The sequence below is a fragment of the Canis lupus genome, chromosome 5, assembly GCF_048164855.1.
Source record: "Canis lupus baileyi chromosome 5, mCanLup2.hap1, whole genome shotgun sequence".
NCBI lineage: Eukaryota > Metazoa > Chordata > Mammalia > Carnivora > Canidae > Canis > Canis lupus.
This window is the reverse complement of record NC_132842.1, coordinates 2,530,483-2,773,787: the sequence shown is the minus strand read 5'-3', so window position 1 is coordinate 2,773,787 and position 243,305 is coordinate 2,530,483. Positions and strand designations below refer to the sequence as shown.

The 243,305-nt window shown below is 37.5% G+C and overlaps 3 protein-coding genes, 1 long non-coding RNA gene and 1 pseudogene across 48 annotated transcripts; 3 read left to right on the top strand and 2 right to left on the bottom strand.

Moving 5' to 3' along the window:
• Positions 1 to 2,387: 2,387 nt before the first annotated feature.
• CREM (cAMP responsive element modulator) lies at positions 2,388 to 77,754 on the bottom strand. 34 transcript variants are annotated; one of them, XM_072825209.1, is made up of 10 exons: positions 77,541 to 77,678; positions 65,348 to 65,448; positions 53,212 to 53,335; positions 36,992 to 37,138; positions 33,439 to 33,536; positions 33,154 to 33,296; positions 24,459 to 24,647; positions 13,052 to 13,087; positions 8,756 to 8,912; positions 2,388 to 3,635 (listed from the first exon to the last, which is right to left on the bottom strand). In XM_072825209.1, the coding sequence occupies exons 2-10, from the start codon at positions 65,389 to 65,391 to the stop codon at positions 3,491 to 3,493; spliced, it is 1,083 nt and encodes a 360-aa protein (XP_072681310.1). In that variant the 5' UTR covers positions 65,392 to 65,448; positions 77,541 to 77,678; the 3' UTR covers positions 2,388 to 3,490. The 34 variants fall into 34 exon arrangements, with proteins under 34 accessions (XP_072681310.1, XP_072681309.1, XP_072681313.1 ...); XM_072825208.1 differs by having other exon boundaries at positions 2,388 to 3,223; XM_072825212.1 differs by lacking the exon at positions 65,348 to 65,448 and having other exon boundaries at positions 2,388 to 3,223; positions 77,541 to 77,681.
• A 554-nt stretch (positions 77,755 to 78,308) lies between these two features.
• On the top strand, positions 78,309 to 242,687 carry CUL2 (cullin 2). Of its 10 annotated transcripts, XM_072825200.1 has the most exons (23): positions 78,311 to 78,667; positions 84,169 to 84,261; positions 89,095 to 89,271; positions 163,112 to 163,252; positions 173,101 to 173,203; positions 176,709 to 176,803; positions 183,463 to 183,568; positions 188,900 to 188,982; positions 214,555 to 214,651; positions 214,751 to 214,861; positions 217,163 to 217,325; positions 220,019 to 220,143; positions 223,213 to 223,320; positions 224,505 to 224,564; positions 225,292 to 225,420; positions 225,530 to 225,616; positions 226,657 to 226,809; positions 227,078 to 227,155; positions 230,656 to 230,722; positions 237,011 to 237,213; positions 239,305 to 239,406; positions 240,756 to 240,872; positions 242,087 to 242,687. In XM_072825200.1, the coding sequence occupies exons 4-23, from the start codon at positions 163,134 to 163,136 to the stop codon at positions 242,216 to 242,218; spliced, it is 2,238 nt and encodes a 745-aa protein (XP_072681301.1). In that variant the 5' UTR covers positions 78,311 to 78,667; positions 84,169 to 84,261; positions 89,095 to 89,271; positions 163,112 to 163,133; the 3' UTR covers positions 242,219 to 242,687. The 10 variants fall into 10 exon arrangements, with proteins under 10 accessions (XP_072681308.1, XP_072681301.1, XP_072681299.1 ...); XM_072825198.1 differs by lacking the exon at positions 84,169 to 84,261; XM_072825203.1 differs by lacking the exons at positions 78,311 to 78,667; positions 84,169 to 84,261 and adding an exon at positions 78,959 to 79,143.
• Positions 98,976 to 101,467, top strand: LOC140633110 (uncharacterized). The gene is made up of 3 exons (XM_072825139.1): positions 98,976 to 99,334; positions 99,432 to 100,014; positions 100,709 to 101,467. The coding sequence occupies exons 1-3, from the start codon at positions 98,976 to 98,978 to the stop codon at positions 100,820 to 100,822; spliced, it is 1,056 nt and encodes a 351-aa protein (XP_072681240.1). The 3' UTR covers positions 100,823 to 101,467.
• Positions 129,754 to 145,225, bottom strand: LOC140633159 (uncharacterized). Of its 3 annotated transcripts, XR_012030749.1 has the most exons (4): positions 144,009 to 145,225; positions 143,289 to 143,404; positions 137,683 to 137,848; positions 130,835 to 131,010 (listed from the first exon to the last, which is right to left on the bottom strand). It is a non-coding gene; the product is annotated as an uncharacterized lncRNA (long non-coding RNA). The 3 variants fall into 3 exon arrangements; XR_012030748.1 differs by lacking the exon at positions 130,835 to 131,010 and adding an exon at positions 129,754 to 129,921 and having other exon boundaries at positions 143,289 to 145,225; XR_012030747.1 differs by having other exon boundaries at positions 143,289 to 145,225.
• Positions 220,512 to 223,257, top strand: LOC140633152 (keratin, type I cytoskeletal 18 pseudogene; annotated as a pseudogene).
• Positions 242,688 to 243,305: the final 618 nt, after the last annotated feature.

Sequence of the window (243,305 nt, the reverse complement as noted above, 5' to 3'; positions counted from 1 at the left end):
TTCTTGTCCCATACAGGTCCAAACTACTTATTATTATTGGTTCCAGACTAAAACAACAGTGTGTTGGTTTCACGAGTCTTTTTTTTTTTTTTTACAGTGTACTTTAGGCACTCAGCAAACTGTCCACTGTAGTGGACATTAAGAATCTCTGGAGAAAAAAAAAAAAAAAGAATCTCTGGAGAAAACTGAGAAGTGTGGCTGCTGATGAGAAAGGTCCTGTTTTGGGCAAGCCTGGCTCTCAAACACATTTAAATACATGGCAGAAGTTCATTTCCTTTATTCTCCCATTCCAAATGTTTTAACAGCGTGAACTACCTAGTTAGATCTGACAAGGTGGCATAATCCCACGATTCAGGATCAGTAATTTCTACATCCCAAAGTCCAGATTCTGAAAATTTTAGGAGAAAAGAAAAGCCGCGAATGCAATGACAGCTCGTCGTCCTGCAGGACACCTGCAGACCCAGTGGTGCAGTGCCCGGGAGGGGGTGGGTGCTGCGGGCTGGCAGCGGGGTGCAGGCAGCCTCTAAGGCTGAAGGGACAGCTAGCAAACCGTGCTATCTTTAGTAGCTAGTTTTGGTGTCAGGGACAAATTAGAGGAGCGAGAATGAAAAGCTCCCACACCCCTGGGAGAGCTCAAGCCCCCATCCCACCAGCTCCCCGAGTTGCGGGTCGGCGCCCTCCCTGCACACACCATCAGCGCCCACACGCCAGCCTCCCACACCGCACACTGATGCCTGATGGTGCACAGGAGCCCGAGACCCTCCCCGCCCGGGGCAGGGGAGGGGCGGGGGGAGGGGAATCTTCGCGAGCAATCCAGAGCTGCAGTTCCTCTCTCCTGGCGGTGATCATGTAGCTGCTGCCGGGCCTGCGTGCAGGCCTTCCCCGCAGCCGGCTGCTCCCGCCTGGGGCCCGCACCGCTGCGCCGTCGGGGCTGGGGCACCCGCCTAGGCCGAATCTGGTCCTGATGCCCTCGTTCCGTGGCTGAATGAAGCAACCCTGGTTTTTCCTACCTCCCGGCTTCTGGTTTTGTGAGGGAATGAAACCTCCTTACTGTTTAAACCACTGGGGAGTGGGGAGACCTCTGCTTTTTGAAGCCCCAAGTCGTCGGATGCAGCCCCCTTCCTCTGAAATCACGCACACACACTAACGTGGCACACCCACTCACTCTCCAGACTAAAGGCTCGAGTCAGTCCTAACATTCTCCTAAATTCATCTCCTAAATTCAAGCTCCTCGAGCAGAGCGCAGTCTGTCTCCTCCCGGTGGGAATACCCTCCTCCCCAGTACTGGGTCACTTTGGGGCCCTGTTCTAGATCTGCCCCCTCCAACAACAGTATCTTATTTCATCCCTGCCTACATCTGTCCCTGGCTCTAACATATGGCATCTCCTGTCTCTGCCACACATCTTGTCCACTCATCCTTGTGTCCCCCCTCTCCGCGTCTACCACGCCGAGAACACGCCTGATTTACACTGAGCAGAAAGCATTGTCTTCCTTCACCTGAAACATGGGATTTTCCTTTTTTTCTTGTCCTCTTTCTTCATCTTACTTCTCTGTAGGAGAAAAGGCAATAATTGAGATAAAAGAAATTCAGAGCCCAGACTCTGAAGGAAGGTAAGTCTTTCTGAAGGAAGCCCAAAATGGCCTGGCCTGCCTTCTGGGGGTTACAGTTTAGGGAAAGAATGACGACGGGGAGGCACTGCAGTGAGGCAGCACACTGGTGACCTCCTTAACGCACTGACTGGCTTCTACGGACCAAAGCAGGAGCTGGGGCGCACCCTTAACAAATCAGAAGTTAGAGGACCCGGCGGGGTGCAGCACACAGCAGGCATTTAACAAATGTCTCTGGAGTGAATGAGGATGACAGGAGCATCTTATGATTAGGGCTTTGGGCTTATACTTTTAGAGCTTTTTATTATGCAAACAGAACAAAAAGTAAATGCCAGTAAGAACATTGCTGGCTCAATGTAATGGACTTCATCTGAATGTGCTGACATAAAAATCTTTGATCTCATGTAGACTTCAAGCTGTCTTCAAACGGAAAATAAAATCTTGGGTTGTTACTTTAAAACTCCTACGGCAGCCATTAGCTGAAACGCAAAATAGGGGGCCATCTGCAGAAAGGCCTACTCCAGCATCACATGACCTGAATCTCTGGTAGCTGCTCTTCTATGTAACAGCTCTGGGGCCATCCCTCTGATGGGATGGTGGAAGGAGCATTCACAGAGAGCATAACCCAGTGTAGAAATTGGCTCATATACCCTTGAAGGTATGCGATTACAATTTTAACTTTTTTTTTTTTAAACAATTTTAACTTTTAACACATTCCAGATATTAAAAATTTCTTGTAACTTTCATTAGGTTCATTCATTCAGACCAACACTAAGAACTTCTGTAAGATCTTTTATATTACACAATACAGTAAAAACCGTAGTAAATGTTCAGATAGTTAAATGAGCACCAAACACTATAAAGTGTAACCAGCATGGTTCTATTAAAAACTCTCTTCAACTATGGCATTCAAGGACAGCAATACAATATTTTTTTTTTTACAAAGCAACTAATATAAAAATCTGCAAATGCCATAAATTCATTTATAGGCTCTTATTTTCATATAGGCATGTCACTAGATTCTTTCAATTCTTTCTTTCAATTCTTTCCCGAGGTATTTTTTTGTGGTTTGCTTTTATTGTACTGCTGGGTGCATTATCTTTGATCATCCTTTCCTAAAATGATTTTTAAAGACCCGCAAAAAATTTTATTGCATAGGACACTATTCATGACACAGAGGTTGGGTACTGCAAATATGTGGCACTGGAACAAGTCTTACAAATATTGCATTTTAAGAATTTGTTACATACTTTTTTTTTTTTTTTTTTTTTTTTACAGCTTGTCTCTTTTAAAAAAATCGAAGTTATAGCTAAGAGTTAACTACAGTGAGGCATTTTAGGAATGTCAGAGGTTAGAGAATACGGTGAATGATACAAAGGAAAAAAGCCATAATTCTTGCTGGCTATAATATTGTATTGCCTTCAGAAGCAACTGTACATGTTGTAATCAGTTCATAGTTAAATATTTCTACTAATCTGTTTTAGGAGAGCAAATGTCTTTCAAAGTTTCGAGTTCCTCTATGAGCTTCTTGTTCTGAACTTCCAGCACTGCAACTCGACTCTCCAGACATTTTACATATTCTTTCTTTCGACGTCGACATTCTTTAGCAGCTTCCCTGAAAAAAAGTAGAAGCAAGAGGGCAAACAAAACATTTTTTTTGCGTGCTATTGACAAGCAGACTGAAGTAAGCTTGGTAAATCTGATCATGGCTGCATTCCAAATCTTGGAACAGCATACCCAATTCAATGTCAAACACTAAGCCACACTGGATTCTCAAGGGTCACAAGTGTCCCTTCCACAAGTCCACATGGCAATTAGTAGAATTGCTGCATCTCCTGCCTTGATTAGAGTTCACAGTAAACAAGGTCCAAGTCAAAGACAGTTACTCTGCTTTATGGCAATAAAGATCTTTGAGGGCTTTGAGTTCCTCAATGAGAGTCTTGTTTTGGTTTTCAAGCACAGCCACACGATTTTCAAGACATTTGACATATTCTTTCTTCTTCCTGCGACACTCCCGGGCAGCTTCCCTGGAACCAATACAAGGCAAATGACTATAGGAACACCCTCTCAGCACAGCCCAGACTGGCTCAAATGAACTTCTGCCCCCCAAACTCAACAGCCAATCAATGCCAGGGAAGGTTTGTACAAAGCCACACAACAAACGTAAGCAAGCACATGCCTTTTGTAAAATTAGTTTAGAACAACAGGAAAGACTTGAGAGCATGATCAATGTGTCCATCCTTCGTTGTAAATGGGTGTTTTCTTAGGGCACACATTCCATGGTAACAGTGACCAGAATGGTTTTTAGTCACCTAAAACAATAGGACCACATCCCCAAGTGGAATTTCTACAAAAACATTTACAGATCCTTTCAATTCTCTTACTTATCTTTGTCCACAAAAGGCCACATATTCCATCACAATGAGTTAACTTTATTTGGTCAAAAATGTTAGAAAAATCAATCCTCAGAAACTTGAAATGTCCATATTGGAGATTTTGTTTCTTCAAGACTGAATCTCAGTAAAACAAATAAACTCAACTACAACTGCAAGGAGCAGCTTATTGGCTAGAAAACAACCTGGATAAAGACAACAGTCAGCAAGTCACACACACATTTTCAAAAACCAAAATGAAATGGACTCTGATTCTGAAAATTAAGGAAAGGAAGAAGGGAGGGTACAGAACACAACACCCGATATTATTTGGATAATTTAAACACATGAAGTGAGAACACCACAATTAAAACTTTGGCAAGGAAGCTACTACATAACTCAACAGTATATTTCAAGACTTTTCCAATCACGTGCATTTACTACCCACTATATGGATCTTTAAAGCACTGTAGATGTGCCCAGAGGAAGGAACAGAGTGGCTGAAGCAACAAACACAAATACACAGATGAGATGAGTCAGTCATTTTACGCATAACCCCACCAAAAAATGATAAATACAGCCAACATTTTTCTCTTTCTCCTTTTTTTTTCAGGATGGGAGGGGGAGCAACTACATCATTTAACTCCTCTATAGAATATACCCTCTGATAACAGTGTTCTTTTGGAGGAGTCAGTTGAAAATAACTGCCTTTGGGGTATGCTTCATATCAAAAAAGCCTACATTGAAAGAGATAAACATATATTAACAAGAGTCATGTTGGACGTCTAAATGCCAGTAACTATAATGCCAGCTTGCACTGCTGCAATTCTGAACCAAGAGTGATGTGCACAACAGACTTGGCCAATTCTGTTTTATTTTTAGGATAGTTGACTAACAACTGGTTATCTGTTTTTTTTCTACATGGGACCAAGTGTCAGCAGAAAAAAAGACCTTGAAATCCCAGTGAACTGCAGGAAAAGATCAACCCCTACTTCCTAGCCAAGAACAATGCACTCGCCCTGTGAACTCACAAAGTTCTCAGACTTCTCAACTAGTTAACAAAAAAATTAAAAGATGTAAAAAGTGAACAGAATCTGATAAATACAGGTTGATTTAATCTAAATTATGCATAGGGAAATGTTGAGAATAAATCCAAGCACGCTCATAAATTTGCCAATCTTCTACAAAGGAACTAAAATACATTTAGTTATTAGCTAAAATACCTAGGTTTTCATGATTGAATACCAAGGTTTTCAAGATTGAATCTTACTAAATTCTAGATCTGGAAGAAAGATAATAATTTTACAAAACAAGTTACTATCAAATGAAATTTTACATATCTGATAGCAGTGCTGTGGGATATTTATCTTTTTATTTTCTATACCAAGGTGTACTATTTATTGTAAATATCATAACTCACATCCCATGTGGGAATGGGCACGTTACCAAAGTTCCAAGCCAAAACTTTAAATGATCACACCAGTAGATGGTACATTCTTAAGTACTTCCCAGCTATGGAAAACACCTGTTTCTTCTATTAATAGCTCAGTTTTCAGGCCTTGCATGTGTCTGGATATATCCTCAGCATGGAGAGGAAACACACGATAGAGAGGAAATGTTGACAAGGCTATAAAGAAACTATAAAGAAATATAAACTGTTGCTGGACTGGGAGAAATATCTATCAGATCTATCATAAATGCCAGCCAGAGAATAAAAAGGGAATGTATGAGAGGTCTTTTGTGTTAATAAGTATAACCTATATACTTTCCATGAAATTCAATCTGAAGCTTACTCTGGGGTCTATTTGAGTGACTCTGATGTAGCACAGTGGGCAGGCTCTGGAAGAAAGACCACCTGATTGTACATCCAGGTTCTGTCCAGTGTGGGCTGCGTGATCTTAACCAACTTATTATTTAACCTCTTGGAACTTCAGTCCCTCATCTGGAAAGTAAGGAGAATATCCAGACCTCATCTCATGCGAATGTAATGGGAAGAGTTAAAGAAACAGTAGAAACAAAGCACTTAAAACCTGCATATGGTACTTGCTCAACTGAGCCACTTATTAGCTATTTATCATCTGCTCTTCCCTCATCTTGCTCTGAAATTGAGGTCGGGAAAGGTAAAATCCCTCAGAATCCCTTGCAACTAGGGATTCTATTAGCTATTTCTAGCCAAGGAAATGTGGGTTAAAAGATGCTTCGAGGGTCTTCCAAGAGAAGTTTCCAGAAGGGCTAGACTCAGCTGGGCTCAGTTTTGGCTCTGGCCCTCCTCCTTTCTTTCCGCCTAGAGATGTGGCAGCCATGTGGTAATCCTTAGAACAAATGTCACATGTTGAAGGTGACAGAGCAGGGAGGAGAGCCTGGATCCCTGATGACACTGCTGAGCCTTTGTTCTGGCTGCACATACCCTGGACCAGCCACATAAGATCAAAATAATGTCTACAAGGTGAAGGCTCTATTTCCCTGGATTATTTACAGCCCAAACGCAGATGTTATCCAATAGCTGTTATTAGTTAATTTTTTTAACCTAAAATTTCATGATTGTTTTCATCAGGGAAATTTTTTATGTATGTGCAGGTAGTTGTAGGGCATGTTTAGGGGAACCCATTGCCTAATATTTCATCTATTTCATTTTGTAAGTCTACTGACAATATTTTTTAATCTAAAAATAAAGGTAAAGAATAAAGACAAAAGGGAAATAAGAACACTACTTTCTAGGTCTTTCTTTTTTATTTTCTTTAGGAAAATAAGACATCAATGAACACTTTTACAGTTTGCATTATTGCCACACTTTATATTTCTAAACTGAACTTCATAACGTACATTCCGGGACCATAGAAGGAATTATTTTCAAAGTTTCCTGAAATCTCTGAAAAGGACAGTTTTTAAATTTCCATATTCCTCCATCAGATCTAAGTTAGAGATCTTTGATAGCAAGACTTTCATATAATAACGTATGATACTATGTGAGCTCCACCCATTCAGACCCTTCAGAATTTTGTTTTATTTATTTAAGATTTTATTTATTTATTTGAATGAGAGAGAGAATACAAGCTGGAGGAGGGGCAGAGAGTGAAGCAGACTCTCCACTGAGCAGGGAGCCCAACATGTGACTTGATCCCAGGACCCCGAGATTATGACTGAGCTGGAGGCAGTCGTCCAACCAACTGAGCCACTGAGGCACCAACCCCTTCAGGATTTCTGAGTAAAATGCTGACAATGAAAAAGATGAACCCAGCATGACTTAGTTAATGGAGAACCACCACCGATAGAGATGCGTATATCTCAATGATCCTATTTCTGGTCATCTGTTGCATTTTCCAGGGCACAAAACTCTATCTAGTGATCTGTGATAACTACAATGCTTGGGAACTGAAGCCAACTTAAAGAGTCCTATAATAATATATCAAACTGTGACAATTGAAGGACTATTAGTAAAGTGAATATAGCTGCTCCTGGTTCACATTCAATTACAAAGGACAATTATGATGTCAGCACTTATCTCTGAATTGTAGTAGCTCAGAGGCCACAATTTCTAGATTAAGTAGCCTGCTAATGCTAAACAAACCACCATCATGTGGTTCTGGTCAGAGATGAGCACATGATCCCATCTGAAATGTTTTGTTTTCGGGGATCCCTGGGTGGCTCAGCGGCTCAGCGTTTTAGCGCCTGCCTTTGGCCCAGGGCGCGATCCTGGGTTCCAGGATCGAGTCCCACGTCGGGCTCCCGGCATGGAGCCTGCTTCTCCCTCTGCCTGTGTCTCTGCCTCTTTCTCTCTCTCTCTGTCTATCATGAATAAATAAATAAAATATTTTTTAAAAAATGAAATGTTTTGTTTTCTTACAATGAGGGCATGATTTAACATTTAAAAATAAGGTGACCAAACAATTGGGAAAATTCTTAGGCTATTCTACTCATTTTGAAAATCAGATTAATTTGCACCATTTTCCATCATAAAAACTAAACCAAAAAATAGTATTACATATCAAACTAAATAATTTTGGAAAATGCCATTTTTATTACATATTCCTGTTTAAAAAATAAAATGACAGAAACATGGCACAAGAATAAGTTAGAAAATGACAGAGTATGAACTGAAAGTACATATGCTATAGTATTAGGTATCTCTAAGTTATGGGGCTCTAAGTAATTTTATTTCTTTCTGTTGCTTTGTATTTGCACTTGACTAAAATTTATCAGAATTAATATGTATGTATTTCAGTATAATATAGAAAAAGTCACAAAATAGATAAAAACAAACTACATACAACAGGCTTAGAAAATTCTTACTTATTTAAACTTAAGTAAACTCTACCCCATTGAATCCAAGATCAAGAGTTGCATGCTTTACTGACTAAGCCAGCCAGGTGCCCCTACAAGACTTAGAAATTCTTAACTCACAGTTAAATTCATTTTGCTTATAAAGACACTAAAAAATTAAACTTATCACTTACTTCACAAAGTAAATACCAAGTAAAAAATAAATCTTTATTTGTAATAAAGCTCTTCCATAATCATTAAAAAAATTAATATCTTTTAGACATTACCCTTACAACACATAGGGAAGCGCCTCCTCTGATGAAATGGTTTCAGGGATAGGGAGTCTGATGACAAGACAATCTAATTACCATTACATGCAGAGCACAAACCCCAAAATGCCACAGAACATGTAACTTGGGAGAAATGGCTTGGGAAAAGCGATTTTTTAAAAAAGCCCCACAGCAATAAGTTATGTGTCCAATAAGCGGTTACTGGTTTCCAGTGAAACATCCTACCTGTTTTTCATTAGCCTCAGCTCTCGTTTGCGTGTTGCTTCTTCAGCTAGTTGCTGGGGACTGTGCAAACTTCCTGGCGAGGCAGCCATCACTACTCCCTGTGGCAATGCAGTAGTAGGAGCTCGGATCTGGTAAGTTGGCATGTCACCAGTGGCGGCTGCAATGAAACAAAATGCGACAAGTTTATATAAACAATTCACAACTTGATCTTTTATATAAAATTGATGTGGAAATAACACACTTCTTTTTACATGTCATAAGAAGTGACCTTGCTGATGTGTAAGGTGATTATTCTGAGCATTTAAGTTTTAGGTATCTAAGATCTTCAGCATTTTGAACAATAATATTCAGCATGCTCTATTACTGTTAAGGTAGAAAAATGCCCCAATGCATTTTAGAAAGGTTTTTATCAAAGGCTAAATTAGGGAGGCTTTTCAACTGCTCTCTGGGGGAAAAAAGCCCTGATCTGTTTGTGAATTCACATGATGTAAATACTTTCACCATGGCCAATTTCAAGCTACCAGTGTGACCTCACAGAATATGGAGATGGGGAGACATACATGGTAAGTAGTACACCATACAGATAAAAGAGAGGTAAATAACCTCAAGAGCATAGATAAAATTATGAGAAGTGATGAGTTTTGAGTATTTATTGGTTTTAACATAACTTGTTAAATATATATGTATTTCTTTATATATACTTAATTTTTAATAATGGCTCTTTTTTACAATCAGCTCACAAAAACCCTGAAAATTTAATAATCACTCTAGCATGTCAGTGGGAGCTGGCTCTAACATACTACTGCAAAAATTTTAATTAAGCAGAACATTTCCAGGATGCCCAGGTGGCTCAGAGGTTGAGCGCCTGCCTTTGACCCAGGACATGATCCTGGAGTCCCGGGATCAAGTTCTACATCAGGCTCCCTGAATGGAGCCTGATTCTCCCTCTGCCTGTGTCTCTGCCTCTCTCTCTGTATCTCTCATGAATAAATAAATATAATCTTAAAAAAAGAAAAGCAGAACATTTCCATTCTCTGAATATTCCAGATGAAGAGATTTTCCTGTACCCTATTATCATGCCTGAGACAGTTGCTGGATGTCGTTAAATACAAGTCCTTCTACCAGAAGATGACTGAGGTATTGGAAGGGAAATACTACCTCGCTGTATTTTCAGTTTAAAAACCAAAACAAAATAAAAAAACAAAGAAGCAAAGCTCTACTTAAGTCTAGTTTATCTGGGGGATGATAATTTCTGCCTCTTGTAGGTTTCTTGAGATAATAATACATTCTAAGTATTCAATTAAAAAACTTTTCTAATTAAAGTATATTCATAGTTAAACGACAGACTTAATATTTACTTAGTATTTAGACTGAATACTAAAAGTCCCCCATTTCATAATTTATACTCAACATTTGCCTTTCTACTGCAATAAACATAGCTTCCTAGAAAAGACAGATGGATTTAAGTGATGAAATATGCTTCTACCATCACTGTTTCAACTTTGAGAATGTATGGTCCAGAGTTAATCCGACACCCCAAGATATTACAAAATTCATGCTATCTCAAAGTTATATGCAAGAAATAGGTTTTACAAAAGTTATCAAATCCAGGGTGCCAGGGTGGCTCAGTGTTCAAGCATCTGCCTTTGGCCCAGGGCGTGATCACAGGGTCCTGGGATCAAGTCCCACATCAGGCTCCCTTCATGGAGCCTGCTTCTCCCTCTGCCTGTGTCTCTGCCTCTCTCTGTGTGTCTTTTATGAATTTAAAAAAAAAAAATTTTTTTAAGTTATCAAACCCTACAAAAATTGGTCTGAACCAATGCCAATCAAAATATAAAACACATCACTTCCATATTTCATTAAAATGCATTATAACCATTAAGAGCTGAAATTTTACCCAAAGGGGACACAAAGACTTTTTTTCACTTACATAAAATATTACAACTGAAAATAGCCAACCAGTTTAAAAGGTTAATAAAAAACTGATCTATGTGCTCCTTTTTGGGTAAATGCCAGGGTTTTTTCCCCCTTAGAGCTTAAGAATTAGGTGAAAAAAATGTTTTAAATTTTTAAAATATGGCTTTGGGGGAAGAGCACCTGAAAAGTCTTCATAAGATTAACAAAAATACCACTTATAAAGTTGCACTGCTCCTTCCTTTATATATATATGATTTTTCAAACAATGGTGATTAATAGTAACTGTGATAAATATAATGATCACCAGCAAAATCTCTATCAATAATGAACTTGGGAAAAACCCTAAATTTGTTTTTGTGACCATTTAAAATACTGTATACATAGTTATTCATTATATGTCATAGGAAATCTTACGGCTTTGAAATATTTAAGAAGAAAACTTTTAAAAGTTTTAAACTGTTAACCCACTAAAGATTTTTTATATTTTAATCGTATTGTCAGAGGAGATAGAATGGAGCACAGAATAACATAGTTCTCTCCTCTTCTCTCTTTACCCACATCCAGGGAAGAAGGTTACGGGATCATAAAGGTTGAAACAATGGGACAGCTGGAGGCGACACAGGCTTTCTAAAACTGGAACAATAGCCAGTGACGAATGAGAAGTTTATAAGAAGTTTATGTGTCACTGTGTGGACATTTGCAGGCAGCATGGATGCATACCTTGGTCTAGGGTTGTTCTTTTGCAAATGCTGGTCACAGAAAAGTGCAATAAAACTAATAGAGGAGTTCATTATACTCTCTCCTTTTGTGCACATCGGCTATGTTCTGTACTATAGTTAGAGCTGAATGCTCAGAGGACATGTAGAAGTTAGTTTAAGAGTATCCACTCTTTTTTAAAAAAGGAGAAAAGGGGGGCAGGCAAACTTCACAGATGAAAACTAAAGTTCATCCATTGGACTTACAACCAGAAATGGTTCTAAACTTTTGCCGGTTTCCAAAAGGTTTCAGCTGAAACCACCCTCACAGGACCAAATTTGGCAACATGAAGAATAAAAGCAATTCAGAACAAGTATTCTTAAAACATTCTGAGCAATAGCTCAGGAAAAAGATATCATTTTAAAAGGCTATCGTGGAAGGGGCTGAAATATTTGGATATATATCAGTTCTGGGGTGTTAGGTAATAAATTGGGTTTTATTGTAATATTTCAGACATACTATGTATTTATCTCCTTCAACAAAAATTGGATTGCAGGTCATTAGTTCAAGACAGAAATATGAATTAGTACTAATTAGTAGGAACTAACATACATTTCTGTAATCTCCTAAGGAATCTGTGTGAATGTACACCTTTAGTGGTCACAGAGTAAATGTCAATGGATAAATTTCATATATTCAAGTATGATCTTATTAGTAAATACACTAAAAAGATACGGGCAAAGAGAATCTCTTGTTTTGAGAAAATCCAAGCATCAAAAAGTTTTGTTGTTGAAAGAAGTGATAAGAAAGTTTTTATCTTAGTTAGCTTCAGTTTCAAATATTGTGAATTCAGGGGCAATTTAAAGCAGACTTGATACCTAGGATCATAGTTCAAAGAACCACCTTATAGTCTTTGATGACATATTCTTATCCTGTACGCCTATAAAGGCCAGTTCCTGTTCCATCTAACTACTAAATGTGTGTCCACATTATTTATTCTAGAATTTCACTGTATATGTTATTTCTAAAAATAAATGAGCCTCCAGTGGGGCTGCAATCTTGTGACTGAAGAAAGATAATAAGAAAAAGATACGTAGATACTAATTTTGTTCTAAGGCACCAAAAACTTTAAAGACAAGTCAAGGGTGTCTTTTTTTAGCTTGGTACCCCTATAACCTAGCACAGTATTTGGCATAAGATGAGTGCTCGGTGGGTTTACAGGTACACCATGAAGAAAATTTTGAACTTCCCAGGATTTTGCCCAAGCCCACTGTCATTTGAATGTTTAAAATAAGCAGAATTATTATTATTATAAGACTATTATTAGCTATTATTATAGCTAAGTCTTTAAATCTCTAACACCAAGACATGGGAAGCCCTTACAAGATGCTATGTATTTATTCAAACTGGTGTTATTTACTAATCTTCCCTTAGATACTAGTCATCTCGCCTGGCATTTGAGAAGCAGATGAGTTCTAATTATAGTGTATTTCCCATCATCTACCTCCTGACATGAAAATTTTTTTTAGGTTTAGCATCAAATATTTCATGGAAAAAGAAAATTCCTAGAACTCTCAATTCTGGTCATTAAACTTCATACCTCTCTTCACAAGTTTTAAACACAGTACAGTAGAAAAAGCATGGGATTTGGAGTCTGGATTCTAGTCCAGCTCTGCCACTTACCAGCCATGTGACTTGGGGCAAGTTCAGTTTCCTCATCTGTAAAATGGGGATACATTATCTCATTTAATACTCACAATAAACCCTGTAATGTATGTCAAAGTGTCTAGCACAGTGCCTGGCACATGGTAGGCATTCAGCAAATGTTAGTTCCCTTCCTCTTCCCTTCCTTAAGTTCTGAAAGACAATGTTCCAAATTATGCTTATACTGTATATTAGTTAAAAGGCACGTAACATCCACAAATATATATTCCCCTGGACTTTCCCTTCTAACAAACATGGGTAATAGAATGATTGAAATGTATGGCTCTTATTGTTTATTTTGTTAAAAAATATGCTATAAAAACTTTTAAAATTTATAGTATATTATATTCCATTAGAGAATAAATTATTAAAAGATAACATAAAATGTCCTGAATTTTCAGGGTTTATAATAATTTAGGATAGAACCTCAAAGGTGGAGAATCACCAGCAACCAAACGATACAGTCTCATCAGACTGGTAATGAGAGAACTCACTGAAAAGCCTCACAAATCAAAGAGGTTTGTTTCTTCCTAATGAAAAAAGAAATAAGAGGGGATCCCTGGGTGGCACAGCGGTTTGGTGCCTGCCTTTGGCCCAGGGCGAGATCCTGGAGACCCGGGATCGAGTCCCACGTCGGGCTCCCGGTGCATGGAGCCTGCTTCTCCCTCTGCCTGTGTCTCTGCCTCTCTCTCTCTCTCTGTGACTATCATAAATAAATTTAAAAAATTAAAAAAAAAAAAAGAAATAAGAAACTCAGCCAAATGCCTATCTTAGTAGCTTTCGAAGTGGAACAACTTATCCACATCCCAAATAGTGGGTGTTTTGTTGTTTATTTATCTACTAATTGAGATCTCTATAGTACTGAGCATGTAACCAAATAAAAACATTTTTATATATGGAGCTCCTACCTTCAGATGTCATTTCACTAGGTGTCCCTTACCACGAATATACCTAAGTACAAGCAACAGAGCTAACTTTGAAGTTGTACTGGTAAGCAGGGGTTTCTTTTCCCTAGCTCCAAGAAGCTACTGACATCATTACTTTTCTTTTTTGGTTCTCTCCCACCCTTCCACTGCTACTGGGGCACCTTATGCCCAAAATCAGCTTTGTGCTTGCTTGGTGTCTCACACTGTCAAAACCTTTCCCTTTTCTACGCTCTACTTTTTCCAGGAAAAAGAAACCCTACATAAGCATGACTATAAAGCACCGAACATTTCTGAATTTGTTACAATAACACACAGACCACAAAAAACGAAGTCGTTACATATTTTTAAGTTACATCTAAGGGAACTTCCTGAGTTGTTTAAGTGAAAATCTTAAGAGTCAAAAGAAAGTTGGCATAAAAGATGAGAAATTATAAATATTGAAATTCAAAGTTCTAGATAATAGCAAATATATACTCTTGTTCCATGAAAGTAATAATAAACACTCTGGGAAAAAATCCATTTTGACTACTTGAAATGATGCTAACTTTATTTTCTATGTTTTCTAAGTAGCATGTAGTATGCTGTGGTAACTCATCTAACATTAGCATGAATTTACCAGGTGAATTTTGAGGAGCAATGTGATATGGTGTGTGAACAGAATCAGACAAGGTCTTTTCTTGAAGTCTGAAGATCCAAACTGGTTCACCACTCATTAGCTTTGTAAGCTTGGAAGAGTTATTTACCACTCTGACCCACGCTGTTATATGAAAGACGAATATAATATTATTTGCTTTAAGTGCATCAGAAAAAATAGTTGGAAAGTGCTTCTCCCCTTGGGTATTTAAATACAGTTTCCTCAGAAAGGCCCACCTGGAACTTTAACCTCTATCACCTGCTTCATGTACTTCTCTCACCATTTGATCCTTTTTTGATACCACTGACCACATTTGTATTTGTATTTATATTGTAACCCTGCGATTTTTTTATTCTAAAGCTTACATAAATACAAAGTATCATAATTATTTTATTGGGCAATATATTCATAGACAAATAGAACCAAAAAATATTTCACTGAAATTTTTTTCAAAAATAGTGGGAACATAGCACAACGGAAATTTCAGTAAACCTTCCATACAGATTTGGAGTTTTATTAAAACTTAAGGTAAATGACTTTCACTTCCAACATGATTATACTTTGCTTTTCTAGCAATGTTAAGAAGCTGTTACACCTGATCCAAACTTTTCTTTTATGTGAAAATTCTCCAACAATAATCTTTTCAAGTGCCCTCTTTTCACAAGGTGAAATGTATCCTTACTGTCGTGTATCAAACATTAACTAAGATACTATTTTCCAAATTTGAATAAGTTGTAATGTTTAATAGTTCAGAAATCCAGGCTGAATACAACATATTAGAGTTTTTTAGACTCAGAGACTAAAAGATATGGAGTGAGGCTCTTAATCAGCTTATGAATAAAGTCCAAAATTATTTCTAACAAAAATTTAACTATACTCTAAAGTCTCATAATACAATTCTATAAACTATAGGTATTCACTTTTTACATTTTATTCCATGATCCTATAAATAAATACTCCTAAAAACTTTTCCCACACCAATCATTATTAGGAGCCTGATTTTGGTCTAGACAAGTTTTTCAAACTCTAAGTTTGACCATTTGACCATTAGTGGGTCATAAAATCAATTTCATGAGTCATAGAAAAAATAGAAAAGTACATTACATCTCTACTATATGTAAAGATAAGCACTTAAAAAACAAACAAACAAAACATCACGGGGCTTGAACTCATGACCCTCAGATCAAGACCTGAGCTGAGATCAAGAGTCAGATGCTTAACTGACTGAGCCACCCAGGCGCCTCAAGATAAACATTATTTTTAAAATTGTTTTTTGTACACACACACACACACACACACACACACAGAGTCTACTGCATCATTACGTAAAATGTGGGCCATGATCAAATGTGTAAGCCAAAGATTTAGGTCTAGAGCAGTCTACTTGGTTCACCAATCTACACAGGCAGCCCAGAAATGAGAACCTAAAGGTGGGTCCCTAAAGCTGCTCTACTATTCCTTAAAAAAAAAAGTCCCCCCCTTTTTTTTCTCTTTGGGTTCCTCAAAAAAAAAAAATGTGTTTTTCATTTTTAAACAGCATTTCAAAACAGAATTGGCTCTGTGAAAACTGATTCGATTTCTAAAAATAATGATTTCCAAAGCACAATAAGATCTTGTGAAAATGTTTGAGATTTTTTTGTTTTAGTATTTGTAAAATTTTAATTTGGAAGAAACTCATGTATTAGCATTATGGGTAAAACTGTAAAAAAAAACAACTCTTCAAGGATGGCATAGGTTTGTTCTGTACACATGAATGTATAAAAATGTTCATTTACAAGCAATGGTTAAAAATATACGCAAAGTTTTACCTTAAGCTTTCATCTTTAAATATAGCGTGTATTTTCAAATCTTTTATCTTTTGTTATAATTTTCTCTTATGATTAGACGCGAGATTTGGAATTAAAGAGTGGGTAAATAAAGATACAAGTCAACTAATAATTTTTAGCAAAGAAACACATGCACCAAATACCTCTTGCTTCTACAATTATATGACATGCAGTATTTGAGATTAAGTTCATCCGTATCTTACAATAAACGTGTCATTTAAGAGTTTTTGCAATCTATAGTTTCTCTAAAATTTCACTGAAACTGGTTTGAGATAATTTTCAAAAAGCTTTAATGCTGGTTTTAGTTGCTCAAATCAGTGGAATGTTCCCACGTAGGACAACGGTTTAGCCCAACTAACTGAGAAGTTAAACTGTGGTGAAGCTGTTTACAATCTGCAACTCCAGAACTGGTTAGAAATTAGACACCACAGAAAAAAACAAGGCAACCGTCTACAGGCCGTTGGCAACTAGGTCAGAATCGTTACCTAATTAAGAAAACCAAAGCACTGAAGGGGCACTGATGACAGAGGTCAAGAATTGAGCCTGGGACGTGGAGGTGTGGAGGTGTGGAGGTGTGGAGGTGGGGGTGGGGTGGGGTGGGGTGGGGGTGGGGGGTGACAGCTCTGAGGCCAGCACTTCCCCGGCCGGGCGCCAGAGGGCACCCCGAGCGCGACCAGGGTGCGCACCGCAGAGCCCAGGGGTCCCGGGGCGCGAGCGGCGGCGGCGAGGCGGGGGACGGGGACGGGGACGGGGACGGGGACGGGGACGGGGACGGGGGCGGGGGCGGGGGCTGGGGCTGGGCTCCACCTGCGCACCTGCGCACCTGCCCACCTGCCCGCGCAGGCGCAGGCGCAGACGCAGGCGCAGGCGCAGGCGCGCCAGGGCCGCGGGGTCCCGCACACCCAGGCGTTACAGGTGTGCCGAGCGCTCCCGCTAGCCAGCCCGCACTTACCTGCGGAGAAACGTTCCCGGAAGGCTTAGGAGAACCGCGGGCTGCCCGGGGCCAGCAGGCGTGCAGACGGGGGCGGCGGCGAGCTAGTTAACGACCAACTCTGTCAGCGCCCTCGGCGGAGCATAAGGAACTGACTAAATCACAGCAGGACTCGGAGCTGACGTCAATGTGCAGCTCGCCTGGAGTTTAACTTTCCCACTTCCCTGCCGAACGCGGTTCCAGGAAATGAGGTGACGTCAGCCCTTTGAACTCGGTTAGCTGAGCTACCGACCATGTGAGTACGGGAGGAAAGAGAACGGGAGGCACGCCAGCGCCCCGACACGCTGGGCCGGCCTCTCGGGTCTCCGAGCCGAGCGCCTTCGTACACGACATGCAATCGGAAGCTTAATTTTCTACAAGTTGAACAGGGTGTTATGTTCAACCTGTAGCTGCTTGGGACTTGCAACAAGTTGCAGATGCAGTGACCGCTTAGTTTAGTGAAGCAGAGCTGAGAGAGACAGGATAAGCAATGAGCGATAGGCCACCGAGCAGAAAAGCACCTACACTAAGATGCCCTCCTGGAGTGTGCTGAAGACGTACAGATAGATTTCAAAAGAAACTTCTTACTCCTCAGCTACTAGAAAATTAATACTTTTTGAAACACTCCGAGGTCCCTAAATGTTTCTAAACTAAAAAATAAAATTTTCAGAATTAATGTAAATCTCTCTTTAAAATTCTTACCTGTTTCATCTCCGGTTACAGCCATGATGGGTTTCTGCATACAGAACTGTCCTGTCTTTCCTATCACAGGTTGACATACAGTGTTCCAAACTAGCCAGCATGTGCAGGATAAGTAGGAGTAACTGACATCACAATGACATCACTAGCCTATCACGGCCATCAATTTGCTTTGTCACAGAGGAGCTCAATGAAACCGAAGCCCTATAAAAACCCTTCCTGTAATAAACCACATTAATGTTCTTGTTTCTCATTTTACCTAGAATTTGTTGAGATGGGCTCTGGCATAAATGTCTTCTTAGCATTAAGTTCTAAAATTGTTTTTTATGGAGCAACTGATTTCTTTATTATTATTTTGTCCAAGGTTTCTAGAAAAACAAAGGGGGCATAAACTATTTTTTATAACTCATCAGAGGAAAAAAAATACATGGGGACTAAAACAACAAAAAAACCCTGACAGTTAGCCCAGAAAAACATTGTGAAATACACAGAAATGTATTTCTTAGACACTTCTAAATTCATCAAGAAAGAAACACCCAGCCACCTTTGTTCACTTAACACAGTTTTATTTGCTGAACTATTTGCTGCAGCACCATAAAATCCAGCTGTTCCCAAGGTGACATAGAATTTGCTAATTTCACTTGGAAGAAATAAAAACTGACATTTAAAAAATTCACTGTGCCAAAGGTAGCAAGAACATAGCATTCTTCCATAAATATTAGTTTGAACCACGGGAATTTGCTATTTGACCTCTTTGGCCCACAAAAACAGCAATTTCATGAGTCTCAGTCTAATGCATTATTTTACTAAATTAAAATCCTTTGAAAAGAATTTGGGGATTTTTCAAAAGATTAATAAATAAGTCACAATTACTACTCGTAAATTTTTTAAATGTCAAATGTTATCTGGGTCACTTAATGATGGTTGAGTGCATGAAGAGCTAGATCAGTATAGGAAATTTAACAGTGGCAAGGTTAGATTAAAAAAATAAATGAGCTCACGTTCAACAGGATAACAGTCTGGGAAAAGAAATGATTTGCTTATCTAGTGCACAACATTAAGTGACATGGCACGGAAGCCTTTTATCTTGACCAGTGGGCTGATAAAGCCCATTTTCGTCACCCTAACCCTACGTGGATAATGTCGATGTGCTTCTCCAGAACACATGAAGACAATGGGCCAAGTAAGAATATTTGGAGATGAACCGAACACATCAATCCCCAACAGAGGCTCCATGACAGACTCCTCTTCCAGCCACACCCAAGGGTTTGGGTCCAGGAGTACTAGTCCATTTTATTACCAATTTCAGAAAGTTCAAATTGGTTTTAAATCGGCACTTAGGTGTTCAATAAATATTAGTGTGAAAAAAGGGTAGAGAAAGGAAAGGAAAGAGGGAAGTTGGTTATTTGTTCGACTACTGCTATTAGTAAAAGTTTTAATATATTCCAAAGACCAGATAAACTCAGTCAACCAGCACACAGAACTAATGACATTTTCATAGAAGAAGAACATTTCACTTTCATTTAAGAAATGGCTTTATTAAACATTTGTCATATGCCAGGGACTGTGCTAGATACTAAGGATCCCCAATCCAAACGGAAGTTATTGCCTATGCATGTTACACATGCGCTCAGGAGATACATACAGTAGGCTATCCAAACCAGATCTGCAGGATCAGAGAAGGCTTCTTAGAGGAAGTACTATGTAAGAGGAAGCATGAATATTACAAATGACTGGCATAACTGTTCCTGTCAAGCAAATGGCTAAGTGTGAGGCCCTAGAAAGGAAGAGAGGGCATGGCATATCACAGGAAATGAAGAAATCCAGCACAGAGCTGCATCACAAAAGAGAGAGAAGTTGAGAGGGAGAAGTCTAGTAAAGGAGGCAAGGCCTAGATTAAGCAGAGATTTGGGCCACGTTAAAGATTTTGGACTTTGTGTAACAAATAACAGGAATTCACTGAATAATTCAACAGGAGGCTGACATGATTAGATTTTAATTTTAGAAATACCACTCTGAACTGCAGAATTGAGAGTATACTGGAAAAAAGAAAACGTTGGAGGCAGAGACATTTGTTTTTAAGAAATATTAGTAGCTCCCAGAATCACTGGGAGGGATGAAGAAAGGGAGCCTGAACTTTTCAGGTACCATTCTCAAAAAACTGGACCAAGAAGGGATCTACCACCTCTGGCATGATTAGGAAGATCAGGAAACTTCTCCACAACTACCAGCTTCAGGGTAGAGGAGATGGAAGCTGGAAGAAGGGCTGGGACAAGAGAAGTGGAGAGGAATGGAAGGATGAGTGGTTTATCTGAGTGGAGGAAGGGATGACACACAGGTTTCTAGCCTGAAGCAACAGGTTGGACAGGACTCCATTACTGAAATAGGGTAAAAAGGAGAAGTGAGGTGGGCATGAGGGATGCCTGGGTGGCTCAGTGGTTGAGCACCTGCCCCTGGCTCAGGGCGTGATCCGTGGTCTCAGGATCGAGTCCCACATCAGGCTCCCTGCCTGGAGCCTGCTTCTCCCTCTGCCTATACCTCTGCCTTTCTCTCTCTGTGTCTTTCATGAATAAATAAATGAAATCTTAAAAAAAAAAAAAGAAAACAGAAAAAAAAAGAGCCATGAGCATGGGACCTGTAAGTAGCCAGCTGGAGTCAGGGGCATGGTGACAGTGCACTGATGCCATGGGCAGGAATGAGGTCATCCGGGAGAAAGTGCTCAGTCAGATGGAAGAAGGCCCAGGACCCAATATTGACGAACACCAGCTAACACTGAAGACATGATCAGAGAGGATTAGACCAATCAAGGAGACTGGAAGAGATATAGGAGAGAGAAGAAAAATCCAATGAGAATAGAGTATCACTATGGGAAGTGAAGGAAGCAGAGGTTCACAGTGTTAAATACTGCTGAGGGATCAATCGAGATAAGGACAGAGAACTTGCAAAGAATCGCTGTGATCTTTGAATGAAATAAAATGACAGGATGGAAGGTGATAGAAAGTGAGTAACAGAGAATTGGGACCCCTACTATCATTATTTTAAGGAAAAGAGAAAAAAGGAAAGGAAAAGATTAAAAGAAAACACAAGGAATCAAGATTGGAAGGGAAGAAACAAACACCTAACTTGTGGTTGATATAAACATTCATGTACCATCACAGATAGATTCACAAAGAGTGGGCACATTATTAGAAATAATTTCAGTTTGGCAAGATTCATAAATAAAAACCTTTTTAAACAGTCGGTAATATTTCTTCACAGCAGCAACGACTAGAAAATGTATCATTGATAATAGCAACAAAAACCATCAGGCATTTAGGAACTAACTTAACAATATAAAAGACTTCCAGGGAGAAAAGATTTTAAACTGTTAAAAAAAAGTTAAAATAAGATCTAAAAAATGAGACACTTTATGCTTTGGAACAGGTCAATTTAACATTATGAAAACATCAGATCTTCCTCTGCCTGGTACACTCTTCATAGGAATGTAAATTGGTGTGGCCACTATAGCAAACAGTATGGAGGTTCCTCAATAAATTAAAAATAGAACTACCCAATGATTCAGCAATCACACTACTGTGTATTTATCAAAAAACCAGCAACAGGAATTGGAAAAGATATACGTATCCCCATGTTCATTGCAGCATTATGTACAATAGCCAAGATATGGAAGCAGCCTGAGTGATGAATGATAAGTGGATAAAGAAAATATAGTGTGTATACACGCACACACAAACACACAATGAATTACTATTATACCATAAAAAAGAAGGAAATCTTGCCATTTATGACAACATGGATGGAACTTGAGGGCATTATGCTAAGTGAAGTGAGTCAGAGAAAAGACAAATACCATATGATCATACCTACAAGTGGAATCTTCAAAACAACAAAACCCCCAGGACTCAGAGATACAGAGGACAGATTGGTGGCTGCCTGAGATGGGCATGAAGGGGTTGGTATGGAGGGAGTATGCAAAATGGGTAGTGATCAAAAGGTACAAACTTCCAGTTACGAAATAAACAAGTTTAGGGGATGTGATGTACAGTATGGTGGCTATAGTGAATAATATGTATTGTCTGTTTGAAAGTTGCAAGAGTAAATCTTGAAAGTTCTCATCACAAAAAAGCAATTTTTAACTGTGCAGTGAATGTTATCTAGATTATTGACTTATTGTGGTGATCACTTACTGCATCTTAAATGTCACATCATTACATTGTACACTTGAAACTAATATAATTATCATCTGTCAATTATATCTCAATTTTTAAAAAGGCTTCAGTTTCCCTTAAATTACTCTATACATTAAATACAACCTTATTATGAGTTTTATTATTATATTGTTATTATTTAGAAACTCAAATTTATTCTAAATGCATATTGAAGAATAATGGTTCACATAACCTAATCACCACTAAAATAATTTTTTTTTAAGATAAAAATGGGAACCTTGTCCTGTGAGATAACAAACCAGTATGGTACTGGCATATAGAAAAGGAGACCAGGATCCCTGGGTGGCGCAGCGGTTTGGCGCCTGCCTTTGGCCCAGGGCGCGATCCTGGAGACCCGGGATCGAATCCCACATCGGGCTCCCAGTGCATGGAGCCTGCTTCTCCCTCTGCCTGTGTCTCTGCCTCTCTCTCTCTCTCTCTCTGTGACTATCATAAATAAATAAAAAATTAAAAAAAAAAAAAAAAAAAAAAAAGAAAAGGAGACCAAGAAGGGGTGCCTGGGTGGCACAGGCAGTTAAGGTTCCAACTCTTGGTTTAGCTCAGGTCGTGACCTCAGGGTCATGAGATCAAGCTCTGTCTGGGGGTCTATGCTCAGCATGGAGTCCACTTAAAACTGTCTTTCCCTCCCTCCTGTCCCTCCCTCCTGCTCTCTCTCTAAAATAAATTAATTAATCTTTTAAAAAAAGAAAAGAAAAGGAGACCAACAGTACAGAATAGAGTACTGGGCAGCCCGGGTGGCTCAGTGGTTTAGTGCCTGCCTTCAGCCCAGGGTGTGATCCTGGAGACCTGGGATCGAGTCCCACATCGGGCTCCCTGCATGGAGACTGCTTTGCCCTCTGCCTCTGTCTCTGCCTCTCTGTCTCTGTCTCTGTCTCTGTGTGTCTCTCATGAATAAATAAATAAAATCTTAGGTAAAACTAGCTAATATAGTTATTGTAGAAAAATATTCTTGTGACTAATAGAAGAAAATGAGTTCTTAAAACCCCATAAGTATAAAACTCATTAGTATATTATCTACACAAAACATAAAACATTTTTAAGCTCTTCTTATTAAAGTATCGGGTTTACAGATTTTCCATATAAAAAAGATAAATTAGAAAAAATGATGAGTCTTTATCGTTATTTATTTAGACATAGAGGGTTCATGAGAATCGGGGGAAATAAAACAGGTGGCTTTCATTTTACAATTAAAAGAAAACAAAGTATTAGAAAAGTACTATGAATTTTTTTTTTACTCCATAAATGGAGTGGAAGTACCACTCAGTACCTGATACACTTTTATTACAGTCCATATTAACCCCCCAAATACCTAAGAGTAAAGCTAATTATCAAGAGATTCATTAATCAGAATCTTTTTTCCATACTTGCAAAACTTTCAAACCAAAAGAATGAATATTATTCCCTTTAAAATTAGTGCTACATCAAACGTCCTAAGTAAATGCCAAGAATACAGTTAAATGAAAACATAGGATTTTTGCAAGTTGTATTAAATATATTATAGTTATTATGAGCAAAACTGAATGAAATTAAAATAATATATATTCAAATAATAATCATATATATTCGAATTTAATGGAAATCTTAGGTTACTCTAAAAGCTTAGGGCTACACCCCCAAATGTTTTATCTTACTACTTCCATATGAAGTAGAATGGGTACCTGAACTTTAAATATACTAGAACGGTCTAGAGAAAAAAAAAATCAGCATTTGTTTTGACATGAAATGTCTAGAAATGAGACTTGAGTGTCATATCTGGGGAAAACCCCCAATTCAGTGCACCATGCACTGGATATTTAAATCTTCATAGACCGGGTAATAAAAATATGAATTAGTACAAATTCATTCATGTATCCAGGTCTTTTTTTCCCATCGTGCTACTCTGAATTGAACTTTTCTTTAGAGCCAATAAAACTTGCTAGAAAAGCGAAAACCATAAAATTCAATGTGTTATCAAATGTACTAAAATATTCCTTCTTCAAGCTTTTAAGTGCCCCCTCCCAAATCTGCCTCCTATATATTTCAGAAAACTACAAAATCACCGCTAACTGGTGTGATATAGTGATGCACAGGTATTCTAAATGTATTAGATTAATAAAATATACCTTGAACAACAACCTGGCTGCCTGGGACAAAGAACTGCTGTGTGCCATCAGCTGATTGTGCTGCATACTGTACAATTGTAGCACCTGGTGGAGGAGCTCCTGAATTTGTCATTGTTAATGCCTGTAGTCCCTGAACACCATCAGATCCTGGGTTAGAAATCTGGATTGTTCCACCTTGGGCTATAGCAACTTAACAGAAAAAGAAAAGAAATATTAGAGAATTTCAAGATTCATTTTTAATAATCCCATACTGGAAGAATATACTGTGGGTCTATTAATTACCAATGCTGCTCATGATCAGTTTACCCTTATTTCTCTATGCTGAATTGATAAGGAGATCCTTCTTCATGGGACAACACTGAAAAAGCTCATGAACACTTGAAAATAACTTTTATTCAGAATTATTTGAAATACATAGAACCCATAGATTTTGCCTCCTCCCTGGTATCCATCCCACTAAATTATTTAAGAGGAAAAGTGGAGATGCAGACAGGGAGAAAAGCCAGCTTCTTGATTTTCTCCATTCTCTCAGATGTCCTTAGTTATAGATAAATAGCATTCTTCTAATATTTAAAAAGTAGTCAGTAAAATCCCATCAAGCATCAGAATTACCATTAATTTATATCTTCATTCAACTAACTACTCTAATTTCTCATCAAAACAAAGTAGCTTTTTTTAAACAAAATAGCTGTTAATGGAATATATATTACTATATATTTTGATTGTAAATGCTAAGTTTGCCAAACCGTAACATTTACCATTTTGACTATATCAGGAGAATCCTGAAATATAAAATGTTAAGTTGGAAAGTATCTTAAAATACAACTATTGAAAGAATTTGTGCTACAATATTTACCTGTACCAAGTGTCTTGAATAACTGCAGCTAATGGCAACAATATGAGGTGGACTTCCTCTGAACACTTGCCAGTCATGTTTAAAAGTTAACATATTAACCAAAAGTTTCCAAAGAACAACTGATCAAATGTTTTGTTTTTAAATTTCACTCTAATAGACAAATAAGCACTGCTTAAAATATTTGAAGAGTTCTGTTATCTTAAACATAACATAAACATAAACATTACCATTCTATGTTTTAGTTTAAGTACCACAGATGAAGTGAAACCAAAGGGTATGCTTTTAAAAGAATAACACAACACCTGTAAGTTAACATGAATGTCTTACAGGAATGTTACAGTAGTGTGTCAAAGTGTATGTTGAATATTTCCTACTTGGAACTGGATTAAGAGCTTTAAAATTTTTGGCATTAGCAGATGAGTTCTGTTGTTTACCTAGCTGGTAAGTAAACAGTATCTTTTCAACAGTATCCAAGCAAAGACCCATGTAGGTGAACACCTGATTGTTTAAACCTGTCTCAACTATAAGAAAGAGCAACAACAAATCTTTAGTTCCTTGACCTGAGATCCTAGGGCCTAACACAGAAAGATGGGTTAACATTTTGAAAAAGATTTCTGCAAGATGCATTCTCTGTGTCTTTGTTCTTTGACAGGCCACTATTAGGATAAGATTGACAGAAACCTGAGAATCAGTTACAGAATGTTAATGGTGCTGAGGTTGAGAAATTTATGTAATATCACCTTCTTCATTTAGCTCATGTACAGCATCATATTCTGTACATGTTTTAAAAACAAGATTTCAAGGGTCTCAGGATTCAACCTTTATAACAAAAGGGTTTGGAAGAAACCTAACTATGTCTATTTTCTTAAAAGAGAAGCATGAAAAAGAAGAGCTATTGCTTCCTCAGGTCTTCATGATTGGACATGATTGTATTTCATGTTATCATATATCTGAATGTATGTTTAGTTGATAATTAGTTTGGTGTTACAGAAATAGTGCTTTAGAAAGAACACACACAGGCTGTGTAACCACAATGTGGAAGAAGCACAAAGCCTAGCAAACAGCAGGCACTCAATAAATGCTGAATTTCTTCAAGGCAGACTATATCATAAGCAACTTAATCCACTTGTGAATCTAGAAGAGTTAAAGTATGGCTTCAAATTCTAATTAGAGAACTTAATTTTCAATGCCAATACAATTAACAAGCTTTGGGACTAGTAAAAAAAAATTTAAGTTGAGAGTCATTGTCGCCGAGGATAAGAATATGAAATAGGTGGATAACAAAGGCCCTTACTTGTTTTCTTTTCATATTTTCTTTTTTTCACCCTTTATTTTTTTCAATGTTTCCTCATAGTTCCAACCAAACTTCTTTGTTTTCACATTGTGAAGTTGATATATAAAGAATCTGTTCCTCTCATCATTTTATTTTCTGGTCATTATATAATTAGACATGGAAAACAGAGGTAAACACACACACACACACACACACACACACACACACACACATACACGATAGGCCTAGAGGAAACATTTCTGCTGATAAGTCTTGTACTTTAGCTTAGCTTTTATTTTTTATACCAAAGGCACTTTTGATTTTGGCATTATCAAATGACAGAAGACCTTCCCATTCAAAATGGTACCTCTCATTTGACAATAAACAAGATTTACCAATGCTTCGGGATACAAGAATCAGGTCTTTTGTGTGTGTGTGTGTGTGTGTGTGTCTATTCAAGATTTAAAGAGGAAACTTTTCAGGTTACAAAATATTCAAGGATAGAAAAATTTGTGTATTCAATAAACACATCAAGATAAATAGTAGGAAAAATTAAGATGAATTTAACTTAATGAGTTTAGTCACATTTTTTGTTTTACCTAATTATGTTTTTGAAACTTAGGAAAATTTGTTAGCAAACATAAAAGTAGAAAGAATTTTGTGTCATCTATTTTTCCCTGCCCACTCATCCCAACCTTTTTTTTTTTTTTTTGTCTGGAATATTTCAAAACAAATCCCAGACATCATGTCTGGCTAATAATTTTTAAATAAAATGATTGACCCATAGGAAGGCCACTAGTAACCAATGAAGATAAAATACTTTTGTACTTCCTACTAATTTTACTTTAGGCTTTATTAATGATTTCTTAGACTGACACATGCAACTGAAGCATAAAAGTTTACACCTATGGCCACACTGCTGATCACAATGAGTCCATACTGGTCTAGGAAAACAGATTGGGACTCAGGCAGAAGTTTTTATTTTAGATTAATGCATTCTGATTTTCCTTTTTTAAGTAATCCTTAGTAACATTAGTTTGATAAAATAAATGGAAAATTGAACAGCTAGATTACATAATCAATTAAATTCTACTTCAATGTTCATTATTAATTGATTCAAGCTTGCTAGTATGTTACTGCTCATAGTAATGGTGGGTAGAGGTTAGGCTCTGTTGTCCCAGTTGTTCTGGGCATTAGCTAACTTATTTTTCTCTAGTCTCAGGTAAGCTCTACCCCATAATTATGTAGGTTACCCTATACCCACAGGGTGAATGTTGGACACACTAACCTTACATTAAGAATTTGTCTAGATCGACTGTAATTCCTTAACTTACTAAGTAATTTTCTACTAAGTTGGTTTTAGGGGTTACACAATTGTGTCTATATACAACCTTATATAGTCATGGTATTTAGTTTCTAATCAGTATTAACCAAAGTATGGTTTCTCCATCCCCAATTTACCATACATCACAGTAACCAGTATGATATCATATCAACTAGTGTAGGCAATAAATTCTTTAACAATTCCTAATTTACAAAACCATATTTAAGAAATTTGTTACTTCTACTCATTGCTATTGAACACTTTTCTCCTAAAACTATTAATATCAAAGCAGTAAGGAAAATATTATGTGTGGGATAAAAATTCAAGAATTTTGGTAAAAAAAATTTTTAATTAAAAAGGCAACATTTTAAAGTCTTGTATGATCACCAAAGAAGGAAGAAAAGAAAGATAATTAAGGGTGGAAAACTAAAAAAGAAAAACAAAAAAGAGTTTGTGACCAAATGAGGAAGGAGTAGAATTTATTTAAATTAAGATTCCACCTGGATTCTTTTCCTCTGATACTAACATCTTTGTAATCCTAAACCTGTATATATGAGCTAATTCAAACATATAAACATGGAAATGTTTAATTATAATTAAAACCATCTTTATTCCAAATTGCAAAAAAAAAACCTCATAAATAAAACTTCACTGAATTAACTTTATAAAGAACGGCAGACCTTATGCTAGTGAGCTCTCAGATTTATAAATTTAAAAAGTGAGTGTGGAATAGAACCTGTGAGTACCTGTGCCTTAAAAACCAAAAGAGACTAAAATAGCCTCTTGTTGTAACAGGAATAGCAACACCAAGATTAAAAAGCCAGATTTACATTAAGGAAATACCTTCTGTGTTTGCTTTGAAAATTATTTTGGGAGAATGTAAGCAAAATCACTACTAAGAATTATAAGTGCGACCGCATTTACTTTAGAATGCATACATCTATCACGCAAATTCCTTTTATGAAGAAATGGAATCAGTGTTTATTCATATGAGTCTCCTGAGAATTCTGAATTCTTTAGCCCACAAAGTTCACATAGATCTCTTTTTATAATGGTGGATTTTGGATTGATCCACTTACCTTTAGTGTATAAGAATTCCAGTAAAGATGAGTTAACAGAGACTCATTCTAACAAGTTTCCTAGTAAAATAAAGTAGGAACAAGCAAAGAGACAAGGGACATTTAGAAAAAAAATCTTGGGTGATGATAGTCCTTAACTGGTAAGGAAAGAGGTCAAGTATAGTAGAGTGGGGGACTAAAATAAAAAAAAAAGACTGTCTTTGGAGAAAACTTCATGAATTAAGAAACTGCAAACATATAAATTTCTTCAGTCACTTTTACTATATATTTATGAAATTTATTTCCATTTAATGCAGATTTAAAATCTCTTATGCAACAAGTAACATTCTTTGCTAAATCTGAGATTATCTGAACTGCTATCTTTCAGAAATATTCTCTTGAAACAAAACAGATTTTCTTTGGCCAGAATGACTTAATTGGCCTACAACAAACCTATCACTAAGATCTGTACTTCCAGTAAAGATTTTGCAAGTGTAGCTGACTTACTTGGTGTTGCAATAATGAATCTCTATTTAGAGTTACTTTTACTACTCCCAGGGAGTAGCCTATTCTAACTTTCACTTCTTAGTTTCTGGGATTAAAAAAATAAATTGTAAAAATAAGGTCAACTTCTGTCAAATATCTAACTTTCAACTATTAAAAATTTATCTGATTATATATGAGAAAGCTTGAATACACTCATTTTTATTTTATTTTTTCAACTTTGACAAAGTCGCATAGTTCTTTTTGTTTTTAACTCCAACTAACTCATTATATTAAATTAAAAATAATCTAAAATAATCATCTTTGGAAAAAAAACAAAGTGAAGTTTTAGGGGAAAGTCATCCATAAATAAAAGTTGAAGCAAGAAAAACCTACAAAAACACATTTTACAGTAAAAGGTTATGAGAAGTACATGCAACTGTACCAGAATAATCTCCAGAAATTCTAGTAAAATAAACTTCTTTGGTATATTTGGTACATACAAATAACCCAGAATAATCTCCAAAAATTCTAGTAAAATAAACTTCTCTGGCTTAAAAACCAAAGGACACCAGCAATTATTTCATTTTCTAGATATCCAGGAACAATGTTAAAGCATTAGTATCTATTAAGTTATTCCTACTAAGGGATCCCTGGGTGGCGCAGTGGTTTAGCGCCTGCCTTTGGCCCAGGGCGCGATCCTGGAGACCCGGGATCGAATCCCATGTCAGGCTCCCGGTGCATGGAGCCTGCTTCTCCCTCTGCCTGTGTCTCTGCCTCTCTCTCTCTCTCTGTGACTATCATAAATAAATAAAAATTAAAAAAAAAATTTATAAAAAAAAAAAAAAATTTATAAAAAAAAAAAAAAAGTTATTCCTACTAAGAAATACTATTAATGAAAATGGATCTTGTCTATGTGTAAATATACATTTACCCTCCAATGAAAGTAAATGTCTTTTAAACACATTAAATGTTAGTATTCACCTTTCCGAAGAGTTATCAACATAAACATCACTAAATGCCTAAGAGATGCATTTTTAGCAAAGGCAGTATCACTTTTCATGAAGCAATACAAATGGCAATTTCTATCTGCAGACAGCACATACAGAATAATCACAACTTTTAATAACTGCCAGGATCATACTGTATGGGTCTAAATTAAGAAACCTCAACAAGAGACAGTCCCTCTAATGTGGCAAACAGATAAACACTTAACTTCTAAACTTTCGATTTGCTGTTCTCCACTGTAACTCATGACTCTGCTCTCACCACCTGCGCCCACAGTGACGTCTCCCGCCAGGCCCCCGCTGCAAGTGTATACACTCAGAGCACATGAAATAAAGGCTTTGTTGCTACCTGGAGGGAAAGTTCACGCATGAGACACTGCCTTACATTTCTGTTTTGTGTCAAAAGTAGCATGTCTGTTTTCTACTATTTTTCCTTGTTATTTACTTTTATCCTCACACTAACCCCAGAGTTTGGCAATTTTAGTATTGTTCCCATTTCAAAGACCCTGAGATGGGAAAATGAAGCTTCTCTCTCTGATCCAGTTAGTGAATGGCAGGGCCTGGTGCCTTCCCCACATCATCTCTAGCTTCAATATTCTCTCAATCCAATGTTTTCACAATTTCAAATTTCAACTAACAATCTACAGCCCCTTCCATATCACTTGTAAAGAGATGACCACTTCTATAAATTCCTCAGCTGCATTGGGATATGCCAAAGAAATGTTTAAGATGACAGCATCTTAGATCACCCCCCCAAACTTTAAGATGTCTCAGCATTATTTCATCAGTAATTTCCAACCTTTTCCCTATCACGTCACAAATAGATAATGATAGTATGTGTACAGCCACTGCTCAAGACCAGACCTGAACAACCAGGAGTTTCCACAGCAGCCTCAAGCCCTGTCCAGCCACCCCAGGGAGTGAGGGCATGAGGTGCTCACACCCCTGTACCTGTGTGCTGTACTGCAGGGGCACTCCAGCTGGCAAACTCTGATTTACAGTTCTAAAATTCCTACCATATATTCCCACTGGGCTGGACAAAAAGGTATATAAATCAGGGAGGTAATTTAAAAAATTACAGTGAGGGAACCCTGGGTGGCGCAGCGGTTTGGCGCCTGCCTTTGGCCCAGGGCGCGATCCTGGAGACCCAGGATCGAATCCCACGTCGGGCTCCCGGTGCATGGAGCCTGCTTCTCCCTCTGCCTGTGTCTCTGCCTCTCTCTCTCTCTCTCTCTCTCTCTCTGTGTGACTATCATAAATAAATAAAAATTAAAAAAAAAATTACAGTGAAAACCTCAAGGTCTAACTCTTTACAGAGACAGTGGGTTGCTTCCTTTTCCTAACACTGACATTGGACATGTCCACTCAGCACCCCATAGAGGCTGTGGACAAATTATACCCCAATTCTTCTAGGTATCATGGTAGGAGCTACCTGAAGAACCAGAATTGCCAAATGATAATTAGTTTAATACTGCAAATCTACCACCACCAAAATAAAAAACTCTAAAAAACTAATGACTATATAAGACCTTCCCATATATTAAAGGGTAGCTCATTTGCTTTAACAGCTACATTTTAAAGACTCAAGATTTTTCTAGGTATTGCTGTTTTTTAAAGGGAAAACAAGGGAATCCCTGGGTGGCTCAGCAGTTTAGTGCCTCCCTTCGGTGCAGGGCATGATCCTGGAGTCCCAGGATCAAGTCCCACATCAGGCTCCCTGCATGGAGCCTGCTTCTCCCTCTGCCTGTGTCTCTGCCTCTCTCTGTCTTTCATGAATAAATAAATAAAATCTTTAAAAAAATAAAGGGAAAACAAAACATATCTAAAATCCTACCATCATATTTAAACCAACACAGTATTTAATACCACACATATTCCATTACCTAAATAGCTTTTTTTAAAAAAAATCTTTTTTTATGTCCTTTTCCTGGCTTTTCTTCCCCCTTTTTGCTTTTCTTCCTAGCTCTTGTTTTTTACTAAAGCATATTATGTATTTCAAATGTACTTGATTTGGGGAAAAAAAAGTCAGTGCTTTAATTAGAGCAAAAAGCACAAGATTAACAGCCCATTAAAATGCACAAGACTAAATGTGAACGTATCTGTTTATTTACAGCTTTTGATGTTTAAAATTTCAAATAAAATGATCTGTTCAATTGCTGTAGTTTTAAAAAATAAATCATTTTCCATTCTCTTCTAGAAAAAGCTGCAGCACAAATTAACAGAGTAATGAAAACATAATTACATTTAAAACATAATTTAGGGAACATCATGTACCTCTTTTAGATTAGTAAGCATAATATGTAATTGTTGGTAACAAAAGCCAACAAGAATGAATTACAGACATTTATATCTTAGGTTCGCATGCATCTTATAAAGACAACAAAAAACAGTAAGTTTTAAATTTTTACCCGACATGAATATAAACATATAAATAGGCAAACCCTCCCTTTATTTTTGCCCAAAATTTTTCTTCTATATTCAGTAAAAATGTTTTTACTTTTCAAAATATATGGCAGCTGTCAGTACAAATCTCTCACTTCTTTAACATGTACGTTTCATTCTACAATATACACAGTGTAGACATTATGATGCATTTTAAAATGGAACAATTTAATGTCAAACCCAAGTTGCTTCAATGTAACTAGAGAAGACTTAAAGCTAGCACTGTATCATAGCGAATTGCAGCATACATACTGTATTGCCCCGTGCTAGTCTGATATATGCTAGTCGGTACTGCCATGGTAGCGATGTTAGGTGGCGTTCCTTCTTCCTCTGATTTTTCTTCTTCAATCTTGGGAACACCAGGCACATCAGAGGAAAGTTCATTCAGTATTTTTCTAAAACATAATTTAACAACAGAAATAATCAAGATATTTGAATGAGATTTAAAACAGGAAAGTATAATGGATAAATCGGTTTGATACATAATTATTCTCCCTTTTTGGAGTGTCATTATATTAGGAAGTTTAAATAACTTACCTATAAGAGGGTCTTCGTGAAAGGATTTCTCTACGTTTATGAGAATCAATTACACCTTCTGATTCTGCAGACTCATCTGTCTCTGCAATTGTTGCTACCTATAATACAAGAGTTTCTGAAATGCATCATAAAATAGATGATCTCCTTCATTCAAAAAACGGTGCTTATGGGCCTCTGGGCAGCACTAAGCCGGGGCTGGGAAAGTGTCTAGCACCACAACACAGTGAACCTGCACTAGTACACTGCACATCTGCCTTAGGAGAGGGAGCACACACACACACACACACACACACACACACACACTTCAGTGTACAGCAGGTATGGCTCGGGTGATAAATACTACAGGGATGCAACTCAAAGTGGTTGGAATGACTGAAGCTTCACAGGAAAGGATTACATAAAAGCTACATAAGACCGAAGAAAAGATCTCCACCCTGAACCTACTCTTACAAATCCATTAGGGATGGAGTGAGCTAGTGACAAAGGAAGAATAAAGCATCTTGACCTCCTTGCCCTCTTCACAATACCACTGCTTACTTGAGCTGCATTTTCAAACTAGACATTAGATAGGTTCAAAGAAGCAAACAAGTAAATAAGCCTGATTAAAGTTAGGAATTATATGACATGAAGGAAGGGGGGGCTTGATGTGGTTAAGTCTTGAAGGTCAAAATAAGGAAAAAAGAAAGATCAGAGTTTTAAGCATGATTTCATTTCTCAAAGCACATAAAAATCACATGATTTTAAGGAAAGTCTGAAAACGAAAGTAATGAATCTCTACAATAACATGAGAGCTCTCAGTATGTTTAGCCTTTATTATTCAGGGCCTAGGGGTTCTGAGTTTATAAAACTCACTTTACTTAACTTTACAATTACAGGAGAATTTGATTCAGGCAAAATCAAAAGAATTTATTTAAATGTCAACAATGCATGCAGGAATATATATTTCTCAAGGCACACTGATATACAGATTCATTTACACAATATGGCCATACATTCTGGTCATGGACGCCCTACACATAAGTACACGAACCAATGAATAGAACTTAGAAAAAATGTTGCAATCAGCAATCATATATCGCCACCAAACATTGATCACTTTCACACGTCTCATATACTCATAACCCCTTATGTGAGGTAGGATACTATTTTATCCATTTTAGAAATGTGAAAGTTGAAGTTCATGCACACAAAGTGACTTGACCATTGTTCAAAAAGTGGGAACTCTAAGACTCAAGATCCACTGGCACTTAACCTCTACAAAGATAATTAAATCACCTACTTAACAAAATCAAAAAAAGCCTACTGAATATAATACTTTCAATAGCAGCCAAGTTCTTTTTTTTATTATTTTTTATTGGAGTTCAATTTGCCAACATATAGCTTAACACCCAGTGCTCATCCCGCCAAGTGCCCCCCTCAGTGCCCATCACCCAGTCACCCCAACCCCCTGCCCACTTCCCCTTCCACTACCCCTTGTCCAGAGTTAGGTGGGAAATGTTTTGTCACCCTCACTGATATTTTCACTCCTTTCCCTTTATTCCCTTTCACCAATTTTTATATTCCCCAAACGAATGAGACCATATAATGTTTGTCCTTTTCCAATTGACTTATTTCACTCAGCACAATACCCTCCAGATCCCTCCACGTTCAAGCAAATAGTGGGTATTTGTCGTTTCTAATCAATAGCAGCCAAGTTCAAACTTGAGCAGAAATATCTGCACCCCAATAAAAGTCATGATTCAAAAAGGAGAGTGGAAGGACTTTCTTGTTTTTTGTTTTTTTGTTTTTTTTTGACTTTCTTGTTTTATAATCAGGGTCAGAAAGAGTCAGAAACTCTTGGAATCAAGGGTCATTATGGGAAAAAAAGAGACAATGCTAAGAATGATTCTTACTCTTTTGAAAAGATACTTGTGCAGCAAAGTAAGTTTTTAATGTATGTGGATTTATTACTTCAAATATCATGTTGCAGCCTTTATCCTTATTCTGCAATAAATTTTACTCATATATGCAAGAGACAAGACTGATTAAGTGTGCACACCTATGTTTTCCTCACTGATCTTTGTGTCATCAACTATGTTCAAATAATTTCAACATCTAAAGGATAACTGACCTCAAAAAGGACAAATAAATTCAATAATCAAGAAAACTATGCTTTAAAAAATGCATACTTACACCTATCAGAATGGCTAAAATCAACAATAGAAGAAACAATAAATGTTGGTGAGGATGTGGAGAAAAAGGAATCCTGTGCACTGTTGCTGGGAATGCAAACTGATGCAGCTACTGTGGGATACAGTATGGAGGCTCCTCAAAAACTAGAAAATATGATTACCCTACAATCCAGCAATCATACTACTAGATATTTACCCACAGAATACAAAAACACTAATTCAAAGAGATACATGCATTACTTACAATAGCCAAATTGTATAGGATTTTATAGGAGCATTACTTACAATAGCCAAATTGTGGAAGCAGCCCAAGTATCCATCAAGTGATAAATGGATAAAGAGGATGCGGTATATATGTACAATGGAATATTATTTAACCATAAAAAGGAATGAAACTTTGCTATTTGCAACAACATGGATGGCGCTAGGGAGTATGATAATGCTAAGCTAAATAAGTTAGAGAAAGACAAATACCACATTATTTCATTCATGTGGAATTTATGAAACAAAACAAATAAGCAAAGTGGAAAAAAGGGAGAGAGAGACAAACCAATAAACAGCCTCTTAACTATAGAGAAAAACTGATGGTTACTAGAGGGGAGGTGGGTGGCGGAATGGGGGAAACAGGTGATGGGGACTAAGGAATGTACCTGTTGTGATGAGCACCAGGAGCTGTATGGAAGTACTGAATCACTATATTGTACACCTGAAGCTAATATTACACTTAGTATGTTAACTAAGTGGAATTAAAATAAAAACCTTAAAAAATTTAGCTTCAAGAAATGTTAAGGACTTGTGATCAACTCTGATAATAATAAATAATAAAACATACATCTGGATCACAGTCACAATAACCTGTCTACAAAAACCAAGGTTTCATCTGAGAGGGGTGAGTGATGTAGAAGCATAATACTAAGGTGACAAAGATATCCTATGTTTCCTACAAGTTAGAGATACTGAATTAAACAAAAATAAACTTAAATTTCCACCCACCTACTAATGTGAGTATTCATGAAAACGGTAATCTTTATATTACTCTGTTAATCAAACATCTTCAGAGAATCCTCAAAATATTTTTAAGCTCCACTGGAGAGCTTTGCTAAATAAATCTAAATTTGTGCACAGTGCAACAACTCGAAGAATTACTCATCTGGCAATTACTCATCCTATAAATCAAGAGCTAACAACAAACTGCAACTCTTAAGTCAAATCTATGTGTCTAGCAGGGCACAATGCACTTCACATAGGAAAAGGAAATTCCTCCAAATTTCTAATAAAAAGACGTGAGCATAAAAGCTATACAAAAATGATAAATGAATTAATAAAAGGAAAAAAAAACACTGAAGAAAGTCAAAGGCAAATCATCTAGGAAGGAAGCTAACCTGAACAGTTTGTATTTGTGGTGACTGAATAACCGATGGCTGTGGTGTCTGAATTATTCCCTGGACATGAACAGTTTGGCCCGAAGGTAACTGTACTAGAGTTACAGCTGGGGAGCCTCTTCCGGTGCCTGATCCAGCTACAGAAACCTGCAAAAATGATCATCATTGAGGATTATGCCTGGATCATTTTCTGTTCTTTTTGCTTTTTAAAAGAAATACCATTCACTATTATGAGTGGCCATTTTTTCCCTTCCTTCTGCTTCTGAGAAATGCCAAGCACACTGGGGTACTTACCATTAGGAGGTGGTTACTGTCCTGGAACAGTCATTCTCTGATGTGATAGATATTAAAGAACCCATGCTCCTCACTTTCGGTTCCCATGCTTCGGTGGCTAAGAATGTTCTAAGCACAAAGTTCTAAAGCAGTTAAACTACCTCACTACAACCTCGTGACCACTAACAGTGAATCCTTATTTAGGCCAGAGTATAAACTACCCTAACTTTCTCAGAGAAATTGGAGAAAGAACTTAAATATGGTGAATTGTTTTTTAATAAATGAAAAATTTGAAATGCGATATACTGGTATTACTCCAGATGCAAGCTAATGCTTTATCTCTACTAACAAAAATCACAGTTACTTTTATGTCCCCATAATCACAAAATGGCACAGGCCAGAGGAATTCCAGGACTTCTCATGCCCTTAGTGTGTCTGATCCAGAGAACGCACATGCCTTAGAGCTGGCATGTCCTTACACCGTTCCTCCTCACTAGCTCCAGCAACTACAGAAAGGGCCAGAGTCATCACTTAGCTTGCACAAAGAGAGTAAAGCCATCTCCCAGCACCCCTGAGGACTTTCAACAGAGATCCCTACCAGCAAAACACAATACCTCCACCCCCCTGGATTCAAAACCTACCAAGTTTTCTTTTTTTTTTTTTCCTGTGAAGTTTTCTAATTAGTAAACAACTTAATCCTATAGGCCAGTGTAATCTTAGAAATTTTGCCTCATTTTACTGTTTTCACTATTCATTATGACTTGCTCAAAAGAGTCAAAAACTTAGGGAATGAAATAAGCTACCAATTTTTATCATGAATGGTAGTAGAACCAAAAGATCTAAAACAAACTTTGAAGGAAGCCTCTGTATAGGGCCTCACTCTAAGAAACACCAATGATTTCCAATCTACTTATACTTTAAAACAATTATTAAAAATTGGGTTTATAACAAATAATTGTAAGATTTATTTATAAATTTCCTTAGAAAGCAAACTTCTTTGGTAATCTAAAGTAAAAATCTTTCACCCATGCAAGACAGCATATGTGATGAGCATTGTACTAGATGCACTAGGGTAGAAAGTAGAATTGATAAAATTAACACCTAAGAAACAAAAGCACACCAAAAAGTATAGAACAAATTGCTCCATTGTACAGGCCATGAAAGTCATGGGAGTACAGAACAGAAAGATCAGAATGGGTCTGAGCAATAAGTACAGGCTTTGTGTAGAAGTCACAGCTTGAGCCAGGCCTACATAATAGACGGAAAACGGCGGAGACACCCAACATGTAGCCCAAAGGGTAATTTTAGCACACTTGCCCCTCAAGTATTATCGTCTACCTTAGATTTTAGAGGAAAGAAAAAGATTATGCCATAGTAAAACCAATAAATTTAACAACCAGAAGTTAAAAAAAAAAAAAAACTACACACACACACACACACAAAGCAGCACAGAAGATAAACCTATATGAATAAAAAGGCTTCCACCTCTTTGTGGACCAACTTCCAAAAGGTACTCCTTTTGCCACACAATAATTCTCAAACTTTTTTAGTCTCTCAGGATACTTTTACATTCTTAAAAATTACTGATGACTCAAAAAGTTTTTGTTTAGGGATGCCTGGGTGGCTCAGCAGTTGAGCATCTGCCTTCAGCTCAGGGTGTGATCCTGGAGTCCTCGGATCAAGTCCCACATCAGGCTCCCTGCAGGAAGCCTGCTTCTCCCTCTGCCTATGTCTCTGCCTCAATCTCTCTCTGTGTCTCTCATGAATAAATAAATAAAATCTTTAAAAAAAAAAACAAAGTTTTTGTTTACCTGATTTATATCTAGTAGGTGCCCTAAACGTTTAACAGTTTTAGGGAAAGGAGAACCTTGATTTAAAATGTTTGCTGATGTCTGCAATGTAAAAACTCCAACTATTGGCAGGTTTCAATTTACCAACAGATGACGCTGAACACAAAGTTGGGAAATGATGCAGGCAGTTGGCTCTTACAAGACAGTATACCACTGGTTATATGTGTCAATATTTACCATATTAGAAATTAAAACTGAAAAAGTTTTATACCTCAAAAAAATTCCACTATTTATACTAACATAAACAAATTTTATTAAAAATAATTAATTTTCCAAAAACAGAAAATTAGTGACCAGACTATCAATGTTTTACTTTATTTTATTTTTTATTCTATTTTTTAAAAGATTTTATTTATTTATTCATGAGACACACACAGGCAAAGACACAAGCAGAGGCAGGCTCCCTGCAAGGGAGCCCGATGTGGGACTCGATCCCAGAACTCCAGGATCACTTCCTGAGCCAAAGGCAGACACAACCGCTGAGCCACCCAGGCGTCCCAATGTTTCACTTTTTTAAAAACTCTTTTAACATCGGTTTAGTTAAAATTAGCTAAATTCTCATACCTACTTGTACACTGAATGTGCTGCAATATGTTATTTTAGTTGATCTATGAAGAAAATTTGGACCTCACGCAGATAAACCATCAGAAAAGGAAGAGTATTATAATAGCTCTTCCCAAAAAACATGGATATTATTGTTTGTTACTACACCAAAACTCAACATGTGGTTGTTTCATAAAGATTAGTTACAATGTGGAATCTGAAGTACCAGTTATATTAAAATCCGCTGACCAACCCTGCACTTTGAATGGATCCCATGCATGATTCTGTAACATCATGCAGTAGTTATTTGGAAAATATTGGCTCACTGAGTTAAGCACATCTCCCAAATGCTGACATATTTCATGATACTTTATCAGAAAACCTCATTCATTAAAATCAACAGCAATCTTATCAGAACACTATAAATACTGAAAAGCTATCAAGCTCACAATGGCAGACACAGGATTTCCAAAATTCAAAACTTCTGCTTAAAAGCTTGAATTTTATCATTGACAATAAACACTGTCAGTCATTTTCCTTTAAGTGACAAGCTCACTTCGTTTGCTTTCAAGAAAACATTTTCCAAACACTCAAGTTTGAATAGCCATAGTTTGGCTATTGGCCATTGTTTTGAAAAAAACTGATATCCTGTGGGGAAAAACCCAGCTAGTCCATTTCACCACTCAAACAAGTATGTGTTTTTCTTCAAGAACACCATCAGTCTTTGCTACACAGCAGAAATGTTTTCAGCAAACACACCAATTTCATAACACAGAATATTGAAATGTACTCAAGGGTCAAGGTTTGCTACAACTGGTAACATTTACCACCTTACTGGGGTATTGTAAATGAAACTGACTTTATTTTTTTACCTGCAAGTGAATGATAGTGAAGAATACAATGATTACTGGTATAGTTTGATGCGCGCTACAGATTTGATTCATGCTAAGGTGCCAACAGCTTTACCCCCCTTCTGCTGTTTTTACACCATCAGTGTAAATATCAATACAGAGAAAAAGGACAAATAAATCTTAGCATTATTATGAAAACAGCATGGTCCTTCCAAACCTCCTGAAAATCTCCTCAAAGTCCTTCCTGGGGTCTCTAAACATTTTGAAAACTGCTGCTCTATCCCAATGTAGCCCTGGCTCACAGTGTGAACTGAGCACTGAAGCAGGCTGTGCTTTCAACTACACCACAGCAGCACAGCCAGACCACGGTATCCAATAAGCTTGATAGAGAGTTTGCTTGTCAGAGACTGGGTGAAATATAATATGGATTATACTCAAGAGTACAAGTATTATAGACTGGACCTGTGGATTGAGATGCCACATTCACTTTTTGTGGGGAAATACCCCAGCTTTAAAGACATTAGATATTCTGAAGAATTGAACAACTCAAGAAAGATCTGTGAGGTTTTGATAAATATAAATCATGCTTTAAGTTGCTTTAATTACCTTTGAAGTATAATTTTCAAGATTTTAAATTATTAAATGATCACTCATATCAAAATGGCTTAGTGTCAAGAACACCTGCTATGGAAAGGGAGTTGCAGCTACTAAAACAAAACTGTACTCCTAGAATTCTGGAGATAAGTTATAGGAATTCTATCACTACAATGAAACTTTTCTATATCCAAACTCTGGGCAGCACAAAAGCTCATGAGACAACTCTTTTGTTAAACCACAGAAATACAGGCTGGGAACCTGCACAGATGACATACCCTAGGGAGAGAATTCAGATGTATCCTTAAAACAAAAACAAAAATCCTTAGATCTAGAGACATTCTATATTCAGACATTCTATTCTCACTGGTTTTGCCAAAAACTGGTGACTAGTCTTTAGCTGTATTGGTAAAGTTAACAGGCTAAACTTTGATGTTATTAATTAAAAAAAAAATTCATGTGGCTCCCTCCCTAAGCATCTTAGTATTACTATACTATTATACTGACCATGGGCCATAACAGAATCTACAGCGTCCTTAAAGTAGGGTATTGTACACAGATGGCATAGAAGGAACATTGGCAATGATTCGAGAACATGCATGGAGGCTCCAAAACCAAAAGTGAGCCAATAAAGAAGCATCTTTTTTGTTTTGTGTAAAGTGGTAGATTCAGTTTTAGGTAGGCTAGGTTGAAAGCAATGATAGGGCAACTAGGTAGAAATGTTAATAAGCAAGGAGAATTATGTGACTGATGCGTTAGAACCAGAAAACAAAGATCTGAGAAATGCTAAGAAAGAGCAATCTTTTAAGAGTACTATAATTACTTTATTCATAATGTACAAATAGAATTCTAAAGAAGCTCTGGAAAAAGATAATAGTTTTTCCTAAAAGACACTAGGGATACAAACTTCAGTTCATCTGAACTGAAATATGCATACTGTAGGCAGAAATAGAGAAACACTTCTTATAAACATCAAATATTCATTCCAAGACTTAAAATGCAAAAAAAGTATCACAGAAACAGGTCATCTTTATGAATTAACTCAGTCTTTTAGTCTCTTGACAAATATTTATCAGGAGCCTGCTGTGTGGACCAGTCTAAACAGCAGGGCTATCACAGTGAACAAGAGAAGTTTCTGCTCTCCTAAATCAGGAGACAGAAAATAGATCAAAACAAATACATCATTTTTGGTGTTATTAAATTCTTTAAAGAAAAATGAAGCAGGGTAAGCGATCAGAGAGTGACAAGGCAGGGGTAGTTTGGAAGGAAGCTAATCAAAATACACTTGTTGGAAAACTTCTCAGAGGAGGGAACGCTTGCATAAAAAGCCTAAATGAAGGGAAGGAAAAGGCCATCGGAAGATCTATCAGCATATTCATCACCTTCCAATAGTCATGTAGGCAGCTGTTCGAAAAACAGAAAAATAAAAATGGGTATATTTTATATTTCATAATTTTTATATTTTATGAGACTCTAAAAGTGTGTAGAATGAACTCATAGTAAACATATTTACCTTTTCTTCCAGATCCCCTGAATAATCCTCTTCTATAGGATGCCTGAAACATAGATTATGCTGATGCCACCACATCCACCAACAACCCCACTATAGACAGTAGTTGATCTGAAGTTAAGATGATGCAATTGACAGCCTTACTTGGCTTTGCAATTAAAAAATCCGTATAATGACACTCGTAACTGGGAAAACCTCACAATGTTGTAACAGCACTTGATTAGCACCTAGTAGACTACCTCCAATCCGTAGCTAGGTTCTCTTAAGATGGGGTTTATGATGTCATAGAACAGCTGCAAATGTCACAGAGCTACTGGGCCTGCATTCAAGACAGTTAATAAAGGATGGGGGGAAATGTGAATTCACAATATACAGATTTCACTATCACTTCTGCTCCTGAGAAATAAAATCTGTATCTTACCTATTTTAATTCTAAGGGCTACAATTAAAGTCCACTAATACTCTAAGCAAGAAGTTGAAAACTACCTCGATTTCTGTGTATTAAGATTCTTAAGAGTCTGTTTCTTTTGTGAGAAAAAAAAGTGTTCAATATTTCAAATATTTTAAGGTTTGAAAACAGGAGAATAATGAAAGTGAATACTTGAATAAAGATGCAAAATATATTTTTTTAAGTTGTGTTTAATTGCACTAAATGAAGACAACACAAAATGAAAAATGTAGAGTTGGTCTCATTTTAGTGTCTTTCTCGCTGTTTTTTTTTTTTTTTTTTTTTAGTGGGGCTAACAGACTGCAAAATTCCATGAAGTTAAATTTTACCTTGAGAATTTCAGTTGAACATATTTATGGATAACAGAGTTAGCTAGCTAAGACTCCTATTTTTGTATCTACTATGTTAAAATTCTAAAGAGAACTACATGGGAATGCTGTTGCCTTACATGCTTCCTGTATGTGTAGAGCATAAACAAATACTGTCTGAAATCTATAATCTGAATAAAATGAGAAGGGGGAAGTGGATCGCTGTTTCTGGTATTGTAAATATAAATGGTGGGTCTGGGTGGCTCAGTCCCTTAAAACGTCTGCCTTCAGCTCAGGTCATGATCCCAGGGGTCCTGGGATGGAGCCTCAGTCTGGCTCCCTGCTCAGTGGGGAGTCTGTCTCTTCCTCTCCCTTTATCCTTCCCCCAAATTGTGCATGCATGCACTCTCTCTCACTCTCATTCTGTTTCAAATGAATAAAATCTTTTAAAAAATTCTCCTCTTGAAAGCAAAGCAAATATCAGAATTATATCATTCTTAATCGTTCAGTCTGTTTTGATTATACTTCCAATAGACAGTGATGATCTTTTGAGCACAAATTAAAATCAGGGGTTCTTTATCCTTTGAAAAGCCATTCTGGGGGGACCACCTGGGTGGCTCAGCAGTTGAGAGTCTGCCTTAGGCTCAGGGCCTGATCCTCGGGTCCTGGGATCGAGTCCCCACAGGGCTCCCTACAAGGAGCCTGCTTCTCCCTCTGTCTGTGTCTCTGCCTGTCTCTCTCTTTCTCTCTCTCTCTCGCTCATGAATAAATAAATAAAATCTTTAAAAAAAGATAAAAAACCTAAAACAACCAAAAACAATGCTCTAGCTCATTTGTTTTTCCTATCTAATCTATATAGTATTTTGAATGTCCTATTTGTAGCGGTTGGAACATCATTTTATATTCTAACCAATATGAAATGTTTCATTTGTCATAACTATATTTTTAAAGTACTATGAAATGAATATTACATTTGTAGAAGTCAGAATTCATTTAACTCCAAAACTTTCAAATATCAATCCTATATTTGGTTTCAGTGAGACTAAAACTAAAACTGGTCATAGTAACTAGCCAGATGCAAGTAGTTAAGTGTAATAATGAAGCTACAGTGAGATCCTGAGCCCAAAGTGGTATTTACCCAGGAGATATAAGAACAAACAATAACATTAAAACTGCTCTTAACAATAATACAGCTAATTTCTAATAATGAATAAGAAATGTATATGCCAAAGGCGAGAAACCACAAAATGAATGCCTAAAACCACTTACTAGCCAAGCTTCATGTTAATCTTTATTTCCGAGCAAAAACCTCTATAAAGAGTGTCTATGAAGTAAACTTCGATTCACTTGAATTATTTTATTTCTTCTTTAGATTCCATTATGCACTCTACTCTTTATTACCAATAACTTGGTAAGTCCTAAGGAGTATTGAATTGGCAAAAATGAAAATCAACAAACAAACCACCAAAAAAACCTTAAAAATAGTAATATTAGGGTTGGCTCATGTAGAAGAAAGTGTGACTCAATCTTAGGGTCAAGGATTTGAGGCTCACCTTGATGTAAAGATTACTTTAAAAATAAATAAACTTCTTAAAAAATAGAAATAATAAATAAAAATACAGTACGTACATACAATGGAATATTATTCAGCCTTTTCTTTCCTTACAAAGGAAAAGAATGCTATCGTACTATGACATGGATAAACCTTGAGGACATTATGCTAAGTGAAGCAAGCCAGTCACAAAAAGACATATGCTGATGGCAACTACTTATCTGAAGTATCTTAAAGTAATTAAGTTCACAGATGGTAGAATGGTAGTTACCAGGGATGAAGGCAGAGGTAAAAATAATGTTTTTATGTAATGGATGTAGAGCTTTAGATTTGCAAGATGAAAATGTTCTGGAGATCTGATCACAGCAATGTGAATATCCTTAACACCACTGAACTGCACACTTAAACTTGTTAAGACTGCAGATTTTATGTATTTTTTTACCACCCCCCCCAAAATACTAATAACTATGGTTCCATATTTGGTGGATATAATAATTAACTGGCTTCTTGCCAGGAAAACACTCAATAAATTGATCTTGCCAAAGGTAATGGGACTGATTTCTTCATCATCTTATAAAACATAATTCTAAAGCTCTGGAAAAAAAAAAATTCTAAAGCTCTGGGTACTCTCATACTCTTGGCCCCAAACTGATGGTTCTATACATAAGAATGGTTACTGGTGCCAGAGGTTATACGGAAACAATTACTAATGCTTCAAAATGGATAAAATTTAAATTTTCTATGCTCTTCACATATCCCAAATCAGAAGCTGAGTTGGGATTTAAATATGGAACTATCTTAATCTGCCACTGAATAATGAAGAAGAAAACAGTATATAGTACATATATAATATGTACTGCATAGTACTATTTATGTGTGTGTGTATAGATACATATACACACAATATACACATATGCACATATACAGTTCTCTACAGTAACAATATATAACATATATTTACTATTATATTTAATTATTATGGAATCGCCAAGGTAATGCCCTCCATATGGTCTGGTTCAACACTAAGTACCCTATATATTACAAGTAATAAAGAGTAGAGTGCATAATGGAATCTAAAGCCAGATCCAGATCACCTTGGTTCTAATTTTGGCCTTGCCTCTTACTAGTTGTGTGACTGATGACAAGTTGCTCATTCAGTCCCTCTATACCTTACTTCCCACAACTGTTATGGAGAATGAAAACAGTACCCTTTCTACAGAGGACAGAGGCAAGTGCCTGGCATATACTGAATATTCAATATTCACTTTTCTTATTTTTATTATTGTTGCATTTAAATAATTTAGTCAAGAATTTAGAGTTTAAACAATTTACATGTTTTAGTCCTTTGATTTGGAAAGATTAAAATACTTTTTAAAGTATTCCTCAAAATTCAGGTGGTGGAAGATGAATCAAGGATTTATATAAAAATAAGTCAAAATCTGAATCAGTGACAAAACATGGCTAGGTCAAGTTGAATCCTTAAGTTTTTTTAGTTTTAGTCCAAAGGTCCGAGTTCATACACAGGCAAGCCTAAATATTTAGCTGCTAAATATGGTCTTAACATGAATATTAAATATTTAGCTGCTAAATTTGGTCTTAACATGAAATCCAAAATCTAGTAATAAATCATATTTTAGATTTTCAGAGCCAAACAAAATGGCATAAAGAAATTCTTACAATGTTTTAAAATCCCTAAAAGAAATCCAAAGTACAAAAACTTAGGAGCATAAAACATACCATTTAAAATAAGTTCATGGCACCATATCAGAATGTTGCTTATAAAACAACTATGAATTATCTTTCCTTTTCTGTAACCTCTAGAGGCCTATTTAAGCATAGTAAGTAGATTTTTTTTTTTAAAGATTTTATTGGGCAGCCCTGGTGGTGCAGTGGTTTAGCGCTGCCTTCAGCCCAGGGCCTGATCCTGGAGACCTGGGATCGAGTCCCACGTCAGGCTCCCTGCATGGAGCCTGCACAGGGAGCCTACTTCACCCTCTGCCTGTGTTGTCTCTGCCTCTCTCTCTCTCTCTCTCTGTCTCTCATGAATAAAATAAAATCTGAAAGAAAGAAAGAAAGAAAGAAAGAAAGAAAGAAAGAAAGAAAGAAAGAAAATCATAGAGAAAAGGGTAAAAAGAATAACTATGTTTACACTCAGTTATTTTTCCATTACTGCTAGTGACAAACCATGTTTTACTAAAACTACGAAGAACCTGGAATGTCAAACAAAAGTGCCCAAACCTCAGAGAAAAATCATTATAAATGACAGAAAATCTAACAATCTCTCCGCTATAACTAATTTGTATGCATTTTTATCACAAGTATAAAAACAAAATCTTTTTCTGAAATTTGATTGCTTTAAGTTATCTTTGAGATATCAAATTTTACACAAAGTATTATCACTAGGATGAAATCATAGACTCCATTCTAAAGTCAAAAACTAACCTTTAAAGAAATATACTGGCTATTATATATAAAATTACAAAATAAGAGTACAGATATTTTAAAAATTCTTGTTCAAATTGAACAAAAGGCCACTACTATTAGCTCACAAATTACATTTAACTTACATCTCTCAAGCCTTGAATTACCTTCAAGAGTAAGTTACATTTCAAAACAGTATATTTTCTTCAATTAGTTGACTAACGAACATTATACAACACAGATTTAGCATTTACTGAAAAAAATTAGTTTTACTTTCTCCTCCAACTTTTGTTCATTTTTAGAGAGAATTCTAAGTGAAGTAAAACATTATATTAAAAAATTAGATTAAGGCAATGAAAAAGTACCGGAGGAAGGATTATATAAAAATAAGGAGCAGTATGAAGTCAATACCGAAATAAAAATATTTACCTCAAAATCTTAAGAGGAACATTTTTCTCCTTCAGTAAGAGTTCCTCAAGTAAGGGAATTAGTATTTCAAAGTTGAAAAACAAGATTCAATTGAACACTAAGTGTAAATTAGATTTACTGAGCTGATAGTAAATATACCAAATCAACCGAACACAATGCAGACCGTCTTTAATATGCTGCTGACCCATTATCAAGAGCAAATGTTGCTTTTGTTTTGTTTTCTGATAGCCATCCATAGCCTTCTGGGTCTTATTCAGGACAAGAAGATAGAATTTTGGCACAGCTGGCCAAAGCAATGAGAAATGTCATTCCAATTTCCCACCAGATTGAAAAAGAAAACTTACAAGTTATACATTAAAATGTATCCTTTGTTAAATCATTCCTATTTCAATTCCTCACTGCTTGCCAGACCCACTTTATTCTGAGGTGCTTCTTTACATATTGTTTGCATTTAGAACACATGGAATAAGAAAGGAGATTAGCAGAGTATCATCCTCAAACAACATTCCCTAGTGGTTTTCTCTGCTCCCTAGTCTCGGTTCCAAAAATACACAGGCCCTCAGGAAGGTTAAATTTTATACTAGAACAAATTGTCCTGAGGCACTGTGCTGACCTTGATGATCTCCAGAGCTTCCTTCAAGCTCTATGACTTCTGTGAGTCTGCTCCTTTCATCTTTGCTAACACTCTAAGAACTGGTCATTTACACAGAAGAGTTATTTTGCTCTTAGAGTTGAGGGGCCAAACTCAGGCCCATAGGCCTCATTAGCAGCTATAGGGAATGAAGCTCTAGAAAGTTAGTCTTGCATATGGATTACCTCGCCTACCCAAATTGTCATAGTGATATTAATAATCCCCAAGAGACCTGCAACAAGAAAAGTTCAAAGTGTCCTCACTCTTCTTTCAGAGTTGATTACACATTTGTGAGATACCTGGGATAATGTGAATAAGAAGTGTATATCATTGCAAAGAATTATGCTTGATTTTATTAGATATGACTCTGACATTTGGTTACATAAAAAAAATCCATGATATTTTACAAATTGCATACCCAGAGAAGTAGGAGTAAAATGACATGATGTCTGAGATCTGCAGAGCTGCTTAAAATACTTCAACAAAAAGAAAAAAAAGAAGATAAATGAAAGTACAAAATCTTAGTAATTAATCAAGTTTATATATACATACATAAAAATCTATATAAACATTATTCTACCTTGTATATGTTTGAAATCTTCTATTTTAAAAGAAAGTCTAACTTCCCACTACCCATTTAAAGATTATATTATTTCCAGAGGATATGTGGCAATTTTTAAATTACTTATATATACAGTAATATAGGTATTATATATAAAATATATATAAAAATATAATATATATATATATTACTTTTGCTTTCCACCATTTTGGCTTTTGGACAGGGTTTCCTCCTGGCTCAGTTATCTAAAATAAACTCTTCAATTTATTACCAAGAACTTTTCAGGGTCAGAAGAGATGGAAACTAGTCTTACATAGCAATACATATACTTAACAAATAAGAAAGTAGCTTCAATTAAAAATAAATCAACTGGGAGGCTTAGTCAGTTAAGCTTCTGCCTTGGGCTTAGGTCCTGATTCCAGGGTCCTGGGATTGAGCCCCACTTCAGAATCCCTACCTGCTTCTCCCCTCCCTTTGACCCCTATTTGTGCTTGCTCTCTCTCTAGTGCTCTCTCTCTCTCAAATAAAAAAAAAAAATCTTAAAAATCAACCAATCAATCAATCAACATAAAAAATATCTCAGGCAAAAAGAAAGTCAAGTCCAAATTTAACCTCAATTATTTGCCACCCCCAGGATCTGTTTACGGCAAATCCTGCTTTCAGCTCTTTGACATTATCACCACTGTGACTTCTATTTACTTTTGACTACAGGTAGTAGGGAAAGATTCCACTTATATCTGGGAAGTTAGAAAACAGAAAAACTAGACACTTGGTGTACCCAGAGGCCAAGCTCAGTTGTCAGATCTTCCTGAATGGGATGATTTTCAGAGTAACTATGATAGCAGGAGCTTTGGAAAGGCCAGGGTAGGGACCCTGGGTGGCTCAATGGTTGAGCATCTGCCTTCGGCTCAGGTCATGATCCCAGGGTCCTGGGATCTAGTCCCACATCAGGCTCCCCACCGGAAGCCTACTTCTCCCTCTGCCTATGTCTCTCTCACAAATAAATAAATTAAAAAAAAAAAAAAAAAAAAGGCCAGGGTACTACTATCAAATGACCAGATGCAAAGGATCAAACTGACTGAATCCTTTGTTCACAGCTTTTGTTCCCATACTAGTTAATGATAATTTGACCATATAAAAAGGAAATTAAGTGTTATAAATTCCTCTCTGTACAAAACAGACCTCGGGCAGCCCAGGTGGCTCAGCGGTTTATCGCCACCTTCAGCCCAGGGCATGACCCTGGAGACCTGGGAGCGAGTCCCACATCGAGCTACCTGCGTGGAGCCTGCTTCTCTCTCTGCCTGTGTCTCTGCCTCTCTTTCTCTCTATGTCTCTCATGAATAAATAAATAGAATCTTAAAAAAAAAAAAAAAAGACCTCTTTGAGAAAGAAATGAAACAAGTGGCAAGTATACAAGCAATCATGAATTATTCAGAAGAGTTAGCCACTTTCAGCATACATTATAGGTTTAATAAAGATTTCAACTTGATTTCCTAATCCTTTTATCATATAGTATCACATAATAATAAAGAGTACTCACAAATGAACAGCTTCAGGCATCACAAGAATCTAGCTGTTTAGGATTAATTATGTTTAGAAAACTTTGCTAAGGGATCCCTGGGTGGCGCAGCGGTTTGGCGCCTGCCTTTGGCCCAGGGTGCGATCCTGGAGACCCGGGATCGAATCCCACGTCAGGCTCCCGGTGCATGGAGCCTGCTTCTCCCTCTGCCTGTGTCTCTGCCTCTCTCTCTCTCACTGTGTGCCTATCATAAAATAAAAAAAAAAAAAAGAAAACTTTGCTAAGAATTGTCTCCTAATTCTTCAAAAACTCATGATCCATACATGACAGAGGATAACTCTTAGTTAACCAAAGTAATCAGTGAATCAGCCACAGATTACTTCTTAGTTTCTCAACATTCCTAATATATGAAAGATAAAAACCATAGTTTATTCTTTGATCAGATCCCTAAGATATTCAGAAAATAAAATACCACAGCAAGTCCATGAACTTGCTATCCACATTTAATAAATATCAATATTTGGTTAGTTGATTTTTAAAAAAGCAAGCATTATAAATGCAAACCACAGGTTTTTCCTGGATCTGATTCAGCCTTCTTAAAAGTGTGTCTCTCCTACTATTTTCCTCAAAACACTCAACTTTGCCACACCCCTGTTCTCAACCCTTTGTCTCAGACTCATCTTTCTCTATTATTTCACAGAAAAACTTCTTGAAGAATCTTTATCTCCAATATCTACCACCTCTCCCTCTTATTTCTTCTCTAATCTTCGAAAACCTGCTTTCTGTTCACTGGACTCCAATTCAAAAATCCCATAAATCCAAGGTTATTTCTCAGACTTCACATTACTAGAACTCTTTAGCAACTTCTGACTGACGCTCACAGAGGTGGGTGTCACCTAGGCTGAAGGTCCTCAGAATTGCAAATTACCCTTTTTAGACAATGGAGATCTATTGTTTCGACAGTGCTGGCCCAGAACAGGGAGGGGAGGCTATGTGAGGGTCAGTGAGGCGGGATCTGTTATCTGTTATCTGTTTGCCAGTGGAGGCAAAAGGAAGATTTGCTTTCAAAATTCTCGCTTTGGCAAAGGGCAGAATTAGAGAACCATAGTGATAAAAACTCTAGAAGATCGCAAATTTATGACAAAGTACAGGGATTGTATTCTATTCATAAAGACCATTAGACTAAATAAAAGATATACAACAAAATGTTAACGATGATTAAATTATGCAGTTTTTATTTTCTTCTTTATAGTAATAGATGTTTTAATTTTCTACAATAAACATATATTTTTTTTAATAAGAAAAAGGCTGCCCTCCACTTTTAAATAGCAAAAGGTCTGTATGCCTATGTTCCAGGTTAACAAAGAAGGGTGTTGCCAGGGAGATGCAGCTCCACAGACTACTTGTGAGAAAACCCCCAAGGAGTGAGTGGGTGTTAGGAGCTTGAAGGAGAAAGGAAAAGCAGGCTGGGTGCTTGGGGCCCAGTATTGGGAAAGAAGAGACCTCACAGGAACCAGTCTGGCCTGAGGTAATCCAGGATGTACCTGGTGTTCCCCCTGGACCTTCAGTCAGCCATATGGATCCTTTCTATCTTCCCTTCAAGATGCTGTGAAAATCTCACCACCACACTGTATCCCCCACTCCCAGGACTCCACCCAAAAGGTGTCTCTACTACTGGCTGGTTGACGATCAGTCCAACCTCCACACAGTTCACACAAATAGTAGTGTTCTAAACACAGTGAACATTGTGTTCAAGAATATTTAGAATCCAGGACACTATACATCCTCAAATGTATACAAACTCTGCTCACATTTACCAACTTAACTTCCCAGCCCAGACACTAGGCTCCTGTTAGCTCCTCTACCCGTAGTTACCTGATGCCATGTGCTCTCTCTGGCTTTGTGCCTCTGCACACACTCTTTGCCTGCCTAGAATATGCTTCCCTATCCTTGTCCACGCGGCAAACTCCTACTCACCCTCTACATGTCTAGCTCAAAAGCAAAATCCTCCATAAAGTACTCTAGCCACTGGCTGCTCCCTCCTCTGTAAGATTTAGTCATTTTGTACTTAACCTTTTATGGCACTTCTTATACTATTGGAGCTATCATTCAAATACCTGTTCTCCTCACTAAGCCATAAGATATTTTAAGGCCAGAAACTACATCTCCTCACGAATCTAAATAGTGCCTAGAACCAGTAGGTACTCAATAAATATTTGATGACCAATGTACTTGCTTGTATTACATATTTTTATAGATAGCTCAGAAATAAACCTTAGGAGCTGAAAACCAGGCACTAACTCATCCTGGTGGTATCTAACTGAAACAGATTTGAAGTCCTAACTAAAAAGAAAGCAAAGATCAAACAAATTATATACAGGGCAAAGTAAGATTTCTGCAGTATTTCCAGCTAAGAATATAAGACTATAACAACTTGGAATTACCAATATTCTCAAATAATAATTTGAAGATTACATATCGTGGACAGGTTTCTGTTTTTCCTTTTGCATAGCAGTGGTGGTAGAGGGAGCATTTCAAAGTGTCCATTACAAGGTAAACGTAACTAAGATACATATCTTCTCTTTGAAATCAAATCAGTAAGAATGGCTGATAACTAGGGAACAGGGAAAACTTCACATCAACTTCAAGAAAACAATCTGCACATAATTCTTATTTCCAGATAACTTTAACTTTCATCAGTGCCTGCCTATTGCCTACATTAAATTTACCTGAGTTAAAGTAGGGATTGAATTTTGACCAGTCTGGTTCTGCATATGTGCAGATTCGTTCTCTGCCACAGAATCTGTTACACTTCCATCCTGCTGAGATTCCATTGTGTCCATGGTCATTTGTCTGAAAAGACAAAAAAAAGGAAGAAGTATTAAGGCCCTATCTGAAAGATTTTTCTGTTTTTACCTAGCTTTCTGATATTCATTTCTGTCATCAATTAAACTACCTTATTTTTCCAGAAATGGGTTAAGTGGCAGAGTCCTAACTCTCTGAACTAACTCTGCTCACTGGGTATGAACATTACCAAGAAAGCACTGCAAAATGTTTTATGGGAATTAGTTTATTAGTTTATTTATTAGTTAATCTTATAATAAAGTCTCCTTAATAATTATTTTAAGCCCTCCAGTTTAAATAAGTGAAAAAAAATAGGTCTTCTACTTTACATGAAGTATAAATATTCTATGACTCTCAAGGCCTAAAATACCTACTAGGTAATATATAGTATGAAAGAATTTCCCCGTAGACTAAGTTAAATGTATGTAATACAAAGATGTGTCTAGTTTTGCCAGCTCTAACCAGTTTCTGATAAACAGGCCTCTCAAATTGAATCATGCAGATTTGACCATATGTCTTAGACATAAGACATTTCCCATTTCATTGACGAGAATCTAATTTTTCCAGAAAAATTTTTGTCATGGAACCGCGCAGCCCCCTCCGCACGGAGCCTCTTCCTCTGCCCGAGCCCCTCCGAGCTGCTCCCGGGGCCGTGCAGCCCCCTCCGCGGAGCCGCCCCCGAACTCATACAGCAATTCGGTAGCGTGGCAGGATACAAAATCAATGCCCAGAAGTCAGTGGCATTTCTATACACTAACAATGAGACTGAAGAAAGAGAAATTAAGGAGTCAATCCCATTTACAACTGCACCAAAAAGCATAAGATACCTAGGAATAAACCTAACCAAAGAGGTAAAGGATCTATACCCTCAAAACTATAGAACACTTCTGAAAGAAATTGAGGAAGACACAAAGAGATGGAAAAATATTCCATGCTCATGGATTGGCAGAATTAATATTGTGAAAATGTCAATGTTACCCAGGGCAATATACACGTTTAATGCAATCCCTATCAAAATACCATGGACTTTCTTCAGAGAGTTAGAACAAATTATTTTAAGATTTGTGTGGAATCAGAAAAGACCCCGAATAGCCAGGGGAATTTTAAAAAAGAAAACCATAGCTGGGGGCATCACAATGCCAGATTTCAGGTTGTACTACAAAGCTGTGGTCATCAAGACAGTGTGGTACTGGCACAAAAACAGACACATAGATCAGTGGAACAGAATAGAGAATCCAGAAGTGGACCCTGAACTTTATGGGCAACTAATATTCGATAAAGGAGGAAAGACTATCCATTGGAAGAAAGACAGTCTCTTCAATAAATGGTGCTGGGAAAATTGGACATCCACATGCAGAAGAATGAAACTAGACCACTCTCTTGCACCATACACAAAGATAAACTCAAAATGGATGAAAGATCTAAATGTGAGACAAGATTCCATCAAAATCCTAGAGGAGAACACAGGCAACACCCTTTTTGAACTCGGCCACAGTAACTTCTTGCAAGATACATCCACGAAGGCAAAAGAAACAAAAGCAAAAATGAACTATTGGGACTTCATCAAGATAAGAAGCTTTTGCACAGCAAAGGATACAGTCAACAAAACTCAAAGACAACCTACAGAATGGGAGAAGATATTTGCAAATGACATATCAGATAAAGGGCTAGTTTCCAAGATCTATAAAGAACTTATTAAACTCAACACCAAAGAAACAAACAATCCAATCATGAAATGGGCAAAAGACATGAAGAGAAATCTCACAGAGGAAGACCTAGACATGGCCAACATGCACATGAGAAAATGCTCTGCATCACTTGCCATCAGGGAAATACAAATCAAAACCACAATGAGATACCACCTCACCCCAGTGAGAATGGGGAAAATTAACAAGGCAGGAAACAACAAATGTTGGAGAGGATGTGGAGAAAAGGGAACCCTCTTACACTGTTGGTGGGAATGTGAACTGGTGCAGCCACTCTGGAAAACTGTGTGGAGGTTCCTCAAACAGTTAAAAATAGACCTGCCCTACGACCCAGCAATTGCACTGCTGGGGATTTACCCCAAAGATACAGATGCAGTGAAACGCCAGGACACCTGCACCCCGATGTTTATAGCAGCAATGGCCACGATAGCCAAACTGTGGAAGGAGCCTCGGTGTCCAACGAAAGATGAATGGATAAAGAAGATGTGGTTTATGTATACAATGGAATATTCCTCAGCTATTAGAAATGACAAATACCCACCATTTGCTTCAACGTGGATGGAACTGGAGGGTATTATGCTGAGTGAAGTAAGCCAGTCGGAGAAGGACAAACATTATATGTTCTCATTCATTTGGGGAATATAAATAATAGTGAAAGGGAATATAAGGGAAGGGGGAAGAAATGTGTGGGAAATATCAGAAAGGGAGACAGAACGTAAAGACTGCTAACTCTGGGAAACGAACTAGGGGTGTTGGAAGGGGAGGAGGGCGGGGGGTGGGAGTGAATGGGTGATGGGCACTGGGGGTTATTCTGTATGTTAGTAAATTGAACACCAATAAAAAAAATTTTTTTTTGTCATAATTCTATGATTTCTTTTTTTTTTTAAGACTTACTTTATTCATTCATGAGACACACAGAGAGAGGCAGAGACCTCTCTGTGTGTGTGACAGAGAAGGCTCTCTCTAACTAACTTCTCTAACAGAAGTAATAGGCAGAAAGAGAAGCAGGCTCCATGCAAGGAGCCCAATGTGGGACTCGATCCTGGGTCTCCAGGATCACGGCCTGGGCCACAGGCAGGTGCCAAACCACTGAGCCATCCAAGCGTCCCTTGTCTATGATTTCAGTTTAAGTTAACAATTTCTATTTCTATATAGAAGATAAATCATTATAATAAATGTTATCCTACTAAAAGAAATACAAACTACAAACAAAATAAACAAAATCAAATATTAAAAACTTAGAGAAACTATATAGTCCTTGCTATTATACACCTTTTCAACTACCAATGATACAATGTGTTTTTCTCACTTTAGTAGTCTAAATATATAGCCAAAAAGTATGCAAGCCACTTAAGAACTTTGAATTAAAATGTCCAAATCTTTTTTCCAGATTTAGTTACCAGATCTTACAAATTTTTCATCTATGTCTTGCACTTTACTACCTTCTTTTGCATTTCAGTAGTCATTATCTTAATCCAAGCCTTCTATTCTGAAACCCACCTATATTGCACTTATTTCCCACTATTAAAAATCATTTCAAAACTTAAACTAATCATGACAATTTAGAGCAATTTTTATAAAAGATAAAAATCTACAGTCTACCATGTCAAAAATGTCTTTCCCTTAATATTCCCCAATTCCTTTATCTCTCCCTCTTATTTTCCAGCATAGCCTAGGTAAGTATAGATCACCCTACATAAACTGCCAATTCTTCTGCCTCTACGTTTGCTTATGCGAACAATTCCCAAAAAGAATGCCTTAGAACATTTAGCTCTGCAGGTTATGAAAAAGTATTATCTAAAAAAGAGAGAGAGTAGGGGAACATTTAGTGAAAAAGTTCTAAATATCCTGGGTTAAAAGGTTTTTCTGTGGCAGAACTTCTCAGAAGCCTGAATATGCTAGTGCACCTTCAGGACATGGACAGTGCAGATCCATCAGGCAGCATTTTCTAAGAGTATCTGACCACCAAAAACTCTTTTTCCACAAGGTGCATGTCCTAAAAGTAGTGTTCTGAAAACAACTCGAGAAATGTTGTCTTATGCTATTTCTTACACATTTTAAAGTTCTCTTATAGGCTCTGCTAAGAATCTGAGTCTCAACTCAAACATGACATGCTAGAAGGCCTTCCCCACTAAACTATTCATTTTGGAAATATTTATTTAGACAGGCCCGGAAAATATAAAGGTGGGCAAATTATAGCCCTTGCCCTGAAGGAATATTCATTAATTGTTCCTTGGACAACCTGTAACAGAAGTAACTAACGTGCTTGTTTGGGGGTGGTGTGGGGGAGCAGATTCCCAGGCTCAACCCCAAATCTACTGAATCAAACTTTCTGGGGCATCTAATTTTTTTTTTATATCCAAGAGATTCTGATGTATATCAACATTTAGGAAAGACTTAGGTTACTGGCAAATCTATCAAGTGGACCCTTAAGGACCACATGTAAAGTAACTTCTTAAATTGTGTGAAGGACGTTATGCATAAAATCCTGTGGGAACCATAGTAAATAACGTTTACATCTGCCTGAGGATGGGCCATATAAACATATGAACAATGAGAAGAATTTCACCAGGTAGAAGAGGAAAGGAGAACTGTGAGAGGAGGGAAAGTACAAAGGATAGTTGGAAAACAGAATAGTTGATTGTAGTAGAGAATCTAGGTGCTTAGGGAAGCCTATTAGATTGAGTAGGGGCAAAGCAGAACTGACAGAAGGAGGGCTAGAATGGATAGAACCAACGAAAGAATAGTTTTTAAAGCTCTAGGGAGAGGGTGCCTGGGTGGCTCGGCCTGTTGGGCACCTGACTCTGGTTTCAGCTCTGGTCATGATCTCTGGGTCCTGAAATAGATCCGCACATCAGGCTCTCTACTGAGCGTGGAGTCTCCTTTCCTTCTCCCTCTGTCCTTCCCCTCACTTGTGCACTCTCTCTCTTTCTAAAATGAATAAATGTTTAAAAAATTAAAAATAAACAAAGCTGGGGGGGGAATCCACCCCACTCAGATGCCTCCTTTACTCTAGGTCCTTTAGTGTGTATTTTGTCAAACTATATTGTATAACATTTCAACTAGTTGACATCCACATAGAATTTAGTCAACAACTGAACAATAAGCCAAAGTTACCTGTTTATAGGCAAAATAAATGTCCTAAAGCCCATATACTAAACTTCTAAAACAAAGAGAATCTCTCTTGGTCCATACTTAAATGCATTCAATTTTACTTCAAATACAATACTCATTTATCTCACTTCTAAATATATTAGATATAAGAAGTGACAGCTGACAGTGGCAGGGATGGAGGAAGAACAATACAGAATCTAACAAGCAGATCAAGAATTCCAAGTCTGTGGCAATTTAGGTCCATACAGGGTAAAGTCAGCCATTCTTTTCAAGTAAAGACTTGACTTGAAAGGTGACTTTCAAGAAATTGAAAAATGTATGAGTTAAAATTCAATAATGATATTTTTAATAACTACCCTGGGTCATCAATTCAAGGTTAATTATACTCAGTATACTTTAAGGAAAAAGGGATACACATAATAGAATCCTGAAAGACTTTCATCAAAACAAACTCTAATGCTTAAAAAGGTCACCCTAAATGAGGATTCGCTTTTTGAGGTATAATAAAAGGCTTCATAAGTTATTAACCATTTCAAAATATTTCACTCATGAAAGTGTTTTAACACACATTATGTCGGGCAATCGCCTCAATTGCTCCTGTTTTTTCTGGATACTTCCCAGAGTCCAACCCTTTGTCCTTTTCTTTTTTTCAATCCACATACTCCAGCTTCTTCAATCCTACACGCAGAGGATTCCCAACTCTGTACTTGTGCACACTCCCCTCCTATGAAGCATCTCAATCTGCAGTTTTCAGATACCTGCCCGTTCCCTTCTATTCCTTCCTTTAATCAAGAGCATCACTACTCACTCAAGCACCAAAGCAACAAGCTATAAGCATGTGTCTACATGCGAGTCAGTACCAGATCAGTGACAAAAATCCACAGAGCTAAGTAGCAGACAAATCAGGATGCCATTAGGCCCTGAGCCTCCTAGTAAAGAAAGGCAGAAATGGAAGGTCAGAGGCCATTCCCATTCATCCTCCCAGCCACATGTGGCATTATCTAGTATAACCTCCTATCCCAACACTGGACCAAGCTGCCAACTTGCTACTCCTCACGACTGCTGCCATCCATTCTGAAGACTACAAGTCACATTTGGCCTCCCTGTAAACCATGACTAAACCATGATGACCCTTCACCTATGCCAGAATCACATCCATTAACACCTCATATTCCTGTTTCCCCAGTCACTGTCAGAGATGAAGGCTCCGCCCTCACCTCATTGTCCCTCTTATAACTAGTGCTTCCTTTCCCCTCATAATTCAGTTGCTTACTTCTACTCCTATTCTCCTCCCAAGCCCTTGCAATGTGCTATGTGTAACTCCCATCACAACCTCTTTCCCCACCACCACCTGACCTCTCAATAGGCAGCAGCTTATCTTCCTATACCTAATCAGAATCAGAATGTCGACCTGGTATCCTCTTTGATCCCCACTACTATTTCTCAGCTGTTCCTCCTCTGTCTTTGTAAAAACCCCTGTTCCGTTGAGCCCAAAGTTATCAGGTATACCATCCTATATTCATTCCCGTGATAATCATTTTTTAAAAGATTTCATTTATTCATGAGAGACACAGAGAGAGGCAGAGACACAGGCAGAGGGAAAAGCAGGCTCCCCACAAGAGCCCAAGGCAGGACTGGATCCTAGAACCCCAGGATTATGCCCTGAGGCTCTGAGGCCCTAAGCCAAAGGCAGATGCTCAACTGCTGAGCCACCCAGGTATCTCTGATAATCATTTTCTACTCATATTCAGGATGGGATGCAAACCGAAGACTTTGGCACTTGACTTAGAAGCTTTCCTCTCCAGGGCGCCTGAGTGGCTCAGTCAGTTAAGCAGCTGACTCTTGATTTCAGTTCACATCAGGATCTCAGGATAGTGAGAGTGAGCCCTGCACTGGCCCACCCTCAGCAGGGAGTCTGCTTGAGATTCTCTCCCTTCCTCTTCCCTGCCCATCCATCCCCCTGCTCATGCATGTGTGCTCAAATAAATAAATAAATCTTTAAAAAAAAAAAAAAAAAGCTTTCCTCTCCTTTATTCTGTTATGTTCAACACTCAAAGAAAGGACCCCTGCCCAGCCCTGATATCACAGTCCAAGGCTTTCTCTACTCCACTTTAGCCATCTGCTTAGCTGGTCATATACTGGACCTAGTCTGTGCCCAAAACTGCTCCACCTCTGAAATATTTAATTCTGAAATGCCATTCTTGACTACATCTTATCCCCCCAACTTATACCCACCCTCGATTATTCCCATCACACCACACTGACATCTCCACACCACTTTCTCTATCAGCTTCCACTTTCTTCATATCCCATCCTATTCAGCTTGGAATCCATGGTTTCTCATTTTAATTATGGTTTCCCAATATTCTAAATTCTGTCGTCCCTTCTCTTTCCGTTGTATCTACATAGTAAATATCAGTATCAGATAAGCCTATTCTATCTTCTCTATGCCTTCACCAAGGCTGATGAACAATACTGAATAAAATTAAAAAAACAGTATTATTAAGACTACTGAATTCATGGTTTTCAACCTCAAATGGGCAGCAATCTTACCATTTCAAATCTCTTCAATCTCAAACACACACACAAATCCACTGAACTAGAAGTCCTTTTCTGGCTATTGTCCTGAACTTCTCTTCTTTCTCTCCCTGCTAAACTACATTACTGAATTTCCAACAGTATCTCCATTTCTTTACCTCCCCCACCTATTCCTGGACAACCCTAAACTGGTTTCTGCTTCACTCAACTTCTCTAGCAAAGGTAACCAATCTCTGTCACTAAATCTAACATTATTTTAAATCCTATCTGGACTTAAATAGTATTTAAGTATTAAATCCCGCAATAGTATTAAAAACTGTTGACATCTTCATTCTTGATGTCATCATATTGCATTTTCTGCTTTCACCTGATTCTCTGACAACTCCTCCACAAGCCCCTTTGCTAATCCTTTTCTTACTCTATGTCAATCCTCACATTGCATGTCTTCCAGGCTCTGTTTAGCCTTCTCACCTCGCTCTCAAATCTCCCTTTGTGTACTGTCATCCATTTCTCTAGTTTTGAACACCAGTTTCAGGCTTATCACCCTCAAATCTAGATCTCTAGGACTGCCTGGGTAGCTCAGTGGTTGAGCATCTGCCTTTGACTCAGGGTGTGATCTCGGAGTCTGGGATCCAGTCCCACATCAGGCTTCTGCAGACAGCCTGCTTCTCCCTCTGCCTATCTCTCTCTCTCTCTCTCTCTCTCATGAATAAATAAATAAAATCTTAAAAAAAAAATCTAGATCTCTAGCCCAGAGGTCTCTCTTGAATTCCAAAATCATATATTCAAATGTCCATCTAACATCTCCAAATAGGTGCCCTTTGGTACCTCAAAAGCAACGGGTCCAGAACTAATCTCCTCTTTTTCTTTCACAAATATATTCCTGCTCTGAGTTTCTCAGGAAATGGGGCTTCACTATCCATCAAGTGATAACCTGGGTATCATCTCTGAGACCTTCTCTCTTTCATTTCCTACAGTGACCTTACCAAGTATGATGACTCCACCTGTTAAAGAACAAGTTAGTCCCTTTGTCAATCACTGCTCAATCTCTCTATTTCAATCCATATCAACAGTTCTCTTTTGCAAGCATACATTTCTGCTTAAAACACTTCTCTGCTTAAAACTCTTCAGTAGCTTCCTATTAAGTATAGGATAAAATTCAAACTACTTAAAATAATCATAACCACAACAATCATCTGTTGATTACCATGTGGTAAAAGCCTACTGGTTTTAATCCTTTACAACTTTATAAGATCAGGATAGTTCTTCTTTTAGAGATAATGAAAAGGAGGCATAACGAGGTTATGAACCTCATCTTGCCACCAATCTGATCTGATCTGATCTGAGTGGCATAGGCAGGTTCTGAACTGTTCTTTTTCCAGAGTCCGTATTCTCAATTACCAAACCAAACTGCCATTCAATCTCTTTCACAACGTGAACCCATTTTACTTTTATGTCCCCATTTCCAGTCACTCCATTCTTCTCCAATTCTGCATTCTGGCCTCCATTTTAGGCATTTCTTTGAAATACACATCCTACTCTCCCAGTTCTAATCTTTTATATCTGTTCTTCTCTCATCCTGAACTGCCCGTCACCCCTTCTGTATCCAACAGGCAAATTCCTACCAGTTTTTATAAGGTCTGGCTGAAGGACACCTTCTTTCAAAAGCCTATTCTAATAGCCTTGGGCAGAATTAGTTATTCTGTTCTGAGGTCCCAAAGCATTTTATGCAATACTTCCATTATAGCACTTGTCTAGCATATAATACATTCATTCACAAAGCACTAACACTAGTGTAAGCAACTCATGTCTTCCTAATGCATAGTACAGAATCTACCATAATTGTTAAATAATCCAACTAATCAACTACTTGGGAAGACTATGCCACTGTCAGATGTCACTAAAATGATAAAAAGAAAATAAAGTTTAGAGAGATTAAATGACTTTCTACAGGGCACATAATAGATAGCATGAAGACTGTGAACAAGAGGTCTTGTGATTATGACTCCACAGCCCGTGTCCTGAGTTTTCCAGTTTAGACAACATTTTATAATACAGATGTGCTCTTGATCATGCTGCAATTGTTGTTACATTCTTCATCCAGATAGGCTTTGTCTTTCACACTAGGATGTAGAGACTCTAATTTGTATTCTCCTAGACTGCCTAGTATAGTGCCCAGTATATATCATTCACTAAAAGTTTGATACTAAAATAAATTTATTTGAGGGGTGCCTGGCTGGCTCAGTGGGTAGAGCATGCAATTCCTGATTTCAGGCTTGTGATACAGCCCCACATTGGGTGCAAAGATGACTTAAAAGAAAGAATATTTTTTAAAAAATAAGAAATAAATGTATTTGAAGGCAAAAATCATCTACAGAAAACTAAAGCCAGTGCTATCAATTTAAAATATATATCCTATTATTTTCAAGCCTGTTTATTCTACTACTGATCAAAATCCAACTGCTCTCTGGTACAGTCTCCTAAACCCACTAAAAACTAATGCCAGGGCAGGATTCAGGGGAAAAGATTCAACTAAGAATTAAATGTTCAACATGGGTCAAGCAACATAGTAGGCATTTTCAAACAGTATCTCTCTATTATAATCCTTCATTGTTCACTATATACTTTATAGTCAAAACCAAAGAAATGTATCCAAGAATATTTCCCCCAAATCTCACTTTCTATATCAAACGTTAAACACAGTTGTACTAAAGTTAATAATCTATAAATTAATTGAGCAATATATTAATCTTAAACAATAATCCTTATTAGAAAGACCAATTAGTAATCATAAGTTATAAAATATTTAAAAACAAAGACCTAAGATGAAACAATAAGAAACTAAAACAAAAAGTCCATTAAGCACTATAAACTAACAGCAAGCAAAATACTGGCAAACATTAACTTCCACAATCTAAAAAACAGATAAAGTTTGCTAAAATGGGGATGCCTGGGTGGCTCAGTGGTTGAGCATCTGCCTTTGGCTCAGGGCGTGATTTCCAGGACAGGAAATCGAGTCCCACATCGGGCTCTCCGGGGGAGTCTGTTTCTCCTTCTGCCTATGTCTCTGCCCCTCTCTGTGTCTCTCACGAATAAATGAATAAAATCTTAAAAGAAATACTTAAAAAAAAGATTGCTAAAATAGGCATATTTAAAATGGTTGATAGTAGTAGCAATATTCTTTTCTTATGAAGGTTAAATATTCTGAAATCTTTATATTCTCTAGCAAATCATTTTCTTCTTTGATAGAAAAATGAATGTTACCCCCAAAATGTCCTGAATATATTAGGATTCAGTTTAATAAAATGTTAAGGTATATGTTTTAAAATAATAGGATCCATCTATTAGCATAATTTTCAAAGACTTCTAGATTGAACTACTTTTAGAGGGGTAGAACTGTATTTGCTTACTCTGTTATTTTCTAGAACTTTAATAGAACATCTACATTATAGTGCAATAATTCCCCAAAATACTGAAGTACAACAATATAGTACTGTCTGTACAGCACAGCACAATAGGTAGACAACATATTACATATCTTCAAGAAATGAACACAAAGGAATATATTCATAAAAGTTACATTTACAATTATAGAAATACTGAGGCAATTAATGATCAAACTTATAGGAATCCCTATGTGTCAAGAACATATAAAAATAGAAGAAAAATGGGAAGAGGAAAAACATTTTAAAGGAATGCTATCACTGGTATCTAGGAAAGTGTTCTTAAAAGACAAGAGAAAAAGAAAAAGGGAAATACAGAGCAAATCTATCTAAATGAAAAATAAGACAAAGGCAGTTTCTTAGTTATAATTAAGGTGTTCTAACTACCAAACTTCTAAAATTTTAGCTGTCTCCCATTTGCAAAGACAAACTACACTCAAAGCAATGATATTTGCCCTTGTAAAATTTTAAAAATAGAATTCAGCTACAAAAGGAAAAAGTATTATTAATTGTTTCTATTCTTTATTTGTAAAAAGAATGTCAGAGAAATTTATTTTCTTTTTAAAGCTAGATCCATGGGACGGCTGGGTGGCTCAGCAGTTGAGCATCTGCCTTTGTCTCAGGGCATGATCCTGGAGTCCCAGGATCAAGTCCCACATTGGGCTCCCTGCATGGAGTCTGCTTCTCTCTCTGCCTATATCTCTGCCTCTCTCTCTCCGTGTCTCTCATGAATAAATAAAAAAAGCTAGATCCAACTGATAAACCAGAATGTCTCTGAAAGCAGTTGAAAGAAAACTTGAAAAATTCTATCTGGATTTTTGTAAAAAATTGGTAGGGACTCTGTTCTGTTTTATGTTAGGTACAAGTACAGCTTAAAGGCAAGGAAGGAAGAAAACTAAAACTCTGTTCACACCCTTATGTATGGTCTCCTTTCTAAATGAAAAGGCCAGTATGTGACACCAGCTGAATGTCAATGTCCACTCCCCTCCCCCCCGCCACTGCCTAACAGGGTATAGGTAGACAATGAACACTTTAACTGAATGGCTGCACACTTTGGGTACATTTTATCATACTTTATTAGCATTATATACATACACACACACATATATACATTCATGGATGCATGTCTACATGTATACATCATTCAATTATCCATTATTTTAACTTTTAACTCTCTAAGCAGAACTTTCAAAAGAACAGAAAAATATATATCCACCTACCTTAGATTTGTCTTAATATATTTTTTCCTGCTACATTTGCTCATTATTAAGACATCTGTAATCAATGCTTTGTTCCTTCACCGTTTTCTTCTTTATTTATCCTGCAGTAAAATTATAATTGAATTGGGAGATCACAAATTTTATTTAAAAAAATAAAATCTTTAAAAAAAAAAGAAAATCTCTCAAAACTACACCAGAAGAATACCCCCCAGAATATCCTAATTTCTGTAAAACTGAAAAAACAAACTAGAAAGCTGAAAACTGTATTTTTTCAATCTTACTTCTTTGCGATTTTCTTATCTTCTGGGGAAAAAAATTCAAAAAATGTAAATCATGTGCTATATATCAGGTTATTTCCTACTGAATATAGAGCAGAGCTATCTGAATAATATACACTACATAAAGCTCAAGGTATCAGCTCTATTTTAAAATAATAATCACTTAATAAACTGAGTGAATTTATCATTTTCTTCTTTTTATCATTTTCTTAAATTTCATTCCACTGCAACAAACTTGCCAACCATTTTTTATTTACCTTACGTTCAAAACTGGCTTTTGTCAAAGAATTTTAACTCCAAACAAAATATTAATACTTATTTTAAAATCTTCTCCAATAGCCTGTAGTCCACTTAAAAAGCTATTTTATACACTCTAGCAACTAAACCCCATTTTTTTTTACTAATATCTAAATATACAGTTGACACTCTGAATGAAGTAAAACTGGCAAAGAGAAAGACAAAGGAACTAAGAGTCCTTAATTTACTGTAGAAGTGGAAAGAACGAATATGCACAGCCCTGAGTATCTTCTAGGCATCTTGGCCAGCAATGGTGGTGCTTAGCCACAGACATGCTGTTTTCAGGGCTCTTTCCTAAGTGGCCCCCTCTAAAATAGTATCATACCATCCTAGTCATTGTAAAACTGAGCCAGGAGGTTTGCCCATGGGCACAAGGACAATGGTTATAGCTACCAACTGTCCCCCATCTTTCAGCAGATGGACAAGAGATGGTAGGACATTTGAACCAGGTTACTTACAACATAAACAAAAAGCAAGGATGGTGCCATTCCTTTGGATTAAACTTACTCTGTTATATTCCACTGGTGTTTTACATTGGGAATCTTATCTTCCATAAAAATTGTATAGCCTACAAGGCAGAGACCATTTATTTATTAAACAGTGACTGGCACCCATGATATGTCAGGCCTTTCTTTGTGCTAGGCACAGAGGCAGATAAATGTCCCCATTCTTCAGGAGATTACAATTTCATGAGGGAGACAGACATTTAAACAAAAAATATTCATAATATTATTTGAATAATAATGATTATGACACCACATAAAAAGAGGCGTAAATGCTCATTTCTATATTTCTCTTGGAATTTTCTTTAATTTTTGAATGAGTAATACATTCTTATGGTCCAGGATTCAAAAAGTAGCAAAAGGTATTCACTAAAGTCCAGGAACAGCCAGAGGCAATCAGCATTGAAGAAAGTAGCAGCTTCCAGCCACCACAGCCACAAGATGTCAGAAGAGAAAATAACTAGTCTCACACCAGAATAATGACCATCAGATAAAACTGATTCTGATTCAGGCTCATCAAAGAATAATTTCATCCCAACTATTCTCTAAGTCATCACAGGTTGATTGCTTGCTTGCCAAATCTATCTTCCTTATATCCCTACAGCATTTCCTATTCTCCCCAAATTTTTCCTGATTAAACTCTTTGGAACACTGTGTTCATGCTTTTCTTCCAAATTATCCAGTCCTTCGTCCTCAGTCTTCTCTGCTTGCTCCTGAGAGACTGGTATTTCCAGGTTTCGCATCCCCCAAATCTACCTCCTACACAGGCTCCCTAGCTCATCCTCATTTGGTCAGTCTCAGATCTCATCTACAGCCTGGACTTCTCACTCTTGAGCTCCAGCCCATATGCATCTGCCTATTAGATATCTCTTAGTGATTTGCTCACAGATCCTCAAGCCCCAAATGTTCAAATATAACCTCAATGCCCTCACTTTGCATCTCTCCTCTTGCTGTACTCTCATCTCAGTGAGTGACATCAACACTGACTCAGCCACTCCATCTGGGAGTCCTCCTCTCCCTTCATTACTCAATTCCTGAGGAGCAACGTGGTCTAGTGATAGCAATAGTGTGTGGCATAAAAAACACTGGCACTGGGCATTACTGAGCTGATCTGGGCATTACTGAGTTCTATCACTTATTGGCTATATGATCCTGACAACTGTAAATTTTTCCAAGCATTCTTTCCTGTCAAATGAAGATTGTTTTGTGAGGAGAAAATGTAACAAAAACTCAAAGACAACCTACAGAATGGGAGAATATATTTGCAAATGACATATCAGATAAAGGGCTAGTTTCCAAGATCTATAAAGAACTTATTAAACTCAACACCAAAGAAACAAACAATCCAATCATGAAATGGGCAAAAGACATGAACAGAAATCTCACAGAGGAAGACATAGACATGGCCAACATGCATATGAGAAAATGCTCTGCATCACTTGCCATCAGGGAAATACAAATCAAAACTACAATGAGATACCACCTCACACCAGTGAGAATGGGGAAAATTAACAAGGCAGGAAACAACAAATGTTGGAGAGGATGCGGAGAAAAGGGAACACTCTTACACTGTTGGTGGGAATGTGAACTGGTGCAGCCACTCTGGAAAACTGTGTGGAGGTTCCTCAAACAGTTAAAAATATACCTGCCCTACGACCCAGCAATTGCACTGTTGGGGATTTACCCCAAAGATACAAATGCAATGAAACGCCGGGACACCTGCACCCCGATGTTTCTAGCAGCAATGGCCACTATAGCCAAACTGTGGAAGGAGCCTCGGTGTCCAACGAAAGATGAATGGATAAAGAAGATGTGGTTTATGTATACAATGGAATATTCCTCAGCTATTAGAAATGACAAATACCCACCATTTGCTTCAACGTGGATGGAACTGGAGGGTATTATGCTGAGTGAAGTAAGTCAGTCAGAGAAGGACAAACATTATATGTTCTCATTCATTTGGGGAATATAAATAATAGTGAAAGGGAAAATAAGGGAAGGGAGAAGAAATGTGTGGGAAATATCAGAAAGGGAGACAGAACGTAAAGACTGCTAACTCTGGGAAACGAACTAGGGGTGGTAGAAGGGGAGGAGGGCGGGGGGTGGGAGTGAATGGGTGACGGGCACTGGGGGTTATTCTGTATGTTAGTAAATTGAACACCAATAAATAAAAAAAAAAAAAAAAAAAAAAAAACACAAAATGTCCAACTCTTTCGAATATAAGCAAGGACCACTACCTTACTCAGCCTTAATAATAGCATCTCCCATTTCTTGACTTCATTTTCCCCATCATCACTGCCACTGCTTTAGTTCTGAAATGATTGACATGATTAAAGCAATAACTGCCTCCCTATAAAGAAATTCGTCTCTCCCTGTAATACCTTCACCTCACTCAAACCTCTCAACCCCTCTTAACTCCACTAGATAACAACACTATTCAAAATGCAAACCCAGGAGCACCTGGATGGCAGTGGTTGAGCTTCTACCTTCGGGTCAGGTCGTGATCTGAGGGTCCTGGGATAGAGTCCTTCCTGCATTGGGATTCCCACAGGGAGCCTACTTCCCCCTCTCTCTCTTTCTGTTTCTCATGAATAAATAAATAAAATCTTTTTTTTAAAAAAAATGCAAATCCAAAGATGCTATTTATTTCCTTACTCAAAATCTTCCAATAGCCATAGTTGAGCATTACAAGTTGAGGTACCTGGTAGAGGCTTAATAAAACTTAGTTATAGAAGCATGCAAATTAAGGTACATCATCCTTTCCATTATATTAATTTTCCAGGTTCAAAATTACCCCGTATTGATTTGAAAAGCAGGAGATCCCATTTTACTAAAGTATGAACTGTGAATATTTTGAAAAATTCAGCTGCTTTTTATACTATTGATCTCACCCCAAATCTGGTTTTAATGTCCTAGAACATACTACTCTTTGATAAACAAGGATTGACTTAGGATCTCACACTCTAGTGCACCTGGATGGCTCAGTGGTTGAGCATCTACCTTTGGCTCAGGGCATGATCCCAGGGTCCTAGGATAGAGTCCTGCATTGGACTCCCCAGGGAGAGCCTGCTTCTCCCTCTGCCTACGTCTCTACCTCCCTCTCTGTCTCTCATGATTTAAAAAAATCTTTTTTTTTAAGATTTATTTATTCATGAGAGACACAGAGAGAGAGAGAGAGAGAGGCAGAGACACAGGCAGAGGGAGAAGCAGGCTCCACGCAGGGAGCCTGATGTGGGACTCGATCCCGGGCCTCCAGGATCACGCCCTGGTCCGAAGGCAGGCGCTAAATCGCTGAGCCACCCAGGGATCCTGACTAAATGAAATCTTAAAAAAAAAAAAAAAAAAAAGGATCCCCTACTCCCACATACACAAACACCTGAATGGTTAAGAGCTCAAATGTCCTAATATTAAATGTCAAAGGTCAAATGGTTAAATGTCAAATGTTCTCATACTGAGCTTATTATAATATATATTCTATTTAGCCTAAAACATACCCCTTGAATTCATCATATCTCATGATACAGTCTCAAGTTATAATTTTTAAGCCTAAAATCACAAAGTATACTGATGTAATGTTCTGTACACTACAAGTTTTCTATAAAACTATTTTTTTAAGTCCTATCTGCTAAGGAAACTTTCTCTTTTAGAGTGGAAAGGTGTATCTTAGATTAGTTTATTAGAGGCAAATAAGAGCTTACACTACAAGAGAAAAATGAGTTCAAAATTCTTTTGCCTATATGTGAATTTCTGTGCTAAATCTGGAGAAAAGCCATTTATCATACTGGTAAAAATTTCCTATCATATGTTAGGTTTGATTACCAAAACAGTATCTGGTATTCACCTTACTCTTCGTCTATGTGTTGCTCCAATCACCCTCTGGCACACAGAGTCAATTAATTTCATTGCTACCAAATATCCCTTGATATAGAGCTCTATTACAGGTATTTAAAATATGCTGATTAAAGAAAAATATCATTATATTTACACTTACAAAATGTGAACACCTACCATGCTGTGGTTAATTACATTACTACTACAATTTAACTTTCTGGAAAAATCAGGTATTATTGTAAGAAAATTTCTTGGGCAACTTTACTAGGACATAAAAGCTTATGGAAACAACTTTCTCCTCATTTTTCTATAAAACCCACAGAATAACTAATGCCTACAAGACCATTCTCTAGTGTTTCCAAGCACTTCTGTTGCTAACAGCTATAGTGGATGATTAGCAAGAGTTAATCATATTTATCACCAAACTTGATTATGCCAACTATGCTTACTGTTGTAATTTTGGAATTCTGTTAACTAGCATGTTAAATCATTAAATAGATTTAAAAGATAGAGTTACTTCTAGGAAAATTAAGTTGAATGCTTTGGAAAGACAATAACAGCAGACTGCTTTTTAAAAACTGCTTTTGAACTAGATATTAGTTGGAAAAAACTATAAAATGTTGGAGAAATATGACAAATATGTGGAGTCCTTTATAAAGACAATTGCAAAACAACCTAAGTTCTTCCTCTGCTTTTAAGAACCCAAAAATGGAAATTGTAAATTATGCGTTGAGATCATTTTTGTAGGAAGGGGAGAAAAAACAAAACAAAACAAAACAAAAAACACAAAAATACCCCACACTGCAATTAGTACAGTAAAAACAAAAAGAAAAGAACATAGAATAAAAGGCGATACACCCCTCTTGGAAGCAGGAAGAGAAAGAGACCACAGAAAAATGTATCCATTTCTCTGGTTCCAGGATGAAGCAAAGTTGTAGTTCATTGGGAAAGTAGGAGATCTTCATAGGTTAATCCTGATTTAAATAGCAAGTAAAGCTTGAAAGATAAGGGAAGAAGAATATGAAGTGCATATAAAGCTGTTCTTTTCAATCACATCAATCAAAAGGTAGAGAGAAGATAGGGCTGGCTAGAAAAGAGAAGTATTTTCAAAGAGCCAAATACCTGAAGTTGGTAGGGATGAGCCTATGCTTATCATGAATCTTAGGCGAAGGAGATGAGAGTACAAGGAGAAACAATGTGGGATAGCAGTGACAGGAAATTATACCACATTTAAAGTTTTGTAATCATTGTGAAACAAAGTTAGAATAACATTTTTTTAAAAATTTTTTAAAGATGATAGATATGTTGAATAACAAATCATAGTGATTTTTTTTTTAGATTTAATTTATTTATTCATGAGAGACAAAGAGAGAGGCAGAGACATAGGCAGAGGGAGAAGCAGGCTCCACGCAGGGAGCTCCATGTGGGACTCGATCCCGGAACTCCAGGATTGTGCCCTGGGCCAAAGGCAAACATTCAACTGCTGAGCCACCCAGGCGTCTCAGAATAACTTTCAAATAACATTCTTCACACTTCTATGTAAAAACAGAAGTAGCCAGGAGTAGTACTTATAAATAATTGAAACATGTGTAAATAATGTCTTTAATATTTTAAACACGAATCATACAGAAAATCATGTGGCTTTCTAATACAGATTCAAGGCTACTCTAATTCAATTGCTTCAGACACCTATTATTTAAGAAATCTTAAGTCTTTATAAAAAGACCAAAGGATTAATTATTTCAGCATCTCTTTCTCAATTCATTCCCCACCTGGCTTCTGTTTTTGGCTATTTCACAGTCAATGAATAGCAAAACTGGCTGGTAAGAAGGAAATGAAAAATAAGATTCAAATAACCATAGTCTATCTCCACCTCTCCAAATACTATCCTCTCCACCACCACCACCACTTCATGGAAGGAAACAAAATTTAAAATCTTCTGTAGGAATTATTTGCTCGACTGAAGTCATTGCAGGGTTTTCTTGTTCAGTATCGTTATTTCATTACTGCATTTTATACATTTCAAAACACATCTACACAAAGTACAATAAGTGACTACTAACTAGTAAATCTGGGAAAGAGTAGATAAGACACTTTTATTAGCTAAAGTTCGGAGAAATGAATTTCAACATTATTATACTTAGCTAGATTGGTCTTATTTTGTGTATATTAATAAAACTGCTACCTTTCTAAGTCCAGAAACATGCTTCAATAGGTTAATTTTAACACTTCCATCAATTTTTTAAAAAGTGAAAGCATCTCAACTGTCCATATATAGTATCATGGGTCTTTTGCATGATTGTTTCCCCAATACCTGAACTAGCTTTTATCATATCAATGCTAGAATATAAATTCCACTTTAAAACATTACTTAACAAAAAAAAAAAAACATCACTTTTGTGCTACCAATGAAAAAAATTGAGGCTATTTGAAATTATAAACAAAACTGTAGTTAGGGTCTAATTTTAAGTCTGCTGTGTTTACAAAAAAAAAAAAAGCTTCAAGAAGATAACTTTGAAAATACTGGTTTTGTGGGACACCTGGGTAGCTCAGCGGTTGAGCGTCTGCCTTCTGCCCAGGGTGTGATCCTGGAGTCCCCTGCACGGAGCCTGCTCCTCTCTCTCTGTGTGTCTCATGAAGAAAAAGAAAAGAAGAAAAGAAAAGAAAAGAAAAGAAAAGAAAAAAGAAAAGAGAAGAGAAGAGAAGAGAAGAGAAGAGAAAAGAAAAGAGAGAGAAAGAAAGAAAGAGAAAGAAAGAAAGAAGAAAAGGAAGGAAAAAAGAAAAAGAAAGAAAGAAAGAAAAAGAAAGAAGAAAGAGAAAGAAAGAAAGAAAGAAAGCAAGCAAGCAAGCAAGCAAGCAAACACTGGTTTTGGGGGAAATTCTCAAATTATCAGAATCACACAGCTCCGTTGTTAGAATTTCACATGATTTTGATATGTAATGGACCTGGCTGTATCACTGTTTGGAAAATACACCTGAAGATGCTTCCCACTTTGGGAGAATTGAGATACTTCAAAAGAGCCTCACAAAAGAGCTGCGAGTAAGGTTTTCTAGGAGGCAAGTATCCTCTCTTCCAAGCAAAATTCCCACTTAACTTCCTAGCTTATGTTTTCCTCAACAGTTTCCTCTGACACTCCTGGGAAGGCCAATCAAAAGATGTTCAAAAAACATAGATACTGTATTTTTAAACTTTGCTGTAATGGAATTATACCAGTAAGACTCAAGTTGTCTTTATTAGTATTAAGATACAATCTCACTAGTATCATCCTTAAGTTTTCCTTTCCATTCTCCCTTATTCTCTACTGTATATTCTAAAGCATCAGAAAAGGAAAGCTCATGAGTGAAAGGATTTACTCTGACAAATTGTGATCTTTATTATACTGTTCTCATGGTAAAAGATTTTAAACGCCCTAAGTATTCTTTAAAAGGAAATTAACGAAATGATTTAAATAATTTATTTCTACTTATGTGCAATGGATAAGAAACATTTTCCCTGAAATTTTTATTTTTATAATTTGTATGGATAACATTGAAATTGCATTAATGTATGATAATTCTCAAAGTTGACTTTTATATATGGAATGCATTAGTTCAGTAAAGACATTCGAAGACATTTCAGGCTTATTTCCTTAATGACCAATGTTGACCGCATGTCAAAATGTCAGTGGTTCAGCTGTGAAGTGTTTGCATTGTTCAGTTTTACTTTTAAAAGTCTATCTAAATGGAACAGGACATTTGAGTGCTTTCCAATGGACTACTACATCAACAATAAACCTGGCTCAATTTTCTGGTCCAATATTAACTTGCAGAGAATATCAAATTAGGGAAAAAAGATCAGAAATACATGTATTGTACTGGTCAAGTTTCAGTCAGGATTCCTTATGTGTGTTAACCTGAAACTCTTCCCTACTTTTCATATAAGTGCCTTAATCCTAAGAGAGATTTCATATTTTAATCATGCAATGACTTTCCTCAGTAGAAAACTGAAGTGAGGGATCCCTGGGTGGCGCAGCGGTTTGGCGTCTGCCTTTGGCCCAGGGCGCGATCCTGGAGACCCGGGATCGAATCCCACATCGGGCTCCCTGCATGGAGCCTGCTTCTCCCTCTGCCTGTGTCTCTGCCTCTCTCTCTCTGTGTGTGACTATCATGAATAAATAAATAAAATCTTTAAAAAAAAAAAAAAAAGAAAACTGAAGTGATCAGGATCCCTGGGTGGCTCAGTGGTTTAGCGCCTGCCTTCCGCCCAGGGCATGATCCTGGAGTCCTGGGATCAAGTCCCACATCAGGCTCCCTGCATGGAGCCTGCTTCTCCCTCTGTGTGTCTCTGCCTCTCTCTCTCTCTCTCTCTCTGTGTCTCTCATGAATGAAAAAATAAAATCTTAAAAAAAAAAAAAGAAAACTGAAGTGATCTATAGAGTCTGGAGTTTCTTGAATTCATCAGTAGAAGCAAATTTCATTAGCCTTCCAACAAAGCAAACACAAAGACTGAAGAGCTCCTCCATGTTTATACATTCAACAAAAATTTATTCATATAGTCTTATAAGATATGTAAACAAAACATCAGTGTAATCACAACTTCACACTCACCAGAGTGATTCCAGGTTGACCAGAGAGTCACTGGGAAAGTGCCTGCTTACCCTGATCTACTTAGAGATTCACACCAAACATGTTTGCGCCATTACCAACACTTAATGTGACAATGCTTTAAGTGTTCACTCATTCAGGATCAAACCCATTTAAATATCTTTCTAAAGTTGTATCTGGATCAGGAAGCAGTTCTTTAAACATTTTTTTTAATACTTAGCTTTTATTGGCCAAAATACTGTTTGCAATTTAACTTCCTTGGAAGAAAAAAACTCAAAGATTTAAAAACTATGAGGGCAAAGTAGCTTGTTACTCAAAAACAGGATCAAGACTAGGAGAAAAATGTGGTACCCAAAGGGAAAAATCAAGAGAGAATATGAGTCTTGCATACAGTATGGTACAATTTTCATCCCAGACCTCTATGGCCAGGCATCTAGGTGTATATTATTTAATAGGAAGTGGCTGCATTCTCATCGGCCCCCCAAATCAGGCTTGGAAGGAAGAAATTTTAAGAAGTGAAGTAGATAAGAGGTACTGTTAAGAGAGGCTCTCTCAGTTTTAGTCAGAGCTGCTGAAACTGACGGTGAGCTGACTGCTGCCCACCTGAGCAGTGCAGGTGTCTCGGTGACCTTACAGTCAGGGCTCGGGTCTAGGGGCAGCGGGACCCAGGCTGTGCTGACCATGTGCCCCCCCCGCACCCCCCAGGCAGCAGGCCCGGGTCTAGGGGCAGCGGGACCCAGGGCTGTGCTGACCATGTGCCCCCCCCCGCACCCCCCAGGCAGCAGGCCCGGGTCTAGGGGCAGCGGGACCCAGGGCTGTGCTGACCATGTGCCCCCCCCCCGCACCCCCCAGGCAGCAGGCCCGGGTCTAGGGGCAGCGGGACCCAGGGCTGTGCTGACCATGTGCCCCCCCCCGCACCCCCCAGGCAGCAGGCCCGGGTCTAGGGGCAGCGGGACCCAGGCTGTGCTGACCATGTGCCCCCCCCGCCCGCACCCCCCAGGCAGCAGGCCCGGGTCTAGGGGCAGCGGGACCCTGGGCTGTGCTGACCATGTGCCCCCTCCCCCCGCCAGGCAGCAGGCCCGGGTCTAGGGGCAGCGGGACCCAGGGCTGTGCTGACCATGTGCCCCCCCCCGCACCCCCCAGGCAGCAGGCCCGGGTCTAGGGGCAGCGGGACCCAGGCTGTGCTGACCATGTGCCCCCCCCGCCCGCACCCCCCAGGCAGCAGGCCCGGGTCTAGGGGCAGCGGGACCCTGGGCTGTGCTGACCATGTGCCCCCTCCCCCCGCCAGGCAGCAGGCCCGGGTCTAGGGGCAGCGGGACCCAGGCTGTGCTGACCATGTGCCCCCCCCCCCGCACCCCCCAGGCAGCAGGCCCGGGTCTAGGGGCAGCGGGACCCAGGCTGTGCTGACCATGTGCCCCCCCCCCCCAAGCAGCAGGCTCGGGTCTAGGGGCAGCAGGACCCTGGGCTGTGCTGACCATGTGCCCCCCCCGCACCCCCCAGGCAGCAGGCCCGGGTCTAGGGGCAGCGGGACCCAGGCTGTGCTGACCATGTGCCCCCCCCGCACCCCCCAGGCAGCAGGCCCGGGTCTAGGGGCAGCAGGACCCAGGCTGTGCTGACCATGTGCCCCCCCCCCAGGCAGCAGGCCCGGGTCTAGGGGCAGCGGGACCCAGGCTGTGCTGACCATGTGCCCCCCCCGCACCCCCCAGGCAGCAGGCCCGGGTCTAGGGGCAGCAGGACCCAGGCTGTGCTGACCATGTGCCCCCCCCGCACCCCCCAGGCAGCAGGCCCGGGTCTAGGGGCAGCAGGACCCAGGCTGTGCTGACCATGTGCCCCCCCCGCACCCCCCAGGCAGCAGGCCCGGGTCTAGGGGCAGCAGGACCCAGGCTGTGCTGACCATGTGCCCCCCCCCCCCCCAGGCAGCAGGCCCGGGTCTAGGGGCAGCGGGACCCAGGCTGTGCTGACCATGTGCCCCCCCCCCCCCCCGCAGGCAGCAGGCCCGGGTCTAGGGGCAGCGGGACCCAGGAGCGCGGTCCCCCGGCCGTCCCGGACCTGCTCCCTCCCCGCAGCTCTGACAAGCCCGCACCCACAGTGTCCGGAGACTAAAGGTGCCCGCATGCGGGCCCCAAGCAGGGTTTTGGGGAAGGAACGGGGGACTGGACGGAGGCTGTCCCACGGGACCCGAGCGCGCAGAACCGACACAGGCACTGCGGGCCGCCGGCGGTAGAGACCGACGTCCTCGGTGCCCGGGTCCGCTCTCCTCCGGGTCGGGTGGCTTTCCCCAAACACTGTCCGCCTCGGGCCCGGTAGGAGTGCGGGGGGACGGGCGAGCGCCGCCCGGAGGGACAGCGGGGGCCTCAGAAAGCGGTGCGCGCGGATGGGGAGGCGGGGGGGGCCCCGGGCGGGAGACCGGGCGGGGACGCGGAGGGCGACGGGGCGGGGGACGCGGCGGGGGACGGGGGGCGGGGGACGGGGGGCGGGGGACTCAGCGGCCGGGCCGCCGTCCGGAGGCCGCGGTGTCGGGCTGCCCCTGCCCTCCCCGCCGCCGCCCTCTCCGCGCCCCCGGCTGCCGCTCGCCCCGCCCCGGCCCCCGCCTGGCTCCCGGCCCCCGCCTCGCTCCCGGCCCCCGCCTCGCTCCCGGCCCCCGCCTCCTGCGCCGTCGGCGGCTCCGCGGTGCCGGGTCCCGCCCGGCGCGCCACTTACCCGCCGCGATGGGATTTACGTAGCGGCCGTCGTCACTGCTTACGGGCGGGAGGAGGTGGGGACGGCGAGCCCGGCAGCCCGGCGCCCCCGGGGCCCCGCGTCGCCCCCACGTCAGCTCTGATGCGGCAGCCACAGCCTCCCCGCCGACCCGGGGCCAAAAGTAGCTCAGCAGCCGACCGAACCGCGTCCTCGCGTCCCGCCCTCCCCTCCCCCCTCCCCCTCTCCCTCTCGGCGACGGCCTCCCCGGGGACGCCCGGCGGAAGAAAATCCAGGCTCGAACCCTGCCCCCTGCCGGCCTCCAGCGGGAGTGCAGCGCCGACAATCCAACAATTAGATGGAACGGGGGGAGGGGAGGAGGGAAAGGAGGGGCCAGGGGGCGGGGCCTGAGTGGTCGGGAGGCGGGGCCTCGGGGTGGCGAGGGGGACCGGGCAGGGGGCGGGGCCTCGGGGTGGCGAGGGGGACCGGGCAGGGGGCGGGGCCTCGGGGTGGCGAGGGGGACCGGGCAGGGGGCGGGGCCTCGGGGTGGCGAGGGGGACCGGGCAGGGGGCGGGGCCTCGGGGTGGCGAGGGGGACCGGGCAGGGGGCGGGGCCTCGGGGTGGCGAGGGGGACCCGGGCAGGGGGCGGGGCCTCGGGGTGGCGAGGGGGTCCGGGACCGGGACCGGGGCCGGGGCCGGGACCGGGACCGGGGCCGGGAGGAGGGGCGGGCTGCGGCGGGAGGAGGACCGGGTCCTGGAAGCCGGAAGCCGCCAGCCGCCAGCCGCCCCGCCTCGCGCCGGAAGTCCCGCTGGCGGCAAAGTTAACGGCAGTGGTTGGCGCGTCCGCGTCGGAGTCGCTGGTTCTCGAGGCTGCCGGCTGCGCGCCCCCTGCCCCCACCGAAGCTGACGTGCCCGCGCGGACCCGGGGAGCGTCCGCCGTCCCGGGGCGCTGTGGACGTGACTTCGGGGAGCTGGCTGTCCTGGTCCCAGCCTGCTCCGCCTCCCCGGTGACTGCGTCGGGGTGTGCAGAATCAGCGGTGGGCCCGCTGGGAGATGCGACGCCGGGAAGGAAGGCTCTGGGTGGCAGGCCAAACCCCGTGCCTCTGAAGTCGGAGTTTGCTTCCCATCCAGTGGAAGGCGAGGGCCCTCCGGTAAGGGGAGCGTTCCGACCCTCTCTCGGGAACCCTTTCTGCATACTCAGAACTTCCTCAACTGCAAGGCTGAGCAAGCCCTCCCAAAGGGAGCCTCCGTAGCCTAAAGACAAGCCGCTTTACATTCAGAAAACACGAATTCAGACAGTGATTACCGCCCGACTTTATAGTACTCAGGGGTGTGAGATGCAGGAAACCAATGTCAAGGACACCACTGATAAGTTGCTGAGAAAAAATAAAAACATGCCAACGTAGTGCAGGTAGAGACGGGAAGCTTTGTGAAATATTAGACTCTGCAGAGTGGGAGAGAATCCTCAACTCTGCAGTCCCAGATTTTGGCCAGCCTGAACCGCTTCCAGCTGTAATGCATAGGGCGCAGATAGAACCCAAATCTGTAAGTTCACTTCCCCCTTTTGACGTAAGAATTCTGAAGCCCCTCCTTGCGTTATCATAGACAATGCCCATCTCGACCACTTGTGAGTACCGATTTCTTAATAAGGAACATTAGCAAGTTAACAAAATTGAATTTAAAAAACAACCAAGTCCTTTTTTGTGTGTGTAGTTAAGGCTGGCACAGAATATTTTTAGGTAAGTAATACAGCTCATTTTAGCCCAGGGGAAAAGGGGTCACTAGAAGGGAAGGGAATAAAAAGGGGTTATCAAACACTCAAATCTTACTATTCATTATGGTCAAGGTTGACCAGTGCAGGATGAATAGATTTTTAGCCACAAGTGATTGAAATTGTGATCATTCACCTTCCCCAAAACATTGCTTTCCCCCTGGTTGTTTGCTGCTAAATTTAACAAAGTATACATTCTTCATATACATAGAGTCTATTAGATATAGGACTTAAGATGTAAGTGGTAAATCAACATACACTAAAATGTAAATGTCAACCCTTTCTTGAGAGTACCTGGGGTCTGAAGAGAAAGGGCATGACAGAGCAGCAGGATCTCATAGTCCCATCAGCCACAAGTCCAATACACATCTCACTGGGCCAAAATCAAGGGATTGTTGGCTCCAGCGAAAAGTCCATTTCCTTGCATTTTTCGTCTTCTAGAGGCCATCCACATTCCTTGATTGATTCCTTTTCCTCCATCTTCAAAGCCAGCAACAGCTGGTGGAGTCTTTTGCTGCCATCGTTATGATTTTGTCTCTCACCTCCCTCTTTTACTTACCAAAACCTTGTTTTAATATTGGGCCTACCCTAATAATCCAGGATAATCTTCCCATATCAAAATTAGCTGATGAGCAAACTTGATTCTATCTGTAACAATTTCCTTTTGCCACATAACCTGTTCACAAGTTATGGGATTAGGATGGAGACATCTCTGGGGAGTGAGCTATTCTGCCTATCCATAGTGAAGGATTCTAAAATAAGCTTGAGCTCTTAGAAAAATCACCTGCCTCTAGGAAGTATCCCTTGCAAATATTTCAAATGTTTGACTAGAAATGCCAATAACTGATTTATCACTTTCTCATTACCTATGATATAGAAAATCTTTAAATTTTTAATTTTTAAATCAGGGGTAAAGGAGCAGATTAGGAAGGTACAAGTTTTTAAATGGGAAGAATAATATACCTACTTCTTAGCATTGTTGTAAGGATTAAATAAAGTAACTACCATAAAGTATGTGCTCAATAAAAAAAACTAGCCAAAATGGGTGATGGGTATTAAGGAGGACACTTGTGATGAGCACTGTTATACATAAGTGATAAATCACTAAATTTTACACCTGAAACCAATTTTACCATATATGTTAACTAACTACAATTTTAAATAACTTGAAATGGAGCAGGGTGGTGGGGAGGAATATTTTTATATTGGTCCAGTGTCCAGGTTTTTGGGCTCCTCACTTAGGCAATATTGCTCTGTAGAAGAGGGACAGCTAGAACATCTACTTTCCTGAGAAAATACAGGCTGTGGGTCACACCCATATATTCTCCCTTCACCTCAAAATATCTTAAATCATCCCTTCCATTATGGGTCAGGAGGAACACCTCCCTCCTTTGCTTTCTAAATCCAGGTATAAAATAGGTGTCATTTCTTTCCCATACCAGATCTAAGTCAATTATCTGCTGTCTTGTACCTTTATTCTCTTTCTCTAGGCTCCATCTCCTATCCCTGCAAATGTATCCTATCTGCCTCTACTTGAAAAGTGTTGACTGCTTCTCCTACCAGAAAAGCTACAGAGTTGCCAGCTCTAGGGTGCCCATTCACATTACATTTTTCCCCATATGCCTGTTCCATCTCTTGCCATCATCTCACTATCAGACTACTCAGGAATAGAGAAGACACTTACTATATTCACTTACTCACCACCTACTACTCATTTCTAACTTCCTGGCTGTCTGATATTTGCCCTCTTTCCCCCCCCCCCCCCCCCCCAAGACCTCTTTCTGATTACAGAATCTGAAACTTTTTTTTTTTCACTCTTCATGCTGCTTGACCTCTTTTCCTACCTTAGTGTCTCCTCTCTGAGTTTCCATGACATTTGACTCTCCTGGTTTCACTCATCTTTGCTTCCCTAATGTGGATAGTTCTGAGTTTTCTGCCCTTGATCGTCTTCTACATTGTCCTCCTTAGTTACCATTCTCACTTCTGTTGAAAAGAAAGAAACTTGCCTCCATTATAGGTCATCCTAAGTATTTCTATTTGGTTCGTTTTCCCAATACATGGCTCTTGTGATGTGATTTCTCTTATTAAAAGTCCTGAATGAAAAAAAAAATCTTGAATGATTGAGGGAGTGGGACTTATGGGGTCAAAGGTGGAAAGGAGATTGAATTCCCTTTGGTGGCCTCTTGAAGAATCTACTACACGTACATACTACATATTCTAAAAACATAAAATTTTAGTTAACGCAAAAACTTAGATCTAATTGGCTAAGTCCAAATATCCTAGTTTTGCATAAAACCTTTCATGATGTGGGCCCAACTTAAGTTTACAGCCCTATTCCATGTTAGTCTCTTGTGTTTTGTATCACACTGGTTCTCAAAGCATCCTGCACATCAGAGTCACATGAAGAGCTTGAAAAGATGTACCCAGGCCATCGGCCCTACCTGTTGACTTACTGAGTCAGAATCCTCAAAGAAAGGGCCTATAAATCTACCTCTTTTAAGATCTCCAGTGAGTTGCAAGATTATTACTTGGCAGCACTTCAGCCAAAACTTACTACTTACTATTATATATAATTACCTTACATTTTCCGATCTTTTTTGCCTTAATTGCCCGTTTTCTCACCAGTTCTCTGTATCTGCCAATTAAAATCTTCTCCATCCTATCAGATCCAGCTTACATACTATCTTCTTTACTCCCACTTAGCCCAAAGTAAGCACTGAATAGATATTAGCTGTAATTAATATTTTGAATGACTTGGGCAAGTTCCTTCATTGACTTGTGCAGAATCAAAGCTCTAGAAAGAGTCTTAAAAACCTAAATTGAAAAAAAAAAAAAAAAAATTGAAAAAAAAAAAAAAAAAACCTAAATTGACCCACTTTGTTTTATAAATTAGAAAGTGGAGGGATGCCTGGGTGGCCCAGTTGGTTAAGCATCTGACTCTTGATTTTGGCTCAGGTCATGATCTCAGGGTGGTGAGATCGAGCCCCACATCAGGCTCCATTTGCATTGAGGAGTCAGCTTGAGGATTCTCTCTCCCTCTCCCTCTATCCCTCTCTCCCCTGCACTTGGTGGACACCCATCTCTGTGCATTTTCTCTGCGTCTCTCTCAAAAAGATAAATGAGATTTTTTTTTTTTTAGTGGAGACTAAGTAGTTAGAAAACTTGCTTTGGCTAATAAGTAGTAATATCAGGACTAGGATCGAGGCTTTGTGACTTTTAATCCTGTACTACATCTATTACACCACAAGTTCTCAGAATTTTGCATTGTTTAAATGACTACTACTTTACCAGTTTACCGTAGATGAGAGAAAATGGATTCACTTGAAAGTAGTTTACACAGGTCCTTTCTATTCAAGATTTAGGATTTGGGATTTTAACAACTGTAGTTTTCCCGATTTAAATATTTCAGAAAAGTAAAACAAGTCATTGTAACATATACTTGATTTATGATGTCTCCAATTTGCTGTTTGGGAAGAAATATTTCATTCTACTAGAAAGTTAATAGTCCTAGCTTCCAACATGAGAAATACCTTTTGCATGTGAGTATATGTCCTTTTTTTTTTTTTTTTAATTTTATAAACTTAAACCTCCAAATCTAATGGCTATGAACTCAGAAGAATATTTAAAATATTTATTTATACAAACAGGCCACTGAATTCTTTAAAATGAGGAGATTGTTTGGAGTCTTTAAACTTTCATGTGTAATTTTTTAAATCATAAAAATATAATGAAAACCTACTTTCAAATGTTTCCTACATGTTTTTATTCACAAGAAATTCAGCTGCCTGCCAAGATTTATTCTTTTCACATAGGATCACATTGTAGCTATTGTCAGAACCAATAAGGCCTGAAAAGCTAAGAAGCTTGGCTAAATTAACTGACCACTGTTCAACCTTGGAAATTGCAGGATTTGATAGAATTAATGTAGCAATTTGGTTCTGTTATTCGAATATATTTTTTTAAGATTATATTTATTGAATAAATGAGAGACAGAGAGAGGCTGAGACAGGCGGAGGGAGAAGCAGGCTCCATGCAGGGAGCCCGATGTGGGACTCGATCCCAGAACTACAGGATCACAACCTGAGCTGAAGGCAGACGCTCAACCACTGAGCCACCCAGGTGTCCCCAAATATTTTTTGATAAAATTATGATAGTAGTTAGTGTTTCTTTTATTTTTATATTTTTTTAATTTTTTTTTATTTATTTATGATAGTCACAGAGAGAGAGAGAGAGAGAGAGAGAGAGGGGCAGAGACACAGGCAGAGGGAGAAGCAGGCTCCATGCACCGGGAGCCCGATGTGGGATTCGATCCCGGGTCTCCAGGATCGCGCCCTGGGCCAAAGGCAGGCGCCAAACCGTTGCGCCACCCAGGGATCCCTATTTTTATATTTTTAAGTATATAAATAAGATGTCAGAGGAACACCAGCATGTCAAAGACATGAATGATAATTCAGAGCATATGAACTAAGTACCTTATTAATTAAATTATTAAAAAGAAATTTATAACTAGTCCTGGAAATAAATCCAATGACTATTATTTAAGACTCTTTAAAAGAATTGAGCAGGGGATCCCTGGGTGGCTCAGCAGTTTGGCACCTGCCTTTGGCCCAGGGCGCCATCCTGGAGTCCCGGATCGAGTGCTCCCGGCATGGAGCCTACTTCTCCCTCCTCCTGTGTCTCTGCCTCTTTCTCTCTATGTCTATCATAAATAAATAAATAAATCTTTAAAAAAAATAAAAGAATTGAGCAAAATAAATAATAAATAAATAAATAATAAATAGAATTGAGCCCCAATGTATGAGAGGATTAGAAGGTTACTGGATTGAAATACAACAGCTTATCCCATGACCAAGAGGCTGAGTTTAACAAATGTTTGGTCAGGACAAAATTCTGAAGATGAATTTCCACTACATTTAAATGGCAGCTATCAAAACTCAGCTCTGCACGTGGTTGTCTGAAGAAGGAGAAATCAGGGTAAGTCTAACTAAAAACAGATATTAAGAGATAGCAAGAGCTGGATAAAAAGCACCAGATTAGATTGATTCAGATGGTAAAATGGGCAAATGACCTAGCCAAGGGCAGCCCCCGTGGCCCAGTGGTTTAGCGTCCCCTTCAGCCCAGGGTGTGATCCTGGGGACCCAGGATCAAGTCCCATGTCAGGATCACTGCATGGAGCCTGTTTCTCCCTCTGCCTGTGTCTCTGCCTCTCTCTCTGTGTCTCATGAATAAATAAAAATCTTAAAAAAACAAAAAACCTTTAAGAAGATATGACATTATGGGGAATGTGTTAAGTAGCTTCCAAAACAGTTGAATGCTCACCTCAGGCTTCTAAATACCTGTTTGCTTGCTTTTGTTTGACTTATCTAGTTCAGTGCCATGTGTTAGGAATGTTTGATAACTGTTCCCTAGTAAGATGAGAACTAAGATGCTGTTGTTAAATGAGTCGTATGAAAAAATGCCCTTGAAATGAAGGATTTAGCCAGTGTGTCTCTGTAAAACATGACAGGAATGATATCAATATTGTCTATGTATTAAATGCCTCATTTTTTTTTTAATTTTTATTTATTTATGATAGTCACACAGAGAGAGAGAGAGAGGCAGAGACACAGGCAGAGGGAGAAGCAGGCTCCATGCACCGGGACCCGACGTGGGATTCGATCCCGGGTCTCCAGGATCACGCCCTGGGCCAAATGCAGGCGCCAAACCGCTGCGCCACCTAGGGATCCCTAAATGCCTCATTTTTAAGGATGCTTCATCAATAACAAATACTCCAACTAGAATTTACCAAATTCTTAGTCTTCATAAATTGAAAACCACTTATTTTGTAGGTTATAGTGCCATCATGTGGATGTCTTTTCGTAAAATGAAATGTAGCATTTTAGTAATAGAGACTATTTTTATGATTGGGAAACCCAGTCACCCACACACAGGCATGACAACTTATAATTTAGTGCTGATTTCTAAGACTGGCTGTATATAGATTCACTTGGGATTTCTGAATCTATGTTGTTAGCATGTAGAATTTGGAAACATTTTTTAGATGATAAAAAGACTTTCTGAATATAATAGCTTGAATATTCATGCTGTCTCTACAGATGGTCAGAGTTTTCTTTTTAACATGTCTATTATAAAGGATACAGATGAACAGCCAGATGAAAAGATACTAGGTCTAGAAGAATCCCAAGCACAGGAGCTTCTGTCCTTTGGAGTTGGGGTGTGCCACCATCCTGGCACATGGATGTGTTCCCAACCTGGAAGCTCTCAGAATCCCATAGTTTATAGAGATTTTATAGAGGCTGCATCATGTAGGCAATCTCCAGCCTCCAGAGGATTGGGGGGGGGGGGGGGTTAAAGTTCCAAGCTTCTTTTTTTAAAAAAATTTTAAAATGTGTTTATTTGAAAGAAAGAGAGCACAAGCTGGGGACCCACAGAAATATAGAGTTGGAAGGAACCTTAGAATTCTTCTGCATTTAAGTTTTATTTAGCAGTTTAACTCCTTTTTAAGATAAAAACTGAACTAACAGTGGTGCCTGGGTGGCTCAGTCATTTGGGCATCTGCCTTTGGCTCAGGTCATGATCTCGGGGTCCTGAGATTGAGCCCCACATCAGGCTCCCTGCTCAGCACAGAGTCTGCTTCTCCCTCTTCCTCTCCTCCCTGCTCATGTGTGCTCCCCTCTTTCAACTCACCCTGTCTCTCAAATAAAATCTTAAAAAAAAAAAAAAACTAATAAAAACAAGTACTCTGAAGCTGAGACTGAACCCTAAAGTCCTCCAAGAAGAAGGATGTGGTTGGGAATGCCCTTTGGATTTCTCAGTTAGAATATTGTTTAACAAACATTGGATGTTACTTTGTGTAGGCACTGTATATAGGCAATAAAAATGTGAGGGAGAGTCTGTCCAGTGTTACAGAAAACAAGAATGTACAGGAACTTTAGAAAATAGCAACTTTTAAGAGGTGAACAGAAAGGAAAAGAACCAGCAAAGACATTTGGAAGTGTGTCCTGTGAGACAGGAGCAGACCACAATGAGTATAGTATGGATTGGCTGACCTGCACCTGAGCTCCTTTTCTCCTCTACTCTCCCACCAGTAACAGTGATTGAAGAAGAAGGGCTTTCAGGTACCCTGAAGGTAGATGATGTCTGAAGTGGAGAAAATGGTGAATGCTTGAGGCTTGAGTCAGATTACTACCCTAGAAGCACCATATCCCTCGTCCTAACCTCATCTGGAGGAGCACAAACCAGTATCTAGGTTTATCTTCCTTTCCCTTTCTAGCCAAGTAAACACTTAGTAAACACTTAGTAAACACTTGGAAGTCTGACAAATCTGGAATCAGATCCTGATGATCCCAAGGAGTAAATATGAGCACAGGGGGAAGCTTCTGAAACATCTGAGGAGCAATATAACTACTAAAGAAAAACAATCATAGAAACTGCTTGTAACAGAGAAAATCAAACTAATGGATCCAGAGGAAAAGAATTTAAAATAAGTTTCAGGGCAGCCCCGGTGGCCCAGCAGTTTAGCGCCACCTTCAGCCTGGGGTGTGATCCTGGGGGCCTGGGATGGAGTCCCATGTCGGGCTCCCTGCATGGAGCCTGCTTCTCCCTCTGCCTGTGTCTCTGCCCCCCTCCCCCCGTGTGTGTGTGTGAGTGTGTGTGTGTCTCATGAATATATAAATAAAATCTTTAAGAAAAAGAAACATATGAGACTTTGTACTGTTTTGCTTTAACAGTTATCCTTTAGAGAAATTAAAATAAAATAAATTTTATCTGCATTTATCCAACATTCTTCATTTCTTTGTGTAAATCCAAGTTTCAATCCAATATTATTTATCCTCTTGAAGAACTTCCTTTAACATTTCTTGTGGAATAGGTCTGATGGCAATGAGTTCTCTGTTTTTGTTTGTCTAAAGAAGACTTTATTTCTCCTTCACTTTTGAAAGATATTGTTGCTGGGTATAGATTTCTAGGTTGACTGATTTTTCCTCAGCATTTAAGGTATTACACCATTGTCTTCTGGCTTGCCTGGTTTCTAACAAGAGGTCCTCTGTAATCCATACCTTTTGTCTTCGTGTCATTCCCTCCTCTCTCCTGTGGTTGCCTTCAGGATGCTATGTTTGTCTTTTGTTTTCATCATTTTGAATAGGATATGTCTGTGTGTGTTTACCTTGATTAGTGTTCTCTCGGTTTCATGGATCTTTAGTTTGGTGTCTACCATTGAATTTGGAAAATTCTTAAGTATCCTTTGCTTGAATATTTCTTCTGCTGTCATACTCTCTTCTCTTTCAGGTGTTCCAATTATGCAGATGTTTGATATCACACAGCTCTTTCATTTTCTGTTCTATTTCACTTTTATTTCTCTTAGTGTTTCACTTTGGGTAAGCTCTATTGATTATCTTCAGGGTCACTAATTCTTTCTTCAGCTATGTCAAGTCTACTTATGAGCATATTGAAGCATTCTTCATGTCTGTTACTATGTTCTTTTTGGTACCATTTTCCTATTTATTCTTTTTTGCTAAAATTACATATTTTCCACCTTTTCTAACAGAAACTTTATTTTTCTTTTATTTTCTTTTTAAATAGGGTTCACACTTAGCATGGAGCCCAACACAGGGCTTGAACTCATGACCCTGAGACCAAGACCTGAGCTGAAATCAAGTGTCAGATGCTTAACCAACTGAGCTACCCAGACATCCTTCCATCAGAAACTTTATTTATCATAGTTATTTAAATTCACTGTCAGGTAGCTCCAACATCTGTGTCATACTTAAATCTACCTCTGATGATTGCTTTGTCTCTTGGGAGTATGTTTTTTTTTTGTTGTTGTTTTTCAGTTTTACTACATTTTTATAGTAGGTACTTTAAGGGATTATTTTTTAGGTCTCATCAGCAACATCAAAGTACTGAGTACTCAACAGGATACAGAGCACTGCCAAGTACCTTAGAACATTTACAGGACTTGGAGAGAATGTGGTTCTTGCTGACAAGAAGCTGACATTCGGGGGCTGACAACTCAGACTAAGGGTTGAGAGAACAACAAGGAAATTTATTAAGGCAAATTCTTCACCCCTTTAGCTATTGCGGACTGAATTAATTTTTGAAATTCTCTAATTAAGACACAAATCTAAATTTGGTTGAGAATTCTTTCAGGCTCCAAGTTTTTAACATCCACTTTAACAGAACAGACAGACAACCAGAAGTAAAGACCAGGTTTCTTGAAGTGCAAGGGCCAGAACATCTCATTGTGGCTACTTATTTTAAAAATCACACATTGCACGGTAGGACTAGGGTTATTACACTAGTTTAAAAACAGGCCAAGTGCTGGTGCCGCTTTGCCCTCCTACTAGCATTGGTCATTTAACACAGTGAATGTTGAACATTTGGGTCTACATGTAACCCACAGAGAGCCCACCCTGATCCTAATGTGTGTATCAAATATCCATCAACCTCATGTGTCCTCTGAAAGTTTTATTTATGCCCTATTATGTCAAAAGTAATGTAAATAGGCAAATTATAATAAGCTAATGACCTGCATATTTCCATATGGGTGAAAGTCAGTATATCTTTATAGTAAATAAATGGCAGTCATACCTACCTATATAGAAACAACTCGAGGAGCTCCAGATTTTGTATACTCCCCACCATAAGAGGTATGCAGTCTTTAAGGTTTTCCAACGGTTGTCAGAAAAACAGCAGTTACTCCTGCAGTATCTCATTAGCATCTGATTCAGGTTATGTAATTTAGAAGATATTACAAAGCCAATCTAGAAGTCTGTAATTATTCCAACATGATTCTGTTCTTACCCCTAGAATCACTATCAGAGAGAATAATGCAACATCCTAATCAACAGGACTACAAATGTGCTCTTACAGAAAAACAATCTGATCATCTGGAAAAATCACAGCTACAACCTGGGAACATTCCTATCTGGGATACTGATCTGGACAAGGCACTCGATTTCTAAACAGGAAAACTGTGAGATCAGGGTGAGTTTAGGCTGTCTCTGAGGAAGAGCCTATAAATTTCCAGACTGACCTCCAGTCAAATTCCTCCTCCCAGAACAGTTTCATACTTCCCCATCCCCATCAGCTCAAAGTCTGGCGTTAACTCAAAAAACCAAAACAAATTGGAGCAGAAGTGAACAGATGTGTAAACTCTAGCACATTTTTATTGCTGTATTAATTGAAGACGACGAGCACATCCTATCCAAGCAGTGTTGTTGCAGAAAGCAGGGAAGCAATAGGGATAAGTTAGAAAAGAGACTATGAATTGCGTAGATACTATAAAAGTAAAAACAGGGATCCCTGGGTGGCGCAGCGGTTTGGCGCCTGCCTTTGGCCCAGGGCGCGATCCTGGAGACCCGGGATCGAATCCCCACATCGGGCTCCCGGTGCATGGAGCCTGCTTCTCCCTCTGCCTATGTCTCTGCCTCTCTGTCTCTCTCTGTGTGACTATCATAAATAAATAAAAATTAAAAAAAAAAAAAAAGTAAAAACATGTCTCAAAACTACAAGAAGCCAGCATCCAAAGGAGTCGTTTGTGTCGGTGGCTTGCTAGACTGTGAATTCGCCGGGCTCGCTCTGGCCTGCCGGCACCCCAGCGGCCTACCTCTTTCCTGCGGGTGTTTGCTCCACAGAGCTAGAATGATTGCTACTGAATTGGAGAATTCACAGGCATTCCAGGTTACTCATGTCAGGATTATTCCTTATACAAAGTCTGATGTCAATGAAGATAAACTGGTTTCTGGGTTAATTACTGCAATTTCTTTCTTTTAAAGTCAGTGGGGGGCAGCCCGGGTGGCTGACGGTTTAGTGCCGCCTTCAGCCCAGGGTGTGATCCTGGAGACCCGAGATCCAGTCCCACGTCGGGCTCCCTGCATGGAGCCTGCTTCTCCCTCTGCCTTTGTCTGTCTCTGCCTCTCTCTCTCTCTCTATCTCTCTCTCATGAATAAACAAAATCTTAAAAAACAAAAAAAGTCAGTGGGTTACTTATACAGTAGTATTACAATCCGCCCAGCTTTAATTTCATCCATCTCCATGAAAGCAAAGCACTTGGAGCTGGTGAACCTTTTAGGCTTATAGTGTTGTTTTTTAAGATTTTATTTATTTATTCATGAGAGAGAGAGAGGCAGAGACACAGGCAGAGGGAGAAGTAGGCTCCCTGTGGAGAGTCCAATGTGGGACTCTATCCCAGAACCCCAGAATCAGGACCCCAGCTGAAGGCAGATGCTCAACCACTGAGCCACCCAGGTGCCCTGGCTTGCAGTGTTTGAATTCAAGGAAGATAGCTACATCTTTGGTTTATTTTTCAACATGCTTCTGGAACTCAGTGTCCACATTAAAATGAATTTATATATCTTTTTTTCTTGAAGCCACAGGAGTTAAATCTATGCAATTCAGATCATTTACACTAACTGTAATATAGGGATCGATGCACGCTCTGCATCCTTCAGACCAGTTTTCTCAATTCTGATAGTGAATGACCTCATCCCTGGTTCTGTCTGCAGCTTGTAGTAAAGTGCTGGGAACTCTAGCGGGAAAGGAATCAGGAGACTCTGCTCTAACACCATCCTCTTCTTCAAGTTCCAAATGCTCTTCTTCACCAGGTGCTAAAATTCTTCTTAAAAGAACAGGCTGAACGTCAAATGGGAATTCTTTATTATATGTAAGAATATTCTTTAGGATTGGTTCTAGCTTCAGGTCCTCCAGTTTAAATTCTTCTGTGTGGACTGTAAAGCTGCACTTCATTACTCCAAGCATGTTGCAATTCTGCCTATGGTTTTTTTGTTTTGTTCTATTGTGAGTTCAGAATTATTGTGTTGAGCGTGGGCCTCTTTTTGTAGATGTCTTGCTAATATCTGATATTTGTCTATCGCCTCCACCAGCTGGCCCCAAGAGTCAAAGTCAGCGCCTCTCCTAAAACTGGCACCCCAGCGCTGTAGCAGACTCCCAGTCACCTCTGACGTTGCCTGTGCCCACCCTGTCCCCTCCCACCCCTACCCCAGTGAGGCCAGGCTGAAAGCCACATTTTTTTCTTTTAAGATTTTATTTTATTTTTTTATTTTTTATTTTTTATTATTTTTTAAGATTTTGTTTTTAAGTAATCTCTACACCCAGTGTGGGACTCAAATTTACAACCTCAAATTTTTACAAGGTCAAAAGTCATGTGTCCTACCAACTGAGCCGGCCAGGTGCCCCCTGAAAACCAATTTTTTTGTATAGGACGGTAGAATAGTTTCTATGCCTGGAAACAGGTGCCTCTCTTCCTGCTAGGTCTTTAGCTGGAGGAAAGGTGGGGGATTAATCTAGATAGGAGTTGAGCTGTCTAATTTTTAAATTCCTGTAGCTATATTTTGTGTTAAGGCAGGTTTGGATTACCAGAATAATATTTGTTCAACCCTCAACTTTAGGTCTTCACTTTGTTATGTGTCTCAGAGATCACTTTGTATCTTATTGTACATTTCCAGTTACTCACCCAGCAGTATTTTGCTGTTACTTTTTATTCCAAGTTTGTTAACTTGAAGGGGAAAGGTGCTGAGAGGGGCAGAGAGAAAGGAGTTAGTCACACTTTTTTTCTGACTAAACCTTAGTTTTTAAACAAGATCCATGGATCCCTAAACTTCTGGGAGTGTGTTCTCCTCAGTTCTCCTGCCTCTCTGCCAAGAGTAGGGCTCTTTACCCCTGTTCTTCCCGGCTGCAATGACTTTTCATCAGCACCCTAAGTACAATAGTATTTGTGACCTTTGTAATGAAAGATTAAGACTTTCATTCCATAGTGGAGAATCTCAGAGTGAGATGTCCTTTTCTAGACTGCAAACCAGACACTTTATGAGGGCTCTTTCGAATTTTTTTGGTAAGTGCTGGTAAGGTTTGTGGAGAAAGAGCCCATATGAGGGTATAGACACTGTCCATTTCTACAGGCCCTATGATTTTCATATTGTGCTGACAGCTCCCATTCAGCCTTCAGGAATTCTTCAATTATTTTAGCTATATTTATCTTACCAGTCTCTGGTTGTGCCTGTCTCAAGTAAATTAGTGCTTATATCTCTTCTCTTCCTGTAAACATTGGTCTTTCCTTAGATTTTGGGTCAGTTCGTTGCTCTGTGACCTCAGCTGTCTGACAGCTTCAAAAATTTGAGGTTAGTTGGCCTCTTTTTTATTGTAACAATGAAAGAAATGCTCCTTCCTGCTCTCTCTATCCCCAAATGAACTGAAAGTCAACCCTAGGTAACTTTTAAGTATACAGATGCTTGGGCTTGTCCAAGACTAACTGAGGTACAATATTTATGTGTGAGAACCAGGGATTAGTATTTCCTAACTCCTCAGATGATTCTTCTTGTGTTCATCTAACTTTGAGTACCACTGTGCTGTGTGTGAGAATGAATTGGAGGGGACATATTGGAGGTGGGAAACACTTGGAAGTCTCACAAATCTGGAATCAGATCATGATGACTTGTCTTTGAATGGTGTCATTGGAAGGCAGATAAGTGAATTGACCAAAATTAATTTTATGATTGATAGATTGGAGAAATAAAGTGAGATGGAAATCTGAGGACAATGTATAGGTTTTTGATGGGTTTGAGGTCACATCAAGTAGGGGAAATTTATAGGAGCATTGTGTTTGGGAGTAAGTATAGTTCATTTTTGGACATGTTCATTTGAAATGCCTATTAATAGGCAAATGTTGATGTAGACAATTTGACTTATAAATCAATAGAGAGGTGAGAGAGAGAATGAGAGAGAGAAACTGGTTGAAGATATATATTTGGAGTTGTTAGCATAGAGATGGCAATAGAAGATACACAGTGTATATGCTTGCCAGCCCTTGAGAATGTGGGGAGAAGAAACCTAACACTGAAACCTAGTGAATTCAACTTCTAATGGTGAGGTAGAAAATTCCAGTAAAAATTATTTATAAGTTATTCAATATTCAATGTTATAAATAATAAAATCTACTCTGTAATTGTATATGTAGTTGACATCTTCAGTTAAACAAAACTTAGAAATTACTTGACATACATAATAAAATCTGATATGTATATAATCACCTGTAATCAATCTGAATCTGTATGTACACAATTTTTATATTTTCTCCATATAGTAATTCTTTTATCCATATATTTATCCAAGAAATATATATTGAATACCTATTATGTACTGATATTTTCCTAGGAACTGGGGACACAATAGTAAAGAAGACAATGCCATTACTCTACTGGAACTAGCAATATTGAAAGAAATACCAAATACTTATTTATTTGGCCAGTCATGGCACTTAGACAAATAATAGCATTTATTTATTTATTTTTTTTTTAATAGCATTTAATATTTACTGAGTACTACACATATGAAACACTTTATATATTGTTTTTAAAATTCTCGCAAATCATATTCCTATATTATAAAAAGTAATAGTTTCAGATTGAAAGGATTGAAAGAGTGCTAAACAAGGGATAAGGAAAAAAGCCACACCCAGATACATTATTGTGTAATTAAAGATCATCAGAATGGAAACAGTAGATTGGTGGTTGCCAGAGGCTGGGGGTATAGGAGAAATGGGTGGTGTGATGGTCAAAGGGTACAAACTTCCAGGTATAAGATGAGTAAGTTCTGGGGATTTAATGTACAATATGGTAACTATGGTTAGCAATGCTGTATTGCATATGTGAACGTTTCTAAAAGAGTAGACCTTAAATATTCTTTTTTTTTTAATTTATTTTTTATTGGTGTTCAATTTACTAACATACAGAATAACCCCCAGTGCCCATCACCCATTCACTCCCACCCCCCGCCCTCCTCCCCTTCTACCACCCCTAGTTCGTTTCCCAGAGTTAGCAGTCTTTACGTTCTGTCTCCCTTTCTGATATTCGCCACACATTTCTTCTCCCTTCCCTTACATTCCCTTTCACTATTATTTATATTCCCCAAATGAATGAGAACATATAATGTTTGTCCTTCTCCGACTGACTTACTTCACTCAGCCTTAAATATTCTTATTACACACACACAAAGGTAACTATGTGAAGTGATAGATGTGTTAAACCTTACCATAATATACCATTGTTCAATACATACATATATCAAGTCATCACATTGTACACTTCAAATATATACAAGTTATATGTCAATTATATCTCAATAAACCTGGAATAAATAAAGACTATAAGAGAAAAAAACTAGATATAGATCTTTCCAGGTAATCTATTTCTTCTTAAGATAATTTTCTTAAAAAGAAGTAGTTTTCTTAAGAAGAAGAAACTTCTTGGGATGCCTGGGTGGCTCAGTGGTTGAGCGTCTGCCTTTGGCTCAGGGCATGATTCTGGAGTACCAGGATCAAGTACATCAGGCTCCCTGCATGGAGTCTGCTTCTCCTTCTGCCTCTGTCTCTGCCTTTTTCTCTGTGTCTCTCATGAATAAATAAATAAAAATCTTAAAAAAAAAAAAAAAAAAGAAGGAAGAAACTTCTTAAGTTTTTGTGGTTTCTTTTTTTTTTTTTTTTTTTTTTTTTTGCGGTTTCTACCTTACAAAGAATTTCTCTATTTCATTTAATTTGTCAAATGTATTAGCATAAAATTGTTCAAGATATTCCAAATTATCCTTTAATATCTGTAAGATCTATAGTGATAGCTTCTCTTCCAAGCTTACTATTGGTAATTTTTATATTTATTTTTCTCTCTTTGGGATCCCTGGGTGGCGCAGCGGTTTGGTGCCTGCCTTTGGCCCAGGGCGCGATCCTGGAGACCCGGGATCGAATCCCACGTCGGGCTCCCGGTGCATGGAGCCTGCTTCTCCCTCTGCTTGTGTCTCTGCCTCTCTCTCTGTGTGTGACTGTTGTAAATTTAAAAAATATATATATTTTTCTCCCTTTTTTCTTTATCAATTTTTTGCTCTTTACAAAGAAATGACATTTGGATTCATTGATTTCTCTTTATGTTTTCATTAATTTTTGTTATTTTTGTTATTGTTTTCTTCTCCTTATTTTGGGTGTAATTTTCCCTCTTTATCTGAGACTTTGTTTTGTAGTAAAAGGATTAATGTCATAAATTTTCCTCTAAGTACTGCTTCAGCAGTATCTTACAAAGTTTTACACGTTACATTTTCATTTAAAATTTTTTGTATTTAAATTCAATTTAGTTAACATACAGTGTGTTATTAGTTTCAGGGGTAGAATGTAGTAACTCATCAGTTGCATATAACACCCAGTACTCATTATATCAGGTGACCTCCTTAATGCCCATCACCCCATTACTCACCTCAATTTGTTTCCTATAGTTAAGAGTCTCTTATGGTTTGCTTCCCTCTGTGTTTTTATCTTATTTTTCTTTCCCTTCCCCTATGTTCATCTCTTTTGTTTCTTAAATTCCACATATGAGTGAAATCATGTATTTGTCTTTCTCTAACTGACTTATTTCATTTAACATAAAACCCTCTAGTTCCATCCACGTCATTACATATATTTTCATTTTCATTCAGTTCAAGATATTTTCTAATTTCCCTTTTGTTTTCTCCTTTACCTAATGGATTATATAAAAATGTCCTGTTTGTGACAGTGACAAACTCCCTTAGTTTTTGTTTATCTGAAAAAGTCTTTATTATGACTTCAACTTTGAAAGATATTTTTGATGGATGAGGTATTCTCATAATTTTTTTGGATTGATAATTTTTTTCCAATGCTTTAAAGATACTTCTTCATATTTTTCTCACTTTCATAGTTTTTTTTTTTAAAGATTTTATTTATTTATTCATGAGAGGCAGAGACACAGGCAGAGGGAGAAGCAGGCTTCCTGCAGGGAGCCTGATGCAGGACTCAATTTCAGGACTCTGGGATCATGACCTTAGCCAAAGGCAGATGCTTAACGACTGAACCACCAAAGTGCCCCCTGAGTTTCATAGTTTCTGATGAGAAATATGTTTTGATTCTTTCTTTCTATATAATGTGTTCTCTTTCTCTGGCTGCTTTTTTTTTTTTTTTTTTTTTTTTTTTAGAGAGAGAGGTGGTGGGGAGAGGGAGAGAGAAACTTAAGCAGACTCCTCACTGAGCATGGAGCCCCACTCTGGGCTCCATCTCACTCCGAGCTCAATCCCACAACCCCAAGATCATGTCCTGAGCTGAAGCCAAGGCTCTGGCACTTAAAAATTGTGCCACCCAGGCACTCCTCTGTCTGCTTTTAAGATGTTCTCTCGGGCAGCCTGGGTGGCTCAGCGGTTTAGTGCTGCCTTCAGCCCAGGGTGTGATTCTGGAGACCTGGGATTGAGTCCCGCGTCAGGCTCCCTGCATGGAGCCTGCTTCTCCCCCTGCCTGTGTCTCTGCCTCTCTCTATGTCTCTCATGAATAAATAAATAAAATCTTTTTAAAAAATGTTCTATCATTGATGTTCAACAATTTGATGATGATGTGCCTTGTAATGTTTTTCTTTATATATGTTCTGCTTGTAATTCTTTGAGCTTCTTGGATCTGTTTAGTTTTTCATCAAATTTGGAAAATATTTTGGCCATTTTTTCTTTAAAACTTCTTTGGTGCCTGCCTGTTTCTAGATTCCACTTATACATATGTAGACCATTTCATATTATCCCATAGGTAACTGATGCTCTATTCATTTTGTTTTCTCTTTGTGCTTCTGTTATAGTTTCTATTGCTATTTCTTCAAATTCACTGATGTTATCTTCTGTAGTATCTGGTCTGCTTTAAATCCTATACAGTGTGTTTTTAAATTTCAGGTATATTTTCATTTTGAGAAGTTCTATTTGGACCTTTTATATATTTTTTCCTTTCTCTCTTTATCATGTCCATGTTTTCCTTTACTTTTGTGAATATATATTTTATATCTATAAGGTCTGTTTTAAATAGTTTGTCTGCTAGCTTCATCATATCTATTATTTCTAGATTTGTTTCTGTTGATTGAGTTTTCTATTTTTCTCCTTACTGTGGATCATGTCCTCTTGTTTCTTTGCATGTTTCATGATTTTTAATCATATGACAGATACTGTGAATTTTACATTCTTGGTTGCTGGATTCTGTCGAATTTCTTTAAACAGTGGATAGGTAAGTACTTGAAACTGGATCCATTTAATATTTTAAGATTACCAAGGTAGATGAAGAACAGCCTTTAGTCTTGGATGATTTTAATCCCATAATTAAGGCAATAATTTTCTGAGAATTCTATTTGATTGCCCTGTGTAATATAAGATCTTTCCACTTTGGCTTATGGAATCATAAATACTTTATTCCCAGTCCTGTGTAAGGTCTAGGAATTACTTTGTTTTTCCTAGAATCTGCTCCATAGGTCATTTCCTTGGACCCAGTTATATTCTTTTACTGCATGCACAGCCAAAAACAAAGCCAAAGACTCTTCCAGGTCCCAACCTATCTCTCAGAGTTCTGTCTTCTGTACTACTTTGTCCTGCAAATTCTAGGGACTTTGGCCTCTCTGAACTCTTGTATCTAGCTCTTCAACTCAGCCAAAGATCTAGACTCTGTCTAGGTTGCCCTTCCCTGTGCTATAGCCTTGAAACTGGCAAATTAGTTCAACTGTAAGGTTCAGTTTGTTTTTTCCGTTTCTTCAGGGATCATAGTCCTGCACTGCCTGTTATCCATTGTCTGAAAACTTTTGTTTTATATATTTGTATGGTTTTCTTGTTTTAGAATTGTATTTATTTATTATTTATCCTCTAAATACAATTCTAGCCTCTCCATCCTGGGTAAAGCAGATAACTGGCAGATGAGATTTCTGCAAAATTTTGTAAGATTCAAAATATGGGTTGGAGCTAAGACGACAACTATGCATAGAAATCATGTGCATCTATAAGTATGGATCTATGGCAATGTCTTTTGAAGCTCATAATCTCACAGTTTCAGCTATCAGATGGCTTGGTCTCCTCCCTTCTGATATTAAACGGTTAAATATACCTAGAGATACTTTAATTCCACTGACAAAATGGGACCAAATGAAACTTGACAGTGTCCTAAAAAGACCTTATGTTACTTGACAACCATTTTGGAGAAAAGAAATGGAAATAATGGCAGACTCTAAAATGAAGGCAGAAATTCAAGCTTTGACCTTCCTATCATCAGATTATCTCTCCAGAGTGTACCTACCTAACAAATTAAAATTTGGAGGATGGATATAAAAATATATCAGAATATATCTTTTGATTTGCAAGAGATTTTTCATTAGTTTTCAGTAGTAGATACTGTTGTGGGAAGAACATATATTCCTGATTCTGTAGAGATAAAATAATTTTCCATTAGTGATCTTTTTTGTCAAAACAGCTTTCTTTAGAAGACTTTGTTTTATCCTCCTCTGTAGAGACTGAGTTGTATCCTATGTTCTAAAGTAAATTATAAAAGAGCATATGTTACTTTGGCTTTACCACTTTATTTGAAAAAATATTTATACATGCCATCAAAGTCTGCAGGAATATTTTAATTTCTATAATGCAACTAATGTTAAGCCATAAAGCATCTTTTTAGTATCAAAACTAATAATCTAAATTTGAGAGGCTGCAAATGAATTAAAATGTCTAGCATTTCCTTTTTAGTTGCGCTTTTGTGTTTTGCCTTCGTGGTGTAGGGGTCGTACCCCCTTCTTTCACTTGTGAAAGTAGTAAAATTTATTATGAATAAATATTTGGGTTGATACAGAAAAAAAAAGAAAAAAATGAGATTGGATAGATTAAATGAGGAAATTGAGATGGAACTGGGACGAATATCGTCTAGAAATCTTGGTCGTGATGACAGAGTTATTGGCAATCACGGAAAAGAAGCAAGATTTCCTTTCCTGGATGAAAATGTCGTCTCCTTTCTAAATTCCCTACCAGTTTGGAAAAAGGCAGACTTGACTTTACCCCGTGGAATTGGTGAAAAACTGATTTTGCGTCTTGCAGCAGTGGAACTTGGCTTAACAGCCTGTGCTCTTCTGCCAAAACGGGCCATGCAGTTTGGATCCAGAATTGCAAAAATGGAAAAGAATAATGAAAAGGCATCTGATAAATGTGGAAGGCTCCAGGTCATTTCCTTAGAAGACCTCTCTATTGAAAAGGAGATTGAAGTGTAATATTTCACGACGTAACAGCATTTACTGAACGATGATTGTGTAAAAATAAAACACTGTGCTGCTTTATTATCATAAAAAAAAATCTCAAAAAAGCTCAAAAGCTCAAATCAAATCTCCTCCTCCTGGATCTCAAAAAAGCTCAAAAGCTCAAATCAAATCTCCTCCTCCTGGAGGAGAACTCGCAGCTCCGGGACGCGGTGCAGTGGCTGCCGGCCGAGGTGGAACTTTTTTTTTTTTTTTTAACTCTTTTATTGAAGTGGGAGACGGACACACACGAACAGTCTTTTCTGATGCGGCCTCCGGGCTCAGCGAGGCGCGGGCTGGGGGCGCCGGGCGCGGGGCCTCGGAGCGCGGCGCGGGCGGTGCACGGCTGGAGCGGGCGCAGCTCTGCGGGGCTGTAAAGCGGGGGCTCGAGGCCGGAGCCCGCCCCGTCCAGCAAGCGGTGCGCCAGGCTCAGCTCGCGTCCTGCGGCCTCGGCCTCCGGCAGCGGCAGCTCCAGAAAGTAGGTGGCGAGCAGCGTCACCTGGGGGCGGCTCCGGGCGGCGGCGAGGAGCGCGAGGCGGAGCAGCGGGCCCGGGTGCTGCAGCGGCTCCAGGCGGCTCGGGATGCGGCGCTCGGCGCGCCCGAGCTCGGCCCGCGAGGAGGAGCCGGCGCCCAGGAAGCAGAGGGACAAAAGGTGGGTGAATTTTCCGGCGCTAATAAGGAAAAACTTGAAGCCACCATAAATGAATTAATCTAATTACATTTTCTGAAAACATAACCAGCCCATGGCTGCTGAAAACTTGTAATTTTTTTTTATTTACAAAAAGGAAAGATCAAGTATGAAGACTGTATACCCAACCACCGTCTGATTATAAGTGACAATAAAATATTAATTCTACCCTTTTAAAAAAAAATGCATAGATTTAAATGATGGATTTTTTTTTTTACAGTGATAGCAAATTAATTTATTTAGTACTTTTTCCAGTCCATATCATCAGGAGGGTTGATTTCAACTTTCCTTTTACCTACATCAGACCAGTTGGTACTCAAAACTGTACCACCAGACTCCATAAATGATTTGTTCATGGCACGTTTCACTTCATCAGAACCATCTGAATAGATCTGCTGAAATAATTTGTTTAAAGCTGCATCTACCTCCAACTTCTCATTTTTTTCTTCTTCTTTGATCTCACCAACCAATTTATCCCAATTTCTTGTATAATGAGATGACGATGGATATAAGTTCTTTACATCTGCTATGAACTGTTTTGGTTTAGGCACATCTCCTTGCCCCTCTAGCTTTTCCCATCTCACAGCCTCTGTCTTTTTCATTTTAATTTCAATCTTTGTCGAAAGTACTTTAAATGTGCTCTGTTCTGGTATTATAGGATGAAGAAGTCTCAGTTTCAAATTGTAATCCTCTCCAGAAGGAAGTTTCACCAAAGCAGACAACTCTTTTTCTGAAAATTCCACATTTACATTATTCTTCTGAACATTCTTGATCATAAGTGTAATGATTACTTGAGATTCTGTTTGATACCAGTCATACTTGATTTTTGACTGATGAGTCCTTTAAGAATCAGACACCTCAGGCTGTGATCCATTCTGAGCCTCTTGACACTTTTTGATCCAGACAGTGAAATCAGGATCTGCACTATGGATTTCTATGCCGTGAAGATACACAGTGAAGCCAGGAAACAGCTCCTCGAAGTCTGAATGATTCGTACAAAAATTTCCAAAGGCTCCAGCAACAAGCACTCCGTGGGGGTGAAACCCAAATATATAGTTGTGACTTGGATCCAAATCCCAAGTTTTTGATGACTAATTGGAAAATAGTCCTTAAAATACCTCCAAACGGTCCAGCTTCTGACCCAGTTGGATCTCCTGCCTCCCTGCTCTGGGTCCGCCAGTTCAGAATCAAAATGGTGAGTTAAACATTGAAGACTACAAAATAATGCCATCTTTGTGAATAAAAATATGCATAAATTATTTCTACTTATTATAGATACACATATGTGAGAAAATATCACAAATGAACAACTTATGATGATTTATACCAATTCATGACAAAAGGTTACTTTTGGGAAGGGATGGTTAACTTTATAATATTTTATTTCTTGAAATAAAAAGACTGGAAATAAATCAAATGACGTGTAAAATTTGTTGTATTTGGGAGCTGTATTTTAGTTATTTTTTGTGCTTTTCTGTTTTTTAAATTTTCTTAAAATTAAAAAATTGTCTTCTAGACCATAAGATCTTTAAGAGCATACAATGTTATTACTATATTATCGACTTTTCCCTATGCTGTACTTTTTATCTTTATGTACCATCTATTGATTTTTGACAAAGATGACAAAATAACGTAGAGAGGAAAATTAAACCTTAATAGTCAACATAATAATATTATTGGCTCAAAGGAATATACTGACGTCAAGTCAAAAGGAAGACAGGAAATGCTGACATGCTGAGTCAAAGATTAAGGTCAACATTTCTGGAGAGCATGACAGGAGCACATTAGAAAGCACCAGTTAAGATCTAGTCAATCTTGCTTGTTATTGTTGCCATGTTTTAAGTGTGTGTTCCTGGTCTTGCTAGTGAGTACTTCTTGCAAATAAAATAAACATTAATATGTTTAGATACATTAAAAAAAAAGCCACCCTGCCCTCCAGCTCACCCTCTCCTCTCCTGGTGACCCCTAAGCTTCAAAGCCTCTTGCTCCAGCCCTGTGGCTTCCCTAGAAGCCATGGCTTAGAGTGGAGATGCTGCAGAACCCTGGCCCACCGGCAGCCTCCAGGCAAGTCAGCTAGACTCCAAGCACCTAGGTCCTGTGCAGAACCCAGGCCTTCAGGCTCTCTTTGGATGGGATCAAGAGGCCAGGCTGTGTCCTGGCCACCAGGTCCTGCCCATTTCCATGCATCCCCACCATGCTGTCTAAAGAATGTAATTTATTTGGGCACCCCCAAGCTGCTTTCTCTCCTAACTCTCTGCCCTCCCTTATCACACTCCCAGCTTCTCTTCTCTACAGATACATATGTGTATATAATTATATATATATATTTTTTGCCGGGGTCTGGCTTTTGTTCCTGCTCAGGCCCTGGTACCCCTTTCCACTGTGTGTGTGTGTGTGTGTGTGTGTGTGTGTGTGTGTGATAATGCTGTGGGAGGGGGACTCTGCTTGGAATTAAAAGGTTGCATTGGGGGAAAAAAAAGTGCATAGTAGGAGGACCCTAAACTTGCCTTATCCCCCAAACACAGCTAGATGAATATCAAATTATTCTGAACACCTGAGAAATCAGTCTGAAGACTGAGAGAACAAATTGTATAACTCAGAGAAGAGAGGCCACATTGTGAAAGGTAGGAGATGCAAATATGTGGTTTTGGGGAGAAGAAAATCACCAGTGCTATGGAAAGGAGGGAGAGAGGAGAGAAAGAGAGAGAGAGAGAGAGAAAAAAAAAACAGTATAGAAACAGTATAAGAACAGTATAAAAACAGTATAAGAAAAATACTTCCCCAAAACCATTGATGGGGAAAATGAGACGGGCTAATTATTGCAGGTTTACAGGCACCAGAGTTCAAGGACTAATGTTTTTGAAGTCTGCACTGTTGCTGGGTGGAGTCTGGCAGGTGTAGATGTGCTCCTGTGGAGAAAGGGCAGAAGTATGGGAGCAGACAGCTTGGTCCGAGGCTCCCTGGGTCACACTGGAAGAGACACTTCCCCTTTTGGGAGTGCATTTAGGAGAGGTGGCACTGCCTTTCTGGGGTCAAAAGAGACAGCAGCTGCCATTGAGCTGCCCCATTCATTAGCATATGAGTAGAGACACCTGCTGAAGGCAGCTAACTGGGAGCCAGCTTTTTGCTGTGCTTTAACATAAATTCCCAAGACCCTGCATGTTTGTGTGACTGCCCTTCTGGAAGAAAACGGCACCAGCGTGGCAAGACCGTCGTCCAGAGGATCAGCATGGGTCTGTGCCATGCCAGGTCACTAAAATTTGGAGTTTTGAAACTGAGCCATTGCACTTGAGATACAGCGTAGTAGCACTGTACTGCCAGGTGGGCAGACAGCTGGGATACAGACACGGTGAGGGCAGAGATCTGAGGGATACCTGGAACAAATGAGGGGAGATTATTTGCTTTTCTGGGAGGGCTTCCCAAATAGCAGCAGCACAGCAGTCTCTTCTCCAGGGACAAGATATCAAACTGACACCATTTCCCAGCACCCCACCCCCCAAGCCCATCAGCACAGATAGACTTCAGTGAGCAGCACAGAGCCCACAGTGGAAGCTTGAGCAGTATACACCAATTCCCACCCTCTTGTGCCCTGCAGGTGCTTCTGAACTAGGGCAAGTGTGCCTGAGAGAGCAGCAGTGGGCCCCTCCCCTAGAAGACCAGCACAACCCCTTCACCCCACATATGCACCAAGTCTACTGACCAAAGAGTGCTACAAAGCTTAAGCTCTACGGAAAATAGGACAAGCAAACTAAAACACCTAGTTAAAACTCACCACACAGGAAATGCCTAGGTCACTCAGTTGGTTAAGGGTCAGACTTCACCTCAGGTCATGATCTCAGGGACCTGAGATCAAACCCCTTGTGAGGTGCCCTGCTCAGCAGGGAGTCCTTGTCCCTCTGCACCTCCCCTTATTCATGCACTTAGTCTTTCTCTCTCAAATAAAATCTTAATGAAAAAAAAATCACACCACACACTGGGCAAGATCCAAATACCCACTACCTCACCACTACAGGCAAGGAGAAACTGCAAAGTACTGACCTGAGGGAAAGAGCTCACAGAAGAGTGCACACTGCATACACCAGAAACATTTCTTGAAGTGCCAGGCCCTAGACAGTATATGATCTCTTCTTAATATAGCCATTACTCTCATGCATAGGAAACATAACAGGCTTCCCTAACACATAGAAGACAGAGACCTAGACAAAATGCCAAGATGGAGGAATTCACACCAAAACTAAAAACAAGAGGAGGCCACAGCCAGGGATCTAATCAAAACAGATATAAGCAATGCCTGAACCAGAATTTAAGACAACAATCATAAGGATAATAGCTGGGCTTAAGAAAATCATAGAAGACACCAGGGAGTCCCTTACTACAGAGATAAAAGACTTAAAAACTAGTCAGGCCAAAATTTGTAAAACTATAACAGAGATGAGAAACTGATTGGATGTAATGACCACAAGGTTGGAAGAATCAGAAGAATGAATAAGTGATATAGAAGATAAAATTATGAAAAATAATGAAGCTGTAAAGAGAGAGAAAGACAATATTGGATCACAAATGTAGACTTAGGGAACTCAGTGACTCCATAAAGTATAATAACCTTGAATCATAGGAGTCCCAGGACAAGAAGAGAGGGAAAAAGGGCAAAAGGTTTATTTGAGCAAATTATAGCTGAAAATGTCAGTAATCTGGAGAAGGAAACAGCATCCAAGTCTAGGAGGCACAGAGAATGCCTATTGAAATCAACAAAAGCAGGCCAACATCAAGACATATAGTAAAATTTGCAAAATACAGGGATAAGGAAAGAATGCTGAAAGCAGCAAGGGAAAGGAAAACCGTAACCTACAAGGGAAGACAAATAAGATTCCCAGCAGATCCTCTACAGAGAAGTGACAAGCCAGAAAGGAGTGACAAGATATACTCGACATGCTGAATGGGAAGAATATGCAGCCAAGAATATTTTATCCAGGAAGGCTGTCATTCAGAATAGAAGAATAGAGTTTCCCAGACAAATAAAAACTAAAGGAGTTTGTGAATGCATTTATAAACCAGCCCTGCAAGAAAATTAAAGGGAGTGGCCTTGAAAGAAAGATCAAAAGCAACCAAGACTAGGAAGGAACAGAGAAAATCTCTAAAAACGCTAACTTTACAGGTAATACAATGGCTCTAAATTCATATCTACCAATAATTACCATGAATGTAAATAGACTAAATGCTCCAATCAAAAGACATAGCGTATCTGAATGGTTAAAAAAAAAAAAAAAAAAGACCCATCTGTATGCTGCATACAAAAAAAGACCCATCTGTATGCTCATTTTATTTTTTAAAGATTTGTTTATTTATTTATGATAGAGAGAGAGAAAGAGAGAGAGAGAAACAGGAGGAGGAAGAAGCAGGCTCCATGCTGGGAGCCTCACGCAGGACTCGATCCTGGGACTCCAGGATCGCGCCCTGGACCAAAGGCAGGCGCCAAACCTCTGAGCCACCCAGGGATCCCCGAGAGGCTCATTTTAGACCTAAAGATACCTGCAGAATGAAAGTGAGGGGATGGAGAAGCATTAGCATGCTAATGGACATCAAAAGAAAGCTGAGTAACCATATTTCTATCAGACAACCTAGATTTTAAACCAAACACTATAACAAGAGATGAAGAAGAGCAGTATATCATAATGAAGGGGTCTATCCAACAAGATGATGTAATGATGTAAATATTTATGCCCCAAGCTTGGGAGGACCTAAATACATAAATCAATTAATAACAAACATAAACAAACTCATTGATAATAATACAAAAATAGTGGGGGACTTATCACTCCACTTACATCAATGGACAGATCATCTAAGCAGAAAATCAAAAAGGAAATAATGGCTTTGAATGGCACAGTGGACCAGATGGATTTAGCAGATATATTCAGAACATTTCATCCTTGAGCAGCAGAATACACATTCCTTTCAAGAGCACATAGAATATTCTCCAGAATAGATCACATACTGGGTCACAAATCAGCCCTCAACAAGTACAAGAAGACTGAGATCATACCATGAATATTTTTAGATACCACTGCTATGAAACTTGAAGTCAACCACAAGAAAAAAAAATTTGGAAAGACCAACACATGAGGGTTAAAGAACACATGGGGGTTAAAGAACATCCTACTAAAGAATGAATGGGTTAACAGAAACTTAAAGAAAAAATTTAAAATACATGGAAGCAAATGAAAATGAAAACACAACAGTCCAAAACCTTTGGGATGCAGCAAAAGCTATCATAAGAGGGAATTACATAGAATACAGGCTACCTCAAGAAGCAAGAAAAGTCTCAAATACATGACCTAACCTTACCCTTAAAGGTGCGAGAAAAGGAACAGCAAATAAAGCTTAAAGCCATCAGAAGAAGGGAAATAATAAAAATCAGAGCTGAAATTAATGATATAGAAACAGCAATAACACCACCACCACCACCAACAACAAAAAAAACCAGTAGAATAGATCAGTGAAACTAGATGGTAGTTCTTTGAAAGAATTAATAAAATTGATAAAACCCTAGCCAGGGATCCCTGGGTGGCGCAGCGGTTTGGCGCCTGCCTTTGGCCCAGGGCGAGATCCTGGGGACCCGGGATTGAGTCCCGCGTCGGGCTCCCGGTGCATGGAGCCTGCTTCTCCCTCTGCCTATGTCTCTGCCTCTCTCTCTCTCTCTCTGTGTGACTATCGTAAATAAATAAAGATTAAAAAAAAAAAAAAACCCTAACCAGATTTATCAGAAAGAAAAGAGAAAGGGCTCAAATTAATAAAATCATGAATAAAAGAGAAGAGGTCACAACCAATACCACAAAAATACAAACAATTGTAAGAGAACATTATGAAAATCTATATGCTAACAAATTGAACAATCTGGAAGAAATGGATAAATTCCTAGAAACATATAAACTACCAAAAGTGAAAGACAAAAAAATGGAAAATTTGAACAGACCCATAACCAGCAAAGAAATTGAATCAGTTATCAAAAATCTCTCAACAAACAAAAGTCCAGGGCCAGATGGCTTCCCAGCAGAATTCTACCAGACATTTAAAGAAGACTTAATACCGATTTTTCTCAAAGTGTTCCAGAAATAGAAATGGAAGGAAAACTTCCAAACTCAATTTATGAGGCCAGCATTATTACTTTGTTTTCCAAACCAGACAACGACTCCACTAAACAGGAGAATTACAGGCCAATATCCCTGATGAACATGGATGCAAAAAATCCTCACAAGATACTAGCAAATTGAATCCAACAATACATTAAAAGAATTATCCACCACAATCAAATGGGATTTATTCTTGGGCTGCAGGTTCAGTATTCACAAATCAATATGATACATCACATTAATAAAAGAAAGGATAAGAACCATTTGATCCTCTTAGATGCATAAAAAGCATTTGACTGAGTAGAACATCCATTCTTGATAAAAACTCTAGCAAATTAAGGATAGAGGGAATGTACCTCAACATCATAAAGGCCATATATAGAAGACCCACAGCTAATATCATTCTCAATGGGGAAAAACTTCCTCTAAGGTCAGGAACAGAGATGTCCACCCTCACCATTGTCATTTAACATAGTACTGGAAATCCTAAACACAGCAATCAGAAAACAAAAACAAAAAGCATCCAAATTGGCAAGGAGGAAGTCAAACTTTCACTATTTGCAGATGACATGATACTCTATGTAGAAAACCCAAAAGACTCCACCAAAAAATTGCTAGAACTGATACACGAATTCAGCAAACTTTCAGGATACAAAATCAATATACAGAAAAACCATAAGATACTTAGGAATAAACCTAACCAAAGTGGTAAAAGACCTGTACTCTGAAAACTATAGAACCCTTATGAAAGAAATTGAAGAGGACACAAAGAAATGGAAAAACATTCCACGCTCATGGATTGGAAGATCAAACGTTGTTAAAATGTCTATACTGCCCAAAGCAATCTACACATTCAGTGCAATCTCTATCAAAATAACACCAGCATTTTTCACAGAGCTAGAACAACCATTCTAAAATTTGTATGGAACCACAAAAGACCCTGAATAGCCAAAGTAATGTTGACAAAGAAAAGCAAACTGGAGGCATCACAATTCTGGACTTTAAGCTCTATTACAAAACTGATCATCAAGGCAATGTGGTACTGGCACAGAAATAGACAAGGGAATAGAATAGAAAACCCAGAAATGGGCCCTCAACTCTATGGTCAACTAACCTTTGACAAAGCAAGAAAGAATATCCAATGAAAAATAGACAGTCTTGGGACACCTGGGTGGCTCAGTGGTTGACCGTCTGCCTTCGGCTCAGATCATGATCCAGGGGTCCTGAGATCCAGTCTGCATCAGGCTCCCAGGAGGGAGTCTACTTCTCCCTCTGCTTATATCTCTTTCTCTCTGTGTGTGTCTCATGAATAAATGCATAAAATCTTTTTAAAAAAAATAGTCTCTTTGGGATCCCTGGGTGGCGCAGCGGTTTAGCGCCTGCCTTTGGCCCAGGGCGCGATCCTGGAGACCCGGGATCGAGTCCCACGTCGGGCTCCCGGTGCATGGAGCCTGCTTCTCCCTCTGCCTATGTCTCTGCCTCTCTCTCTCTCTCTCTCTCTCTCTCTCTGTGACTATCATAAAAAAAAAATCTCTTCAACAAATGGTGTTGGAAAAACTGGACAGCGGCATGCATAAGATAGACATTTTTCTAAAGAAGACATCCCGGGCAGCCCGGGTAGCTCGGCAGTTTAGCGCCCCCCCTTCAGTCCATGGTGTGATCCTGGAGATCCCCTGCAGGGAGCCTGCCTCTCTCTCTGCCTATGTCTCTGCCTCTCTCTCTCTCTCTCTCTCTGTGTGTGTCTCTCATGAATAAATAAATAAAATCTTAAAAAAAAAAGGAAGAAGAAGACATCCAGATGGCTAACAGACACATAAAAAGATGCTCAACATCACTCATCCTCAGGGAAATATAAATCAAAACCATGATGAGGTACCACCTCACACCTGTCAGAATAGCTAAAGTTAACAACTCAAGAAACAGATGTTGGCAAGGATGTGGAGAAAGGGGAATGCAAACTGGTGCACCCACACTGGAAAGCAGTGTGGAGGTTAAAAATAGAACTACCCTAGAACCCAGCAATTATACTACTAGGTATTTATCCAAAAGATACAAAAACACAGATTTGAAGGGAACATGCACACTGATGTTTATAGCAGCGTTATCAGCAATACCCAAACTATGGAGAGAGCCCAAATGTCCACAGACTAATGAATGAATAAAGAAGATGTGGGGACACCTGGGTGGCTCAGCGGTTGAGTGCCTGCCTTTGGCTCAGGGCATGATCCCAGGTCCTGGGATCGAGTCCTGCATTGGGGTCCCTGTGAAGAGCCTGCTTCTCCCTCTGTGTATGTCTCTGCTTCTCTTTCTCTGTGTCTCTCATGAATAAATAAATAAAATGTTAAAAAAAAAAAAAAAAGAAGATGTGGGATGGCGTGCCTGGGTGGCTTAGTTAATCCAACTCTTGATTTCAGTTTAGGTCATGATCTCAGGATTATGAGATTGAGTCTCATGTTGGGCTCTTTGCTGAGTGTAGAGTCTGTTTAAGATTTTCTCTATCCTGGGATCCCTGGGTGGCTCAGTGGTTTGGCGCCTGCCTTTGGCCCAGGTCGTGATCCTGGAGTCCCGGGATCGAGTCCCGCGTCGGGCTCCCAGCATGGAGCCTGCTTCTCCCTCCTCCTGTGTCTCTGACTCTCTCTCTCTCTGTCTATGTCTATCATGAATAAATAAATAAAATAAAATAAAAAAAGATTTTCTCTATCCTTACTTCTGGCCCTCCCCTCTAATTCATGCTCTCTCTCTCTCTCTCTCTCTCTCAAAGAAAAAAAGAAGTGATATATATCTACAATGGAATATACTCAGCCATCAAAAAGAATGAAATCTTGCCATTTGCAGCAACATGGATGGAGCTAGAGAGTATTATGCAAAGCAAAATAAATCAGTCAGAGAAAGACAAATACCATAGGATGTCACTCATATGTGGAATTTAAGAAACAAAACAGATGAACATAGGGGAAGGGGGAAAAAAGAGAGGGAGGAAAATCATAAGACACCCTTAATGATAGAAAACAAATGGAGGGCTGAGAGAGGGAAGAGGGCAGGGGATGAGCTAGATGGGTGATGAGTGTTAAGGAGGGGACTTGTGATCAGCACTGGGTGTTATATGTAAGTGATGAATCACTAAATTCTACTCCTGAAAGCAACGCTTCACTCTATAGTAACTAGCTACAATTTAAATAAAAATTTAAAAAGAAAGTACTGAAGAGAGACTGCAGAGGTAAATACCAATGAGAAGAATTTGATTCACTGTGAAGAACTTTAAAGAGTCTCAGGACAAGTAGGTACCAGGCATTTCATAGAGTGGGGGCTGAAAATAGGATTCAGTTGAGAATCTGTAGAAGGATCAGGTACACCTTTGGATTCCTTTTCATACAGAGATTGTTGTCCATTTGAGTGAATGGATCCTCTTCTACTATACTCTCAACTTCTAGACCTGTTTGTACTCCACTTAAAGTGAATTGGAAAATAAAGTTTTGGAGAACAGTATGATATCTGAAACACTGATGATTCCCAGATGAATCAAAACATACCCTTAGTTCCTGTGGTTCGGACACACATGTATAGCTTTCTATTTAACATCTCTATTCAAATGCCTGATAGATATTTCAGATGTAACATGTTCAAAATAGAATTCTTAATTCTTGTTTTCCCTGCAGACTTGTTCTTTCCCCAGTCTTCTTTATCTCAGCAAATGGCAACTCAGTTGCTCAGGCAACTGGTAATAACTCCTGAATCATCTTTTTCTCTCAGTTAGAGGTAGCAAACTCACTTAGGTTACTTTTAAAATAATTCCCTAATTATTTAATTAATTCCTTAGTATAGTATTTCCTATGCTAAAAACCCTAATCTGAGCATCTTTAGCTAAAACACTGTAATAGTATACTAACCAGTGTCTTTGTTTTCATTCTTGCTCCCTATTATGGACTGAATTGTGTCCCCCTCAAGTTCAGATGTTGAAGTCCCAACCAAAAATATGTAATCGTATTTGGAGATAAGTTCTGTAAATTAAAATCAGGCTATTAAGATGAGGTCCTAAACCAATACAACTGGTGTTCTTATAACAAGAGGGAGAGATACCAGATGTGTGTGCACAGAGGAATGATCATTTGAAGAGACAGCAAGCTATCTGCAAGCCAAGGAGAGAAGCCTGGAACTGATCCTTCTTTTATGGCCCTTAGAGGAAACAACCCTGCTGGCATCTTGATCATGAATTCCAGTCTCCAGAACTGGGGGGAAATAAATTTCTATTGTTTAAGCCAACTCAACCTATTGTATTTTTGTTGTGGTGGCCCTAGAAAACATCCCTCTCAACCCCAGTGAATTTGAATTTGTGAAATATGGGAAACTGGATCACCAGATTAGATTGCCCATGCTTAAAAACTTCCAGTGACTTCCCAAGTGGTTAAAATGAAATTTAACCTTTTACCATGGTTTATAAGGTTCTAGAAGATCCGGTATTTGTCTTACTTTTCAATTTCATGCTGTAAAACTCTCCTCTTTGCTCACTATGCTCTGGTCATACTGGCTATCTTTCTATTCCACAAACATACCAAACTCATCCAATCTTCAAGTTTTTTTTTCACTTGCTGCTGCCTCTGCCTGGAAATCATGTTCTGCACATCACTGTATGACTGGCCACTTCTTGCCAGGTAAGCTAAAATGTCACCAGCAAAGAGGCCTTTACTAATTGCCTTAGCTAAGCTATCACCTCTTTCTCACCTTATTCTATTATTATGTTTAATTGTCTTTAGAGTATTGATTACTAGATTTAATTATACTTTTCATGTGTTTACCTAGTTTTCCTTCTCACTAGAATGTAAGGTAATTGAGTCCAAGACTCTGTGAATGCTGTGCCCAATACCTAGAACACTACATGGCACATCATAGATGTGATATAATGATACAGTGAATCAATGAATGAAAGGATGGGTACATAAATTTATAATTCTGCCCGGTTGAAATGTTTTTTTTTTTAACATTAGCTCAGTAAACATTGAACACCTAAGTGACAACTAACATGTTATGAGGAGACTCTGGCAGTCCTTTGGAGAGGCCCTCACAGACCACACGGAAGTGAGGCCTCTTCCCAATGTCACTGAGAAATTGACACCTTCTGCCAGCAGCAATGCAAGTGAGCTTGGAAGCAGATCCTCCAGCTACAGTCAGTCCTCAGATGACTGCAGTCCTGGCCAATATCATGACTGCAACCTCATGAGAAACCCTGAATAAGAACAATTTAGCTAAACCATCCTGAAATTCCCAACCCACAGAATCTGTGGAAAATAAATATTTATTCTTTTAAGTACTGGATTTGGGGATAATTTATTGCCCAACAATAGACTAGATAACGAGTACGTTCACAAATCTGGAAACTAGGATTCATCCTTGATAGCTTTCTTCTTCCTCGATTCCAATATTGAAGCCATCTAAATAGCTCCCAAACCTTCCATTTCTCCCTGTTTTTCCCACCACTATCCTGTTGCAAACTGCTGTCAGTTCTCAGTTGGGCAAATGCAATAATCTTTTACCTGGTCAGCCTGCAGCCATTTTGGCCTCCCTTTAATCTGTTCTCCACTCTGAGGCTATCATGTTCTTTTCCAAACACATAAATCTCACAAATTCCTCATTTCCCCTAAGTAAATTACAATGGACTATGACAAATTCTAAAGAAGAGGTAATCTTAGAGACTATATGTCAACAGAAAAGGAGCAACAAACTTATTAAGAGTAGGAACAAATTCTTCTACCTGTTTTATTAAAAATGTTCAGTATAGGGATCCCTGGGTGGTGCAGCGGTTTGGCGCCTGCCTTTGGCCCAGGGCGCGATCCTGGAGACCCAGGATCGAATCCCACATCAGGCTCCCAGTGCATGGAGCCTGCTTCTCCCTCTGCCTGTGTCTCTGCCTCTCTCTCTCTCTGTGACTATCATAAATAAATAAAAATTAAAAAAAATAAATTAAAAAAAAAGTTCAGTATATAGTATATAACCTTGGGACAAAATTCAGATCACACTAAAGGGTGAAGTAATGACTCTCTCCTGTTTCTGTGTCCCTAGTTCTCTCTAGACAACAGTTATGCAGTTTTTCTTTTTAATTTTTATTTATTTATGATAGTCACACACAGAGAGAGAGAGAGGCAGAGACACAGGCAGAGGGAGAAGCAGGCTCCATGCAGGGAGCCCAACGTGGTACTCGATCCCAGGTCTCCAGGATCGCGCCCTGGGCCAAACGCAGGTGCTAAACCGCTGCACCACCCAGGGATCCCACTTAGTTTCTAAATGTGTCTTTCTAGATAGACAATGCATATCTGTTTATTGGCAATTATGAGAAGTGCTTGAGTAAGCCACCCTTGTCTCTAAATCTTGGCCTTCACCCTGCTTTCAAACACATTGTCTATACCCCCTTTTTAGATTAAAACCACTCTGTTTTCAAAACCAGGTAAGGGCAATGCAGACATAATTTATCTTCCGTTTTTTGTTTTTTTTTCCAAAAGGAGTTTTAATGATAACAGTAGATCTACGTATTTTGATTTAGCCTCCAACTCCCTAACCCATTAATCCTTTGTTTCAATAAATGTCATCTTTCATAGCTATCTACATATACATTGTCCTGTGCCATAGCTATCTACATATACATTGTCCTGTGCCAACATCTCATTTTTTGTGGGTGAAGTTTTTTATGGTACTTGCTGATGTTTGACCTTTTCATAGATTTTTTTTTTTAGAGGAGACTGCTTCAGGAGCCAGGTTCATGGTTTTTATTAAAGCTTGTGACTAACGTTAATTATACTCCCTTTGTTGTGTGTAATTATTTAATTTTTTTGAACCTAAATCCAGGGCATCACTTTTAATCTTTCCTAAATGTCATGCTGTTTGTTTCAATCAATTTCTGGAGCCTGAATATAAAGAATCTTGATTCTATGTTGACCTATAAATTGAATTAATTTGACATTGATTTATTAACTGCCTAGTGTTTGCACATTACTATGCTTTTCTAAAATTTCACCTATCTTTAACATGAGAACCAGAAAAGAGGGCCAGCAGTCTATTCTCCCTCATCACAAGGTTTTAGACAAGCCAAATAAAACGGAGAAGAAAAGCCTGAGTTGGTGAAGATGAAGGAGAGAATTGGGAAGAAGACCAGATAATGAAAGGGTGAAACTTAGTGGAAAAAGTAAATAAGTAGGAGTGGTAGCCTGGCTTATTTGGTAGAGTATGTGACTCTTGATCTTGGGATTGTGAGTTTAAGCCCTAAATTGGGTGTAGTTTACTTTAAAAAAAAAAAAAAGTAAAGGAATATCTGGCACTATCTTCTGGATTTGTGCATCCATGGAAGTGTATGTGTGTAAATGTATGTGTCTCAGTACTGTTTTCTTAACAGCTAGTGGGCTGTACTTAAGCTCATCTAAATGTTAGAGACAGAACTGGTTTGCCATAAAGTTGATGAAGCTTAAATTCCTTTCAGAGCCCTCCTTCTGGGCCCTAATATTATTATTTGTAATTTTTTTAAAAAGATTTTATTTATTTATTCATGAGAGACACACACAGAGAGGCAGAGACACAGGAAGAGAGAGAAGCAGGCTCCATGCAGGGAGCCCAACGTGGAACTCAATCCCAGGACTCCAGGATCACGCCCTGGGATGAAGGCAGATGCTCAACTTCTGAGCCACCCAGTCATCCCTATTATTTGTAATTTTGTATTCTTCTTATCTTAAAGAGGAGCTCTCAAGTCCTGGATTTGGTGAAGTTTCATTTCATTGTGACACTTTAAATACAGTTAGGAAGGATGAATAAGGGACAGAATATGAGAACAATATTAGTCTAAACAGGCTAGAGAGGGGATCGCTGGGTGGCTCAGCAGTTTAGTGCCTGCCTTTGGCCCAGGGCATGATCCTGGAGTCCCGGGATTGAGTCCCACATCAGGCTCCCTGCATGGAGCCTGCTTCTCCCTCTGCCTGTGTCTCTGCCTCTCTCTCTCTCTCTCTTTCTCTCTCCCTCTCTCTCTGTGTCTCATGAATAAACAATAAAATAAAATCTTTAAAAAAATAAAAATAAACAGGCTGGAGAAAACCATGCATTGATACATGTATCAATTTTGAGGCAAGTAGAATTGGGGTGGTACACCTGGAAGTCTCCTTGATGTCTAGTTTACACCATTTATAGAGATCAAGCAGATTATGGGATCCCTGGGTGGCGCAGCGGTTTGGCGCCTGCCTTTGGCCCAGGGCGCGATCCTGGAGACCCGGGATCGAATCCCACATCGGGCTCCCTGCATGGAGCCTGCTTCTCCCTCTGCCTGTGTCTCTGCCTCTCTCTCTCTCTCTCTCTCTCTGTGACTATCATAAATAAATAAATTTAAAAAAATATATAGAGATCAAGCAGATTAGACACTGAATGAAAAAAATATTAGCGAGCTTAGCATACTGATTTTACAACTAGTTCTTTCCCTTAATAGATAGCATTATTTAACTTAGATTTTATGGGATTTCAACAGTTTGGGCTGGAACTAACACTGAAAATCACCTAGTTTGAGTTTCTTATTACCAAGACAAATTTAAATGACTTGTGTGATGTTAAAGCTACAACACAGATCTTCTGTTTCTTGTAGTCTGTTATTACTAAACTCTCTCTAATTAGACACCGTTTCCCTCTGCGGTGCCAGAATTAGAGCAATGAGTGGAGCACAAGCTGTGTTATTACCAATGGCAAAAGCGGCTGCTCTAGTTCTGGACTTACACATCTTCCAATTACACTTTTGTCATTGGAGTAGAACTGAGTTATACAAAGATTGGTTTGGAGTCGAGGTATTATAGGAGAAGTAGGAGTTGATCCAGAGGAAACAAGAGTGTTAGCCTGAGTAGTGATGACCAGGCTGTACAAAGATCCTGCATGCTTTTAGCTGAGGGGGTCTAGATCTTGGTCTCAAAGGTTCTACACTGGGAATTAGTAGGCATGAATCTAATGTGTTGACACTTCCATCACTTAACTCTTCATTCTGACTTGCAGAATGGCTGGATAACTATTGACCCTAAAAATCAAATCAGGGACTTTGATTAAGTTAATATATTTAAATATTAAATAATATTTAAAACACTTTCTCACATATGGCTAGACATGGTACTAATGAGATCAAAATTTGACCTTTGTATAAACGAGTTAGCTGCATGGTGAAAGCATGGTCCTATAGCTGTAGGCTATCTTTCCTACAATTTTAAGCCCAAGAGAGATGAGGTGAATGTCTGTTGATGGCTTAATACCTTTCATCTTTACTAGAGAAAAAGGTCAAATTACATGCTCAATTAATTAGTCATCCTCAAATGCTCTTCTTCTTTTTTTTTAAATGAACTTTATTTTTTTTTAATTTTTATTTATTTATGATAGTCACACACACAGAGAGAGAGAGATGCAGAGACATAGGCAAAGGGAGAAGCAGGCTCCATGCACTGGGAGCCCGACATGGGATTCCATCCCGGGTCTCCAGAATCGAGCCCTGAGCCAAAGGCAAGCGCTAAACCGCTGCGCCACCCAGGGATCCCCTCAAATGCTCTTCTTGATGCTGAAGTAGTGACCCAGCAACAGATTTTTGAAAGATAGTGAGGTAGAGAATTTAAAATTCTGGGTTAATATTCTCAAAGCCAAAAATTCTCATCTTTGATGAAGTTGAGTCTTTTAGTCCATTTTCTCTTTTGTGAAATGGTATAATAATACTTGTCCTGCCTACCTCCTAGGGTTGAATGACAAAACTAGAAAACATGAAACCATACTTTTTCTTTATATATTAACACATACTTCTTTGTTCTTTGTAGCAGGGTGTGGAAGATTAACATTGAAAACAATTAGCATGGCCCCTTATTTTCCTTCCCTGCTTTAGGAGTTGTTCAGCCCATTATGGGGGAAATTGGAATAAAGTTGGAAGGGGACATTTTTCTGAATGGAATGAAAATACCTTTTTGTGTGTGTGCTGGTGATTTGAGTTTGATTTCCCAGAGTGTGACTGGGAATTTTATCAGGGAAATAGAAGAAAGAAGAAATTTAGAATGAGAGTGTATAAAAGGGTGGGGATTGGAGTTAATAGAAACAGGAAGCTATAGAAGAATTTTAAAAATTTGTGACACTCCCTATTAGGAAATTGTGAACTAGGAAAGTTTCCCAAGCCCAGAAGGAGTCTAAGCCTGGAAGTGACAGATTGCTGTTGAGATACTGCTCAAGTACCTACTAACTGTGGAGTCAGAGTATTGGCTAGTTGACGGCTAAGCATGAAAGAAGTCTTTTCTCTGTCAACTTCAGGTTGTTCTGTGTACATTTAGCTCAGCAATACCCTAAAGAAATCTGTAAATCCAAAGAATTTCTCTTTATTAGCACTTGTTAGAGACTATCTTCCAAGAAATAGACTCTTACCTGTAGAGAGGTGGGTGGTGATGGGTAAAATAGGAGATAGGGATTAAGGAGTGCACTTGTGATAACGCTGGGTGCTGTATGGAAGTGTTGAATCACTACAGTTTACACCTGAAATTAATACTACACTATATGTTAACTAACTGGAATTTAAAGATTTTTCAAAAATATATTTGAGAGAGAGAGAAAGAACAAGCAAAGGGAGAAGAGCAGAGGGAGAAGGAGAAGCAGACTCCTTGCTGAGCAGGGAGCCCGACATGGAACTCAATCCAGGACCCTGAGATTATGACCTGAGTTGAAGGCAGCTGCTTAGCCAATTGAGCCATCTAGGTGCCCCCTAACTGAAATTTTAATAAAAACTTAAAAAATAAAGGAAAGAGACTATAGAGGCGCCTGGGTGGCTCAGTTGGTTGAGTGTCTGAGTCTTGATCTCAGCTCAGGTCTTGATCTCAGGGTTTTGGGTTTGAGCCCTGTGTTGGGCTCCATGCTAGGCATGGAGCCTACTTTAAGAAAAAGATGGAGGGGCACCTTGGTGGCTCAGTTGGTTGAGCCTCCACTTCTTAATTTTGGCTCAGGTCATGATCTCAGGATTGAGGGCAGGACCCACACTTGGTGGGGAGGCTGCTTGAGGATTCTCTCCCTCTGCCCCTCCCCCCTTTCTAAAATAAATAAATCTTAAAACAACAATAATAACAAGAAGACACTATATTTTCCCTATTGTATATTACCTACACTGAGCATGTTTGGGTACTCAGAGCCAAGATAGTAAAGTATGAATGTTCCTCATATCCTCTAGCTCTATAGATGGCACTAGGACCACCATCAACAACTTAGAAGCCTAATCATAATTTTTTCATTAATAAAATGATGGCAAGGATAAACTGAATGGGTAGGTATAATTATAGTTTGGGGGAAGAATTACAATTCCAGGAGTTATGGTGAAAATAGGTTTAAACAATTTTTAGAATGAAAATCATTTTGAGGAAATTATGATCAGAAATATGACCTATAATTTTTTTAAATTCTACTTCAAAAAAACATTCTAGGGGTGTCTGAGTGGCTCAGATGGTTGGGCATCTGCCTTCAGTTCAGATCATGATCCGGGGTCCTGGGGTCCTGGGGTCCTGGGATCAAGCTCTGCATTGGGCTCCCTGCTTTTTCCTCTCCTGCTCCACCTGCTTGTGCTCTCTCTCTCTCTCTCTATGTCAAATAAATAAAATCTTTTAAAAATTAAAAAAAAATTTAAATTAAAAAATAAAAACATTCTAAATGTTTCTTTGTCAAGTAACATCAATTTTTATAGTCTATGGACATCCAGTGTATATAAACGTTCTATGTTTAACTAAATGTTAAATTGAGTTTAGTTCAATTATTTTATTTTTTATATGTTAAAATATGATTAAGAAAAAAAAAGTGTACTTCTCATGTAGGATCACCACATGTCAAAGACTTTTTAAAATTGTTGCTATTTATCTTCATTTTCTTTTAAATCACTTTATTGAGGTCGACATGTAAAAACCTGCACATCTTTTAACTTAATGTATACAAGTCTGACTTTAAGTATACACTCATGAAACCATCACCACCATCAGGGTCATTGATGTATCCATTGCCTCAGCAAACTTCCTCTTTCTCCCTTTGTGATATGAAGATGTAGATGATGATGATGATGATTCAAAGAACACTTAACATAAGAGAACTACTCTTTTAGCAGATTTTTTTTTATTTTTTTTATTTTTATTTTTTTAAATTTTTTTATTTATTTATGATAGTTACAGAGAGAGAGAGAGGCAGAGACACAGGCAGAGGGAGAAGCAGGCTCCATGCACCGGGAGCCCGACGTGGGATTCGATCCCGGGTCTCCAGGATCGCGCCCTGGGCCAAAGGCAGGCGCCAAACCGCTGCGCCACCCAGGGATCCCTTTTTATTTTTATTTTTTTTAAATTTTTTTATTTATTCTTTTAGCAGATTTTAAGTACACAATAGAGTATTGTTAGCTAAAGAACTATGCTAAATAGCAGCTCTCCATAACTTATTTGCCCAACATAATGAAACTGTGTACCCTTTGACCTTTATGTCCCCAGTTTTCCCTACTCACAGACCCTGGAAACCACCATTCTAGTCTCTGTTTCTATGAGTTTGACTATTTTAGATTCCACATACTAGAAGTGAGATCTTGTCATTCTCTGACTTCTTTCACTTAACATACTGTCCTCCAAATCTATCACATTGTCACATATGGCAAGATTTCTTTCTTTTTAGAGTCTGAATAATATTCCATTGTATGTATATAAAACATTTTCTTTACCCATTCATCCATTAATGAACATTTAAATTGTTTCCATACCTTGCCTATTATGAGTAATGTGGTAGTAAATGTGGGAGTGCAAGTTTCTCTTCAAAATCCTGATTTCAAAAAAAAAAAAAAAAATCCTGATTTCAATTCATTTGGATAAATATCCAGAAGTGGAATTTCTATATCATGCGGTAGCTCAATTGTTTATTTTTGGTGGTGTGTCCATACTGTTTTCCTTAGTGGCTACTCCAATTTGCATTCCCACCAAAGGTGTACAGGTAGTTCCTTTCCTCCACATCCTCACCAATGCTTGTTATTTTCTGATTTTTGGTCATGCACATCCTAACAGGTGTGAGGTGATATCTCAATGTAGTTTCAATTTTCTATTCCCTGATGATTAGTGATGAGACCTTTTCATGTACTTGTTGGCCATTTGTATATCTTCTTTGGAAAAATGGCTATTCAAGTCCTCTGACCTTTTTTTCTTTTTTAAGATTTTATTTATTTATTCATGAGAGACACACAGAGAGAGAGAGAGAGAGAGAGAGAGAGAGAGAGAGGCAGACACAGGCAGAGGGAGAAGCAGGCTCCATGCAGGGAGCCTGATGTGGGACTCCATCCCCGGACTCCAGGATCATGCCCTGGGCCTAAGGCAGGAGCTAAACTGCTGAGCCACCCAGGCGTCCCTCCTCTGATCATTTAATTGGATTTTTTTTTTTTTTTTTGACTACTGAGTTGTACATGTTCTGTATATATTTTGGTTATTAACCCTTTATCTGATATATGGTTTGCAAATATTTTCTCACATTTTATAGCTGCTTTTTCATTTAGTTGATTGCTTTATTTGCAGAAGATTTTTAGTTTAATGTATTCTCACTTGTTTATTTTTGCTTTTCCTGCATGTGCTTTTGGTGTCATATCCAAAAAAATCATTGTCAAGACCATTGCAATGATTTTCCCCCCAACTACTCTAAAACTTTTATAGTTTAAGTCTTTAATCCATTTTGAGTAGATTTTTGTGATCCAGTTTCATACTTTTGCATGTGAATATCCAGTTTTCTCAGCACTATTTATTTAAAAGACAATCCTTTCCTCATTTTGTATTCTTGGTATCCTTGTCAAAGATCAATTGGCCATATATGCATGGGCTATCTATACTGTTCCACCGATCTTTGTGTGTTTTTACATCAGTACCATACTATTTTGATTACCACACCTTTTTTTTTTTTATTTTATTTTTTATTTATTTATGATAGTCACACAGAGAGAGAGAGAGAGAGAGAGAGAGAGAGAGAGGCAGAGACATAGGCAGAGGGAGAAGCAGGCTCCATGCACCGGGAGCCCGACGTGGGATTCGATCCTGGGTCTCCAGGATCGCGCCCTGGGCCAAAGGCAGGCGCTAAACCGCTGCGCCACCCAGGGATCCCCGATTACCACACCTTTATAAAATACTTCGAAATCAGGAAGTATGATGTCTTCTACTTTGTTCTTTCTCAAGATTTCTTTGGCATTTGGCTTTAATGCCATTAGAATTTGATAGGAACTTGTGTTGAATCTATAGATTGCTTTGGGTAGAATGGACATTTACCAATAATTATTAATTCTTTCAATCCATGAACACAGAATATCTTTCCATTTACTTGTATGTTCTTCAGTTTCTTTATTTTTTATTTTGTTTATTTTTTAAAATTGAAGTATGGTTGGCATATACTACATTAGTTTCAGGTATATAACATAGTGATTTGATATTTATTTACATGATGAAATGATCATCATGATGACTATACTTACTATTTGCCATTATACAAAGTTATTGTAATATTACTGATCAAATTCCTCATGCTGTACTTTACAACCCTGTGACTTATTTCTTTTATGACCGTCAGGTTGTACCTGTTAATCCCCCTCACCCATTTCACCCATCCCTCCACCCAGCTCCTCTCTGACAACCAGTTTGTTCATTGTCCATGGGACTGTTTCTGTTTTGTTTGTTAGATTCCACAAGTGAAGTAATATGATATTTGCCTTCCTTTGTCTATGTTATTTCACTTAGCATAATGCACTCTGGATACATCCATGTTGTTGCAAATGGCAAGATTTCATTCTTTTTTATGGCAGAGTAATATTGCATTCCGTGTGTGTGTGTGTGTGTGTGTGTGTGTATGTATGTATGTATATCACATCTTCTTTATTGATTCATCTATTGATGAACATTTATGTTGCTTCCATGTCTTAGTTACTGTAAATACTGTTGCAATGAACATAGGGTGCATATATTTTTAGAATAAGTGTTTTTGTTTTCATTGCATAAATCCCATTGCTGGATCATATGATAAATCTATTTTTTGAGATTTTGAGGAATCTCCACACTGTGTTCCATAGTGGTGGCACCAATTTACATTCCCACCAACTGTACATGAGGATTTCCCTCCTCTAAATCCTTACCAACATTTACTATTTTATGGCTTTTTGATACTAGCCATTCTGACTTGTGTGAGATGATATTTCATTGTGGTTGTGATTTGTACTTCCCTGATGATTAATGTTGTTTAGCACCTATTCCTGTGTCTGTTGGCCATCTATAAGTTTTCTTTGGCAGAATACCTATTTAGGTCATCTGCTCGTTTTTTAAAACTGAATTGTTTGGGATTTTTTGGTGTTGAGTTATATGAATTATTTATATATTTTGGATAGTAACCTCTTATCAGATATATTATTTGCAAATATCTTCTTGCATTTGGTAGGTTGCCATTTCATCTTTTAATGATTCACTTTGCTGTGCAAAAGCTGCTTAGTTTGCTATAACCCCAAGTGTTTATTTTTGCTTTTGTTGCCCTTGCCTAAGGAGACAGAACCAAAAACATATTGCTAATACTGATGTTCAGGGAAGCCTATATTTTCTTTTAGGGGTTTAGTGGTTTCAGATGTTACATTTAATTTCTTAATCCATTTTGAGTTTGTTTTATGTTTGCTATAAGAATGTGGTCCAGTGGGATCCCTGGGTGGCGCAGCGGTTTGGCGCCTGCCTTTGGCCCAGGGCCTGATCCTGGACACCCGGGATCGAATCCCATGTCGGGCTCCCGGCATGGAGCCTGCTTCTCCCTCTGCCTGTGTCTCTGCCTCTCTCTCTCTCTCTCTCTGTGACTATCATAAAAAAAAAAAAAAAAAAAGAATGTGGTCCAGTTTCATTTTTTGCAGGTAGCTGTATGATTTTCCCAAAACCATTCATTAAAGAGATTCTCTTTTCCCTATTGTATATTCTTGCCTCCTTTGTTGTAGATTAATTGATCATGTGAGTGTGGGTTCACTTCTGGGCTCTTTGCTCTGTTCTATTGATCTGTGTGTCTGTTTTTGTGCCAGTACCATACTGTTTTGATTACTATAACTTTGTAGTATATCTTGAAATCTGGGATTGTGATGCCTCCAGCTTTGTTCTTTCTCAAGTTTGCTTTGGCTATTCAAGGTTTGTTTTGTTTTGTTTTGTTTTGTGACTCCATACAAATTTTGGGATCTTTTGTCTAGCTCTGTGAAAAATGCTATTGGTGTTTTTATAAGGGTTGCATTAAATCTGTTTTTGGGTAGTATGGGCATTTTAGATTACTAATTCTAATTCATTGCTATTACTTGGTCTGTTCAGATTTTCTCTTCCTATTTCTTCCCAGTTTTGGAAAGTTATATATTTCTAGGAATTTATCATTTTTTTCTAGGTTGTCCAATTTGTTGCCATGTAATTTTTCATGATATTCTCTATAATCCTTTGTATTTCTGTGGTGTTGGTGATTATTTCTCTTCTTTCACTTTTTATTTGAATCCTTTCTTTTCTTTCCTCCTTTTGTTTATTGTGTTTGTTTCTTTTGTTTTTGTTTGGATGAGTCTTTCTAAAGTTTTAGCAATTTTGTCAATCTTTTCATAGAACCAGCTCCTGATTTCATTGATTTGTTCTATTGCTTTTTCTAGTTCATTTATTTCTGCTCTAATCTTTATTTTCTTCCTTCTACTGGTTTTGGGTTTTGTCTGTTCTTCTTTCTATAGTTCCTTTCATTATGGGTCAGGTTGTTTATTGGAGATTTTTCTTGCTACTTGAGGTTTGCCTGTATAACTATAATCTTCCCTACTAGAATGGCTTTTGCTGCATCCCAAAGATTTTTGACCATTATGTTTTTGTTTTTATTTCTCTCTATGTATTTTTTTAAATTTCCTCATTGATTTCTTGGTTGACCCATTTATTATCTAGTAACATGCTATTTAACCTCCATGTGTTCGTGGTCTTTCTAGATTTTTTTCTTGTGGTTGGAAAAGATGCATGATATGGTTTCAACCTTTTTGCATTTATTGAGACTTGTGAAATTTTTTTTTCTACTGATCTAAGAGAGATGAAAAAGTGAAATCAATTGCAGGTCTATGGTGTATTTCAGTTATTTACAAATTGGAGAGTATAAAATATTCAAAGACAATGAAAAGCAGAAGCCCCCCCAAAGGGGGATAAACAGGAAAGATGTGCTATAAGTAATACCTGGTTTTCCTTTGAAACAAAATTTTTCCCTGTAATCTCTCATCTTGTGATCAAAATAATCTTGAAAGAAAAATTATTGTTTAACACAAAGTAAGGCCAATTTTATTAGTTTTGTCCTGACTATTTGTATAGATACATCTGAAGTGTTATTTTATCACATAAGCCTTTTTAAATTGTTTAATTTTGCAGCTACTTATCTTTATTCAATAGATATGTCCAAATCTAGAAGTTGTGTATGCATTGTTATTTATATTTATCTCTCCTTGTCTATTATTTGTACTCTATGTATAATATAAATATTATATATATAAAGTTGTACCTTTTATCATTGTATAATTTGGTCTTTATTTTATCCATTATTTTAGCCAATTATATGCACTATTTCACCCATCAAGGACACTCTTTTACCCCCAAAAAATGAGGTCCATAGAGTATATTCATTCCCCCATATCCATTTCTTCCCTCTGCCCTCTGCTCCTCATATTTTTCTTTTCATTCTGTTTTTCAAGTCATGTAATCCAGTCACCCACTGAAGGACATCTGGGTATTTACAGGTTTTGGCTATTACAGATAAAGCTTATTTTTCTTTTTATTTTGTTAAAAGATTTTTTAAAGATAAAATCTTTAAAAAAATAAATAAAATAATTTATTTGAGATAGAGTGAGAGAGAGAGAGAGAGAGAGAGAGAGCAATCGAGCATGAGTTGGGGGGAGAGGCAGAGAAAGAAGGACAAGCAGGCTCTTTACTGAATAGGGAGTCTGACCGAGGGCCTGATCCCAGGACCCTGAGATCATGACCTGAGCCAAAGGTGAAGGCTTAACTGACTGAGCCACCCAGGAGCCCCATAGGTAAAGCTTCTTTGAACATTTATATATGGTTTCTTGTGTGAATTCAACTCTTTATTTCTCTAAGATAAATGCCCAAAAGTGAAACTGCTAGGTTGTAGAGTCATTGTATGTTCAGTTTTCAAAGAAACCTCCAAAATATTTATTGGATATAAAAGTGATTCCACTTTTTATTCCAACCAATGATGTTTGAAAATTGATCATTTTTCTGCATTCTCACTAGCAGTTGGTATTATCATTATTTTTTATTTTAGTAATTCTAAAAGATGTATAGTGATAGCACATTGTGGTTTTAATTTGCACTTTGCTAAGAGCTAATGAGGTTTAACAACTCTTCATGTTTTATTTTTCATTTGTATATCCTCTTCAATGAAATGCTTCTTCATATTTTTGCCTACTTTCTATTGAGAATTTTTGGTTTTCTACTATTCAGTTTTGAGAATTCTTTATGTATTCCAGACATGAGTGCTGTCTTAGTTCATTCAGGCTGCAATAAGGAAGTACCACAGACTGGGTATCTTATAAATAAGAGAAATTTATCTCTCACAGTTCTGGAGGCTGGAAGTCTGAGATCAGGATGCCAGCATATCTAGATGAAGGCCCTCTTTTGTGTTGCAGATTTCTCATTGTATCCTCCCGTGGTGAAAGGGGCTTGGTGCCTCCATAGAGCCTTTTGACAAGGAACTAATCCCAGTCATGAAGGTGGAAACTTCATGTCTTTATCACCTCCCAATGACCCCACCTACTACTAATACCATCTTCTTGGGGTTAGAATTTCAACATATGAATTTTGGGAGGACACAAACATTCAGACCATACCAAAACCCTTGTCAGATATATAGTATGCAAGATCCTACTTGTCTTTTCATCCTCTTCACAGAATCTTTTTTTTTCATCCTCTTCACACAATCTTTTTTTTTTTTAATTTTTTTTTTTAAATTTTATTTATTCATGATAGGCACACAGTGAGAGAGAGACAGAGGCAGAGACACAGGCAGAGGGAGAAGCAGGCTCCATGCACCGGGAGCCCGACGTGGGACTTGATCCCGGGTCTCCAGGATCGCGCCCTGGGCCAAAGGGAGGCGCTAAACTGCTGTGCCACCCAGGGATCCCCCTCTTCACAGAATCTTATGCAGAATAAGTTTTTAATTTTGATGAAACCCATTTATCAATTTTTTCTTTTCATAGGTCATGTTTTCATGGTCAAAGTCTTCTTTGATTAGAACTAGATCTTGAAGACTATATCCTTTATGTCTTTCTAAAAGTTCCATAGTTTTAAGTCCGTTATTAATTTTTGTGTTTTTTATATAAGATATGAGACTTATATTGAGATTCTTTTTTTGGGGGGGGGCGCTGTAGATGTCCAGTTGCTCCAGCACCATTATTAAAATGGTCTGCTGAACTTTTAAAAAGAATTTATTTAGGGCTGCCTGGGTAGCTCAGCGGTTTAGTGCCACTTTTAGCCCAGGGCTGATCCTGGAGACCCGGGATGGAGTTCCACGTCAGGCTCCCTGCATGGAGCCTGCTTCTCCCTCTGCCTGTGTCTCTGCCTCTCTCTCCCTCTCTGTGTCTCTCATGAATAAATAAATAAAATCTTAAAAAAAATAAAAAGTTTATTTATTTATGTATTTGAGAGAAAGAAAGGGAGAGCATGTGAGCAGGGGGAGGAACAGAGGGAGAAAAACAAGCAGATTCCACACCTAGCATGGAGCCTGGCATGGAGCTCAATCCCACAACCCTGAGACCAAGACCTGAGCCAAAATCAAGAGTCTGACTTTAACCAACTGAGCCACCCAGGCACCCCTGGTCTTCTGAACTTTTTAATTGGAAAATTATTTTTAAGTGTTGTACTTGAATCCTTTTAAGTATTTTTATTGTTTGTCCATTTTTTTTTATCTTCAGATTTTTATCTGTCTTTTCTAGCATTTTGGTTTAATCATTATTAAAAATTCCTTATGCTGCCTGGCCTTTCCCCCTCTGGGAGCTATAGTATGACCATTCTTTTTCCATATTTTATCATTGAGCTTTAGGTCTGCTTATCTAGGTATATTAATGAGCAGAAGCTATAGGAGGTAAAAGATGAAAAAATGTTTAGCCTGTGGCAGTGCACAGGCAAGCTAGTAGTTCCTTGCTAGGATAGAAGCTTCTCTCTTCCCCATTCCCTCTGTGTTCTTCTAGCCTCTGAGACAGGATAAAAAGTCTACTGAAATAGTAGTTCTTTTTAGCATACTAATATTGGTATTCGCCAGGGAGTTCTGAGTGCCTCACATGAGTCATCACTCCCAATAAAGACTAACACCTCACCCAGCTGCTTTTGATTCCAGGAACTATTTGGCATGGGGGCAGAAAATAGGCTGGGGTTGGAAGTGCAGGGGAAGGAGGGTCTATTAGTTCCCAAGAATATGGCTTCATTAAGAGTCTTTCACCTTATTGTTTTTAACAGCTGCATAGTATTTCTCATGTGGGAAATACTGTTTCTAGTTTTGTCACTGAACTGCCTTTGCAGTGCTGTTATCCTGTATTCCACAGTGTTTGACTAAAATAATCTATCCCTAATACTCAAATTTTAGTCCCTAATACTATTCACTACTATAGGGAACCAGTATTCCTTATAAAGTTTTCTGATTTCTTATCTCCATGCAGGGAACTTTTAAATGGGCAAAGAACATCTTATTGCCAGAATCAAAATTCTGCAGTATCAATGAACAGACATAGGAACAGCTAAGATCTCTCTGGCCAAACTTTGATAACTTGAGCATTCAAAGAATGATAATTATACTTTATTGGAATAATTTCAATATATAAAAAGCTATGAATGCATAAAGATACTCTAAAGGAGAAGTATTGGGACACCTTGCTGGCTCAGCGGTTGAGCGTCTGCCTTCGGCTCAGGGCATGATCCCGGGTCCTGAAATCAAGTCCTGCATTGGGCTCCCTGCAGGGAGCCTGCTTCTCTCTCTGTCTATGTCTCTGCCTCTCTCTTTCTGTGTCTCTCATGAATAAATAAAATACATGCACTATTGCTTACCATGAATAAATAAAATCTTTTTAAAAAATAAAGGAAAGGCATTAAGAACAAAGTATAAGACCAAAATGGCAGTGTAGGAGACTTTTGAGTCTGTCACCCTCTAAAGATCAACAATAAAACAGCTATCCATGACCAAGAATGGCTCTGGGAGAGATATGGAGTCCATTTAAAAACACTGTGGAATAGAGAACTGGAGAATTACTGCACAAAAAAGGAAGAAAAACAGCTTAATTTTTCCTGCATCATTCCACTTTCCAAGTGGGCATGACTCAGTGCCGAGTGGGAACTCCCAAGCTAGAAATAGTCCCCTTCACTAGGAAAAGGAGAGTAGATGAGCAACCAGTTTCCCCAACCTTCCAAAACTGCACCCCCCCACCCCGCCATCCCACCACCCATGAAAGACCTGCTTTGGTTTCACCCCAGCAGAGACAGGTGAAGCTGAGATGTATAGAGATGACTGGGAACAAGGACTCAAAACAGGCTCTCGGTGGGATTGACCTTAGTCCCTAGTGACCAGTACTACAGGGTATTCTAGTGGGTTCACCACTGAAGATACCAGTGACCAGCACGGTTGCCACAGACCTCCTACAGATTTTTCCATCCCCACTCCCCCACCCTCACCCCCACACAGGTATTTTCCCATTCCCAGATGCCAGATACCTGAGTTTCCCCTGGCTCCCTAAGCATTCTCCCCACCCCCACACCACCCCCTACCCTGTGCCTGCTGTAGTGCAGGCCTCTATAGCTGACAAATGCAGGAATCCAGCCAAGACCCCCACAGCTGCCCCCCACCAATGTGTGTGCACATGAGAATAGCCCCTCCAGGTATAAACTGCACACCAGTGGCCCGATGCCTGTCACTGGTCTCCACTGATGTGTGCAAGCACATGGTAAGATCCTACAGCCAAGGAAGTGCATGCTGGCAGCCAAGATCCTCACAGCTGTTTGTGAGTCTGGATTCAATTCTATCTCCTATTACGGGCTGGCACTAATGGACTCACCTACAGCTGTCCCACCTCTGCTGCATACCTGCATGCTCCTACTTGGACTCACTTTGCTGGCCTTCACTGCCACTGTCACACCTGCGGAGAGACTGTGGAGACACAGGAGTGCATGCCCACAGCCAGGGCCCCCACAGCTTCTTGTGGGTACTGTCTCCTGCCACTGGCCTGTACAATGAGGCTCACCTGCTGCTAGCCAGCCCTTCCAGTTGTATACCCGTATGAATCCAGCCTGACTCCCAACACTGGCCTCCTTTGCCGTGCATCTGTGGTAAGATCTGGCAGCCATGGGAGCACATGTTGACAGCCAGCACCCCTACAGCTACAAGAGCACCCACAGTTGGCCCCAGCCCTTGTGGCTTGCCTCAGCTCCTACCAACTACATTTGTATCTGCAACTGGCTCTTGCCACTCCATGGACACCTACAGCTACCAAGGCTGAATCATAAAAAAAGAGAAAATCAGAACAGACCAATAACAAATAAGATTAATTCAGTGATCAATATCCTCCCAAAAAAGAAAATCCCAGGACCAGATGACTTGTGGGTGAATTATACCAAACATTCAATGAGGAATTAGTATCAGTTCTTCTCAAACTCTTTCCAAAAAAATTGAAGAGAAGGGAACACTTTCAATCTCATTTTATGAGGCCAGCCCGACAAGGACACTGCAAGAAAAAGAAATTACAGGCTAACTTCCCAGATAAATATAGAGGCAAAAATCCTTAACAAAATACTAGCAAGCTGAATTCAATAGTACATTAAAAGGATCATACACCATAATCAAACGGGATTTATTCTGAGGAGCAAAAATGGTTCCACATATACAAATCAATAATTGTGAGACACCACATTAATAGACAAAATCACAAGACCATCTCAGTAGATGCAGAAAAAGCAATTGACAACATTCAACATGCATTATGATAAACTCTCAACAAATTGGGAATAGAAGGAATGTACTTCAACTTAGTGCCATATATCACAAAGCCACAGCTGTATCATACTCAATGGTGAAAGATTGGAAGCTTTCTCTTGAAGGATCAGAGACAAGACACTCTCACTCTCACCTTTACAACATAGTACTAGAAGTCCTGACCAGAGCAATTAGACAAGAAGGAAAAAAGGCATTCAAATTAGGAAGGAAGCAGTAAAATTGTCTCTATTAACTGACAATGTGATATATATGTGTATATATGTTTATGTATATAAAATCCTGAAGCAACTACACCAAAAACTGCTAGAACTAATAAATGAACTCAGTAAGGTTTCAGGATACAAAATCAACATGCAGGGCAGTCCAGGTGGCTCAGCGGTTTAGCGCTGACTTCGGCCCAGGGCCTGATCCTGGAGCCCCAGGATTGAGTCCCACGTCGGGTTATCTGCATGGAGCCTGCTTCTCCCTCTGCCTGTGTCTCTGCCTCTCTCTCTCTCTCTATGTCTCTCATAAATAAATAAATAAATAAATAAATAAATAAATAAATAAATAAATAAATAAAATCTTTAAAAACAAACCAAAATCAACATGCAAAAATCAGTTGCATTTTTTTTAAAGATTTATTTATATGAGAGAGAGCATGACTAGGAAGAGAGGCAGAGGGAAAGAATCTATGGCAGACTCCCTGCTGAATGTGGACCTGGACCAGGCCAATCCTACAACCCCGAGATCAGGACCTGAGCAGGAACCAAGAGTCAGACGCTCAACTTCCTGAGCCACCCAGGTGCCCCAGTCGCATTTTATATTAATAATGAATTATCTGAAAAAGAAAAAAACACATCTCTTTTACAATAGCATCAAAAAGTACCAAATACTTGGGAATGATAAATCAAGGAAGGAAAGATCTATACACTTTATAAGACATTCCTGAAACACATTGAAGACACATTAACAGAAAAGTGTTCCCTGTTCGTCAATCAGAAGAGCTAATGTTATTAATTTAAAATGTCCATACTTTTCTTTCTTTTTTATTTAAATTTTTTTTATTGGAGTTCAATTTGCCAACATATAGCATAACACCTAGTGCTCGTCCCGCCAAGTGCCCCCCTCAGTGCCCATCACCCAGTCACCCCAACCCCCAGCCCTCCTCTCCTTCCACCACCCCTAGTTCGTTTCCCAGAGTTAGGAGTCTTTCTGTTCTGTCTCCCTTTCTGACATTTCCCACACATTTCTTCTCCCTTCCCTTATATTCCCTTTCACTATTATTTATATTTCCCAAATGAATGAGACCATATAATGCTTGTCCTTTTCCGATTGACTTATTTCACTCAGCATAATACCCTCCAGTTCCATCCACATAGAAGCAAATGGTGGGTATTTGTCGTTTCTAATGGCTGAGTAATATTCCATTGTATACATAGACCACATCTTCTTTATCCATTCATCTTTCGATGGACACCGAGGCTCCTTCCTTCCTAGTTTGGCTATTGTGGACATAAAATGTCCATACTTTTCAAAGCCATCTACAAATTCAAAGTACCTGTCAAAATTCCAATGAGCTTTTTTTTTTTTACAATAATAGAAAAAATAATCCTAAAATCTATGAAGAATCACAGAAGACCATGTATAACTAAAGCAGTCTTGAGAAAGTACAAAGTTGGAGGCATCACATTTCCTGATTCCAAACTACATTACAAAACTGTAATAATCAAAATAGCATAGGCCTTGCATAGAAACAGGTAGAGAGACAATGGAACAGAATCAAGAGCCAAGAAATAAACCCATGCATACATAATCAATTAATATTTGATAAGAGAACCAAGAATACAGTGGGGAAAGGATAGTTTCTTTAATAAATGATGCTGGGAAAATTGGATAGCCACATGCAAAAGAATTTAAGTGGACCTCTGTCTTATAGCACTCACAAACAATTCAAAAAGGATTAAGGACTTAATTTGAAGGAAAAAAAAAGGACTTAATTTGAAACTGGAAACCATAAACTTCTAGAAGAAAACATAAATGAATAAGCTCCTAACATCAATTTTGGCAATGATTTTTTTTTTTGTAGATGATACCAAAAGCACAAGCAACAAAAGCAAAACAGAACAAATAGGACTCCACCAAACTAAAAAGCTTCTGCATCACAAAAAAGACAATAAACAAAGTGAAAGGCATCCTATGGAACAGGATAAAATATTTGCAGATCACTTATATAATAAGGGGTTAAAAAATATAATAAGGGGTTAATATTCAAAATGTATAAAGAACCTCTATAACTTAGGACTCCTGGGTGGCTCAGTGGTTAAAGTCTGCTTTTGGCTCTTGGAGCCCCGGAATCGGGTCCACATCGGGCTTCCTGCAGGGAGCCTGCTTCTCCTTCTGCCTGTGTCTCTGCCTCTCTCTCTGTGTGTCTCTCATGAATAAATAAATAAAATCTTTTAAAAAAAAAAAACCTCCAACTCAATAGCAAAAAAAAAAAAAAAAGAAAAAATCCAATTACAAAATGGGCAGAGTACTTGAATAAGCATTTTTTTCCCCAAAGAAGACGATCAGAATAGCTAATAAATACATGAAAATGTGCTTGATATCACTAATCATTAGAGAAGTGAAAATCAAAACCACCATGAAATATCACGTCACACCTGTTAAAATGGCTATTCTCAGAGAAGAGAAAAAATCCTGGCACCAATGGATGAAAAGATGAATATTTTTTGGTACATATATACAACATAATATTATTCAGCCACAAGAAGGAAGGAAATCCTCCCATTATGGCAATATGGTTGGACCTTGAGGGTATTATGCTAGGTGAAATAACCTTAAAGACAAATATTGTGTGATCTTAGTTATATGTAAAATCTAGGAACACTGAACTACTAGAAACAGAGTAGAATGGTGCCAGTGGTTGAGTATTGGGGAAATGGGGAGATGTTGGTCAAAAGGGACAAACTTCCAGGTGTAAGATGAGTGAGTTCTGGGGATGTATTGTAGGGCCTGGTAACTATAGTTAAAAATACTGTGTTGTGTACTTGGAAATTGCAATGAGAGTAGAGTTTTAATGTTCTCATTATAATAACAACAAAAACAAAATGATAACTAATGTAGTTTTTGGAAATGGTGATGTTGGTGGGATCCAGAGCTGATGGCTGAGAAAGAATTCTTGAGACGTCTTTGGTGCAAAATGGTGGATTTTATTAAAGCATAGGGACAGGACCTGTGAGCACAAAGAGCGGCTGCCACTGCTGCCTCCTGCCACCTGCTGCCCCAGGGTTGTGAGGAGCAATTGATTATTTACCTTGGGGTTGGGAGAAGTCAAGGTAAAGGAAGTTCCAAAAGGACTTTCATATGTTAAAGAAGACTCAGTATCCTGGTAGTGTTATAATCTGCCTATCTCAAGTATTTGTCAAAGGGCTGCAGATTATAAAGACATTTAATATTTATATTTCCTTTTGCCTTTGTTTCCCACATCAATTATTATGTTAAGTAAATATGTGTTAATAACCTTATTGTGGGAAACACTTTACAATATTTCCATGTAGCAAGTCATTACATTGTATACCTTAAACTCACAGTGTCAATAAAGATAGAAAAATTAATTAAATTAATTTAAGTAGATAAATCCTCTTCAAACCCTTGCCCTCCCCCCCCAAAAAAACCAATGTACCAAAAGGATAGTTGTAAATTCCCACACAAAGAAAATGGCTGTGTTAGCATATATTAACATTAAATCTTGTCATTCACCTTGTTTTATTGTTTAGTATTATATTAGTGTTCGTTTTGCTGCTTAGTGCTTATCATAGATGAATAATACAAATTATAATGTTAATTTTTACCTTAAAAGTCCAAACTTAAAATTGAAGAACAAATGAGTAGCTTATTAATAAGAGAGTATCAATAAAATAGCTTAAAATGATGGTTGATGAGCTCTTTAAGGAACATATAAAGAAGCCACAATGTCTCTTCAAACATAAATCCAACAGGGCAGCCCCGGTGGTGCAGCGGTTTAGTGCCGCCTGCAGCCTGGGATGTGATCCTGGAGACCCGGGATCGAGTCCCACATCGGGCTTCCTGCATGGAGCCTGCTTCTCCCTCTGCCTGTGTCTCTGCCTCTCTCTTCCCTCTCTCTGAATGAATAAATAAATAAATCTTAAAAAAAAAAAAACAACCATAAATCCAACAATGCAAATACTGATTGTAATTCAGATAAGAATGTTAATCTAATCTATCTTAATCATGTCATGTGAAATTGTATATCAAACTGAAATAAGAAAATGGGTAAGTTTGAAACTTAAGATACACTCAGAAGACACATAAAAGTTATACAAAATTTAAACTTACTCTAAATCCTACCTAAAAGTCAGGGACTTGGGTGGGATCCCTTGTTACCAAAGCAGGTAGATGATGACAGCAAGAAGGGCTATAGTGTTACTGCAAATAAAGCAGAATCATCCTGGAAGTAGCATTCTGAACCCATGTCCCAGTCCAGGGTCTCTGGCTGTAAGCCCCCTCTGCACCTGTAACGCAGTTCTTAATCGCAGACAGGGTGACCTTAGCAAGTCTGACAATACTGCTGTTCTCAGCTGAGAAAAGTCACTTTGCAAGCCCAGGAAGAGGTAGAAATAAACATAGAAATGTAGAAAAAGTAAAAGTAAATTAAGTCCATATTGCCTGGTTTAGGAATGAGTTTTATGGTAATTGTATAATTTGTCTGTGTTATTTTTGTACTTTAAAATGTATAAAACTGAGGGAATATAGTTTTAATTTGACATATTTAAGAGAATGCAATCGTAAGGATCTGACTTAGTAAACTGGTATGTTTAGAAGAGGCTTGTAAAAGTACTTATGTCCTAACGAAGATTTGCCGTTAACTGCTGTAAAGTTGGCATTGCTTTGGTTCCTGTGTGAAACACTTGAACAATTTTGATATATTGAATTTGTGATGGTAGTTTAAAAAGTTTAAGAGAAATTATTTACTAAAGCTTTTATATGTTTGGGAAAGATTAGAGAAGTTTAATCTGTCAAAATTATAAACTGAGCACTAATAACAAGAAAAAGTGAAGGCAGGTATTTTAAAATTTTTAATGCAAAGTATACTTGATTTATAAATGAACTAAGATTTGTAAGTTGAGCTTAAAGGCTTCTTGATAAACTCTGCTGTTGATTTCAATTTCAATAAATTGAATATGAATTTAAACACAAATAGCATATTGTTCTTCTCCCTTTGCCTGGTTAATAGTTTTTGGCTTTCAGGTTATATATTTTTCCATAAGAAAATGATTTTTATTGATTAGAAATACATTTGGCTGGGAGTAAAAGAAAATCAACAGTGATTTAAAGATGTAATGGGTTTATCTGTGTCACAAAATAATAAATACAGGGATGGGATGTATAGTTGCTTAAAGGTAATGACAAGGATGGGGATTCTTCTATCTTTTTGCTTTGCCATCCTTAGCGTGTGCCTTTTGTCCTTAAAGTCACTAGTCAGCTGCTGCATCCAAAGGCATTGTGCCCAAGTTCAGGCAGGAAGAAAATGATAAGAAACAAAGGACAAAGAACAAAAGCTTCTTGTGAGACTTTGTCTTTTTTTTTTTTATTCAGGAAAGATAATGTTTCCCTTGGGACTTTTGCCTACCTCCTCATTGGCCAGAAATGTGTCACATGGCCATCCCTGGCTGCCAAGAGGAAGGTGAAGGGAGGAGAATTGGAGTGATTGCTGAATAACTCTGTATCTGTGATCTCTGAGACTGGGTTAGATACCCCTTTTTAAATTTTCCTTATAGCACCCAATAAATGAAGAGATCTTTGAATGTTATAATCAGTGTAGATTTGAAAAGTGGTGGATACAAAAATGTAAAATGTATATTCTGTCTATTATATTTTACCAACTTAGATGGCATCCATATACATCAATAACAGTGACTGGGTTGAAAACTCCTTGAGGGCAATACATGGCATATATGAAATGGTTGCCCAGCACCTTTTCTTTTCTTTCTTTTTTTTTTTTTTTTGCTGCATTTTTTGAGGTATAATTGACATATAATGCACAACATAATGATTTTTATATTCGTATGTTACAATAATGATCACTTCAATAAGTCTATTATCCCTCACCATACATAGTTACAAAAATGTTTTTTCTTTTTTGTTGTGATGAGAACTTCTAAGATTTATTCTTAGTGACTTTCCAGCCCCTTTCTCTTTCTTTTTCTTTTCTTTCTTTTTTTTTTTTTTTTTTTGAGAGACAATGTGTGAGTGCATGAGCCAGGGGTGGGGAGGGGAGAATCAGAGATAGAGGGAGAATTTCAAGCAGGCTCCATATTCAGCAACACAGGGCTGGAGCCCAACACAGGGCTCCTCGATCTCATGACCTTCCAATCACGATCTGAGCCAAAATCAAAAGGAAGACCCATAACCGACGAAGCCACTCAGGTGCTCCTCCAGACCTTTTTCTTGGGGAGCTTGTTACTCAAAGGGTGATCATGGTCCAATAGTATCAACATCAGTGAGGAGCTTATTAGAAACAGCTCTATGAAACACATTTATGAAACAGAACCTGTATTTTAATGAGATCTCTGGGCCATTTGTTTGGACATTTAAGTTTGAAAAGTACTACTGTAGAGAATCTAGCTATGCCAGCTAGCTCTCTGGCCTTCCCAGTTACATGAGCCAATACATTTCTTTTTGTGCTTATATTTGTTTCTGCCATTTGCAATTGAAAAACTGTCTGATTGATCCAGACAGTAACCATGTATTGTTAGGTGCTTTATTCTTTATGGTGTTCATACTTTATTGTTGATTTGAATTTATAATGGAATCAATCAAGTACATGCACTTGAATCCTAAAACGGATACAAATAAGAATGGCAAATACATTTCAACTCTCATGCTAACCTTGGTCAATTATTAGTGGCTCCCTGGTTATACTCTTTGTGTTTGCATGTGGTAATATTGATGTCACTCTTTTATCTCAGGGGCATATTCATATTTTGTAGTGTAGCAAGGGGTAGTAGTGATAATCAGGCCAGCTTCAATGTTGCTCCTCATTCATTCATGAATTCAACAATTCATATATTCTTTTCCTACATCGATAGGTAAAGCCTGTGCATAGAATTGTAAAATGTGGAATCTGAAAATTAACTTGGGACTCTTCTAAGTCTAGTATTCTTCTGCTACCTGGACTTGAGTGTTCTATCACTAACGGCAAAAAAAAATTGTCTTAATAAAAAGCATTAGGCTAGTAGTCATAATCTTTGACTTTTCTGTTTTTCTTCCTCCAAATTTTTACACAATTTGTGCTTTCTATTTAAAAAAATAGAATCTAGATAAGGCAACATTTAAATTAGAATAAAAATACATATTAACTGTTAAAGTTATGAAAGAATTCTTTTATGGTATTCCTGTAGGAACATTTTGACTTCTAGGTGTTGTGTCTCTTACATAAGTTTAAGCTCTCCAACTCCTTACTTTCATAGGTGAGGAAGCTGAGACTTACTTGGTTATGAGAACTGTCCAGATGGAAGCCTGTAAACCATGTTCTGAATAGGTTTCCTGCTTTCCCACTATGCAGAGGGCTTCCTCTCCTATTCCTTCTTCCTCTTTCTTCTTACGACCAGGTATGCATCCACAGATATAGGTGTCGTCCTTAACCATATTCTTTACTAAAGTCAAATGGTGAGAAATCAGAGATGAGAGAAAAACTTAAATAAGAAAGGATTTGGATGAGAACCCAGGATGATATGGAAAGAAAACAAAGTGATATCAAGAAATAGCATAAAAGGGATCCCTGGGTGGTGCAGCGGGTTGGCGCCTGCCTTTGGCCCGGGGCTGATCCTGGAGACCCGGGATCGAGTCCCACGTCGGGCTCCCGGTGCATGGAGCCTGCTTCTCCCTCTGCCTGTGTCTCTGCCTCTCTCTCTCTCTGTGTGACTATCATGAATAAATAAATAAAATCTTTAAAAAAAAAAAAAAAAGAAAGAAATAGCATAAAAGAGCTTGTTGGGGGTAATGGAACTCTTCTGAGTTTCAATTGTGTGGTAGCTACACAGATCTCTACAGGTGTTAAAATTATTAAAAACTGTATACCCCTCCCCAAGTCAATTTTACTATATGATAATTTAAGATAAAAATAAATAAAATCAGAAATTAAAGTGTTGGGGCACCTGGGTGGCTCAGCCAGTTAAGCATCAGACTCTGATTTTGGCTCCGGTCATGATCTTAGGGTCATGAGATGGACCAACATCTGGCTCTGTGCTGCACATGGAGCTTGCTTAAGATTCTCTCTCTCCCTCTCCCTCTGCCCCTCCCGTGCTCTTTCTCTCTAAAAAACGAGAAATAAAGAAAGAAAATGAAAAGAAGAAAGAAAAGAAAGCAAAGTGTTGAACAGTGCAAAGAGGCCATGCCTCTAGTCTTTCCTGTCTTCCTAGACAGTCATAAAGGAAATGTGATGAGGATCCAGGCTATACAGTGAGTAACTTGTTATAAATAGTATAGGTTAAAATATCTACCAAATTTACACATTTGCCGGTTTCCAAGTCTATATGTTATGAATGTTTCACTGTTCTCTCTCTCTCTCTCTCTCTCTCTTTTACTAGCCAAAGCACATCTTTTTGGAAGCAAGAAGTTGGTAACTTCTTTTTAGGTTGGCATGATACATGAATAATTTTTATACCATGCTTTAGTAAATAGTAAACTATTGTGCATTTCTTAGTATATTGTTAGTCTTATTTGCTTCCCACAGAGATCTAGCCAAGGAAACTATAGGTTAATAAGGGTATTTTTGTTTTTTTGATTACTCGATTGATGAATGCTATTTATTGGAAAAGAGATGGATACCCAGCCAAGGCTCTTAACCTTGCCATACCTAAATACTCTATTTTAGAAATCTGGTTGCATAATCTTGTATAGTTCCTATTTCCAACATTGATGCTGAGTATGCTTAAAAGCATTTAGGACCCACTTGGCACAAGTTAACACTACTGATCAACCACCTTCCGTTGCCTGAAGACTGTATCTTTTAGTCCATCTACATTTTTAAAAATTTTTATTTACTTATGATAGTCACACAGGGAGAGAGAGAGGCAGAGACACAGGCAAAGGGAGAAGCAGGCTCCATGCACCGGGAGCCCGACGTGGGATTCGATCGCGGGTCTCCAGGATCGCGCCCTGGGCCAAAGGCAGGCGCCAGACCGCTGCGCCACCCAGGGATCCCAGTCCACCTACATTTTCTTTAAATTAGCTTGCTTCCAGACCTGCTACATTTAATTTGATTTGTTTTCTTTATCCCTTTCTCCTCAAATGAGATGGCTTACACACTTATATGGGTGGATCAGGATTCATGTTTTAGTGACACATGTATTTTTTTTAAGATTTTATTTATTTATTGAGACACAGAGAGAGAGCAGAGACACAGGCAGAGGGAGAAGCAGGCTCCATGCAGGGAGCCCGACGTGGGACTCGATTCCAGATCCCCAGGATCAGGCTCTGGCCTGCAGGCGGCGCTAAACCGCTGCGCCACCGCGGCTGCCCACTTTTAGTGACACATGTATTTTTAATATGATCTAACAGATGAGGGAAATGTCACCTCTCCTTTCACATATCACATATTATTTATTGCAATTCATTACTCGAGAAACCAACCCCCCCCTTTTTTTTTTTTTTTTTTTTTTTAAGATTCATGAGAGACATAGAGAAAGGCACAGACACAGGCAGAGGGAGAAGCAGGCTCCCTGCAAGGAGCCCGATGTGGTACTCAATTCCAGGACCCCGGGATCATGACCTGAGCCGAAGGCGGACGCTCAATCACTGAGCCACCCAGGTGCCCCGAGAAATCACCTTCTTAAATGTACTACTGCAAGTCACGAAATTATGAGTATTTCTTTAAAATGAGCTCTCTTTGAACACAACTTTGGTCTTGTTCAATTACTTGTCTGAATGTGACTGCAAAGAAAATATAAAGGATTTACAGGCATTTTTTTTTTAATTAAAAGAGAACACTTATTCTTTTCTCTTTAAATAGCTTTCAACCAAAATTGTCTAAGAGAGGCAAAAAAATAACTTGTTCATCTGGTTGACCTTCCCATATGGAAAAATCTTATAGGGCACCTGGGGGGCTCAGCGGTTGAGCATCAGCCTTAGGCTCAGGTCATAATCCTAGGGTCCTGGGATAGAGTCCCGCATCAGGCTCCCTGCATGGAGCCTGCTTCTCCCTCTGCCTGAGTCTCTGCCTCTCTCTCTGTGTCTCTCATGAATGAATATGTAAAACCTTTAAAACAAAACAAAACAAAAATCTTACAGGATCCTAGCTTTTCTGATTAGAGACATCATACTTTTTTTTTTTTTTTTTTTTTTATTTATGATAGTCACAGAGAGAGAGAGAGAGGCAGAGACACAGGCAGAGGGAGAAGCAGGCTCCATGCAGGGAGCCCGACGTGGGATTCGATCCCGGGTCTCCAGGATCGTGCCCTGGGCCAAAGGCAGGCGCTAAACCGCTGCGCCACCCAGGGATCCCCATACTTTTTTTTTAATTGTACAGTTGTAGGAGCTTTTTTAAAATTGATAGACTTTTTTTTTAGAATAGTTTTAGGTTTACAGAGAAATTGAGCACATAATAGGGAATTCCTATATACCCTCTTCCCCACACCTCCCAGTGTTCCCTGTTAATATCTTATTTTAATATGGCGTATGGTATGTTTATCACAATGAATAGATCCGTTCTGATACACTGTAATTAACTAAAATTCATATGATTCTGATTTCTTAGATTTTCCCTACGTATTTTTCTGTTAGAGGATCCTATGCAGGATACTACATGACATTCATGGGTCATGTCTACTCCTGGCTGACAGTTTTCTCAGACTTAACTTGCTTTTGATAACCTTAATCATTTTGGTGAGTACTGGTCAGGTATCTTGCAGAATGCCCCTTTAATGAAATTTGTTGGATGATTTTCTCATGATTAGATGAAAACTGTACATTTTGTGGAGGAAGATCACAGAGATATGGTGCCATTCTCATCACATCAATTGATCATAGTATTAACAATAAGTTATCATGTTACTTATTGTATGAGTATTGTACAATGTATTGTATGGATGAGAGAGGTCTCTGGACTTTAATCATCTGACCATGTGACATTTGTCAGGTTTCTCTACTGTAAAGTTACTCTTTTAATTTTTTTGGAAGGAAGTCACTTTAATGGTGCACAGCCAAAAAAGTGGGAGTCATGCTCCTCTTCCTGGAGGTGGAATTTATTTGGAATTCTCCTGCATGAAATAAAATTGCTTCTTCTCCCTTATTTATTACTTTATCATTTTTTATTAGTATGAATCCATGGATATTTATTTTGTACTTTGTGTTATAATCCACTAATACTTTATTTTCTTGCTCAAATTGTTCTAACTTTGGCGATTGAAAATTCTTTCACTTGACTCTTATGCCCTTTGACACAGTCCAATCAATGTGGATGTTTTTATTTTTGAGTACTTCCTTACTTTCTTGTCTACGAGATGCTCTAGGCTCATTTTATGTATTTTCAGCCCCAATCCTACAGTCAGATATTTCTCCAAGATGGAGCCCTGCACTTCCCGTAAGTGCAAAGAAGCTCCTTAATCAGCTACTCCAAACATGAAAACTGTTCTCCAATATCTCAGTTTTTTCTTGTTTACCAAAAACAAAAGGTGGAAAAATGTTTAATAAATGATATAACCAGGAAATGCAAGTTCCCAGTAAAGATTTAATGAGAGATGATTCAGATTTAATATATAGAATGTAAAAATGAGACAAATTGTTTGAAATAATAAATGTCCAGGAATAAGAAAGGCTCTTTGGTTTTCATGTGTATAAAGGAAGCTTGTAAAGACAGAAGATAATTCTGGTTAGGCTCCTCAAAGGGTAGTTACAGGGGGATTAGGAGATGAACTTGGAAAATTTTGAAAGAGAAAATTATGTACACTCACTTGTGGTAAATGAAATAGACGTAATTTTTCACTGATTTATGTAATGACATTTTAAGATATTCTACCTAAAATATTTTTCATTAATTTTTCTCTTTAAATGCTAATTTATAATTTACTTTGCCTAATAAGAACTATTTAATGTTCTCAGACCAAAATCAGCAAGATTTTGAAGTGAAATAGCTGGCTACAAAATAGCATATCTATAATATGATCTGATTTGCATAAACATTTAATTATATTCATGAAAAGATTTTGAGGAATATTTATCAACTTAAATATGGTCATCTATTTCTGCAATATTGGTAGGGTTTTTTGCTTTCTCTCTCTTTCTCTTTTAAAAACATATTTATTACTTTAGAAATTGTGGAAAAAATAAAAGAATTGAACAAATATCTTACAAAGCCAAACACACTATTTTAGTCATATATGTAATTTCTGCTAAAAATTAAAACAGAAAGGATTCAGAGATGAACTAGGGTTTGAGATTAGGTTTGAGGGTAAAGATAGTGAGTTGAAGAGTTGGCCAGAAACAATCTCTTTTTTTTTTTCTGAAAGGAAGAACTAATTTCAATTTAATATTTAAAGGCTTGGATACTATAAGCTTTTTCAAAATGTATTTCCCTACTATATAGGTTGGATAAGCATTAAAGGGATGAGAGAGGTCTCTGGAATTTAGAGATAGGTGGTGTTATAGTGATTCATTTTTGGCACCCTTCATGCTAATTCATATCTCTAGCTAAAGTTTAAAGGGAAAGTGGCAAGACCAGGGCAAGTTCATGACTTAGGGCATTGGTTCTCAACTTTTTGATCTCTGGTCCTCTTCATACTCTTTAAAATTATTCAGGAGGTCAAATACCTCAAAGAGCTTATGTTTATGTGGTTTATATCTAGCAATAATTACCATGTTAGACTTATTAATTAATTTATTTATTTTATACCCTTCGTTGTTTATTCTTTTTCATGTCTCAGTGTATAACTACTAACTTCATTCTTTCAGTAACACAAAGGAATCTGAATGTATAAAATTAAGGAAATCATATGTAAAGCCCAAATACTTTATAAAATAGACTTAATAAACCCAATATTATATTGTATTGTTAATTTAACTTAAGGTAATATCTATTTATTAATTCCTCCAATTTACTTATCTCAGTGATAGGTCTGAGAAATATTTTTTCTGTCAGAAGTAATGTCTTCTACTCTCTTCTCTCTAGTTGAATTATCTTGGCAAATCACTCAAATTCTGAATTTTTTAGTTCTCTAAAATAAAAAGGAAATTGCTATTACTTTTTAATTTCCTCACCAATATACTTAAAAGAAAGCAAGTCCATTCAAAAGTATTATGAACATTTCCCACTATATTAATTTTTATGTTAATTGTATTACTGTTGAGGATTATCATGCAATCCAAAGGTTGAGGCCTATTGAAAAGAGAGTTTAGAAGAGAGTTTGACTGAAGTTTGATCAAGGAAAATGTCGTTGGTGTCAGAGGGTGTTCTACTCTGGGGAAAGAAAGACATTTTTACAGAGGCTTGGTAGTAGAAGTCCAGCTGGTGTCATAAATTGTTGGACAAAAACAGTCTCAGAAAAAGGGAATCTTTCTTGTTGTTTAGCAGCCATTGGTTGGTCTATCTGTGTTTAGCAAGAGGGCTGGAAAGGAACTGTCGGAGGTGCTATAAATTCATAGAAGGGTCATAGTGGAAAATGTAGCTCAGAGCGCATCACGTAGAACTTCCATTAATACAATAAATAATCAGATATCTTTTTTTTTTTTTTTGGTAAACTCCATGTTAGACTTAAAAAGAAATTTCAAAAACCTAGTTATTAACTTAAAAAAGTAATAAATGCAAACACTTTCACATACATCATGTTTGTATGAAAAATACTTGTAATTTCCAAAATAGAAAAAGATTTAGTGAGAAGAACGACGTGGCTTTACATTTTTTGCATCTCTCTTTACTATCTGACTTAATAAAAGCATTCTCTATGATTCAAGTAGATGAAGCAAATAGGAGGCCTTAGGAGAAGAATGTAATAGTCTTTGCCATTAAGTGTAGATATTCTTCTGTGATGTTACAGAACATTTGATAAGCGGTAATTTCTTAAGGGTCATTTGCAATGAATAATCTGAAATGATATCAAGGAATCTCTTGTACTTTGTTTTTGTGTGTGTGCAACACAGAGACACACACTGATGTATTCATCTACGCCTTGGTTCAATGGGCGCTTTGAGTGGGTCTTTAATCCGTGCCGGATTCTGTAACGGCTGCGTCGGTCATTGGAAAATCTTGGTTCACGGTGTTATGTAGATCTCTCATGTGTCGACGTATCTCATCATGCAACATCAAAAAGTCCCATTTATTAATAGCACAAGTCTCTAAGCTGTGTTAACCCTACGAATCAAACGGCCCGTTATTCTACCAGCAAAAGATGGGTTTATTCGAGAATATCAGGGAATCGCAATTGTGGACCAGGAGGCAGACAGGATTTCCAACGGGCCTTGAAGAATTGGCACAAAGTTTCAAGAAAGGGAGCGCAAGGGAAAAGGTCTGAAGAACAAGCCTCCACGATCTTGTGGCTACGGGCGGCGGCGAAGGAAGGCGCGGAGCCAGGCTTTGTCCGCGGAGGTGCTGCGGCCGCGAGGAGTGACGGCGGCCCCGCGGCCGTGGGCGGCGGCACCTGTTCGCCCCTGCGCTGGGGTCTGGGGAGTGGGCGCTCAGCGGCCGGGACCTCGAGAGAAGTTCCTTGGAGGTACATCCCTATCTCAGAATTTGTCTACAGACGGAAACGCACGAGATCAGGACTACGGGGGGGGGGGCCGGGGGGTTCTGCTAATACATTTTTGACGATTTTAAACGCCCACGGAAGCGTGTGGCAAGGAGACTGCTGGGGCGCAGAACATCCACATTGGTCTGAAACAGCTCGCAGGGAAAGGACTTGTGTTGACAACCCTTCTCGACATATCATCACTGGTGGTGCGCAAACCTGGCGGGCACCGAGTCTCTTGCGCCCCGCAAACCGCGGTCGGCTCAGCAGTCGGGGGCCCAGGGACGAGTCCCTTCGAATCCGGCTTTCCGGGGCCTTTCGCGATCGCACTAAGGCGGGCCCTCGGCGCTTGCCGTAGCGCGGACGGTACCACCGTCTTCTGGGGGGAGAGTCGGTGGTAGCGGAAGCAGGAGCCCGAAGGGTGTGTGTTGGGGGGGAAGCCGGGCGCCCGGGACAGCGCTTGTTTGTCGGGTCCCGTCCCCAGCCCTCCTTCTGCTCCCGGGCCCTCTAGCCGCCGCCCCTGTGCCGTCCGGGAGCGGCAGCGGCCTGGAGCTTCGCCGTGTGTCGGCGGCGGCAGGTGAGCGTCCGGCGCGCGGGCTCCCGGGCTGCGCTGCCCACCCCCGCTTCTCCGGGCGGGTGGCGGCGGCCGGCAGGGGAGGCGGCCTCGGCGCACAGTAATGGCAGCGCTGTGAGCGGGGGAACGCGAGCTGACAGCCGCCGCCGCCGCCGCCGCCGCCGCCGCCGCCGCCGCCGCCGCCGCCCACCTTCCTCGCTGGGTGCCTCGTCCTTGCGTCCTCCGGGCTGCCTCCCCTCCCCTGGCCCCCTGCCCCCGGCCCGCTTCTGCAGAAGGTAACCCCGCCGAGGGCTGGGGAGCCGGGCTGCAGGCGCCGGGAAACTTCCCTTCCCGGTTAATGGGTGGTGGGGACGGGGCGGAGAAGAGTTGGGGGCGAGGGGGGACGGGGAAGGGATGCAAGGGGGCGGCGAGGGAAGACCGAGCCCCGTGAGCGACCCCGGCTCCCCGGAGCGCGACCCCGTGCGCGGCCACCCCGGGGCTGGATCCCGGCCTCCCTCGCCGGCCTGGGCCGCCCCTCCTTTGGCCCCATTTTCTCCCGAAGGAGGGAAGGTGAGGATGCGCGGACTCCTGGCCTGTTGACGAGCTCTCACGGGCACATAGCTCTGTGCTGGGGGTGTGTGTGTGGCGGGGGGGGGGGGGGGGGCATCCGTTCCTTAACAGCGTGGCAACGAGTGTTTTCACTTTTGTTTCCGCAGACAGTGAGGGTTGATAGCGGTGGGGAGGAGTAGCCTCCGGGCGCGCCAGACTTGTCTGAGCACCGGGGTCTGGGGAGAAGCGATCCGTAGCCCCCGCAGAGCCGTGGTGCCCGGGGTCCGCGCCGTTCCCCAGCCCCACGGATGCGTGCGTGGACGCTGTTACTGTTAAGTCCCCTCCTTTCCCCCCCGGATTACTATTACCCTTCATGGGCGGCACCGCAGAAGTTTAAATATTGGAGATAACTAGAATAGATAGGGTCTGAAAATATTAGCTTTCACTGTAGGCGGTTTGACCTGGCAGCATGAAAATCTTTGAACTCTAATCTTCCCTATATGTGTATTCAAAGTAAAATATGGGAAATAATCACTTTGTTCTTGACTACTACCTAATAGATATTTAAAAGCACTCAGAAAGCTACATCCTATCCTTCAGGGTCTCACATTCCTTTCTGAGACAGAGTAGTTCTACTTTGCCTCTTACCCAGATACGGTGTTTGGAAGACCCTTCTGAAAGAGTCACAGGTGAAATTACAGAGGTACACAGTATTTGTGGAGTTGCCTTTTTTTCTTTTCAGATGCCGTTTATAAGTTTGGGGAACATTTCCACAGTGTGCATGAATATAGGGTGTGAAAAATGTCTTTTCCTTGTATTTGAATGTTCAGATGCATCTGAAATAATCTCACTTCACTCTCTATCCTCTGGTGATTCTCAGTGTTTTCTGAAAGTTACGATGGTTTATCCACGTCTTTTATTCTCACCGGTTTGTCGTTAAATGTTGTAGACATTCGTTAGAGTCCGTTTTGCCTTATTTGTCAGTTAAATATTAAGTACCTGATTTGTATGTCCAGTATTACTGTGTGCATTAGGGATCCAGGACAAATGGTTTCTGCCTCCTGGAGTTTCAGTTCTGGTGGGAGCGGGGGGAGGGACCCATAATACATCAGGAATAAAAGTAATTTCAGAGAACCATTTAGTGCTATGGAGATGGTAAAAGAGAAGTTGTGGTGATTGAGAAGACTCCTTCAGATGCTGTGGTCAGGAAGACCTGTCTGAAGTGACCTTTGACCTGATAGCGAAAAGTCAGAAGGATTTAGCCTTTGAAAGTCTGAGGGAAGAGTGTTCCTAGTTTGAGGGGACAGCGCATGGAAATTCCCAGAGGTGGTACCAAGGTTGGATCAGCAGACCGAAGGAAGTTCAGTGCATGTGGACCCCAGGGGGTGGGGGGACAAGAGGTTAGGTCTTAGCCAGGCACCAGATCTTGTGAGCTCTTACTGTCCAAGGAGCTTGGCTTTTATTCTTTTTATTTTATTTTATTTTTTTACTTATTTGTGATAGTCACAGAGAGAGAGAGAATGAGGCAGAGACACAGGCAGAGGGAGAAGCAGGCTCCATGCACCGGGAGCCCGACGTGGGATTTGATCCCGGGTCTCCAGGATCGCGCCCTGGGCCAAAGGCAGGCGCCAAACCGCTGCGCCACCCAGGGATCCCGGCTTTTATTCTTAAAGTACACTGAGAAGCTATTGGAATTTTTGTGAAGCTGGAAGTGATCTGGGCTGATTTACAATCTGACAGCAGGGAAGATGGGATAAGAGGAGAAAAGCAGCAAAGAGACCAGTTAGAAGGCTGTGGTAAATTAGAGTAGTGACCTGCGTGTTAGAGACAAGTTAAAGATTTTTGAAGTATATTTTGGAGCTAACAGTATAACTTGTGTCTTGCTTGAGGGTGCGGTTGGTTGGGGGCAGGGGTGACTCCTGGGTTTTGGGCTTCTGTTGGAGGATGATAATGCTATGTGTTGACATGAGCTAGTGGTGAGGGAAGCATGTTATATGGGGATAAGGTTGGATCGGACGTGTTAACAGTAGGACCTGTTAGATGTTCAAGTGGAGATGAGAAGTAGGCAACTGAATATACAAATCTGGAGTTTAGTGAAGATGTTAAGAAGTCATTCATTCAACAAATGTTTTTTTCAAGCACGAGCAATGGAGCTGGCAGTGGAGATATAGTAGTGAAAAAATGGGAAAAAAAATCTCTGTCTTCATGGGACTTCAGTTCTAGTGAGGAGAGAGAGAGATGGGGAGTCATCAGCGCTTATATGTTAGTTTATTTATGTTTTAAATAAACACTACATTCACACAATGCAAGAATTAAAATGATGGGGTACAGAGTGAAAATCTCCCCTATTTCTTGTCTCCTGTTATGCCTAGTTTTTGTGGAGCTGAACAGCGTTCCTGTTTTCCTACATACCTTTCCAAAGATAATATTTTATGCACATATAATCAAATATGTACATATTCTTCTCCCGACTTTACCAAAAATGGTACCATACTTCACCTGCCTTGACACCTTGTATTTTTTAGAGGATTAAATACTATTTAAGTTACGAAGTGGGAAGATACCACCCAAGGAAAGAATGTAGAGAGAAGTGGATAAAGCCCTGCAGTAAGGGCTTTCTTACTAAGTAAGTAAGCCCAACATTTTCTTTTTCTTTTTCTTTTTCTTTTTTTTTTTTTTTTTAGCCCAACATTTTCTAAGTTGATACCTGTTCTCTGAGTTTTGGACTTACAGATGTGGAGTTGTTTAAAGAGCTGTTACTTTTTGTGAGACTTCTTAGAAAAGTTTGCACTGTTTCTTTTGTGCTCTACCTTTCTTATCTGCCTGTTCTCTTTATACACTGGAAAAATGTCTGATTATAATTGAAAGCAGTGTTTTCATGTATATACTGTCAATTAAATTCAAGAAAATTGATGACAGGATCAGTCCTGGAATCTTAATATTATAAAGACTTTTGACTGGTTATTGTTAAATCTAGAAAAAACAGGCAGAAATTTGGAATGTTGGGAGATTTTATGACTAGCTATTGATACTTGAGATTTATGATTCAATCTTTGCTCAGGAATCAGTTAATCAAAATATCTATTCAGAGTGATCTGGCTTTTGGCCTGGGTTTGAATCTTAGCAGTAATGTTTCTATTGTATTGCAGATGTTAGCATAATCCTTGTATTATTATCTTTAAGAATACTTAGAGTCATCCTATGTTACTAGTTTGTGTTTGGGAAGGCTTATTGGAGATACTAGGACACTGTAAGTCTTTTGATCCTTAAAAGTTTTGAGACAATGAGTAGTATTAAGATTGTTAGCATCTGCTACAACTTTTTAGGGTGCAATTAAACTCGGTTGATTGATCTACTTGAAGGAGGGGAGATGGAATATTTTTTACTGAATTTATAATGCTTTCTATATTGGTTGACATTTTGATTTTCAGTTTGCTGTCTTCAGCCAGTGACTTGCTACGTAAATTTATCTACCGGTTTCTTTCTGAGATTGTTCTTGATTTAAGAATTGTTTAGTTCAGTTTGATTTTTGTGGTCATTTTTGTTATCTTTAATTCTCTGATATTCTGTTTTGCTGGAGATAGTAAGCAACTAGTTTTTAGGTTGGAGAAATACCTTTGATGAAAAATTATTAATAGTAATTTCTGAAGCATTAGACACTACTGTGTATAAGACTATCATGAAATATGTGTAGTGAGTGTGTTAAGCTAACTTAAATTCTGTAAATATATAGGTGTTAATGTTCTATTTGAAGATTTTAGTTATCTAAATGATTTTCATTTATGTCCTTTAATATCATTAATGATGTTACTCTTATTATTTAATCATTGGATTATAGCCCGATTGTGTGTGTCAGAATTTTTTATCAAGGAGTTTGACAATTCATCGTTTTTGTTTCTCTTACCAGCTGTAAGTTTCTTGAAGGCAGCATCTCTAGCACCTGTAAATACATAATAAGTATCTCTTAATGACTTAAGCCTTGTTTCAATGAAGTTTGCTTTCAAATGATGAAATATTGACTTTACCCTATGTAAATACCTCTTGAATTTCTCAACTTTTAACTCAGTTAAGGGAGAGAATGTATAGGATACTTAAAAAAAATTTTTTTTTTTAAAGTTTTGAAACCTTTACCCAGGTACCCAGGTACCTTTCACTCAGCTTTCCCTAGTGTTAATAACTTATGCAACCAGGAAATTAACATTGGTACAATACTATTAACTATAGACCTTATTTGAATTTCTCCAGTTTTTCCAGTAACATCCTTTTTCTCTTTCAGGATTCATCTTCCTAGTCTTATCTGATCTGTGGTAGTTTTTTCTCATCTTTCATGACCTTCACACTTGTGACAGGTGTGTGGTCATTTATTTTGTAGAATGTCTCTCCTTTTGGGTTTGTCTGATATTTTCTTGATTTATTGAAGTTCTGCGTTTTTGTCAGAAATACTGCAGAAGTAATATTGGGTGTAATGTGTAGGACTCAACATTACTAATGTTGAGTACAGGGTGTCAGTATATCCTATTCAAGATGATGTTAATTCTCATGTGGTGGATGTCATGTCTGTTAAATTTCTCTACTTGTCACTATTTTTCTCTTTGTAATTATAAGATATCTTGGGGGAGATTCTTTGAAACTGTACAGATACCACCCCTGTTCTCAAACCTTTGCCCACTTGTTTTCAGTATTCTTTGGTAGATCTTGCCTGTAACAATTACAGTGTTGTTCACTTGACAGTGATTTTATTTTTCTCATTTATTCTTCTACATTTATTAATTGGAATTTTTCTGGAAGGAATAACTGTCCTTTCTTATTTATTTAGTAATTTGTTTATATCAATATTGAGTTACAGATATTTGTTTTATTCTATGGTTTATAATCTAATGCTGTCATTATTTTGCTGCTCAGATTGTTCCAGGTACGGTCTTCAGGTTGGCTCTTTGTCTTTTCAACATGCTCCCATTCTCTTTTCTTTAGGAAAGCTCTTCTTTTCTGGCATGATAACATTTTCCAGTTTCATCTCGTGTTTCTCTGGTGAGACGCTGGAATCAATCACTTGTCCAAGGAGTTTTGGTTCCTTCTATTGGAGGATGATATTTAGAAACCAAGATCTGGATGTGATGTGTGTTTATTGCTACTGAGGTGTCATTGTTCCTAGGCCTTCTCAGCAGACAGAGCTAGAAATACATGTGTATACACGTTAATCCACACATATGCAAGCATCCATGTTTATTTCTGCATCTTTTTATTTATATGTGTATGTATTAAAAACCATGAGTTCATACTGATAGCTCTGATTCCAAACGCTGTAGAGTTTATGCTAGCTGTCCCCCTTTATTTCTAAATATTTTCCGACAGTGAAAAATAGAGCATACTTTTCTTAGAGTCCTAATAGTCACATAAGTAGGACGAAGTTACCAGAATAATGAATATAGCAAGAAGATCCCCAAATAGTCCTGAACCTTAAACATGTTAAGCTATCTTTTAAAATATTTCTTATATTTGGTAAAAGTCTGTATAAACCAAAAGTAATCACATTTTGTCTCATAGTTTTAAGTTTTAATTACATTAAAAAACTTTTTAAAAAGATTTGGGATCCCTGGGTGGCGCAGTGGTTTGGCGCCTGCCTTTGGCCCAGGGCGCGATCCTGGAGACCCGGGATCGAATCCCACATCAGGCTCCCGGTGCATGGAGCCTGCTTCTCCCTCTGCCTGTATCTCTGCCCCTCTCTCTCTCTCTGTGACTATCATAAATAAATAAAATTAAAAAAAAAAAAAAGATTTTATTTATTCATGAGAGAGAGAGAGAGAGAGAGAACAGAGAGAGAGAACAGAGACATAGGCAGAAGGAGAAGCAGGTTGCCTGTGGAGCCTGATGCGGAACTCAGTCTGGGTCCCTGGGATCACACCCTGAAGACAGTTGCCCAACAGCTGAGCCACCCAGGCGTCTCACATTTAAAATTCTCTAGAAAAAAAAAAACAAAAAAAAACCAAAAAAAAAACAAAAAAAAAATAAATAAAATTCTCTAGAGATTATTCTGCACTGAGATTCAGATACTTTACTTTGCATCAGAACTTGTTGTCCATACGATCTGGATTTTAAACACTTAGAAGAATAGTACCTTTTTTGTATTTTTTTTTAAATTGTGGTAAACCACACATAAGAGAATTTCCCATTTTAACCATTTTTAAGTGTACAGTTCACTAGCAGTAATTGTACTTAAAATGTCTTCACAACTATCATCTCTATTTCAGAACTTTTCATTATTCCAGATAGAAACTGCAACCATTGAGCAATAACTCCCCATTGCCTCTCCTGCCAGCACCTGTTAACCTGTAGTCTACTTTTTGCTTTTATGAATTTATCTCCTTTGTTACCTTATAAAAGGAGGATCATACAGTATTTGTTCTTTTGTGTCTGGCTTATCTTATTTGACATATGTTTTGGGGGTTCATCCATGTTGTACCATGTATCAGGATTTACTCCATTGTTATGAATTATTAATATTCCTTTTATGTGTACTACATTGAGTTCTGTCCACCTTTTGGCTACTGGGAATAATGCTGTAGTGAATGTTGGAGCTAGTATCTTTCCCATTCCCTGCTTTTCATTTCCTTTGGGTATACACCAGGAAGAGCAATTGGTGCTCTCTTCTATTAATTTTGTATTTAGTTTTTTGAGGACCTGCTGAAATGTTTTCCATGATGGCTGCACCATTTACATTCCCACCAGCATTACACAAGGATTCCAGTTTCTCCACATCCTCAGCAACATTAGCTATTTTCCATTTTATGTTTGTTTGCTTGTTGTGATAATAGACATCTTACTGGGTGTGAATTGTTATCTCATTGTAGTTTGGAAATACATTTTCCCTAATGACTTGTGATGTTGAGCACCTTTTCATGTGCTTGTTGGCTATTTATCTTTGGAGAAATGTCTATTTAGGATCTTTGCCCACTTAAAAATGTGTTGTTGTTAAGGTATTTTTTATATACTCTGGATTTTTTTTCTTAAAGATTTTATTTATTTATTCATGAGACACACACAGAGAGAGGCAGAGACACAGGCAGAGGGAGAAACAGGCACCATGCAGGGAGCCCGACATGGGACTTGATCCTGGGTCTCCAGGATCACGCCCTGGGCCAAAGGTGGTGCTAAACCGCTAAGCCACTGGGCCTGCCCATATACTCTGGATATTAATCACTCTTTAGACATGTGAAATGTAAATGTTTTTCTCTCATTCAGTGGATTGTCTTCTCACTCTTGATAGTGTCCTCTGATGCATGAAAGTTAAGTTTTGATGAAGACCAATCATCTATGTTTTCTTTTGTTTGTGTTTTTGGTATCATATCCAAAAAATCAGTGCTAAATCTGATGTCACAAAGCTTTTACCCCTGTGTTTTCTTCTATCAGTTTCCCATTTTTATTTGTTTGGATCGTAAGTATAGATCTTTCTTCCATTTTGAGTTAATTTTTACATATAATGTAAGGGCAATGTATTTTGTGTGGATTATCGGTAGATAGCTTTATGTTGGCACTTTTATGTTTGACTAGCTTGGAAGTTAAATTTTAGAGGGCTAAAAAAGCAGTTATAAAGAAGGTAATTGAGGATTAAGGAAATTGTGTGGCATTATGATGAAAGGAATTGTATTTTTTTCCTATCTGGAACAGATGAACATTAAAATGAACTGCTTATGAGAAAAATAGAATGAAAGAGAGCCTTTTTGATAGACAATATGGGAATAAAGTATGAGAAACAGTAAAGGCATAAAGATTGCAGCAGTGGTACAGCAGTCAGTCTTCATTAGATTCAAAAGCCTGGATGGAAAATTTAAATTATAGAGAAGTGTAGAAAATAAAACCACGTAAATTTAGGATTGCCCAGCAAACTTGAAATGTATTTATATATACTGTTTTTTTATACTGTTTTTATGTTATGCTGATGGGGAAAATGAAATAGCAACTAGCCTAAGATCATACTGTCCTTGACAGAGCCAATTTAGAATATTAGTCTCTTGATTGATACCTTTTCATTTTTGAGACCAGTATTTTCCTGCCTTCCTTCTTTCCTTCCCCTCTTTCTTTCTCATTTTTTTTTCTTTTTTAAAGTAAACTCTAGCTCCCTGGTGTGGGGCTTGAACTCTTGACCTGAGATCAAGAGTTGACCTTGACATCAAGAGTCACATGCTCAGGGCGCTCAGATGGTTAAACCTCTGCTTTCTGCTCAGGTCATGATCTCCAGGTCCTGGGATCCAGCCCCACATCGGGCTCCTGGCTCAGTGGGGAGTCTGCTTCTCCTTCCTCTGCCTCCCTCCTTGCTCCTGTTCTTTGTATCTCTCTGTCTCGAATGAATAAATAAGATCTTTAAAAAAAAGTCATATGCTCTACTGAACTGAGCCACCCACGTGCCACTGGATTGTCTTTATTCTTTACCTTAGGGGACACTTGTCTGAAAAAATGGGATTCTGTTGTCCATGCTGTTTTTGGAATTTTAAACAGGAAATGGTCAGCAAAGTTGATGTGTAATCTGCCATAGCTGTATCACCTTTTCTTATTCTCCCATGCCTGTGTCGTCTTTTTTTTTTTTTTTAAGATTTTATTTATTTATTCATGAGAGACAGAGAGAGAGAGAGGCAGAGACACAGGCAGAGGGAGAAGCAGGCTCCATGTGGGGAGCCCGATGGTGGAACTCGATCCCAGGACTCCAGGATCATGAACTGAGCCAAAGGCAAATGCTCAACCGCTAAACCACCCAGGTGTCTCATGTCTGTGTCTTCTATAGCTGTGCCAGGACTTGAGTGGAAATTAATATCTAGGAGCTCACAAGTATATTAATTTATCTGGAAAAAAGAACTAGTTGAGAAGTAGTGATAAATAAAGTTGATAAGAATTGAAAGATGAAGCAAGGACTCTGAATTTTAGTATAGCCAATAAACCAGTAGAAACTGATTAGTATGTGATTCCCTCCATAAAGGCAATGTAACTTGTAACAAACAATTTAGATAAAGCAGATTACTGTTAATCTTAGCATCTTAGCCTATACTTGTGAGAAAAGAAAAGATTAAAATCCAAGATTTAAAAAAAAAAGATTTTATTCATATGAAACAGGGGGTGGGGGGCATGAACAGGGGGAGAGGCAGAAGGAAAGGGAGAAGCAAACTCCCCACTGAGGAGGAAGACTGGGGCTTGATCCCAGGACTATAGGATATTGACCTCAGCTGCAGGCAGACGCTTAACCATCTGAGCCACCAAGGCACCCCTTAAATCCAAGATTTTTAAAATATATGTGATTTAACTTAGCTCTCAAAGGAATAGGATAGCAAATATTGCAATTCTTTGGGTAGTGCAAGGACAAGATGATTCAGGTAACTCTTTTTAATGTTTGGGTAGAAAATCAGACCTAGGAAAAATGTGCTCAATATGTTGTAATTATTTGTGAAAAGGCTGGTTGGTCACAGCTTTGTCTAGTATGCATGCCAGTGTGAGCTTGCCTACCTATCAGGGAGTTAGACAAATTGAGGTTCTCTAACGCATTCAAGATAGGTATATGAGAATGGTTTTTCTTTTCTTTTCTTTTCTTTTCTTTTTTTCCTTTTCTTTCTTTTAAAGGCTGGTTGGTGTCTTAAATTCCTTGCCTAAATTATTAAGAAAAAAAGTGAGGAAGTAAAAAGGACATTAAACTTCATGCTGTTAAGAGCGATGTGAAAACTTGAAAAAAAGTACAGTCTGTACTTGGGACTGTACAGACTTGGGAGAATCTGAGAAAAGTCTTTAATTCTGGTCAGGTGGGTTTATTTTAGAAGCACTTCCCTTCTATAACTTACTGTAGCATAAATACATTCTTTTTTTTTTCAGTTTTTTTTTTTTTTAAGATTTTATTTATTTATTTATTCATGAAAGACACAGAGAGAGAGAGGCAGAGACACAGGCAGAGGGAGAAGCAGGCTCCATGCAGGGAGCCCGACATGGGACCTGATCCCGGGACTCCAGGATCACGCCCCGGGCCAAAGGCAGGTGCCAAACCGCTGAGCCACCCAGGGATTCCAGCATAAATATATTCTTTACTCCCCACCATCCTCCTCCCTTTTTTTTTGAGACTTAAGGTTTTTCTTCCTGCAGTACACATTTTGCCAGCTGAGATCAATGAGAGAATACTGTATTTCTTTTTACTGTTTTTCCTCTACTTAGTCCTTTTTTTTTTCTTTTAAACATATGATGGAAGTGACATTTATGGAGTACTTAGAGCTCTGTGCATCAAATCTTACTGCAACAAAAAGCATTGTATCCCATGCCTCATCCAAACAGTAAAGATATCTTTTCGCTTATCTAATGGCTTACTCATTTGAATACCAGTAAGATGAAATTTTTTAGATGTAGTCTTGGAGCTTATTTTCATATGAAATGACAGTAGCATTTTTAGTGTGTAGTAGAGTAACATTTCCTATGGAAATGGAAAATACTACAAAGTTAATAATGTTTTGTATTGGGCCTTAAGTATTTTATTTCAAGTTATATTAATTAGATAACCTGTTTTAAGCCACTAAATTCATTTAAAAAACTAATTATGGTATATTGACTTACCTGAAATTAATTTAAGTGCCACTGTTATATTATTGGTAATTTTTAGAATGGCCAAAGTTTTGCCAGGAGTGAAATATAAAGTCATAATTTGGTAGTTTTGTCTTTTTTTTTTTTTTTTAAAGATTTTATTTATTTATTCATGATAGTCACAGAGAGGGAGAGAGAGAGGCACAGACACAGGCAGAGCAAGAAGCAGGCTCCATGCAGGGAGCCTGACGTGGGATTCGATCCCGGGTCTCCAGGATCGTGCCCTGGGCCAAAGGCAGGTGCCAAACCGCTGCGCCACCCAGGGATCCCTCACTCTGTGTTTTGATTGGAGAGTTGTGTCCATTTACGTCTAAAGGAATTGATAGGGATGCATTTACTGCCATTTTGTTCATTGTTCTCTCGCTGTTTTGTACTCCTCTTTGTTCCTTTCTTTCTTTGCTCTCTCCCTTTGTGGTTTGATGACTTTCTTTACTGGTATGCTTAAATTCCTTTTTCTATATCTTTGTATATCTTTTGTTTTGCTTTTGGTTAGCAGGAGCCTTACATATAACAATTTATATTTATAACTGTTTTAAGTTGATAACAACTTAAGATTGAGTGTGTTCTAAAGTTCTACATTTTTACTCCCCACAAACTAAGTTTTTGAAGTCATGTTTTATATTATTTTATTCTGTATATTGCTTAACTAATTATCATAGTTAGTTTTGCTACTTCTTTTTAACCTTTATAATTAGCTGTATAAGCAGTAATCCACTACCTTTACTGTATGTTTATTATTTTCTTGTCAGCATTGTTCTAGGACCAGAAGTTGTTAACTATGATGAAGACCAATTTTTAATCACTTTTTTCTTATAGGATTCAGGCTTTTTGTTTCATAACTAGGAAATATTTGCTTAATCTTTTGCTTGGTTCTTAAAGATTTTATTCATTTATTTATTCATGAGAGACACACACACAGAGAGAGAGAGAGAGAGAGAGGCAGAGACACAGGCAGAGGGAGAAGCAGGCTCCATGCAGGGAGTCTGACATGGGACTGGGACTCGATCCCGGGTCTCCAGGATCACACCCTGGGCTGAAGGTAGTGCTAAACCGCTGAGCCACCGGGGCTGCCCTTTTGCTTGGTTTTTAATGTAATCTACCTGAATTATCCCCCAGTTCTCCACCAGAGCTGCTAACTCCTTGCATTGTCCAAACATATCATGTACTGGGGGAGTCCAGGCAAGAATATGGCCCACAGGCCAAATCCTTCCCTCTCCTTGTTTTTTTGTAAATAAAGTTTTATTGGAACACAACCATGCTCATCCATTTACTTCTTGTCTGTGGCTACTTTTGTGCTGCAGTGACAGAATTGAATTAGTTGTAACAGACAGAATGGCTCTCAAAGCCTAAAGTATTTATTCCTTTACAAGAAAAGTTTGTTGACACCTGAAAACAGTCTATTAGTTCTTCCTTTCCCATTTTCTTGGGGATAACTCCCCTGGATAGCTCTGTCTTCTGTGTCTTATCTCGACAGATTGTTTTTAAACCCTGCATACCTATTCTGAAAATTCCTGTTACTGTTTTGTTAGATCCCTCTGTTTCTGGGATCCCAAGTCTTTGTTTCATTCTCTCCTGATGGAATATACCTTCTATTTTCCTGTGAAAAAAGGCTGCTTGGGCAGTTAGTTGATATCACTCTTGATAGAGAATTCTAGGTGGTTAGTCATTTTCCCTGAAAATTTTGAAGGCATAGCTTTTATATTACCTTTCAGCTTCCAGTGTAAATATACATAAAAAGAAAGACTTTCCAACTTAGAGTTTGCTGTAACCTGGTCTTCTTTTCTGAAAACTTTGGAATCTTTTCTTTATCCTCAGTGTTTTAATATGCCAAAAAGAGGTGCCTGCTATTTATTTTTAAAATAAAATATTCTGGGTATTGTGTAGACTTTTTAATTGGAAAACTCATGTTCTTCAGTTGTAGGGCAATTTTTTTTTTTTTTTGATAATTACCTCTTCTTCTGATTTTCTTAGGATGCATATTGTTTGCATATTGGATCTCTTAGATTAATATCTTTTTCTTTTTTAAGTTTTCTTATTTCTTTTATGTACTTCCGCCATCCCATGTTTATGAAACTATTAATGATGATGAAGAGAAGGATTTTTACCCTTTTCCTTTGGAAAATTGTAAATGTATACAAAAAAATGAATAGTGTAATAAACCCACATGTACTTGTCACTCATCCTACACAATTACTATTTCATAAACAAGCTATTAATTTTGAAGCATATCTCAGCATTTTATTACATTCATAAATATTTTGGAATATGACCCTAATAGATAAGGATTCTCATTTAAAAAAAAAACAAACTCATTTTGTAATTATCATTTTAAAAAGTATAAAAATTACTTATTTAAGGTCATCAAAAATCCCAACATTGTTCAAGGTTCCAGGGTTATCATAACTTAATATAGAAGACCTTAAATCTTGCATCCGAACAAGGTCATATTGTAACTGATTAATGTGCTTTTAGTCTATCTTAAATTCCCCCTGTATGTCTCTCTCTCCGTCTCTCTTTTTCTCTTCTCTCTTACATGCGTGCATAGTTTATTGAGGAAATCTGATTATCCAGTAGTTTTCTACAGTCTGGATTTTGCTGACTTGCAGGTTGAAGGTTAGTAATGCTTGAATATATAACATGTATAGTATAGAAGGCACTCAGATGACCTTTTTTTGAGCAACTTCATTCACTTAGTGTGTTTTTGAGATTTATCCATTTTGTAACGTCTATCAGTACTTCATTCTCTTATATTGCAGAATAATAATTCATTGTGTGGATATATACTGCATTTTATTTATCCATTTATCTGTTGATAGACGTTTGAGTTAATTTCTGCTTTTTGGCCTTTATGAATAATGTTGCTATGAACATTTGTGTTCAAGTTTTTGTGTGGCCGTGTTTTATCTTGGGTGTATATGTAGGAGTGGAATTTCTTGTATGAAAACTATGTAAATCACTTTTGTAATTATTTAATGTACTATTGATAATTGTACATATTTAGAAATGGTCCTCTGAGAAAAATCTAGTCTATAAATTGTTTTCAAATGTAATGAAAATTTTATAGATATTATAATTAATATTGATGTAATGTTATTTGGAAATGTAGTGACTCATGAATTTTTTTGGTAACTTTATTTGTTTATTTTAAAGATTTTATTTATTTGTTCATGAGAGACACAAAGAAAAAGAAAGGCAGAGACATAGGCAGAGGGAGAAGCAGGCTCCATGCAGGGAGCCCAATATGGGACTCGATCCCAGGACTCCAGGATCACGCCCTGAGGGCAGATGCTTAACTGCTGAGCCAACCTGGCATCCCTGTATTTTTGTATTTAGAGCCTGTGATTTGTTTTTAGGGTTCATAACACTCAGTACCTGTATACTGCCTAAGTGTTAAAAACTCTAACATTACCTGAGTGGGAACTCAGAAAAAGCTAAGGTAGTAATGTGGTAACTTTGAGGATACTAAGTGAGACATAATCCAAGTGAGGATAGATAAGGTCTTGGCAGGATGTCAGACATAGGACCATAATGTGGTCCCTAATAAAACCACAGGGATGAAGAAGACTCATTTATTTTTATGAGTTATTGGACAGCTTGGGAAATGTAGTTCTGTTTATTTGTTCTGTATCATTCTTACATAAATTCCTCATGAATAAATTACCATGTAAACAATTTAAATAAGATGAAAGAACTTAAATTTTTTAGTTATATGAGCTTTATATTATGCAAACAGAGAATTGAGGAGACAATATCAGCATACTTTCAGATATTGGTTCATTAATTTCTCTTATGTTTCATTAGGCTGCTATTTTTCTCACCTTCCATATTTTCTATCAATCTGAAAATGGGTTATCACTGCACATATACCTACTCTACCTTAAACCTGTCGGTCTCAGCAAAGAAGTCGGTGTCACTGTGATTCTGTCAAAACTTGAATAAAGCTAACAGGCAATCTATGTAGCCATTAAAATAATTTACAAGCAGTAGACATAATACCATTTTTATAAGGGCAGAATACTATTGTGAAGGAAGCATTGACAACTTTTTGGTATATAGTTATAAAATAAGCCTTATCCTCAAGAAACACTCAGATAATTACAGTTCAGGTTGGCTAATGCTCTAATAGTGGTAAGTATAGAATTTTCATGTGCTGTATAAAATAGGGCAACTCACCTGGTTTAAGTAGGCCCTGGAAAGTTTTTTAAAGACAGATATACTAGACTAAGGCTATAATATCAGTAGGAGTTGATAAATGGGTAGAAAGAGGGAGGAAGAGAAAGAAGAATTTTAGATAGAGAAAACAAAAAAGAGTAAAGACTGGGTATATGAATCACCCTGTTGAATTCAATGACCTCTGAGCAGAGAAAAAGTTACTGGATTAAGATGTGAAGGATGGGAGTCCCATGATAAGAGGAAGCTGGAGAGGTGCATTAGTATAAGGTCAAATCATAGAAGCTTAGTATGCCGTGTTGTCAGTGAGCTTAAACTTCCTGCTATCTGTAGTGGGAAGTATCAAACGCTTGAGGTACAAGAGTAACATGGTCAATTTTTTGGTTTAAGTAGGTTATTTTTGCCTTTGAGTGCCAGTTGTGAGATTTTAACCTCGAAGGTCACGAATTTTATTTATTGACTAATGTATCCTCGGAGGCTAGAATGGTGCCTGGCAAGTGTTTAATATTCACCAAAGATACTAAGTAAGGCAGTATAGTTGCATATAGCAATTAAGAACATGGAATCCAGCACAGGTTGGAATTCTTCTGATGCCACCATTAAACAGTGCTGTGACCTTAAACAGGTTCCTTAATCATCCTAGGACTCAGTTTTCTTATATGGAAAATGGAGAGAGTAGTTGGATCCACCTAATCAGATAGTTCTGAGAATTAAGTAAATTTATATAAAGCACTTAGAATAATCCAAGAATGCTTGGATTATAGTGAGTACTATATGAATATTATAGAAATGGATGAACTTAAGAAATACTCAGGAACACAGTTGGATAGGATGTGGTAAATAAGGAAAAGGAGTTAAGGTTAATTCCGTGATGTAGAGCTAGAGCTTTAGGTTCTCCCTCCTTCCTGTTTGTCCCCTGCCCACATTCCCAACACAAATACAGAGACACATTCACAGACACTTATACTTACTCACTGTCACAGATTACTGCTCATCCATTCTAGTTAATACTGGAAGTTTAAATAAGGCCCAGTGGTTAGTCTCTAGTATATTGAGGAAAGACTGTTGATTGAGTGTGCCACGTGCCCTTGGATTTTGTTTGGCTTCTCTCTGATTCCTTTTCTTTTCTTTCTTGAAGTTTTCCTTGGACTCCCTGAGTTCTTTTTTGCTCAGGACAGAAATGTTAGAAGGGCATAGGGCCACCTCCAGTTCGTGGCTGAGAGTGTATACCCACTTTCCTCCTCTTGTCTCCTTTTTCACTTTATGCATCTTCGCCTTCTCCCCATTGTTTTCGTACAGTCCAGTTTTCTACATAGTAGGAGACAAGAGATGGAATTTCCTCCTTATTTGGCCTTGCCTACAGGCTAGCTTGGGGTTCACAGTTCCAGTAATTATAGAAAACTTTGGGGAGGATATTAAAACACCTGTCAGAAAAGTATTCCCTTCTGCAATTAAATTTAACTTTAAAAGAGTTCTCTTTTAATTCTGTTTTTCTGATATGATGTAGAGAAGCATTTGGAATCTAGCACTTAAGCCAAGTTTCTCTACCCTAAGGACCCTTTTGTTTCAGAAACCAGCGAACTTCTAGAATATAGCTTGTGTGCTAGGCAAACTTTTAGCTCTCTTCTAGGCTGGTCAAGGTCACCAGAACCAGAGGTTTCATCCTAGAGCTGTACTTTCATTAAGGGAAGTGGGACTGGATACTCAGAATCTAAGAGAGCCTAAGCTCTCTGCTGCAACCCTGATTATCTTTGGCATCTATAAATTTATTATCTTTAAGTTCATGTGGATTTTGCATTCTACAACTCCTTTGTTTTGATAGAAATGTAAATTTTTTCTAAATTGTTTACCTAAACTAATGTGGGAAGATAAACCTTTTCATTTTCTTGTGTCTTCTCATATTCCCCCATATACTACCTCATTCCCCAGTTTAAGGAGTATTTACAGATTTGGAGGCCAAACCTTTTTATTAAATGTCTCTCGCATGTTTCTTATGATGGGAGTTGGCTTTTTGGCTAATGGGTTCCCAGCATTTTTCCTTCAGCACATTAAGTGAGGCTTCTAAATCATTGGAACAATGCTCTTGATCTATAAGTAATTTGTAGTAAAAGCTTTCCACTTCCTAGAGTTTGTAATGAATGTAAATATGTAATTCCTTGTCTGGATAGTTATGAAAAGATAGTGGCCAGTATTTATTGTGTTTTTACTATGCGCCAGGTTCTGTTCACCCCTTTTGTCTGTCATGCTGTTGCATTATATGTTGCTTTAAAAACAAGTAACTTGTTTGTAGAATTCATGCTAACATTATTATTGTTTTTAATCAACAGATTTCAACACTAAACTTGCACAATGTCTTTGAAACCAAGAGTAGTAGATTTTGATGAGACATGGAACAAACTTTTAACGACAATCAAAGCTGTTGTCATGTTGGAATACGTCGAAAGAGCAACATGGAATGATCGCTTCTCGTATCCTTTCTGTGGCATTGATAAATGTTCTTGTATTGAAAGTGATACTGTATCAATGACTGTATTACCAAACATTGGCAAATGTTCTAACATTGATAAACTTGTTGGAAAGTGAGAACAGGTTTATATCTATATAAATAGAAGAGAATTCCAGTGTGACTACTTTCACATACAGTGTTTACATTTCCAAGTTTATCACCTATATGTGTCAGTCAACAGTCTGAGAACCTTTCATGTAAAAAATTCTTATGTATATGTCAGGTACTACTGGAGGCTTTGGGAATACAGTTGTAAATAAAACTAACTTTGCCTTCATTCTGCTAAAGGGAAACAGACAAACAGGTTTTTTAAAAAAATCTAATGCCAGTGCTTCTACTAACAAGTAGTGATAAACTCTGTGGGGAAAAATAAAGCAGGGTAAGGGCATGGAGAATGGTTGGAGTATGTTAGGTATGCAGCTCTTTTAGATGGGATGGTCATGTAAGGCCTTTCTGAGGAAGATAGTGATATTTGAACAGAGACTGGGCCAAAGCAAGGGAGCAAGTCATACAGATATCTGGGGGAAGAATGTTCTAGGTAGAGAGTGAATGGCAAGTTTAATGACTTGGCGGCTAGAAATATGTTTTTTTGTTTTGTTTTGTTTTTGTTTTTAAGATTTTATTTATTTATTCATAAGAGACCCAGAGAGAGAGGCAGAGACACAGGCAGAGAGAGAAGCAGGCTGCACGCAGGGAGTCTGGTGTGGGACTCGATCCCCAGGATTACGCCCTGGGCCAAAGGCAGATGCTCAACTGCTGAGCCACCCAGGTGTCCCTAGAAATACGTTTTTTCACTGAGTTGTCTATATTTTGAATTCGCAATTTTATATGAAAATACAAATTTGTGGTTTTTCTAGAACCATCTGAACCCCAGTGTCCTGCATTCCTACATGGCAGCAATATTTTATATATATATATATATATATATATATATATTACTTATATGTAAAAAACACTGTGCAACCCCAGCATTCAGGGTATAAACTCTGGCACCAAGAAAAAACCCACCAAAATACTAAAATAAAATACTTCAGTTCTTAGTATTTGGGAAATTACAGAGGTCTCTAGGAACCACTGGCCACAGGTACCTGGGGCAAAGCCGTAGATGGCAGTTTCACCAACTCTATCCATTGTCTGCCAGGGACTAAGGCTGGGTGGGCATGGACAATGTAGGTACGTTGGAACATATTTACTGGCCGACTTCTGAACTGCCTCAGTCTTTTACCACAGGAAACACCACACATGTCCTATCTCAGGGTAAAGGAAGGGGGCGGGTAGGGTTGAGGCCTGGGTGTCTCTGGGTGCAGATGGCACGGCAATGCCCCAGGGCCTTGCCAGAAGCCTTGAGGACTGGGTGGATACTGTAGGAACCAGAGATTCTTTCTCCAGAAAGGGAAATTGAGATGAGAAGGTATTAACCAAAATGTGTATGGAGATACAGTTTTCCCGAACACTGTGCTGCCCTCTAGCAGTCTTCTGGGTCTAAAGAATCGCTGCCCTCATTGTGTGAGCATATGCTCTGTAGAAAAGCTTGGATTTTGTAACACTGACTCAACTTGTTCCCAGCGCCTAATTCAATTCTTATATTAAGGTGAATGTTGATGCAAGGACAGTGAAGTTCTTTATAAATACCTGACTTCCCTGGAAAGTGTTGCTTCAGTCACTGTTACTTCTTCTTTTTTTTTTTTTTTTAAATATTTTATTTATTTATTCATGAGAAACAGAGAGACAGAGAGGCAGAGACACAGGCAGAGGGAGAAGCAGACTCCACGCAGGGAGCCTGACATGGGACTCGATCCCGGGTCTCCAGGATCAGGCCTTGGGCCGAAGGAGGCGCTAAACCGCTGAGCCACCTGGGGCTGCCCCAGTCACTGTTACTTCTAAGATGTTTATTGTTTACTTCATCTAAGATGGTCCAGTTATTCTTGACCTGTTCATGAATTTTCTTCTCCTCCCTTTAAAATAGAGAATATCTGTAAAAACAAAATTAAGAATGGAATTTCTTACTTTAAATTTTATTTTGGAAAATGAAGGACTGTGTTACTAATTGTTCTGAAGTAAAATCCTTTTCCCTATATTATTTTGCCCAAGAATATGAAGTTGACTTCTGACCCTCAGATATCTTAGGTGGAGATTTCAGAGGCTATAAAACTTTAATCTTTTGGAAATGAGAAACCTCCCCCAAATTGTGTATCACCATATATGATATTAATTGATCTTTTATAAAGCATTTTTTTGGAGTGTGTGAAATGTAATGTGGTTGACCCTTAAACAGCACAGGTTTGAACTTCTTGTATTCACTTAATACGTGTTTTTTTGGGGAGGAGGATGATTTATTTTAGAGATTTAGTGAGAGAGCTGGGAAGGGGAGGAACAGAGACAGAGGAGAGTAGAGAGAATCTCCAGCAGACTCCCCACTAAGTGTGGAGCCTGACATAGGCTCAGTCTCAGGACCCATGAGATCATGACCTGAGCTGAAATGAAGAGCCAGATAGCCACCCAGATGCTTCCCCCCCTTTTTAAATAAATAAATACCATACTATAAATGTATTTTCTCATCTTGAAAATTTTAATAAGATTGTCTTTTCTCTCTCTTTGTTGTAAATGCAGTATCTAATACATATGTGTTAATCAACTATGTTTCAGATAAGGTAAAGTCAGCAGTAGGCTATTAGTAGTTCAGATGTGGAAGAGTCAAAAGTTATAGTGGATTTTCTTCTGTTGGGGGTTTGACACCCCTCACTCCTGTGTTGTTCAAGGGTTAACGGATACTTATGTGGAAAAGTTCATAAGATGTACATGTGAGATTGGACAAATAATTATGAAGCAGACACCTGCATAATCACTGCACAGGTGGAGAACTAGAACACAGCCTGGATCCACCAGCCCTCCCCATGTGACATGTCTGTCTCAGTTTACAAGCCCCTCCTTTACATTGGAGGAACTACTATTGTGACCTTTGCACCTAGTGTTTCCATATAACTGCTTATGTATACAGCCCTAACAATCACTGGTTCTGTGTTTGGGGCTTTATATAAGTAGAATCATGCTGTGTATATATTTCTGTGTCATAATTTTTTTCAACATCATGTATGTGATTAATTTGTTACCAGTGACATTGTAAAATATGTATTACTAGCCCCATTTTACAGTTGAGAATGACATGGCTTACTGATGGGATAAGATGACTTACTGATATCGTAGGATAGAATGCTGAAATAAATTGTCGAGTCTCCCTATACTCTGGTAGTGGGCATTCGGGAAGCTTGGTCTCTCAGTTGAAATGTTTAACATCTAGAAGTACAGAATTTTTGGAACCCTTGTCCACAACATTTTTTATTAAATACAAACTCCATAAGGGCAGGGATTTTCTTACCCATTTTGTTCATTGCTATATTCCCAGTATCTGTTATGTGTCGATATTTAGCAAATATTTAGTGACTGAATAGCTACTGTCAACTAAATGTCGTTGAACATACTGTACATATGAAATAAATAACATTAATATTTAGCTAGTTCTCTTATTGTTTTGATAAGCAGGGTTCTTAACACTCATCCTTCATAAATGTTCGGCATCCAAATACAATGGCAAGGCATTCTGGTTGATAGGTACTGTAAGTAAAAGACATCAGTTTTTTTATGCATAACAAATTACCACGGATTTAGTGACTTAAATATCCTTTTATTATCTCACAGTTCTGTGGATGAGAGGTCTGTGGTGTGACTGGGTTCTCTGCTCAGGTTCTTCAAAGCTCATTGCTTTTACTTGGGAGGATTCAGTTCATTGCAGTCACAGGTCTGAAATCTCCATTTACTTGCTGTCTGTTGGCTGTGAACTGCTCTCCGAGAGTTTTTGTCACACCTCAGTTTTTGCCTAGGACTCTGTTCCATTTTCAGTGCCAGCAGTGGCATGGCCAGTCTCTTCTGCGCTGTGTCAGACTTCCTCTTCTGCAATTAGCCACAGAGGGCCAGGAGCAGATGGGGATCTGCTTTTAAGAGGCCCATTTGTTTGGATTAGGCCCACCTGGAAAGTCCAGCCTACTCTATTGGGGTCAGCTGATTAGTAATCATAATTCTGACTCTTGCTCTGAATCCCTTTTGCCATGTAAAGGACAGTCCTAGGCATTAGGGTGGAAAATCTTAAGAGGCCATTTTTAGAATTCTGCCTGACACAAGTAATAATACTTCCTAACAAAAGTTTAGGGTGGCTTGGGATTTACCCTTTACTGAGGATGTCTTATCAAGTGCTTTCCTACAGTAAGGCTATATGTCGGTCTAGATTTACTGTTGTTTTTTCTGGGTTGGAGTTTGTTGGCTGGTTTGGTTTACTTTTATTCATGGTTTTTCTGCCTTTTGGTAGCTATTAGGACATTTGCCAAGTCCTGCAGTCTAATATTGAAGCTCTCCTACTTAAGGGCAAGTTAGATTCTAAATGGTTTTTTGTAAGACCAGAGTGATTGAGGGGAAATCTAGTTTACTTTCATGAATGTATTTCTCCCAGATAGGAAAACCAGATTTTAAAACCAGGCATAACCATCGTCCTCACTTCTACTATATTTTTTGTCAGGCATCTTTTCAAACATAGATCAGTTTTTACTACATTGAAAAATACTGAAGTAGGTAATTGGCATCCCTGACTTCTTACTAACCTTGGTACCTGTACTTAGTAGCCCATCATTCTTTCTTAGATTGTACGGGATTGGAAAAGGTTTTAACTGTAGTTTTCTTTGCTTGATGCATCAGTAACATTTTCACTCTATTCCAAATTAAATCAGACAAATACTCAATTATTGTCATTCTGTAGCTATCGGCTTTAAAGTTTTTCCATTTAACAAATAATTTTATATCCTTGCTAGTTGATGATTTCATAGATATTGCATCTTTTACATGTTGTGTGTTTATTCTTTCTCTTCAGAAATGTCAATAAAGATCTTTATTTTTTATCGTTGATACTTTGTTGGGTCATTGTACCATTTTCAAGTTTAATATAACCTTTCCTGTTTTTTTGTTTGTTTTTTTTTTTTTTTTTTTTTTTTTTTTACTTATCAGCACTATTTAAAATTTGTTTCCTGCTTATGTTATATATGTAACTTAAAAGCACATCCAGGGGATCCCTGGGTGGCGCAGCGGTTTGGCGCCTGCCTTTGGCCCAGGGCGCGATCCTGGAGACCCGGGATCGAATCCCACGTCGGGCTCCCGGTGCATGGAGCCTGCTTCTCCCTCTGCCTGTGTCTCTGCCTCTCTCTCTCTCTCTCTCTGTGACTATCCTAAATAAATAAATAAAATATTTAAAAAAAAAAAAAAAAAAGCACATCCATAGAAATCTCCTATAAGCTGTACCTTCCTCATGAGAACCCATAAACATACAATGTGTACTTCTTTTCCCATGGCTTGGTTTTCTGTCTTTGCTTCTTTTTTTTCCTTTTTCTCAGTTTGTCTTAAGGATTTTACTTTTAGGTAATCTCTACACCCAGCATGGGGCTTGATCGCACAACCTTGAGATCAAGAGTCTTGTACTCCACCAATCGAGCCAGCCAGGTGCCCCTCTTTTTCTCTTCTAATGAGAGTCATATGCAGTGGCCCTCAGCTGGGTCAGAACACACCGGATAGGGGCCTGGGATAAGGGCCTAGGATGGCGGAGGGGAAGGTGAGAGCCCAACAGAAGACTAGAGAGCAAAAGTGGAGGAAGAGGGGGACAAGAAAGGAAGATGGATTCTGCAGCCCAGTGTCAGGATCCCCCAAATAATAATAATAATAATAATAATAATAATAATAATAATAATAATAATAATACTGTGTTACTCTTCCTTTCCAAGTGGGGAATTTTCTTTCTTAGAAAATGGTTGCTGGTGTGTGTCTTGTTGCTGTGGATCATCTTTATTTTCATCCCCATTGTAGAACTCATTGTTCTGGACCCACTACATGATAAAATTAATAGTGTTATAATTCAGAATTAAACATAAGCATAGGTAGCGTCTTTAGTAGAGAAAATGAACCAAAATAAGTGATTTTGCTGCTGGCCAGCACTGTCTTTTGGTTGTGACAGTTCAGAACTTTTGCTCTGGAATAGCTTTGTTTTTTGACTGTGAGAATTTGTAAGTGGAAAAGTCATAATAGAGGAATTTTCATATCCTGGCTCCCTGAAGAGTAAGTTAAGAGGAAAAGTTGACTTTGGAGAAGAGAGTGTTTAAATCTAAAACTGGCCTCCTCCAGTTATTTCCCCCCCCTTTTTTTTTGAAATGCCTTGTCTATAACTAAATCATAATTGAGTGGTAGAGGGTTGGGTGCTCTTCCTAAGGCCTAAATATTTCCAGGATGGCTAGATATTTGAATAGGTTAGAGAAAAATAATATATTTAGGAGTATCTTTTAGACAGTTAAGTGACAATATACAGTGATTAACTGAGACCCCAAACTATGACAAGTTAAAAAATTAAAAGATTTATTAAGGTAGACTCCATTAAAAAGAAACACACGAGTACGTTCTCACTGAGGATGTCAAACAGTATATAAATCCTGTATAAGGATTGCAATGGGAAAATCTTCCTATATTCTCTGCCCTGCACAGATCCTTTTTCCCTAAGGGGAAAGATGGTAAATCCTGTGGTGTGAGAGTCCTTTTAGCCAGTTTTATTTACATGTACATGCAGTGGATATATATATATATATATTTTAAGGTTATTTATTTATTCATAGAGACACACACAGAGAGAGGCAGAGACACAGGCAGAGGGAGAAGCAGGCACCATGCAGGGAGCCTGACATGGGACTCGATCCAGGGTTTCCAGGATCACACCCTAGGCTGCAGGCGGCGCTAAACCGCTGCACCACTGGGGCTGCCCCGCAGTGGATATATTATGATCACAAAACATTAATTTTGGTGATAAAGAACATTTGGGAACCTAATTAGCATATCATGCTGAACTTATGGTATTGAATCATGTTAATTTTTCAGTATCAAGTTGTGTATTGTAGAAATAAGTATTTAAAAAGGTAGAGCAAATACAATGGATGAAAATTCTTGATGTAGGTATGCAGAACTCAAAGATCTTTAATGCATCACACCTTTGCCAAAAATTTTTATGTAGATCCTGGCTAAATTTAGTCTTTATTAAAAAACAAAATTTAAATTTAAATATAGTGTGCACACTGACACATTAACATATAGGTAAATTGGGATGCCTGGGTGGCTCAGTGGTTGAGCATCTGCCTTCAGTTCAGGATGTGGTCCGGGAGTTCCGGGATCGAGTCCCGCATCTGGCTCCTGCATGGAGCCTCCTTCTCCCTACGTCTATGTCTCTGCCTCTCTCTGTGTCTCTCATGAATAAATAACTGAAATCTTTAAAAAACCATATAGGTAAATTTTCATAACATGTCCCAATAAATAGTGCTCCTAGCATCCCAGAAGCACCCCACAAACTCAACCACTAGGGTAACTACTCTCCTCACTTGTAATACATTTAATTCTAACAACATTTTTATATCTGTTTTTACTAGGATAAGATTGTGATTGAATAATTAAGATTGAATATAAATCTCTATGATAAAACAGAACTCTTAGAGATTTAAAATAATGTGAACTAGAACTTTTGTTTTTCCATTAAGGAATATATAGCTGACACCTCCAAGCTGGATTCCAGAACTCTAATATTTTAGAGTGCCTTTCTTCTGCATTCATACCTTGCTCCTTCTCTTCCCAAACTATTATTAATTCTCTATAGAATTTGTGTCCAGATAAATTTCTAATTCTTTCTTAGATGATGTATGTTAAAATGTCTATTTTCTTTGTAATATAGGTTAATATTTTTTATTACCGTTGAATAGTTCTTATGTGCTGTTTTACATAATCTTCTATTTTATAAAGTTTCATTATTAAATCTCAAGTGATTCAAAGTTATCCTAATAGTTTGTTTCTTACTGTATATTTTTTTTTCTATGAAAAATGTGGCACAGAGGTGCCTGGGCAGCTGAGTTGATTAAGCATCTGCCTTTGGCTCAGGTCATGATCTCATGGCCCTGGGATGGAACCTGTGTTGGGTTCCCTGCTCAACAGGAAGTCTGCTTCTCCCTCTCCCTCTGCATGCCATCCCCCAATGCTGTGTCAAATAATAAATAAAATCTTTAAAAAACAAAAACCCGGCACAGTAATATTACATTATATGGATATTTTGCTTCTCTGTTTTATTACACAGTAAAGAAATTTTTTTGTTTATACTTAGCACAATAGTGTATTGAATGTTCACATATATGCATGAATATATTTTATTATTTACTAAGTATAATTAAAAAACAAATACAAGGATTTAGATGAAACCTGGGAAAGTTTGACTGAAATATGTCCATCAGTGACCTCGTTTGGAGAGGGCTACTTGTCTTTCTGGTGTATGGAGTAAGGACACTAGGTAAATAGAGCATGTGATACTGATTCCCTACCATCCTTCCATCACCAAGTGTTTAATAAGTGCCTATTATGTGCCAGGAATTATACCTTGGAGCTGGGAATACGGAAATGATTAAGAACAAGCTAGTTTGGATGGCAAAGGTATAAATCATTTCTATTGTATAAAAATAAGTCCTATGGAAGAAGAATAATATAAAATGTTACAGAGATACAGAAGAGGAAAAACCCGCCTGCATCGTACCTCTCTATATTTTTTTTCTTAAAGATTCTATTTATTTGAGAGTGAGAGAGAGAGGCAGAAACAAGCTCCCCACTGAGCCTGATGTGGGCGGGATTTTTTGTGTGTGTGTGGGGTTTGACCCCAGGACCCTGGGATCATGACCTGAGCCGAAGGCAAACAATTGACTGACTGAGCCACCAGGTGTCCCATATTTGTTTTGTAATAAAAGTTTGGTTTTAAAATTTTTTTAAGTGTATTATTGTTTTACTTGTACTGTCTACACCCAACATGGGGCTTGAAGTCACAACCCTGAGATCAAGAGTCACATGCTTCTCCAACTCAGCCAGCCAGGTAACCCCCCACCTCTGTATTTTAAGCACAAATTTTAATTTTGGAATATTTTCTGATAAGTATATTTACTATATTTGTAATATAAATAAAAGTATAATACGTATATTACATACTTGATTCCATCCCAAATAATCAGCCTTATTTTAGTTTTTTTCTGCATCTTTAATTAGGTTGTTCTCAGATTGCTTCATGAATGCTTCATCTTCAACATCTGGTCAGTGATGCAGTTTATGGAGCACTTATTTCCACTGTCTCCTGATAAAGAACTGTCTGCTACAGCATTTCTACCACTTGTGATACCTAGCAGCGTACTTAGTTAGTATTCAAGAACTTAATTGATTAATTGGTATTACTATTGATGCTATAATTCTTCTAATGGAATAAATATTGAAGGATAGTGTATAGGTTGTAGGATGTTCTGACGAGTACTATGATGTGAAAAAATGTGTCAAAAGAGTAATGTTTTGTTTCTCAGAATTGCTTAAACATATCTGGTTGGGATATTCCATGGCCCTTTGTTGATGTTTTACTTATGTCCATTCTTACATAAACCTTATTTTGTAGGTTTCTGGGTAACTTGATTTACCAGAATGTCGCTCTGAATTTTAAGCTCTTTGAGAAGAACCATTTTCCTTTTTAATAATTCTCAAGAAATATTTGTTGAATGATTAAATGAGTAACAGTAATTTTTAAAGTAAGCTGGCTGTTTTATTTTTTCTATAGCTGTATAATCTTAAATTGTCTGAAATGATTTTTCATTTTTTTAATAGCAAACCTGAGTTAAATCTTATTTTAAATAGTATCTTCAAAGAATATGAAAACCTTAACAATTTAACTAGAGATATCTATGCTTTATGTGTGGCCTATCCTGAACCCCTTGGAGAAAGACTTTATACAGAAACTAAAATTTTTTTGGAAAATCACGTACGGCATTTGCACAAGGTAAGAAGTGATACATACATGGTAAAAATGTTCGTAGCTGGGTAGTTATTTAACTTATATAAGCAGTAAACTAGTTTAATGTTTTCCAGTGCAGGTTAACGTTATTTGCTTTGTTTCCTAAATAGCATTTTTCTGATTATATATATATTTAAGGTTTATGAGTTAAACATTATGTTGTTAGATTCTCTGAGGGAAATCAGTTATTCAGGATCATGTAACTAGTAACTGAAAGAGTGGGATTTCAAATCAAGGTTTGTTCAACTTTATTTATTTATTTATTTTAAATATTTATTTTTATTTATTTATGATAGACATAGAGAGAGAGAGAGAGGCAGAGACACAGGCAGAGGGAGAAGCAGGCTCCATGCCGGGAGCCCGACGCGGGACTCGATCCCGGGACTCCAGGATCGCGCCCTGGGCCAAAGGCAGGCGTGAAACTGCTGAGCCACCCAGGGATCCCCTGTTCAACTTTAAAATCTATGTCCTCTGGATGGTGTTTACTAGAACCATGTTTTTTCTTACTCTTGCTTCCCATCTCTTGGTAAATCTCTCAATTATTTTCAACCTTCTAGCTGCCTCTTCATACCCTACATAAAGTCTTAACAAAAACCTCAAATGAAATAGGGAAATGGTAAATTAAAAAGCATGATAGAAACTGTCCCTGTGACTACTTACTTTATTAGTTAGTATGCCATATGTAGAAGGGCAACATCACGCAGTTGATCTGTGTGTGAACAAAGAATTTGCAATAGGTTGCTATAGACAGTATTTCTGAACTTGTTTTGGACTTCTGATCAGGAACTGGAAGAGATCACTTATTATCTGGGCTAGAAACTTGACTTAACCTTTCATTAGCTGTGTGACCATGGGCAACTGAGTTATGGATTGAAATTTAAGTTTCTTTCTCTTTAAAATGAAGGTACTATGCTAAGCAAAATAAGTCAGAAGGACAGTTATGATTTCACTCATATATGGAATGAAGGGAGGGAAAAGACTTTTAACTATAGGAAAGAAACAGGGATGCTGGAGGGGAGGGGATGGGGCATAGGGTAACTGGGTGATGGGCATTAAGGAGGGCACTTGATGTAATGAGCACTAAGTGTTATATGCAACTGATGAATCACTAAATTCTACCCCTGAAACTAATAATACACAGTAGTTAATTAATTAAATTGAAATAAATAAAGTGGAGATACAATGACACTATATAACACTGTGCCTAACTCTGGATGTGGCTAGGTGCAGATACGTTCAAAAGTGGTGATAACTGGGCATCCCAGGTGGCTCAGTGGTTTAGTGCCGACTTTGGCCCGGGGCCTGATCCTGGAGACCTGGGATTGAGTCCCACATCAGGCTCCCTGCATGGAGCCTGCTTCTCCCTCTGCCTGTGTCTCTGCCTCTCTCTCTCTCTGTGTCTCTCATGAATGAATGAATGAATGAATGAATGAATGAATGAATAAATAAATAAATAAATAAATAAATACAATCTTTAAAAAGAAAAAAAGGAAATAAAGTGGTGAAACCCCAGAGCACGATTGGTCTTGTGATGTTTCCCTTTTAAAACTTTTGAAGGAAATGCTCTTTTTATTATACATGGCAGATAACATTTTAGTGTTCTAATACGTGTATTTGTCAGCTCACGAAAGCAGTTTTGATAACAGGTACTTTAAATTGTTCTTATAATGTTTAATAAGTTACTTTTAAAGTTCTGCTATGTTAATGTAGTGAACTTTGGTTATACTATAGTTGTTAACCTGTGTAAGTCACTTATAAATTTTGCAGTTGTATATGTTAGCATGGGTCGTATTTTTTAAAATGTTTTATTTTGAAATACTTTCAGACTTTCAGAAAAGTTGCAAAAATAATAAATAATTCCTGCATCCTTTTTATTAGCTTATTTAAGTTAACATCATGCATAACAGTGGTACAATTATCAAAACTAGGAAATTAACATTGGTATAATTGCATTTAAAAATGATGTGTTGATGACAAAGTAAATTATTAACATAGCCAACAGATTTGAAGCAGTTTCCCTGTGAGAAGAAAATTTTATTTGATTGGGGGAGGGAACTTTTTTAATTACTAAAGTATTGCATCGCTATTTTAGATAATTTAGAACATATAGAAAAGCAAAAAGAAGAAAATCATCATCCAAACATCACTCATAACATACTTCTAGAATTAACTGCTGTGAATATTTTTTATTATCTATACTTAAACACATCTATTTTGGCACATATTAACATATATATAATTTGATACTTGCCTTTTGCATATTTTTGCTTTGTGTAGACTTCCATTTTTATTAGACAATGAAGTCGTAAACACTTTATAATCTTTTGATTTTAACAAGTGTCTTTCTTTGTCATTAAATTGACTGTATAATCCTGGCAATGATTGTAAAATTTTTCATTGTGTGGAGATACTACAGTTTGTTTAAATATTTTTATATTGCTGGGCATATGGATTATTGCAATATATATAATTTGTTTTTATAAACAATGCTGCTGTGAATATCCTGGTAGCTAAATTATTTTTGTGTAGCTGAGTTTTTTATAGGATACATTCCTAGACATAGAATTATTGAGTCATAGATTAAGAACATTTTTTATTGTTTTGACATACAGTAACAAATTGTTCTTGTATTCACTCAGCAGCAACAGTTCCTAAGGGTGGGCTTTTCCCCAGCATTATTAATAGTAGTTGCTATTTTAAATTAATTTATTAATAAGATGGGCAAAAAAATATTTATAGATTATTTTTGTCTTTTGAGCCTTAATTATTAAAATTCCAAGTTTGAAAGCATAGCATTTCATCATAGAATTAATTAGATGGAAATTGAGGTCATGACGTGCTTAAAATCATATGGACAGTTAATGAAAGAACTGAGATAAAAGAGCCTAAGATCTTTTGAGTATCAGTCCAATGTATTTTTATTGTTAGACTAGATTTTCTTCAAAAATAACTTTAAAAAAATTAGACCTCAAATTTGTTTGATTTTCATTTTTCAAAAAATAATATATTTCTATTAAGTAATATGAAACAACTTATTTGAGGAATATAGAAAAGGTGTACGTTTTCATAAGTAGTCTTATTCACATAAGTGAATAATTCAGAGTTATGGTTTATAACTAGCAGGATGATCAAAAGATCGGGATTTGAGGAAGCACACAGTTATGTGACAGTGGAATTACATTCTCTTTTAAACTGATCTTGATAGAATATTTTAGCCCAAAGACAACCTCACACCATTACATTTTATCCTTTTAGAGAATAAAACCATTAACTCTCTAGCATGGATGCTTTATTTTCATATCTAAGACACATTTTTTTTTTCCTGGTCATTTCAGTGTTGCTAAAAATAGTTAAATTAGAATGTAATTTTTAAATGTCTAGAATACTTGAATTATGTCATTTTAGAACATTAATTTTTGATAAATTTCATAGCTTACAAATGAAAATGATTAGTACTTTCCAAGTAAAAATATGTTTCTTCTTTATATAGAGAGTTCTGGAGTCTGAAGAGCAAGTACTTGTTATGTATCATAGGTATTGGGAGGAATATAGCAAAGGTGCAGACTATATGGACTGCTTGTATAGGTAAGTATGCTTTTAAACTCTTGACAACCTAAACAGTATTGCATGTATTCGGTAATTGGAGGAGTTTTGGGTTTTGGTATTTTTGTTTTTAAGTTTTTAAATAAATGAACAGAACTAAAGCATTCTCTGCTATATGGACTTTGTCTGCTATGGGGAAAGGTCTGTAGTCTGGGTCATGAGGGAATTTGGGAGCCAGGCAGTGTATGGAAAATTGCTCTCTGAAAACTAAAACTGTATTTAATTTCATAGTTCTATTTTTTTCATATTGTCTGGGACTCTCTCTATATATAACACATGTTAAATCTTGACAGAATTCCAAAGTGCAACTTCAGCTTGGATGAAACTTAGTGGAGTGAATCCAAGCCCAGGTTCCCCTCCAGTATGCTCTTCTTTGACTCTAGGAGTCAGTATTATGTCTTGTGGAAGCACCGTTAGTTAAAGCACTCAGCGGTTGTTCTCTTGAAGTCCTACCCTGTCCTTTAGGCATATTGAATTACCTGCAATGTCATAACCCCCTGTGATCTTTCACAGTTTCCTGTCTCTCCTTAAGCTGTCATATCTGGATTGCTTGTCTTCCTTTCTCTGAATGACTAATTCTTTTTTTTTTTTTTTTTAAAGATTTTATTTATTTATTCATAGAGTCAGAGAGAGAGAGAGGCAGAGACACAGGCAGAGGGAGAAGCAGCCATCATACAGAGAGCCTGATGTGGGACTCAATCCAGGGTCTCCAGGATCATGCCCTGGGCTGCAGGCGGCGCTAAACCTCTGCGCCACCGGGGCTGCCCTGAATGACTAATTCTGATGTGTTTTTTCACCATTCCCATCTCTGAACTTCCCTCTTCCTTTTTCTACCCAGTCTCCTACTTAGATCTTTTGTTTTAACTGTCACTCTGGTATGTTCCTTTAGTACTGTGCACTGATCCTCTCTAACCCATTCACATAGACAATGGAAATAAATTCCTGGGTACATAAGGCAGAAACCTGTTTATTAAAGAACAGTGGATAAATATGGAATAGTGGCATTAAACCACCTGAGCCTTTCACTCTTGGAATGAGGATGTTTATTCTTGAAACGGTTGTGGCCTGTGATGGAGGCAGTGATAATTTTGGCCTATGCATCATGGCATGGGCAGAGATGGACCTTGCCTCAGTTTCTTGTTGCGAAGAAACTGAGGAGTGAAGCTGGGTCTCAGCATTATCTGTACAGTTGCTCCATGCATTGCTGGAATACCATACTGAGGCTAGGGCTTGGTTCTCTTGGCATGTTTGTCCTTTGTCACTGTTCATGTTCCTTTAGGTTTTTAATAACAACACTGGAGTTTACTTGCTGTAAGTTGTCTCTGTTAGGAACTGGAGCTTACTTCAATAGCCATTAGCTTTTATTTCTTCTTAGAAGAGGCAAATGTGATAAAATCAGAAGCCAGCAATTGCTGACAAGCACAAGTTTTGCTGTGGCTTTGACTTTTATAAAACAGTGTTTGCCATACATTAAACATCCTGACATTTCATGTTTTTTTTCCTCATCCACCAAAGTGAGATAGTCATAAATGGAACTTTAAGAATTCTCTAGCCAAATTATGAAGGTGAATTAGAGGAATTTTAAGGATAAGAATGAGAGTACATGTGTGCCTTTGGCATTGCTGAAAAGCTTGGGCCACTGGTATATAGATGACTTAAGAGTATTGAGACTATATACCAGTGCAGTATGCTATGTGCAGTGGGATCCTTCTTGAACGGAGACATTTTAGGAAAGATTTAAAGATTTAAGTTTTGTTTTTTGTTTTAGTTTTCTAGAGTCTCATACATCTGCATCTCTGTTTACCAAAATCAGTAATTTGGTACTATTTAAATTAATACTAATATTAATAATAAATTGGTACTGTTATAAGCCTTTATTAAATACATATGATAAAAAATAAAAAAAATAAATAAATACATATGATATATACACAAATGTGTGTGTGTATATAAACCATATGAGGTAGTCAGTGTCTCCAAATTTGCAGCTAAGGTTAAATGACTTTGCTTAGGGTCACTCAGCTACAAAAAAATCACCATTTAAGCCCAGATCAGTCCAATTAAACCCATTTAACATTTTTATTCTACCTTAGTCTTAGTCTCATTCTGGATACATCCTTTTGGTCATTTAGGTAGATTCTGTTCTCATCCCTTATTTTACACTATGCATTCTTTCTAGGATGATCTCAATTACTCCTGGTTTTAGCTATAACCTGTATATTGCTAACCATCAAATTATGTGTTTATCTCAGGTAGCCTAAGTTTTAGAGGAGTGTTTTTTACCCAGCCTGCCTATACTTCCAGGGTATTCTGTAGGTACATTGTAGTACTGCAGGTTTCAGAACTGAACTTGTTATCTTTTACATACACATTGTCCCCAGTATTATTAATTTTATTTTTTATTTTTTAATCCACTCCACACCCACTGTGGAGCCCAGTGCGAGGCTTGAACTCATGACCCTGAGATCAAGACCTGAGCTGAGATCAAGAGTCAGACACATAACCAACTGAGCCATCCAGGCACCCCAGTATTACTAATTTTAATTGGTAGTAACACTGTATGTCCAGACATATATGCTGGAAGTCTCAGTTATCCTTCCTTCAGTTAGGGTTATCCTGTCTACCTGATCCCTATTGGTGAAGTCCTCCAAATATCTCTTAAATTCATTATTTCCTTTGCATTGCTATTATAGTTCAAGCTTTTTATCTTTTCTCACCTGGAGTATTAATGGTAAAGTCCCTGTAAGCAGTCTTTCAGCCTTTGATTTCAAATTTATTCTGTTTACTGAACTCATTTTTTTCTAACATGCAAATTGGAATACTCTGAAATCATGTAGTAACTTCCCACTGTCTGTAGCAAAGAGTTAGAACTCATGGCTCATGGAATTCACTTACAGAGAATTTTATTTGACCACTGTGATGTTGGCATCATGTGGCTGATCATCATTATTTAATTATATTGATATAATAGATGGCAAGATCCTTAGTAATTAGATGAAAAATACTTAATAGTTTTTAATTGTGGTGTACTGAGGTTATCCAGGCTAGGTATCATTTTTAGTTATAGTCTATAAAGAAATTTGCATAAAGAAATATAAAGGAAAAATTCAATTTTGTTTCAAAAGTATTTTTTAATATTTTTTTTTGAAATAATTTCTCGCCTTTTCTTTATTTGGTTGACTTATAAGATGGATGTGCATTAGCATAGGGAATTTAAGGATTCTGACTTTGAAGGAAATAGTAATACTCCTGCCTCACATTTCTCGGTACTTACTACATATCTCTTTAGATTCTGCTGGCTCTTGAAGTGGACTATATAAGATATTAGCTGGAGAACTAACAACTCTTGAAGTCAGTAGGTACTAGCATGAGAGAACAATTTTTGTAATGGAATTTCCTAAGACAGATTGAAGTGCTTGATTTCTCTGAGGCTTCAAAGTTACTTTAGGCTATTCAGTATTGTCAAGTACTATTTTTAATTGTGTCAGTGTTACTATTCCAAGAAAGCAAAGGATACTTATTAAGCATTCTGTTGATGAAATAAATTATAAAAACTCATAAAAATTATAAAAACGATTGTATTATATGTGAGAAGAAGAACCAGGTATTATCTGTGTAGCAGAGTATAAAATATTTTTTTAAATTATTGGAACCTGATTTCTGTTATGATTTTCTAGAACATATATCTTTATTTAAAAACAAACGTGTGATGAAATAAAATTGACTAAAATACTCCAGTGACTTAGAAATTAAGAATTGTATCCACATCAAAATGAAGAATTGCACTGTTTACATTTTAAGTTTTATCTCTAAATTATTTTAAAGGCTTGTCTATCAAGCTTAAACTTAACATCAAGAGTAGAAATCTGGAATGAAAAGGATACAGTTAATTTAAATTCAAGTCTTATTGCATGAGGTAAAGAGAACAATGACTTGTCTTATCACATATAAAACATAAAACTCCACTAAAACAGTATACTGGCTCAAGATTATACATACAGATCTTTGAAATGGATTAGTGATTCTAGACCTCTATAGACCTAGCAGCTAATTCTTCAGCATTAACAAACCACCATCTTAAGAGGTTTATACTTACTATATAGGTATAAAGGAGCTACTTAGGATTCTGAATAGGTCAGTGACATCCTAAAAGCGGAATTTTTAGATAAATTAGAGATGGCAGAAACAGGAAACAGACACCAATCCTGAGAGTGTTGCACATGATCCAAGCAGAGAGTAAAACAAAAGGCATTGGAAGAGAGAAGGAAAGTAATGGGAGAGGATGATGAATAGCTTAGGAGAAAATGTTGACCAGCTGATTAAGGGAGTAAAATGGAAGGATAATACATAAATGTTTCTAGTCCTTTAGTGGGATTATGAGGTAATGGTACTACAGACCAAAAAAGAAACTGATTTGGTGCAAAGCATCCGTACAGGAAGGCACATACATATAAATGGTAAAGATATGACAATTAAGTTCCCTCTACTGATCTTACTGTTGAAGTATTTATGTTTGTATATTCTACCAGATATGTAAACTCTGCAGGAAGCCCACATTTTTGTTTTCCATCTTCTATCTCCAGTACCTGGCATAGTACCTGATTTATAGTTCATGCTTGGTCAATACTTGTTGAAGGAAAGAGGGAGAACTCGTGAATTTCTGTGCCAGCTCTGCGACTTACTAGCAGATTGACTGTTGGCAAGTTCTTTAAGCTCTCTAAGGTGCAGTTTCCTTACGTGTAAAAGGAGGATCACAGTAATACCACACATATCAACCTCATAGTGTTCAGCCATATAAAATGCTTAAGGGTATGCCTGACACGTGACACAAGCTCAGTAAATGTTAGTGATTACATTCATTTCCTGGCATTTGTGTCTTTTATGATCTGGCTCTAGGCTGCGTTTCTGAGTCTGTATTCTAATATTAGCTTTTGTTATCCCTGTTGTCTGGAATGCTATCCATTTATATATGCAGTAATTCTTCAAGGAAGTATTTTTTGAGGACTTCATATTTACCTGCCGTTGGTTCTGGATGCTGTGTAAGCAAGGTCCTTGGTTTATAGTCCTTATATCCTAGAGAGGCAATGGATGTACAAAGCAAATAAACAAATAAAAAGAATTGGATTATTTCACAAAGTAGTAAGTACCATGAAGTATATTAAACAGTTGTGTATAGTTACTTTAATGGGAGTGGGAAGTTAAAATTCATTTGGATTGGTATCAGGTCAGGCTTGAGTGAAGCCTGTTTGGGGCTGAGGTCTGAATGACAGAGGGCAGAGGTAAAAATAACTCTTCAATTTATAAATCTCCATTTCAGGCCAGATACCGCAAATGTTCTCTCTCTCGCTTTTACTCCTGTCTCTCTCAATCCTAGTCCTGTTTCTTCAACTGGAAGGCATGGTTGAAAACTCAGCATGAAATCAGGAGGTTGTACTACTAGAGAGAATGGTAGGAAGAGTGAAATGGCACTTTGACGGAAAAACATAATAGGACATTGTAATGTGGGTAGAGGAGACTAAAATGTAGACAGAGTACCAAGGGTTTTTTAAGCCTTGAAGCCTAGAGGCTTGTAGTTAGTGTGAGGGTGCAACTGTGTGAATGGTTGTATCTCTGCAGCTTTGGAGTTAACTCCAGGAAGTGTGTTTTCATCATTACCTAGAGTTGGTGGAGTTATGCAGTTGAAATTTTTGTTGTCTTTGTTTTCAGTTTTATTTGTCTGCAGATGTGGACTTTTCATTTTGATGCAGTGAACCCTAGAAAACAAGTGTTTTAATTTAGAGATTTCGTAGTTATTGCGTAAATACTTGTGTTGTCTGTACCTATTTACACATGGCAAAATATTTCACATCAGTGCTTTCCGGTGGTGAGCATTAAAGGCATTATAGTGAAATCCAAGATTGTGAAAAGTGAATACTAGACTATTTAAAGAACTCTGTATTCATCTCAGTACTTTGTAGACTTCATTACAGTTAATAAAGCTGTTTCTCTCTGGTAGACAAAGTGATCTTACATGTGTCTGCTTCGTCCATTCATCTTCTTACTATCTTCTTACTACTGAAGCTGATCTCTTTTTGTTGTTTATTTTATTTTTTTTTTATGCACGCTTATGTTTATGGCATTATTTACAATAGCCTAGATCTAGATCTTTTTGTTGTTTAAAAGTGAAAAGTTACATCTTTTTCTGGTGATAAATATAAATTGAAGGACAAAACCTGATTTTTATCTTTTAACTATTTTTTTGTTTAATTCGTTGCAAAGTGAACTTATCCTGACTTATACCAAGAAGAATCTGTGAGTGAGCAAATTAGATTGTAGAAGGTTTGTAGAAGTCTTGGGTAAGAGCTATTGGGTTATATGAATACTGGAAATTTTTAGAGCCAAATCCTTGAGTTTTTTTAAAGTGAGACTGAGGTAATAGGGTTTTTCCCCTACTCTAGAGGTTATTCTTTGGCTCTTAAGGCCTTTGGCTGATACTTTTGCTCCTTTGAAATTATATTCCTAACTTCTATATAATTACTTTGGATATAGTACTACACTCTTCTGTAGTTGATATATAATCCCAAAATTGTTATTTTCAAGTTACAAGTTGTTTTCCTACCAATTTTAACATAATGTCCAACGGTACTATATTTGTTTTTCAGGTATCTCAACACTCAGTTTATTAAAAAGAATAAATTGACAGAAGCTGACCTTCAGTATGGCTATGGTGGTGTAGATATGAATGAACCACTTATGGAAATAGGAGAGGTAGGAAATTCTTTAAATGACTGGCAAACATGAGAGTATTTTTATGTATATTGAAATAATTTGATTCACTGTCTTTTTTTTTAAGGGCACCATGTTGACTATCTTAAAATTCTCAAGATTTAAGACATCCTAAATGTTAATAAAACACTAATGATTTCCTAAGAATCTTCACATAGATGAGAACAGATATGATTATAGAAGTATTTTAATAATTAAATTAATGATGGATAAATAAATGACAGGTTTAATAGTTCCGCTATTTGAAAAAGCTCATTAAAAGTCTCTAGGAAAATACTTTTTAAGAGTATTTAGAAAATACTCTTCAGATTTTTTATAGTTAAAAAGTGCAAAGGTCAGGGCGCCTGAATGGCTCAATTGGTTGAGCATCTGACTCTTGATTTCAGCTCAGGTCCTGACCTTGGGGTTGTTGGAACAAGCCCCGTATTAGGCTCTGTGCTGGATGGGAGCCTACTACATGGGATTCTCTCTCTCCCTTTCCTTCTGCCCCTCCACCCACCACACATGAATGCATGCTTCCTCCTTCTTGGAAAAAAAAAAGTGCAAAAGTCATGGCCTTAAAAGAGATCCTACAAGAGGGAAAATACAGATTTTGGGATAAAACATATTTATTTTAATTAAACAAAATAATTAAATTCAGAATAAAATAATGAAATATGCAGGTCAAATACTTCATTCAGATTCTTGATGTGTAGTGCTAATTTAAATGTGGAAAATTACATAGCATATATTCATTGTGAAAGAAATACTCCAGTACAATTTTTTTGTTAATATAATGCATATTTATTGAGTAGACAGACACTGAGGATACATTGGTGAACAGACAGAAGGTCTCTATCCTTATGGGAAGCAATAGTAGATGCAACATTAGTAGAAATTATATTTAGAATAATCCTTTTGGAAAGAAACTTGTCATTGTCTTTCAGTAGACTTTAAAATGTGCAATACCAAAAAATAAAATAAAATAAAATAAATAAAATGTGCAATACCTGTTAACCAGATAATCCCATGTCTGGTAATCTATAGTGTGAAAATAATAAATATTTAAAAATATTCCTTGCAATCATTGTTCATAAGGGTGACTAATGGGTAGACAGTCTAAATGTCCAATATCCAACAGTGAAAATCATACATAGAAAAATATGTACAGTATAATTTTGTTATGAAGGCAAAGAGTAATAAATTAGTAAAAATAGTTTATAGAAACTTTAATAAAGGGGAAAATATTTTATGGAAAAAATTGAAAACATGTTTAGTAGGAATAAAACTGTAGGGAAAAAGAATATAGAGTAACAGACAAGTGGGAAATAATAGTTGCTTTAGTTAGTAGAATTATAAGTGAATATTTTAATACTTGTCCTTTATCACCAACACCATCAAGGTCACTCTTCCTCCTAGAGGTAATTATCATAAACACTATGTCTCAAAAAAAAAACAAAAAAAACAAACCCAATATGTCTCTCCTGAATTTTACCTGTAAATTTGCATATAAATATTGATACTATGCACATAATGGTTTAATTTTGTATTTTATTTTAATATTTATTTTATTATTTTTTAAAGATTTTACTTATTTATTCATGAGAGACACACACAGAAAGAGAGGCAGAGACACAGGCAGAGGGAGAAATAGGCTCCATGCAAGGAGTCCGACATGGGACTCGATCCTGGGACTCCAGGATCACGCCCTGGGCCAAAGGCAGGCACTAAACCGCTGAGCCACCCAGGGATGCCCTAGTTTTGTATTTTGAACATTAATGGTATCATATATATATATATATATATATATATATATATATATAAAATATATACCCTAAGGTTGGCATACCATATATCTTGCAACTTGTATTTCTTGCCTATTTTGATTTTTAGTTAATGTACCTGGGAGTTCTTTTCACATAAGCTTATTTTTGTGAGAGCTCAGTATTCTATAATAGGGATATGAATAATTTATTAATCATTTATTAAACTATTCTCCTTAGTTTTCATTCTTTTTTGTTACAAACAATACTGCTGTGAATATCATTGTTCATTTACTCATTTCTTCATTAATATATTTTGAACCCCTCTGTGTGCTATGCACTTTTCTATATGTTAAGAACACAGTAGTGAACAAAGTAGACACAAATCTTACACTTTAGGAGTTAGCATTTATGTATATATTTCTTTGTACATGAGCAGAAATTTTCTTAGAGTGTGTACTGAAAAGTGGATTTTCTGGGTCCAAGCACACCCTGAATTAGGATAGCCCCTTCAGCTTGCTTTCAAAAGGCTTCTTAGTTTGTTCTCCCACCATAGCTATAATATCTCATTTTCTTTTGTATCACCTTCTTTTTTTCCCTGTTTGTGCTAATAATGGAATACTTGAATGTTCTTTATGGGAAGGGAGATGCTTTTACTTATTTGAAATGGAATTAATTACCAGTTGATCAGAAAAAAGTTACCTCAGGGAAATAGAATAGAGAAGCTAAAACCAGATTAATGGCTGTATATATGTAAGTAAGTTGGAAACAGGAGCAATCAATTGTTGATACTGGAGTAATTTGTACTCTTTATGAGAAAAATATATTGGAGTTTCAGTATGAAAGGCAAGACTTGAAAACCTGTGATAGGCAATATAAGAGGACACACTTATCCCTGACATTAGGGTAGGGAAATTCTTAAAAGACAAGAAAAATACAAACAATAAAGGAAAAGATTGATAAACTTGAGACATTAAAATATATTTTTACTAAAAAACACTATAAAGGAACTCAAAAGTTAAGTCACAAACTATGACTGCAATATATAAAACTGTCAAGAGATTAATTTTTACAATATATTCAGTTAATTTCTACAATAGACTTTTGTTTATTAAAAACAAGATAAAATATTAATGGAATAATGGGCCAAAGAGAGGAATGGGCATTTTACAGAAAAAAAACAAGATGTACAATAAACATAATAAAAAGATGCCCAGCCTCAGTCAAGAAGATGCCAGTTAAAACCACAAATATGGGATGCCTGGATGGCTCAGTGGTTGAGCATCTGCCTTTGGCTCAGGGTGTGATCCCAGGATAAGGGATCGAGTTCCACATTGGGCTCCCTTTGAGGAGCCTGCTTCTCCCTCTGCCTATGTCTCTGCCTCTCTCTCTCTCTGTCTCTGTGTCTCTTATGAATAAATAAATAAATTTTAAAAAAAACCCACAAATATAATCCCTATCAAACTATAAATAGCATTCTTCACAGAACTAGAACAAATAATCCTAAAATTCGTATAGAACCACAAAACAACTCAAATAGCCAAAGCAACCTTGAGAAAGAAAAACAAAACTGAAGGTATCACAATCCCAGATATCAAACTACCTTACAAAGCTGTAGTAATCAAAACAGTATGGTACTCACAGAGATTAATGGAATAGGATAAAGGACCCATGCATACAAACCCACACTTCAATGGTCAGTTAATTTATGACAGAGGAGGCGAGAATACACAATGGAAAAAAGAGTCTCTTCCCTAAATGATTTTGGGAAAACTGCACAGCTACATGCAAACGAATGGAACAACTGCTTTCTTACACCATACGCAAAAATAAACTTGTAAAGTGGGTTAAAGATCTAAATGAAAGACCTGAAACCATAAAATGCCTAAAGAAAACACAGGTAGTAATCTCTTGGACATCATCCTTAGCAACATATTTCTGGATATGTTTTCTCAGGTAAGGGAAACAAAAGCAATAATAGATTATTGGGACTACACCAAAATAAAAAAGCTTTGTACAGCAAAGGAGACCATCAACAAAAAAAAAGCAACCCAGTGAATGGGAGAAAATATTTGCAAATAGCAAATCTAATAAGGCGTTAATATCCAGAATACATAAAGAATTTCTACAATCAACATGAAAAAAAAACAAAAAAAAAACCCAAACAGTTCAATTAAGAAATGGGTCAAAGACCTGAATAAACATTTTTCCAAAGAGATACAAATGGCTAACAGACACATGAAGAGATGCTCAAATCAGCAATCATTGAGAAAATGCAAATAAAAATCACAATGAAATATCACCTCACACTAGTCAGAATGGCTAGTATCAAAAAGACAAGAAATAGCAAATGTTGGTGAGGATGTGGAGAAAAGGGAACCCCCATGCACTATTGGTAGGAAGGTAAATTGGTGCAACCACTGTGGAAAACAGAATGGATGTTCCTCAAAAAATGAAAAATATAAATATCATATAATCCAGTAAATCCACTAATGGGTATTTATGCAAAGAAAATGAAAACACAATTTTGAAAAGATATACTCCCCTGTGTATATTGCAGCATTATTTACAATAAGCAAATGATGGAAGTAGCCCAGGTGTCCATTGATAGATGAATAGATAAAGAAGATGTGGTCTGTATATACAATGGAATATTACTTAGCCATAAAAAATAATGAAATCTTGTCACTTGCAACATGGATGGCTATGGAGGATATAATACTAAGTGAAATAAGTCAGGGAAAAAACAAAAACAAAAAACAGACTTAACTGTGGAAAACAAACTGATGGTTACCAGAGAGGAGGTGGGTGAGGGAATGGGTGAAATAGGTGAAGGGGGGGATTAAGGGTACATTTATCTCAACGAGCACTGAATAATATATAGAGTTGTTGAGTCATTGTATTGTACACCTGAAACTAATACTGTATGTTAACTGTACTGGAGTTAAAAAAATTATTTTGGGGATATGTACACATTTGGCAGAACTATAGGCAAGAGAATGATATAACACAAAATTCAGGATTGTGGTAACCTCTGAGGGGAAAGTAGGATGACATTTGGGACAATGATAATAGGGAAGCTGTGTTTCTTCTTGAGCTGGGTGGTGAATACAGGGATATTCTATTTTATTATTTTAATTGACTTACCCTTCATGTTTGCATGAGAGGTTTTATAATTTTAAAACTCAGCCAATAGCCAATCACTTTAACATAATTTGTTTGTTTCTATTAGTGTTGGCATTTATATAGCCTTTCAGTAATACTGGACATTTAACAATCAATAAAGTATAGTTTATAAAAATCAAATCAATTATTTCTTTAAGATTTCAGTTAATTCAGTTGAATTCAATTCAATTTTATTTAATTCAAACCTTAATTCTATCTTTGTACAAGTCTGATAGTCATTTTCAGTTTAAATTAGAAATTCATTTTTTAATGTATTTTCAATTTTTATTTGACTTTTGAAATATTAGTTGTAAATACTTGATGTGTATTTTTATTTTAAAATTATTTTAATGTTTTAACAAATACTGGATAATTCATCCTTGATAATTTTTATTTTTCTTGGCAGCTAGCATTGGATATGTGGAGGAAATTGATGGTTGAACCACTACAGACCATCCTTATCCGAATGCTACTCCGAGAAATAAAAAAGTGAGTACTGACGTTTATTTTGAGTCAATTCTAATTTGCTGTTTGAAATGGTTTCAAATAGTGTATGTACAGTTGCATGGCTGTTAACTAGACAAAGGCCTTGGTTTACTTAAATGAGCTTCATTTTTTATCTTAATCCCAATATTTAAAAATTATTTTATAATATTTTTTGGCAGGTCTTTGGTCGTTAGCCCAAATGCTTATTAGTAAGTAAGTAAGTAAGTCCCTGAAGGAAGTGTTTGTAAGCCCGATATCTCTTGAATCTTCCAGGGCAAGCTGAATTGTTTGTACATATTCTCTCAGTTTAATTCCTGATGAGGATAACTTAGCTATTAAAACAAGTTTTTCAAGGTAGTTGGTTACCTCTTAGCCCCAGTGTTAAATTAGTGACTTGTCTGTACGTAAGGTTAGCTTATGGAAAATGGGTTCCCACTCTACTCATGGTCCAGAGTGGTGAATGGTGAACTCCTTAACTAATTGCTGTATGAATAGAGTTTGAAAGAGCACATTTTCCTGTGGAGTCCAGAATAGAACATCCTTGGTTTTAGCTCTGGCCTAAAAGATTCAGCTTTGGGGAATCAAAGGCACTAAAAGTCAGTCATACAGATGTGTGTATAATAAATTTCAGGTTACTGGAACAATGTCGTAGGAATTATATAGACCAGTGAATTGCAGTGTGATAATGGCCACTCCTTCTGAAATTTCTTTTCTTAAAGAAATTTAAGAATACCCAATTATGAGCTTTTTATAGGAGAGAAGAAAAAGAAAGCATTGTTCTGTGGGCTCCTCAAAGAACATTAAAAAACAAACAAATTAAAAGCCACAAAAGAAGTTAAGAGAATATGGGATCCCTGGGTGGCGCAGCGGTTTGGCGCCTGCCTTTGGCCCAGGGCGCGATCCTGGAGACCCGGGATCGAATCCCACGTCAGGCTCCCGGTGCATGGAGCCTGCTTCTCTCTCTGCCTGTGTCTCTGCCTCTCTCTCTCTCTCTCTGAGTGTGACTATCGTAAATAAATAAATTAAAAAAAAATAAAAAAAAAAAGAAGTTAAGAGAATATTTTAAAGTTTAATGTTAAAAAAAATAAAGTTTAATGTTAATACTTTTTTTTAGAATTTTTTTTTTAATTTTTTTTTTTTATATATATATTTTTTATTTATTTATGATAGTCATACAGAGAGAGAGAGAGGCAGAGACACAGGCAGAGGGAGAAGCAGGCTCCATGCACCGGGAGCCTGACGTGGGATTCGATCCCGGGTCTCCAGGATCGCGCCCTGGGCCAAAGGCAGGCGCCAAACCGCTGCGCCACCCAGGGATCCCCTTTTTTAATTTTTATTTACTTATGATAGTCACACACAGAGAGAGAGAGGCAGAGACACAGGCAGAGAGAGAAGCAGGCTCCATGCACCGGGAGCCCGATGTGGGATTCGATCCCGGGTCTCCAGGATCGCGCCCTGGGCCAAAGGCAGGCGCCAAACCGCTGCGCCACCCAGGGATCCCAATGTTAATACTAAATAGTAGAAAGTAGATGATAGCAATTAGTAATTTGGTTTTAAAAAACTGTCGCTCAACCTTTAAATGATTCTATTTTTTCCAAAGATAGGGAGATGGAGAGAAAAGGATAGTGAAAACAAGAGGGTGGGACAAATTTTTTATCTTTCTCTTGTCTCTCCTAAACTGTAATTAACCTAAAGAACATTCCCAACAATATTTATAGGTTCTGATGTGACTTATTTTTCTGTGAAATATTAATATGTCTCTTGACTTAGAATTCAGCTTTTTACAATAAGTTTATTGAAAATACTCTTGTAGTTATCTAAATATAGCTTTTTGAAATGTCTTTTTTTTCTTTTTTTTAAAGATTTATTTATTTATTTATTTATTCATTCATTCATGAGAGACGGGGGTGGGGGGGTGGGGAGCAGAGACAAAGGCAGAGGGAGAAGCAGGCTCCCCGCAGGGAGCCTGATGTGGGACTTGATCCCAGGTCCTGGGATCAGGCCCTGAGCCCAAAGCAGATTCTCAACTGCTGAGCCACCCAGGTGTCCCTGAAATGTCTTTTTTTTTTTTTTTTCTTTTTTGAAATGTCTTTTTTAATATAAGTTTGTCCCAACCTAATAAATTTTCTTAAGTGTGATTGTTAGCTTGTTAAAAATGAACTTGATGAAAAATTAAAGTCTAACTGTATATGGAAAATAGTACAATAGTAGTAAAGCAATAATAAAAGTAAAATAACAGCACAGGAGTTTCTGGAAAAGACATAGAGATAATTTGGTTAGAGTTATTAGACCAACTTGTCTTAATTTTGTTTTTATATCTAGCTTCTATGGAAGTATTATTTGACATGCCCTACTAATATCTCATTTATTTTTCATATGTACTCTCAAGTAGGTGCTCTCCCACATTTTACAGCTAAAGAAACTAAGGCATAACAACAATAACAATAATAATAATAAAATGTGGGAGATATGTATATTGCCAGAAGTGTTCTAAAAGCTTTACCTGCATTCTTCCATTTAATCCTCACAATCCTGTGATACTTCATTACCATTTTGCAAAAGAAGACGTCACTGGTGGTACTCTAATAAGACTAATTTGAGTCCAGCCCCTATCTTCTTAATTCCAAGGATTCAAAGATGGCTTCTGCTAACTCTAAATCCATTATGCCTATCTTTTAAATTCACAGAATATTTCTTCCATTTCTAGTTCTAATACTTTAGGTTTTATATACATTTTAGTGTTTTGGTTTTTTTTAAAGATTTTATTTATTTATTCATGAGACTGAGAGAGAGAGAGGCAAAGACACAGGCAGAGGGAGAAGCAGGCTCCATGCAGGGAGCCTGACATGGGACTCAATCCCAGGACTCCAGAATCACTCCCTGGGCCGAAGGCAGGCACTTAACCGCTGAGCCACCCAGGGATCCCCACATTTTAGTTTTATAATGCTTTGAATACTATAGTATTTTCACACATAGTTCTTTGATTTTAAGGAGTCAGGGCAAGTTTTATTTATAAGTAAGTGAATTGAACTTCAATAAGTAGAAGTGACTTATTGAATTTGATATTGCTAGGGAAAGAGACTCCATACCTACAAACTTCGAATTTGGATCTTTTCCACTGCATTGCTTTAATATCTATTTACCCATTGTCGTTTGAGATAATATAGCCAGATATCATAACTTCCATTAAGTGGCTGTGGTCGGTATTCTCCATTGGTAAACTTGTCTGAGCCTTATAACAGGGTGTGATGGTGAATATTATCATAGGCTCATTTTACAAATGGGGATAATGAGGCTAGAAGGATAGCCAAGTTACTCAGGTCACCTATCTAGTATATGGCTTAGTGAGATTCAGAAGTTAGGTCATTCTGATCCTTGAATCCTTGAGTCTGTGGTGTTACCCATATATTACATATTCTTAGCAGTGATTTTTTTTTTTTTAAATTTTTTAAAATTTATTTATGATAGTCACACAGAGAGAGAGAGAGAGGCAGAGAGAGAAGCAGGCTCCACACATCGGGAGCCCGACGTGGGATTCGATCCCGGGTCTCAAGGATCGCGCCCTGGGCCAAAGGCAGGCGCTAAACCACTGCACCACCCAGGGATCCCTCTTAGCAGTGATTGACTGAAATTGCATTTCATTGCAATTGCTGCTAACAGAGAAGTATTTTATTGTGTGTACCTACAACTTCTTTGTGGAAAAAGCTCCACCAAACTCAAAGAATAAAGTATTTTCAGATCTAGCAGACCATATTACAGATTTGATTTCATATCAACTTATTCACAATTTCCTTTCCCTATCTATAATCATCCCTGGTTTCCTAGATATTCTCTATAAGTGTCTAAAGGGTGTTATTGTGAACTAGTGGTTTCTCAGTCTGGCCACTGAAAATCAAGTTTACACAAGGGATGTTTAATAACATTTAATAGCAGTCTTTCTACAAAAAAGTTATAAAAGTAAAATATATTGATTGTACACAATTAAAAATGTATAGAAAGTTAAAAAGAGAAATTAAAAGACTTTCACTTTTCCCCCATACCTTTAGTACTTTATTTGAAGCAAACCACTATTAAGGATTTAAAGTATTTTCTAATAGACTAAATAATAGATTTAAAGTATTCTAATTCTCTATATATTTAAGATTATATATGTGCACATATATATGTATATACATACATTTATATGGATGTGCATATGTATATATCTACACATATATATTACATATACATACATATGTACATGCACTTAGGGAGTTTACATAAGTATTAAAAATATTTAAAAATACTTTTTTCTTAAAAATTAGAACAGATTAGTGGTTGATGTGAGACTATAAGGTGTAGTATGAGGGAGTTGCTTTATGGTGATAAAGTAGTTGTATATCTTTTTTTTTAAGATTTTATTCATTTATTCATGAGACACACAGAAAGAGAGGGGGTAGAGACACAGGCAGAAGGAGATCCCTCGGAGAGATCCATTGGAGATCCCCCGATGTGGGACCCGATCCCAGTACTCCAGGATCATGTGCTGAGCTGAAGGCGGATGCGCCCAACTGCTGAGCCACCCAGGTGTCCCAAGTAGTTGTATATCTTGAATACAGTGCCAGTAACATGAATCTAGATATGTGATAAAATTGCATGGAATTATATATATACAAACACAAATGATTGTGTGTAAAAACTGAATAAGGTCAAAAATCTGAATAAGGTCTATAGCTTATATCAATGTTGATTTCCTGGTTTTGATATTGTACCACAATTACGTCAGATGTAACCATTGGAGAAAACCAGATGAACTTATCCAGGACCTCTCTATATTATATTTGCAACTTCCTGTGAATCTATAATTACTTCAAAATTTAAAAATATATATATATTTTAAGTTTAATTGGCATGTAAAATGTGAATATCCCTGTTTTCTTCATTTTAGCTGTAACTTTCTTTTCTTCCTAAGTAACCACTGATGATAGTCTGGTTGTACCTAATATTTGTTTAAGTACAGTGGTTTTTAATTTATTTTTGTGTGTATGGAATCTTTATATTCCTTTTGTTTTGTTTTTTTGTTTTTTGTTTTTTTTTTAATTTTTATTTATTTATGATAGTCAGAGAGAGAGAGAGAGAGGCAGAGACACAGGCAGAGGGAGAAGCAGGCTCCATGCACCGGGAGCCCGACATGGGATTCGATCCCGGGTCTCCAGGATCGCGCCCTGGGCCAAAGGCAGGCGCCAAACCGCTGCGCCACCCAGGGATCCCGGAATCTTTATATTCCTTTAGGAAAATGATGCAGGTTGTGGAGCCTCACCACATAATGAAAAAAATACTCAATATGCATATACACACAAAACCTTACATACTTTTTAGGTTTATGGATTCCTTGGATCAGAATTGCTGCCTTAGCAGTTACATGGCCAACTTGTTTTTTCCCAAGAGAATCATTTGACAAATTGTAATCTGAAATAAGTCTTTATGCTTAGTATTTGTTGAATTGGAAAAGTTCTTATTTATTCTGAAATTATAACTCATCATCCAGTCATGACTTTAGCATCATCTCTCTGTTGTATAAACAAAGGCAAGAATTAATTGGCAAACAGAAAAAAGATTTTAACTTCATAGCTCCTTTTTTTTTTTTAAACTCTTGCCACTTTCACAACAATTCTGATAATCATACCTATTCTAGATACCAAAGTTTCCTACAAGTGTGGCTCCCTATCAGAGCTCTTTTCTGTTCCATTTGTTTGTTTGTGTATCCTTAGGTCCCTATCTCACTGTGTTTATTATTGTAGCTATTATTGTAGCATAATAAGTCTTCGATATCTGATAAGACAGATTTACCCTCCATAAGCCAGAAGTGTTCTTGCTGTTATTTGGCCCTTTACTTTTTCATACACATGTCATTATTATCTTTTTTAAAGGTAAAGATATTATCGTTTTTAAAGGTGATTATAAGTTACCTAGAATGAGTTTTCTGTACAATTGAAATTGAATTGAATATATAAGTTAATTTGGAGGGAATTTACATCTTTATTAAATCTTCCTATTCATGAACATATCTGCTGTTTTTAATGCCTTATTTAATATCTCCTAATAAGTTTTTATAAATTTATCTATAAAGGTTCTTCATTCTTTTTGTTTGATTTATTTCAAGATACTTCATATTTTTTTTTTTTAAGATACTTCATATTATTTCAAGATACTTCATATTTTCTGATACTGTTATAAAAAAGTTTGTATAATTATCCATTCTATTTTTTTTTCTAATCTATGGAAATACAAAGACTCTTAATACGTATGTCTTCTATTCAGCCACCTTGTTAAATTCCAACATTTCTAGCTGCTTCTCCAAGGGAAAAAAGGTGTCATTTCTAATAATTGGTTTTTAGCCAATTATGAGCCAAGCTCATTTTTGTGCTTTCTATGGAAGCTATCATAATCTGTAAATGACAATTTTGTTTCCTTTTTGTGTGTGCATGTGTGTGCACGGATGCTTGCACACACACACATACCCCTCAGTGACCAGGACCTCCACAGCAATGTTGAAAAAGAGTGATGGATATGAACATCTTTGTCTCATTCCTGATTTTAAAGATTACACATGTGATATTTCCTTATTTAAAATGATGCTTCCTGTAGTTTTATTAGATACTTTATCAGAATGATGAAATTAATTTGAATTGGGTATTGAATTTTATAAGATAACTTTTATTTTTATTGAGTGATCATGTTGTTTTTCTATTAATCTGTTAGTATGTAGGTTACATTTATGGATTTTTAAATATTAAACTATCCTCATATGGCTAGAATAAAACCCAGGTTGGCTGTAATTATTGTTATAACATTTTTGCATTTGATTTGTTAAATAATATTTTCTTTAGAATTTTGAATCTAGATCCATGAATGTAATGGGTTTATAATTATTTTTTCTCATAGTGTCTTTGTCTGGGTTTGGTATCAGGCTCATCCTTATAGGATGAATTAGGTGCTATTACCCCTTTTTCTTTTGACTAAACGGGTGTATAAAATTGGGGTGATCATTTTTAAAAATTTATTTAAATTCAATTAACATATTTATTAAATTAAATAACTATTAATAGTTTCAGAGGTAAATTTCCTTGATTCATCAGCCTTTTTTTTTTTTTAAAGATTTTATTTATTTATTCACGAGAGACACAGAGAGAGAGGCAGAGACATAGGCAGAGGGAGAAGCAGGCTCCCTGCGGGAAGCCTGATGTGGGACTTGATCCCAAGACCCCAGGACCACGACCTAAGCCAAAGGCAGGTGCTCAACCACTGAATCACCCAGGTGTCCCTGATTCATCAGTCTTATATAACCCAGTGCTTGTTATATCAGATGCCCTCTTTAATGTCCATGGGATAATCATTTTTTGGAGTGATTAGTAAAACTCCCTGCAAAACAATCTGGGTCTAGGTTTTCTTTGTAAGAAGTATTTTTTTTTCACATTTACAAATTAACCTTTGCCCTTATTTTCTTTTATTATTGAAGTGAAGCTGACGTACTGTGGTATATTAGTTTCTGGTATACAACATAGTATTTTGACAATTTTATACATTTCTCATTGCTCACCACGATTAAGTATAGTAAGCATATGTTACCATATATTATTATAATATTATTGACTATATTTTCTATGCTGTACTTTTCATCTCCATGACTTAATTATTTTATAACTGGAAGTTTATACCTCTTAATCCCCTTCACTTATTTCGCCTATCCCGCCTTACCCACCTCCCCTCCAGTTCTCTGTATTTAAGAGTCTGGTTTTTTTTGTTATTTATTTTGTGGCATAGATTGCACATATAAGTGAAATCATGTAGCATTTATCTTTTTCTGTCTGACTTTTTTCACTTAGCATAATACCCTCTAGGTCCATCCATGTTGTTGCAAATGGCAAGATCTCATTTTTTATGTCTGAGTAATATTCCATTGTATCTGTATACTGATCTTTACCCATTCATCTATCATAGATACTTGGGTTGTTTTCCTGTTTTGGCTATTGTAAATAATGCTGCAGTAAATGAAGGAGTGTGCATATATCTTTGTGAATTGAGTTTTCATTTTCTCTAGGTAAATACCCAGTAGCGGAATTACTGCATTATGTGACATTTCTATTTTTCATTTTTTGAGGAATATCCATTCTGTTTTCCACAGTGGTTGCACCAATTTACATTTCTACCAACAGTGCATGGCGGTTCCTTCCCACATCCTCACCAACACTTGCTGTTTCTTGTCTTTTTGGTACTAGCCATTCTGACTGGTGTGAGTGGTATTTTATTGTGGTTTTGATTTGCAGTTTCCCGATGACTGATGATTTGAGCATCTCTTTATGTGTCTGTTGGCTCTTTGTATCTCTTCTTCAGAAAAATGTCTATTCAGGTCCTTGACCTATTTCTTAATTGAATTCTTTTTTTTTTTTCATGTTGATTGTATAAGTTCTTTTTGTATTCTATTAACTGTATATTGAATATATCATTTGCAAATACTTCTCCCATTCACTGGTTTGCTTTTTGTTTTGTTGATGGTCTCCTTTGCTGTGCAAAACCTTTTTTATTTTGGTGTAGTCCCAGTAGTTTATTATTGCTTTTGTTTCCCTTGCCTGAGGACACATATTCATATAGATCTGTTGCTAAGACTGATACACTGATGTTTTCTTTTAGACATTTTATGGTTTCAGGTCTCACAATGAGATCTTTAATTCATTCTGAGTTTATTTTGTGTATAAGAAACTGGTCCAGTTTCATTAATTTGCATCAATAGCTGTCCAGTTTTCCAAACACCATTTATTGAAGAGATTGTTTTCCCCACTGTATAAACTTCCTTTGTCATAAACTAATTAACCATAGAGTGTGGGCCCTCCTTTGTGTTGTGGATCTGTGTATCTGTTTTTGTACCAGTAGTATACTGTTTTGATTTTTATGACTTTTTTTTTTTTTAAGATTTATTGATTTTAGAGAGAGAGAATGCGAGTGGGGAAAAGGGTAGAGGGAGAAGGGAGTCAAGCAGACTCCCCACTGAGTGGGGAGCCTGATGCAGGACTCAATTCAAGGACCTTTTGATCATGACCTGAGCTGAAATCAAATCAAATACTTAACCAACCGAGCCACCCAGTCATCCTGATTACCACAGCTTTGTAGTATATCTTGAAATCTGGGATTGTGATATTTTCAGCTTTGTTCTTTCTCAAGATTGCTTTGGCTATTCAAGGTCTTTTGTGTTTCTAAACAAATTTTAAGATTATTTGTACTAGTTCTGTGAAAAGTGCTCTTGGTATTTTGGTAGTGATTACATTGAATTGGTAGATTTCTTTGGGTAATAGAGACATTTAACAATAGTGATTTTTCCAATCTACAGCATTGTTTGTGCCATTTTCAGTTCCTTTCATCAATATTTTCCAGTTTCCAGAATTGTAGGTCTTTGACTGCCTTGGTTAATTTGTTCCTAGGCATTTTATTCTTTTTGGTGCAATTGTAAGTGGGATTTTTAAGAAATTTCTTTTACTGCTACTTTATTACTACTGTATAGAAATGTAACATTTCTGTATTTTAATTTTGTATCCTGCAAGCTTACTGAATTCATTTATCCTAATAGTTTCTTGGTAGAATCTTTAGAGTTTTCTATATACCATATCATGTCATCTGCAAATAATGATAGTTTTATTTCTTTCTTACCAATTTGGATGCCTTTTCTTTCTTTTTCATGTTTGATTGCTGCAACTAGGACTTCCAGTACTATGTTGAATGAAAGTTGTGAGAGTGGACATTTTTTGTCTTGTTCCTGATCTTAGAGGAAAAACTTTTAGTTTCTCACTGTTGAATGTGATGTTAGCTGTTGGTTTTTTTATATATGGCCTTTATTATACTGAGGTATATTTCTCTAAATCCACTTTGTTGGGAGTTTTTATGAATGGATGTTGTATTTTGTCAGATGCTTTTCCTGCATCTACTTAGATGAACAGTGGTTTTTATCCTTCATCTTGTTAATGCAAAGTGTCACATTGATTTGTGAATACTGAACCACTCTTGCAACCCTGCAATAAAGTCCACTTGATTGTGGTGAATGATTCTTTTAATGCATTGTTGACTGTGGTATGTTAATATTTTGTTGAGGAAATTTGCATCTGTGTTCATCAGGGATATTGGCCTGTAGGGTTCCCCCCCCCCTTTTGTGTGTGTGTGTGTGTGTGTGTGTGTGTGTATCTTTGTCTTGGTTTGATATCGGGGTAATGCTGATTTTGTAGAATGATTTTGGAAGATGTCCTCCTCTTCCATTTCTTGGAATAGTTTGAGAAGGATCGGTATTAAGTCTTCTTTAAATGTAGAATTTGCCTATGAAATCATCTGGTCCTGGACTCTTTGTTTTCTGGGAATTTTTTGATTACCAGTTCATTTTCATTACTTGTAATTGGTCTGTTCAAATTTTCTATTTCTTCCTGATTCAATTTTAGAAGATTGTATGTTTGTAGAAATTTACCATTTCTTCTAGGTTGTCCAGTTTGTTGGCATATAAATTATGAGATAGGTCTGTATTGATGTGTACTTTTCTCTTTGAACATCTTTGTCCCAAAGATTTTGGACTATTATGTTTTCATTTTTATTTGTCTCCATTTATTTTTTGAGTTCTTCTCTGATTTCTTTGTTCATCCATTGGTGTTTAGTAGCACGTTGTTTAGCCTCCATGTGGTTGTATTTTTCCAGTTTCTTTCTTTTTTTTTTTTGTAATTGATTTCTAGTTTCATACTATTGAGATTGGAAAAGATGCTTGTTATGATTTTAGTCTTAAATTTATTGAGACTTGTTTTGTGGCCTAACGTGTGATCTGTTTGAGAAAATGTTCCATATGCACATGAAAAGAATGTGTGTTCTGCTGTTTGTGGATGAAATGGTCTATATATAACAGTTAGGTCTATCCGGTCTAATGTGTTGTTCAAAGCCATTGTTTCCTTGTTGATTTTCTGGTTAGATGCTCTATCTATCCACCAATAAAAGTGAGATGTTAAAATTCCTTACTATTAATGTATTATTGTCAACATCCCTCTTTATGTCTGTTAATATTTACTTTATATTTTCAGGTGCTCCTATGTTGGATGCATAGATATTTATAATTGTTTTATTCTCCTTTTGGATTGATCCCTTTATCATTATGTAATGATTTTCTTTGTCTCTTGCTCCAGGCTTTGTTTTAAAGTCTGTTTCAGGGACGCCTGGGTAGCTCAGCATTTGAGTGGCTGCCTTGGACTCAGGGCCTCATCCTGGGGTCTTGGGATCGAGTCCCACATCAGGCTCCCCACGGGGAGCCTGCTTCTTCCTCTGCCTATGTCTCTCCCTCTCTGTCTCTCATAAATAAATATATAAAATCTTTTTTAAAAAAATAAAGTCTGTTTCATGTGATGTATTTTGACTCCAACTTTTCATTTCTATTTGCATGGAATATTTTTTTTCATCCTTTCACTTTTAGTTTGTGTCTTTAGGTCTGAAGTGAGTCTTTTCTAAGCCTCATGTAGATGGGTTGTTTTTTATCCAAGTCACCCTATGTCTTTTGATTGGAACATTTAATCCATGAATATTTAAAGTAATTACTGATAAGTATGTATGTGTTACATATTATTTTGTTCATTGTTTTCTGGTTGTTTTTGTAGTTCTTCTCTGTACTTTTCTTCTTGTTTGCTCTCTTCCCTTGTGGTTTGATGGTTTTCTTTAGTATTATACTTAGATTCTTTCTCTTTATTTTTTGTATATCTAGTACAGGTATTTGATTTGTGGTTACCATTGGGTTCATATATAACATCCTGTGTGTGTAGTAGGTTATATTAAGTTGGTGGTTGCTCAAGTTTTTCTTTTTTTTTTGCTAAAGATTTTATTTATTTATTCATGAGAAACAGAGAGAGAGAGGCACAGACACAGGCAGGAGAAAGCAGATTCCATGCAGGGAGCCCAATGCGGGACACGATCCCGGGTCTCCAGGATCACCCCCCTGGCCAAAGGCAGGGCTAAGCTGCTGAGCCCCCCAGGCTGCCCTCAAGTTTGAATACATTCTGAAAGCATTACATTTCCTCTCCCTCCCTCCACATTTTACATATATAATGTCATATTTTACATCTTTTCAATTTATCTCCTGATTTTTGTAGATATAATTGATTTTACTACTTTCGTATTTTAACCTCCATACTGGTTTTTTAAGTAATTAATCTACTATTTGTTTATATTTGTGCAGTTAATATCTTTTTATTATTTTCTTCTAGTTATGACATTTCTTTCCACTTAAAGAAAATGTTACTTGTAATAGGTTAGTGGTGATAAGCCCCTTTTAACTTTTGTTTGACTAAGAATCTCTTTATCTCCCTTCAATTCTGAATAATAACCTTGTCAGGTAGGTTGTAGGTTGTAGTTTTTTCCCGTCAGTATTTTGAATATAATATGCCACTTTCTTTTGGCCGGCAAAATTTCTGCTGAAAACTCAGCTGATAGTCTTAAAGTATTTTGCTCCTCTTATTTATTTTTTAAAGATTTATTTATTTGAGAAAGAAAGAGTGCATGAGTTGGGGGGGTCTGGGGTGGGAGAGAGAATCTTCAAGCAGATTCCCCACTGTCAAGCCGACTCCTCATTGAGTGCAGAACCCCACCCAGGGCTTGATCTCACGACCCATGAAATCATGATCTGAACTGAAACCAAGAGACCAGCGCTTAACTGAGCCACCCAGGTACCTCTACTGTTGCTGCTTTTAAAATTGTCTATTATTACTTTTGCCATTTTAATTGGTATGGGCCTCCTTAGGTTCATCTTATTAAGGGTTGTCTGTGCTTCCTGGATCTGGATGTCTATTTTCTTTCTCAGATCAGATAAATTTTCAACTATTGTTTCTTCAAATAAATTTTCCACCCCCTCTCTCTCCTTTTTCAGGGATCCCTATCATATGAATGTTATTACTATTGATTATGTCACAGAGTTCTCTTAACCTATTATTTTTTATTCTTCTTTTTGTTTCTTTTCTGTTCAGCTCAGTTGCTTTCTATTACCCTGTCTTCCAGATTACTGATCCATTCTTCTGCATTTTCTCATCTGTTGATTTCCTCTAGTATAATTTTCATTTCAGTGTTCTTCAACTCTTTTTGTTTTAATATTTTGTATCTCTTTGTTGAAGTTTTCAGTGAGTTCATCTACTCTTCTCTGAAGTCAGGTGAGTATCTTTATGACCATTACTTTGAGCTCTTTATGAGAAATATTTATCTCCATTTTTACTTGGCTCTTTTTGTGTTACTTTGTCTTGTTCTTTAATTTGGGATGTATTCCTCTGCCTTCTTATTTTGTTTAACTTTCTCTGTTTGTTTCTGTGTATTAGGTTAGCTATGTCGCTTGGTCTTGAAAGTAGTAGCCTTGTGTAGAAGAAGTCCTGTGTTGCTCTGTAGCACAGTTGTCTCTGGTCATCAGAACCAGGTGCCTCATTGGTGTCCCTGTATGAGCTGCATGTGCACATGCAGCCACAATAGCTATGGACAAGCTGGTGGGTGGGGCTGGCCTTCAGCTCAGCTGGCAGCAATAACCCACTTTCCCAGCTCTTGGGGCACTGGGCAGAATTTGCTTCCCACAGTGTTGAGAGGCCCAGCTATAACTGCCTTGGCTAACGGGTGGTTGGGGCCAGCACATAGCCTAGTTGTCTGCAGTTAGCCTTTGCCACTGCTACAAGTGCCCCAGAGGGCAAGGACTTGCTCCATGTGCAGCCAGCTAAGAGGCCTGGCTGTAGAAACTGTGGGTGGGTCAGTGTATGGTGTTCCTCCCCAAATTCTCAGGGCAGGAGCCACTTTGGAGTGGCATTGGTCTTGGCGGGGGCGGCCTGATTGGTGTGGCAGAGCAAGAGCCGCTTTGGAGGGATGTCTGCTGGGGTGGGTTTATTGGGTTGAGCAGATCTGTAGGGGAACATGGGGGCGGGGAGGACCTACTGTGGTAGTAGTACAGATGGGAGAGTGTTAGAACTGTGTCCGGTTATCTAGACCAGGGAGTGAAAGAGAAATGACACCCACCAACCCTGTGGTTCCTTGAGAAATGTCCTGCGGATCCCTGCCCCTCCACCATATGTTCTAAGATTAATCACTAAATCTTCACATATGCCCCAAGCACTTTTCAAATTGCTGCTTGTATGCTGTGTCTCTACCAAGTTATTTAGTGCTGGTTCCTTAAGGACAGGGACTCAGTTTCCTATTGCCTTTCAGCTCTCCAAGAGTTAAGTTCTGCTGATTTTTAATACTCCTGAAGTTAAGCTGGATAATTTTCAAAGCTTTACATTATGGGGACTCATCTTACTAGTCTGGGTCCCAGCTCAGGGAGTGCCTGATATAGGGTCTGATCCCCTCACTCCTCTTTGCTTGTGATGTCCCTCTCATGTGTAGTTAGTAGCTTTGGATTTGGCTCCTGACTGCATCTCTGTCCCTCCCACTCTTTCTGATGTGGCTTCCTCTACAACTAGCTGTGGAGGATTTGTTCTGCCGGTCTCTAGATTATTTTTGGTTAGTTGTATAGTAATTGTTACCTTGGTGTGTCTGTGCATGATGGGATGAATGGAGCTCGTGATACTTCTGCTCTGCCATCTTTTCAATTTCCAGCTTTTTGCCAAATCTTGGAGTGCTGGATTCCAAAGCACTTGTTTCAGGATTGTTTAAGATTTTTACACTACCTATAGTTTTTTTCCATCACAGTGGTCAGATATTTATTTATCCTCAGTTGTGAATTGTTTTTTCAAAATTATTTGAAGTAGCTGTTGACAATGTTTTCTTTTTCTTTTCTTTTCAAGATTTTATTTATTTATCCACAAGACACACAGAGAGAGGCAGAAACATAGGCAGAAGGAGAAGCAGGCTCCATGCAGGGAGCCCTATATGGGACTCAATCCCAGCACTCCAGGATCATGGTCTGGGCTGAAGGGAGACGCTCAACCACTGAGCCACCCAGGTGTCCCAGTATCTTCTTTAAAAATTTTTTTTTATTTGAAAGAACTTTAAGTTTAGAGAAGAGTTGCTTTGTTAATGCAGAAAGTTCCTGTATACTCCTGTTTTCCTAATATTACTATCTCACAACTCATGGTATACTTCTGAACATTAGTACTAAACTGTTAACTACAGATTGTATTTGCATTTCCCCAGTTTTTCACTGATGTGTTCGTATATTCATTACCAAGACCCAGTGTATATCACAGCATTGCATTTAGCTCTCATGTCTTTTTTGGTATCTTCTACTTGGTGGAGAATTTTTTAGTCTTTCATTGTTTCTCATGAGTTGACACTTATTAAAAGAAAAATTAGTAAAAAAAAAAAAGAAAAAGAAAAGAAAAATTAGTAATCAGGTATTTTGTAGTATGTCAACTTTGATTTCTCTGATTAGACTGAGATTATGAGTTTTGGGGAGGTATTCTACGTAATGATGTATATCCATAGAATATCAAAGAGTAGAGAATATCAAGAGTACTTTTTTTTACTTGTGATACTGACTTTAATCACTTGGTTAATGCATTATTTTCTTTTCAATCCCCATTTGGGAAAACGTTTTCTTTCATAATCTTGCTTATGTGCATCTTTTCTTGATGACTTTTATGAGAGGTTCATGTCGGATTTGTCCAAAATACTAGTTTTGTCTTAGTTGACCTTCCCTATTGTATGTCTCCTTTTCTTTTATTAATTCCATTCTTATTTTTCTTTTCTGTCCTTCTTCTGGGACACAAGATTGTTTTTAGATTGGGTTGAAATGGACAGAGAATCTTTGGTGAGGGGCAGACTTCAAAATCTTTAACCAAAGTATTTTTTTCTGTAATATTCATTCAATTGAGGTATGATTATGTAGTATGGAGGCTGAGGAAGGGTTCCTAATGTGAAACAACATGTAGAATTCCTGATATTTAAAAATTGTTTCCTATGTGGTAATCTCAGTTAAAGGAACTGAAGACATCAATAATTTACTTAGCTTACTGTAGCACTGTGTTAGAGCTCCATTAATAATTTTTTAAAACATTTGAGGATAACAGAAATATTAGTAAGAAATAACTCCCCATATTTCCTATTGTAAATAATGAAATTTATTTTAAAAAATGAACAATTAAGATTAAGAAGTAAAATAAAGTGAAAATTGATTGAAAATTATAAGTTTTTCAAATACCAGAATGGAGTAATTTATTCCCCAGGAATATTTTACACACTTCCATGATTTAGCTGCCAACTATTTTTCCTTTGATGCCAAAATAATTTTGTCTGCATCAAGTTACTAAGAGTGTTAACAGTACCTATTTTATATTGCTGTTGTTAAGATGAAATGAGATGCTTTATAATAAAGTTTTTACTACAGTGCTTGAGGCATAATATATCTTATCAGTAAGTGTCAGTAAAATTAGTGTCCAAGTAAAAACTTTTTATAAAACTCCCTAAAGCAATCCAATTTGTGTAGGTGTTCTTCCTTAAACAGGTTCTTTGTAAAGCTTGTCAAGACAACTTAACCTTTAATACTTGTTAATGAATGCAGATAACTTTTATCTGTTATTCTTCAAATCTGTAATACATTTATCAGTTTGAAATGCCATTTGGATCAAATTTTTTTCTTACTCTTGGGGATTATACAGTTTTACTTCTCAAATTCTTGATAAAGTACTCGTAGATGTGTTCAGGAAAATGTTTCTCAGCCTTCGTGGTCTTGCTCTTTCTTTATTCCTTAGGTCTAGATTCCTGACCCCCACCTCCTTTTAAATTTTAAACAACCCTCTCTGAATCATTTGTATGAGCAACAGACCGATTGGTAATCAGGGCATTCTAATTTCCTTCATATATTCTGTTTCCTGAGTAAATTACTTCATTGGATTTCTTACCTGTAAAATAGGGAAAGTTGGATCAGCTGGCTTTGAAGGCCCCTTTTAACTTGAAATTACTGTTTTCCAGTATATGATTTTATATGAGGTCTAATTAGATTTAAAAAAAAGAAAGCAACGGTCATAAATAGGATGATGAGAAAGCATGATAATAAATATTCTGTGACGAGAGACTGGTAAATTGCCAAGAGCAGAGGAAAGCATAGTTTGAAAAAAATAAGTGGAACCGAAAAGACTTTAGAGAATAACGACAAGCAAGCAATCCTTAATGGAACTGGTTTTCTTCCTGCTTAGATGGCTCTCACTTAGTGCTAAAATTATTTAATGTAATCTGAAAGGTTACTTTTATCACAGTGGCCAAGAGTTGCTTAAAAAAAAAAAAAAAAAAAAGAGGGATCCCTGGGTGGCGCAGCGGTTTGGCGCCTGCCTTTGGCCCAGGGCGCGATCCCGGAGACCCGGGATCGAATCCCACGTCGGGTTCCCGGTGCATGGAGCCTGCTTCTCCCTCTGCCTGTGTCTCTGCCTCTCTCTCTCTGTGTGTGTGTGACTATCATGAATAAATAAAAATTAAAAAAAAAAAATAAACGTGTCTTTCTTAATTCTTAAATACTTAGTATATTGTTTGCACTTAGATATTCAACATTTCTTAAGTACTGGTACTTTAAAACTGTTTTCCAGCAGCTGTCTACATTTTTTTTTAACCCTACGATTCTTAAGCACTTTCCTTTAGCTAAAATGCTTGCTTCTACTACATAAGTAGTTATTTGATAGTAATGGGATAGTTCTTTTCCTACAATTTGGTTAGATAATCTCTACCTCAGTTAATTTTATAATGATTATAATTTTTTTAAACCAGAGTAATGTACTTTCTCCCTCTCTGAGCTATGTAGTCTTAAACTGATAAGTAGATGAATTAATTTGGTTGGTACCTTTAAAGAAAAGGTTATTTCCTAATGTAAGTTTGGTTATGTGAAGGTGTATTAGGTGTATTTTTACACTGTACCATCAGCCATATATCTAGGAATTTTGATTTCATATATATATAATATATATATTAAATATATCTATCTATATATATATCATAAAGATTCCCCAACCCTGAGATACCTTCTTGGAAGATTTCAGAAAATTGAAGGCTATTTCAACCTTTAAAGAAGTAATCTGTCAGAGTAATGAAGAATTTTTCCTTGTGAAATTAGTATGTTTCACTAAGTGAAAATTCTTATGGAGTACAAATGCTGAAATATTTAGTAAACTGTAGTTAAGATTTCATGACTTTTGGAGGAAAGTTGTAATTGGGTGCAGTGGGATTTCTGCAGGAAGACAAGAAGAAAGTCTAAACACAGAAAAGACAGCAGTATAAAATGATGTAAAAGCAGAAAAGGAAGAGCTCATTGCTTAAAGATCATGCATCATCTGCTTTTAAGATATAAACTGGGACTGGACTCTTTTTGCTCTCTTGTATTCTTGTAAAGATGGCTTCTCTTAAGATATATAAACATTATAGGAATAATCCCAGTTTCATGTGTCTTGAAAAAAAGTATTTCAGAGAAATACTAGGTTTACAAGTGGAATGAATGTAGGTTCTAGAATTTTTTTGTTAAGCTATTCAATGAAACAATGGTTAAAAATTTTTTTCATGGTATCACAAAATCTGTATGCACAAAACGTAATTGATAATCTTTAAGTAAAGATGCTCCTTTTATATAAGAAAGAAAACACCTGATGTAACCATATTGTATATCTGCTTATTTTTCAGTGTTTACTTGGAAAGATAAAAGTAATTTTATTCATACGATAACTTATCTTTTATATTTATTTAGAATTGCCAACTGGGAATTTCAATGCTAAAGTTGTTTATAATTTTATAAAGAAGATACTGTAACTTCATGTACCTAAATGTCACAGTGTAAGAATTTGAATATTTTCAGTGATATATAAAAAGGCAAGCATAACCATATAATTGGAAACATAAATATTGTGGTATAAATTTTCTGCAAGAACTTTAGTTTTACTTTAAAAAGAAAATTAGAGGGGTTCCTGGGTGGTTCACTTAATTAAGCATCTGAGTCTTGATTTTGGCTCAAGTGGTGATCTCAGGGTCGAGGGATTGAGCCTCACATCAGACTCTGTGCTCAGCATGGTTGTCTGCTTGAGATCTCTCTCTCTCCTCCTCTCCTGCTGCCCCCCTCCCCCCAACCCCTGCATGTGCTCCTCCTCCCTCTCTCAAATAATAAATAAAGCTTTAAAATTAAAACCGGATATATGTAATTATAAAAACACATGAGAGAGACATATTTTTAAATGGTGGTGAAAGGAATTGCTTAGGTGGTTAAGAATACTATCGAAAGCACTGAGTTTTTAATGTTAAAGGGATTCAGAATTGCATTTCTTTTCCAGTAATTCTGTAGTTAACTTTCTAATGTTGAGTACTCTTTGAACAAAAGTAAAAATTAAAATGAAATTCTTTCTTCCCCTTTGAATTTGGAACACTGTAACATAGGCTGCTGTGGCTGATTTGTGTTTTTTCTAATATATCTGTGTGTTTGTTTTTCTATTTCTAAATTGTGTGGGCATTGGGGAATTCATTGAGGAAAAATATAGCCTTAGATAAAGATAAAATCTAACTTAGTAGTCTTTATTTTTTGTATCTTTCAGTTTCTTTCTTTCTTTTTTTTTTTTTTAACTTATTTATTTATAATAGTCACACAGAGAGGGGTGGGGGTGCAGAGACATAGGCAGAGGGAGAAGCAGGCTCCATGCACTGGGAGCCCGACGTGGGATTCGATCCCGAGTATCCAGGATCGCGCCCTGGGCCAAAGGCAGGCGCCAAACCGCTGCGCCACCCAGGGATCCCCTCTTTTTTTTTTTTTTTTAACGACAAATACCCACCATTTGCTTCAACGTGGATGGAACTGGAGGGTTTTTTGTTTTTTTTTAATTTTTATTTATTTACGATAGGCACACACAGAGAGAGAGAGAGAGAGAGAGGCAGAGACACAGGCAGAGGGAGAAGCAGGCTTCATACACCGGGAGCCCAATGTGGGATTCGATCCCAGGTCTCTAGGATCGCGCCCTGAGCCAAAGGCAGGCGCTAAACCGCTGTGCCACCCAGGGATCCCTGTATCTTTCAGTTTTTGAGAGATATTTTAAAATCTCCCAGCTCATTTTTGGATTTATTGACTTTTTTCCTTACAATTGTTGCTTTTTGTTTCATACCTCTTTTGTTAGTAAATACCAGGATTGTCATCTTCATGGTTGTTTTTGTTGTTATGTAGTATCTTTATCCATCTTTTTTTATTCTGGCACATATTAATATTGTTATACCAGTTTTCTTTGTACTTTGGGGGATTTTGTTGTGTATGTGTGTATATTTAACTTTTTTAGTGTAAAATACAAGATACAGAAAACTAAACAACACAGTGGGACAACACAGTTGGACAACCTAACAAATTATTATAAGGTGAATATTCTTGTTACACCATGCCAGCCACTCCTGAAACCTTTGCATGTGCCCCATCCCTTCTCTTTCTCCAAAAGTTTATCACTATCCTGACTTTTAAGGTAATTCTTTTCTTCTATTTCTTAGAGCATTACTACCAACTTGTATATTCTTAGACTCTATAATAGAGTTTAGTTTTGTCCATCCAAAAGAAGTTTACATGTCTTTTAAGTCTTTCAATTGACAGGTTGCTCTTCTGCTCTTTTTTTTTTCTCTTGTAATTTGTTGATGAACCCTGGCCATTTGATCTTTTAGACTTTCCCATTGTTTGGATTTTGCTGATTGCAGGAGGCACATTTAAAATGTTCCTTTGTCCTGTGTATTCCTGTAAATTGGCAGACCAGAGGCTCACTCGGACTTATTGGTTCCCTCTAGCAAAACTATAGATATTCTTCCATAGTGCCTGTGTTTTTTTTTTTTTTTCCACTTTTTTGGAGGTAAGCAGACACTGATGTTGAATACTGACATCTTTTGTTTATTGAGGTTTGTAAAACTGTCACTTTAATTCTGTCATTTTGTTTTCATTTTTACCTGGAATAATCTTATCTACTATTTGGTTACCCTGTGGTGTAAAGGTCATATATAGGAAGAATAAAAAAAACTGCTTGTTGCTTTCCTTTACTCGTCAGGATAATGAGTTTTTCTCAGAAAGTAACAAATTAACTTTTTTTTTTTTTGTTATGTTGTGATGAACTTATAGACCTAAATACATTTGATTCATTTCTATTCGTTGTCTTGTTTTTTTTTTTTTTTTTTTTAAATTTTTTTTTATTTATTTATGATAGTCACAGAGAGAGAAAGAGAGGCAGAGACACAGGCAGAGGGAGAAGCAGGCTCCATGCACCAGGAGCCCGATGTGGGATTCGATCCCGGGTCTCCAGGATCACGCCCTGAGCCAAAGGCAGGCGCCAAACCGCTGCGCCACCCAGGGATCCCTCGTTGTCTTGTTTTATTAAAAAGTTTAAATTGCCTCTTTGGTTAGTTGGCATGATGGTCTTTTTGATGTGACCCTAGTCATCCTTGCAGTCTTCCTTGCTATCTAGTATGTCAGGATGTTCCAGACTTATCTTGCACATTTTCTTCCCTGGACCTTGTAATTAGCTACTCAATGAAAAACTTAGTTTTAAATACACAAGTGACACAAAAACGCATTCTTGAAAAACCGTGAATGGACCGGATCCTTTCTTTAGTCTTCCTCTACCCAGAAGTAATCCCTGTTATTATTTGGTTAACTGTCTTTACAAACCTTTTCCAATGAATTTTTGTTTATATATAGAAATAAGTACAATACAGAGATGTTTTTTAAATGTGATTTTTTTTCCTAACTTGAAAAATTAGGAATTGACAATCATAAATGATATTTATACTTACTTTTTAAAAAAGATTTTATTTATTCATGAGAGATACAAAGAGAGGCAGAGACATAGAGGGAGAGGCAGGCTTTCTGTGGGGGAGCCCGATGTGGGACTCCATCCCAGGACCCCAGGATCACGACCTGAGCCGAACGCAGACGCTCAACCACTGAGCAACCCAGGCGTCCCTATACTTACTAACTTTTTAATTCAATGATATATCTTGATAATTTTTCTGTTAGTATACAGTACATTCTTTTCATTTATTTTTTAAAGATTTTATTTATTTGAAAGAGACAGAGAGAACACGAGCAGGGGGAGTGGCAGAGGAAGAAGCAGACTCCCCACTGAGCAGGGAGCCTGACTGAGGGTCAATACCAGGACCCAGGTTCACAACCAAAGGCAGATGCTTAACCAACTGAGCCACCCAGGCTGCCTCCGTAGTACATTCTTTTTAAACTGGTACCTAGTATTTGGTATGGTTCCACCTTATTTTATTAAAATCTTCTCGTGATATATATTATATTGTTTCTAGTTTTTCCACTAATACAACTCTTGCTTTTTATGTGCACAAAATGGAGATATTTGTTTGGAGTCATAGAATATATGCATTTAGAATTTTGCCAGTGTGTCCTCTGAAGTGCTTGTTTCTTCCACAAGCAATCTGAGAATGCCTGTTTCTCTACCACTCAGCAAGATTGCTTTTATGAAATCTTGCCAGTCTGAAGGTAAAATATTTCCTTGATTTCCCAGTACCTTTCTGGGGTGGGAACAGGGAAGAATAATAGGAGGTGTTCTCAGGTGAGGGCTGCAGCAGATCATCTGGTTGCAGAGGTTTCCCTTCTCTTGGGTTCCACTGCCTTTCACACACTGTTGGCTGCTCCAGCAGGGACGTAGACAGAGCTGCTGCTCCATGCCTCATTCCACAGCCTGGCTTGTGCTCCTGATGACCTAGCTGGTTTTATCATCTTTTGTGTGTCATTCAGCTTTCAGGGTCTGCCACTTCTTTGGCTGTCTTCCTCCACTCTCTTTGCACCCTCTTTGTGGCATTCTCTTGTACATTTATTTTGGTATGCAGTTTTATTTTCCTACATTATTCAGTCTTCTTTCCATCTTTTTTCAATTTCTGTAAGTCCAAGGGCTACTGTTAACAATGAGGTGTATTAGAAAGTATCTTTCCTGTCATTTCTCAGATTTAGAGTAGGAGCAGGAGACTGCACTTCGTTTGCTGGAACCCTAGTCTCATTTTAAATATCAGGGTAAAGGCAGGTTTCACTAACATTGTCATATAGCAGTATCAAAACTTTGCAGAGTTCCAGCCTAACTTTTTGATGATTACCACAAATCTGGTCTGCTATTTCAGTTAAAAGCTCATTTAGTCTTCTTTAAAAAACCTTAATTTGGGGGATCCCTGGGTGGCTCAGTGGTTTAGCACCTGCCTTTGGCCCAGGGCGCAATCCTGGAGTCCCGGGATCGAGTCCCACGTTGGGCTCCCAGCATGGAGCCTGCTTCTCCCTCCTCCTGTGTCTCTGCCTCTCTCTCTCTCTCTGTCTATCATAAATAAATCTTTAAAAAAAAGTAAAAAGCCTTAATTTTAAAATCACAATCAGTGCTTTTTTGGTCTCTTACTTTATTCTCCTTTCCACTATATTAAAAATGGATACATTTTGATCCTGTCAGTACTTAAAATAATAGGTGATGTTTATCGTTACTCATGTACCAGGCACTGTGTTACGTGCTTTCTTGGATTATTCTTCATCTTTACCACATTTTTGTATCCATGAGGTATAGGTACTTTTATTATCCCTACTTTACAGAAGAGGAAATCTGAGTACTAAGAGATGAAGGAATGCTTGCCCAAGGTGACATATTAATGTAGCCAAAACTCAAATCCAGGCAGTCTGACTCCAAAATACTGGTCTTAAGGTCTATGCTAAATATTCCTATTTAGTTGCCATCATCCCAGCTGAGTGGTTTCATAATATTGACAGGTTCATTATGATTACTATAGGAATTTTCCACACAGTCCTATTAGGATCAAATAGTAAGCCGTATTTCTAAAAATTCTTCATGTTCTTTTCTCAAGTTTTATCTCTTGGGACCACTGTTCTTAGATGTGAAACTAGAGTTTATTCAGATGACCAATTTCGTCAGTGCTTTTGTATAACAGCATCATTTCACAGTTTATTTTCATCATGTCTCAGCCTATTAGAAATGCTGTATATTTATGTTTTTGTACAGTTAAAAACATACGTGGTGATCTTAAAGATTGAATAATTATGCCTCAATTTTTGAGTTCTGTTGTTACCTTTTAAGGGAGGACAACTTAGTTATTAAGCAGTAGGAATATCATTGTTTCTTCTAGACAGTATGTTATCTGATTCCAGCATATCTGGGCATTTTGGGATCAGAAACAAATGGCAGGAGTGCTGAGAATATCAGGAGTGGATGTTTTCCTGGTGCTGAGCAAGGAAACTAGGATTTGGTCATGAAAAAAATTTTAGGTAACCAGATTTTCCAAATCTTCAGATGTATCGCATTCTTGACTGATTCTTATTTGGTCTTAGGCAAAAGGAAAAAAGCCCCGATGTGTTTCAAATAGATAACGTTGGTTAAATCATTATTTCACCAGATTTAATTTGGGTTTAGGAAGTAACTATTAGAAGGTGAATAGAGTAAATGAGCTCACTGTGTAACCTTAGAGAAACTCATTGTTTTTATTAGTAATAGCAAAATGTAGACTTTGTATCTGAGATGCTATCACTGACAGAATTACCATACCCATATTAATTCATATACAAAAATCTTTTCCCAGACTATCCAGATAATTAAAGGAAGAATGAAAGAGGACTGGAGGGATGATGTGGAAGCAAGGAGGGACAATATTCGAAAGTCTTTATACCCTAGTATAAAGAACAAGAAACTTTTACGATGGAATGATGATAATATATTTTCTTTGCCATTTTTATAAAATAATTATTTAGAGAAAAAAAAACATTTTAAAATGAGATGAAAGATTTCCTGTAGGAAGGTACACCTTCAACTGTGTAATGCTTTGACTTGAGCTTTAGTCCTGGAGCCAGAAATTCCCAATTAGGACCAGACTGATGGTGGCTTTAGGCAAAGTACTTTTTTGATGTCATTTTCCTCTTTCTGTAATTAGAAAGCCTGATACTAACCTACATTTCTTATCATGATTAAAACTTGCATCACACAGTGCTTTGGCTAAATAGGAACTTACCAAATGTCATATGAATAATTGAGATTATTTTAGATTCCTTTGCAACTGTAAAGAAATGTGAAAATACTAAAACAGAGAAATACCTTTGTGTTTGAATGGAAAGCAACTCAGTGGCTTTAGCGGATCTCTTAGAGAACAACAGCTATTAGTCCCTTCAGTGAGTGATAATATATAAAATGTACCTTTGAGGAATGCATATTGTCAAATCACTATCGTCATACTTGTAATGATTCAGACTGAATTCTCAGACCAAATTGTCTAATAAGAGGTTTTTCGGCAAGTGAAATTCAAATATTCTTAACCAGCAGTATTCAGGTCTTAAATTGATGGTCTCATGTCTACTTTAAAATTAAAGGAGTGTCATCTTAGTATCAATGTAATCAAATGTATTAATGTAACAATCAAAGCTTTTATTTATTAAAATGATATCTAATGAGTATATTAACTGTCATAAGTATTCAGCTCTGATATGAAAAAATTATTTTTAAGCATCAAGCAGGCATTGACCTTTATAATGCCTTATAATTTGATTAAACTGATAGAATAAGCAGTCATATTTTTGGCATACTTTGGCATTTTTCCATAGATAATTTGTATTCTCAATATTTTTTTTATTATACCTTGTTTTAGTGATCGTGGTGGAGAAGACCCAAACCAGAAAGTAATCCATGGGGTTATTAACTCCTTTGTTCATGTTGAACAGTATAAGAAAAAATTCCCCTTAAAGGTAAAAATAAAAAGCCTCCTTTAAAAACATAATCAGTCCTTTAATTTCTTAAACTACTTGTTCTAATTTTTAAAATATTATTTTAATTGATTTATATAGTTTTATCAGGAAATCTTTGAGTCTCCCTTTCTGACTGAAACAGGAGAGTATTACAAACAAGAAGCTTCAAATTTATTACAAGAATCAAACTGCTCACAGTATATGGAAAAGGTAAGAAGGAACGTACTATGTTAAATGCATCATCTCTTACATATCAGGCATGATTTTATTTAACATTTGTTTTCTTAGTTAATTTATTTCTTTGGTGAGGTTTTTTTTTTTTGATCATTACTCTGAGCTATAGCTAATGTACACTACCTATTGATAAATTGGGGCATTCTCCATGAGAAAAAAATTCTATCCAATTTTCATCATGGTTGATACTTCTTGATAAATCCTGATTGCTTGATTTTCTTGTCTTTAAAATTAATATTCACATTCTCGGCAAAAGAATAAACTATATTTTAATTTAGTAAATGTTTAAGGAATAGGACAAGCATAGAAGCTAGGTGTGTTTGGGTTTTTATCTTTCCTTCTTTTCAAATGGAAGGAAAAATATAATAATTCTAAATCCTTGGATCAGTTACTCTCTTGGTCTGTTCAGTTTTTGGAAGACTGAGAAAAACCTCCACAAGAAATTTTAATTAATCTATAAACCAACACATATTGATTACTATTTTTAAATTTTTCTTTGTTTGTTTGTTTTTTTTTTTAGTAAAGGAATAGTCATGTAATAAAGTCAGTTACCATATAAGATGTATGAAATTTTTAGCCAGGTTTTTTCATTTGTGGTGTTGAGTTCCAAGCGTTTTATTATAGAATGATTTTTGGTAGTTTATTTAGCCAAGAAGACAATGTGTTACAAGTAGAATAGTTATAGAGTGGCCTCCATAAGTCACAGGTCAAGAAATATCAGTACTTACTGATACATTGTTGTATATTCCACAAAGCCCAGGTATAAAAGTCTGAGTTGTTTAATTTTCTTCCTGCTGTTGTTACTAATTAGCTATAGGACCTCCAGTACGCCCTGTAGGACATTTTTCTATATCTATTAAGTGCAGGTTACATACACCAAGTCAGTGGTTCTTAGCTTTAGGCCATTTTTTTGCTTCTTAGACTCCTGTTAAAGGTTCTAGATCCACTATTGAAAAGTGCACTGGGATTATCAGTGATACATATCCTCCTTGTTATATTTGGCTCTCAAAAAGAGGCTCTTTTCAAAAATATTGTATGTTCCACTTATAGAACCATATAATGTCTAGAATATGGACTCCTGACTCTAATTCCTCCTACATTTAGTTAAGCCATAAACATTAAAGTCATAGTACACTGTAATGACTAATAGGCATAGTCCTTTTAAGGGATATTTTTATTTTAAAAGAAAAACTTTTTGATAAAAATGACTTTCTTAGTTGATTAAATATGTGCTGAACATCTTTTAGTCCACATACTTCCTTGTCTACTTTTGGTTTCTTTGGCTTTGCCCTGGACTTTTGGCTCCACAGGGGAGCAATGTAGGAAAGATGCGACCCTCTCTTCAGTCTTTGCCTCATTTTCCAAAAGGTATCTGAGAGGTATTCAGGAGCGATGTGTTATTTCCCCTCTCAGCATCACTTTCCTTCCCAGTATCACCTTCTGATGCCCAGACAAACTTGGCAGTACTCCCCAAAGGCTTAATATACAGTTTTCTGGAACCATTTAAGCTCAGAAACTCCAGTTACAATAGTTTCACATTGCAGAATGCTTTCAAAATCTAAACATTTGTATGTGTCTGTATGTGCTAGGATTTTTATTGCAAATGTAATTTTGTTTTGAGGTAGAAATGAGCTAGATTCTCTAGCTATTATCTTTATTAGCTGGTTCTTGTTAATGTTAATCAGTGTATTGTTTGTAGCCCAGTGTTTCTTATATAGGATAAGCTTTACTAAAGCTCTTGATTGACATTTTTAACTATGGCTGAACATATTTGACTTTCAGAAATTTTAATGAAGTCTTTAATTTGATAATTCTCATGTACATACTGTTTATATTTACATTTTATAAGAAGAGGGACCAACATAAAATAATTAAATTAATGTACTTGATCCAGTTGATGTAAACTATTTTTTAGTTTGATAGTTAAATATTCATAAAGTGACCATCTGTTCTGGTTTTTAATAATTTTTACCACTTTTCCTGTTGCATGTTGGGTTGTTTATATAATAGGATGATTAGAGTCAGTAAATGAAAACAAAATGCAGACCATTTAACTTTAGTTCGTGTTCGTAAGATTTTGGTAAAACGTAGGTGATAGATATTAGCCTAAATAAATATTTGAAATGATTTATAAAATGTCGGTTTAAATTGGTTATGTAATTCTTGTTACCTGGCCATTTTTAATTGAGCCATTAAAATTAGATTACCTAAGTTATTTACTGATATTACAGGTTTTTCCTCATAGTGGGTCATGACTATAAGAATATATTTTTAAAGGTTCTAGGTAGATTAAAAGATGAAGAAATTCGATGTCGAAAATACTTGCATCCAAGTTCATATACTAAAGTGATTCATGAATGTCAGCAACGAATGGTAGCAGACCACTTACAGTTCTTACATGCAGAATGTCATAATATTATCCGACAAGAGAAAAAAAATGGTAAGTGATATGAAATAGTAAATGTGAATAGAAATTAAATTAGAAACCCACTTTCTACATCATCTCCAAGCTTTCTTAGAAATCAAACATTAAGAAAAAAAAGGAATTCAAACATTTTTAGTAGTAGTCTCTCAAATACTCCATATGCCTTTTTACCAATTCTTAATAATCTATTTTAAAAGACTATTTTGGAAAGATATGTTTTCAAAAGGTATTCCAAAGTCAAAAGCTAGGGAAAAGTGTACATTTTTTTATATATCACAAGGGCTAATTTCCTTAATATATTAAGAGTTTCTAATAAATAGAAAAAAAAGCAAAGATGAAAAAGAAATATAAATTGATTTTAAATATACGCAGATGCTCAATCTTATTCAAAATAGAGGAAAATACAAAATAAAGATATGAGATTCTAGTCATGAGCAGTAAAAAAATTGAATTTTTTTTAAAGAAGAAAGTATTGTCATACAACGGGGAATAACAAGGAATAAACATAACGAGATACATGCCAGACCTACACAGGGAAAAAAAAAAAAAAAAACATTGTTGAAAGCAACATTGGTTTATAGATCCAGGAGAATCTACTCAAAACTGAAGTGTTTTTGTTTGTTTGTTTTAATTCTGAAGGTTAAACTCTTAGACTAAGAGTCTAAGAAAAGTCAAGACAGTCTTGAAGACCATTATGAGAAGACTTTGCAGGATAGCGTGACTAAAACCACAGTAGTGAGGACAATGAGGCCCTGACGTGAGGGTAGACAAATAGACCAATGGACTAAATTAAAACAGAGCCGAGAAGTAACCCCTACAGAAATCCTTGGCTTAAGCCCATTGTGACATTGTAGAGCAGTGGGTGAAGGATAGTCTTTTTAACACATAGTGCTGAGTCCACTGGATATACATTTGGGAAAAAAGCAAAATTTGATCTCTACCTCAGACACCATATACAGAATCAATCAATACATTGTAGGCTTTTGACCTACATGTAAAACAGTAATACTTCAAGAAGATGTTATAGGAGAATAACCTCACAACCTTGAGGTAGGGACAGATACTTTAGATGAGACACAAAAAACACTAACCACAAAGGAAAGATTGATCAAGTGGACTACATTAAAGTTAAAAACTTTGGATCCTTAAAAGACCATTAAAAGTATCAAAAGATAATCATAGGGTAATATATTTGCAATCACTAAAAACGGTTTATGTCCAAAATATAAAATGGTCAGGAAATTTGAATAGATACTGCAGGGTAGAGTATATCCAAGTGGCCAGGAAACTTATACAAAGGCCCTCGATCTTATTAAAGTAGGGGAATGCAAATTAAAAGCCACACTAAGATATCAGTACTCACATTTTGATATAAAATTTAAAAGACCAAATATACTAAGTGTTGGGAAGTGTGTGAAATAGCGAGAACTTGTTATGTACCCTGAGCTCAGAGTATAAATTGATGCAACTACTTTGAAAAACCGACATTGACTCTTAAAGCTGACTGTATGCACATCTTCTTGATCCAACCATTCCTCTCCTGGATGTATAATCCCCCACCCAAACTGCATGCAGATATGTATAAAAAGGAACAAGAATGTTCATAGCAGCCTTAATTGAGTTAGCTCCAAACCAGAAACAATACAAATGTCCAGTAACAGTAGAATAAAGTACAGTATACTCCTACAATGGAATATTATTAGAGGAGTGAAAATGAACATATTACAACTACATACAAAATGTAGATGAGCCTTATAAACCTGTTGAACAAAAGAAACCAAACATGAAGGAATTGTATGATTCCATTTTTATCAATAGTTCAAAACAGACAAAGCTAATCAGTGGGTTGGTAGGTCATGACAGTGATTACCTTTGCAGAAGAGCAAGAGGAGTAGTGATTGGGAAGAGTTATGAAAGGAACTTCTGGGTGTGGAGAATGTCTGTTTCTTACTCTGGGGGTGATAACATGGGTATGTATGTGTTCACTTACACATAATTCATTGAGATACACATTCTGGGGGGGATTTGTACACCTTGTGTATGTATGTTATATTTCAAGAAAAAATTTAAAAAGCATTGCACTGAGACATGATTTTCAGCTCTCAATGGGAAAAACCAAATGTCTGATGACACGTTGTTGCCAAGAGAACTTCCTGGTATTGGGAGCTATGTTATAAGGATCTGCCTATAAGATGAAGCTTTAACTCAACAGTTCCACTTCCAGGGATTTATACTACAGATATTCTTGCCTATATACAGAAATATTAATTGTAATATTGTAATATCAAGAGATTGGAAACAACCAAATTTTCATCAATTTTTAAGAAATTGTAGTATAGCCATATAATGAGGTGTTATGCAGTTGTAAAATACACCTTATGTAATGATATAAAAAGACGTCTAAGTTAAAATGTTATGTTCTAAAAAAAAAAAAAATGTTATGTTCTTCAATTGCAAATAATACATAAAATATGCTACACTATTTGTATTAAAAGGGGCAGAAGAAAAACAGTATGTGTGTGTTTGAATATGCATGAAATACCTTTGAAATAGTATTGACTACAATATTGCTTTGGAGAGATGGGTGCAGGGAACCTTCTCTGCATTCTCTTGTAATTCTGCATTTTGAACTGTATATTACCAAATACATTAAAATATTTTTTTGAATTCTTTGGAAATTCAATAATCAAATTTCTTTTTTTCTTCAGACATGGCAAATATGTATGTCTTACTTCGTGCTGTGTCCACTGGTTTACCTCATATGATTCAGGAACTGCAAAATCATATCCAAGATGAGGGGCTTAGAGCAACCAGTAATCTTACTCAGGAAAATGTGAGTTACATAAGGAACTGGATATTTTTTCTCTTAATCAGATTATCATGGAGTTTTTCATATGATTTTACTGTTTTAAACAATGACAGAAAAGTCCTACCATTACAAATGAAACATCTTTATTAAAATGTTTTATACTTGCAGTTTGTTGGCCTCATTTTAGAATTTTCCATATTATTAGAAAATCATTGATTGAGATAGGCTGCTTCTTTTTTTAAATTTTTTTTTTAATTTTTATTTATTTATGATAGTCACACACACAGAAAGAGAGGCAGAGACACAGGCAGAGGGAGAAGCAGGCTCCATGCACCAGGAGCCCAACGTGGGATTCGATCCCAGATTTCCAGAATCACGCCCTGGGCCAAAGGCAGGCGCTAAACCACTGCGCCACCCAGGGATCCCAAGATAGGCTGCTTCCTAGTCATATTGATATGTTCATTTAGCAGTTGTTTAACTTCTCTCAGAAAAATACATTTGCTATTTCTAAATGTAATTGGCATTAATAGTTGTGATGGTCATAGTGTTAATCAGTGGTAATAATAGGCAACTTACAATTTATTTTCTTTATATATGCTCTGAATTTGGTAGTCCAGGAAGCAAATTTAAATTAAAAGAGTCTTCCCTAGCCCTGGCCCAAGCCTGAGCCCTGGCCTCCCGAGTTGCCCTCTGGCTCTCCAAGCAGCATGAGCTTCACCACCCGCTCCACCTTCTCTTCCAACTACCGGTTCCTGGGCTCCGTGCAGTCGCCCAACCACCGGGTCCGGCCCATCAGCAGCAGCGCGGCCAGCGTCTATGCAGGCGTGTGGGCCTCAGGCTGCCGGATCTCCATATCCCACTCCACCAGCCGGTGACACTATCCCTGTCTGGGGGGCTGGGCCGTGGGGATGGCCGGGGGTTTGGCGGGCATAGGGGGCATCCAGGGCGAGAAGGAGACCATACAAGACCAGAATGACCACCTGGCCTCCTACCTGGAGAGGGTGAGGAGCCTGAAGGCTGATAATCAGAGACTGGAAATGAAAATCCGGGAACACCTGGAGAAGAAGGGCCCCCAGGTTGGAGACTGGGGGCATTACTTCAAGACCATTGAGGACCTGAAGGCTCAGATCTTTGCAAGTGCTGTGGACAATGCCTGCATCGTTCTGCAGATTGACAATGCCCGGCTTGCTGCTGACGACTTCTGCGTCAACTATGAGACAGAGCTGGCCATGCACCAGTCTGTGGAGAGCGACATCCATGGGCTCCGCAAGGTCATTGATGACACCAATGTCACTTGGCTGCAGCTAGAGACAGAGATTGAGGCTCTCAAGGAGGAGCTACTCTTCATGAAGTAGAACCATGAGGAGGAAGTAAAGGGTCTACAAAACCAAATCGCCACCTCTGGGTTGACGGTGGAGTTGGATGGCCCCAAATCTCAGGACCTCAGCAAGATCACGGCAGATATCCAGGCCCAGTATGACGATCTGGCTCAGAAGAACCGGGAGGAGCTGGACAAGTACTGATCTCAGCAGATCGAGGAAAGCACCACAGTGGTCACCACACAGACCGCTGAGATTGGAGAAGCTGAGATAACCTTCACAGAGCTGAGATGTACTGCCCAGTCCTTGGAGATCAACCTAGACTCCATGAGAAACCTGAAGGCCAGCTTGGAGAACAGCCTGAGGGAGGTCAAGACCCGCTACGCGATGCAGATGGAGCAGCTCAACGGGGTCCTGCTGCACTTGGAGTCAGGGCTGTCCCAGCCCCGGGCAGAGAGGCAGTGCCAGGCCCAGGAGTATGAGGCCCTGCTGAATGTCAAGATCAAGCTGGAGGCTGAGATTGCCACCTACTGTCGCCTGTTGGAAAACGGGGAGGACTTCAGTCTTACTGATGCCCTGGACAGCAGCAACTCCTTGCAGACCATCCAGAAGAGCACCACCCACAAGATCGTGGACAGCAAGGTGGTGTCTGAGACCAACGACACCAAAATTCTGAGGCATTGAGGCAGCGAAACGGGGTACCCTTTGAGGAGCAGGAGGCCAATAAAAGGTTCAGAAGTTAAAAAAAAAATCTTCCCTACATATATGCTTGCTACCCAAAATACCCAGCAGTGATCCTCATATCCATAATACTTGTCTTTCTGAAGAGTTCCCTGGCAATCAAATGACTATATATACAGCAAGGTGTCTTTCCTCTCAAAATGTGTTACTGTCATCAAATCATGTTGGATCACCTTCTCTGTTATTACTAGGGATGGTTTAACGAATAAGATAGACATGACATGAAATGTTACTACTCTTCCTGAAGTAGAGCTTTGGCTCTTCATTTGCAGTAATTTCTGTACAAACATCATTGTTCAGGAGCATTTATTAACTGCTGATCATTTCAATGATTTTATTTTCTGACACAATAATGCATAAGTAAAACCACTAGTTTATATTATTAGTTTTTTAGGTTCAGGGTGTTGAATGATACCTGGCAAAGAGGCATAGACTTGTCAAGGATAGAGTGGGGAGGGGGATGGAAGTATAAGAGAATACGTTTGTAGTAGACCCAAATAATTTTAGTTGGCATAATTCCCTCCATTAAGTTCAAAAGCTCACTTTTGCACTGCTAGATACTTTTTCCCCCTCTGATATATGGGGAATTGTACTGCTTAGTTCAGAGATCTCTCTTTTCACAGATTCTGGCTTTTTAACTTTTCGTTCTCTCTCAGCCTTCAGTAGCTTTGGAGGCAGTTTTTGTTTATGTAATCATCTATGAAAGAATAGGCCTGGTAGTTCAGAGGCTGTGTCTTGTTACTCTGAATATAATGGCATTTCAACAGAGAGAAAGTGTTTTTAGTGGATCCTTCTGGCAGAAGTACTCCAATCCTGCATTTCTGGTGTTGACTGACAAGCTAATTTCAATCTTAAACTTTTAGATTTTTAAGGCCATCTTATCTAAAAACATTTTTGAGGGTGTGTGTGTGTGTGTATAACATTAATCTGCTTAGGGAAAATGTTATGCATAATTAAACAATTCTTCAGTAAGCCTAATTTTATCCTTAAACTTCTTAAAATGTGATTTGTACTTTCTATTTCATACTTTTAGATGCCAACACTATTTGTGGAGTCAGTTTTGGAAGTACATGGAAAATTTGTTCAACTTATCAACACTGTTTTAAATGGTGATCAGCACTTTATGAGTGCATTGGACAAGGTAACTTTTTTATATGTATATATAATTCTCTTTAATCACTATTCTTTTTTTTTTTTTAATTTTTTTTATTTATTTATGATAGGCACACAGTGAGAGAGAGAGAGGCAGAGACACAGGCAGAGGGAGAAGCAGGCTCCATGCACCGGGAGCCCGATGTGGGATTCCATCCCGGGTCTCCAGGATCGCGCCCTGGGCCAAAGGCAGGCGCCAAACCGCTGCGCCACCCAGGGATCCCCTTAATCACTATTCTTTAGGCAGTTTCAAAATTAGGGCTTCTAATTGTGTATATGATTTCTAATTTAGACAAAGTCAAAATAGAGAACTTTTCGATTAATAACTGGTTAAATGGATTGCTTGAATTATATGGGGATTGAATTTCCCATGTGTATGCTACATAGGGGAAATGGCTAATAAGCTAATGTCTTCTAAAAATGCATGTATAGGGACGCCTGGGTGGCTCAGTGGTTGAGTGTCTCTGTCTTTGGCTCAGGGTGTGATGCTGGGGTCCTGGCATGGAAAAAATAAAATATTTTTTTAAAAATGCATGTATAGTTTTAATATTCTTTAGTGCTGATTTTTTCTTTAAATATAGTACTTAGGCTACTATACTGAATAATATTTGAAAGAAAAATAAATAGGTTTTATAAACTTTTGGGTTTTGGTACACTTTAAAGGAAATTTGTTTACATGGTCATTAGAAGATTTTTATTTTATTTTATTTTTATTTATTTTTAGTTTTTAAAGATTTTATTTATTCATGAGAGACAGAGAGAGAGAGGCAGAAACACAGGCAGAGGGAGAAGCAGGCTCCATGCAGGGAGCCTGATGTGGGACTTGATCCCAGGTTTCCAGGATCATGCCCTGGGCTGAAGGCGGCGCTAAACCACTGGGCCACCATGGCTGCCCCATTGTAAGAGTTTTAAAAGTGTAGTCTTATCCATATTCAAATACTAGTAATGAATTATAGAGAATATCTTTCAGTGGGAACAGTATTTATAATTTTTATGTAATTCTCATGAGGGATGCAGTGAGAAATTTATCCTGCATTAAATATGAAAACAGGAATGCTGTGTTTTGTGTGAGGTAGTAATTTTCGGATAAACAGGTTATAGCATACTATATTGAATCAGCTGCACTTTTACCCTATTACTGGGGTCTAATTACTGATCTGTTTTCTTACTTAGGCCCTTACATCAGTTGTAAATTACAGAGAACCCAAGTCGGTTTGCAAAGCACCTGAACTGGTAAGTTTGATGGTTGCTTAAAAATTAATCTTATGGAAAATCAGTATTAGAAAAAGAAAACTGAGGAGAGTGTCAAATTAATTTGGTTTTGTAGTATCTTTCAGAAAAATAGATGAAGTTAAATTATTAAAAATAAAAGCAAGGATGTCTATTGTGTATGATTTGGCATTTATTTAAGGAATGCAGACAGCCATATACGAAAGCCTTTTTTAAAGGGATAACTGGCAGGGAAAATAACTCCATTTTATAACCTTTGCTCTTTAAAGTACATGCGCTTTGAAACAATTTGCATTACTTCTCCTAGGGATTTTATTTTATCTAAAATCTAAAGGAAATTGGCTGGTAAATTTTTGATAGCCGTTAAAGGAAACTTGTTTACAAGGTTGTTGCAAGATTTTTAAAAAGTATTTTCTTAATGTCAAAAATACCAGAGCCTCTCAAAACTCATCTAGATGTTCTTTTGAAACTTGTTACTTAAATCAATGCTTTATTGGTCTCTACATGTTGATTAGATATTTTTACTTATTTCTAGTTTTTTTTTTAATGTTTACCTTATGACATATTTTAAGCTTTTTGGTGCATGTTCATAATTTTTAAAACATACACTTTAGTATGGCAAAGACCCTGTCCATTGATCTTATTTTGTATTGTTGCCACTTTGCCTCCTTTGAGGCATGATATGTACAGAAGGGCCCTTTCTAAGATTTACTGTCAATTTCTACTTGAGCTTGCTAAGTACTGTGACAACTTATTAAAGAAGTCAGCGAAGGGGATGACTGAGAATGAAGTAGAGGACAAACTCACGAGCTTCATTACCGTTTTCAAGTATATTGATGATAAAGATGTTTTTCAAAAGGTAAGTTGTTAACAGAGAAGTTTTATTTGTGTTTTAGTCAGCTTTGATTTAGTTTTGAACTTCAAATCATCAGAAAGGAAATAATCTTTAAAAAAATTTTTTAATATAGTTCTACGCAAGAATGCTGGCAAAACGTTTAATTCACGGGTTATCTATGTCTATGGATTCTGAAGAAGCCATGATCAATAAATTAAAGGTAATTTAAGCCTTTATCTGATAATGTCCTAAAATTATCCCACTAGCACAGAAAGATACTCATAGCAGCATTATATGTGGTAATGAAATAAATATTTCATCAATAGTTAACTAGTTAAAATATAAAATACATATTCATGTGGTATGTGCACATACTATATTGAAAGCACAGACTCTCTCTGCGTATTGATTTAGAATCACCCACAAGATATAAACAGTGTTAACTTTACAAAAAAAATTGTATTACTTGTAAATGAATACACCTAAATTATTCTTTTGAGTACAAGTTTTGGAGTGCAGTTGAATTTCAGTTCATTTTTACATCATTTTAGTGTATACACCAGTGAGATAAGTAGTAACTGATTCATATTTATCCTAGGTTACTTAGTAGTTGATAATTCCTGCATGCTAAACATTGAATATACTATGTGATCCTTTTTACATATATCAATCAATAAATAACTTTTGATTTTTAAAAATAATGTTAACACAAAGCATTTTACATCCCAAGATTAGATCCAGATTTTCTGTCATGGTGAGAACAGAGTTTTGGATAATTTCTTTCCTTTTTTTTGAATAATTTCAAGGAAGTAGATTTCTTCATTATTCAGGGGATGCTATTAAAAATATGCCTAAGTACCCTCCTTTTTAAATTGACTACCGGCTCAAATATACCCAGTCATCTTTCATGTGTGTTTGATACTATATGTAAACCTAAAAGGTATCTTACATACAGTAATAGAGCATTCTGTAGTGTTGAAATAAGACATGGATTTATACAAAAGTTTTTGTTTTAAAGGGAAATTTATTTTTTATAAATCTGTGTATTTATTCTACATTGATAAAAATGTTTTATTGAAGTATTTTGTTTTGAATAACTGCTTTGGATTATGAAAAATATAGGCCTTTGGTGTAAATATATAAATAGGACCTTTGACCATAGACTTGTCAGTAGCAACACAGTCTTAATAATGAATATGGTTTTTTATTTTTTTCTTTTTAAATCATATATTTTTAAAAACTTTTTTTTTTTTTTTACAGCAAGCCTGTGGTTACGAGTTTACCAGCAAGCTGCATCGGATGTATACAGATATGAGTGTCAGTGCTGATCTCAACAATAAGTTCAACAATTTTATCAAAAACCAAGACACAGTAATAGATTTGGGAATTAGTTTTCAAATATATGTTCTACAGGTATGAGTATGTGTTCCATTGAAGGCATTTGCTAACCCAAATACTCTGATGCAAAGGATTAATGAATGAATGGATGCCGATTACATTTCTTTCATTCAGTGGATGGTAGCTTCTAAAGTTATGTTGTTATCTTGATTTGGAATGAAATGTGTCATGATAGAAATGTTGATTTTGAGGAAGGTGAAAAAAAAGGTGCTTTAATTGCTTAAATCATTTTACAAATATTTACTTTTAAGTTAGATATTTATCTGTTTTAACTTTCTTCTAGGCTGGTGCATGGCCTCTTACTCAGGCTCCTTCATCCACATTTGCAATTCCCCAGGAATTGGAGAAAAGTGTACAGATGGTAAGTTTGCAGGAAATATGTTAGACCAATAATTGTCTTCATGTTATATTACTTTAAATATTTTCCCAAAGTTTTAAGGGCTCATGTGATATAAAAGTATATTCACAAATTATAGTTAGTCTGCCTGATAGGAAGAATATAAATTATTGTAGTTCCAAATACAAAACTAAAATGCTAAGGACATCATTCATTTCTTTGTCAAAGTGTGTCTCTTTTATTAAATTTGTTATCTGCTCTTAAGCAGTTTTAAATTACAGAAACTTTGATATTAGAAGTTTAGAACCCAGTACTTAAAAGCAGTCATTTTATAATTTTTCATTTGAATTTGGAGCCGTTTTTGTACCTTCTCTGTAATAGTTTATCCCCTGTAATAGTTATTTTTGTTTCTGGGCTGAAATTTAGGTAAGTATATGGAATGTGAAATAATACAGAAAAAAATGCTTTAAAGTGTGACTAAATATAAACCTTACAATGCTTACCAAAAAGCTTTTAAAGAGACTGTATATCTTTACAACTTTATTGAAATATAATTAATATACCATATGTCCTAGCTTGTTCAGGTTGCTCTAACAAAATACCATAGACTGTGTTGCTTATAAATAACAGATTTATTTCTCACAATTCTGGAAGCTGGAAGCCTGAGATCAAGGTGCCAGCATAGTCCGATGAGGGCCCTCTTTAGGTCACAGACTTCTCGTGTCCTCATCTGTTAGAAGGGGTTAGGGAGCTCTGTAGGGTCTCTTTTACATAAGCATATAACTCCCTCCCCCACATTTCCCAGCCCTAGCCAATCTGCTTTCTCTATTGATTTGCCTAATCTGGACATCTCACATAGAGTCATATCATTTGTGACTGACTTCATTCACTTAGCATAATGTCAGAGTTCATCCTATGTTGTAGCATGTATCAGTAGTTAATTCCTTTTTATTGCCAAATAATCCATTGTATGGATGTACTACATTTTATTTGTCCTTTTGTCAGTTGATAGGCATGTGGGTGTGTTTCTACCTTTTTGGTATATGAATAATGCTGCTATGAACATTCATGTATAAGTTTTTGAGTGGACATGTTTTCATTTCTCTTGAAACTGACCCTTTTTTATTTACTAACTCATCAAAAGAGGTTTCTTCTTGACTGGATGGAAGTTTGGGTAGCATTTTTTTTCTAGAGAAATCTTCATTATCAAATTTGAGCAATAATTTGAGGTTGTGAACCAGTGAGTTATGCATACATTATGAAGTTTAAAATGAAAATGGTATTTCATTACACTGTTCCCTAGAGATGTTTGCAATGGGTAATTTGAGTCCTTTTTTATTATTTTTTATTTTTTTAAATTGGAGTCCTTCTTAAAAGTAAATGTTTTTTGTTTTTTTTCAAAATAAGGATTAAAAAGAAAATAACAGTATAGGCTCTGGAATCGTAATTTCTGGTTTCATATGCCCATTCTGCCATCTACTATGATCTTTGACTTTGGGCAAATAACCTTCTGATATTTTAACTGATAATAGGACTACTCAGAGTGTTAATAAGAAAATAAAATGAAATGTAATATAGCCTGGCATATAGTAAGTACTCAATAAATGGTAGCTGATATAGAAGAAGTAATAGCTTATAGTAGTAGTGATAATAGCAAAGTAGAGTAGTATAAACAACCAGGTAGATTTCAAGATACCAAGCATAACATAGACCTTCAGACTAGGAGTCTAACTTGAATCTTCTTGAGAAAGGCATAATAGCACAACCATCTTAAAACTATATGAAGGAAAGCATTCGTTTAGGTGGGCAGGGTATTATGGATTTTGCAGAAAGGATAGATGAAAGCTAGAGGTAGGAGATGGCATAACTAGCTAAGGCATTTTGATATATTTGTGATCAGGCAAGAGGAGGAAAACTGATCCCTCACCTTTAACAATATTAAAACTTCTTAAGAGTCTGAGTTTTTGAATTGCATTGAGGCAAAGAATAGGGGCTGCCAGAAATAGTTTCCTTCTAACTTTATGTTGTTCTCTCCCCTTGAAATAATTATTTTCCAGTAGTAGTATTTTTTAACCCTTCAACTTTTATTAATGTATAACTTTCATCAGGTTTCAGTTTCTTCATTTACAAATAAAAAGTGGGTTCTTTTCTGACTATAAAATTATGATTCCAAGAATATTGTCCTCTCCATTTGGGTTTTCTCTAATTACCAGTAGAGGGAGTTTGTTCTTTGATTTTTTTTTTTTTTCCTAGTAAATCCAAGTATTCAGTTACATAGGACTTGAAATCCATATGTACTTAACAGTGTACATTTTTACATGTAAATTAATTCATCTCACCTTCGTGATCATATATATATTTTATATCTTAATCTTAAATATAGCTGTTTTATGAAAATTATTTCATTCATAATTTTTATAAAAAATTATTCATGAATCTTAAAACTATGGAAATTAAGCTTTAATTAAAATAATGTATTAAAAAAAAGTAATTTATTTTGCATATTAGACCAATAAATCTTCATTGTTGTATTTCTTTTGTGCTTGGCCTACAAATTGGAATAATACTGGAGAAATATAAAGTAATGTGTATTAATGCAGCTCTCTATTAGAAGTAAATATAAATTGTTCATTTTTAAGGCCCTTTGAGTTCTAATTAGTACCCTCAAATGGTATTTAAAGGATGCTGTCCTATCCTGACTATTATTTATCTTAAAATAAGTGTAGGCAAAATATCTTTTTTACTAATAAACTTTGGTCACATAATTAATGATATAATTAAGGTTTTATAGCCTTGGTCTTTGAATACCAGATGAGTTTATAATGTTTCCATTTGATACTCAGTCTTTTTGTTCTTTACTAGTTATAGATGTGAAAATCTTTATAATCAGATTTTAAATTTAAGGATAAGGGAATGTTTTCTGCTGGCATATCTATATCATTATCAATAAAACTTTACTGGTAGTACTAGTAACTAGAAGTATAGAGGCAAAACATTGCCTTCAGAGCTTGGAATATACATCCTGGAGCTAGTTTTGCACTTAAATAATTTATAAAGAGCATTTTAAAGTTTGGTTTTCTCAATTTCAGAATGTTTTATTTTGCTTTTGTCTGTAAATTTATTATAGATGTTTCATAATTAAATTAGGAATTATATAGTTTTAACTGAATTTTATTGACACCCTTGGAGGGTATTGGTCAAAGCCCACTTCTGGGATCCTTTTATGACATGATTTTGACTTTCTCTTTGTCTGCATTAGAACCAGGTAGAAAATCCTAAGTATTTCAGGTGCCAGTCCTTTCGTATTTATCATGCCAGGGGGTTGGTGGATCTGCACCATTGGAGGGAAAGCATGCTCAACAAGTTTCAGCTTCCTAAGATTAGGCAGACTTGGAATGAACTGCTGAAAGAATTCACTGATTCTCTTGGCTGGCAGGTCAAATATTGCTGATTGTTTTATTGAAACTTTGTTATAAGTTATGTTATAATAGCTAAAAATCATTATTTTTTTTCTTTTTTTACAGTTTGAATTATTTTACAGCCAGCATTTCAGTGGAAGGAAACTTACATGGTTACATTATCTCTGTACAGGTAAAATGCATTTAATTATATCTAGTGTAGTGAAATTTACCTGATAAAAAGGTATGTAAATAATTTAGGAAAAGATTTCTTATAGCCTTATAATAGTTTTTTTTTCCTAATGATGGCTTTTAACCTCTTTTCCTCTGTTTACCTTCCTGGTTATCATTAAAGCAACTATTAATGAAGTTCAAGTGCAGCACTTTTTAATAGTGCTTTATAAAATTATGCTGCTTAAATACTGCTTATGAAGAAAATTTCTGAATTTTACAATGTTTTATTACATTTCTGTAACACACTTTATCTAGACATTAGAAATTATATCTAGAAACTGAGACCTGACAAGTTAGATACTCCCAAAAAAACTATTTTCTCTAAATATGTCAGAAGTCTTCAGAAATTTTTTTAAACATTATAGCATCATAAAGGGATCTAACCATTTGAATTTTATTTGTTGTACTATAGTGAACTTCAGTAGTAAATGCTTTTTCCAAAATTACAATTAATTTCCAGTAGGTTCTAATTTTAGAAAAGTTTATTTAGAATCTGTTCCTTTGCCTCTTTCTGGAACAGTGGGGTCCACTTACTTGACAGTAGGATTAATACTTGAATGATTATAGACTGTGTTGCTCTGGCTCTGAGTTGCCTGAAGATGTTAGGCAAAGCAAACACTCAAAATTCTCTCTACTTTTGTTAAAGCTGTGCTTTGAAAGCATTGAATCAATTTTCCCATTGTATAAGAAGGAAAGGGTATATATCTCTAGAACTGGTATAAGAAAATTTGATCAGTCAGGTGCCATAACCTATATTAGGAAATTCTGTTTACTCACATAAGAGAAATTTTGTTACGAAAAGTTTCAGCTGAGTTTCTTATAAGTGCCATTTATTTCACCAATTTATGTTGTATGTTAGGAATACATACTAGTACATAATTAGTACATGATAATACATACTTACACAAGTTTATCTTTATTAAATAAGTTGGACATTTACATTTTTTCAGCAGTTTGTGAAATAAAGAGGTATGATATTTTTTTCCTGATTTCTTTTTTTAAAATTAAAAAAAATTTTTTTTAATTTAAATTCAATTTGCCAACATGTAGTATAACAACATGTAGTATAACACCATCGCTCATCTCATCATGTGAGGTACAATATTCTTCATAAGTGGTCAGTTTGTACTTGACCTTTAATTTTACATCTATTATGAATTCTTTCTATCATTTGGTAAATATAATGGGGTTTTTTAAAGATATTATTTATTTATTCATAAGAGACACAGACAGAGGCAGAGACATAGGCAGAGGAGAAGCAGGCTCCTTGTAGGTAGCCCAGTGTGGGACTGGATCCCAGGACCCCGGGATCCTGACTTGAGCCAAAGACAGACACTCAACCTCTGAACCACCCAGATGCCCATATAATCCGTTTTAAGAAAAAAAAAAAAAAGCTGCATTGTTCAACCAGTGTGTGTGTGTGTGTGTATGTGTGTGTGTACACACACACACACACACATTCATTCATTCATTCATTCATTCATTTGAGAAAGAAAGAGCGCATGCACGAGTACGAGGGACAGAGGGAAGGAGAAAGAGATTCTCAAGCAGACTCATTGCTAAGTGAGGAACCCGACACAGATCTCAGTCTCACGACCCTGAGGTCACTATCTGAGCGGAAACCAAGAGTCCAGAGCTTAACTAACTGCGCCACCCAGGGGTCCCACTCAACCAGTGTTTTAGATAACTAAAAAAATTTCTAGTATATCTTAATGTACTTGAATTTAATTTATTTTTACTTCCCCTGAATATCTATCTTGGTGGAGTTAAAACTCTCTGTTTTTCTCATCACCTCAGTAATAACCTGTATCCTAAAGTATTTTAATGAGAGGCTCACTTTTTGGTATTCAGCAACTAATTGTATATAGAAATAAAGAAACTATATACATAGTTTTTGACATTAGAGTTTGACCAGGAATGTTTTACCAATAATGCCTAAAAAGGGATCTATACTAAATTCCCAAGCTGGTCCATAATAACCATATTTTTGGAACTCTTTTGTTTGGGGTGTTTTTATATCTTAAAGCCAAATAGTTTTTTCTTCTGGAAAAGAGTTGTTAACCTTGTAAATTCATTTCTTGTTTTGAGTCACTGAAAGCACTAAAAATACCTGTGATCTATTAGTGAAACGATTGGGTAAAGTTTTATTTTGGTTTTGTTTCTCATTTATTCATTTACTCATTAGCAAAAGGTTTTCAAACACCAACCACCTTTAAGACACTTGTTCTGGAATTACCACATTAGTCAGAAGGTTCCAAGGCACCTTTAAAACGTTGGCTCTGATTCTGGACTGATCACTCAGAGTTCTGTTTCTTGAGAACCTCTGTCATTCATACTTACACATATAATCAAAATTACTCTTTCCTAGTCCATTTCCACATTTCCAGGTATTTTTTGTATTGTAATCCAAGAGTCTTTACAGATGGTTAGAAGTGGAGTATCAGGTGGTATTTGGAGGATGTTAGAAGATGTAGGGGACCTTGAGCAAATTACTTAACTTCTCTGAGCCTATTTCTTTATCTTTCTAAAATTCATTTATCAATTCAGAGAATCATATTCTTTGTTCCCAGTACCTCTGTATTCTGAGTACAGATAAAGTACAGAGCCTCAGCCCTGAGAAATGTAGTGGGACAAGTAAATAATTATGGTAAATGTTTTGAATGTTATAATAGAGAAGCAAGCCTAAGGTATTAGTTTCCCATAAATTGCTGGTAGCAAACAGCCACTGGTGAAGGAAGGCTTCTGAGTAAATAACATCTAAACTTGGTTTTCAAGGGTGAATAGGACTTAGCCAAGATAGGCAAAGAAGAATATTGAGAGTATATGACCAACAAAGGTAAGAATTTTAAGAAGTAAGCAACTACGCTATCAGATACGACAAAGATACTGAATGAGAGATCTATGAAAATTCCTTTGGATTGATTAATTGATTGATTCATGAGAGAGAGGCAGAGACAGGCAGAGAGAAAAGCAGGCTGCTCTCAGGGAACCTGATGTGGGACCTGATCCCTGGACCCAGGATCACGCCCTGAGCCAAAGGCAGACGCTCAACCACTGAGCCACCCAGGCATCCCGCTTTGGGTTTATAACTAGGATATTGGATAGAATTATTCTGAGAGAAAAACTAGATAAATAACAAATACAGAACCTGGAAACTTACACTGTCTGGATATAAATAAGTATTATTTATGGCACATCAAGATTTTGTAGGAATCCCGAGCCAGCTGCTGAGAGAGAAGTCGAGAAATGAATTTGAGGGAGATATTTCCTTCATTAATATATAAATATATAGATAATACATAAATAATACATAGAATTATATCACACTAGCAGTTAGTGAACAGTGTGTCCTGTAAGTGTTGATTATTTACCAAAATGTAATCTGGCAAATTTGCCAAAAGAAAGTCACCATATTGTTGCACATACTTTAAAAGGTAGTGATTCTGTCCTTGACTGAATTATTTTCATTATTAATTTCAAGTCCTTTAACAGTTATAATTTTGAGGGGTTTTAACATTGTCTGATGTCTAGTCCATATGTAAATTTTCCTGATTACACCCAAAGAGACTTTATTGCCTGTTTCAAATGCAATCGGAGATCACTAATTGCATTTGGTTACAGTGTTTTCCCACTTCTGTTCCCCACCCCTTCCTCTCTAACCCCCTTTAGCCCTCTTGACATACTTTTTTGGAAAGTGTGTTTTGGATTTGTCACATTATGTACTTGTGATTAATTTTATTAATCATTTAATTTTTGTGATTAATTTTATTTGTTTTCTGGTCCCTATACTTTCTGTAAATTAGTATTTCTGAAACTAGGTCCAAAAGTTTGATTCTATTCAAATTACATATTGTCAGCAAGAATACTTTAGGCAGTCCTTTATACTTCATAATGCATTTCACATCTGAAGGCATGTAATGTCAGATTGTCTCATATTAGAGACACTAAAGTTGGTCACTTGGTTAAGGTGGTGCCCATCAGATCTCTTCATTGTAAAGATAACTCATTTCCCTTTTCAATGAACAGGTGATCCGAGGGGTGATATCTGGGTCCCATATGAATACCCTTTTTCAGGAACGACTTTGCTATTAGGCTTTGGCAGCCATTGATGATCATGACTTGAATCAGTTATTCCGTTACTGGTTACAAATTGGCAATACTCTATTATTCATTCAGCATTTAATAACTGACTTTCTTCTGTAAAGAAAAGCTTTCCCTTAGAGACTAAGGAGCTGTCAGTAAAGGAGAGTAATTTGGATGAAACTATGAGTTCTGCCCACTCATTACTTCCTTGTAATGAGTTGTAAATATGTCTTCAGTTATATTTGGTGTATTTTTTAAAGTATATGTGTATCAGAATGCTTTATTCTAGTTTGAAGTTTCATCGAGTTTGCCAAACTATTCTGCAGGTTAAATGAACTGTTTTGTCATTTTCCTTTTCTGTTTACACGGCAGTAATTAAATGAATCGTGCAAATTTGAGATGTCCTTCCTTGCCCCACATATGCCCTCTATCGTTTTCCCAATCTATTCAACTGTGAACTTGTAAGAGAATAGTGCTGAAAAGGAGGCAAGAGGCCCATGTACCCCTAATGCTGACAATTAAAAAAACAGGAAAAAAGTTTTAATAGAGTGCTAACTAGTTTTTCTAGTGTTGCAGAATGAACTTAATAATAAATAAATGATATTTTGACCCTTTACTTGTGTTGTCTCCTAATGCTCCTTGGGTTCTGATGGTGATAAAAGACTGTTGTTGGGTGTGGCAGGGGGCTCATTCTGGGCCCTGACAGCATCAGTGATGGGTAGCCTGGTGGTCCTACTTCATCATCTAGGTGCTTGATGCATTATTCCATACTTGTTTCTGACATATGATTAAACAGTCATTGCACAAATGCTAACAATTTATGTGATATTTGACTTTTCACCACATTTCCCAAACTTAAATGTTGAAATGAAAGTCCTTAAAATATTCTTTGTGCTAATGTTGGTAGGATACTCCTAATATTAACTTTTTACTTAAACTATTTTGTGTGAATTGATTATTCTAATTCATTATTATTAACCACCTTTCATGAAAATTCAGAGACAAGGAATTTTTTTTAGGTGTTTCCAAATAATTATCTGAATAACGGTTGTTTCTGAAATAGGTTGAGGCATAATGAAAGTTTGAATAGCCATCTGTGTCATAGTAAGTTGGAGAATTGACTATCTTTTTAAAATGTTTAATTATATATATATATATATAAATAAAGGAACCACAAAATCTTGATCAGAGTTACTAATTACTACTAACAGGGAGAATGTAGCCTCTGGGGTAGGTTCATGAAGGTTCATACAGCTCCCTTAAGTTAAAATGTAGAGCTCTAAAACTAGATCTGTAGCGGTTTAGTTTATAATCCATTGACAGTTGAATAATGCAGGGGGTGTGTATATGAGAAAGACAAATACAGTCACTAAACTACAGCTTTATGCTTTAGGAAACAGTTTGTTGACTTGCATTAGCTTTTTATTTTATGTGTTACAGAGTGCATACATGTACATGTTTGTCATACTGTTTGTTACAAACTTTTTAGTGTGCTGTCCCTCTGGAATGTCCCAGAACCGTAGTGTGCCTAAACCTGCTGTATCCTTTATAGCTTTCAGGTTGGCATAGAATCTAGAGCTTTTTTGTTCTATCAACTATTTCCACAAAATAATGGATCTTTCTTTTTGTCTCTCCTCCCATTTGTATGACCCTAGAAAGTTACTGGGAAGAATGATGTTTATGAGATAAAGTAGCATTGTTAAATTTTAGCAGAAGCTGTGGGTTAGATGGAGCCACTGGAGAAGCATCTCCTTTACACCTGTGGACCTCCCTGAGTGCTTGAACCAAGATAGAGGCAGCACATAAAGCCATTACTGGTCACCTGCTGTCATTCTCTCCTTTTGTCCATTTCTCCTGCCCTCACCTCCTGTTTCTGCTTTTTTCTTGTCCAGGTCTTAGCTTTCCTATTAACACTTAAAGACATTGTTACACACTGGTAGAGGTCTGATAGTTTAATTGTGATTTATACTGCATACTCAAAACTAATAGCCCTCCCTCCGATCCCCCAAACAAATAAACTGATTACACTGCTAGTAACAATTTAGTAAGTCCTTGGCTCATTCTTTCAGGAGAAAGTAGCTGAAATAAATAATTATTACTCAAACAACTTTGAAATATTTCTTTGAATGATCAGTTTATTGTCACAATTTTGTTTTAATTGTAGGTGAAGTTAAAATGAACTATTTGGGCAAACCATATGTAGCCATGGTTACTACATACCAAATGGCAGTTCTTCTTGCCTTTAACAACAGTGAAACTGTCAGCTATAAAGAACTTCAAGACAGCACTCAAATGAATGAAAAGGAACTGACAAAAACAATCAAATCATTACTTGATGTGAAAATGATTAACCATGATTCAGAAAAGGTATGGGGTAATATTTCAAGGAATTCTTTTTTTTAAAGATTGATTTATTTATTCATGAGAGACAGAGAGGCAGAGACATAGACAGAGAGAGAAGCAGGCTCCTCACAGGGAGCCTGATGCGGGACCCAATCCCGGATCCTGGGATAATACCCTGAGCTGAAGGCAAACGCTCCATCCCTATTTCGAGGAATTTAAGCATTATAAACATTATAGCTTGAGACGTTTGCAGTTTTTAAAGTAAGATTATAATCAGTAATACCCTTTGTACTTTGGAAAGCACTGGAGTCAGCTAGCAATACTGCTGGCTACTTAGAGCTGTGAGCTTGTGGAATCACAGAGAAGTTGGTGCCTCTGTGCCCTTTATAATTGGCTGGATTCTGGTTAATTGAGGCTAAAAACAATAGCATATCCTAAATCTTCCTGATTTTTTTCACATGTGTTTAATTGATATTTAATTATTTAATTACATGGTTCTAATAGAAAATGACTATTGATATTATTTATATGTATATTTAGCTTGTGTGACAATTCTGAATGCTCTCACTCTTCTGTCCCTTCAGTCCAGGACTCAACTAATAACCACCATATATTTGTAGTACAAATATATTGTCACAAGAATAGCAAGCCAGGAATATACTACTTTTCTTAATAGCTTTTTTTCCCTAGTAACACGTTTTTGTTACTGTTATAGTATATATATATATATATCCTGGATATTTAAATGATTCAAAAGCAACAGATGTGAGTTAAATCTCCTAATTCGAATTGTGCCTGTAAGAAAAAATTCTTATAAATCAGACATCATTTTTATTTTGGTGAAGTTAATAGCCTACTATTTCTGTCATCAGTTCACTTAATTAATGATATATATTTTTAAAGATTTATTTATTTGGGGGGTGGCAGGAGAGGCAGAGGGAGAAGAGAATCCTAAGCAGATTCCCTGCTGAATGTGGAGCCCAACACAGGTCTCAATCTCATAACCCTGAGATCATGACCTGAGCTGAAACCAAGAGTCAGACGCTTAACCAACTATACCCTCCAAGCGCCCCTGGTGGATGATATTTTATAGCCTATAATTAAATAGTTTTAAATGGCATATATTTTGAAATTCAAATCAAGCTTTTCTTAATACTGAGAAATTAATTTTTGATTTCAGAATCTTAACAAAATATTAAATTCTTAATATTAAGATTTTAATTGAGTCAATCATTAAGCATGAATTTTTAAGCTTATAACCTAAAAAGTTTAAGTTTATAAGCTAAATTAAGTACTTAAGACATTATGTATTTTCTAAAATGTATTATTTTTGCTGCCCGGGAATGTACAAAATATAGATGATTGCTTGTTTGCACATTAAATTTTAACTATGAATCTGCTGTTCCTTAGCAGAACTTCTTAGCTTATTATTGAGAATGAATTCATTTGCCAAGTGCTTTTTGATCTTGCTAATGGAGAAAACACCATGTGTGATCAGAGTGGCTTTCATAAGCTTGATAGTTGTGATTATAAAAATTGACTTAACAACTTTCACTTGAAAAGAGGCCACATGCTTCTGGCAGACAGTAAAACATGAATTCGAGGGTAAACTTCATAAGAACCATACTAAAGCCGTGTATGCCACTGGACACTACTTGTTTCTGTTGTCGGGTTATTTATAATACGTATACGTATTTTCTTATTGCAGCACTTTAAAAGACATTTGGTTGCTCACTTTTTCAAAATAGGGTGACATAAATTATGAGCCTAGTAGTTCATAAGAATTAAAGTGTTAAAAAAAAAGAATTAAAGTGTTAAATTCTGTTTAAGACAATTTGACTCTTTATCCGATGGTTATATATATTAGTTGGGCCATAGCTTATTTCTAAATCTAAACAGATTAAAATTCAAGTATAAAATTAGAAAAGAATTGATATTTGCTTCTTTCTTTATTTTACAGAAGACAGTTGTTTTTCTCTTAAATAATCTTTATAATGTAAAATGATGAGCGTTTAGTCTTGCTTGGTCATTTAATTTTATGATATTTTATTTGCAGCAACTCTTATTTAATTGTTTTAATTTTTATAAATATACATGCATTATTTTCAATTATAGGAAGACATTGATACAGAATCTTCATTTTCATTAAATATGAACTTTAGCAGTAAAAGAACAAAATTTAAAATTACTACATCGATGCAGAAAGACACACCACAGGTGAGTGATTTTTAATGTCATTTCTTTGGGAAATATTTAAACATTGGACTTCACAAGCGGTAACTGAGATAATGGAAAACTTTGCACATCAAAATTAATAATGTGATGCCTTTTTTATGATTTATTCTTTGAGCTTACTAAACCTTGCAAACCAAACCTCTGCCAGTATTTTAGATTATAAAAATAATAGATATCTAAGAGTAATGTATAATATAATAGATATCTAAGGGAAAAGGTATTGCAGTATAGTCATACTTTTAGACTATATTAAAATGCAGAGCATTGCTTTGCATTCTTCACAGAAATTCCTATTTATTTTTAAAGATGTTATTTATTAACTTGAGAAAGAGACAGAGAGAGCACAAGCAGGGGGAGAGGCAGACTCTCCCCGGAGCAGGGAACCCTATGCGGGGCTCAGTCCCAGGACCCTGAGATTATAACCTGAGCCGAAGGCAGATGCTTCACCATTTGAGTTACCCAGTGCCCCCAAAATTCCTACCTTAAGTAGTAATATAATCTCATATTTTTTATTTGTAAAATAAGGGAAAGCTTTATAACATTCTTTCAGAGAAGTTGTTGGAAGTATTTCTCAAAATTTCATGTGCAAATGAACCACTTGGGGTCTTGTTGATACTCAAATTGTAATCTAATAGGTCAGGAGTGGAGTTCAGACTACCAGATGAGCCATTTTGCAAGGTGAACATCTGCTGTTGATTCTTTTAACCCAGTAATGATTAATGCTTTGCTCTGGGATAGCCTATTAAGGTCACTTAAAGTTTCTTGATTGTCTTTGCCCTATCCTTGGGCATGGGGCAGGATATAAAATTATATAAGATGTCAGGCCCTCTATAGGAACTTACATCCCCTTGGGGAGACAGATGTTAGTTGTTAAATTTGAACCCTAAAAAAATTGAACCCTAAAATGTTTGAGATCCCATTTTTCTCTAGACTAATGAATAATAATTTGTAATATGTAGATTGTATTTTATCTTTTATTTTTTAAAATATTTTATTTATTTGAGGGGGGCAGAGGGAGAGTATCTCAAGCAAAAGTCTTGAAAATTACTGCTGTGTTCTACTTTATTGCCTATTTACATTAAATACATTCTATTATACTGTTAATTTTTTTTTAAATAACCTTCCAACTTTAACCCAAGAAATTATAAATAACTCACTGTAGATATTCCTTTAGTAATGATTATGTGATAATGATAATGGGCATTTGATAGCTGTATAACTTGAAGCTCGGTATCAAGTGGAAATTTATGTAAACTCAGTGACAAAATGAATTATGAAAGGTTCAATGACTTACTGTGTCGTTTGCTTTTTTTTTCCCCCCTGTGAAACAGGAAATGGAGCAGACTAGAAGTGCTGTAGATGAGGACCGAAAAATGTATCTCCAGGCTGCTATAGTTCGTATCATGAAAGCACGGAAAGTACTTCGGCATAATGCCCTTATTCAAGAGGTAAAAGGAGGGGAAGCCCTGAGGGCTTTTGGGGATAATGGATATTATCAATGAATAGATTAGGAATGTTTCTTTGTCAGAGTGGTACATACATAATAGGATTCCCAAATAGCATAAAGAAATGCTTTATTACTTAATGAGAACAGTACTTAGAATTTCTGTATTCAGGTTTGCTTTGGCTTAGATTTAGAGGTCTAAGGTTCACCAGGATTTTGAGCCTTCTGTCCAGTTATTGAAAGAAATTCACTACTTCAAATATTCATTCCATAAATATCTGAGTGTCTACATGTGATGGAGTGCCTTGATAGTCATTAGGGATGTGATGCAGAGCAACCCATGATGTGGATCCTGCCCTTTTGGAATTCACCATCTAATAGAAAAGAAACACATTATTGAAATAGTATGGAAGCAAAATATAAAATTACATTAACAATGCACTGAAAAAGAGCTACAGTAGTATGAGAATGTGCACAAAAATACTGACTTAGAAAAAAAAAAGTACTGACTTAGGGGATGTTGGCGAAAGGTGTGTTTTTTTGTTTTTTGTTTTTTTAAGATTTTATTTATTCATGAGAGACAGAGAGAAGGCAGAGGGAGAAATAGGCTCCTCGCAGGGAGCCCAATGTGGGACTCAATCCTGGAACTTGGGATCGTGCCTTGAGCCGAAGGCAGACGCTCAACCGCTGAGCCACCCAGGCGTCCCTGGAGAAAGCTTTGAGAAAGTGTTAGTTCAACTAGGCACTGGAGTGTGAAGGTTAAACAGAAAATGGAGTGTGTGTCTGTGTATTTAGATAGATTGATTAATTTATAGTTTAATTTATGTATGAATATTATTGGATTTTGCTATATCTGTGTTCTGCTTTGTAATTCCTTCACAACAGAAACATTAGGCTTTTTCCTTATTTTGCATTAAATTTTTTTTGTCATCAACATTGATCTAATTGTTTCCTCTCCTTGGGCACTGTCATGTGAGCTTAAAATTTTAATACTGTTCATGGTGTTCACTTGCTTGATGTATCACATACGTCCATGTAGGATGATTTTATTCATTTTAATGAACATGATTTCATAACTAAGTATATTTTTCCCATGTGGATTAGGTCTGTTTGATGGAACCTCTATACATTTGGGGCACTTCACAGCTATTGGTTAAAAATAATTATTTATAACTGACTACTTGGCAGTAGTTTGACATCTGTGTCTCTCTTACACAGGTGATTAGCCAGTCAAGAGCTAGGTTTAATCCTAGTATCAGCATGATTAAGAAGTGTATTGAAGTTCTGATAGACAAACAGTACATCGAACGCAGCCAAGCGTCAGCAGATGAATACAGTTATGTAGCGTGATGTCGTTCTCCTCTAGTGTGGGTGTAAGAAGATCATTGCCATCACCATTTGGTGTGTTCCTGTGGGAAAAAGCAGGCCTGTGCCTCCATAATTTGGTCATTTGGCAGCCCCTGTTTTTCTGCTGTTTACAACATCACCAGTGCCACGTCATGAGCGTCCGAGAAAATGCCTAGAGATATTTCAAGCTCATGTCATTATGACATTTCTTAAAACTTTATTAAAAGAATGAGTGAAGTATTGCTGAAATGTGGAAATTTGGTTGGGTACCATGCTTTTTCTCCCCTTCACGTTTGCAGTTGGTGTGTTGTTTTTTTTTTTTTTTTTTTTAATGTATCTTAAAGGACATAAAATAAAAAACTTAAATATTGTAATATGACAGATAACCTAATAATTGTATCTACATTAAAATGACAAACATGATATTGCTGCTTGTCAAATAAAAAAAATAAAGAAATAGAATGCCTTTTTTATGTGGATGGAGTATCACACATAATAGTATATATATAAATGTTCATGAGTCATCAAAGCAGCTAATGCAGCTTTAGTTGCATTTTTATCCAAATGGTTTAATTCACTTTTACTCCTACTTAAGTCCTACATGAAAAATGTCTAGATTATTGTTCTTGAATGCATAAAAATGCATTCAACATAAAAATGTTTTATTTTTATGGATTGGAACTACGTTGGATATGAGCATTTTGAATGTTGGGGATTTAATTCTATCAAGGGTTTCTGGTGATATGCTTACACCACAGAAATAAAGGATGAGGAGAATATGTGGTGGCCTCAAGTCTGGCATAGAAAGTTTCTCATTCAAAAGTTGTCTTCTGTTTTCATAATACATTAATTCTAATATAGACAAATACTCCAGCCCTCTAACCTCCCCTTCTACCTTTCTCTGAATTACAGGAGATTCTGCAATACCAGTGTATTCCTTCCATTCTCCTACCTACATATTACCCTTACACCCCCTAACATTTTAATACTAGATTCACTCTCACAAGTCACAGGTGTGCTTAGCAGTGCATAACCTAAATACCTTTTTTTGTTGTCTGTATGGTGCATTACACCAGGTGCCACTTATATA

Coding starts and splice junctions, on each gene's coding strand:
- CREM (XM_072825209.1), bottom strand. CDS start 65,391: ATGAGCAAATGTAGCAGGAAAAAATATATTAAGACAAATCTAAG. Junction 53,336..65,347: donor TATATTAAGACAAATCTAAG/GTAGGTGGATAT, acceptor TTGTCTTTTCAG/ACAAATGACCATGGACACAA. Junction 37,139..53,211: donor CAATCCCTACTTTAACTCAG/GTAAATTTAATG, acceptor TCATTTTTGCAG/GTTTCTGTAGCTGGATCAGG.
- LOC140633110 (XM_072825139.1), top strand. CDS start 98,976: ATGGAACTGGGACGAATATCGTCTAGAAATCTTGGTCGTGATGACAGA. Junction 99,335..99,431: donor ATTGAAAAGGAGATTGAAGT/GTAATATTTCAC, acceptor ATCTCAAAAAAG/CTCAAAAGCTCAAATCAAAT. Junction 100,015..100,708: donor AGGAAGCAGAGGGACAAAAG/GTGGGTGAATTT, acceptor CTGGTATTATAG/GATGAAGAAGTCTCAGTTTC.
- CUL2 (XM_072825198.1), top strand. CDS start 163,134: ATGTCTTTGAAACCAAGAGTAGTAGATTTTGATGAGACATGGAACAAA. Junction 173,204..176,708: donor ACGTACGGCATTTGCACAAG/GTAAGAAGTGAT, acceptor TTCTTTATATAG/AGAGTTCTGGAGTCTGAAGA. Junction 239,407..240,755: donor TGCAGAAAGACACACCACAG/GTGAGTGATTTT, acceptor CCTGTGAAACAG/GAAATGGAGCAGACTAGAAG.